This window comes from Callorhinchus milii, unplaced genomic scaffold (genome assembly GCF_018977255.1).
Source record: "Callorhinchus milii isolate IMCB2004 unplaced genomic scaffold, IMCB_Cmil_1.0 Scaffold1, whole genome shotgun sequence".
NCBI lineage: Eukaryota > Metazoa > Chordata > Chondrichthyes > Chimaeriformes > Callorhinchidae > Callorhinchus > Callorhinchus milii.
The window spans coordinates 75,391,469-75,617,544 of NW_024704742.1; the positions used below are offsets into that span (position 1 = coordinate 75,391,469).

Here is a 226,076-nt window from a genome sequence, read left to right on the forward strand (position 1 = left end):
CTGACACCCCAAAAGCACCACCTTTCCTGTAACCCTGGAGATATTAGCATTCAGAAAATGACTGAAGGCGTACCACCCATGTGATAGCAGATGGTTCCAGAACAGTTTTTATATGTTACGTGAATTTTACACAGAAACAAAACCAAATCTGCTGTGACTGGGAAGAGCTGATTAAATATTCATGGGCTAATATATTATTGAATCTGTATTACACGATGGTCCCTGCAGTAATGTTGCAAAGTAATTATATTAGAAACATTTTTTAATGTTGAAAAACATTAAAGTAAAACAATTTTTTTGATGAAGTAACGGAGAGGGTGGATGAAGGTAGTGCAGTTGATGTAGTTTACATGGTTTTTCAAAAGGTGTTTGATAAATGCCACATAAGAGACTTGTAAGCAAAATAGAAGCCCACAGTATTAAAGGGACAGTGACAGCATGGATACAGAACTGACTCAGAGACAGAAAGAAGAGTGGGGTGAACAGTTGTTTTTCTGATTGGAGGGAAGCGTGCAGTGGTGTCTCTCAGGGGGTCAGTATTGGGACCATTGCTATTTTTAGACTCGTATTCAAGTCCCTGCACTCCTCTGTACCCCCCTACCTCTCTGACCTCCTCTCTCCTCAGCACAGTACCTGTTGCCTCCGTTCCTCTGGGTCTGGCCTCCTCCTTGTCCCCCGAGTCCTCCGCTCCACCCTCAGCGGCCGTGCCTTCAGCCTCTATGCCCCAAAGTCTGGAACTGCTTTCCTCACTCCTTTCGTCTCGTTCCCTCCCTTCCCATTTTCAGGTCTCAGCTGAAGACCTTTCTTTTCAACCGCGCCTTTGGTCACCTTCGCACCTTCACACCCCTCCCCCTGACTCGGTCCCGGGGATCCTAAACTGTAAAGCGCTCTGAGATGCCATCCGGCATGGAGGGCGCTATATAAATCCAAGTTGTTGTTGTTGTTTTTGATCTATATAAATGACCTGGAATTGGGTGTAGGGAGTACAATTTCTAGTTTGCAGATGATACTAAACTAGGAAAAGTAGTAAACAGTGAGGAGGATAGTATCAGACTGCAAGAGGACATAGATAGGCTGGTAAAATGGGCAGACACATGGCAGATGATGTTTAATGTGGGGAAATGTGAAGTGATACATTTTGGGAGGAAGAATGAGGAGATGCAATATAAGCTGATGGTACAATCATAAAGGGGGTGAAGGAACAGAGAGACCTGGGGGTTCAAATAAGTACATCTTTGAAGGTGGCAGGACAGGCAGATAAAGCTGTTAAAAAAGCATACGGGATACTAAGCTTTATAAATAGGGGCATAGAATAAAAAAGTCAGGAAGTTATGATGAACCTTTATAAAACACTGTAAGGCCTCAGCTAGAGTACTGCGTTCAGTTCTGGGCACCACATTTTAGGAAGGATGTCAAGGCATTGGAGAGGGCGCAAAGGAGATTTACCAGGATGGTGCCAGGAGTGAGGGACTTCAGTTATCAGGAGAGGCTCGAGAAGCTGGGATTATTCTCCTTGGAGCAGAGAAGGTTAAGAGGAGACTTAATGGAAGTTTTCAAAATGATGAGGGGATTTGATAGGGTGAAGAAGGAGAAACTATTTCCACCGGCGGGTGAGTTGGTAACCCGAGGGCACCAATTTAAAATAGTTGTTAAAAGAAACAGAGGGGAGGTGAGGAGAATTTTTTTCACACAGCGAGTTGTTTGGATCTGTAATGCATTGCCTGAAAGGGTGGCGGAAGCCAATTCGACAACAACTTTTAAGAGAAAAGTAGATAATTATTTGGGGAGGACAAGTTTCCAGGGTAATGGGGAAACAGTGGGATAATTAGATACAAGAGCAACAATATTACATTTATATAGCGCCTTTCGCGTCGGGAGGACGTCCCAAGGTGCTGGACAGTCAGAGTTACGGACCCGAGCTGAGGGTCAGGGTGGGGGAGGGCAGGGGGGGAAGCAGGGAGATTGAAAGCACGGTCGAAGAGGAGGATCTTGAAGGTGGCGAGGGAGGGGGCAAGACGGAGGGACTGCGGGAGTTCCAGAGGGTGGGGGCAGAGTGGGCGGAAAGCCTGCCCGCCGATAATGGGGCGAGCAAGGTGGGGGATGTGAAGCAGGCCAGAGCCCGCTGAGCGGAGGGAGTGAGCAGGATGGTAGGGAGTTAGGAGGTTGGAGAGGTAGGGGAGAAGCAAGACCATGGAGGGCTTTGAAGGTGAGGACCAGGATCTTGAACTGTATCCTCTGTGTGATGGGAAGCCAGTGGAATCGGGCGAGGATGGGGCTGATAGGATCACGGAGCCTAGTGCGGGAGATGACACGGGCTGCAGAGTTCTGGATGATCTATACAGCCTCTGGAGGGAGGAGTTGGGGAGGCCAACAAGCAGTGAGTTTCATAGTCGAGCCTCGATGTAATGAAGGCATGTATGAGGGGTTCCACGGCCTGCGGTGTGAGACAGTGTTGGAGACAGGCGACGTTGCGGAGGTGGGGAAGGCAGAGTGGGTCATGGTGTGAATGAGGGGTAGAAAGGATAGTTGAGGGTCGAACAAGATCCCAAGGTTCCGGTTTGCAAGCTTGAGTATGCAACCATACTCAAGCATACGCTGTCAGCTCCTGAGGTGAGGAGGCGCTGACGGGGGCCAATCAGGAGAGCCTCGGTCTTGTTGACATTCAATTGAAGAAAGTTGGCTCTCATCCAGGACTTGATGTTTGACAGACATTCTGTCAGGACAGCAGTGGTCCTGGAGTCAAGGGTGAAGGCAGAGAGATAGAGGTTGACCCCATGTCTGCGGATGATGTCACCAAGAGGGAGCATATAGATGTTGAAGAGGATGGGACCAAGGACAGAGCCCTGAGGAACGCCGCCCAAGATGGTTTGTGGGCTAGAGGAGAAGCCATTGGAGGAGATGAAGTGCAGGCGGTGTGAGAGTTACGATCTGAACCAATCAAGCCATGGAGGTTGAGGTGAGAGGAGAGGCAGTGGATGACGATAGAGTGGTCGACGGTGTCGAAAGCAGCAGAGAGGTCAAGGAGGACGAGGAGGCAGAGAGAGCCCTGGTCGCAGACGGACAGAAAGTCATTTGTCACTTAGACCAGAGCAGTTTCTCTGCTGTGGTCGACACGGAAACCCGATTGGAGGGGTTTGAGAAGGGCGTGGCAGGAGAGGAAGGAGCGAAGCTGAAAAGCAACAACTCGTTCTAGGACCTTGGAGAGGAAGGGGAGGTTGGAGATGGGGAGGTTGGAGATAGCTCTTTTCAAAGAGCCGGCACAGAATCGATAGGCCGAATGGCCTCCTTCTGTGCTGTATAACTCTACGACTTTATGATTCTGTGAAATGCGATAAATATTGAATCTGTGTGATTGAAATGGCTGAAATTTGATTGCAGTTACTGACTGGTTGCAGCTGCAGAGAACTGAAAGACACAAGGGAAAAATTCTAGGTCAGCACTAGGTGGAGTCTGGAAACCCCAAATACCATTTCGCCATTTGCGTTTAATCTTTGACTAACTGCAAATTATGTACAGCTGCCAAGACTATAATTTAGAAGCCATGTAAGAAGAGGGTGTTTCATATGAATTCTGTCCTTGGATAGTGTGGAAACTGCAAAGAGAAACTTAGCACAGATGTCATGTACACAATCCTACTCACTAGAATATAGTGTTTGATAGTGTATGAAACTGACCACACAATATGAGTGCTGCTTGATACAGGAAACATGTCATGTTAGTATTTTTTGGAATTTTTGGTTGTTTAAATATTAAAATTATAAAGAAGTGGATAACACAACAATGAGTCACAAGAACAGAGGTAATAATGATGATTCATGATATCGCTGTGCTGATGATGAGCAAGTCTTGTCCTCCTGCTATGATGCTGTTGCAGAACATTGTGCTTGAAACTGAGGCTGGTTGGGTGATGTTCACTTCCTTTGAAGTGTTAGAATGTGGGTTGAAGGGATTGATTTGGGATACTTTTCTATTCGTACTATTAGATTTTTCTTTCAAAGTTTAACTTTATTTCATGTATTTCATATTTCAGTAGCTCAGCCAGTTAAGAACTCAGGTTAGAATTTGCCAAGAAAGAACTGGAAAGAGATCCAGGGGGTGTTAGTTGACTCATCACTCGCCTCATAAAAACAGCTTGAGGCAACAAAAACAAGGCAAACAGGCTGTTGGGCTTTAATGCTAAATATAAAGGTCAGATCCCTTTGAAGTCCTACTCAAGCTATATAATGCTCTGGTCAGCCTCTATCTTGAATACTGAATAGAGTTCTGGTCATCCAGATTGAAGGGGCTACCCAAACCCGCACGCGGAGCAATCGGGAATCATGGAGTCCTATAGCTCAGTGGTTAGAGCGCTCGCTTTGCAAGCGAGAGACCCGAGTTCAGTTCCAGGCAGGGCGAAACCTTGGGCAAGTTTCCTTACTCCACACGCCTAATAATAATCCCTCCAAAACAATAATAAAAATTGGTCATTTTCAATCTACGACTGTTTGTGGGACATTGCTGTGCGCAATTGGCTGCCGCGTTCGCCCACAAATATAGTCAATTCACTTTACAGTATATTCTGTGAAGCGCTTTGAGATGTCTAGAAGACGTGAAAAGCGCTATATCAAATGCAAGGATTATTATTATTATCATCTCCAGTGTTAGAGAAATGAACCATGAGCAATGAGAAGACAAGCTAGGACTCTTCAGTCTTAAAAAAAGACATCTCAGCGGGACCTCATAGAGCTGTACAACAACAAATTACATTTGTTTAGCACCTTTCACGTCAGGAGGACATCCCAAGGCGCTGGCCAGTCAGGGATCCGCACCCGAGCTGGTGGTTGGGATCAGGAGGGATGGAGGGCGGGGAAAATAGGTGTAGGAGGGCGACCAAAGACACAGCCAAAGAGGAGGATCTTGAGTTGGGTCTTGAAGGAAGCAAGGGAGGGGGTGAGATGGAGGGACTGTGGGAAAGGGACTCTGGGATGGAGTTTCAGAGGATGGGGGCAGAGAGGTTGAAGGCCCACTCACCAATGGTGGGGCTGGCGAGGCGGGGGACCTGAAGCAGGCCAGAGCCCGCTGAGCGGACTGGAACAGAAAGGACTGGTGTGATGGGGGTTCGGAGTTTTGTGTGGGTTATTATTCGCGTGGCAGAGTTCTGAATTAGCTGTATTTTTTGCATGGTGGAACTGGGGAGACCAGCGAAGAGGGCATTGGAATAGTCCAGCCCGGAAGTAACAAAGGCCTCCTGTGGAGCTTGGATCCAGAACCTTCTGACCAATAGGCTTGAATGCTACCAACTGAGGCAGTCTGACAAATAGCTCAATATACAAGTTAAAATCAGGAAGTTAGGTCAGGACACTGGACTCATTTAAAAAGCAACTTGATGCTGTGATGGGGGGACGGTAGGGTGAGTATTCTGAAAGGATGAGTTCAAATAGGCCAAAGGGCCTTCTTTATCCAGACCAATCTTAATAATAATCCTTGCATTTGATATAGGGTTTTCACATCTTCAAGACATCACAAAGCGCTTCACAGAACATACTGTGAGGGATTTGACTGTACACTTTGTGGGCAAAACGCAGCAGCCAATTGCGAACAGCAATGTCCCACAAACCATAATGGATTGAGTGACCAAATTATTTTTTTTAAAAAGGAATTATTACCCCTCGAAAAGCGATCCGCCAATCAACTAACAACCAGGTTCCTAGTTACTGCTAGGTAAACAGAGGCGTGTAGAGTAAGGAAACTTGACCAACATTTCACCGTGCTGGGAATAAAACCCAGGTCTCTCGCTTGCAAGGCTAGTGCTCTAACCACTGAGCTGCAGGTCTCTTGTAATCTTGGGACGGCACACTAGGCAATAGATAGTCTGTAGTGAAGAGAAATACATGTAGAATAGAGAAATCCATTGTTGTCATTAATATTAAATAGTTCAAGTAGTAATATTTCTGGAGAGATTAGTAGATTTTCATCAAAAAGTATGGATGTGTTGGGTCCAATAGCCTTTTCCTTTTAAAACAAATATAAATACTTTCTCTTCAAGTGTATTGGTGCAATGCTGGTATGAAGGATTGTAAAATATGTCATTAAGGACAAGGAAAATATTTTATGATCAAAATACCAGTCCTCTTTCCAGTAGAAAAATCAAAAGTACTTTTTACCTCCAGTGAAGCTTGCTTTCCTATATTACTTAGGATCTGCCTTTGCCATTTCTTGGGTCAGCAGTTATGTTAATGATTCTTTGGATGAACCATTCCTTGGATGAGCACGGTTACATCCCAGAATGGTGCCACAGTTTAACAGACAGAACTATCCCTGGCCAATTAGAAGCCTGCCAAAAATGAAAATTGCAGTAACTAGTGCATTGTGAGATGAACAAAGAAATGTATCCTAACTGGTAATATCAAGATCGAGGAGTAAAAGAGAAAGGTCTTTTAAAGATGGCAGTAGACAATTATACAAATGTTTCTGTAGAGGCATTAAATATACAAGTTATTGTTAAATATGTGCAGGCATGGTTAGGCTGCAGTTGGAGCATTGCACCCAGTTGTAGGCACCTAATTACAGAAAAGGCATCGCAACCATAGAGAGGGAACAGGTCAAGATTCATTAGGATTACACTGGGTTGAAAGACCATAGTTATATGGAGAGATTTGAAAAATCAAATTGGACCAGTTTTCACTGGAACAAAGAAAGTTAAGGGGCATTTAATTTGAGATTTTCAAAATTATGAATGGTTTTATAAGGTTTATAAAAATTCCACTTGACTGCAAGCCTGTAATAAAACATCAAGGTGAGAATTATCACCATCAGAAAATAAATAAATAACAAATAATCCTTGCATTTGATAATTGATATAATTATCATCATCAGAAAAAGGGGAGGTAAGAAGATATTTTAAGTAGAGGGCTGTTGGAATGTGGAATATTTAAAGTAAATGGCTGCTGAAGTTGGGTCTATAACATTTAATTTAAGGAAAATATTAAAGATTATGGGGAATTAACGGGGAAATTCGATTAAAATAGATAGCAACAGTTATATTATAGAATAGTGAAATTTAAACCAGTTACCTCCTTTATGCTGTAAATGTACAAATTGTTTTCATACAACACACATGACTTACAGAATTTACAATCTAAATTTTAGAAATGTTATATATGAATTATAAACTAAGATTTCCATTTATTTCAGAAACATAATGAAACATGTCATCGTGTGATCAGCAGTAATCCATGGATGAATTTGGGATAATTATACACCATGATATTGCAAGGTTTATTGCTTCTGTTCTGCAGTTACAAAATTGCATTACTCTCAATAGTAAACGGATGGAGGCAACAAAATACTTAGATGCATTTGAACTTGTGATTTGACAAGCTTTTATTTACAATATGTTGTAACTGTACATGTTGCAGCATAGGAAGCATCAGTTAAAAGATATTTAGTGGAAAGGTACCATGTAACCTCCTGTTCACTTTGTAAACATTTCCTGAACACAGATAAACCAAATTCAGTTAGTTTATTGTATATACATATTTTATATAAGCAGCATGTAAATTGCCAGTTACATTATAGAATCAAAGCAGAGAAAAGGGTGACAAATGCAAGTAATGAATCCTCTAAATGTAACACAATGATCTGCATCTAAATACAAAAGATAAATAAATACATACATTAATACAATGTTAATGTGCAACAGGCTAGAGGTTTGCACCAGGTGGCTTCTCCTCCCATTTACAGAACCGGATAACCTAACCTTCAAAAGGTAGTCAAAGCAGGCCATTAATACTTTATCAAGACTAAAGTAAACAGGAATATGCTACAATTATAGCAAATAAGGGGAAAGAAAAAGAACCATGTAAGAGCGAGTGAAAGCAAAGCCATAGTTAGAAAACAAATGCTAAAAATGATCACAATGCAAGAAACATTTGTAGCATAGAAATTAGAATTATTGGCATTTAGGTACAAGACCTGAGATTGCTGCTATAAGTAAGAAAGCATCGTCAGTTCACAGATCTAAATGAATTGTTAAGATATTTATGGAAATATGAAGACATACAAAATCTGTAACAGATGGACAGCTGCGAGTGGCACAAGATGGCATCTTCTTAATACATTTAAAGCTTTCAATTACCCTTTGTGCTTATCAAGGTGGGGTATATCAGTTTGGTCAAAGTCTTACATTTGACACTAAGTCTTTCTATCAAGGACCTCCTGATAAGGTACAGTATGTCAGTGGGAAGTGAAAGGTCCTTCTAATCTGCACCAACAAAGTGCCCAACCTTAAAAGAGCACCTACTACTGGACCATTTTTGCTCTGATCAAATTGCCAATTTGGTGCCAAATAGTGGGCAGTTCTGTGCTTTAGACTCAGCCTACTGGTTTGAGCATGTTAAATTCCTTTAGTTTGGATCTGAACAGCCAGCAGAGAAAGAACACTTAATTGTATCAGTCTGTTTTGGGGTGCGAATAGAGGTCCAAGGAGAAAGGGCAGTATGCTAAACAAATTGTGCCACCCAATCTCTGACTAGTCCAAAGCTACTGAGTAAATGGATCATTTAAAACCAACAGATCGGTTGTATTTGCATGTTAGATAACTGAAACGGCAGTGGGTATGGTTAGTTCCCTGGATTATGCGTCTGAACTCAAAAGTCATGCAAACGAACAATCATTGCCGGTAAGCCATGCTGGGGGTCATGCAATCACGTCACTGCAAATGAAGAACAAAACATATTAAGAGAAAGAATACTGGCTAATGTATTAACACTTGAACTTCTGTAACATATACATTAAATGTGTTAATAGTTAGTGTAACCAAGTTAAGCAAGTATTGTATCAGGCTTACTTAGTTACTATGATAATGGTCATGTTATTGGTTACAACACAAAAGGGAAAAATTAAAATGCATATGCATTTTTAAATATAATCTCATATTCTTTGGCCTTAAAATTGTGCCTAAATAATAACTAATACTGGTTCAAACACGATTAGAAAAATGAATAAGAGAGGATAAGCAAACAATCTTTTTCAGATGCAATGATCGACATTTAATTATTTGCTATAACTGAATTATTAATAATGAAAATCAGAGTAATGATACTGAGCTACAGTCCAGTTCTATGACAACAGCAGCTTCTATTAGCTTTATAAAGTGCAAATGAAAATCAGGATGGCTTTGCTTGAATGACTAACCATTTGAAGATAATTAAGGGCACCACATAATGCCATTTAAAACTAATCAGTTTTTTCTTAACACAAATGTTAATGGTCAATTGTCACATTCATAGTTTCTGCTAGCATAGCTATTATGCAGCAAGTGCTGGAAGCTCATAGATAAGATTGTAGAAAGAATAACATTGGAAATTACAATTTGTTGAGTATATTGTAAATTAAAAATAACCAATTTAACATAAGACTTGAATAAACTATCTTCAGATGGTTCCCTAGACAAAAAAAAGCAGTTTTTTTAAAATAAATTTGTCTTCATCATGTGTTCCACATCTTACCCGACAGCTTAAAAACAAAAGAAAATCTACTTTCCGTTACTCTTGGAGTTTAATATTACTCTAAAGAATACTTTTTTTAGTCTGAGGATGGAAATCCAAAGATATTGACGCAAAATATATTTAATCTAAATCAACATAAAAACTAATTTTGTCACGTTAACAAACTACTCTGCAATCAGCAGGTATACAGTTTAAGTAGAATTATCCTTTTGAGATCTTATAACCAAGGCCTCTGAGGCTCATACTGCTCAATTCATTTTTGTAAACTGCCGGCAATGTAATAAAGGTATTTTAAATGATTTTCGTTATATTATGTTCCCAATTTATTATAATTTATTTCAGATGGTTTTGATAGAAGCACAATAGATGTACACTTCTAATTCGTAAATTATCCAATATCCATTTCCTATTGCCTTGTTTTACAAAGTCCTGAGACAATAAAGCCCACATAAGAAAATGAGGTATTTTCTAATTTACATTCTCATACAGGTCAGGTAATAACTTGTGAATTTAAGTTCCTTTAATCATCAAGTCTGTGATAATATTTTTTTAGCAATTTTTTTTTCTAAATATAGAAATTTTCCATTTGCTTTAAATTTCCATGATTTAAGGTCATATGCAGCAGACTTACTCCAAACAAGTATTACTATAAATTACTGAAATTTACAAATCATCAGTTTTAAGATCAATTTATCATTAAACATTTACTCAAGATAGAAGATTCTCAATTGTCTGCATAGTTTCTGCTACAAGAATCTCATTTATTGAAGCCACTGAAATCAGAAGTCAGACAGTGTTTTTGCTAGAGCGAGTAGGTTTTTCAATTTTTTTTTGCCATATTTCTATATTCTAGAACGTATAGGAATTGGGGAAAGTAAAAGTATTTATTCTAATGTGTAATAAACGTTTCTAAAAGATTAGCAGGTCAATTTGAATCACTTCCAGTAAATTGCACTACTGTATTTGTAAAACTGATTACAATTTTCCCTGAAAACACACACTGAACTTATCACCATTCAAAAACTCATTTAGGCCCTTGAGTACTGAAATATTCTTAAAAATAAGTTTTATACATCGTCAGAAGAATGTTCTTTACATTTCTCACAACGGAAAAGTTATATAAGACAAATTCAAGAAATAGATAGAACCATAAGAAAAAGCTTCATATGGCTTTTGAAATTAACTGAATTTTTCTGTTTGCAACTGTGTTGGTGCAAAATTGCTGCCACTGTCAAAAGGTCTACAATGACAAAAAGTACATTTATCACTACTAATATTAATCTTTGCATTTGATATAGCGGCTTTTGTGTCACGAGGGCGTCTCAAAGTACTTCATGGCATAGGCTGTAAAGTGGAGTAACCATATTCTATAATAAGGTTATTACTACGTAGCCAATTTGCAAATTTAAGATCAGATGCATTTTAGGTCAAATGCTATGTAGTACAAGATGGCTTTGAAACACAAATTACCATTAAAAAAGTTCTTCACTGACTTAGTTATTCCAATTTAATTTCCTCCTCAAACTTTTTAAAAACAAGAAGTCTAAAAACTGTTGATAATACAAGAGAAATTAAAGACACTGGAAGTTTAATTTTTCAATATATAATTCAACTTATCATCAGGGGACCTCCCAAGTGTTAAGGTCTGAAGTGAGCAACACAAGTTACTCCAAAACTATCCCATAACATTTATACCACAAATGTGCTATAAATTATTAGTATATTTTATTGGACAAAGTTGAAAATGATTTCTCAACATGCAATCACTTTTAACAGAATTGTTTAATTGAGGAATCTGAGAAGTAAGTCAGGCAAATTGGTGAGAACTCAAGTCTGAGGTGATCTTTGTAGTAAAGTTCCTGCAAGTCAGCATGATCTATTTTCTCTAACCGTTCCTCAATTGGATTCCTTAATTAAGGGTCCTGTTTGTAGCATTGAGATCTAAAACACAGAGTCCTAATCATAATTTGCTTTTGTTGTGAGGAGTCTGCAGCCACAGCTGCTACAGGCACAAAAGTGACAAGAAAAAGACTCCCAGATCAATATACATTCTCACCATTTATCCTATAGTTTCAGCCAATTGTTCTCTCATAGAACAGCCACTGGTTGCTGGAAAATGTGTAGTGAAGCTGATTGAAATCTTGCAGTGTTTGAATGTTAGTCAACAGAATAAAGACTTTTAATATTGCCACAACGTTAGTTTGGGTGGTATAGTGGAACATAGTGGATCACTTGCTAAGAAAGACAAAGTTGATAACAAGGGGTAAATACAGCTCCCTCCCCAAGCCCATTTCAGCTCTGTGAGACAGTACAAAATAAATTGAAAAGGAAATCACATGTTCAACTAATGAGCACCAGTAACTGCTTCTACTTTGCAAATGTTCTTAACTGAAGGCAAATTAGTCAATTAGATTGCACATGTATTTGGCGAATATTTGTGTTCATTAATGCAAAGGATGTCAAATGGTGAGGAGTGGAATACCTTTCTACTTTTGGCACTCAGTGACAACACCAATAACACCCAGATATACTTAAAAAGAGAACTGGAGAAATACTTGAGGAAAAATAAGTGTTAATAGGGAAAGTGCAGGCATATGCGGTTAAAGCAGTTAGCTCTGTGGAGGAGCCAGCACCAGCAAAGTCACGATGAGCCAAATGGCTGTAAACATTTGTGATTCTATAATAAACCTCCAGCTATTCAGCCCAGTCAATGTCCTCAAACTTTTCCATTTCCCACTCCAGCTTTCTTTATGATCTTCCTGAGTGAGATTGCCAGTGTAGTGCCAAATTCTAGACTGGCCTGAGCACAAAGAATTGGCTGAGTCAGCTCAAAATTTAAGAGAAATCTAATGTTAAAAGCATATCCATATTTTCCAAATACTGTGCATCAGAGGAAGAATTTTTAATTATCAGCAACAATTAAAAGGATTAAATTCAGGTCTGTGGCAATTTTAGGGCTGAAAACTGAATAAAAAAGTAGCCCTCTCCTTGAATTATGGAAAAGATGGAAAGTGGAACAGTTATTTCCACAGTTGTTGATATACTGCACTTGTGGCATCAAACTTCATACGTGGCCTTAGCAATACATTCAATACGAACATTAGCACAAAGGTTTTTTTTAAAAAATGAATTTCAAAAAAAGGAACTTGATATTTTCCAAGTGGTTGAAGATGGGCAATTACACTATATACTACACAATGTGTGCTCTGGCCGTGGACTGTTTCTTCTACCTTGCTGTAGCTGGTTGGACATGCCCAGGGTATGGTCGCCGTGTGCTTGTTGCTTGTCTCTGTCTCGCTAGGAAAGATTGTCCTGAACCAGTACTAGCAAGTCTGTCTTCTGCTGCTTTCTTATGAAGAGCCATTCCCTAGAGTAAATTCAGAATTTGAATTTAGTACACTTAAGAAACACTTATGCTTGTTTTAGTGTTAGTACTATATAAAAAGTAACTGTTTAGCAATTCCAATGAAAATGCAAGTGAATATGAAATCTGTAAGCTGCAAGGAAATGTGAAGCTATGGAAAAAGAGCTAGAAGGCAAACTATGGCTTAATTTTGCTAAAAGCTTGCAATGTTATTTGTAGTAATAATATTAATTATAATAATAATCCTTGCATTTGATATAGCGCTTTTCACGTCTTCTAGACATCCCAAAGCGCTTCACAGAATATACTTTAAAGTGAATTGACTGTATATTTGTGGGCGAACGCGGCAGCCAATTGCGCACAGCCATGTCCCACAGTCGTAGATTGTAAATGACCAATTTATCATTATTTTTTGTTTTGGAGGGATTATTATTAGGCGTGTGGAGTAAGGAAACTTGCCCAAGGTTTCGTCCTGTGCCTGGAATTGAACTCAGGTCTCTCACTTGCAAAGCGAATGCTCTAACCACTGAGCTACAGGACTCCACAGCCAGTCAGGGTCGGATAATGTAGACTACAGTTTAGAAGGAAACTAAATGGTTCAGATAAACTTCATTCATCCATTCTGTGTTCTTAAAATCAGTTATACATTTTTACTCAATAGGAAAACCCAGCCAACCAATTGATATAAATTTCACTTAAGTATCAAATTTGGAATGTTTAGTTGAAACTGTAAAATAGGATTGCTGCTGTAATTCACCTTCTGACTATTGGCAAACCAGGGAACTAAAGCAGACTGTTTTATTTAAAAAGAAATGCTTTCAGGTCATGCAATGTGATGCCAAATCAAAATTACAGTACATCAGACGTACCTATATTACTAAAAAGAATTTAAATGAAAGAGTTTGCATCACTTGCTTCTCCCCCCATTCTTTTTCTCTGTGGGCTTATTCAAGTAAGTTACTGCTTTCATTTTTGCATTTCCACACCATTTATCTTTGCTCCCAGGCCCTTCTCCACTGCCACAAAATGGCTTAAGATACTATTCCGGTGCGATTCCAGCTAAACATTGGGAGGGCTCAAAGCTTCACAGAATTGATTGTAATGTGTAACCGTATTTTGTAAGCAAATGAGGCAATTAGTTTATGTACAGCATTTCCCCACATACAGCCAAGAAGTGAATGACCAATTTTATTACAGAAGCTGTAAATTGTATTCTTACCATGTTGTACCAGGCACTGACAATCAGTTTCTCCTCATGATCCCTTTGATTCTTTGTCTTCTCATACTCATTCTAAAGGTAAATTAATAAAATCAACACATTTGAGTCCAATAGCATTAGTTGTTCGGTGTCTAGTTCAACAAAACAGTAATATAATTCTAATCCCTTCAGTGCAGGGAAAGGTAGATCAGTGTTTTGGCTCCAGTGGAGACTTCTTATGACCGTTAACTTCGCTGACTTCCTGGAGAGTGGCAGGGTTGATCTGTACTGATGCCTGAACTCCTCTTGCCAAGAAACTCTTAGAAGCCAAACTCTAAGAAAGAATCGCTTGAGATGAGTAGTGAAGGAAAATGAATAGGCATATTGTTGAACATGCTGTAATGACAGCTAACACTGAAAGTGGAATCCAAAAAACTTTCTGTGACAAGACTGACAAGGGAATGTACAGGTCTGTATGCTCGTTCACTGGTGACAACCAGTTTCATGACACACTGCCTGATCACTTGAGCAACCATCTTAAACATCTTGTTTAAGGGTCCAAGCTCCAGAAATAAGGAGGAATCCATCTGATGTTTTGGAAACTGCAAATTAATGTGAATAGAAATTGCTGCTTTCTAGCCCTCTGAAGCCTGCTCGACCCAATGCAATCGAGGAAAGTAAAGTTTAAATTTAGTGACAACTTTATCAGGACTCTGCTGTGCTACTGTTCCCTTGCTCTGAAGCCAATTTTAGCATCTCTATTGCTTCTCCATTTAAGCTTATCTAACTCAGCACTCTCCATGGAAGGTTCAGAAGTGCACTAAAATTCTACAAAATTCTACAGAAAGAGGCAAATAGGGACTCTGCAGCTCAACTTGGCTCCAAGTTGATATGCTTGGCAACGCAATGTTGGACACATGTCTTGCAGCTGTCTTGGAGGTCTGGTTACTGAGCCCGGCTGGTCTTCAGTATTGCTGAGTCAGCCTGGCTCATTGGAATGATTTGGAAAAGCAGACCAGTCACTGGAGCAGGGATTCTTACCTGTTAATGTAAAGGGCGGCATGAAGGGTGCTATATAAATGTAAGTTGTTGTTAACCTGGAAGTCAAAGGCCTAATAAATAGGATAGTCCTAGCTGGACTAGCAGTAGGAAGTTTGTCAGACATTGCTATCAATGACAAGCTATGTGGTTTTATGGTTAGACTCCAGCACTACTCCATTGCTTACTCTGGAGTGCCCAAGTCTCGACTCTTGCCAACATGCATCTAATACTTTCTGGAATTAAATAAGCAGTATCTATCTCTCTGGGAGAGTCCGTATTCCATTCCAGAAAGGGGAATTTCCACGTGTGGGTAGCATGCCACAGAACCTTTAGTCTGGTTTCGATTCTCTTAAATGCTCAGCGTGAAATGTATGAGAGCATTGCCACCATCTTCCAGTCCACAGCTTGGGCACACATTCCTACACAATGACCCATGTCTCCCATCAGTTGGAGGAATGGAGCTTGAGCTACTTGCCTCTCTGCAAACCAAGCAAGGTCCAGTCTATGTCCTGGATATACAAAAGTGTGTTCTTAAACATGGAATCCCTTCCAGCAGCTGTCATCCCAAGCCTCAGTGTTTTCTCATTAGCTATCTAATGAATAGATAGATAGCTAATGAGAAAACACTAAGGCTTGGGTTTCATCTGCTTCCGCATGGTGGGAGGACCTTTACTGGACAGCTTGTGACGTACCAGCCACCTTGATGTCCTCGAGGTCCAGGTCCAATATTGTGTACTAGGTTTACTCAGCACTGGCTGCTTAATCAAGCCCAAATGGGATTTGGCAAATAGACATGCCTGCTGTGAAGCTGTTTCCACATCTGTGGGGCTTAGCAACAGATCTGTCTAAGCTGGAGGCCTCTCTCCCTGCAGCCAGCTCACTGCTTGGTCTTGGACTTCCCGTGGGCTGGAGGAAGCTCTCTATTGAATTGCACTCAACCATAAAGGAGAATTGTTTGGACACTAGACTTTTATGCCACGAGCCTGACCTGCATTCGGACCTTGAAGAGAGATGAGAGCAACCACAATACCATTCAGCACTTCTCCCTGTGGTCCTAACAACCCCCAGAAACTGATAAGAATCAACTGGGACCGATGCCCATAGTATCTTCCAATCAATAGCCTCAATGCCTTCTCTTGAGCCGTGCAGAACCATGATTTCAGTTACGGACACCTGCTATCATAGTCTAATATTCAAACAATGAGTGCAGGGCACAAGAAACCCAGGTGAGTTCGACAGCAGCACAATATCGTCTACAAACAGAAGCACCACAATCCTGTCAGGAATGCCTAGAACAAATATAGCAAGTCCAGCCATCTCAATGCCAAGAATCTTACCCATTGGAAGAGATGAAAAGTCAAAATACAGACAACTATAGAAACATACATGCTCTATATTAATTCTAGATAAATTTCCAGTAGAAATGCAAAGCAACATTTAGCAAATAACAAATAACATTTTCTGCAAATTATACAAACAAATGCTGTACTTTCACTTCATATTTTCCAATTAAAAGCTACAAGAGAACATTACCATTAAAGAGTGAAACATTCGCTCCTTCTCCTGCAGTTGGTTTTTCAGGGCCTGAACCTCAGGGGCTGCTCCCTGGTTCTGTTTGGGATCCAAGGTTCTGATAACCTAAAATACAAAGAGCCGTTACACCATAGAATCTGAACAACTGACAAATGGCTGATAGTAACACACAAACTAACAAAAGAATAGTGGGGCCACTAAAAACTGCAAAACAATTTGGGAGAGGACAAGGCTAGTCCTCATGTCATTAATCCTCATTCTTTTGGATGAATCTTCTCTGCAAACTCAAGTAATAATAGTCCATGGATCAAATGTGGCCCCTATCAGCATGATGCATGCTTGCAACCCAACAGTTTGCTTCATAATTACTCTCACCATCTATTAGTGAAAGCTGTGGCCATGGTAATTATGCTTCTTGAGTATTAAAAATGTGCACCAGAACCACAAGGTTTACCTACAAAAAAAAGTGTATACTACAAGTTACATAATTGTACAACATGCCATAAAAATCACTTCAAGGTTAGGAGCAAGCTGAGATGAACAAATACTCCACGAGACACTATGATTTCTGTGTTGCTGGTGGGACCGGGAGGAGAGGGTGGAAAAGAGAGCAAGGCGAGGGAAGGAGTAGAGAGCGAATGGTGTCTGTGGAGGGAAAGAGGCCAGGATTGAACAGTGGAAGTGGGGGCGGATAAATATTTTGGAACTTTTGCTCGATTACCTTTGGGGTCCAGGGAGTATTTATGCAGAACTTTCCCCCAGGAGATAGTGGGTGGGGTGAAGTCCATTATAGGGTAGGTATTGCGTGGTCTGTGGAGGGTGCAGGCATGATGGGCCGAATGGCCTTTTGTCGTTCCATGCCTTCTCATGTTCAACAACTTCATCTGCAGTATCCTCCATTTCCCTAACTGTGCAACACAGCAATTCAAAGTCTTTAAAGGAGACTCCTGTAATTTTATTACAAGCTTGGATTGAATGTCTCTACTAAAATCAACATTAGAACTCTCATTATAGTAATTCCTGAAATGAAAATATGAAGGAAAAAAAAAAGCAAGTTCACCAGGTTGTTTAGCGGTAGAGATCAAAGTCGGCCTACACTTTGTATGTATGGAATGAGATTTTTGTTTGACCCAATTAGAGAGGCTTCATCACTCACACAATGGCCCAGTCCAGCATGGACCAGAGAATGTGTCAGATGGAAGATGATCAGTTTTCTATTTAAAATTCTACTGGATCCAACTTTTGAACAAAAACAAATAAATTTAAAAAAACTTACAGCAAAATGAAAGGAGGGTAAAGAGAATACATATTTCAAAAGATTGAGGATTATTGACAGTTAATCTACACTTTTTATATTCAGAGCTTTGCCGTATAAAGTATTAATTAGCCAAATATAGTGGCAAGTATAACAATACAAGTAATTTCGTTTATGACCACAACTGATTGGATATTCTGAAGACAAAGCTAAATGCAGTATTGCTCAACTGAGAACAAGCTAAGAAAATGAAAGAAAAACTGTCACGTAGTCATCTCAAATGCATCACGAATTGAAGTTGAATTCCTATTGTACAAAAATGTAGTTATTCTGTTTGCTAAATAGATTTTGCTTTGACCTGGTAATAAAGAAAATGGAGGTCAAAATGCTCCCATGATAGTAAACCTTGCATTTGGTCTAGTGCATTATCGCATTGCCAAGAGTATGCTTCACAGGATTTATGATGAAGTGTAATAACTATGTATTTTGCAGACAAATGTGGCAGCCAGAAATGTCAAACAGCCATGAAGTGAATGAACAATTTTATTTGGGAGATTGTTGGTCAGAACACTGGGAACAGTGACACAGAATCTTTATCATCCACCTGGACAGGGATATGGCCCTTGGTTTAATGTCTCATCTGAAGGACAGCACCTACAAAAATGCAGCAGACTCTTAGCACTGCATCTGTGACAGCCTAGACTGAATTCAAAGTCCTAATGTGGTGCTTGAACCCACAACATTTGACTCAGAGCTGCGAGTACTACCAACTGAGCCAGGCTGACATACTGAAGTACAGTCATCAAATAGAGTATGAGCAATGAATCAGATAAGACAAAGCTCAAGATGAGCTTCTAGAAATCAATTGAATACCAATTTAAAGAAAATCAAGTAATGATAACTCATTAAATTTTCAATCCAGTATACACGAATATAGAGAAAACATTCTTGGGGTGTCAAGCCAATTAGGCTGGATATAACTTACAAATATTTTGTCCAATTTAAATGTAATTGATGCATTTCAATACTGTGACTCTGGAGTGCCAACCTAGGCATGAGATGACAGTTTAACATTCCTACCTAAAAATGGATCCTATTGGTGTTAACAATTACTTTGATCCACCAGCTTCTCAGGTATTAACAAATTACAAATAACTGGATTCTCAAATATCAAAAATAACTAGATTCTCAAGAGCTTTCTGACATTACCAAAGGTCAAAGATTCATTGCTCATACTCTATTTGATGACAGTCCTTTTTTTTTCAAACTATGAAATAAGGTCCTTTGAGGAAAGCTGTACCTGTGTTTCTCAGGCAGATTAGGTACAGCTTTATCTTACATTAGATCTGATAATCTTGTTTCTTTTTAATGGAACTATGCATATCAAACAAACTACAGCTAGGATTAGAACTAGGGGAATGAAACGGCTTCTCTATTGGAATCATAAAATAGCTTCTCCATCCTACAAAGGACTGGATATGAACAGATCAACTTTTGGATCCTGAACACAAGAAATCTTGCTGACCAGTTTCGACTGAAATGTTGATAAGGCATAGTAATTTTCAATGAAACTATTTAATTGTATTTGCCTGAAATTCATGATAAATGTTCCATTATACGACACAATTAATGTGCATTTGATAGGAGATCTGCAATGGCTAAGGGAACAAGTCAGCCCAAATTCATTCTATTCAGTAGAAGGGTGAGTAGTCTACTCAGCTGTAATATAGATCTTATTGAAATTCTTCAATTTCTTATGGATAGCTTGTAAAAAGCACTTTCAATCTTTTTTGATAGGAAGCATCAATTTTCATCCTCTCCCTTAAGTCAAAAATGGGATGGAACTCTTTTTGAGATTCAACAAAATAGGATCAAATCCTATTTACATTGGAATGTTAAAAGGCTAACAATTGTTGACTGAGTTACCAAGGAAGGTAATTGAGAACATAAAATAATTCAAGAGTCACTAAATTAGATTCTGGAGAAAAAAAGGATTGAACGATATGGTGAAATGACTGGGTGGTGGGGTTGACATAAGAAAAACATGGAGGGTTTCAACAGCGTGGGGGAAAAAGGTAGTAACTATCCTGGGTAAGGTTGGGAAACTGAACGGATGAGGGCTGGGCTATATGGATTGAAGGACGGTTGGGGGTTGAAAAAGACCAAGGTTCTACACTGGCTCCATGAGATGGACCAGGCATTCATGCAGGTCAATATGATCAGCGCCTAAGATGAGAATGCTGACTGAAACACCTGTTTATAAACTACCTAAAGAATAACAGCCAGCAGATTCTTATCTGAACAACTTCAGCCTTTTTTAAAAAAAAATGGACATCCAAATTGAACTTGGGAAACAATCTAGCATGCCTAGACTTCCAAAATGAGTTGACAAAGTACCATATAAGAGACTCCTTCATAAACTGATGTCACTAGGTATCAAGGGTAAATCATAAATTCAAAATTGATTGAAGAGAACCAATGCAGAGGGTATTGTTAGAGAAACTTGGTCAAATGGGGAGAGCTCATGTAGAGGTATTATTTGAGGTGTCTCACAGATCTGGACTGGGACTTCTTCTATTCCCTGAATATATTAATGACCTAGATTCAAAGACATAGTGCAATGAAGTTAAATTTGCAGTTGGCACCAAGTTGGGGAAACCTTGGAATCAGAAAAGACAGCAAAGGTCTTACAAATCGAGCTTGAAAGGGTATATAAGTGGGTTGTTGACTCCAAGATAGCTGCATACGGGAAGCAAAAGAGAAGTAGACAAGGCCTGAAAGAGATCTGAGTATTAGTTGACTCTTTGCTTTCCATGTCAACACATGAAAAATATAAGAGTAGGGTTCAGTGATGATAGTTGAAGCTAGAGAGAATACATGTGAGGTCATAAGCATTTGAATTATGTCTGAAAGCAAACCTCTTCATAGAGGCACTTAATGCTGCAAAAGAGCAATCAGAACCGAGTTAAATGCTAGGTTTTTAGCCCATCACTGGTATCAATATCAGTCTCAAGTGGAGTCCTGTAGTTCAGTGGTTAGAACACTCGCCTCGCAAGCGAGAGACCTGGGTTTGATTCCTGTCAGGGTGAAATGTTAGGAAGTTTCCTTACTCCACATGCCTCTGTTTACCTAGCAGTAAGTAGGAACCTGGTTGTTAGTCGATTGGCGGGTCGCATTTCCAGGGGTAATAAGTCCTTCAAAAAAAAAAATGGGTCATTTCAATCCATGACTGTTTGTGGAACACTGCTGTGCGCAATTGGCTGCCGCATTTCGCCCATAAAATATACAGTCAATTCACTTTACAGTATATCTGTGAAGCACTTTGAGTTGTCTCGAAGACATGATAATGCACTACATCAAATGCAAAGATTGATTATTTATTTAATTAATACGCTGGGAGGCAGCAATAAGCACATTTATATATTGCCATATCAGTTGAATTCAGATCTCCAGAAATCATGCTCAAGTTGCACAGTGCTCTAGTCAGGCAGCACCTAGAGTAACGTGGACAGTTTGGTTGCTGTGACATAAGGGGAATGCCCAAACCCGAGAAGCAATGGAAAGGAGAGCAATAAAGGTGATCCCCAGTGTTTGAAGAATGAACTATGAGCAGTGATTAGACAAGCCAGGGCTCTTCTGTCTTGAAAGAGACATCTCAAGAGACGACATATTCAGGAGTTACTAAGAAGGCTAAGATGGAGACCAGAATCCTGGATTCATTTAAGAAACAGCTTAATGCTGTAAATGAGAGGACATTAAGTGGGTATTCTGAAAGGACAAGATCAAGTGGATTGAAGGGTCTTCATCATCTAAACATTTCTTTTTGTGACAAAATTATATTAAGGTTTCAAACACTATAGAAGTATACAATATCCTATGAGTAAACATTAATATACTGCTCTATTACATTAAAATACATTTAATTAACTTAATTTTAATAATCTTTTAAATTATAGTTTCAGGTAATTTCATAATCCATCTTTCCCCATATAAATAAAAATCTGAAAGCGTATACTAACACTCTTTGCCTTTTCCAGGTATTTCTTGTATCTGTCCTCCATTTGTTTCATATCTTCATCTTTCTTTCTCAGAGACTCTTGAAGCTCCTCAATCTTTTGAGCTACACAAAGCAGAAAGGCTGGTTTAGCATAAACAAGTTTGCATTGTGATTCAGCTTTTAAAAGACAAACTGTCAATTTCAATATTTTGCTAATACATAGCATGTAGGTGTGTAACTGGCTGTTTGTGAACTGAGGTTTTTGAAGTACCATGGCCACAATAACGCTCTGCTAGCACCCAATGGAGAAAACAGTCACTAGTTTAAGTCAATCTCCTCCAATTTAATCACCAGAGTCAAGCTTCTGAAATATCTCTTAAGTCCAATCTTGTAATATCTTACTATACAGAAAGCAAGTTTAGGGGGAGTATTTTCTGTTCAAAGTAGCACATAGAATAGAAACGTATAATTTATGTACATTTTACATGTACCTCCCACCCCAGCCCCTACCAATCCCTCCCTCCACACCTTTGAACCTGTCTCCCCCTCCTCTCTCATCACTACCATAACCCGCATGAAACCTACCACCTGCTCCCTCGACCCCATCCCTAACCCCCCCTCCTTACCTTCCAGCTCCACCTCCTTATCCCTTTACTCATTGACATTATAGACTTCTCCCTGTCCTCTGGTACTGTTCCCACCCCAATAAAATACACCGTCATCACTCCTATACTTAAAAACCCCTCCTTGGACCCTTCACTACTCCCAAGCTACTGCCCCATTGCCAACATCCCTTTCTTCTCCAAGGTCCTGGAATGAGCTGTTGCTTCCCAGCTTTGCTCCTTCCTCTCCCGCCACTCCCTTCTCGAACCCCTCCAATCGGGTTTCCGTGCCGCCCACAGCACAGAAACACGCGATCAAAGTGACAAATGACATTCTGTCCATCTGTGACCAGGGCTCCCTCTGCCTTCTCGTCCTCCTTCACCTCTCTGCTGCTTTCGACTCTGTCAACTACTCCATCCTCATCCACCGCTTCTCCTCTCACCTCAACCTTCACGGCTCTGTCCTTGACTGGTTCAGATCGTACCTCTCACATCACCCTCCACTTCATCTCCACAAACGGCTTCTCCTCTAGCCCCCGAACCGTCTCATGCAGCGTTCCTCAGGGCTCTGTCCTTGGTTCCCTCCTCTTCAATATCTAAACGCTCCCTCTTGGTGACATCATCTGCAGACATGGAATCAACTTCCACATGTGTGTGAATGACACCCAAATCTACCTCTCTGCCTCCACCTTTGACTCCAGGACCACTACTGTCCTGACAGGATGTCTGGCAGACATCAAGTCCTAGATGAGAGCTAACTTTCTTCAGTTGAACATCAACAAGACCGAGGCTCTCCTGATTGGCTCCCGTCAGCGCCTCCTCACCATCCATGGTCCCAGAGATAGGGTGGGGCGAAACCATTGAGGGCTTTGTAGGTGAGGCCCAGGATTTTGAACTGGATCCTCTGAAGGAAAGGGAACTAATGGAGTCGGGAGAATGGGGTCACAGAGTTTGGTGCAGGAGAGGACACGCGCTGCAGAGTTCTGGATAATCTGCAACCTGTGGAGGGAGGAGTTGGGAAGGCCGACAAGCAGGGCGTTTGCATAGTCGAGCCTGGAGGTGATGAAGGCATGAGCAAGAGTTTCAGCGGCCTGAGGTTGAGGTAGTGGCAGAGTTGGGCGATGTTACAGGGGTGAGGGAAGGCAGAGCGGGTCATGGCTTGAATGTGGGGAAGAAAAGACAGTTGAGGGTCGAACAAGACACCTCGGTTCCTGACTGGCTTGGTGAGTTGTATTGTGCAACAATGGAGGTTGATGCTGCCAGAGCCTGAGGTGCTGAGGCGCTGGCACGATCCAATCTGGAAGGCCTCAGTCTTGTTCACATTCAACTGTAGGAAGTTTGCCCTCATCCAGGACTTGATGTCCAACAGACAGTCTGTCAGGACAGCAGTGGTCCTGGAGTTGAGGGTGGAGGCAGAAAGATAGAGTTGGGTGTCATCCTCATACATGTGGAAGTTGACCCCATGTCTGCGGATGATGTCACCAAGGGGGGGCATGTAGATATTAAAGAGGAGAGGGCCAAGGACAGAGCCCTGGGGGTCGCCAGACGTGACAGTGCGGGGGCTGGAGGAGAAACTGTTAAAGGCAACAAAATGGAGATGGTAAGAGAGATAGGAATCGAACCAGGCAAGGGCAGGTCTGCGAAGATTAAGTAAGGAGGAGAGGCGGTGTATGAGGATGGAGGACAAGGAGGCAGAGGGAGCCCTGATCACAGATGTTCAGAATGTCACTAGTGACTTTGACCAGGGCTGTTTCCGTGCTGTGGGCAGCCGGGATTGGAGGGGTTCAAAGAGGGAATGGCGAGAGAGAAAGGAGCAGAGCTGGGACGCGACGACTCGTTCCAGGACCTTGGAGAGGAATGGGAGGTTAGAGATGGGGTGGTAGCTGGACAGGAGGGATGGGTCCAGGGAAGGTTTTTTTCAGGATGGGGGTGATGACAGCTGTTTTTAGGGGGGTTGGAACTGAACCTGTTGACAAGGAGAGGTTGATGACGTCGGACAGGAGAGGGGCCAGAAGGTGGAGCTGGGAGATGAGGAGAGAGGTGGGGATGGGATCGAGGGAGCAGGTGGTGGGTTTGAGTTTGCGAACAATCGCAGAGAGGGAGAGATAGGGTCAAAGGAGTATGGGAGGGGGATGGGTCATGAGGGAGAGGTGATGTGGGGTTGGCTGTGGACAGGGCAGAGGTTGCTGAACTTATCCCCACGATTTTGGTTTTGAGGAAATCCAGCATCTCACAGTTGGAGTTTGAGGAGAGGGTGGGCGAGGTGTGGCAAGGTGGCACACACCACCTTGCTAAGCCAGTCCAGAACCTTGGGGTCTTGTTTGACCCTCAACTATCCTTTCTACCTCACATCTGTGCCATGACCCGCACTGCCTTCCCCCACCTCCACAACATCGCCCAGCTCTGCCACTGACTCACACTGCAGGCCACTGAAACCTCATACATGCTTTCATTACATCGAAGCTCGACTTTGCAAACTCATTAATTGTTGGCCTCTCCAACTCTTCCCTCCAGAGGCTGCAGACCATCCAGAATTCTGCAGCCCATGTCCTCTCCTGTATTAACCTCTGCGACCCTATCTCCCCCATTTTTGCCCAACTCCATTGGCTTCCCATCACACAGAGAATACAGTTCAAGATCCTGGTCCTCACTTTCAAAGACTTCCATCGTCTTGCTCCCCCTACCTCTCCGACCTCCTAACCCCCTACCATCCTGCTCGCTTCCTCCGCTCAGCGGGCTCCAGCCTGCTTCACGTCCCCCACCTCACTCGCCCCACTATTGGTGGGCAGGCCTTTTGCCACTCTGCCCCCACCCTTTGGAACTCCATCCCGCAGTCTCTCCGTCTCGCCCCCTCCCTTGCCACCTTTAAGACCCATCTCAAGATCCTCCTCTTCGACTGTGCTCTCGATCTCCCTGCGTCCCCCCCTGCCCTCCAGCCTCCCCGACCTCGGGTCCATAACTCTGTCTGTCCAGCGCCTTGGGACATCCTCCCGACGAGAAAGGTGCTATACAAATGTAATTTTGTTGTTGCATTACTTGAACAGCAGCAAATGATTCAGCGAAAGCAAGCCTCACGCAGAACAGACCCAGTACCGTGCTTTACTGGGTTTGGGGTGACTCAAGAAGAGACTCTCTGGCAATGTCTAGAAGTAGGATCAAGGACGAATATATTCACTGATGAAACGAGATCTTCTGAGAATAGATTGAAAATTCAAGGCAAATCTACTATTGTTTTATTTGGAAGGTGTAGTACAGGGAATATATCTTATTTACACCATGAACAGTTCTCAAAGGCTCTCGTCAATATCTGACTTAAATTCGTACGACACTTTGATTAGACCACATTGGAGTACAATTCTGGTCTCCACGCTCCAAGAGTATCGCAACGAGTGCAGTTTAGGATTAGTACAATGATATTAGGTTACTGCTATCAGGATAGAGTGGATAGGTTAGCGCATTTTTTTGTTAGTGAAGAGATGTTTAAGAAGGATCTAATAGAGGTTACTATAATGTCAGATTTTCACATGAGGGAGAGGGGAATAAAAGGGCATAGAAGGTAATAAGGATTGGGTGAAGACTCATTAGCATGGACTAGATGGTGCAAGTGGCCTGTTTTTCATGCTGTACATTCTTTGCAAATCTTTGTAAATTCATCACTATGTGCTATACTGTCATGACCCTTTATTTTGCCTTAAACAGGAATTGCATGTGATTATTGTACAAATATTGTAACAAGGGAGTGTAAATAATGAGTTTCTTTAAATGAAAAGTGATGAAAAATTAGTTTCTGGATTAATTTAAAAATTAAGAAAACTTACAGCTATTGTTATATTTTGGCTCCAAATCGTCAATGTAAGCTCGCTTCTTCTGAAGTTCAGTGTGAGCTTCGTGCAGTTTTTCCCTGAAATAGCCAAATACAATGTTATAACTCTTAAAACATTAAAAAGTGGAATTAATGGAAAGACAATTTCTACTAATTTGTGGTATTCATGAATACTTAAGGAAAATACTATTTTAGAAGCTTGTCCTGAAATCTCTCAAATCACCAGTTGTGCATTTCGACATGGCATTTACTTTAAATAAGGTTATCTCACAAATGCTGAAGCATAATCAAAGATTGCGTGTGGGGTGGGGAGGGGGGGAAGAGAAAGAGAGAAATGGATCATAGTAATGAAAAATTTATATTTTTGATATTGTGATTATCTTCTCAATTTTTGATCAAGAAAGCAGATCAAATTGCTTGAAATCAATCCCAAGAAATTGATACAATTAGATTTTTCCCCCTGCAAGATGCTTTAAAGATTAAAGAAGCACATATTGAATCTTAGATCAGACATAGATGGTAGTGCAGTTGCTTGACATGGGGAAACCTTACCAAGGGAAGTAATCCATTTTTCTTTTTCACACGTTATTCTCAATATATCAAAAACATTCTCATGCAACAGTGCTCTAGAAGTGGGGATTCTTAGACCTGCATTCAGCAGCAATCTTCCAAATGGAACAACCTGTTCTCTTTCTCTGACAAATCCAAACAATAGTGTTTAATAAAAAAAGGTGTTAATTATCAACTTTAAAAATATTATCAAAGAACTCTTTACAAAATCATTGGCATATTGAGCTTTTATCAGCCAAGCTCCCAAAGCACCCCCACAAATACAAATGAAAGAAGGGTGCATATTTTATTGGATTGAATGTTTCTGTGATAGATGTATATTCACGGGTTTATAATGTCTCAGAACTTATTACAATATGCAGGGTAAGGAATAAAGTATCCACCAAAGCAGTGTTCACTATCAGTCTAGACTATGTACTATAAAGTCCTGTATGATTCTCAAACACATAACCAAATAAAAAGCATTTCTGAAACTAAATTTTCCCACAGATCCAAGGAACACCATACCAATAATGGGCTTAAAACACTGATGTGCAATCTGGATTTGCCTGCAGAAATTTACCCAGAAAGATATTGCATCAGTTTGGAGTTCCTGTGGGCTGACGTGTCACATGTTCAGTTACTGGCAGGAGTCAATATTTACAAATTCAGAACATCACTTTCACTTTTTGATTTCAATGCGAGTCTCATGATCTGTTCAGGATTTGCCAATATCAATAGGGCTGAAATGAATCTCACTTCCTACAACTAAGTTTGCTTAATTCACCATATAATTTAATCACGATTGTGTTATACTTCCAAGTTAGTAAGTTCATTGTGGTGGTAAAAGGGATGGTCTTTCAAGGAAGAGAAGGAGATACAGAAACAACTGCTTTTACATGATGGACAAAGCTTTCCCACTAGTTTTAATTAAAATAAACTTGCTGCCTAGACTCTGAAGTTCTGATCACCCTTCCACATTTATTTTTTTGTTTCTGGATTGTTTACCCTGACCAAACTCTGTACACCCAACTCACCAGTTCTAGCCAGGGTCCACTGGCTTCCCATCACCGAACGGATCGACTTCAAGATCCTCACACTCTTATTCAAATCCATTCACTCCCTGGCACCTCCCTACCTCTCTGAACTCCTCACTCCCCAATCCACCACCTGGCGCTTCCAATCGACTGGCACCAGCCTCCTGCTCATCCCTCGCACCTTCCGCTCCACCATTGGAGGTCCATTGGACATTGCGCTTTCAGCCACTACCCCCCGAAATTCTGGAACACTCTCCCTCAATCCCTCCGCCTTGCCCCTTCTCTCCCTTTTTCAAGTCCTGCCTGAAAACCTTCCTTTTCGACCATGCTTACGGCCACCTTTCCACCACCCCCCCAGTTCAGTCAGGCTCTGCCACTGTTAAGCGCTCTGAGAGACTACCCTGCATGGAGGGCGCTATATAAGTGCAAGTTGTTGTTGAGCGCTTATTTGTTGTGTTCCTGTTTGTGCTCTGCGTTGAAGGTGGTGGTAGAGGTTTCTCCCAGGAGTAACATCCGCGCCATGACCAGCACTGCCTACCACCACCACCTCTGCAATATTGCCAGATTCCGTCACCCCTCAGGCTGCCGAAACCCTCACCCACGCATTCGTCACATCAAGGCTCGATTACGGGAACGCCCTCCTCAACGGCCTTCCCAACTCTTCCCTTCACAAGCTGCAGGTCATCCAAAACTCTGCAGCTCGTGTCCTCTCACGCACCAGGCTCTGCGACCCCATCACTCCCACCCTCGCCTGACTCCACTGGCTCCCCATCCCCCAGAGGATCGAGTTCAAGATCCTCGTCCTCACCTTTAAAACCATCCATAGCCTTAACCCCTCCTACCTCTCTGACCTGTTGACTCCCTACCAACCTGCTCACTCCCTCCGTTCATCAGACTCCGGTCTGCTCCATGTCTACCGCCCAACCATCGGTGGCCAGGCTTTCAGCCTCTCTGCCCCCACACTCTGGAACTCCATCCCATGGTCCCTTCACCTCGCTTCCTCCCTTACCTCCTTCAAGGCCGGTCTCAAGACCCTTCTCTTCGACTGTGCCTTTGGTCTCCCTCCCACCCCTCACCCCTACACCACCCCTCCCCCATGCCTCCCCCATCTTGGGTCCTGACCCCTGACTGTCCAGCGCCTTGGGATGTCATCCTAACGTGAAAGGCGCTCTATAAATGTAATTTTGTTGTTGGGTCAGGATACAATACAGACTTTTCGCATATGGGTGTTTGTTCAAACCCAGGCTAGATACACTGGAGTGAAAGTGTGTGCCCTCTCACTGCCAATTATAAAGCTTCTAAATGAAAGGAGTTTGGGGAGTGTCAATTCAGTTCTACAAGGATACAGTTGGAAAACGTTTATGAAAAATTATTTTGGAAAGACTTACATGAATAAGTGAGTGATGGCAAGAGTGTTTTAAAACACTGGTTTCAAATTAATTACTGAGTTGTTAAATTGGATTTGAGCACATCCATAAACATACCACTCTCAGCACACCCACCATGAAAGTGACTCAGTAACTTGGATGAAAAATCTAGTTAAATCTGTTTACTTGCTTTCATTGTTCGTATCTCACCAGCCACACAAATGTTTGGGGTAAGAATAGGCAGAAGTGAAGTAAATGAAGTAAACTCCATGAAGTAAATTCAAATCCCTTCATGGAGCAAACGTATAGCCCCTCTGTATTGCCAAACCCTTAGTTTTAGAAAATTTCCTGGCCTGCAACATTCCTGCATAAGGAATGAAGGAATTTTGAGGTACACCGCGTTCCATGAGACACAGCATTTTGTTTGTGATAGGAGATGTCTTCCAAAGTGGGGGTGGGGGGCAACTTTTGCAATGGGTGTTCAGTATGACTATTTTTGTTTATGGTCAAGACGATGGAAACTGTACAATTTAGGAACAATCCAACAATCCAGGTCAGTTGTAGGTTCATAAAAATAGCGTGTATGGTAAATTTAAAAAAATTACTTACAAGTGTTCTTCCAGTTTCTTCTTCAGAAGCATTGACTGAAAAAAAAGTGTAAAGTTCATTCAAAATGTAAAGCTAAGTTGTAGAGGCATCAAGTTTCCAAAACAATTCAATAGATGTATAGCAAACCAATTGATCAATTATTAATTAACTTCAGGGATTCATTGATATTTCTAAATATGTGTTTGATATTACCAAAAAGTTAGTAGATACTGCTTTAAAATGCTATTTAAATAAAACCATACTCACAATAGCCTATAGCAGATAGCATGCGAAGAAATAGAGATCATATATTAGTATGAAGCAAAAATAGCAGCGAACAGTTGAAACTGTAATGTTTAGCAATGTTGAACAGAAAAGTTTAATTCATTTAGTTTCTGACACATGCATGCTTGATTGGCATCAAGAGCACTTTCATCATGTCTCCTGATTATTCATATGCATTTCATTATATATATAGCAATTTCAAATACATTCAACAACTTGCACTTATATAGTGCCCTCCACGGAGGGCAGCGTCTCAACAGTACTTAACAATGGTGGAGCCGGACTCCAAGTGGGGGAGGGGGTGGGAGGTGACATCACCAAGAGGGAGGTTGAGGAGTTTAGATCCGTAACAGAAGGTTTTAAGGCAGGACTTGAAAAAGAGGAGGGGGCAAGGCGGAGGGATTGCAGGAGAGTGTTCCAAAGTTTCAGGGTGTAGTGGCTGAAAGCTCGACCTCCAATGGTGGAGTGGAGGATGCGAGGGACAAGCAGGAGGCCAGTGCCAGTCAAGCGGAGGTGCCGGGTGGTGGATTGTGGGGTGAGGAGGTCAGAGAAGTAGGGAGGTGCCAGGGAGTGAATGGATTTGAACACGAGTGTGAGGATCGTTCGCCCACAAATATACAGTTCACTTTAGTCTATTCTGTGAAGCGCTTTAAGACGTCTAGAAGATGTGAAAAGCGCTATATCAAATGCAAGGATTATTATTATTATCTTGAAGTCGATCCATTTGATGATGGGGAGCCAATGGAGCCTGGCCAGAACTAGTGAGATGGGGGTACGGAGTTTGGCCCAGGTAAGTACGCAGGCGGCAGAGCTCTGAATGAGCTGGATTTTTTGATTAGTGAAGCTGGGGAGATCGGCGAGGAGCGCGTTTGAATAATCCAGGCGGGAGGTGCCAAGCACATGCACAACAGTTTTGGCTGCATTTGGGGTAAGGTCGGAGGGGGTCAATGTGGTGAAGGTGAAGGAAGGCAGTCCTGGTCAGGGACCAGGTGTGGGGGAGGAAGGACAGCTGGGGGGTTCAAATGGATGCTTGAATTGCGCACTGGTTCGATGAGTCTGAGGGGGAGCCCAGGGAGCTTGAGGAGTTTAGATCCGTAGGAGTGAAGACGTTGACAGGAACCAAAGAGTATGGCTTTCCCCTTCTCCACATTCAGCTACAGGAAGTTTGCACTCATCCAAGCCCTGATGTTTGCCAGAGAAGCTAAATAGAACATCGGCAGACCTAGAGTTGATATTGGAGGAGACGAAGTAAATTTGGCTGCAGATGACATCACCAAGAGGGAATAAATAGATAAGGAAAAGAAGGGGCCAAGGATGGAGAAGGGGGCCCAGGATGGACAATATAAACAGTTTTCTGCTTCCAGACTAAAACACAAATGGTATGACAGCAAGGAAATAATAATAATTCTCTTGTTTGATATAGCACCTTATCAGATAAATGGGTTTCCATTTCTGATTATACACCATGTGCTGACGATTCTGTTTCTGGTTTTTATTCTAAGTCCCAAAGTATAAATAACAATTCTTGTATATGATAAAATGGACCATCACATCATCAAAATCTCTCAATTAAAGACAGAAAGGGAAAACAGGAAAATATACAATTTACATATCAAAAATATGGCCTTGTCTTAGAATCTAGCCTTGTCATAAAATGTAATCTTCTCTGAAGATTAATTATTATTTACAATCTGTCATTATTAAGGCTATTAAACACAGCTGTGGAAAACTATTTGAATTTTCTTCCATCTTATCATTCCAAGGCTCAGCCCTGCTTCTTTCACACAGAATAGCATCTGGAGTGCTGTCTTACAGTAGCACATATACCACTCTTCTACGAAGAAACCTTAATAATCAAGGTCCAAGGTGAAAATATAAGCAATGTAAATTTCTTTGAATAATCAAGTCAAGTACTAATATGCTAGATAGTTAAATGGAACATGTTAATACTAAAAGGCCGTTTTAGACAGAGTTCCACAGTACAGAAATTTAAATTAAAAATCAAACTAAATATCAGAACAGGTGCCACTTCTAATTCCTTGCCTTGAAAACCCCACTACAGCCACCTTCCCCCGCCCTGCTTGAAACTCTTCGAGAGGATCTCCTAAAGTTAAATACACTATACAAATGTAAATGTTGTATGATGAGACAGAGTCTGAACTCCTGAAAAAATAAAACAAAATAAAGAATAAACCACCTAACTTTACAAATTTTCCTCAATGACCAGTGACTGATCACCTTTAAAGGTGATTGAAGATCACATATGAAAAAGCTCAAGGCATATATTTTGCCACGATTAATTAAAAGAGAAATGAAAGACCACCACAGGATAATTAGCCATAGAACAAGAAGGATGATCTCTTTTTAAAAAAGCTAAAGCTATAAATAGATAATCTTATAAAAAGCTTCTAATTTAAATTGTTTTGTCAACATACTTTAATACCTACTGAATATTAAATTCAATGACCTATGATCTATGAATAAAAAAACATATTGTACTTATGGAAAAATAATAAAACCATGGAACAGCATTATTTTGAACATTCAGAGAGAAAATATTACTTGGTGCACGTGCATGAAAACTGTGCAATAGGAGTGCACAGCCAGCTGGAGCACACTAAAATAAATAAAATGGCCAATTTTCAGGTGACTGGTCACTGCCAATGTCACTTCTCATTCCCTGTGCATATGCAAACAGTCAGTTTTTGTATGAGAAGCTATGAATGGGTAACTTCTGGGTTAAATTTGCAGGGTTTCTGATAATTTGATGTGTTAACAACTATAGAAATAGCGATTAATAATCACTGAATTTTTGCATTTGGTATAGCACCTTCAGGTCAGCTGGACGCCGTAAAGTGCAGAATATACTGTGAAGTGGAGTGACTGTATTTGTGGGTGAGACGCAGCTGCCAAGTTGTCCACAGCAATGTTCCACAAACAGCCAGGAATAGAATGATCAATTTTACTTGAGGACTGTTGGCCGGGACACTGGGACAAACTCTCTTCTCTTTTCGCCATGGGATCTTTAACGTCCACTTGAACGGGCAGACGGAACTTTCGTTGTTAACCCCTCATCTGAAGAATGGCAGCTCTGACGATGGAACCCCCTTCCCCAGTACAGTGCCAGATTAGACTATGTGAATTCAGGTCCAAAATGGGGCTTGAACCCACAACCTTCTGACTCAGAGGCGAGAGTGGCACCAGAGGCAGACACACGGTTTAACTTTCTATTGTATTATAACATTATTAGTATTGACATACAACAGACATTGTTTAACACTAAATAACCCATGGGGGAAGAACACCCCTCCAACTTCTAGAGTATAGTTTCACCTCTTTCCGTTTTCAGACTGCAGAACTATAAATTCAAGCAAACATTCAGCAAAGTTGAAATGAATGTTAGAACACTTCTAACACTCCAGGTTGCACTCACATCTTCTGCTCTTGAACCCTGATCTTGTAATGCCTTCTGAAGTTCTTCAACCTGAGACTGGATTTCCAAGACCCTCTGATTGGCTAGCCTTTTAACAAGAATTGAAAATAAACTTTATTAAGTTATTTGTTCAGGTGTCACAACCATCCTATGCTTTGCCACTCTGGTTCATATTCCCCTTCACTTCCTAGCCTTCTTTGCTTCACCCTCGTTTCCACTGTTCTAACCCACACGCATTAATTTCCACATAACATGTAGGAGCAGGAGTAGGCCATTCGACCCTTCGATCCTGCCCCGCCATTCAATCATGGCTGATCTTCTAATCTAACTCCAGCTAATAACCTGACCCTGCCTTATCCCCATATCCCTTAATCCCTTTAGCAATACGAAATATACCTATCTCAGTCTTGAATATGTTCAAGGACTGAGCGTCAACAGCCCTTTGGGGTAGCGAGTTCCATACATTCACCACCCTTTGAGTGAAGAAGTTCTTCCTCAACTCAGTGTGAAAGGGCTGGCCTCTGATTTTAAGGTTGTGACCCCTGGTTTTAGTTTCTCCAACCAGGGGAAACAATCTCCCACTATCTACTCTATCATGCCCTTTGATCATCTTATAGGTTTCTATAAGATCCCCTCTAATTCTTCTATATTCTAGAGAATATAGGCCCAAATTGGTCAGCCTATCCTCGTAACTCATCCCCTTCATCCCTGGTACTAACCTAGTAAATCTACACTGCACCCCCTCCAAGGCAAGTACATCCTTCCTTAAATAAGGAGACCAAAACTGCACACAGTATTCCAGGTGTGGTCTCACCAGGGCCCTATACAGTTGCAGCAAGACTTCCCTACTCTTATACTCTAATCCTTTCATAATGAATGTTAACATACCGTTCGCCTTCCTAATTGCTGCTGCACCTGCAGACTAACTTTCTGTGATTGGTGTACAAGGACACCCAAGTCCCTTCTTAAAAAATAACCCGCTCTACTGTTTTTGCTACCTAGGTGGATGACTTCGCACTTCCCTACATTATACTTCATCTGCCACCTACCTGCCCAATCACCTAACCTATCTATGTCTCGCTGCATTTTTTTAATGTCATCCTCTGTGTTGACACTTCCTCCTAGTTTTGTGTCATCCACGAATTTAGATATATTAACTTTGATGTCCTCATCAAGATCGTTGATGTAGATGGTAAATAGCTGAGGCCCAAGGACTGATCCTTGTAGCACTCCACTAGTCACATCCCGCCAATCAGAAAAGGACCCGTTTATCCCTACTGATTGTTTCCTACCCGTTAACCATTCCCCAATCCACGTTAATATGCTCCCCCAATTCTATGGGTCCTTATCTTTTAGACTAACCTTTTATGCGGCACCTTATCAAATGCCTTCTGGAAGTCCAAATAGACCACATCCACTGATTCACCCTTATCTAGTTTACTCGAAATATCCTCAAAAAACTCTATGAGATTTGTCAAAATCTCCCTTTTGTAAAGCCATGTTGACTTGGCCTAATTATATTGTGCTCCCCTAAATACCACAGCACCACATCCTTAATCAACGATTCTAAAAATTTTCCTATCACTAATGTGAGACTAACTGGCCTGTAGTTCCCCAACCTTTCCACCTTTTTTAAATAGTGATGTGACATTTGCGATCTTCCAATCCATGGGGACTGTTCCAGAATCCAAGGAAGGTTCTTCATCTCTTCCCATCATTACTCATGGCCTTATCCTCCTTATGTGTGTGTGTTTTTTTAAATATCTTCCCTTCTGCTCTCCACCACACTGATCTCTCAAACGAGATGTTCAAACTAAAGCTCACTTTTCAATTACATAAACAAAAAATATGCATAGCATAGAAAACCAGCAACACACCTAGCCACATTCTACCGTATAATCAATGTGTTTCTCTATATTAGGTCTATTACCTTTTCAAGATAGTCAAGAGATATGTGAGAGGAGAATTCTGAAAGAGTGATAATCAATTTCAGGGAGTCAACAAACAATGGGGAGAACATGGCAGTTCAATGCCCTGATCTCATCATTAGAAAATTGATATCAATAATCAGAAGCAACATGGAAGATTACCTGCATGAAAATAACTTAATAAATGACAGCCAATATGGCTTTAGATCTTGCTGACCATTTATTCCAAATTAATGATGGGAAGCCATATGCTATTATGCCATGAAATGTTTTATTTGGTAAACTTAATAGCTAATGTGCATCATTTAAATCCATTACCTACTGTGCAAACCCTAAGTAGATTAGAAAAATGATCCACATCACAGCAAAGCAGTTGAAAACTGGAATGTTTCATACCTATTCTCAGTCTCCAATTCACTCTTTCTTCTGTTGGCGTCTTCCAGTAGGCTTTGCAGCAGGGCTATCTTTTCATTATCAGATCCCTCCTGGTTTATCTTCAGCATCTTATTTTCATGCTGCAGCCGGATAAGCTTTTCCCTAGAGCAAGAATAGGAAAGAGCTAGCAAACTGCACTGCAAAAATAGACAGCAAACTATGGAGAATATTAAGTAGGTTTTTAACACCAGGAAAGAAGAGTAGAAGAGAGAAAAAAAATTGGGAATAAGAATAAAAAGGCTCCTCCAGCATAAATAACAGGTAGAATGGAAACAATCTTAAAACAAAGTAAAGGGGATTATGAGAATAAGAGACCTAAAAGAGAAAATGAGATTATGATCGCAGGAAACATAACACACAATTTGAAAGGGTTTTATAAATCAAGCACTGAGATGTTACCCTGCATGAGGTGCGCTATATAAATACAAGTTGTTGTTGTGTATATTCAATGCTTTTGTAAATATATTCATAGCAAACAGGATGTAGGATTGCTAAAGTATCCTGATAGGGAAAATCAGAGCTGCAGAACAACTGGTCACAAATTAGCAACCAACAACAACTTGTACCCTGGGGAAGCTGAAGGAGGGCAGAAATGAGGGGAAGTCAATACAATACAGTTTTAAGAGGATTTTGAAAGCATGGTTTTATTGGGGTGAATGAGTTAATGTCTGGCATACAACTGGTCAGGACAACAATAGTCCTAGATTAAAGTTGAGAACCACAGAAGAGATTGGTGACATTGACATACATGTGGAAACTGACAAAGTGATTCTGGTATCATCAAAAATATCTATCAGCCTATTATTTGATTAATGCACATTATTCTTAGTTTGGATGGAAATTAGATCTTTTACTTACTTTATTTCAGGCGTTACTATCTCTGCTGCTAAACTGTCGGATGTTTCTTGACTAGTCAGTGGGGTAAGTCCTTAAGGAAATGCAAGAATGAATGCAAGTTATGCCATCTGAATAAAACTGTATGTATTTGCTGTAATTGCATCAAACAGTCAAGAACGAAAACGGGAATAAAGGTTGTGACACTGACCTGCTGTGAGTTGGTCTTGATGCACTTGTACGCACCTTAGTTCTTCAATAGTTTCCTTCAAGGAATCTCTCTCAGTTCTTAACCTCTACAGAAATATTAAAGTTAAAAAAAATTCAAATAAAGTACATCTTGCACATTATGAGGCTTTCACTTACCTAACAATTATACTTTTGAAAATAAAATCAAGTTACTCTTTCTCCGCAATTAACATCTTACTGCAATTGGCAATTTTTTGGGGGGCAGCTGCCTGTGGAAACCCATCGCCAAGCTGAGATTTCCATGCATCTCACCAACACATGGAAATCCTAGAGATAGATTGTTGGAATGGAATGTGCACTCTCCCTGGAGGGATGCATCCTGCTTACCTAATTCCATAGAGAATTAGGTGCAGGTTGGCAAGCGCCAAGTTTTGGGGACTCCAGAGTGTAGGTTGGGGTACTGCTGGAATCTACCCAGCTAAAACCACATAGCTTGCCATTGATCTCGCTGTCTGCCAAGCTTTTCCCGCTGCTTGTACACCTAGGATCATCTTACCCATTAGGCTTACAGAGTTAATGGGATCTGAGTGGGGTGACTCCCTGACTCCAGTGACTGGTCTGCCTTTCCAAGTAATTCAAATAAATCTTCAGCAGTGCCCTGGAGCACTGACTCAGGATTACCAAGACCCCCACAAAGGGTTAAGAATAATAAATAATAATTACATTTGATATAGTACTTTATCATGTCGTTGAGAAATCTCACAGAATATATTGTATTTTGTGGGAAAAACGCGCAAGGCAGTGTCCTACAAACAGTCATGGATTGAGTGACCACATTTTTCTTTGGAGGAATTATTACCCCCAGGAAGCGATTCACCAATCGATTAACAACCAGGTTCCTACTTACTGCTAGGTAAACAGAGTCATGTGGAGTAACAAAACTTACCTAACGTTTCGCCCCACTGGGAATTAAACATGGGTGCTCTCACTTGCGAGGCGTGCGTGCAAACCACTAAGCTACGGGACTCCACCTGTTGGCTTGATTCTGACATTTCGTTGCCATATATGTCACCTTGGAGACAGTTTGGCTCTAAGGAGATCCTGCTTACAGGGTATGCATACGCATATACACCAAGAATGCCAAAGCAAAACATGTCTATGTCTATTTTCTTATATGGATTTTGTGAATCCGTAATTAATTTTGTCACTTTAACAATGGAGAGTGGCTAACTTTTTTTTTTTAAATCAGTACACTTCAGGGTATTGCCCATCCAGCACTGTGAATGGACTTTGGGACATCCTCCCAATATAAAAGGCTGTATATAAATACATGTATTGCATTAGTCTTTCAATGCTGGGTTTGCATCTTGTCCAAATTAGCAGTTACTTTGTGCCATATCAATGCAGTTTCTAACAGGCACAACTTTACTGTACTAAATTGGCAGTCTCATTTAAAGAGGCCATAAAAATGTCCAATATGAGTAATGGAAATGACACATCAGTGCAGAAATTTGGGTTATTTTTAGTTTGAGATTAAAGCATGTTGTTCAGGACACTGGAGAAGAAAGTTTTCCTCTGGAATCCAAATTGTCTTATACCAGACTTGCAATTACTTGAAGCTGAAACTTAGCACATAAAGTGAAATGATTGCTTTCCTCTTTAATGAACTTGTAAAACAACTGATCACACTTTTTCAAAATAAATTAGATAATACCTTTTCAGTGGAATTATATTCTGTCATGCTTTAGTTGTAAACATTGCAATTTATAATAATACTTGCATTTAATAAAGTACCTTTCAAAGCACTTCACAGAATTTACTGTAAAATGTAGTGACTGTATTCTGTAGGCGAATGCGCTCCTAAAATGAATTGTAAAAATATATTTACATCTTTCTCTTTCTGGAGAGTGTCCACTTTTTCTTTCAGCCTCTTATACTCAAACTCCATTTTATCTGCCTTTTTTGACTCTTCGGATAAGCGGTTTTGAAGTTCGACAACCTAAAAAAAATTACATCAACAATTAGAAACAGAAACTAGAATTTTTGATCAAAGAAAATTTACAAACTTGACAATTTATGCACAATTGGAAGGATGCAATGCAAATTTTTTGAATAATTTTTCACGTAAATCTTGCAGTGTGCATTTGTTTCCAAAGTCTAATATGGAATTTTCTAAATTTAATCTGTTCCACAATTTCTACGAGCAGATTTCTCCAAAATGATGACAAAATATATGGATCTATAAACAGAAAGTAAAGTTAAACACACCATCTCTTCAAGGCTTTCTGAACAAAATTTACGATGATGAAGCTCCCTTCTTCAAAAAGATTCAGGTGCAAAAGTAGAGCAGCCCCTTTATAACATAGTAGCGCAGATAAAAAAAAATTAAACACTGCATTATAACGGGTCTGTGCAAAAAAAAAAAGGATGCTGTTCCACTTCATCTGGTTACCATCAGCATTACTTCTAGATTCTGTAGCGGACCTGCTGGATTTGTGCAGCTGGCCAGCCCTCATGGAAGAGTACTTCATTTCTGGTAGTGATGAATGCAGAGGAGACTCACATTCTAAGCAAACTGATGCTCTTGCAGGGTCATCTTGTAGTTAGATTTCTAAAGCAGCAAATCCTATCTAGGTACCAATTTTTAAGAAGAGTTGCCTGGGCAATATTTATCTTAGTTAAGCAGTTCTTTGTTTCCCAACAATTAACTATTAAGAACTAATTAAAATATAAAGTTCAGTATAAAATGGTTGGGTGTTGAACATTCAGGGTCAGTTCCATGGGAGAGACACGATAGTTAACTAATCCACAATAACACTTCATTTGTTTAGTGCCTTTCACGTCAGGGGGACATCCCAACGGCATAAAATATCTGCAAGAAAAATTCTGTAGACTTTGGAAGCAAAATTATGGCAATGATACGATCATGAAAATAATTGTTATAATAATACTACATATGTTGAGATGTTAGAACTAGAAAAGTGTTTTTTGCCATATCCAATTTTGGCCTAAAGCTGGGAGAAATTCCACCAGGGTGTTGATTTATTCTATGTAGCATTTCAGAGCATTTAGGATTTGGCAAATTGTTGAAGTTTTGTTTCACAAAATACGCAGTCAAACTATTTTATAGTATATTCTGTGAAGCATTTTGAGACGTCTCAAAGACATAAGGTGCTATATCAAATGCAAGGATTATTATTATAACTTGAATTCAGTCTCATTGAAGTTGATGCCTGTAATTTGTAAATTATAGAAAACCAACTTCAAAATGAAGGTTATATTTAAGAATTTGTCAAATTTTGGATGCTGTAAAAACAGGAGAGTAAACCTAGACTCAAGTGGAATTTCATTCTAGATGTCTCAAAGCGATTCACAGAATATACTGTAAAGTGAACTAACTGCGGTCGAAATGCGGCAGCCAATTGCGCACAGCAGTGTCCCACAAACAGTCTTGGATTAAAATGACTAATTTTATTATTGTTTGTTTTTTTCCTTGAGGGATTATCATCAGGCGTGTGGAGTAAGGAAACTTGCCCAATGTTTTGCTCTGCTGGGAATCAAACCCAGGTCTCTCACTTGCGAGCGAAATGCTCTAACCACTGAGCTACAGGACTCCTAATATAAACCAGCACCGTCTTTCAATTCTAATTCCAACATTTCTCTACAAATTCATACCTGTCTCTTATAAGTTTCTAGCTGTGCCCGGGCAGCATTTGCCTTGCGGAGCTCCTCTTCTAGATTGACCGTGTTCTCCATGTGCATTGTGTTCTTTTCCTCAAGGAGCTTCACCTGCCGCCGCAAGTCACCCAGATCCTCCAGCTTCTTTTTGTACACTTCTACAATGCCTTCCAGTTTCCCCACTTTATCAGACGAATGCCTAACTCAATAATAGAACTTAAATCAGCAAGAAAACAAAGCATAAATGTTCTTAAACAAAATCAAGAAATCATAGTAAACATTTTTTAAATGTGGGAGTTGTGTAAGAATTAAGAATTACTTAATGGCCTGTAAAGTCAAATAAATCAACCTATTTGATTTTTTTTTGTTAGGATCCACATCCTGTATCAAGCATGTATCTTTCAGAGAAGCAACACTGCAGTTGGTACCATTCCTAAAGTTTGCCTGATAAGCAATAATCTTGTTTCTCAGAATCATAGTCAGAAGACACTGGCCTAACCCAATATTTATCTTAAATGGCCCTGGAGAGGATGATTTTCTGAATTTGCAAACAGCAGGGAGGTCTTGATGAAATCTTCCAGACAAACTGAATAAGAGATCGAGATAGGTCAAAAAGCCCTCCATAAAGATCAAAACAGTTTCCTTCAGCTTTCAAAAATGACTCCCACAAAGCAATAATGAAAGCTACCACTACTCAGGATTTTTTCAATGAGTTTGATGCTACTATGTGGGTGGGGGAAGAGAGGATTTGAACACATTTATCTTTGTTCTATAAATTAAAAATAGAATTTAGTATTTAGAAAAACTGCAATGGCTGAACAGGGTATGGTTAAGAGGGATAGATTAAAAGAAAAAAGTAGGAAGTTTGGAACTCCATCCTGGATTGGGGGAGGTATCTACACAAGTTCAGCGGGCAGAAAAACAAAATCTGTGAAACAGATAAAATGCTTAACTTGCCAGAACTAGCTACAATTAAACTTCACGGATGGTGATGGTTCTGGCTCAAAATTCTAACGTTGTTAAATGATTGTGAATTTTCATTACAAAAGTCTTTACTTTTATACCTGAACAACTGTAATACAAACATTATCCTAGCAATAAAGGGCACTATTGCATAAGATAGTTGCAATCCTTGAATAGGTTTTAATACTAAAAGTTGGATACACAAATCTTTATTTCTATCTAATGCAATAGTGCCCTTTATTGCTAGATAATATTTGTATTAATCTTTATTTCATAGTAATCATCTAATTATTTCTTTGGAATAATGTTTTAAGCACAAAAGGGCATTAAGTTGTAATTATCCCATGAATTACCTGAAAATAATAAATATTAAATGTTCTGAGTTTTATAAATGTCCCTTAAAAACCAAGTGGGAAAAATTACACGTGCTAATGGTGCACATCCATTTCTAAGCACCCAATTTTTAAGCTCTCAGTAATATCTCAATATACACAGAACTTCAGCCCACAGGAGGGCACCAAGATCCAATCTTAGCTTTCAAAGCCAAAGTGATTTATGATTCATTAAAAGCGGCATTTTGTAGTGAGGAATACATTTCAAAGAGTTGCTTGATCAAGGAATCACATAAAGGGTTAGAGGTTAGAATGTGTTACAGACTTGAAATAAATGTTACACTTAGGAGTATTCAATCATGATTAGTACCTAAGAACGTCCATCTCATCCTTTAAAGTCTGGGCTTCATCTGCAAGGCTCGTAAGCTCTTCGTTTTGTTCTCGTAATTCAATAAGTTCTTTCTCAAGTTCCTCACATCGAATCCGAAAGTCATCTTTTGCTGCTTCTAATCTGAAATTAACAGATCAACTGCTTTTGTAAAGTTATTCAAATTCTTTCATCCATCTGGGATTTTGCAGCCAATTAGCTTTACAATAGATAAATAACTGAAATGTTTTAAATTTGTCAGTAAAGATGAGAAATGATAAAACATTTCTCAGTTTACTTTTGTGTTGAAAGTGAAGGATGTCACCACTAAAGAATAAACACGTGTGGTATCCCAATATTAACATTTAACCAAAACTTGGGCTTGGTGAGTAAATGCACCAAATAGCATGGTAGAGCATATAGCTGATGGCTTCCTTTCCTTTGACTGTTGTTTGCTCTAAAAATGGCCGATATTTGGGTCACTAAGTTGTCACAGATATCACTTTCTGCCTTGAGCATTACAAAGAAAGTGACAACGGCAGTGACTCAATGACCTGGATGTCAGCAGGCAAGGCGCTGCTCAGCTGTGCAATACACCTGTGCATTGAAACTGGCTGGCACACCAGTTGGGATTTTATGGATCAAACACCCACATTATAACAGGACTCCAACACATCTTCTAATGAGTACAAGGGTTGAAGTGCCAGCACGAAAGATGGGGGTGGATCTAAAATTTCTATTTTGCCAATGGTACAACTTTTGATTCAAGCAATTAACTATAAATACCCAGCCACTATTCTGTACATCAATTGCCTGTGAAGCTTTTTGAGACGTTATGTTATAAGCACTATATCAAACGCACACATTATTAATATGGATCAATTTCTAGTCTATCCTGGAGAGGATTACACATTAAAACTATTTCAGGCTTTGCTGAAATGTCCATTCTACAGAGACTAACTCATTCATTTAAATTCCAATTATAGTCAATTTTGATATGCGCAACACCACACTTCATCTTGTTTTGGTACGTCATATTAAACCTGGTACTTGACAGTTTAGCAATGTAGTGCAATTTTATTATCAGTACCATAGAAATTTACAGCAGTGTCATTATTGGTTCTTTGAAAGAACAATCCATTCAGTCTCATTTACCTGCCTTTCCCCATCCCCCTGCAAATAACTTCCTTTGCTAATTATTATAACTGTATGCCCTCTAGTCACGTATTCACTGTCCAGTGGAAATTATTTCTCCCCTCTGCACTATCAAAACCCATCAAAAACTTTCAACAGGCCTCCACTTTATTCTCATAGGTCAGTACCTGAAGGTTTCTTCTTGTAGCTGTTCCAACTGGGATTGAAGTTGAAGATGTCTACGTCCTGCTGGGCTGTTGGGGTCTTCAATGGAATCAGATTGGTTGAGGCGATCCATAAGAATTTGATTTTCTGCTAGTAAACTACTTTTTTCCTCTTGTAGAGCCGCAACCTATTTAAATGCAGAACAGAAAAAAAAACATATTAATCTGAAACTTACTTTGATGCAAATCTACAAATTGCACTTGTGTAGCTCCTTTCATATAGGGTGAACATTTGAAAGTACTCAACAGATCGAATAAGGAATCGATTCAGAGTCCAAATTCCATTATAATTATCTTCCAAACCTATGAACAGTATATTCAAAACGGTCATCTCCTTTTGACATTGTACTTTGCATTAGACTTAAACCTAGTCCTTAAGATTGTAAAGCACCTTTCTTACATCCTGTAAAACTGCAACTAATAGCTGAGTTGCAATACTTCAAATCAAGTCTTAAACTTCGGATCGCAAGTGTCACTCTTTTAGAAATGAATTCGGTATAAAGAAATTTATCAATAACTAAAACATAAAATAATAATCACTGCATTTGGTATGGTGCCTTATCATGTCACTGAACATCTCAAAGCTTTCACACAATTTACTATGAGGTGTAGTGTCTTTGTATTTTGTAGGCAGCCAATTTTCAAACAGTAATGTCCCATAAACAGCCATGACGTGAATGACTAATCTTTATCTGAGGGATTGTTGGCCAGGATATTGGGATAAACTCCCATCTCTTTTCAAATAGTGCCATGGGAATATCCACCTGAAATGACAAATAGGACCTCAGTTTAATCCCTTATCCAAATGACAACATCTGCAACAATGCAATGCTCCACATCCTAGGCTGAGTTTGAAGTCCTGACTCGCAGTTTGAACCTACAATCTTCCAAATCAGAGATGGGTGTTACCAACTAAGCCAGGTTGACCCCCTTAAAGATAGCTGTAAAAGGAACTAGGATATGGAATTGGTGTGGGTGCCTCATGGGTCAATGCTAGAACCTTTCTCTTGTTAACAATAAATAAAGTGGATTTTCTGACTCAGTGCAATGTAGTTACATTTGGAGTTGATATTAAGCAAGTGAATACTGTGGAATCTGAGGAGGAAGCCAAGGCAGATCAAGCACCCAGGCTGAACATTGGCAAACAGTGTTCAAAGTACCTTGGGATGTCTTCCTGACATGAAAGGCACTATACAAATATAATTTTGTGTTGTAAAGTAAGGTACTGGAAACAAACAAAAGAGGCATGTTTGTTTCAGGGATGAGATGGATGTTGCCAAAGGTAAATCTAGGGGTGTGAACTAACTCATCACTCACTATATCCCAACAGTGTGAGAAATCAATAAAAATGAACAGGATGTTGAGCTACACTGCATAATAGGTTAAAATCCACAAAAGTTATGTCAAAGCTTTACAATGCTACCACTATTTACCTGGAAAAGAGGGTAGACCACAGCAAGAAAGCTGGACGAAGAAGAATTATCTAAGGCGCATTTATATTAATCCAAGTTACAAAGAACAAAATGGGCGAGCTCAAAATATTGGCAAAGAGGGAGGAACGTATTGTGGGAGTGACTGAAATTTGATTCAGAAGAGAAGATGAATGGGGAAATTAACCTGTGGGAAACTAGTGTATCAGAAAGCACATAGAAAGGGGTAAGGGTGGCAATATTTATTAGGGTAAATTAAATGTAACTAAAGAAAAGGATATTGGAAATGAAACAGTCTATGGTTAGAAGACGCTAGGAAGAATATTTAGTGATTGGAATATGCTACAGGCTGCCAAATAATCAACAGAGGTTAGATCTATTGCTGAGATGATCAATGCAGGAGTCTGGGCAAGATTTAGCCCAATGATTAATAAGCAAAACATATCTAAAGTGCTCCGATACGCCATCGTTGTGAAGGGCGCTATATAAATGCAAGTTGTTGTAGAAGGTTCATAAAATTGGTAAGATGCCAGGTACTTGATATGACTGTGAGGAATTCAAACGCTTCAATAAAAGTTGTGCAACGTGACACAAACAAAACAGTACAGGTGATGAAGGAAGTAAAGGACTTCCAAAAGGAATTAGACAAATCCTGGGAAATTAAGTTGAGGTCAAGAGATTTATGCATCAAAATGAATCTTTTGAGAAGTTGAATGGGTCGGCTGCACAGACTAACTGTCTACGCCTGCCTTAAATTTACAATGTATGTAACTGTCTAGGACCATTGGCATCAAGACTGACTCAAAATACTTAATTTAAAAACAAAACCTTCCTCCCTTGCATTTAATGCTAACCCACTGACATTTTGTAAATTAGCTGTTGAGATATTTACGCCTGTCATGTAGCACCCAAGAATTGAGATGATCAACTCAGCAGTCTGGACAAAATTTATCTCAAAGATTAATGAGAAAATAAATTCTAAATTATAGGTTACTGATATTGGATTCTTCAGTTATGCTTAAACTAAATTGAAATAAAACACATTCAAAGGCATCACTTGAAAATTTTCAAAATACTAAACCTTCCACATGAAATACTTAAATAAGGTAGAAACAACCTATCAACTATTACAGGCACAGATGCCAACTTCAATTTAGCATTTGACAGCAAATGTTGTTGTTACTTTAAAAGATGCAAGGTATTAATTACACAACTAATCATACAAGATCCTCTGGCATATTATGAGGAAACATTAAGAAAATTAGGCAAGTTCTCTTTTGAAAAATTGAAACTAAGGTGAGATCATCCAAGTTTTCAAGAGACTGACTTTTTTGATGCAAGAAAATTGTTCAATATTAGAAGATTTCAACACCCAGGGATACAACTGAAAAATGAGTAAGACACTTTTTTTAAAAAAAAGAAACAAATAGTTAAAGCAAAACATACAAATGGGTACAAAAGGCAACTGAATGGAATTCTGGATAATGAAGGGATTGAGACAGGCAGCCGATGCTGAGAACTATTAAGAAATGGGCTTATAGGAACAAATAGCCTTTTCATATTTTTAGTTAAGTTTTTTGTAAAGCTTTTTGAGACATTCTCCCAATGTGAAAGGTGTTATATGAAAGTGTAAATCGTTGTTCGAAGATAAAAAGAACATTTATTAACCAACTGAAAAGGCCACTAATTAAATTTTACTATTTCCTAATTTTGCTTATCATATTTACTTGGTCATATTTCATAAACAGCGCTCCTTAATTGTAATAGCAAAGATTATTACAGTACTATAATGCACTACCCCCTCTACCCAATGAAGAAATAATAGAACAGAAAGCTCGGGTCATGCACTATAAAACAAAGTATGTCGAGCAGCAATTTAAATAAAGTTTTTTCCACTATCCTTGGCATTTTAAACAACTTGAATAGGATATCACTTATGTGCAGGTAACATTAAACAAACCTTAAGCACTTTTAGCTATGGAGAAACATTGCGGTTCATCTTAACATGCACATGCCTCAACCCAAGATAATCTATTTATGGACCAAATACTATAATACAGTTAACCTACTGAATACATCTTCCTACTGTAGAAACTTGTTTCACCTGAACAGTTTATTCAATCAATTTCCAATTATATTTATTGCAAAAATTGTTTTTGTCAAAACAATAATCACCAGTCTGGCACTGAAATAAGAGGCCAAAAGTATCAGTGGCTGACTACTTGGTTAATTTTCACATCTAGTTGAAAAATGTGAGTACGGTGTACGCCTAATTTCTGATAAATTCAGTCATATTGTAGAAACCCTTATTACTGGAATACTATCAGCACATAATAATTTGAGTCATGCATTTTCTCTTTCTCAAAGGTGGTGATCTTTCCAACCAACAGAATGAATGGCCTCCACATCCAATATAAATAATAATAATCCTTGCATTTACCATAGCGCCTTATCAAATGATAGATCAATGCTAAAAAATTCATACAAAGCAATATTAGATGTGTATATAATTGCTGAAAATGGGCAGAACTATTTAACCATTTAATTATTGCACCAGACAGCTCTGATTTCAAGTTATACATAGATTGTTATGTACAAATGAAGTACAACAACATCATGGCTCTCTTCCCACCCCCCCCCCCCTTTTAATTATAGTCAATTCACTTCCTTTCAAAGCATTATGAATAATTAGAACAGCCACTCCCATGTAATTTTTTTGATAACAATAAGGGAAAAATAGACAACCAAAGCTGAGATTGGTTAGATAACCCAGATGGTGGATGTTAATACATTATTTGAGCCTGATGATATGACTGTTAAAAAGATAAATAATAGATTTACCCATTCTTCTAGTTCAATACACTCTAATCTCTGTCTAGCTGTCACATCTTGAAAAAGGTGTGCCTTCAAAACAAGGCAAAGTGAAAGAGATGTTAAAATTTCATCACAAACAGCAGGATTCAGAAAAGAAAAAAAGCAATGGTGTCAGGTCAGTGATAGAATGTAGAAGATACAGAGATAAATTTTGCAAATACAAAGCTTTCTAGGTGTACACTATTGTTCTGACACCTAGGGAAAATATGGTTTGTGAACAGACTTTCAGTATGATCTACTTAACAAAATGAAAACAGTAATATACATCAGTTAACAATGTTGCATTGATTGGATAATAACTGGTTGAGATCACCCCAAATTCTGGAATTTTCCTTGCCTATAGCTATCTCCTTGCTGGGGAATGATTTTTTTTTAAACCAACTAAGGATGAGAGAAGAGAGGAAAAACTCAGGATCTAACCCTTATCATGATTTCTTTCAATAACAAAGGCACTATATTACCACAGGTGATTTTCTTCTACCCAGAGGCAGCATTGGTGAATGTTGATTTGAATTCTATTCCCTCAGACAGAGCTCATCATATTGTTTCAGTTTTTGTGACAAGGCTAGGCTCATACACTATGCATACAGGGCACAGCGTAAAATGTCTAAGGCTAGAAAATACCATTAAGCAACAATATTTTCTTTTTTCTACAAATGGGCGAATCCACAAACTGCACATTCAGGCATTGCAGCCATTTTGATCTGAAATGTCTCTTCAATACATTGCAATACAAAGATGATAAAATAATTTGTATTCATGTATTACCTCTGGTTAAACTCCTAGTTTCCAATAAAGTTGATGCCACCATTTTGTTTGTGACGCAAATTAGCTTGTGAGTCCCAAAATAAAGCAGCCTCCTCTCGCATGGCATATTTACACATCATCTCATTTGGAGCCTTAACTTTGTTTTGTTTTTTAACCCAGAGATGGCCAAAGGGCAACTCCAGAACTGCTGAAACTGATGAATAATAAATTGATGGGACTGCAAAGGGGCTTTGTATGTGAATGTTGAACTTCAGTTAAGATTGAGGAAGACCACACCTAAAAGATAGGTAATCTGGCATTCTTTCATCCTCTATCTTTTAAATAGGACCTATCCTTATAAACAAACCAAAGAACCTGGCATCCTGAACTGTTACAAAGCCAGGAAACATTTAGAAAATCATGCTCACCACTCCGATTGGCTGCCTTGAAGATGGCTTGGAGAGGAAACCTTCTGCACTGAAATTCCCTGAAAACCATGAGCTCAAACAACCTTAGTCAAGGGGAGGAAGTCCATCACCATCACTTGTAGTTCACAAACTGTTCATATTGAAATAAGTTAAAAACTACTTTGTTGTAAAATGATTGAAATTTATAGAAATTTACAGGTTAAAAATGTTGCGACACGATCTTGCCTACAACCAATGTGCACTCTTCAAACACTGCTCCACATGGAAATGCTGAAACCTCTTCATCTAAAAGCATCTGGATGTAGAGAAAGATATCTCACACCCCATTGCACTAAAGTGGCAATTAAGTCCAAAAATAAAACTGGATAATTTGGTGTTCAATAGCTTCACAGTGTAGGCTTTCCTGGAAACCAGAAGATTAAATCCCTGGGTGGTAGAATCCACAATCCTCTAAACAGGTCCGTTTACTTTCAGGAAAGGATTTATTGTATCCTTTCTAACCAACCATGGGTGCTCCAAGCAAGCGATTCTAATGGGACTGTCAATGCTGAGCATCTTGAGATCCACAGAAATTTATAACACAGAAGGCCATTCAGCTCATTATGCCTGTGGCTCTCAGTAAGCAGAAACCATTTAGGCCCATTCTTCTGCCTTTTCTCCAAAAGAATCACAATATAAGAATAAAGTCTTCCATGGGAAGAAAGGTAGTGGCCATCATTTCCTCTAAGGAATCATTTGAATAATCCATGACTGGATACTAGGAAAAGTACAAGAAAGAGTTTCATATAACTTGTTTCATGAGGAAATCAACTGAATACAGAAACTCACATTTAGAAACGGAGCCTGAAGAAATTGCTTCTAAACAAATGCTTTAAACGTTCTAATGTTATGTAAGCAATGTGAACGTGGGAGTGGAACAAGTAAGAAAAAATAGATTAAGTGCTGGTAGGATTGCAGCTGATAGAATGACAACTTGCATTTATATAGTGCTGAGAGATGCTATGCTGTGTAAAGATCTCTATATAAATGTAAGATTTGACATTGGGAAAAGCTCTGACTTGCAACTGTCATTTACGAAGAAAAGTTTCACATGAGTTCAGAGATAAAATGGTGATTTTTGAGGAAGTTTGAGAAAATGCTTTTGTTTTATCTGGAAGTTTTGAAGTAGAATTTTAAAAAAATGTCTTGCTCCTTCTCCATTTATCATGATCCTCTATCCTGTCGTTCTTCCCAAACATAAATTGTCACGAACTCAATTATCTTATTTACTGAAACAGCCTTCCCTGGTAATTTATTCTATTTGATCATTGCCTTTTGAGTTAAATTAGTCTATCTGAAATTCATATTCAATCATTTTTAAATTTGATCTTCCTAGTTTTCAATCACAAACAATTTGGCCAGATTATTATTGCTCTGATTCATTTGAATGTGGGAGTGGAACAAACAAAAAAAAGTAAATTAACTGCTGATAGGATTGTCTTCATTCATTGAATTATGGAATCCACAAAAAGGAAATGTTTTTGTTTAGGACAATTCTGGCTTCATGACACCATGAACCTTGAGTTTCCACCCTATGTGGCTCTAGTCTTTCATTCTGCATACAAGATAGCGTTCTCTAACTAATGTCCATTAATGGACATCATTCCAATCTTAATCTATGTACGGTCCTCAGACTTGTAGAAATTGTAGTGAGTTAATTCAGTAGTCAGAAAGATGTTCTGGACTCAAAACAATTAAAATGTTTTAACACAAAGACAATTTTCCTTCTTCACTAGCCTCCAACATCACAGAACATTGACCAAGTTAGGAAGAGAAGGCTGTCTTTGCTGGATAGCATAGTCTAGCTGGCAGGACTTGCCTGCCAACTGCTGCTCATCTACAGCAAAGTTTTAGTTATCAACGACAATTGTGGAGACAGTGTTGATAGCCAAACTCCCTTGAGAATATTGTTTTCTTTAGACCATCAATTCAGATCTAGGTTTAGAGGCCTAATCCAGCTGAACTTTGTACAAGAATCCACAGAAAAATTCAGCTGCACCAATCTCACACAGTGAGCCACACAATATGTTGCCAACATCAGGGCAAGAATGCAAAGGTATCAATTGTGCTTCGAGCAAAAATCTTCTATGCAGAGTAATACAACACTACTAGAGGATATCCTTCATTCAGATTGATGCCATTCTGCTGCTGGCAGACATCCTCTGCACAGAGTGACACTATTATTTGAAGAGTGTGGCAATACAGTCACAGATTTCCTTAAACAAAATGCCTCACAAATAATGTCCTGCCTTCTCACATGATACATGGAAAAAGAGCTATCAAAATAGACTGGAATTAATTCCATAAATGCTCTGAAAGTAGATTGAAAGATGGAAGCATGTACTCTGCATCGGTACCTGTGATTCCCAAGTTCAACTGAAGATACTTTCAATGACCAAGCCAAATGCCATAGTAGACACAGGTTAGGTTGATCGAGGCCAGACCTTCTCCTGGACATTTGGTTGAAATACACAATGGAATGAAGCAATTTATTACCATATTAAATTTGTCTGGTTGAGCAACTGGATGACAACCTCCAGAACCTTTTGATACCACTAAATACCATTAATAAAAATCATGCATTTTTATATAGAATCTCTTCAACTGCTGCAAGTCAACATGGATCTGAAGGGAAAGTGACCAAATTGGGAACCACAAAATTCGTCATTGGGTAAAGGACAGCGCACCTCAGAAACTCCTTATAAGTGAATGTTTTCTCTGGCGATTTACGAGTGTGTAATAAGACTTTGAATGATTTGCGATCAGCCTTTCACTTGGGACTTTAGTTGGGGATGGCGACAGGAGTGACTGCATGGTGGGTCAAAAGCTGACTGTGCTATCAACTGCCACCCTGTTCTCCTGGACGCATAAACTAGTATGGGACTCTTGTGAAAATACCAAAAAGAGATGCTACTGTCCATGGAGGCTTGTAGAAAGTCCAAGACTATTTATACTATATGTTTTTATCACTTTGCCCTTTATTCTGAAGGTTAAAGGCTTTTATAGATCTTGTAAGGTTAATGAGAAATCAGCAGGCTTTTCCAGTTAAAAAATATGCCTTTTTTCACAAAGCTGTTATCTCCACAGGTTCCTGAGGCTTCACACAGCATTTTTATTTGTTATCCTGCCACTGAGCTGCAGCTTTGATTCTGGCACTGTTGTCATACCTAGGAAAATGTCTTTAGAACATTCCGAAGCAATTGCAAAGAAGCATTAACAATCTGGAGCTCTCTCCCCCCAAAAGGCTGTGGATGCTGGATCCATTCAAATTTTCAAGACTGAGGTGGATAGATAGGTAAATGTATCAATATGGGGCAAAGGTGGGTAATTGGAGTTGAGGTACAGATCAGCCATGATCTAATCGAATAGCGGAACATTTGGATATCTTCATAACTGGTACTTTCAGTGCCTTGAATCACATGATGCTACGAAAAGAAAAGGTTGCCATACTAGATAATTTTCATCAAAAGATTATGGCGAGTAGAAGTGCACAGTAATCTTGAATTGAATCATTCCAAACAATTGCAGACAAACAGAAGCAAAAAGAACAATTAATTCCCTTGGGTACAAAGCTTCTGGCAAGACAATGACTACTATGTGGGGCAGCATTTCACAAGCATCGTATGCCATTTATTACTGTCCTGGTGAATTAAATGTATCTGACTTAAATCCAGAAGTACTAGCCTGTGTATACCCCAGTAATAAGCAGTAAGCATTTTGTTTGGAAAGGATGCTGAAATTCTCAAAAATCATAGTCCATTAGGAACAAAGAAATGTTATAATTAGAAACAGATTAAGTGATACAAACCAGACCTACCTGCATATCTAGTTCATGGCATCTTTGTGCTATCTCCTCTTTTGCAGCTAAAGCTTCATTTAGTTCTTCAGTGGTTTTCTTCAACTAGAAAGGAATACAAAATCGATAGGACTTGGTTTTGAAAAGTTGAGTCAAAAATTCACGAGGACAGATTTGATTCCTCTAAGATAATTTTTTAAATAGACTTCTTTGAATTATGCAGTATTTGTTCAGGTCTCTCTCCCTCGCTTGAGTTCTAACTCTGCCCCTGTGAAGCACTCAGACATTATCCTTAGTGAAGAGCACTATATAAATAAATATAATTACAATTTTCTTAAAATATAAGAACTAAGGTTTCAGAACTAAAGAATTAGATCTAAAGGTTGGACAACTGCTGGTTTGATCACATGAATACTGCTTTAACTTTTGAGTTTACTGAGGCAGTTCCAGCAGACCTAATCAAACTGATTTTTTAAAGATTCTGGCCTGTATAATCAGAAGTACATAGCCAAGACTTATAAATCATCATAGTACCACAAGCTGTGATTCATACCCAAGTCTAGAGAATCCACTGCAGTAGTGATTAAGTTCCAACCAATGGGAGAAATGAGGCTCCAAAGATGGTTGTGTTTCCAGAATGCATGATATGAATCACCCCAAAATTCATATTATACAGTAAGTCAAAGAATAAACAAGTCTATATCCTAAAATAAATCAATCTTCCCCAAAACAAACGAGAAATGGGGGCAGGGGGGGAATATCCCAAAAGAGAAAATGATTTTTTTAAAAAAACTTTCAGCAGACTTAAATCCGACAAGAAAGATTTTTTTTCCCCTTCTGCTCAGCTCGTAAACGTGTTTTGACTTTTCCCTTCTATTTTAATGCAGTTACACTGGCAAGCATCACTCTTCAGCACCTTGCCTAAATGGGTATTATCCACGAGTCAGCCTCAATACCAATGACTCATTAATAATAACCATATGGGCAAGGTACTGAAGGTTATTCCACAGCAGGGATGACCCAAACCTGCCCTGACATGCACACCTCCAGCAGTGGTTGCTGGAGATGAAAATCAGGAACCTTAGCTGATTTTCCCCTTTGTGAAAAAAATGGCTTGGAGGCCTTGTTGCCTCAGGTGAGATCATGCAGCTGTTCACTGGATAAAAATAAATTGGGGCATTGTTTCCAGCGTAGGATAATTATTATTGTCCATCAATAAAATCTTGAGGGAAAATCCGCTGCAGTTTAATCTACAGTTAATCTGCCTTTGTAAAGATGAATATATTAAAGTACTAGTTTTACCCAAGTCACAGAGAAATGCAGTTTATCCAAGGCAGGAGTGGGCTACTATAATAACAAAACATTTTATATAGTACCTTCACATCAGGTGAATGTCTCCAATCACTTTACAGGATGTAATGTAAAGTGTAGTGCCAGTATTTTGCAAACAAATTATAAAACTTAAATAGCTAATGTATGCAAGCCAAAGATGGTATTCTGAATAATTAATAAAACTTATAATATAGTCTTCACTTACACTTATTTTAGTCAGTGTATATTTGTGTCTTTATTTTAGTCAGTGCATACCTATGGTTTAGCTTTTTTCACAAAAGCTTCTGGTTTAATTACCTGCCGCTCAAGGTCCAGATAAGCATCATTTCCAAGGGCTGCTGGCGTTTCTTTGCTCATGAGCTGCAAACAGGAAGTATGAATTAGTCACAGTAAAAAAAACATTGATATGCCCAACACTCTATTTGTATTAAAATTAATCAGGTTCTCAAACAAATGAATCTCCCAACCTGTTTTGAATTGAAGCTTTGTTTTTTCAAAGAATTATTTCCATTATATTCAACTTGAGTTATAAGTAACTATTCATGAAGCAAAAATCAAAGCATTTCATCTCATTTATTTACAATTTGGTTTAATTGAATAATGGAACAAACCTTAGCTTGGATGAGAAACTTAATGGCAATAGCCAATCCACCTAATAGTTTACCTGAAAGCGATTTACAAAGTACCACACACACAAAAATAATTCTGATTATTTTTCTGAACTTAAAAAAAGTAGTACATGGAAATGCAAAATAAATGGATTGAAAAATAGGAAACCTAAAGTACTTATAAGAGAAGTATAGTCAGATTTGGAGGGGGCAGGGTTTATTATCCATATAAAATGGATGCTGACACTAGAAACTGCTCAAATCCAGTAACACAAAATTAAGGGGAGTAAGAGAGAGGAAACAGCAAAACATTTCCAAAGGAATTAGAACAGTTATAAAATCAAGCAGACAAGCAGCAAATGAAATGGAACACCAATTCAAGTAAACTGCTACACATAGGTAGAAAAACGTCAGAGCAAAAATATTCATTCAGAATGGAACCGAGTGAAAATAGAATGAATACTGAAATGGAGTGACTATGTTTTTCGTGGCCAATCGCAGCAGCCAACTTGAACACAGTATTGTTCCACAAACAAACAAAAGGTGAATGACCAATTTTATTTGAGGGATTGTTGGCCAACACACTGGCCTGGAAAGAGAAATTGGTGCCATGGGACCTTTAACATCTACCTAAACTGGCAGACAGATCCTTGATTTAAAATTTAATATTATGGCAACTCCAACATTGCAGCAGCGCCAAGCACAGCATTGGAGTGTTATCTTAGACATATGAGTTCCAAGTCCCAACATGGGGCTTGAATCCACACCTTCTGACTCACTTGAACCAGGTTGAAACACAAATTCTGAGAAGAACAGAAAAACATCTTTAAAAATTACAGGTGTATTTAAGAATCTCTGAAAGAAGGTAAACCAGTCCAGGTGGAACTTATGCACATAAATGTCCAATTTCAAAATGCTAAAAGTTAACAGTATTAGAGAAACAAGCAACAAATTGAGGAACACAACATTCCCCATGGACTAGGTTCAAAGGGAAAAATTTATGATCTGAATACAGTAACTGCCTCTTTGCATAAACTGCCTTGTCCATCATGGTTAATAACATTTATTTCCGTCTCCACTTGTACAAAAAGAACTCAGATTAACTTTGATTTGGCAATAAAAAATTCCCGTTGTATATGCTGCAGAAGCATAGGATTAAATAACAGACAGATAGCAGATGCAGTAATTAGACATATGGATTACATGCAGCAGCGGGGATAATATAAAAAGGCAAAAAACACTCGTAGTGAGAGGAAAAGATTCATATACAACCTACCTCCTGAATGGCTGCCATAACAACATGCTGAACAGACTCTTCCATCATCATGATAGTTTGTATGTGCTCTGAAACACAATCAAAAGTTTGTTTGCCATAAACATAGATGACTGAAAATTATTTAACAGTGCAATCGGATTATGACATAGATCAAGCCATTTAACTGGTTGCTTTTTGACAATATAGTGGAGCTCAGCAACTGTATCAAGCTTTATGAATGCACAAGGATATGGAGCAAAAAAATACATCACTGCACAAAATTCTGGATTTTGGCTAGGCATCAATGATTGCTGAAGAAACAGGCAAAGGTTTAGAGAGAAGGAACTCTCCAAAAATCATCTCACTTCATTGAAGACTAACATTCTTGGATTAGTTTTCAATATAGTGACTAGTCAATTTGAACATCTTTGACCATAAATTGTCTAAATGACATAATTAAAATAAATGCATTTAAAAGTATTTGCCTACAGAATAGTCTCAACACTATATATTAAAAAATATACAATATATAACATGAGTTCTGGGTAATGGAAGAACCCAAACCATTGAAAAGCTTTTCTTTGATTCCATTCCAATGGGAATTTTTTTGACCTCAGAAAAACGATAGCCATGTGAGGATCATTCGGGGGATACTTCCTTAACTCAATCTGACACTATCCTAATAATCCTAAAGTTTTTTTTATATATTATATAATAAATATAATAAAAGTCTGTGACAGAAACATCAAAGATGTGTTCAGATAAAGAAAGCCCTTTGGGCCATTTGATCTCATCCTTCTAGAATATCCAGCCTACTGTCCTCCCATCAGAGCATCAATCTGTTTTTAAATAATGACCCTCAGAACTGCAATGCTGACTTTGTGATCACTCACTGGCAATCCTTAACTCTCATGGATCAAGGGTCCAGAAAGCAAGGGAGGAAAAATAAAACTGATCAATAAAAATTAAAATTGAGTGAACAACAAGGTGATAAAAAAATCTTTACTAGTTATAAATAAGGCCGTTTTTTAAATCTCGACAATGGTGGAGGAAAATGACAATTTAATTTAAGATCTTGGCTTGCTTCTAACTCCGGCATCCAAACATCTTTATCTTCTATTTTAAATCCCCAATATTACTGGTGAGTGGAAGATTTTGGGGGTAGCATTTTGATCATGTGTTCATTGTGAACCCCTCAGAGCTTCCACCAGAATGAGTACAACAACTTTGTTTTAGAAATACTTCATGAAGCACCGGATCATCTAGTAACCTGTGTGTACCCCTGAGATTTATGGAGAATGCTGCAAAGAATTTTAAAAATTCTGCTAGGCAACACTGAATGTCACTAAGAAGAACAAAGAGTTTACAATGGGTTTGACTATCCAACAAAGGTGGGTAGCTGAGTGGAGGCCAGTCACTTCACTGCAGGAAAACACAGAAACTGAAACATCTGGGCTGCTTACTCACATCTCCTAGTGGCAGTTATAAAACAACAGAAGAGGAGGTCTGATAACAGATCTCTGGACCGTCTTCTTGATGGGTTATGCACATAGCAAAGGAATACTTTGGGACGCATGGAGAAGGAGAAGCGGAGAGCACACATGCAAACAACATAGAATATATGAGCAACGCAGCATTACTCCTACAATCAGACTCTTGTTTCAAGTATAGCTTTTTATTAGATAAATAAAAACTGAATGCTGGAAGTTCATAGCAGGTTGAACAACATCTGAACGGATTAACAATTCATCAGATATTATTGCATGTCACAAACTTTATACCCACTGTCTCCATTAACCATTGTTTCCACGGAAATTACTTTCCTTGCCACTTTCCTACATTTTAACATTAAGTATTTTGTTCAAAATAGCAATCGGATAAACAAGGTGGTTGCTTCAGTGATACAAATTTTGAGGTATTTACCTTGTTTCTGCTCACAGTTGACAGCACAACCAAGAATTAGCTGCAGCATTCGCCCGAGTTCTGCGGCATCAGAATGTTCTCCTATCAAGTTAACGTCTGGCAGAGGAAAGTCAGCAATCTGCTGTCCCAAGACCTGTAATTGCAGATTATAGTATAAAGTGGTAATACCATACGACACAGATTGGAACATCAGCACATTTACTGTTGTATAATAGCTGCTAGTCATAGACACAGATGGTTATCTTTGATTAATAGTAACACAAAGCAATACTATTGAAGTGGTAAGGATCCTACAGTGATTGTATTCAAATCAATTGTTGGGTCAATTAGCATAGACGTTCGTCATCATTTTGTTACAGCATGGATTAAAATAGTATTATGAACAAAATATTAAAACCAAGAGCTAGCGTTCCACATTTCCAGTGATTATTTCACTCCCTTTTGTATTATTTCCTGTGGCTATTACAAATCTCTAGCTTTCAAAATAATAGGTTCCCATTTCTGCACTTGTACACACACAGGATTGTGTCTATCAAGTTGTCTTGCGTCCACTGGGCTTCACATACCATAAGCGAAATCCTGAGTTTGCACGAATCTTGAGTATAGGGTCTGTGGGGGTGGTGGAGGGAGAAAAATAAAGAAGCAAGATGTTTCCCTACAAATTATCGTTTTAGACAAATCTCGGATCCTACAAAACATTTTTAAGGAAAACAAAATACACTTAAACCCTGACTAGCCGTACTAATATGGAGGAGATTTGGTCTGCCGAGCTGGATTTTCCAGGTAAGTGTAATTACATTGCCGGTATCGGAATTGTAATTGTTTGAATCCTGTGAGAAGAAGAAAACGGATAAGCCATCTTTGGTGAGGCTGCTCACTGCCAACTCTCCTAGCATGCAGCATTGGCAGCATTCATGTAGGTTAACATATGAAAGCACTTCAGAGAGACAATGCCAAATAATGAGCTTGCAGGTGGGGAGAAAAAAGAAGTTTACTAAAGACAGATGACCATTTTCCCTACTTAAAGATGGCAACAGAGTGGGGGCAAGGTGTAGATTTTTGGTGGAGGAAGTTCCAGAGGGTAGGGGAATTGTGGCGGTAACCTTGCGATGCGAAGCAGAGAGAGTTTGGGATGTGCAGCAGGTCCGAGTTAGCCAAGTGGAGGGGGTGGACAGGAGAAGATCACTGAGGTAGGGAGTGACAAGATTATGTAGGGATTTGTAGACGAGAGTGAGCATCTTGACAATCAATTCAGTTGAAGACCGGGAGTTACTGCAGTCAGGAGGAGGATGGAGTGATATGCAAAGTTTAGTGCGGTAATTGAGGCTAGGACACTGGATTAATTTAAAAAGCAGTTTTATTCTATGATGGTGGTGGGTAGTATGGAAGGGTAGGGGGTAGGCTTCAGATGTAGGGAAGGTAAAATGAGGTGGAAACTTCCAGCAAGGAAAGATGAGGTGATCAGTGCCAAAGGTGAGGAGGCTGAGTCAGATGGCTTCCATTTTGCCCAGATTGAGCAGAAGCCATTTAAGGCTCATTCAGAACTTCAATATAAATTTACATTGCACATTTCAGTGGGAGCACTTCCCGAGGCACTAGATAGTTTGGTGAAGTTTGTACTCATACTGGGGAGGGGGGGGGGTAAGATGGCCAAAATACACAGTATTGTAAATAAAGAGGACTTTCAAACACATTATCTCGGATCTAGGACAGAACACTGAAGCATGCCACGGAAGTAATAGTTGGAAGAAAATCTTACCTCATGATAGTAATCCAGAATTCCTTTTAAAATTTTCTTTAAATTGCTAACCTAAACACAGAAGACAGTTTTAAAATTAACAAGTACAATGAAATAGAATAGCATTCAAACCACATACAAATCGGTCGGCAGTGGGTGGCGATCATCACTTTTGTTCAAATTAAATTTTTAAGTCCCAAGAAAACCCAGAACAGTCTCATCACATACAGGCAGCGTATAAAGAGCAGTAAGGCATACTTGGTATCCACAGGCAATTACTGTCATGTACAATGACAACATATTTGTAGGATAACACAGCTGCCAATTCGTGAACAGCAAGATCCCACAAACAACCCTGAGGTGAATGACACACTAATCTGAAAGGTTGTTGGACTGGCAGTTGCACCAAGCAGTTAAATATGCATTCATGAACCAAAAGTCAATACCCTTGTCACAAAAACATGTTGCACCTTGCTTTATAAGGTTACATTTTATCCGAAACTGAAAATGACACAAGAAATTCAAGAGAACAAATTAAGTTAGTTTGCAGCGTGTAGAACCCATTTCCTCAGTGTGTTCGATACCCACCAGCTTCCTCAGATTGTACTAGAGAAACCAAGAACAAATGCTTCCTTCTACTGGTTTATGTTCATACGGGAATTTAGAACTTAAAACAAATAAGCTCAGGTTCCAGGCTATGCATCCACCCCTCAGTGCCTTTCAAATAATAATAATAATAATCCTTGCATTTGATATAGTGTTGTTCACGTCGGGAGGACGTCCCAAAGCGCTTCACAGAACACACTGTAAAGTGAATTGACTGTATATTTGTGGGCGAACGCGGCAGCCAATTGCGCACAGCAATGTCCCACAAACAGTCGTAGATTGAAAATGACCAATTTAATTATTGTTTTTGGTTTTGGAGGGATTATGATTAGGCTCTGTGTGGAGTAAGGAAACTTGCCCAAGGTTTCGCCCTCTGCCTGGAATTGAACTCAGGTCTCTCACTTGCAAAGTGAGTGCTCTAACCACTGAGCTACAGGACTCCACAAATACAATGATGATGATGGGAGGAATATCTGTTTCTTCTATTAACTGACACAAATGCATATTGACCACAAATGAATAAATAAACCACATGCTGTGGAATATAACAATGGTTATCAAATGATAGATTGTAAAATACAGTTGATGGGTCAACTTTCTGGAATTTGCTTTCAAATCACATAAATTATGACATATTAACATAATATGGAAGTAAAGATGTCCACATACTTAGTGAATCACTCAAAAAATAATTCAGGTAGTTAGGCAATCCATTGAGGGATACTTATGGAAGGAACAGCTGCAGTAGATATCTCTGGAGGGAACTGCTACTGCTTGTGTAACTTAATCTTCTGCCTCTAATACTTTCACATTTTAACTCAGAGGATACATGGCCAGCAAAAATAGCTTTGAGAGTGTCAAAGGTTACCAAAGAGCATGGCATGGGGGAGATGATAATAATCCTTGCAATAGATATAGAGCCTTATCACATCTTCGAGACGTCTTAAAGTGCTTCACAGAATATACTGTAAAGTAAATTGACTGTATTTTGTGGGCGAAACTCGGCAGCCAATTGCACACAGAAGTGTCCCATAAACAATCGTGGATTGAGTGATCAGATTATTATTCCATGTTTATTTAATTTTTAGAAGGGATTATCACCCCCGGAAAAGTGATCCACCAATCGATTAACAACCGCGATCCTACTTATTGCTAAGTAAACAGAGGCGTGTGGAGTAAGGAAACTTGCTCAATGCTTCGCCCTGAGATAGACTGTAGTGATACAATGATCAGGATGCACATAGTTGTAAGCAACAATAAAAAAAAATTATCTTAAGAAAGTACCTTGGTAAATGAAAATGTTTTAATCTATTGCATGGGGCTTTAAATTACGTTGAGAAGAAGTCTGACTCCTTCATTGATATGGCAGATAGGATTTGGAAATTGCCGTTTGGAAATCCCTGATATTGATTGATATTTTGTTCAAAACCATAGTTGAGTTCTTTGTTTTAGCTAATCACTTAAATGGGAGTTACAAGAGATTAATTTATCAGCTATTTCATAAAAATAGTGCATTACTTTCCATTCATGAAAGTACTTGAACATGGTATGTAATGTTGGTGGTATGTACATTAAAATGCTTGATATTTCTCTGAATCTAAATCTATTCTGTTCACTAGAAATGCTCAGAAAAATAATTTTACCCACCTGATCTGAATTTTCCCAATGAGTTGCATACATGTCTAACTCACACATATGGCTTGTTGCTTTTACAGAGTCTGAAATTTGGAATGAGGAAATGTAACTGAACCTATATCGATATCCTGACACATGTACAAAGTTGGGATTTACTGAATAATTGAGAAAAATAACTTATGTAGAGGCAACCTAAAGATGCTTACCTGTATAAGGTTAAGACTGAAGTTTGGGACAACCATATGCAGTTGATGGAAAATCCCTTTGTAAGCACACCCCACAATATAGAAATTGTTCATCATATTTTCAACTAAGAACTCACAAAATACATTAAATATAAACCGAGTACCTTCAGACGCCAGTTATCCCCCACTTCAGTTTTGACACGATTTATCCAGGTGTCATCAAACCATGATTGGTCGCTGTAAAATCAAAATCAAACTCATGAGCCCAGTTCATCTATTTACATGCATCATTTAGAGCAGAAGATTTAATCATCTGAAGATTTGATTATCTGAAGATTAGTAAACCACTAGCAATTAGGCATTTCAAGAGATTGAGCATCATTATCTATTCAATTTTCCAAATTAAAACAGGATACAATTAAGATACTGTCAGAGCCCATTCAACCTCAGAGTGAGAAAACTTCTGTACATGGTTGTTGTTGTTGTATTGGTTCAGAATGTGATAATTCAAACCCCTCATGTATACAAAGTTGGAATTTATTAAATAAATGAAAAAGTAATTAACATCTAGAGGCAACTTGAAGATGCCATCTGACTAATAATATCTAAGCAATGTTTTATGACAGCTCTAAAATCCAGCTTGAGTGTAATTTTCCTCCTGCTCCCCCCCACCAAAAAAATTATTTGATTGCACTATTCTTTCAAAATGTGCTTCTGAAGCACAGTGACAATAATGCACTATTATCCATTAAAGTCATAGGATGTCAATATAGGTTGGCAGTCCTTCATATTTTTAGATTATTATTTCTCATGGTGTGGTGACTCCCATTGGAAACTTAGTTTCCCCTCTCCACCCCTCTCTCCTCGCCGGCCTTCCCGGCACCTCCCTCCACAAGCTGCAGGTCATTCAGAACTCTGCAGCTCGTGTACTGTCCCGCACCAGACTTCGGGACCACATCACACCCACCCTCGCTCGCCTCCACTGGCTCCCCATCCCCCAGAGGATTGATTTCAAGATCCTCATCCTCACCTACAAGGCCATTCACGGCCTTGCTCCCTCCTACCTCTCCGACCTACTATCCCCCTACCTACCTGCCCGTACCCTCCGTTCCTCTGGCTCCGGTCTGCTCCACGTCCCCCGCCCCAACCGCCCTACCATCGGTGGTCGGGCCTTCAGCCTCTCAGCCCCGAGGCTCTGGAACTCTATCCCCCAGTGCCTTCGCCGCCTCCTCCCTTTCCTCCTTCAAGGCTGGTCTCAAGACCTTTCTCTTTGACCGAGCCTTCAGCTCCCCTCTCGACTCTCTTCCCCCTCCTCGCTCCCTCCCTTCCCTCCCCTCACCCTGACCATTTCCCCCCTCCTTGGGTCCTGACCCAACTGTACAGCGCCTTGGGACGTCCTCCCGACGTGAAAGGCGCTCTATAAATGGAATCTTGTTGTTGTTAGTGATTTCCGAGAGAGATACTATTAACATTGTGTATCTCCCAGGAACACGTTTCAGAACAACATTTGTGAAGGTCCAGAAACTGGTTGAAAGCAGGGTGTTATAGAAGCAAACCCGCATAGGTTACTTTTCTTTAGGAACCAAATAATGCAATTCCTAGTTCGAGGAAAAAGAGAAGAGAAAAAAAGCTATGCTGTGTTTTGCTTGGATAAATTGGGATTTTTTGTGTGATTTTGGGGTAAGGAGGTTTGTGCTACTGCATCCATTGGAAGTTTGAGTTGACAAAATACAATAATGACAGCATGTCTGTCAATTAATCCAACTAACACAAAGCTGATCTATAGATGTCCAAAAGTACATCTTGAATTGAGCCTACAAAGCAGTCTCTTAGAATCATGCAGTTACCCTATGGCAGCCATAAATGAACATAGCATGCTTAGCAGTACTTATTAATGTCTAAGAGTTGTTGTGTGGAAGGTATACCAGCAAGTACCATTAAGTTTTGATTAATTATTGCATGAATTTCTCAAGTTACATAGTCAACTGATAGAATCTTGAGAATGGAAATCAACGGAACATCGTCAGCTCATGTCTCATTGAAGCAATATGATGGGATCCATACCAACACTGACTCCAGCTGAGCCAGCCTGACATCTCAGCACAGGATGCTGACTGACGAACAGGGTTGGTTGCATGGTTTAAGACTGACAACCAGGCTGGGACAATTCAAGGCCAATGAAGCACATTCTTATTAAAACAGCCCCAGAATACGCAACACCATGACTACCCAAATGTTAAAGCGACTTTAAAAAAAAGGCCAAATCTGTGAGAATTACACAGACTTGGCAACCCTGCGCGGGGATGCAATCCACAACCTTCTAATTCATACGCAAGAGTGCTACAAACTGAGTTAGGCTGTCGCCTAATAGAACAATATTTCGAAGGATAAGAAGTAAATACCTGAACTACTGGGAGATATAATAGTAACACAGGAACAAAAGTAGGCAATTTTGCCTGTTGAGCTTGTCTGTTATTATCTTAAATAATGGACAATCTGTAACTGAGTGCCATTTACCTGCCTTTTCTGCATATCCCCAAATTTCCTTTCTGATCAAGGTGTTACATCACAAATAATAATCCTTGCATTTGATATAGCGCCTTATCAGGTCTTCTAGATGTCTCAAAGCGCTTCGCAGAATATACTGTAATGTGAATTGACTATATATTTTGAGGCCGAAACACAGCAGCCAATTGCGCACAGCAATTACAGTCCAGTGAAAGTACAGTGAAAGCCTGTTAAGATGGACACATTGGGGCAGACGTTTTGCTTGCCTTAAGAAGCGCCCGAGGTCAGCCGAAGTTCTCGTACCTCTTCCAGCCCAGCAGAGCAGTGGTGCTTCCTCCTTCCGATTGCCATTCCCATCGGACGGGAAGGACACCAATGAGCGGCGGCACTGAGATGACTGACAGTCTTGGACGCCGCTTGTAAATGTTTGTGCTCCAGCCATTCACAAGCAGCTCCAGCTGTCAATCAATCACAATAATCCCTCCAAAACCAAAAACAATAATAAATTGGTCATTTTCAATCTACGACTGTTTGTGGGACATTGCTGTGCGCAATTGGCTGCCGCGTTCGCCCACAAATATACAGTCAATTCACTTTACAGTGTGTTCTGTGAAGCGCTTTGGGACGTCCTTCCGATGTGAAAAGCGCTATATCAAATGCAAGGATTATTATTATTAATTTGACTCTTCCCATTCCCATCGTTGTTCTTCCCCATTCCTCACTGATTGACAGCCCAACTCTAGCCACTTGTGAATGATTGGAGCCCGCTGTCAATCAATCTTAGATTCCTATCTCCATCCTGGAGCCGCTTGCCACACAGAAGGCCGAGTAAGTACATTCAGCATCAACCAGCACAACATTTTGCACAGATTAACAAGATTTTGTCCGAATCAACCGGCATATTTAAAATGGATAAAACAAATGAATTGGACCGGGGGTTTTGTTTGAATGATGTTGTCCGGGGTTAACTGGCATCTGCTTAAAGCGGATTTCCCTGTATTATTATATTCTACAACCATAGGAAAGAGTCTGTCTTCATCTACTTGGCCAATTCCCTTCACTTCAACACCCTGAGCAGATCTCCCCTCAACTTCCTTTGTTTAAGAGGGTACAGCTCCAGTTTTCCAATTCTGTCTTTGTAACTAAAGATTTTTCAATTCACGCTGCACAGCCTCCAACAGGTAATCCATCTTTTCAAATAATGTTTGAAGTAGTTAATTTCCATAAGCATGCTGAAAAGCCTTAGCGATGTACAAGCCATCATCCTGCATATAGTTGAATAACCTTTTTCCATTCAAATGAACAGGTTTGACTATGATCACTTAAAACAAAATCCAACAATCAGTTAGGAGCATTAGTTTTAAAAATCATTTCCAAATGATTAACATCAAGTGGTCCGAGACCTATCCAGTATGAAGGGCATCATATAAAAAATAAAATAAACAACACACTGTTGTTGCAGCACTATTAATGGACACTGGTGAAGCCTGCGCACATAGGGAGCATAGCAACAGGAAACATTTCAACTCTGTAACTGAAAAGGATAACTTCGTAGCAGTAGGAGCTGTATTAGGCACACCACTACTAACTTCAGATAAAAGAAAATACACCTGCTGTACATTCTGAAAATCTTAAAGAACATTAAATATTAGCTAAACTAGTAACCATAAAAATGACAGACGGAATGGGAGAAAATATAAGAAGAGATTTAAAGTTTTTTTTAATTACAGTACTTAGCAGTACAACAAGTAAATGAACTGATATCAGAGTGGCGTTATTTGCTGCAGAACAAGGTGAGCCCACATGCAGGCACAGTTTTGTTCTTTCCAGATAGTGAGGGGAAGGAAAACAGAACATCAGTTTTCCAGCTGCAGCTCTGCACAGCATGCAACAAAAACAACTTCCTTTAAAGGCAATAGCTCTAATGAAAAACAGCTCTCTAAATTTAAAGGAGCTACTGCCTTTCTTCAATCTGAACAATTCTGGTACAAATTGGAAATTTTTAAAAAATATTCTTTTATACTTTTTTTGCATTGCAACTGCACCTGAAGTAATCCTTGGCAAGATTGTACAGGGCATTCTTAACCAATGACTATCTCAAGACCAGAATTTTGAAAGTGACATTTCAGAACAAAAATAAATGTGTGGTAAAATGTTTTCTTTTTTTAAAATATGGTCATGACAATAGAAATGATTAGGAAAACTAACATAGCACAAATAGTTTTTAAGGTCACCAATTATTTGGGTAATTCTGAGGCAGTGTTGATGTCACCTTAGTTTCTAATTTAGTTGTGGCTCTATAATACAGTTAAATGATAAAAAGGTAACTATTCGTAAGAAGGTCAGACTGTAAACCAGTACTGCCTAACCCATCATATAATAATTATCGCAATAAGTAAGACAAATCAGTTAACAGTCATATCGTAATCAACAGGTTTTCACATCCAACATGAAATTCCATTCATCACTTAAAAGCTTTCAACTGAGCAAAAACTTAATAGGCTGAAATTTATTTTTTGATGCCATAATGTGTAAATATTACTATTCTCAACTGTATGTATAACACTCATGTGGGGAGTGAATTGCATAGTATTCTTTGTAAAAAGTAGGCCATCAATCATAACTTAAAAAATAAAAGATTTCTTCCAATGATTGAAATGAGAATAAAAACATTTTCAAACCTACATCTTCTGCAAGACCTGGGCCATCGCAACTCCACTTGTTAAATCATCTATTTTTGTGCATGGTGCCTGGATACCAAATGTTTGGACCTAAAAAGGAAAATTCAAAAAAGTATTTTAGTATAAAATATATCTACAGTTATACTATTTTGAGTCTTTTTTGAGAACAAAAATAATTGCAAAATACATTACAAGGGAACAATCAGAACTCAAAAGAAACACTGATCTGTTAAATGGGGACAGTATATTTAACATAGCATTTACCATGGGAGTATAATTGAACCTGGACACATTTCAAAGGACAATACTTACTCCCTCACAAGCAAGCACATTTTCTCTCAGAAACATTAAAACTGACCCAAATAAACATTTGAATTCATGACAACCAGCAGTTTTCATCAGCTGTTTAGTCCTGCTGTTTGCATGGTTTGCCATGTTTACATCATAGATCGATCAAAAATGGGGAAGATGGAGGAGATTCGTGAGCCATTTATAGAGGAGTGCTGTATAGTTATAACAATGGGAGATTAATTACCAGATGATGAACTTGGATAATGAAAATGTTAAGACAAAATAGGAAGGAGATATTAATAATGTATTCAGCACTGTTTTCTTATATTATTCCACCAGCGGCTAAATCAAATGTCAGTCTGGTTCAGTTGGTAGCATTCTTGCCTCTGGGTCAGAAGATTGTGGGTTTAAGCCGCATGTCAGGACTTTGAACTCATATACTCTAGGCAAACGCTCAAATGCAGTGGTGCCATCCTTCAGATGAAATATTAAATTAATTTATAGTTCTGCAGCCTGAAAACCGAGAGGTAAAACTATTCTCTGGAAGTTTGTGGGATGTTCTGCCCCCTAGGGGTTGTTCAGTGTTAAACAATGTCAGTTTTGTGTCAATAATAATGTTATTGTAATATTACAGTAGGAAGGTAAACAGTGTGTCAGCCACTGGTACCACTCTCGCCTGAGTCAGAAGGTTGTGGGTTCAAGCCCCTGAATTCTTATGTTTTTATATTGGAGTACCCAATCAGGTCTGTGCATCTCCACTAACACCATACAGACACCAAGGGAGTCTTCCTCCCCAATACCCCTTGGCTCTCTGTAAAGTGGGGTGAAATATCCTCACTGAAGCAAAGGTGCTTTGTAAATGCAGGTTGTGGTGTGGGATTACATTCCCCTACTAGGATTCTATCTTCTTCTGCCAGTCGCCACTGGGGGTAAAAATCAATATTTCCCCTGTCAATGTTTGAGCAGTTTGGAGGATGGGAAAGATGTGAAATTAATGTGCCAGCACCTTCAATGTCCTCTTGACATGAAAGGCGCTTTACTAATGTAATTTTGTTTGTTTCACTCACTGGCTGGTACCAGAGTTTAACGTGAATGAATAACTGCTGTTTGGTGACACTCCAGTTGAATGTCAACAAGACTGAGGCCCTCCTGCTTGGCTCCTGTTAGCGCCTCCATACCTCGGGCGCTGACAACATCACCCTCCATGGATGCACTCAACACCTCACGGAGCCAATCCGGAACCTGTTCGACCCTCAACTGTCCTTCACCCCCCACATCCGTGCCATGACCCACTCCACCTTTCCCTACCTCCACAATATTGCCAGGGTCCACCACGGTCTCTCACCCTAGGCTGCCAAGACCCTTATCCATGCATCCACCATATCCAGGCTCAACTACGCCAACTCCCTGCTTGTCACCCTCCGCAACTCCTCCCATCACATGCCTGCAGATCATCCAGAACGCTGCAGCCCATGTCCTCTCCTTCACCAGGCTCCGCGACCATATCACCCCCATCGTCACCCAGCTCCACTGGCTCCCCAACACAGAGGTTACAGTTCAAGATCCTGGTCCTCACCTTCCAAGACCCCACGGCCTTGCTCCTCCCCACCTCTGTGACCTTCTAACCCCTACCAACCTGTCTGTTCCCTCCACTCAGCGGCCTCCAGCCTGCTTCACATCCCCTGCCTTGCCCAATGCCCTAGTGGGGCAGGACTTCAGCCCCTCTGATCTCACCCTCTGGAACTCCATCCCACAGTCCCTACACCTCACCCCCTCCCTTGCCTCCTTCAAGACCTGTCTCAAGACCCTCCTCTTCGACTGTGCCTTCGGTCACCCTCCTAGCTCTATCCTCCCCACCATCCACCCTCCTGATCCCAACCACCAGCTCAGGTGCGGATCACTGATTGTCCAACGTCTTGGGACGTTCTCCTGACGTGAAAGGCGTTATACAAATGTAATTTGTTGTTGTTTTTGAATTCACATAGTCTAACCTGACACTCCAGGGTTGTGCGGGGGCAGGGGGAGGGGGTTATATTGTCAGAGGTGCTCTCCTGCAGAGAGATATTGAAACCAAGGCCCAATCTGCCCATTCAAGTGGACATTAAATATCCCATGGCATTATTCGAAAACAGAAGGGAGATTTTCCCAGTGTCCCAGCCAAAATCCCCCAAATGGCTCTTTGTGGGACATTGCTCTGCACAAATGGGCTGCTGTGTTCGCCTACAAATACACAGTCATGACACAGTAAATCATGTGAAGTGCTTCGAGACATTCTCCTGACATAAAAGGCACTATATCAAATGCAAGAATTCTTAGGATTATTATAAAGAGGGAGACCTGACTTCACGCCAGGTAATGCATCAGGGCAAACAGGTGATGTAAAGTTGGTAAACATTTGTGAAACAGCAGCTACAATTTAACAAAATGAGAGGTCATGGTTAACATAAATAAGAAGGTTAAGAATTTAAGTGGAAAATTACTTTGTTATAAAAGGGACTTAACCCAGATAAACAGAGCAGACAATACAGTTACCAGGGGTCACAGAAGCAAACTTGGCAATTTTTCACTTCTTCACAAAAGTGGGACGAGTCCCATAAACAACTGGAATCCTGCAAAAGACTTTAATAATGCTGAAACTGGATTGGAGAAAAAATTGGGTTTTGCTCTATTAGGCAGCATCTGTCTTCTCATCTGGAAAGTGTGGTATTTCCCATTTTCCACTGCATTTTTCACTGCATGAGTGGTTCAATGACTTCATATAATTCATACAGAGAACTTTAGAATTCCCCCTCTTTCTCCTACGCAAAGTAAACGTAGTGGCCATTGTACGCAAATGCAATAGTTTCTGATTCTTAAAGTATGTGCACTAGAACTAGCTGCCCCCAGCCAAACAGTCCCAGTACAACACGAATATCAAGCTGAAGATGTGGAAAATTGCCATATTCACAAAAAAAGTAAATGTGACCCAGCCAATTACCACTCTGTAATCCTCCACCTCCTCAACAAAGTGATGGAAGGAATCATCAATAGTGCCATCAACAAGAATAGCAGGATCATGGGAACATCACCACCTCAAAGTCATACACCATCCTGCATTGGACACCGATTGAGGGAAAAGCATCGGAGCAATGCCACCTTTCCGCAAGCAATGCCACATGCCAAAATCCCTTTTTCAATGGGTCCTCTTTAACAGCCCAAATTAGGTCTAAAATTCAGTACTGAATAAAGGTAAGATATTGGATAATTGCTGGAAAAATTATAGGTAGTTTTTGCATCTGAAATGGAATGTGGATTCTCTCCCTGGCACCCACCATACATACCTAAGTTCAAGAGCCAAGACTTGGAGACCCCAGAATATACACTGGAGTTGTGCTGGAGTTTAACCAGCTAAAAACACATAGCTTGCTATTGTCTGGCACGTTTCCCCCTGCTTGTCCAGCTTGGGCCACCCTACCTGTGAGGGTTTGTAGGGTTAGCAGGAGCTGAGTAGAAAGAATCACTGTTCCCAGTAACTTGTTCAGTCTTTCCAAGTCCTGCTGATGAGCCAGCCTGGCTGGTCTGTCATCAGCACTGCTTTGAGTACTGTGGACTCGCTTGGCTCAGGAAGTGGAAATACCAAGTCTACCACAATGTTCAGTTACTACACATATCACCTTGGTGCCAGCTCAATTCCAAGGAATCCCTATTTGCCCCCTCCCCCCAGGAGGATAGCTTCTTGTGGACACTTAACATAATTGCAGTCTGGAATACTGACAGTGTCTGTGACTCAGAGAGAACCTTATTGGCCAACCTTAGAAGGGCAGTGCCAAGGTAAGCTTACAGTTCTTGGTTTGATTTGTAAGGCCCTCGCCTTTCTCTACTCCCTCCCTCACACAGAGCCACTTTTAGGAACTGGACATTAAAATTGTTTGTATCTGCTGCTTTACCATTTGCAAAGTGATGCCGTACAGTCTACCCTACCAGGTAGAATGGATCATTTAGGCCTTCGATCTACTCCAACATTTCTGCCAGTTCTTCCACTCTCCACGCAGATGCATTTTCTCTGTGGCTCTTTAGGGCAGTTGCCAACTCCGCATAATGCTCCCTCTAGACCTCAAGGATGTCCTCATGGGTCTGCTGTAGAGGACTGGACTCGTCAAACACCAACACCAGCCCAGAGAGACAATTCCAGCTATGAGTGACAACAGACTTCAGGAGAAGATTTAGGATCTTTCTTGTGTAATTATGACCCCTTCTGGAGCAATTCAAACCACTGATCTCACTTATTTTCCCTAATAACTTTCCTAACCACACATACTGTTTGTGTAAACTACATTTGCAGCAATCCTAGCTTGCTCCAAGGAGGTTTCCAGTACCGCTTCAAAGGCCCACTTTCACCCAAATAGTTCTCCTTCCCTTTGTAGTCATAATGAGACATTAATCCAAAGTCCTGTTTGCTTGTTCAGTTGGATGTTAAATAATAATCCTTGATAATAATAATAATAATCCTTGCATTTGATATAGCGCTTTTCACGTCGGGAGGACATTCCAAAGCGCTTCACGGAAAACACTGTAAAGTGAATTGACTGTATATTTGTGGGCGAACGCGGCAGCCAATTGCGCACAGCAATGCCCCACAAACAGTCGTAGATTGAAAGTGACCAATTTATTATTGTTTTGGGTTTTGGAGGGATTATTATTAGGCTCTGTGTGGAGTAAGGAAACTTGCCCAAGGTTTCGCACTGCCTGGAATTGAACTCAGGTCTCTCGCTTGCAAAGCGAGTGCTCTAACCACTGAGCTGCAGGACTCCACTTCTCAATGATGTGATGTTGATATAACACCACATCACATTGAGAAGTCTCAAAGTGCTTCACAGAATATACTGTAAAGGGAATTGACTGTATATTTTGTGGGCAAAATGTGGCAGCCAATTACACATAGCTGTGTCCCTGAAATTGTCATGGATTGAGACTTCTTTCTAGAGGGAGGGATTTTTACTGCCAGTAAGTGATCCACAAATTAACTGAGTTCTTACTTGCTCCTAGAGTAAGGAAGCTTGCCTAAGGTTTCACCCCACCCGGAAATGGAACCCAGAGTCCTCTCGCTTGCAAGACTGGTGCTCTAACCAATGCTCCAAGCTAAGCGCTCTGGGACGCTACCCTGCCTGAGAGGCGCTATATAAATGCAAGTTGTTGTTGTTATTAGACATTGCTATGCACAAATTGGTTGCCACATTTACCTACAAATGCACACAATTACTATTTACAGTAAAATATAAGGAAACACTTCATAGAATTTTCCAATAAGGTGCTAATAAAGTCAAGAATTAGACAAGATAAGGCGAGAATTACTGTGGAATCTTTAGCATCCACTTGAGCAGGTTTGACACTCTGACAAAACAACCCTAACTGGTCCTGAACTGGAGTGTCAGTCTTGCCTGTGTGCTTTAGAGTCCCAACGTGGAGTTTCTTCAACCAAGTTAAAATGACACTTAACTTTCATACTTTCATACATCACTTTCATACTTGCTGAACAGTGAAAGAAATAAAATGCAGCGTTATTGAAAAAAAAATCAGGATCAGCAATCACGTCCATCCAAATTTTGACACTAGAATAGTTTTCTGGAGTACTTGAGAGGTCTGCTTCTCACTGTGTGATAGTTCTCGACTTTTTGCTCCTAGATTTTTAAATTATATTCTTCAGGGCTTGATCAACTGGTTGGTTGTTAAATGTTTTAACACCTCCCTATGCAATGAATATATTTTCCTGCAAAACCAGCAAAAAATTTGCATGTTCAAAGTTACAAACAGGCACACAATTCGCTCCAGTTTGCAAATATGACCAATTCAACTGTAAAGGAATTGGACTCTATGGACTTCTATAGTTCTAAAGTTCAGAACTGAATGCCACATCTTTTTACTTTGCTTTATAGCTCATCAAGAAACTCAAGACAAAGGGAAACAAATAAATCATAGAATCATAGAATTATACAGCACAGAAGGAGGCCATTCAGCCCATCGTGTGTGTGCCGGCTCCTTGAAAAGAGCTATCCAATTCAATCCCACTCCCCGTTCTCGCCCCATAACTCTGCAAACTTGTCCTCCCAAAATAATTATCCACTTCTCTCTTAAAAGTTGTTATCGAATTAGCTTCCACCACCCTTTCAGGCAATGCATTCAAGATCCGAACAACTTGCTGTGCAAAAACATTTCTCCCCACCTCCCCTCTGTTTCTTTTAACAATTATTTTTAAATCGATGCCCTCCTGTTACTGACCCACCCACCAGTGGAAATAGTTTCTCCTTGTTCACCCTATCGAATCCCCTCATCATTTTGAAAACTTCTATTAAGTCTCCTCTTAACCTTCTCTGCTCCAAGGAGAATAACCCTAGCTTCTCGAGCCTCTCCTGATAACTGAAGTCCCTCATTCCTGGTACCAATCCTGGTGAATCTTCTTTGCGCCCTCTCCAATGCCTTGACATCCTTCCTAAAATGTGGTGCCCAGAACTGAACGCAATACTCTAGCTGAGGCCTAACAGTGTTTTATAAAGGTTCATCATAACTTCCTGACTTGTTCATCCTATTTATAAAGCCTAGTATCCCGTATGCTTTTTAACAGCTTTATCTACCTGTCCTGCCACCTTCAAAGATTTACTTATATGAAACCCCAGTTCTCCCTGTTCCTTCACCCTCTTTAAGATTGTACCATCAGCTTATATTGACTCCTCTCATTCTTCCTCCCAAAAATGCATCACTTCACATTTCACCACATTAGACTTCATCTGCCACATGTCTGCCCATTTTACCAGTCTGCTACTATCCTCCTCGTTGTTTACCAGTTTTCCTAGCTTAGTATCATCCTCAAACATGGAAGTTATACTCCCTATACCCAAGTCAAGCTCATTTATATAGATCAAAAACAGCAGTGGTCCCAATACTGACCCCTGAGAGACACCACTGCACACTTCCCTCCAGTCAGAAAAACTACCGTTCACCGCTATTCTCTGCTTTCTGTCTCCCAGCCAGTTCTGTATCCATGCTGCCACTGTCCCTTTAATACCGTGGGCTTCTATTTTGCTTATACGTTTCTTATGTGGCACTTTATCAAACGCCTTTTGAAAATCCACATAAACTACATCAACTGCACTACCTTCATCCACCCTCTCCGTTACTTCATCAAAAAACTATCAGGTTTGTTAGACATGATTTGCCTTTAACAAATCCATGTTGGCTGTCCTTTATTACCCCACATTTTTCTAAGTGAAAAATTATTTTGTCCTGGATTATAGTCTCTAGAAGTTTCCCCACTACTGATGTTAGGCTGACTGGCCTGTAGATCCCAGGTTTATCCTTCTGCCCCTTTTTGTACAAGGAGTAACATTTGCAACCCTCTAGTGCTCTGGCATCACCCCCGGTGTCCAAGTAGGATTGAAAGATTGTGGCCAGAGCCTCCGTTATTTCCACCCTTTCTTCCTTCAATAACCTAGGATGCATCCCATCTGGACGGGTGACTTATCTACCTTGAGCACCGACAACCTTTTTAGTACCTCATCTCGGTTTATTCTTATCCAATTTCTCTATCTTCTCCTCCGATATTGATACTTGGCTGCATCCTCTTCTTTTGTGAAGACAGATGCAAAGTACTCATTCAGTACTTCAGCCATGCCCTCTGCCTCCACAAGATTTCCTCTTTGGCCCCTAAATGGCCCCACCCTACCTTTGACTAACCTTTTATTCTTTATATGTGTATACAATATCTTAGGGTTCCCTTTTATGTTACCCACTAATCTTTTCTCAATACAATCCCTTTGCCCCGTTTATTTCCTTCTTGAGTTCTCCTCTGTAGTTTCTATATTCTATTTGATTATCTTCTGTATTTTGGACCTGACATTTATCATAAGCGTCCTTTTTCTGTTTTATTTTAATCCCAATTTCCTTACTCATCCAGGGAGGTTTGGATGTCTTACCTTTCCCTTTTGTGGGAATGTGTTTGTTCTGTTCCTGAACTATCTCCTCCTTGAAGGCTTCCCATTGCTCGTTAGCGGTTTTACCCACCAATCTTTCTTTCCAGTCCACCTTGGCTACGTCCCTTTGTAACTCACTGAAATTAGCCCTCTTCCAGCTGAGTATCTTCATCTTTGATTACTCATTGTCCCTTTCCATAAGTACTCTAAACCTAATGATATTGTGATCACTGTTGTCCAGATGCTCTCCTACTGAAACCTCCTCAACTTGCCCCACTTCATTCCCTAGAACTAGATTCATCAGTGCTTCCTTCCTCATTGGGCTGGAAACATACGGATCCAGAAAGTCCAAGACCGACTTAGTCTGTTCTGCATTTCTCCCCCATCTAATCCCTCCTTTTTCTGGGTGACTCCTGATTACATTGCTATTCGTCTCTCCCAGTCCTCTATGTAACTTGTTTGTCCTCTCTAATGCTACATCCCAATTCCCTTCCCCCCTCAAAATTAGTTTAAACCCTTCCCCACAGTACTAGTAAACCTTTCTGCGAGGACATTGGTCCCAGGTCTGTTCAGGTGTAACCCATCCACCTTGTACAGATCCCAGATGCCCAGAACTGATCCCAATGATCCAAGAACCTGAAGCCCTCCTTTCTGCACTATCTCTCCAGCCATGCATTCATGTGTTTGATCCTGCTGTTTTGATACTCACTTGCCCGAGGCACTGGGAGTAATCCAGAGATCACCACCTTTGAGGTTCTACTCTCCTTCTGAACCTTCTGTGACTATGGGGTGTCCACTTCCTGAAACGTTTGATACATGAACTCTTCAGCCTCCCGTATGCTATGTGGTGACACCAGCCTCTCCTCGAGCTCAGAAACTCTGAGCTCAAGTTCGAGCAGCCGGAGGCACTTCCTATACATGTCTGTCTAAAGCACACAAAGCATCCTGGAGTTCCCACATGGCACACATTGTGCATGCAACCGGTCTCAGCTGCCCTGCCATATTCCCAGACATGTTTTATATTATTTTAATATAAATAATATATATTTTATAATTCTGCACCTCTTTCCCCCTCTGCACCGAATTCCCACTCTCACCAAGTTCCTTAACAGAATTTTCACTCTGTTCCACCTCACTCAGTTCCCTCCTCACATTGCTGGGTTCTCTGCTGAGCCCTGAGAAGCCAAAATGATGGATTTGTCAGGGGGATATTGCTCAAATTCTTTCATAGGATAATGGCATACAAGCATCCTCTTGAAATTATGAATGCTGGGTAAAAGGAAAGGATTATAAATTAAGTGTAAATGTGATACCACCTTTGGCAGGAAACCAGGATGTTTATAAGGAATATTCAATCAGAATGCCAAATCTGGCATGGCTAATACCTGGACCTTACAAGTGGGATAAAGCCGTATGTGCTGCCTTCCAGGATGAAAACTTTACATGACAAACACTAAAAGGATGATGCACCCCATTATGGAGGGTCATATTAAGATAAATAATAAACCTTGCATTTCAAATAGGTGTCCTATTTGGTGTCCCAGTAAAGCTCAATCAAAAGGATCATGTGGAATACTGCTATTTCGGCATGGTGAAGATTAATGAAGCTGGGTATTACCTACCACTTAAGCAGGTTTCAAGGACAGTTATCACGGCACAGAATATAGGTCAGTTATTCTGGATAAACACTCCTGTTTATATCTTCCATTTGATTTTGTAGATTTTTACATGTATTGCTATCTGTGAGGGAATGAGAAAGTTCACAACATGTGATAGGAGTTTTAATTTTAAGTGTGCCCTCGGAAGCAGGAGCTGGACAATGACATGAAGAAGCTGCCTACTGGCAGCCAAGATGTCTTGAGCACCATTGTTTGAGAGATCAATATAGATTATCAGAATTAGCTTTGTCCCTTATTTTCTGAAGTACCCTTGGGATCAGAAGAAGCACATATCTCCAAATACGGAGTTATGAAGGACTCAGAATGAATTCCACCCTGCTTGCTGTAATACCACAGAATTATTGTGTATGTCGAGAGATGTACTGACCTGTCTCAGAGATTAAATGTGGTTTGGACACAATTCTTGCACTTCAAGTTGATGCTGGGTTGATTCTTTCTCCGTTGATTTTGCTGGATCCCAATCTACTACACTGAATAGGAATGCATGAGTCACCTAAACTAGTTATGGAGGTGATGGGTTGTTACAAAACCTTCTGGAAAATATGATATTCCTGTGACCAACTATTTAGATCTAAAGTAGAAGCACCATCCAAAGTAGATACACAATTTGAGCACTCAATCTACCAGTTGTTTATTGGAATAATGGTTAACTCCAGGGAAACGTATGCCAGAACTATGTCAAAGATGGTGGCCATAGTCTTTGTAGAAACAGTATTAACTAATGGTATCTGCCTTCAAGCTACAAAGTATTTGCTGTGAACTACTCAACATTCCCACAGATCCACAGGAAATGCAGGACATTGTTCCTGGTTAGAAAGAAATGAACTATTACGCCAACTTATTTTTATACTGTGCAGGCATGAGAGTAGGTGTGAGGGCAATGCTGAGTCATTGCTAACCAGTCAAAAATAGATACCATCAATCAACTGGTTTCCCCAGAACATGGTTTTGGCTCAGGTCGAGCAGTGTGAGGCAAAATAAATTGCATCAAGATTAGATTACAATACATGTTCTTGTGGATACATTTATTTTTCATTATCGTTGATTATTTATGTTGATTCAGTGCAATCAATCACAAAGTTTTTTTTAAAATGTACAAAAAAAATTGAACCTTCTTGTTCAGCCACAAGACAGAACTGATGAGGTTCTTAACTCCAGGAAAATTACGTAGAAAACATGGCATGCCCATAAATAAATATGTTTGGTCCACTGCTGGGACACTTCTACTCATGATGTTTTTGTAGCAAAGGTTTTAAGTTCAAACTGCTTTTGAAGTCCCTTTGATTCTGTGATAACTGGAAAATAAATTATTTCTATACAAATATCTCCATGGGAAATTTCAATCCTTGGCCAATTTAAACTTCCATGAATTGTTCACCTGGATTCTGAGTTACCCGAGTCTAAATTGAATCCAGTTTTCCTATTAGTGCTCCCTAATCAGATAAAACATTAGTTTTGTATTGTAATAATCACAATAGCAAATCCCTCTGAAGTTTAAGGCATTGGGGAAACAACCTAAAATTTAACATTGAATACAACCTAGAGTTCTAGTTACTGCAAGCCTCAGAGGCGTGGCAGAAGAAAGCAATGAGGATGGTCCCCAGTGTTAGAGGAATGAGTTATGAACTGGCCCAATAGAAAAGTGTGGCCGCACTTTTTCCACGGAATCTGCTACAAATTACCTCCTCCACTACAAGGGTGGGGAGTTTTAGGATCACGGAAGCAGCGTAAGCAGGAAATTGTCTTTTTCGGCCTAAATTGAGCTCCTGTGACAAATTCTTGGTAAGTGCTGTACTATTCAAATTAACATTTTAGTATTTAAACATAACTACATGTTTAGAGTGGTAAAGGGAAGGGCAATTTCAAGACAAAAATCAGGAAGTGCTTCTTTACATAGAAGGTAATCAATGACTGGAACAGGTTGCCAGGAAAGGTGACAGAGGCTAAGACTCATTTAAAAAACATCCTGATGCAGTGATGGGAACGGGTATTCCAAAGGCCTTCTTCATCCAGATCAACCTTATGATGGGTTTCCCACAAAAAAAACATAGTCAATCCACTTTAGTGTATCCTGTGAAGCGCTTTTAGACGTCTTGACAACATGATAAGACACTATATCAAGAATTATTATTATTATTATTATCAATAGTACTATTTTGTGAAAACAGTAAACCTGTGTATTGAATAGGGGATTCCTTGGTGGCTGCACTGTGCAAACTGGTGTGAACAGTCAGTGCAGATCCATGGTAAATACACTATGCAAACCAGTGACACGGGACAGTACAGATGCAAACTGGCATCAACAATAAAGAGTAGATACACCAGGAAAAGATATTGTAAACTGGTGTCCAAGGAACAGTGCAGATACACAGCGAACAGTACGGATACACACTGTCCAAACTAGCAGTTTATATATACACTGCACAAATTAGACCACTTCCAGAGTGCAGATACAAAGTGTGTAAACCGGTGTCACCAAGACAGACAATGAATAGCACACACATGGTGAACAGTACACAGACATACAGCACACTGGCAAACCAGGACGGCTTAATCGTGTACACACTGCACAAACCAAGACACCGGGTCAGTGCAGATACACCGGGAACACAGTGTTCACACCGGTGTCGGGGGGTGCAGTGCAGAGACACTGAACACAAAAGAGTGGATGGTAAAGAGACGCGGCACTTGACAGCGGATCACACTGGCAACCGCGTCAGTCTCTCTCTCTCTCTCTCTCACTCACTCTAAATGTAGCTCAGGCACACAAATGGCTGCTGTGTAAACAGGGATTAATCACCCGGGCAGCCTACCCGACCCGACCCCGGCAGCGGCAGCGAGCTGGGGCATAGGTATTTACTGTCGGTTGAGGATAGGAGGTTGAGAAACGATGAAGGATTCAGGCGGCTTATCTCTGGCCCTCGGCGGGTGTGGGTGTGGGTGGGGTTGGGGTGTGGTGGGAAGAACGGGTCCTGTCTGTGATCCTGAGCTCCGTCATTTACCCTCAACCCTGAAAATCCGCATCTCCGAAGCTCAGCAACCGCTGTGGGGTGAGGAGGGATACGGGATGAAGAGGGCGGCGGGGTTTAGTGACTGAAATCATCCGCTAATCAGAATAAAAACGCTCCGGTTGCCGAGCCGAGGGGCCCAGACACTCTTCACACAGCCCGAGGCGAGGGCCTGAAGGAGTCGCACTCACCCAGGTCAGCAGACTCTCGCACAGCTCGATGCGGTCCACGTTCATCTCTCCCGAGGCACACGTAGAGGCCGAGTGGTGTGGGGGTGGGGGGGGGATGTCCTGCCCGCTCGCGCCCACCGCCGCTCCTCCACAACAAAGCCGCAACGGCCACCAACTGCCAACCAACCGTTCCCGGTTCCAACAGCGGCACGTCAGCGCTCGAGAACCCGCTGGCTGGCTGCCCGCCGGCTGCCGCGCCTGCGCCGCAGCTCCTTCGCACAGGCGCACACTGACCGCCGCGCGCTCGACTGACAGTCAGGAGAGACGAGAGAGAGAGAGGGAGGGAGGGAGGAGGAGGAGGAGGGTCGGCGTCAGCTCTCCCCGCAGCCAGAGCCACATCAACCCGATTTGAGAGCGGGGAGGTTGGGGATGGGCCACTGTGGGCTGCTGTCACCCCTGGTACCTTAAAGGCGAGCGGCAACACTGGTGCGAGGAAGTGACGCCCTCTCCTCTCACTCAGCATTTGCTGCGAACGGCACTGGGGCGACGAGGAAGTTGTTTCGTCTTAAAGGGACAGGTAATACAGTGGTTGCATTTTATCCCCAGTCGCCTCCTGTGTGCTCCCTCCCTCTCTCCCCCTCCCTCTCTCCCCCTCTCTCCCTCTCCCTCCTGCACCTTAGTTCAGTTGCCTCGTTGCACGGAGTTATGAAGTGACTTTTCGCACGATTGGGTTTTTTTTTGTGAAACGTGCGAAATTGTGAGTTTTTTTTTTGTTTTTGCAGCTTTGGAAGGTCCTGAGAGGCTTTGCACCACCAAACAATTCAAAACATTCCCCTCTGTATTTCTCCTCTCCCCAACCTCCCTCCTCCGAAATAGATGTATGCAGTACAAAGCTGGAGCTAACACAGCTGTTCTAAAACGTGTGCAAGTATCACACACACAAAAAAAAACTGCCCACAGTAACGAGCAGAAACTTAAATGTTGGAAGAAAAACAAGTCACAGGCCCTGCGTGTGTTATTTCTTTGTTTGTTCTTAAAACCGGTCAATGGTGGATCCAAACATAGACGGATCCCCTCCATGTTGGAGACCAGGCAGTGTTTGTAGACTTTTTTTTTAATATGAGTTTTTTTTTTAAGCAGATAGAGAAGGCACCAGAAGAAGAGGTTTGGGGAGAGAGTTCCAGTTGAAAGTTCAGATACCGATGGAGGGAGTGAGGAGAAAGCAGTAGACCATATTAGGAGAAGCAGAGGTTACAGGCAGGGGAATAGAGTTGGACAAGGTTGCAAGTGTTCAGGTTGATCAACATCATGAAGGGATAAGAAGGTCCCCTGTTGACTTGTTGGGGAACTGGAAGCCTTGGATGCTTCAGTGCCTTGGGATGTCCTCCTGACATGAAAGGCGCTATACAAATGTAATTTGTTGCTCAGTTGTTGTTGTTTGGGTGGCTAAAGTTAATGAGCATAGGGTGCCAGCTATACGAGAAGATGTCATGTGCAGATTTCTACAAGAGCCAGAGTTTAGAACGGTACAGGTGGAGAGATTGGTAGTAGAGCAAAGGAGAGATCTCACCTCAAAATGATAAAAGCATAAATGAGAATTTCAGCTGTGTTGCGATAAGATAGGGACATGAATGGGCAGTTTTGTAGCAGAGATGAGGGTCGTGTCAACTTCATGGCTGATGTCAGCAAAAAGCATATACGATTTAAAAAATAGAGGACCAAGGATAAAGGCTGGCATGTAATACAGGAGACCATTCAGAAATAAGCAGAAGCCTCAATATAGTTTTGAGTGGTGCCAAGAAAGTAGCATAATAATAATACTCTTTGCATTTGATATAGGGCCTTATCACTTCTAGACGTTTCAAAACGCTTCACAGAATCTACTGTAAAGTGAATTGATTGTATATGTGTGAGCGAAACGGGGCAGCCAATTGCGCACAGAGGTGTCCCACAAATAGTCGTGGATTGAAGTGACCAATTTATAATAGTTTTTTTCTTGAGGGATTATTATCAGGTGTGGAGTAAGGAAACTTGCCCAAGGTTTCACCTGCATACATTAGATTTAAGAGTGGGTGAAGGAGAATAGAATGATCAGCAGAGAGGAAAGGAGGACCGTAGAGCCCTTCCTGTGCAGATATTAGGATGTGATTTGTGCCTTTGACTAGGATGGCAAAGATTCAAGTTGGATTGGAGGATTCAACAGGTTCAAGTTGGATTGGAGGATCTCAAACAGGAAAAGGTGAGAATGTAGTTGGGAAGCAATAGCCCATTACATTACTTTGGAAAGATTGTTTCAGAAGCTAAAGGTGTCAAGAGTGTCAGCCTAGTGCAGTTGGTAATAATAACTAGTAATAATAATCCTTGCATTTGATACAGCGCTTTTCACACTTTCTTGACATCTCAAAGCACTTCACAGAATATACTGTAAAGTGAATTGCCTGTATATTTGTGGTTGAAAAGTGGCAGCCAGTTGCACACAGCAGTGTCCCACAAACAGTCATGGATCAAGTGACCAATTTTTTTTGAGGGATTGTTATCAGGTGTGTGGAGTAAGAAAGCTATGGTAAAGTACTATGGTAAGGAGTCCTGTAGCTCAGTGGTTAGAGCACTCGCCTTGCAAGCGAGAGACCTGGGTCCAATTGCCGGCAGGCGAAACCTTGGGCAAGTTTCCTTACTCCACACACCTGATAATAATCCCTCAGGAAAAAAAACTATAATAACTTGGTCACTTCAATCCACGACTGTTTGTGAGACACCTCCGTGCGCAATTGGCTGCTGCATTTTGCCCACAAATGTACAGTCAATTCACTTTACAGTATATTCTGTGAAGCGCTTTGAGACGTCTAGAAGATGTGAAAAAGCACTATATCAAATGCAAGGATTATTATTATTACTATGCAAAAAGAAAGAAAGTTTTTCTGGTGTACTGGCCATCAATTCCCCAACAAAAATTAGTCATTCATTCCATGGCTGTTTGAAGGACATTACTGGCTGTTGTGTTCACCCACAAAATACACAGTCATACTACTTTATTTACAGTATACCCTGTGAAGTCCTTTGAGCGCCTCAGCAACGTGATAAGGTTCCATATCAAATGCAAGGTTTATTACAACAATAACAACAACTTGCATTTATGCAGAGCGCCTCATGCAGGGTAGCCCTGCTTGTCGGCCTTCCTAACTTCTCCCTCTACAGGCTGCAGATAATCCTGAACTCTGCAGCCCGTGTCCTCTCCCGCACCAAACTCCATGACCCCATCTCCCCCATTCTCGTCCGACTCCATGGGCTCCCTATCCTTCAGAGGATCCAGTTCAAGATCCTGATCCTCACCTACAAAGCCCTCCATGGCCTCGCCCCATCCTACCTCTGCGACCTCTTAACCACCTACCAACCCGTCCATTCCCTCCGCTCAGCCGGCTCCGGCCTGCTCCATGTCCCCTGACCCACCCGCCCCACCATTGGCGGGAGAGCCTTCAGCCACTCTGCCCCCAACCTCTGGAATTCCATCCCCTTCCTTAGCATCCTTCAAGTTAACAACAACTTGGATTTATATAGGACCCTCCATGCCGGACGGTGTCTCAGAGCGCTTCACAGTAACGGCTCCCGGGGCCGAGCCAGGGGGATGGGGAGGAAGGTGACCAAAGGCGTGGTTGAAAAGAAAGGTCTTCAGCAGAGACCTGAAAACAGAAAAGGAGGGAGCGAGATGAAGTGAGTGAGGAAGGCAGTTCCAGAGCCTCGGGGCATAGTGGCTGAAGGCGCGGCCGCCGAGGGTGGAGCGGAGGACTCGGGGGACAAGGAGGAGGCCAGACCCAGAAGAACGGAGGCAACGGGTACTGTTTTGAGGAGGTCAGAGAAGTAGGGGAGTGGAGGGATTTGAAGACAAGGGTGAGGATCTTGAAGTCGATCCTCTCTGGGACAGGCAGCCAGTGCAGTCTGGCAAGGACTGGGCTGATCGGGGTGCGGAGTTTGGTGCGGGTAAGAATGCGGGCGGCAGAGTTTTGTGTGACTTGGATTTTATGGATGGCAGTGGAGGGGAGACCAGCGAGGAGGGCATTCGACTAGTCCAGCCGAGAGGTGACAAAGGCATGGACCAGGGTTTCAGCGGCTTTTGGAGTGCCGCCTCAAGACCCTCCTCTTCGACCATGTCATCGGCCACCCCCTTCCCCTGCCCTCCCTTCTCCCCCGCTGACCCTAGCTCGGGTCTGAAATGCTGTACACTGTCCAGCGCCTTGGGACGTCCTCCCGACGTGAAAAGCGCTATACAAATGTATGCACCTCCGATAGTGAAAAGGAGGACACCAGCGATAAGCAGGAGGCCAGAGCGTGTCGAGCGTAGGTGACCAGTAGTGGATTGGAGAGCAAGCAGGTCAGAGAGCTAGGGAGGTGCCGGGTATGAAAAGATTTGAAGACCAGTATGAAAATCTTGAAATTGATCCATTCGGTGATAACTAGCCAGTGAAGCCTAACAAGAACTAATGTGATGAGCACCCATTATTAATTTTTATTAAGGGTTTTTTTTTCTCTGAGCAAGGGACACAGTTCCAGAAGATATGGAAGATTAGTGGTGTTGGCTAGCATGAGGTGAACAGGAATAGTTGAGTAGTCAGGAACTGTGTTGTTAAGAAGGGTGCAGGAGGAGTGAGGATTTCAAGTGGGAGATGAGTCATGAAATGAGGGAGAGTTGTGTTCAAGACTTTCAGGGGATGGTGTGAAGACATGCAGGACGCAGGAGGGTAAGAGCAGGGGAAGAAAGGAAAATATAAGTGGCAAAGGAAACCAAATGTATAGTGTTGAGTTTGGATGCAAGGAAGTCGATGACCTCGAAGTTAGAGCCTGATGTAAAAGTTTGTAATCCTTGCACCTGATGTAGTACCCTTTATGTCGGGAGGACAACCCAAAGCGCCTCACAGGAAATACTGTTAAGTGGAGTATCTGTGTTTTGTGGATGAACAGCGGAAAAGGCATGGAAGGGAGGAGAGGGTTTGTGGTGAAGAAAAATGTAGGGCTTCCCTCCACAGAAGCCCCTCTGTCTTGCCCTTGCCACCTTCAAGGCCATCACACGAACTTCCTTTTCGACTGTGCTTTCGGTCATCTCTCTTCCACCCCACTTGCCCTCCAACCCTCTCTGATTTCCAAATCGGGTGCAAACGTCTTATTGTCCAGCACCTTAGGATGTCCTCCTGACATGAATGCACTAGTGGAGTCCTGTAGCTCAGTGGGTGGAGTCCTGTAGCTCAGTGGTTAGAGCACTCACTTTGCAAGCGAGAGACCTGAGTTCAATTCCAGGCAGAGGGCGAAACCTTGGGCAAGTTTCCTTACTCCACACAGAGCCTAATAATAATCCCTCCAAAAGCAATAATAAAAATTGGTCATTTTCAATCTACGTCTGTTTGTGGGACATTGCTGTGCGCAATTGGCTGCCGCGTTCGCCCACAAATATACAGTCAATTCACTTTACAGTGTGTTCTGTGAAGCGCTTTGGGACGTCCTCCCGACGTGAAAAGCGCTATATCAAATGCAAGGATTATCATTATTATATAAATGCAAGTTGTTGTGGTTGTTGGAGTAGAAAGGGGCTTCAAAAGAACAGGTTGGCCACATTGGGACCCAGGGGTCATAGTGAAAACTGTCATTATAATTACAATCATAATCCTTGCATTTGGTATAGTGCTTTTCACATCAGGAGGATGTCTCAAAGGGTTTCACAGGATATACGGTACATATCTGTTTTGTGGGCAAACGAGGACACTTTTGTGGGTGAGTTGCGCACAGCAACGTCTCACGAATAGCCATGGAGTAAATAATAATAATCATTGCATTTGATATAGTGCTTTATCACATTTTCAAGACGTCTCAAAGCGCTTTACAGAATATACTGTAAAGTGAATTGACTGTATATTTTGTGGGTAAAACATGACCAATTTATATTTTTTGCACAATAATGAGGAACTGCTGCATTTTTAGAGGTGGCATAAGAAGATAAGAATTAGGAGCAGGAGTAGGCCATTCGGCCCCTCGAGTGTGCCCCGCCATTCAATAAGATCATGGCTGATCTTCAGACCTAACTCTAATTACCTGCCCTATCCCCATATCCCCTAATCCCTCTATTTTTTAAAAATCTATCAGTCTCAGCCTTGAAGATGTTCAAGGACTGAGCATCTACAGCCTTCTGTGGGAGTGAATTCCATAAATTCACTACCCTCTGAGTGAAGAAATGTTTCCTCAACTCTGTTCTAAAAGGCTGACCCTTAATTTTAAGACTGTGACCCCTGGTTATAGATTCTCCTACCAGGGGAAACAGACCCTCAGTGTCTACTTTATCAGCCCTTTAAGAATCTTATATGTTTCAATAAGATCTCCCCTAATTCTTCTGTACTCTAGAGAATATAGCCCTAGTTTATTCAGCCTATCTTCATAGGTCAGTCCCCTCATTCCAGGAACTAACCGAGTGAATCTACGCTGCACCCCCTCCAGGGCAAGTATGTCCTTTCTTAAATAGGGAGACCAAAACTGCACACAATACTCTAGGTGCGGACTCACCAAGGCCCTATACAGTTGCAGCAAGACTTCCCTACTCTTGTACTCTAAACCTTTTGCAATGAACGCTAACATGCCGTTCGCCTTCTTAGTTGCTTGCTGCACCTGCAAACTAACGTTTTGAGACTGGTGTACAAGGACACCCAAATCCCTCTGAACACTAACACTATCTAATCTCTCCCCCTCTAGAAAATAATCTGTTTTTCTATTTTTTCTACCTATGTGAATAACTTTACACTTCCCCACATTAAATTCTATCTGCCTATTCAGGAAGACTTTTAATATGTTTTGATACTGTCCAAAAAGTAAGGGAAGTTTCATTACATGCTTGAGCAAAAGTCGTCATTCATCTGATACTGGGACTTTGCTGGCTGCATTTTGACTTTCATCACACATTTTGTTGTGATAATGCACTGTTAATGTAATTTTTTTTGTGGATCGAAATAATTATTTTATCTCTCTCACACTGATGTATTCTCACGCAAAACTAGACATTTTGAATCTAGGTTAATTTATTGCAGGTGTTGATTAAATGTAGTTTAAAATTAGAGGTGCTGTGAAAATTGGCCTGAACAATACTCTTAACTTGTGTTGGGATATTGACATCCAACAATCTCCAGAGGGGATTAATTAGAAAGTCACAAAGCTACAGATTGTGCAAGAAACTTTTTTTTAAAGTGCTGAATTCACCAAGGAATTGGCAATCATTTTGACACATATGGGACCCTACAAAAACAATTTTGAGGATTTACATTTAAACATGAAAAAGAGTGTATAAAACACTAGCTGCCAACCTGGCTCAGTTGATAGCATTCTTGCCTTCAGTCAGAAGGTTGATGATTCATACTTTGAGCACATAATCTAGGCTTAGTACTATGTGAGTATTAAAGGGGTTGCATTGTTGCCTTGCCCTCTCCCTCCCTGCTTTCAAATCCCGTCTAAAGACCTTCCTTTTTGATCTTGCTTATGGTCACTTCCCCCTACCTTTCCCCTCCGGCTCAGGGTCAGACTCCGCCAATGTGAAGCACTCCGGGTCACTACCCCGTGTGAAGGGCGTTATATGTGTTGTGTTGCAAGATGTGTTGTTGATGTTTTTTGGATGAGACGTAAAACCAAGAGTTTCTCCTCAGTCCTGGAAAATAATCCTCCAGGCAAAATTGGTGATTCACTTCACGGTCAGTTGTGGGACACTGTTGTGTGCCTGGTTTGCCTACAAAATACACAGTCACTTCACTTTACAGTAAAATCCTGTGACACATTTTTACATCCTCCCTACATGAATTGTGCTATATTAAATACAGGAATTATTTGTTATTTGGGAAATAGAGGCTGAGGTAAGTGCAGGCATTGCAAGTAATTAGAATGCACATTTCTAAGAATGATTTGGTTACTACGATCATTGAAAAATTGTTGTTTTCGTTTGATCAGTACCTGTTCTTCTGCCTCCAGCCCCAAGGTAAATCTGATCCGTCAAGACCTGGCTTATTTCTAAATACAATAGGAAGTTATAATGAGAAAATTAATGCACTAGAGAGTTCAATTTTTAAGTCTGAAATTTGCCTTTTCTCATCCCAACTTTATTACCCTGGACCCCTTCCTGAAGAAGTACTTGAAGTAAATATCATCTGGGGCACCTACTGTGTCCTGTTTCAACCCTTCCATGCACGATTCCACCCTAGCTTGATTGTTTAAAATCCACAGTTTGTTTAAAATATCAGTGTATGAAGTACCATATAAACACAATCTAAACTGACTGTACCTTGTTGAATCGTCTTGGGATGTCCTTTTAACATGAAAGGTGTTACATAAATGTAAATTTGTATTGTATGGAGGCAGACCATACAAATGCAATAATGGTCGTTCAACATTTTTGTTTACCAAAATTACAATGCCTTGCAATGTCACCATGGTGTGCAACATAACCCTTCTGCCATGTGGTTGGATGGGATTGGGAAATATATGTCATGTCTGGGAATTGATCGATCCCGAGGGATGTTCCTTCTGGAGTTGATGTTAAGCTGAGCTCTGTTCTTTTGACAATTGAAACAGATTAAATTAATTGAATGAAGATGGTACCTGTGTTGCTGTTAGGCGAAGTGAAATCTATAAAAAATAATTCTACAAGAACAAATTATGTTGTGTTTCATGTCTTGATGGTAATTTGACAATTTGTTCTTTGGTAGAATTTACCATATTTTAGTCCCATGTTAGTTGGTGAGTATAATTGTTTCTTGATTGTCAAAGTTTTTCTGGGACTGAATGAGTTGTTTTTCTCACATTGAACTTTAATTTCAGATGTATGCACCTAATTGGGAGGGAGGAGCCTTTGAGCTCTAATTTGGTGTTTGAGCTTTGATGTTGAATTAATTTCTATTCTTACTGAAATCTGCTGGGTTTATTTGCAGAGGTTGAGCAGCATTTGTAGCGGAGGAGTTACAAGTGTTTTGTTCATTAGGATTCTGTGGCAATTTTTAAATTAAATCTCAATTTTGAATCTGACTTTCTGTACGGTCTTCTAAAAGTTACACAAAATCCACTTCAAAATTAAGATCGACTCATAGTGATGTTTCTGGCTTTCTTGCAGCAAGCTTTGATGCAGCAAGACAGTCTTTTTGAACCTATTTCCTCTCACTTGACCATACACCATTTTAATTTCTGGATGTTAGTTCCTTGGTAGAGATTTCCCACTATCCTTTAAAGAATGATTGTAAAAACATATACAGCAGTTGGAAGTAGTTTAATTGTGGCGTTGCCTACATCCCAGTGGGCATAACCCAACACTGACATGGAACACACGATAGCTGCACACTGTATGGGATGATGATACTTTTCTAAAAGAGTTTACCAAAAAAAAGGCTTATAGGGTGAACCAGTTCCCTGCTGTTACCTTCAACCATTTTTGGCCCTGCATAGAGATTGTATTCACCTGGCCCCACCATTCCAGTTCTGATGAAGTATCATACCCAACATGTTTATTTGTGATTTTCTTGGCATTCATTAGTGTAAAGGGAAGCATAGACAATTTTCAGAAGATTATTAGAGTCAAGGTTCTTTGAATTCTGTCAATTCTTTTTCTGATGCTAATTTATGTGCTGTGTTTCCAACATTTTCTATTTTTATTTCAAATTTCCAACAGTTTTTTATTACCTTTTTCCATTTTATTTAAATCTCTGGTGACTATTTGATAAGTGTCTACCGCAATGTGAAAAACAGTCTTCCAAATGTCATATGTCTGAATGTCTGTGGGTAATCTTGCAGAGTGAGTATCCTTCAATCACAAGGCGATATTGGATGAACTAGAACAGGGTGGTCCAACCTTTTGGCTACTGACTACTGGATGCCGGATTTGAGACGTCTCCATGGGTTGAATAAGCAATATTTTTGTGATTCCCTTACAAGATTAACCAACAAAACGGATGAACCATGACTCAGTGCACCAAGGTCCGAGGCCCCGAATACCTTTTACCTCCTGGCTGCACCTCTCTTCCCGTCACTCTCCGTTATGAGGCAGCGCAGCGAGTGACAGGAAGAGAGGCAGAGCTGGAGGTATGATTCATTCCTCCGCTCCTCTTGCCATCCCTCTCTGCTCTGACCCGTGCCTCCTACAGCCTGAGGAAGCTATGCATTGAGTGACAGCAAAGGGGCAGAGCTGGAGGTACGAGTCATATCTCCAGGATGTCAGGCGAGGTAAGAGGCAGTGTGGAGAGCAGAAGCCATGTCTAGCAGCAATAGAGCTTATCTTAGTAGTGCTGAAAAATAGTTTGATATAGACGTGTTGACGAATTTGTGCACTTTCTGGATGTCATATCACATATTAAATGTGAGAAAAAANGAATTGTTTTAAGATTATGAAATAGAATCATTTGGTGGAATCAACATTTCCAACTGGGGCAGTTGATCTACATACAATCTAAACCCGACCAGTAACAGTCTGAGAAGATGAACATTTGTTCTCAAAGATGAGTCTCATCAAAAACTCACTCAGATCTACAATGATCCAGGATAGATTGAATGCACTCCAAGTTGTGTCTATTGAGTACGATTTGACACACTAAGTTTTGATCATGTAGTTGGCATGTTTGCAACCATGAATTCCCGCAAGTATTTTAAAAAGGTAGTGTTGCATATTTTGCATGCATTGTTCAAAGGTCCCCAAATGTGATTGCGTAACTATTACTTACTTTCTTGCAATATACAATAATCATTAAATCGACATAACACTTCTCAAGATTTTCCGACATTTCCTTGAGCAGTACAGTACAAAATGTGGCAGTTAAACATTTTCGGGGGGATGGAGTAAAACTTACTAGCTTAATAACTTAATTCAAGCTGCACATTAGAGCAAAGACCCATTAAAGTGCAGCATGAATAGGTGCAATGTTAGAACCACGATTTGAATGAAACGCTTTCATTCAAATCGCGGTTCAGCCCCCACAATACGCTTGCACTCTCATCGAGTATGAAAAAAGACTAGCGCGATCTCTGCTCCCCATAGACTTAGCAGGTAAGCAGAATGTTCCGCTGGCCAAATTATATCATCCCCCGGGTCGAATGCGGGCCGCCCTGTTCTAATGAAAACATTCTCTTAGCGTTGTTTGTGAATCTTGCTTCTATCCCAAACACACCTAAATAAACATTTATGGGAGGATGTAGGTAAACTGTAGATTAAACTAATTCTGTATCAAACAAGATATAATAATCCTTGCATTTGATATAGTGCCTTATCACGTCTTCGAGACGTCTCAAAGCTCTTCACAGAATATACTGTAAAGTGAATTGACTGTATATTTTGTGGGCAAAACGCGGCAGCCAATTGCGCACAGCAAACAGTTGTGGATTGAGTGACCAAATTATTTTTTTGAAGGAATTATTACCTCCGAAAAAGTGATCCGCCAATCGACTAACAACCGGGTTCCTACTTACTGCTATGTAAACAGAGGTGTGTGGAGTAAGGAAACCTGCCCAATATTTTGCCCTGCCCAGGAATCAAACCCAGGTCTCTTGTTTGTGATGTGAGTGCTCTAAGCACTGAGCTACAGGATGGCATTATTAACGGTGGGGGGTTTCCCTTTAGACCTTGAAATCCTGAGTTGTTGTTGCTGTCTTTTTCAAAATGTTCAAAAATAATATTTTGAATTAATACCTATGATATATCAATGGTCTCTGTTCAATAAGTTTATTAATATTGTACAAATATGATAAACCAGGTTAATAACATCAGATAAATATGCATTTACTGCTGGTCTCTCACGTTATCACATTTTTATTTTGGAAATATAACTAGATAGTGACAAAGAATGGGATTTTGCTTTTAAATATTATAACTACCACCAATTTAGTAGCTAGAAACATCAGTAATAAAATGCTCATTTCAAAGAAATCTTATTACAGCCTACAAATGTCAACCTCACTAGTCTCTTGGCTCAGCTGAAAGTCCAGTAGATTACAGATGTCCTAGAGGCAGCAAGTGAGATACCAAAATCATTTTAAACTTAAAATAGATTTGTGGATAATTGGAAACTTGAGAAATCGTTTTATAAGCCTATTAAAAATCAGAGGATTATCTTAAAATGTTGGAATCACTTTGGAATGACAGACAAAACTTGTTAAAAATGAAGGAATGGCACAACTATTATTTATCTTGCTTCTGCTTTCACAAACGAATGCAATGGTTAGACTTAGGATTACAAGAGGAGGTTAAGGAATTACTAGGGATAGTTATTCAAAGGGTAATGGCATTAGAAAGGTTACCCAGCCCCGATGGTATGCATTTTAGAATACTGAGGAAAGTTGGAAAAGAGATATTGGAAACTTTGACCACGATTTCTAGAACTTTGGGAACACTCCCATTCAAAAAGAGGAGAGAAATAAAATGGAAAATTATAGGCCTATTAGCCTTAATATCAATGATCTGTAAGATTCCATAATAAGGGATCAAAGTCAAACGGCATAGGTTAATCTGGACAGCAGCATGGATTTCTGGAAGTTGAATTTTTTTTAAACGAATATATAGCTGAAGGGAATGCAGTGGTTCTATGAATGAATTTTTTTGGAAGATATTTGACAAGATCCAACACAAAAGACTTGTTATAAAGTTTTAGGCACATGGTACAATGCAACCCCATTGTAATGTGCTTCTTTATAACGCAGATTTGGTTATAATGCAGTTGCAGTGTGGATCCCTTTCAATGTGCATGGGCACAGCTAACTTTGTACATGCACAACCTCTGCCCTTGATTACAGGAAGAATACTGTCCTGATCATTTATTTATCTGTCGAACATCATGTCCTCTATGAGCTCTGACTCTCTTTACTTCCGCGCCCCCCCCAACCCCCCAACTCGGTTTGGGCTCCCAGTCAGCTGTGTAAATCACTTTGAAACATCCTCCTGATATGGGAAGCATTATATAAATGCAAATTATTATGCAGTGTTGACTGCAAAAATGTTATTATTTCTATTTTGCTGGCAACCATAGGTTACTATTATTTATTTACTATTATTTAAACAATAAGTTCTGATAAATCCGGGTAGTTTAAAGGTCGAGTTGGACAGTAGACCGGTCCAAATCTCGAGAACGATAAGGACGGCAGTCAGAGAGGCAGAAGAAGGAGGACACGATGCCTGCAAAATTGGGACCTCTGGTCCTTGATGAAATTTTTCCACACTATCGTATGTTGTTGGATCGTTTGGATCAGTGTGCTGTTGGTTTAGATCAGCCCTTTTAGGGGAAGGACGTTATCCACATACAAACCAGCTATTCTTGCTCCTTACAGAAGGGAGCCCAACCAGGAAGGCAGATCAGATCTGTTGGTATTTTCACAGCTGCACTGATGTATATTTTCAAATAGTTTCTGTACTTTATGGTAGGTCATTTTGAAGACCATCATTCGCAGCATAAAAATTTTAACCCAATTAGATAATTTTATTATGAAGCAAGATATTTAATAAAAAAGGAAAGATTAAAATAATTTGCACAAAAAAGTTTTCTTCAGATGTGTAGATAAATGATGCTTTGTTTGTAGCTATGTTTATAAAATGTATGAAGACATATTCAAATGCCCTCTTCGCCAGTCTCCCCAGCTCCAACATGCAGAAGATCCAGCTGATCCAAAACTCTGCTGCCTATATACTCAACCACACTGAACTCCGTACATCCATCACATCAGTTCTAGCCACGTTCCACTAGCTTCCTATCACCGAACACTTCGATTTCAAGGTTCTTGAACTCGTTTTCAAATTCTATCATGCCTTGGCACCTGCCTATCTCTCTGACCTACTCACCCCCAGCCCAAAACCCACTGCCTCCACTCGACTGGCTCCTGCTTTCTGCATGTCCTTCATGCCCTCTATTCCACCAAAGGTGGCTGCGCTTTAAGCCACTATGCCCCAAAACACTCTTCCTCTATTCCTCTGCTTTGCCCCTTCTTTCTGCATCTTTCGATCGCACCTAAAGACCTTCCATTTCAGCCGTGCCATCGGTCACCCCCCTTCCCCGCCCCTCCTTTCTCCCCCCCCTGACCCCAGATCGGGTCTGAAATGCTGCACACTGTCCAGCACTTTGGGACATCCTCCCGACGTGAAAGGCGCTGTACAAATGTAATCTTGTTGTTGTAAAGTGAAATATAGTTTTCACAAACAATCCTTTCAACCACTGTAACTTTTTGTTTTTTCAGACACTGTCGTCTGGAATGGAACAACATCCAGAGGAATTCATTGGATCAAGAATTGATGAGGTTTCACTGATTGAAGGAATTAGCGACCAGGTTCTTCTAACAGTAGCTATCACCTTTGCAATGTTAGGAGGTTTAGCAACTTTTCTATATAGGTGAGATAACAATACTAATCAGTTTCATTTCAGGTTTGGTTTATGTTATATTTTCACTACTCTACAACATTTACCATCTGTTGTGGTAGCACAATTGTGCCATGTTTTGCCCACAAGATATACAGTCAATTCAGTCGAGGATTGACTGTACAGTTAAGGAGTCTTTTAGCTCAGTGGTTAGAGCACTCGACTTGCAAGCAAGAGACCTGGGTTCGATTCCCGGCAGGGGAAACCTTGAGCAAGTTTCCTTACTCCACACCCCTGATAATAATTCCTCAAGAAAAAGAAGCAATAAAAACTGTTCACTTCAATCCACGACTGTTTGTGGGACACTGCTGTATGCAATTGGCTGACGCATTTTGCCCACAAATATACAGTCAACTCACTTTACAGTATACTCTCTGAAGCGCTTTGAGACATCTATATCAAATGCAAGGATTATTGTTATGTTACCACACTTTGTAATTGTGAGTTATGTGACTTTGAACTCACAGTCCAGGCTGACACACCAGGCTGGGAATTTGAAAACAGAAGAGTTTCTTCCAGGATCCTGCCCAACAATCCCACAGATAAAATTGGTTATTCACAACTTGACTTTTTGTCAGTTTTTGCTGTGTGCAAATTGGATGCTACATTAGCCTACAAAAAATCACTACATTTTTCAGTAATTCCTATAAATACTTTTGAAACGCCCTCCTGATGTGAAAAGTGTTATGTCAAATGCAAGAATTATTTTACTTAGATGCCACCAATTTCACTTTCACTACAATCTAGGAGAATCTATCAGCAAATGAAAAGCAAGAGAATGAAAAGCACATTTTAAATGCTTTGCAGAATGTATCTTGCAGATTTAAAGAGAAAAAGAAAATCAGTTTACAGAATTTGGTAGACCAGAAATCAAACATGAAGATAATGGAGGACCTCCATGCTAAATTTAATATATGCTGGAAATAAGTCAGTAATTAGGTGAAACTTTGAACAAAATTGAAAAAACTAGTCAATAGAAAAATGACTATTTATGCATTGAGTGGAATACAACTAGAGACATCAACAACAATGACTTATTTTACTCAAGTATTTGAAACTTGGAAAATTGCATTTGGGTGATTTTTAAAAAAATAATAATAATCCTTGCATTTGATATAGAACCTTATCGTGTTGCTAAACATCTCAAAATGCATTGCAGGATTATTGTGTGTAGGCAAACACTTTATGTACTTACTTTAAACTTGATTCAAGAAGTGATGGTTATTTTGTATGCAGACGTATAAAGGAGTTTAAGAGAATAAAAGTACCTGGAAAAGAAAAAAGGAATTTTATAGCATTGTTGCTGGCTTTCCACTGAAGACATTTGTATTTATAATTGATTAGTGCTTATGGATAAAAATGGGAAGGGGGAGAGAACTATAATGTCAACTCAGTGACTTTGAGTCAACTGAAACTTAAGAAATGAAAACGGAACAGTACCAGAAAAATATATGAAGTGGAGATTTAAGACGATTCTAAATTGTGTGCTGCATGTAGGACATCCAGGTTCGTTGTGGGGAAAATAAGTATATCCCTCCATTAAGGCATTTGGCACTGGGATATCACTCTTATTCCCCCTCACTACGAAAGCATCTCCCTGAGATGATTATGCAATGTTTATTATAATAATTATCTTATAGTGCATTTGATATAACGCCTTATCATGTCTTCGAGATGTCTCAAAGCACTTCACAGAATGTACTGTAAAGTGAATTGACTGTATAGTTTGTGGGTGAAATGCAGCAGCCAATTGCGCACAGCAGTGTCCCACAAACAGTCATGGTTTGAGTGACCAAATTATTATTTTTTTTTTGGAGGAATTAGTACCCCAGTGACAAAGTTGATATTCCTGGATGAACTGGAAAACACAGTGTTCTATAGAATGTAACAAAAACAAATTGCATTTATATTGCCTTTCGTGTCAGGAAGGCATCTCAAGACTCTGGACAGTTAAGGGTTTAACTGGTGTTGGAATCGAGAGGGGTGGAGGGCAAGTGGGGGGGTGGGAGGATGACTGATGCACAATCAAAGAGGAAGATCTTGAGAGAGACAAGAGAGGGCAAGGTGAAGGGACTCAGGAATGGAGTTCTTGAAGGTGGGGGCAGAAAGGCTGAAGGCCTGTCCGCCAATAGTAAGGTGGGCAGATGGGGGGACATGGAGCAGTCCTGTGCCCACTGAGCAGAGGAAGCAGACAGGTTGGTAATGTTTTAATAGGTTGCAGAGGTAGGAGTTGAGGATGAGGATCTTAAACTCAATCCTCTGGTGATTGGAAACAAAAACAGAAGTCGTTGGGAACACTCAGCAGGTCAGGCAGCATTTATGGAGAAAGGAAAGTGACTCACTTTCCTTTCTCCATAGATGCTGCCTGACCTACTGAGTGTTCTGTTTTTGTTTTAGATTTCCAGCATCTGCAGTATTTTGCATTTTGCCTCTAGTGATTGGACCCAGTGAAGATTAACTCACGGAGCCTGGTGTGGTAGACGACACGAGCTGCAGAGTCTTGTATAATCTGCAGCTTGTGAAGGTAAGAGTTAGGATGTCTGGAAAGCAGGGAGTTAGCGTAGTCAAACCTGGACATGATAAAAGCACAGATGAGGGTTTCGGCAGCCTGACTGGAGAGATAGTGATGGAGGCAGACATTATTGTGGGGGAAGGCAGAATGGGTCATAGCACAGATGTGAGGTTTAAAGGACAATTGAAGGGTCAAGCAAGACACCAAGGTCCCATACTGGCTCTGAGGTGGCGAGTGCATCCATGAATCGTGGTGCTGTCAGCACCTGTGATGAGGCGTTGACTGGAGCCAAGCAGAGGCCCCCTGTGTTGTCGACGTTCAACTGGAGAAAGTTAGCTCTCAACCAGGACTTGATGTATGACAGATAATCCGTCAAGACAACAGCAACAAAATTACATTTGTGTAGCCCTTTCACGTCGGGAGTTCCTGGAGACAAAGGTAGAATAGAGTTTCAACTGCATACATGTGGATGTTAACCCCATGGCTGTGATTTTACCATGGAGCAGAAGCACGTATATGGTCAAGGATGTCTCTTACAATCTTTCGTCCCCTTCTGAACCAGATAGTAAACCATGATTATGTATCAAGGCACTTTACAGAATTAGTTATTTTGAAACATAGTGACTGCTGTACGGGTAAAAGCAGCAGCTAATCTGCTGCTTATATCAGTAACTGCATTATGTTGGATAATCAATTAATTTGAAAGTTTTCCTTGATAAATGTGGATGAGTGAGAAATACATGGAGTCCTGTAACTCAATGGTTAGAGCACTCGCCTTGCAAGCGAGATACCTGGGTTCAATTCCAGGCACAGGACGAAACCTTGGGCAAGTTTCCTTACTCCACACGCCTAATAATAATCCCTCCAAAACCAAAACAATAATAAATTGGTCATTTTCAATCCACGACTGTTTGTGGAACACTGTGGAACACGACTGTGCGCAATTGGCTGCTACGTTTTGCCCACAAATATACAGTCAATTCACTTTACAGCATATTCTGTGAAGCGCTTTGAGACGTCAAGAAGACGTGAAAAGCGCTATATCAAATGCAAGGATTATTATTATTAAATATTGGCCAGAACACTGAAAGGATTCCTTGCTCTTCAAAATAGTGCTATGGGATCGTTAAAGCCCATCTGAACCACAACTACAAGTGATGAAACCTTGGTTTACGATTTCATTTGAAGAATGATGGCTCTAACAATGCATCTCTCCCTCAGTGCTGCGCTCGAGTGTTCAGTTATATTACAAGCTCAATCCTTGTTTTGGGGAGCAAACTCGCCCCTCTTAAAAAATCTTGAAATCTTATGAAAATCTCGCACCCTTCTGAAAAGGTATGTTGTGTATCCACTGAATAGCCCTCATTCACAAGAAGTTACTTTTTCAAAGCATTCCAGTAAATTTTGATGGCAAGGTGTTTGTAAATGTTATTATCCATTTTTGCCTCTGCATTCATTACATGAAAGTTGGCAGAAACGCATTCAGTTCTGAAGAACTTCTCTTATTTTGATCTTAAATTACAAATGCATTTTATTAAAAAGTTGCATCATTTTAAGATATTGATATCTTCTCAGTCCTAGCTAGAATAAAGAAAGTGTTTTCTTAAATTCAGATTCACAAACATCTTGCATCTGAAATGTTTGAGAACTGTTTTGTGGAATATTTCAAACAATTTATTTCCAAATGACCAAATGCAGGCGATGTTAATATATGTTCTTTCTCTTTTTGTTCTCTCTTTCTTTCTCTCTTTCTTTCTTTCAGAAATGAACAGCAGAATATCCATCCTGAGAATCAGGAACGTGTGAGGGAACTGCGGCAGCACCTCCAAGCTGAGGCCTTGAATCACCAGGTACAAACAATTTTGTAAAGCAAAACTGTGTTATAGTTTGATATGTTTCTCTACATTGCAACAATCAAATAAGTAAATCATAGCTTACAATTTCGCCCACAAATGTACAATCAATTTACCTTACAGTATATTCTGTGAAGCGCTTTGAGACGTCTAGAAGACGTGAAAAGCACTTTAACAAATGCAAGGATTATTATATATTATTACAATTCAAAATAATTAATAGAATAGTAAAAAAAGGAAATTTATTGCAGGTGCCTCTCAGATGTAGGGATTTTTACTATGGGCAAACATATGTTCGCCCATTGCCCCAGACATAAAAAAAAATCTTATTGTGTTAAAGTATGTTATTGATATGTACTGCAGTAGTCACTTTCTTCATCTGCCACAAAGGGACTGCCTGAGAAAGATCAGTAAGTTATTCTACTTACAACTGTGGTAAATAAGTTTTGTATGCTGCTTGAAATATTAAACAAAAATAATGAAAAATACAAATTCTCTCCTGTTAAACTGAACATAAGAAATTCAGTACTTATTGTTACATGAAACTTTGGTTTGAGTCAGCCACCAAACCTTGCCTGCTGTTCCACCCCTTGCCCAAACCATGTAGTCAAATAAAGGAAAATTAGAATAGTAATGGTAATTTATTTTATCCAGTCTGGACCAAATTTCACATGTGAAATTTGCAATATATTCCTAAAATATAGGTGCCTTTGACGTTCAATAACATTTGCTATTTGTAATAACATAATAATTAAATCTTGCATTAGATACGGTGCCTAATCACTTCATCAAAATGTCTCAATACTCTTATTAACAGGATTTTACTATAAAGTGCATTGACAATATATTTGTTGGCAAACCTGGCAGTCAATTTGTGCACAGCAATGTCCCATAAATAGCCTTGAAGTGAATGCTCAATTTTTATCTGGAATATTGATAGCCAGGACACTGGGAGAAAATCCCTTCTCTTTTCAAACTGCCATGGAATCTATACTGTTCACCTGATCAGGCAAACAGGACCTGGGTTTAATGTCTCAAAGATAGCATCTCTGACAAATTAGCGCACCCCAATAGTGGAGTGACAGCCTAGACTGGATTGCCTGGCCTTCACTAGCCTAGTGCCATGAGCTTAAAGAGCCGACATGAGGTTTGAACCTTCTAATTCAGAGGCATGAGCTACCAACTGACGCCTGAACCATAAATATTCTCATTTTTATATGAGAGTTTTGATAGTCAATAAGGAAAATTGTTTCCACTGGGCAGTGAGTCAGTGCCTGGAGGACTCCAATTTAAGATATTTGGCAAACAAACAAATGGGGAGGTTAGGAATTTTTTCATGAATAGTTGGATATTAAATGCTTTGCCAAGATTGGATGTTGAGACAGAATTCAGAAGGGAATTAGATAAATACCTAAAAAGGAGTAAACAACAGGAGTTTGGGAAAGGGCAGGTAAATGGGACTAAAAAAATTGCTCTTAAAGAGCCAGCATACACAAACTGGATTTCCTGGCCTTCTTGTGTGTTATGGTTATCTTTACTGAATGCAATATTCTTTTAATTGCCAGTTATGTTTTGCGTAGCTTTTCACATCGGCGTAATGGTAGAACCTCTTGTTAAATGGTCACTATGGCAGTAATTACTTGGGAAGCACGTTAAGATATTTCAATCTAAGATGATACTGCATAAAAATGCAACTTGTGTTTTTAATACGATTGGATGCAGCTAGATGGTTCAGTGTATGAACATTAACCTTGAATCGTTGGACTAGGAATTTCGATCAAGTTCAGACAGAAAACTGGTTAGTGCAGAACAGATTAATCTTTTTACTGCATCTCAACACGTTTCCTGCTGGACTTGAAAGAGTTTGAATCTGATAGGAAACTATTTTTTTTATTAGTAAAACCACAGGGTGGTAGCGATGAGGTTTTAGGAGCTATCCTTTGACTATTTGTTGCATTTTCTCACACACAAGGAGAATTATGCTTTGAAGTTGACTTGCCCGGTAATAGTCCTGGAATGAGATGGTCGAGAGAAAAATAAGCTTCTGTTAAAGGAAGGTTTAAAAATGTATGCTTTGGTAAACCAACATTAGCATTTAACTAAAACAAACTTTGTATCCACTATAAGAAGCCAAAGAGGATGTGGAAAGATCTGTTTTATATCAAGTTATTAATTTTGGAATGAAATGATGAATAGTTGAGACGTAACCTGCAGTCTTGCCACCTATTTGCGAATTAAATTTTTTTGAGTCAATCAGGTGTCTGATGCACGCGGAAACCCATCACCATGCTAAAGAGTATCGAAACCATCTACACATGGAAATTCCAGAGATAGACTGTTGGAATGGAATGTGCACTCTCTTCCTGGAGGTCGCATCCTGGTTACCTAATTCTGGAAAGTATTAGGTGCAGGTTGGCAAGAGCCAAGGCTTGGGACCCCAGAGTGTGTGTTGGGTATGTGTTGAACATTCCTTTGCCAAGCATGTCACCTTAGAGCCAGTTCAGCTCTAAGGATACCCCGCTTAATTCGACAGAGGAAAAATGGATGTACCTTAGTGCAATTAAATGTTAATTCTAAAACCTCAATTTATACCCAGAAGAGTGATCTTTTATTTCACAACAAACTGTATTTTTTTTGTTTTAGCGATAATGGATTCAATTCACAGATAATTTATTTCATTTTTCTAATGTTGTTAAAGGATGCACCAGCGCAGGATAGACAGCTATTCTACACGGATATGTCCTGTCCAGTTTGTTTACAGCAAGCAGCGTTCCCTGTTGAAACCAACTGTGGTCATTTGTTCTGTGGTATGTGGTTATCGTATTATACAGCACATCCAGAAAATGTTTGAAACTTTCAGTCCTGTAGCGTATTGGTTAGAGCGCTTGTCTTGCAAAGGAGAGGTTCCGGGTTTGATTCCTGGACAGGGCAAAATATTGAGCAAGTTTCCTTACTCCACACGCTTCTGTTTACCTAGCAAGTAGGAACCCAGTTATTAGTCGATTGACAGATCGCTTTTCAGAGGGTAATAATACCTTTTTTAAAAAAGGAAAAAAATTATAATAATAATATGGTCACTCAATCCATGACTGTTTGTGGCTTGATTGACCGTATGCGCAATTGGCTGCCGTGTTTCACCCCCAAAGTATAGTCGATTCATTTTACAGTGTATTCTGTGAAGTGCTTTTGAGACATCTCAAAGATGTGATAAGGCACTATATTAAAAAAACAAGGATTATTATCATAGGTAAATTGAAGAGAGGACAAATTAGGTAATTTTTCTGCAAGAATGGAAGACTTCTAAATTTAAAAGTGGCCTATTTTGGTCTTTAACTCTGTAATCTGAATATTTTTTTCGTTTCTTCTCCAAGATTCTCCCAAGAATTGGAATTGAGCATTCTATATCATTGGGATTTCTGATAAAGTAAATTATAGTTTGTTTTTATTTTTTCTCTTCCCAATCCCCACCTATAGCACTGCCAACTGGCTTATACACTACAAAATTACATTTGTAAAGCACCTTTCATGTCGGGAGGACGTCCCAAGGAGCTGAACAGTCAGGCTTAGGACCCAGCGGGGGAGATGGGGGTTGGGATCAGCGTGGGTGAAGAATAGGAGAGGATCCGAAGGGGCAGACGTAGAGGAGGATCTTGAGGCATGCCTTGAATGAGGGAAGGGAGAGAGCGAGGCGAAAAGAATGTGGAATGCAGTTCCAGAGGGTGTGGTAGAGAGGCTGAAGGCCCAACCACCGATGGTGGGGTGGGCCAGGTAGGGGACATGGACCAGGCTGGAGCCTGCTGAGCAGTGGGAGTGGACAGGTTAATAAATGGTTAGCAGCTCGAAGAAGTAGGAGGGGGCAAGGTCATGGAGGGCCTTGAAGGTGAGGGAGAGAATTTTGAACTCAATTCTCTGAGTGGAGCCAGGCGAGGGTGGGAGTGATGGGGCCAAAAAGCCTGGTGCGGGAGAGGACACAAGCTGCAGAGTTCTGGATGATCTGTAACTTGTGGAGGGAAGAATTGCGAAGACTGATCAGCAGGGTGTTGGCATAGTCGAGCCTGGTTGTAATGAAGGCATGTGTGAGGGTTTCGGTGGCCTGAGGGATGAGGCAGTGGCAGAGTCAGACAATGTTGTGGAGGTGGGGGGAAGGCAGAGTGGGTCATGGCATGGATTTGGGAAAGAAAGGACAGTTGTGGGTCGAACAAGACGCCCAGGTTCCTGACTGGCTTGGTGAGGTGGAGTGTACATCCTTGGATGCTGACGCTGCTAGTGCGGAGGTGCTGGCATGAGCCAATCAGGAGAGGCTTGGTCTTCTGACGTTCACCTGTAGAAAGTTTATCTTCAGGTGCTCTTCTTTCTATAATGTGTATTGATTGCAATCTCATTGGGTCTGTGACTGAGAAACCCTTTTTCTTAAGATTCCACACTCTGTATGCTTGAGATGTGTTTTAGCTTCTTCAGAAATTTCTAGTATATTTAAGTGAAATAAGTATTGGTTTCAAATATCTGTAATTTGCTTTGTCACAAACAGTTCTTTTAAGTAAATCAAATATTTAAATTATGCACATTTTACACATCATAATGATAATAATGTCTCCAAACAGTCATGAATCGAATGGCCAATTGTATTTGAGAGATCGTTGGCCAGGACACTGGGAGAAACTCCCTTCTCTTTTTGTGTAGTGCCATGGTATCTTTAATGTCCACCTGAACAGTGACAAGACCTTGGTTTAATGTCTCATCCAAGAAGAAACAAATTGTTTTACTACCTACAGGAAAATCTAATAATGAAATGTCAGGAAGGAGATGGTGTGAGTTCAGTAAATTTTGCTTCCACTTAAATTCTGTATAGGCACCCATGTCTGTTTTGTATCTGCGTTGAAATAGTATCACTTAAGCATTTAGAGATAATCAAACATTAAAAGCAATGAATTCATAATTCAGGTCAAGTCACTTAAAATTTTGTGAGAGGACCTGAGTTCGATTCCCGGCAGGGTGAGACTTTAAGCAAGTTTTCTTACTCCACCCGCCTCTGTTTACTTGGCAGTAAGTAGAAACCCAGTTGTTTGTTTTTACAGGGGTAATCACTCATTTTTTTTTGAATAATAATAATTTGGTCACTCAATCCATGATGGTTTGTGAGATACTGCTGTGCGCAATTGGCTTCCATCTGGAAGATCGAGCTTGTCCAAACCACCGCTGCCCATCTCTTTTGCTTGCTTATAACCCCTGCCTCCTCTTCATCACCATCAGCAGCCAAGCTTTCAACCACCTTGCCATACCCTCCTCATCTCTCTCCCTTTAGATCTCTCTTGCATGATGTGTCTAGCCCAGTGGACTCTTATACCAGAGTAGGTCAGAGAAGGAGGAACAAATAAATAAAGTTACAATCTGATTGACTCATGTTACAAAAACACAAATCCTGTAGTGATCATAGTGAACTGAAGAAAATATTTTGTTTGTTTCCTAGGTTCCTGTATAATTGCATATTGGAGATACGGCACTTGGTTAGGAGCTGTTAATTGCCCCATTTGCAGACAAATGGTAAGATACATTGCACTAAGCAGAACATATAGAAAAGTTATACAAATACTGGTTAAATATATCTAAATTTCTGTCTTAAAAATATTGTAGAGGCCTTTTTTTGTAATATTATTAAGAAGAATTGTTTTAGATCTCCTGAAATAATTTCTCACTTCAATTAAAGATTAGTTTTTTTTACAGGGAATGGTGGAAAGTCGTACATCTGTGATGTAATTAAAATACCGAAGCCCCAATTTTGCACGCTAAATACTGTATAAATGACCTGGATCTAGAAATTGAGTGCCTCTGCTGCCTTTGGGGCAAAGATGGGGAAATTCAGTCTTTTATTTCTGCTGCATTTTCCCCGTGCCCTTTCATATATTCTTTTCAAATATTTGTCCAGTTTCTTTTTAAAAGCTATGTAATTTTGTTGTGTTATAGATTCTGCTTCAAGTACCATTGTGACTGGGAATTTCATGCCGTAATAACCCTCCAACACAAATTTACAGTCGTCTGGCTTATTGATTATCTGGTTTATCTCTTATCAAATGCTCTCAGTCTCCCCTTTATCGGTTGCAACAAATTTCAGCTGATCTGGCTTTGCTGCTCCCGAGCTGATCCTGTGACCTGTACGGATTCCATAAGAGCGATCAATCGACCTCAGACTAACTCGAGCCAATAATAAAACACTGCAACAGGAAATCGCTCTTCAGTCTCCACAAAATAAGGATGAAATTATATCGGCAATCACTCTAGCTCCTTTTCCACTTAATGAATAAGGTTTTAATTCCAAACACGATACAAATCTTATAAAATTAGATATTGCAAGTAAAAGAATTAAACACATTAGAAATGGAAAATTGTTTTTCTTCACAGTACAGAAACAAAAGAATCAGGCAATATCTCTCTCTCCTTCTTTCAATGTTCTCCTTCAAACCTTTTCAAAAGCCTCTTTAAATAAACAGATCTGGCTTTCTCCCATACTAGTCAAAACTCTTCGATTTAAGCATTATTGAGGATGCTTCAAGGAACTGATCCAATTCAGCATGTGAAAGAACAACGTTACCTTTCAGAGAATGACCATGGAACATAGAATACAACACAATTTGCATTTATATAGTGCCTTTCATGTTGGGAAGACATCCCAAAGTGCATTCACAGTGCTGACAGGGCACCAGAGCTGGGAGCAAGATGACTGAAAGCAAGGGCAAAGAGTTATGTTTTGAGACATGTATTGAAAGAGCAGAGGGAAGGAGAAAGTTGGAGGAACTCTTGAGATGGAATTCCTCAGAATAGCTTGAAATCCACCCTCCACTGGTAGGGGAGAAAGGTGGGGGATATAATAATAATAATTCTTGCATTTGATATAGCGCTTTTCACATCTTCTAGATGTCTCAAAGCGTTTCACAGAATATGCTGTAAAGTGAATTGACCGTATATTTGTGGGCGAAACGCAGCAGCCAATTGCACACAGCAGTGTCCCACAAAAAGTCGTGGATTGAAAATAACCAATTTATTATTTTGTTTTGGAGGGATTATTATTAGGCGCATTATTATATGAAGCAGGCCTGTTCCCACTGAGCAAAGGGAGCAGCCAGGTCAGTTGGATTCAAGGAGATTGCAGAACAGTAGGAGGTGGCGCAAAACAGTAGAGGGATTTAAAAGTGAGAACAATGATCTTCAACTCGATCCGCTGGGGAATGGGAACCAATGGAGCTGAGCGAGGATGGGGATGATAGGGTTGTGGAGGCTGCAGAGTTCTGGATGGTCTGCAGTTGTATAGGGAAGAGCTGGGGAGTCTGGAGAGCAGAGCCATCTGGAGAGCAGAGCCTTGGTGAGTCAAGCCTGGATGTGATAAAAGCACAAATGAGGGTCTCAGTGGTCTGAGGGGAGAGGCAGTAGTGGAAGCAGGCTGTGTTTTGGAGACGAGGGAAAGCTTAGTGAGTAAAAGCAGAGATTTGGAGTTTGAAAGTCAATTGTGAGTCAAACAAGACTCAACCAGCTCCATGAGGTGGAGTGTGCATTCATGCAGGTTAATACTGTCAATGCCTGAGGAGAGACAACACTGACTGGAGACAAGCAGGAAGGCCTCTGCCTTGTCGACATTCAACTGAAGAAAGTTAGCTCTCATCGAGAACTTGATGGAGAATGGAGACCGTGAAGTAGAGAGGACCGAGGATAGAGCCCTGAGCATGTGATTATGAGGCGGCTGGGAGCTCAAGGGTGGTATGGGGATAGAGTCAAGAGAACACATGGTGGGTTTCATATGGGAGATGAGTAAGGAGAAGGATGTAGGAGAGATGGGTGGACGGAAGGGTCTATGGAAGCTGGAGGGGAAGTGGCAAAGGCAGTAAAATTCAATTTTTGGACCAGAGGAAACCCATCATCTCTCATTTGGAATTGGAGGAGGGGGTGGGCGGGGCATGAGAAGACGGGTAAATTAGGTGGTTTGTGGTGGAATCAAGGAGTTTAGGGTTGTCAATGGCCTCCATCATGATCCGGTAGTAGAAGAATAACTTAGCTGAGGCGAGGGTAGAAGAGGTTTCAGTATGGTGCAGCTAGATGTAGTGGTGGACAGTGTGGCCATGTGCATTTTGCAGACGTACCTATGAGTTGAAGGAGCTGAGATAACGTGCAGGGGTAGGATGTGAGGCGAGCTGTGATGGGGATGAGGGTGTTGGGGATGAGGGTGTGCAAGAGAGTCACAGATTGTGATGGGTTTGGTGGTAGAGGAAGTGATGTTTAGGAAGTTTAGGAAGATGAGGAAGTGATCAAAAATGGCTTTATTGGTGATGTCCGAGATGGAACATCTTAAAGCTTTAGCAGATTAACAGGAGGGTGTTAGAAGTTTGGAGATCAATGTTTACCAAACATTCTCCCAAATGTAATGGACCCACCTCTGTTGAATATTGGGTGTCTCCTACTTTACACATACATACACACAGTTAAAACTAACCATTGAACTTAAAGTGTAGTGGATGTTAAATATTTGTTCAATGTACCTGTTTTTACAACCAAGATTCGAGTCAGCAAAACTTGTAAAGGTGCCTAAGATGACAAATGTGACATAGCACAGAGTACGTCACATCGAAAAGTACAATATCCCAGCTGGCTGTGCTTCTTCCTCATAATGTCAGCTATAATTTAAGCACATCACTATTTCTGTTCTAGTTGACATTCAAGTGCTAGAAGCACATAAATAGATTGCTCAAGACACCTTCCCTAGGAAGGTTTTATGGAGTCTGTTGACATCCCAAATAGCTGTAATAAGGAATGGAAATGTCTTGGCATTCTCTCTGTTTGAAGCCTTCATGTCAAAAAGTATTTAACTCCCAATGTAAGGCAATATCAGTGACTGTTTCAGCTACTCATCTGATATATAATAATCCTTGCATTTGATAGAGTGCTTTTCACGTCTTCTAGACGTCTCAAAGTGCTTCACAGAATATACTGTAAAGTGAATTGACTGTATATTTATGGACAAATCACAGCAGCCAATTGCACACAGCAGTGTCCCACAAAAAGTCGTGACCAAACTATTATTTTTTTGAGGGATTATCATTCCCAGAAAAGCGATCTGCAATTCGACTAACAGCTGGGTTCCTACTTACTGCTCGGTAAACAGAGGCATGTGGAGTAAGGAAACTTGCCCAACATGGTGGTAGATGACTAAAAATGGATTTTGAGCACTCGTATATTGTTCAGTAACAAAGTATTGCATTTATGTATTCCTGCTGACTTTGTTGAACATAATTCAATTCCTGTATTAGAAATACTTTATTTTCAGTATTCAAGACTTTCACTTCCACTTGTTTTTGAGAATGTTTAAGTCATTTTTTTCCTTAACCCTAGCAAATCAAATTTGAAAAATCATCAATATTATGAAGTCTGAACAGAGGAAAAAACTCTGTCACCAAAAAAGAATCCAGCAAACTGAATGCTTGGGTTGGAGCCCACATTCCAAATGCACTGAATGTATCTACCAGTGAAAAATGGAGATTCAGTCTCCTGCCAGTAAATGTGAGAGATGGATTTCCACTGATGGTTTCAATGTCTGTTGTTGATGCATCCAAAGTGGGAGTGTGGCCTCCTGCCCAGGAAATTGTGTTCCACAACTCATCTGGCTCTGCATTCCAGATTTTTGTGTATATTTTCAGACCAAGCTTTTACAGCTCCTTTGCTGGGAAGAATGGGTCACATTGAGGAAAAGCTGGAGCTCTTTAACGCCAGTAAAAAGGCTCATCGTAGACCTAAAACTACCTGATCCTTAGAACATAATGAAATTCATTTGGAAGCTTAAAAAAATTCCTATGCATCCATAATTTTTTCTCCATTAAAGGCTTGCAAGGAGTTCCTGGTACCTGCTATCCACCTGGTGAGGGCTCAGACCTGAATTTATGGATGTCAAATTAACCAATTAGTGATTGTCCATCTTGAGGGAGAGGCAGGCAAGTTTTCCATTGAGCTGGCTCCAAGGTGACATGCTTGGCAGTGGAATGACAGAATTGAATGGCGGTTTCTCTGTGGTGGTCTCGGTAGTCGGGTTCCTAAGCCAGGTAGGTCCACAATTCTCTAGGGCACTGCCGTGGCAGCCCAGCCAGCCTTGCTCATTGGTAGGACATGGAGGGGCAGAATCTGCTGTCCTGTTCAGATATATGTGCTGAGCAGAGACATAGGTAAGGGGAGGCAAAGGTTGAAAAAGAAAGCTGTATCTTCAGAAAACAGTGCTCTGATTGATTTACCTTGAAATTCCTAATTGTAGTGGAATTGCACCTATTGCAAACATTGTAATTGTCACTGTGACAGAGTGTAAAAAGTATACCATATTGTTTGAATCTAAGGCAATCATTTTATCTAAATTGTGCTTTAAAATTGCTACTCGCTTTGTTTGCAGCCCAACCAAAACCAGTATCACGTCACAGGGCTGCTCGAGACCAGCAGAAAAAGTCCAGTGTGTACTGGCAAGAATTGGGAAACTTGTGTACATGCATCAGATTGCTCGGTGATGTTTTCATCCCTAGTAACAATTCTTACCCATGCTCTCAACTTTTTTTGCTGGAAGCACAAAGATACTTTTTTTATTAATAAAAAAAGATTATTTCCTCAGAGGAGGAAAGAATAACAGAGAGAGTGGGTGAGGACTGACGCAATATGACAGCTGTGGAGAATGCATTACATTGCCAATGATTTGAAATATATTCTATTATACATATTTGTGTTTTGACTGTTCTAAAATTAATGTGTTTTTCTCAATTGTAACTGAAAGTTGGGGGGAAGAGTCCCTGATACTTGGAACAATGCTGCATTGGAGGTTTTTGTGCAAATCAAATCTTATACTCGAATACATTTTTAAATTAGTTTGTCGAATGCTTCAAGAGAGAAGTGACTGGTGATGTCTTACATAGGTTAAACGGAAGAAGAATGATGTGGTAAAAGCGCTTTGGGAAGTCCTCCCGAAGTGAAAGGCCCTCTATAAATGCAATTTTGTTGTTGTTGTAAAATAAAAGGGTACACATTTTAACACCCCTTGAAAATCATATCTGTAAAAAGTAGATTACATTTGTACCGAGTAGCCATGTGACTTTACAATTTGCAAACTTGTTTAGCTTTATTGTTTTTTACTTGGGTGGTATCAATTTAATTGCATGTGTTATGCCAATGTGTACTGTTATTCTAAGTGCTTTCATATTCTGGAATAATCGTTTCAACTGCTTATAATTGTTTTGTGGCCAGGTGACATTGCTATTCCCACTGTTCCCAGTGAATGACCAGCAGCTGCCAGAATCTATGCAAATTATTCAAGAAATAAACAATTATAACAGAAGATTTTCTGGTCAACCTAGATCTGTAAGTTGAGTGAATGTTGAAATTGTATGACTGAAAACATAAATAGATAAGTAGATCCAAAAGAAGTTAACACTTAAGTTTAGGAACATTTTCTTTTTACCACCTGGATATGTTGGATGCTGTTTTGTGGGTTAGAATAACTTAAATTGTCATTTTAGCAATAAAATTCTTAGATATTCTTCATTCCAGGTATTTTCCACCCACCCCTGAGTTTCTGAACAAATAATTGGGAGAAATTAATTATAATAATTATCCTTAGATTTGATATAGCACTTTTTACGTCAGGAGGTTGTCTCAAAGCATTTCGTGGGATTTCTTTACTCAGAAAATAATTAATGACTAGAACAGGTTGCTGGGAAGTGTGGTTGAGGCCAGGACACCAGGCTCATTTAAAAAGTAGCTTGATGCTATGATGGGGAAAGGTAGGGTGGGTGTTCTGGGAGAATGATATCCCACAGGCCAAATGGCATTCTTTATCCAAACCAATCTTATGGGCTATTGTAAAGTTTTATAAAACATTTTGTGGGCAAACATGCCAGCCAATGAAGTAAGTTGACCAATTTTATTTGGGGGAGAAACTTTGTTCTTTTTTTGAATAGTGCCATGGGGTCTTTAACATCCACCTGAACAGGCAGGTAGGACCTTGGTTTAACATCTCGTCCACAGGATAAGATAATATTTCTTTAAAATATCATTTTATGATGTCGGGATGTTGCAATAATATGGATATGTACAATGTGCGCATCCGTTTTTCTGAATGCATAATTTGTCAGGGCTGTTTTGAACCTCTACAAGTGACAGTTGTATAATGACAGCCACAAACATTATTTCACTTATCTATGTCATAGATGCCATTCAATGCCCACGTACAATTAGCACTGTCTGCAGCATGCTAAAGTGAGGGAGGAGAAGAGGAAGCCCCAAAGCCTTGACAGTACAGTGATTCTGAACTGCCTGAAGCTTTAGCACAGAGCTGGTCCAGCAGCAAGCAACTTCATCTTTCCAAATACAAGACCATTCACTACAGCTGAACTTGCTTCATTGGTGACCTCCCAATAGATTCTCACCCTGAGTTGTTGGAGTCATTTGATAATCAACCTTGTCAAATGTACTCCATAACCACTTTACTTCTAAGTAGTCTGTCTTTCCATTCACATTGAAAAATGACTTATTTGAACCCATGCAACTTGCACTATTTCCTCCAGGTACAAACTATATCCCAGATTTGACCGGACAACACAGCAGGAGGTTTTACTTTTGCCCACTTATGAGACATATCAATAATCTCTCAGGCAGGAAACATTTTGTTCAGTCATAATTAAATAGAATGTTACAAGAATTCAGCCATTCAACACATGTCCATGTTGGTGTTTATTCTCCACGAGACCCCACACTCTTACTATTTCCCTTTCCCATATGTGTCTATTCCCTTCTCAATCATGTATTCATTTCAGGTGAAAAGTGTGACACAAGAAATGATAATTATCACTTGTGATATTCTCACATTGTATTACAATTTTTTTTTATACAAGTCCTGCCCTCAACCACCAGCTAACCCTTTCCAGGTGTTAATTACTCTCTTGCTAAAGACATTTTCAGCCCTCTCTAGGTCCCTTTAGATTTTAACTTCTTCCCTGTTTACTCTGCATAGTGTTTGCTGCATTGCCCCTTTCCACTTGTGTTTGGCTGTATTATAATGAATGCTATTTCTAGCTTAAATAAGATGACCTTCTGGTTTTACAAGTGAGAAGTTTTTTTTAAGAAAAGTAAGTTTGTTAGGTTAATTTCATGTCTATTCATTGTTTGGTCTTGTACAAATCTAAGAAAAAAAACTAATGATCGATAATTTAACTTCTTTTTCTGCTGCAGTGGATGGATAGAATAATGGATCTACCCACACTTTTACGACATGCCTTCACAGAATTGTTTACCATTGGCGGACTATTTTGGATGTTTCGAATAAGAATACTTCTCTGTTTGGCGGGTGCTTTATTCTACTTAGCCTCACCACTGGACTTTCTTCCTGAGGCTCTTTTTGGAATTCTAGGATTTCTGGATGACCTTTTTGTAATCTTTTTACTCCTTATCTATATCTCTATCATGTATCGAGAGGTGGTAACACAGAGATTGACACGGTGAAATGTATGTAACAAATGAAATACCTGTTTGCAATTAAATTAAAAGTAAATGTTTTACTGGGAAAGTATAACTTGCCTCCATCAAGTTTTACAATTTTATGCAAAGGTTAAGCTCTAAGGTGAACATTAAATAACAACAATGAAAATGCAATATTTAAATATGCAATTGAAGTATTCTTTTTGCAAACTGTGCAAGTCAAACTTGAAAATTTATTTTTTACAAGAATTAAGAAAATGCCAATGCTTGTAATTATTGCAACTTGTTTTCATAGATGATAGTACTTTAGAACTAGTTTGAAATATTAAATTACAATGTTGTCTAGTAATTGGAGACTGGAAATTGTTTTATAGAATAAAATTTAGCCTATATGGACAGTAAACAATGCAACGAAAATATAGGGCAGGTATAGGGGATATTTTGTGGGGTTTAGCTGGTTAGAGTCCAGGAGTACCCTAATGCACACTCTAGGATCCCCAAGCCTTGGCTCTTGCAACCTGGCCTAGTACTCCGGAATTAGGTAAGCAGGTGCGCATTCCATTCCAACATCCATCTCTGGAATTTCCATGTGTAGGTGGGATGCTCTTTAGCATGGTGATGGGTTTCCGCATGTGTCAGACACCTAGCTGACCAAAACAAAATTCTAAAATATGGGTCTAGTTACTTAAACAATTAAAATGTTATAAGATATTAGAAAATCATGAAATTGGACTCTGTTTTAGATACTTTTCCTTCTGTTGATTTGCACTTGGTATAAAAATGTGAAGCTGTGGATTCAAACTGATGTCTATTCAATGTATAAAACATAAATTGTAAATAAATAGACTTCATTGGAAATAGAATGAAGAGGTTTTTATACCTGTATATTTTTTTTAAAAAAGTAATTGGAAAGATCGCTTTTGGATTCTACACGTTACAAATGTCAACAAAGTCTACAATTTCGCTAAAAAAACTTGAAAATCTTCATTTTTAATAAATTCAATGTAAGACAATACTAAACATTTCCTGGCTACACCACCTATTTTTTAAACTAATGATAAAGGAATACTAAATATCAGGGTGAAATTAACACAAGCATTGAATTCAGAGCATTTATAATAATTAACACATAGGCTGGTGCATGGATTGGTGCCCCTGTCGCTCCCCCACCCCATCACCACAGCCTTCCCAACAGTTCTGCTGAGAACCCAGATATTGCACTGGTAATTTGTGGGATATCCTGAAGTCTGACTCACCCCTTTCCTTCCAACTTTCACCCCAACACTTGCCTCTTATCACGCTTTTGGTCATCTTTCCCTTCCTCACCCTCCACCTACCACTGGGGTGCAGGTGCCTAGCCAGCGTAAAGCACCTTGAGACTTCCACTTGAGTTGAAAGGGGTTACATAAATGTCAATTGTAACGTATATCAGCTTAACTAAACAATCGAGACTAAAAACAGCATTTCACTAACCGTATCTGATAACATATCACACAATGGAATTTTAATCCTCCAAGATGCTAATTTAAATTTGATGAATTTTGATCTAATTCTTCAAAACATTTGGACAATTGTGACAGTAGTTGCATAAAAAAAAACATGTTTGTCCAACAGGATTTCTGCAATTAAACCAAAACATTGAAAATATAGTGTTAGTCTGTTTGGCTCAGTTGGAAACACTCTCACCTCTGAGTCAGAAGGTTGTAACTTTGAACTTCCAGTCTGACTGACATTGCTGGGGGAGTGCATCTACATGGCTCAACTGCTCACTGATTAAACTCACTGAACTATTAGTGCAAATCTTTTAATGAACACACAGAATTGTTCTTTAAACTACAGTATTTCAGTAAATGTACTGTTTCAGTAGCAGACAGAGGAAACCATGTTAACTCATGGCTTTGCTGAGTAGATTGTGTTGTGGAACGGAGGTAGAGGATAAAGTAAAAGACTAGAGGGCAAAAGCTAAATCAAAATCATATTTGAATTACTGTTACTACTGCAATAGCTGAATTTAAAGAGCTTGCATTATTCTAGCTCTTTAGCTCATTGCGTTTACTTTCGTAAACTCTTCCTGTTCTCCAGCAAAGAAAATCAGAGGAGAATGGTGAAGAATTGTGAAGCTATGACAGACTTGGACAGAGGGACCTGACAAATTTGAAGTGCCTGCATATTCCACCATGGAGCTGAGCAACACAACTGTGTGTTTCTCACCTCAAATCATTGTGAGAAACTGCCATAGAAGGGAATGTACGTTCACCTAATTCCAAGTCTTGTGCCCAACCAACAGAACTACCTGGGTTAGTTATCTGGTGGAGATGCGCAAACAACAACAACAACAACAAGATTCCATTTATAAAGCGCCTTTCACGTCAGGAGGACGTCCCAAGGCGCTGCACAGTTGGGTCATGACCCGAGCAGGGGGGAAATGGTCAGGGTGGGGGAAGGGAGGGAGCAAGGAGGGGGGAAATGGTCAGGGTGAGGGGAGGGAAGGGAGGGAGCGAGGAGGGGGAAGAGAGTCGAGAGGGGAGCTGAAGGCACGGTCAAAGAGAACCATTAAACATCCATTAAAAATAGGATATTCAATGATTATAGGCTGCAGAGGAAAGCTGGGTGAAGGGGAATTCTTCTTTCTTCATCCACTTTCTTGTTTAGACTTGAGGGAACATTGAGCTTATAAACATCTCCACAGATGTGTTGTGGGGAGTGATCAGCATCTCTTGAGGTAGCATCTGAGTATCAGTCAGGTTGTTTGGTTTAAAATTTATTTCCTTGTCTGTGGTCTCCAAATTAGTCCTGTAGCTCAGTGGTTCGACCACTCGCCTCGAAAGTGGGAGACCCGGGTTTGATTCCCAGCAGGGCGAAATGTTGGACAGGTTTCCTTACTCCACACACCTCTGTTTACCTAGCAGTAAGTAGGAACCCGGTCATTAATTGATTGGCGGATTGCGTTTCCGGGTTAATAATTCCTTCAAAAAAAAATAATAAATTGGGTCACTCAATCCATGACTGTTTGTGGGACACTGCTGGGCGCAGTTGGCTGCTGCGTTTTACACCCAAACGCAGTTAGAGAGAAAGGTCTCAAGACAGACCTTGAAGGAGGCAAGGGGTGAGGCAGATGGAGTTTGGGAGGCCGGGTGGAGGACATGAAGCAGATTGGTGCTTGCCAAGCGAAGGGAGAGGGCAAGTTGGTTGGGTTTTAGGTTATAGATGTAGGTTGGGGAAAGACCGGGGGGGGGGATTTAAAAGTGAGGCTGAAGGATCTTGAACTGTCCTCTGGGGATAGGGAGCCAGTGGAGCCGGGTGAGGATGATTGGCTCACAATGCCCATTTAACTGAAAAATTTGCTCTAGACTGATGCGCTCAGCTTGCTTTCACTGGTAAGGCTTCCAATAATAACTACCTCCCCAGAAGCACTCCAGCAGTATCAAGTTAACAATTAACTTGATACTGCTGGTATCAAGTGAGAGACCTGAGTTCAATTCCAGGCAGGTCAGGGCGAAACCTTGGGCAAGTTTCCTTACTCCACACGCCTAATAATAATCCCTCCAAAAAACCAAAAACAATAATTAAATTGGTCATTTTCAATCTACGACTGTTTGTGGGACATTGCTGTGCGCAATTGGCTGCCGCGTTCGCCCACAAATATACAGTCAATTCACTTTACAGTATGTTCTGTGAAGCGCTTTGGGACGTCCTCCCGACGTGAAAAGCGCTATATCAAATGCAAGGATTATTATTATTATTATTAAGTGGTTTTCATCAGTCCCTTTTTTTTTTTAAATGCTTGATTGATTCAGGGAAGGAAAATACTGATCATTTCCCAGGGCATTTCTCCCCTTAGTTTGGTTACTTGGGTGGAAACAATTTTTAACAACTGTGACTGACTATATATTCATATATAATAATCCTTGCATTTGATATAGCGCTTTTCACGTCGGGAGGACGTCCCAAAGCGCTTCACAGAATACACTGTAAAGTGAATTGACTGTATATTTGTGGGCGAAGTATAGTATATTTATCAAAAGCTGACAAGCTATTTTCCAGAAACCCTGCCCCAAATGTACCATTTTCAATTTATGTCCTCTAAAATATAGGGATGTTATTAATTTCTATATTGATTCAACTTACATCAATGTTTCTATATTGATGTTTTAAAACAAACTTACCATTGAGTAGGGAGAGCCTTGATGTGGACTTTCCTGTAGTTCCATTAGGTTGAATTTGAATAAATCCTTCAGTGATTTAGTTGGTAAACATTCTAGTGTGCCAGAATGATAGACATGTATGATGACAATATAATTTATACTCATTCTTATCAATTCATCAGCAGGTTAAAATGTTCCCACCCACTAAGCACAAAAATAATTATATCAATGTAAAGAAATAACTACACTTCCCGTCCAAAAAAAACAAGTCAAACAAAATTCCTGCATATTAACATGTTCACTGGACAAAGTGAGACTTGAATTAAATGAGTCACTTCAACAACCCATTAAATTACAACCTTCAATTCTTATGGAGTATGGAATATGGTTAAGTATAGTACATTCACGAGGCCAACTCAAGAGTTAAGCAGGAATTTCAGCAAGGCCTAAAGCAAAAGCGGTGACTCAGACAGGCGGGTCCCACTAAGATATCAGTTGTGGAGTATAAAGATATTATATGCTGGTTCTTGAAGATTTAGTGCCCATTGGAGACCAAACAAAAACAACTTAATGTATCAGTATCCTGTAAAACAGCAACTAAAAGGTCTCCATGGCAATGCTAAATGGAATTTCAAATTGAAAGCCAGAGACCATTGCAATTGGTTTTGGGTACTTCCATTATTCTGAAGTCATGGAGCAGGATATTTAACAAATATTTTGACAATATTCCTTAAATAGGGAACACAAAATGTGTTTAAAAATGCTGCAAATTTGAACCAAAACTTGTAAAACCATCACTAGTAATCAGTTATATTTTCTCTCAAATTATTTTCAAAACAAAGGTAGTGATGAATTCAAATTGTATTACATTCACCATTTTTGTAGTTGTAGATTTTATTAATTATTGTGGAATATGAGATTTCTCACTATTTATTACTGTAAACAATTGTGAAGAACAATGAATATAAGTGCATTTTAAGACCAACTGTAAATGCTTTATTAAACAAAAAACAGCACACAATTTGATGAGCAGACTATATAACCTTTAAGAAAACTTTATTTCTTCCCCTGTTTTATATACAGTCACTCAAAAGTATAAAAATGCCATATAACACAAATCTCAATTTGCATGACTCATATTTACAAAGGCCTTTTGGTAATTTTAGTATTAATCAGACTACTGTATAAGGCAACTCCCAAATTATAAATTCTTTGGTTTTGTCTGAAAAACATTCATAGTAATTACTTTCTACTTGCAGCATTTGAACTTCCAATAAACGTTCATAAGAGCTTCCCAAGAGGGAGTGTCTCCTTGTTTTCTGGCCAAGAAACTCTCTGAAAAAAATTAAGTCATTTCATTTTGTCTGTTTGTGGGATATCATTGTGTTACACCCACTCTCTGCAACTCCATCCCAAGACCCTTCACCTCACCCCTTCCCTCACCTCCTTCAAAGTGAGTCTCAATACCTTCCTCTTTGACTGTGTCATCAGTGATTTCCCCCACCCCCACCTTGGCTTCCGCCCTTCAAATGCAACTATCCAGCACCTTGGGACATCCTCCTGCTGTGAGAGGCACAATATAAATGCAATGTTGTGTGGAAATTGGCTGCCATGTTCATCAACAAAATATAGCACTATACTTTATAGTGAATCCTGCAACACGTTTGAGATATCCTCCCAACCTGAAAGAAGTCATGTCAAATGCAAGGCTCTTTTTTCAAAATAGTAACATGATAATTATTGCCTCAGTAAGACTGCCTAACATTGAAGGTCTTTCTCATTCTCTGAATGTAGAGAATATACCAAACATCATTTGGTTGCAACATGGCTGACACATTCTTGGCAGACAAAATAACCAATATTCCATTAATATCAACATAAATAGTAAGCTACCAGCATGTGCAGACAGACCAATACTTTTATCTGCAATCTATGGAAACCAAAGAGGCATGTTGGTGCACCCCCAACCTAAGGGCCTGAAGAAATAAACAGGTAAGATTGATAATGTTCTGTATTCAACAAATGAAGATTACCCCACAAAGTAGTTACTTTTTCTAGGCAACCTCTAAACATCGCTGCCGTATGACCATTAAAAGGAGAGTAGAGTACAAGTGTCTCCAGATGCCTGGATGAACCTACCAAATTAACTTTTAATTGGAGAATGAAGATTCTGGAAATAGTCTAAGCTGTTGGATAGTGTAAATGCACTTTTTCATTCCAAAGCCTTAGTGGCAGATGGCTTACCTGATATTTTGAGGACCCACTACTGTTGGTTAAGGGTCTTCATTCAACAGTCTGCTCTTCTGAATAACCAATTAGTGAAAGATTTGATTGGTGTGAGCAGAGGATGACGCCAGACAACTGGGATAATTGATCTTTCCTGTGGGAAGTGAATTTGGACAAGCCCTGCTCAACTCCTGGATGTTTAAACCATGGTGTTTAAGGGTCAATATTCAAGTAACCAGAATTTCCCCCTCTGCCCTGGCCTTCTGAACCCCCCCCCCCCCCCCGAGATGGAAAGAAATCGTGGCTATGCACACGCACCAAATAAAAGTTCCCTGAACAAATCTTGGTTTGCAAGTCTCACAACATGAAGCTGAGTGTTCTGTTAATGCAAGAATCATTATCAGTAAAATTAGAAGACACATAAACCTTGCCAGGTCAGACCCTAAGAACCAGTCACCCAGATTCAGGATCAAATAGAGCAACTGCTATGTTCATTTCCTGGAAGTATACCAAGATATTTTCTTGGTAGTATTTGCTAGACAAGTCAACCGCCAGTGCTGTACAGAGAAAGTCCATCCACATTTGGACTTAAATTGAATATTGCAAGATCCTGATGTGAGGTCCATTTTTGGTGCAGACAGCCACATTCAGGATATTGTTACCTATTGTTAGCCGTCATGTCTTCCTTGTGAAAATCTTTCACTCAGCCTCCAGAGGGGGTAAAGGATTCCACGATTGTTTAAGTGAGCCCTAATTCCTCCTTGTAATTGGTAAAACTGAAGCCATTTGCTTGGTTATCATCAATAACCTGCCTGGGTGTTCATCAACCTTAATCAGCCAGTGCAACAATCTTGGTGTTCAGGTTCGCCCAAGCTGTCCTTCAATGCCATGTCAGGCTCATTACCAGGCCCACCCTGGAATCCATCTCTGGAATGTCTACTTACATCTTTATCCCACCCTCTGTTACTAGAAGTACATTCATGCTTTTGACTCGAGAACAGATTTCTCCAGAACTCTCCTCAAGAGTCTCCAACTCATCGAGGTTCTGCAGCCTGTGTTCTCTCCTCCATGTCACTCTGCACACCCATCCTCATGAAGCTCCACTGGCTCCCAGAACATCTTGAGATCAACATTAACATTCTTGTTCTGACAAGATTTCTTCACAATATTCCTGTGCCCAATGCTCTTCTGATTCTAGTTCAGTGTACATGCCTCACTTCCTTGGTCTTAAACCTTCAGTCACCATATTCACAGTACTTCCACTTAAGATCGGCACTTAACAGGGCGACATTCCCCTGTTGATTCAGGACATCCCAATAGGGTCTGAATCAATTTATCCTGAACAGCATCAAGTGAGTTACTGATACAGCATTGTCAGTCTCGTCTTGGTTTATATCTTCTCCACTATTATAACTATCAACATTTCATGGCTTCTTTGGCTGATTGGGAAGCATCTTCACTGACCAATATGGATGGAGAATGCTGAAACAGATTTTCTTAATTTTTTTTTCCCCCCAAAGAGTGCCATCTTTGCAGTCTAACACACATTCTAAGTAAACAATCCAACAACGGTCATGCAAGCATCCATATCATGCCCGAATCATGCATCCTAATATATTTCTCACATTCACTAGATCTTATGAACAAAGCAGGACTACAGAACACACAATAGTGAATCATTTGAGGTGCTGCTTACAATCAAGAGTGATAGAAACTTTTAAAAAACTTAAATACTGTACCTGTACTACAATACTGATCTACACCAAAGCTCAAGTAAAACCAGAATTTTTTTATACATAATATACATTAATATAAAAATACTAAAACTAACTTTAAATTATAGAGCAATTATAAGAGATCCAAAGATCATGCGACTGACCTATAAACCATTTTTGCCAAAAGGAAAAAATTTATGCCTTACAGTGGTACCAATTGCATGTGGGAGGAAAAGGTTATGTGGTTATTACAAATGATGTCAAACATCACATCTTAAAAGGGATGTACGTCATTGTTGTGTCTTTCCCCGCCCCCATAAAGAATGAGTCAGCCATGCCTTGCACCCACAGGTTGAAAAGGTTGTACAGATAAAGTACTTAGCTCTAAAATATAAAACATGAAGGCTACCTAAAGCTTTATTGTTATTTTTAAAAAAAACACCCAACTGCAACCAATACATTTACTGAATAAAGAAAACAGCTGAGCTATTTGCTTGATTGTAATAGGGCAATGAAATAGACCAACTAACCATCTCTAGCATAGTACTGCTCCCAGATACCGATCATTGTACTGTACTCGATATCGCACCCTAAAATGAAAGCTCAACTTAAAACAAAAAATTCTTATGTTTAAAAAATACATTTAGTCCATACGGATGTATTTAACATTACTGGTTAATAACTTCAGCTCCAGTTCTTGGTCATGTTTGACATCAATAGGCCAAAAACATTTGTGCAATCTTTCACATTAGTTCCTTTGTATGTGCTCTAAATTTTAAATCTTGAGAAGACCCATGCTTCAAAACTTTCTTTCCAGTGCATTTAGAGAGAGCTTAAAAAGCTTTCCTTCTTGAACTGCCTTTTTCACAAACATGAAGATCTTTAGAACTATTTTTTGAAAAAAACAAGACAATCCTTAAACTTTGTGCTTTCTAATTTTTAAATTTTTGTTGTTCTTTAAGATGCCCATTGGTCTACAGCATTGTTCTGAAATGAAAATAGAAATGCATTTAGAAGGACATCAGCAGATTCAAAATAGACAGTTGTCTACAAATTCAAACTTTTATTTTAAAGTATTCTAGTATGGAAAGCAGGATATTTTTGATTATATACACCTCTAAATGGGCACCAATGGCACAGTAAACAGTCTCCTTGAAGATTTTTCCCTCCTCCAAGATTAACGATTCCATCAACCCAAGGTGCTTCACATATTGTGCCAGCTGTTCAATCTCTAAATTTCAGCAGGTAATTAGGCACAAACCTCAGTCAATGCCCAGCACCTCTCAATGGAATCTAACCGTCTACCAGTCTGTCCTAAAGTATATTTAAAATCTGGCATTTTCTTCTGGTTTTAGGAGGCTAGAGGTAGTAAGCACTAATTGACACCCATTAGTGACATGGTTCATCACTTTATGTTTAAGCTGTACCACTTGTTCACGCAAGACAGTGGCTGTTGAGGTCAATTCAGAGTTTTCTGATTTCAGACTCTTTACTTTGTTCTCCAATCTTGAAATACGCTCCAGCTTCCTCCTTCGACAGTTGGATGCAGCAATGCGATTTCTCAATCGCTTCCTCTCAGCTTTGATTTGGTCCTGATTGCCTAGATCTATTGGAGAGAGTGGAGGAGATTCACCCACAGGACCTACTTCAGGCACAATCTGGGGTTGTTCTTGGAGTTTGGGGCAACCAGGTTGTGCACTGGCTGGGAGATGGTCTTGAACAAGTGTTCGGCCAGCACAGGGTATAGTAGCAGTAGAAGAATAAGTTCCAGAAATCATACTGGATAGGCTTGGGTTGTAGGTGTTGTTTGTATATACAGGTAAGTCTCCTCCCCTTGCCTGGGTCAGATGCAGATTCCCATGATACACTGATGTTGAGGTATGAGGTGAGCAGGTGGTTCCTGATAGGATTAGGAGCTGGTTCTGCTTCTGCAAATCCTGCAATGCTTTAAAATGAAAAAGTTACTGGGTTGTCCCAAGTTATCAATAAAATACAGAAGATCCACAATTTAAAACATATTTTATCTATGCATTTTATTTAAAAAATATACATTTTCTAGCTCTTTAAATGCCCTTCCACTAGAGGCCTCTCACTGACCAAAGCACATAATTCTGCTTCATATCCTCTAAAGTCAACAGATAATTATTGGACAAGAATGGTACTGCCTTGCTGGATATTCCATCTCCACAATTCCTCCCAAGATCAGTGATTCACTCAATTGTCCAAATGTGCCTCCTTATATAATTCTTTATGTTCTATTACTGCGTTCCTGTTTCCTTCCCAAGAAAGGGAGACGGGGAGAGGATGACTGTAGACAGTCAAAGAGAAAGTGATCAGGTGTGATCAAAAGACAGGTAAAGAGGGGCCCAAGTAGAGGAATTGAGGAAGCAGCTCCAGTGGATCATCGTGGCTGAAATCACAGCCACCAATGGTAAATCAGAGAAGTTGAGAGACACGCAGAAGGGCCAACTCAGCCGAGCGGGGTGCAGGGGGGGTAAGGTGAGTAGAGTGGAATGTGAGCTGGGCAGAGAGGCAGGGAGATACCAGACCATAAAGTGATTTGTAGGAGAGTTTGAGGATCTTAAAGTAGATCCATTCTGTGACAGGGAGCCAGTGGAGTCTAGCAAGGACTGAGGTTGTCAGCCTGGCTCAATTGGTAGCAGTCTTGCCTCTGAGTCAGAAGACAATGGATTCAATTCAAGCCCCACATCAGTACTTTAAAGTTATAGTACAGGCTGACATGACACTCAAATGTAGTGTTGTGGGAGGTGCCTTCCTTTGGATGAGACAAAGTCCTGTCTGCCTGCTCAGGCGGATATACAAGATCCAGTGGTAGAATTTGAAAAGAGAACAGTTTTTTCCCTGGTCAACAGTCTCCGGTCAAAATTAATCAATGATTTCATGGCTGTTTGTAATACATTGCTGTGCACAAATTGGCTACCACGTTCGTTAATTCTGTGTAGTTCTCCCTTGCAACCTGAAAAGATTACATTGTCAATGCAAATACTGACCCTGGGCAGTAAAATGCACTTTTGTTTTATTCCAAGCTCTCTTACATATATTTTGTCTCATTACTCAAATTCAAGCTACAGATAGTTTTCAATGTTTACATGCTAAAAATGAAACTTAGCCCAATTTGTTTTCCATTGGATTTCTAAAAGTGAATCTTCAAAGTTATGTTACAAACATTGTTCCATTATCTCATATTGAATATGACTAGACCTGTATAGTTTAACATTCCCATTGCAGTTTGCAGAAAATGGATCTGCCTCAAGGCCTCTGTCAATCACATAACGGACTATGGGAACCTGCTTAAAGATGTGCAGGACAACTACGAGTTTGTTTGCCAAGAAGCACTGATTTGAAAATGTTAGCAATTCTAAAATAATCACTCATAACCTATAATAATCTTTGCATTTGATATAGCGTCTTATCACATCTTTAGAGATGTTTCAAAGCGCTTCACAGAACATACTGTGAAGTTAATTAACTGTATATTTTGTGGGTGAAATGTGGCAGCTATTTGCACACAGCAGTGTCCCAAAAACAATCATTAATACAAACCTAAGCCAATTAATACATCGGGTGGACATACCTTGAGTCACCTATCCCTACTTTATTTCTTATACGGCCACCCACTTGGAACATTCATCAACGGCATTAGTTGAGAAGTTAGTGACTACAACAGAAACCCCTGAACAATATTTCAATCCCAGGACTAAAAAAAACGTACATCTTAAAACAACTTAACTGCAATAGTGGTATTGCATACCAATATTAGTCCTGAATAACAGAACACTGACTATCAAAATGCTCTAGAAACCAGTATGACACACAGACAGAACGAAATTTGATGAACTTATTTCATCACCATCAACTTGAACTAATACTCATGAGATATTCTGCAGTTTTTGGTTTAGTTTTCAGGTTAAATATTACCTTCAAGAGTTAAAAACAAACTTAAAAAATGTTACACTGAGTACAGTAGTGGTGAAGTTAAGTGTGTGATTGCTTACTATAGGAACATGAGCGTTCATCCTCTTGCTCCCTGTTCCCTGACTGCAGTACAAATCCTCTGCCTGCAAAAGGGAATGCACAAAATAATACAATTATGGTTCCACGGCAATTACAAGTCATTTCAGTGTTTTGTGAATTTTTCGTTGAAGGTACATTTTGGGGGGAGATTTCTGGAAGAAATTTGGGACTTTAAGTTCACAGCCTGGGATGATTCTAGAGCATTATCGGGGAAGCACAGCATGGAAGGAACTGCTGTCCTTTGCATGAGGCTTTAAACTGGGGTCCAATCTGCCCGTTCTGGTGGATATTAAAGATCCAATAACAATTTTCATGTAGAGTTTCTACCAGCCAACATTCCTTCAGTTAAATTACTCACTCACTTCAAATTTGTTTATGGACATTCTTTATCAGATACTGGCTGCCATTTGCCTACAAATGCAATCACTACCCTTAACAATAATGCCTTTGGAGCACTTTTCTTAAATTACTGCATAATCCTTGCAGGTCCTATTCCTATAATAATAATAATAAACAAAAAAAAACACACACTACACCAAATTAAGATGTGAATCAAATTGAGTTTGTGCCCAGACCGCCGTTAAGCGAGCCAGATAGGGAAGTGGAGACGGACAAACAAAAAAAAAGGGGCGAGATCAGGAATTTAAAGGAGGGGAACCAGGAAGCTGGCACCAGAGGTGTGAATCAACTCAGTTGTGCAAACTGAACTAATGCAGCGATTTTTTTGCGTTCACAAACGAGAGGGGAGGGAAGGAGCGAGTGCGAGGTGGAGACCAGCAGACTCGGCCTCCACGTGTGAGCTCCGAGAGACGCAGCGCCCCCCCCCAAAAAAAACACTAATCTTGTTTCCCGAGACACCCCTCAGAAACAAATATTAAATGGTGAATCTGATCATTTAGGAGTGAGGGTCAGAGCAGAGGGGGGGGGGGGGGGGGGGAGCTTCAGTTGGTGCTCGGGGCTGCGTGGAGCTCACTCACATGTCAGCGTGTGAGGGAGGGGGAACCCCGAGCACAATGCCGAGGTGGACATTGCTGCCATCACACGAAATGCGAGGACCTCACCTCTGGTTGAATTCAAAAAATAACGCAAACATTTACTGCATCAACAACAGTAAATATGTACTATCAGAGACCGGGCAGGTCAGGTGTGCGGGCGGGCGGGCGCCAGCGGGGGGAGGGGAGGGGGGGAGGGGGCAGCGAGGCGACAACACGGGCGGCGGAGAGGAGAGGGTCACCTTTGACAAGTCCCTGAGACAGCCGCTCCTGCTCCTCTTCCTGTAGTCGGCCGCTCGCCGAGCCTCGGCCCGAGGCCTGTGCCGTCATGAGCCGATGCAGTTCGGGAGAGGCCAGCCTGAGAAAGGTGGGCTCCGGGGGCTCGGCTGCTCCGCTGCTCGCGCTCTTCTCGTCAGTCTGGGACCTGGGGTGGCGAGGATAGGAGCCGCTGCCGGGCCTGACCGCACTCACAGCCTCATCGTGGTAGAAGGGCGCTTCCATAGGGCGAGGGCGAGGCCGCGGTCACAAGCACCAACCGCTCCGCTCGACTGCACGTCTCCTCGGCGACGGTTGGGAGGAATGACGGTGGGGCGGGGGAAGGGTGCGCGGACCGCGCGACAATGACGCATCCACCTCACGTGATCCGATGACTTATTACGACGGGGGTGACTCATACGCTCGTTTCCCCTGGTGACGGTGACGTAGGTGAACGCCCCTCCTTTCCCTCGCCTCCCTGGAGCCGGGCCGCGCCTGCGCAGGAGTCGGTCGACTCGCCGCTTTCCCGAAATAAGAATGACGTCACTGAGCTGGACGGGCGGTCGCCATGATCTCCCACGTGGGCAGGAAGAGGGTCTGAGAAGGAGGAGGGAAACGCTTCCCTCCTAATGTGACAGGCGCTGCAGCACAAGAGTCATGTGTTGTTGTTGTTGTTAAAGAAGGGAGTGAATAAGAGTTTGTATTGTTTAATAGAGTGGATACGGTGGGAAAGTTCTCCCAAAAGGAGTTATTGTCACAGTGCACAGGTTAGGATTTAAGTGCATAGCTTTACACAGATCCGGCTGTTTCCGCTGGTCGGGGGGGGGGGTCCGTACCCGGGGACACAAGAATAATATTGTGACTGGAGGATCAAAAAGAAAATTTAGGAGGAACCGTTTCACAAAGAGGGGTAGCGAGATTGCCTACTCCACACAGAGCCTAATAATAATCCCTCCAAAACAAAACAATAATAAATTGGTCATTTTCAATCTACGACTGTTTGTGGGACATTGCTGTGCGCAATTGGCTGCCGCGTTCGCCCACAAATATACAGTCAATTCACTTTACAGTGTGTTCTGTGAAGCGCTTTGGGACGTCCTCCCGACGTGAAAAGCGCTATATCAAATGCAAGGATTATCATTATTATTATTGCGGAATTTGCTGCCTGCAGAGGTGGTTACACGGGGGAGAAGAATAAAAGGGCACAATAATAATAATCCATGCATTTGATATAGAACCGTTTCAATCCACGACTGTTTGTGCGACACTGCTGTGCGCAATTGGCTGCTGCGTTCTGCCTACACAATATACAGACAATTCACTTTACACTATATTCTGTGAAGCGCTTTGAGACATCTCGAAGACGTGATTAGGCACTATATCAAATGCATGGATTATTATTTCCTTATGTCATTGAGATGTCTCAAAGTGCTTCACAGAATATACTATAATGTGGATTGACTATATTTTGTGGGTGAAACACAGCAGACTGTCCCACAAACAGCCATGAATGAATAACCAATTTTATTTGGGGGTTTGCTGGCCAGAAAACCAGGAGAAATTCCCTTCTTTTTTCAAATAGTGCCAGGGGATCTTTAACATCTACCTGAACAGGTTAGACGGGACCTCTGTTTAACGTCTTATCCGTCTTATCCAAGTCCCGACATGGGAATTGAACCCACAAAGCTCTGACTCAGAGGCAAGAGTGCTACCACTGTGCCAGGCTGACACACAAATGGGAGGGAATAAGGAAATGAGTGGAGACTCGTCTTGAGTATAAATACCAGCCCTGATTGGTTGGATTGAGTGGCCTGTTTCCGTGCTGTGCATTCTTTGTACATCTTTGTAAGTGTATTTTTAGGAAAATGTGCATAACTGGCCACAAAAACAACCATGACCAATAAATGACCAATTTTATTCGGAGGATTGGTGTCCCTTAGGAGAAACTTCCTTCAGTGGCGTAACAGCTCCGGGGGGAGAATCAAAATTTTGCTTACCTTTATTATCTGTCTCCTCGTGTACTATCTCTTTCCGGCAAAGCGCATGCTTGATGCGGTTATATTGTTGAGTCCTGTAGTTCAGTGGTAAGTGCACTTGTCTTACAAGTGAGAGACCTGGGTTCCATTCCCGGCAAGGAGAAATGTTGGACAAGTTTCCTTACTCGGTTTCCGCTAAAAAAAAATTGGTCACTCAATCCATGACTGTTTGTGGTACACTGCTGTGCACAATTGGCTGCTGCGTTTCACCCACAAAATATACAGTCAATTCACTTTACAGTATATTCTGTGAAGCTAGAAGACGTGAAAAGCGCTATATCAAATGCAAGGATTATTATATCAAAATGTGGTCTGAGATAACATGTCATTCCACCATTAACGGGTTGGGTCCCAATTACCTCTTCGGCACTTGTGCGACTACACTATTGTACTTATGCCACTGACTCTTTCCTCCTTTTCAAATAGTCTCACCAGAATAAAACCCACCAGAATAGGTAGACCAAACCTGTTCCAAAAGATGCCACCTACAACGGTTTAGCATTCCTCAGCACTGTCTTGGAGCATTAGCTTAGATGATGAGGTCAAAGCCTGACAGGGGCTTGAATCCACAGACAGGAGTGATAACAACTGAACCAAGCTAACATAACTGAGCAAAACAGCAGGAACTGGACTAAAGAATGCTACAATAAGTTTGTGACCGATTGAGTAGCCCGATCAGTTGTACACTTGACTTTTCACAATAGCCAAATTGATGTACCTGTGCACAATAACCATTGGACAGAGAGCTCATTGCAGAGGCAGTATCACCACTTCTTTATGAACTGTCTGCAGCACTGACATATCAACCAGGTAATTTTTTTTGCAATCAGGGCCAGTGAGTTCACAAACTGTTTCAGATCCCATACTCTGATGCTAAAAATGCCCCAGTTTTACAATATTATTGCAAGTTAGATGTAAGGAACGCTTAGATATGATAATATATCTCAAACAAAATGTACATTTTTTAAATATCACAAATAAAATATTTGGAATAATTAATTTTCCCGTCTAAGTATTTTCCATATTCACTTTTATTCTATATTCCCAATTAATCAAATTTACACTATTTGTTGCCTATATATAATAATAATAATCCTTGCATTTGATATAGCGCTTTTCACATCTTCTAGACATCTCAAAGTGCTTCACAGAATATGCCGTAAAGTGAATTGACTGTATATTTGTGGGCGAAACGTGTATTTGTGAAATTTGTGTATCCTGCACTTTTAATGTATTTTCTTACTGGTGTAGTGTTTGAGCACTGAGTTATTGCCACTTCAGTGAAACCTGGTCTAATTCAATGAATACCAGTTCCATTGAGTGCAAAAACATTGAAGTTTGATTTGGTCACATCATAAGAGTAAACAGGCCAAGCTTATGAATTATTCTTAGATCAATGTCAGAAGCACTGAATGTGTTAACTTGTCCGTGGCTAAGGGAGCTGGTAGTCCAAACATGAATCATCTTGTTGTTGAAGATAAAGGATTCAGAAACAAAATAATGAGCCGGAAGAATTACAATCGTATACTGTGGTAACATTATACACTCTGCAGACCAAAGAAATTAAATTTTGTATCTTGCGTTGGTCAACTTCAGATCTGGTACTTATGGACCTTTCTTAAGGAAATAAGTCTGTTAAGTGTCGGAGCTTGGCTGGAACCCTAGATAAGGCAGTTACATGGGATCAATCAGAGCCGCCTCTAACTCTCAGTGCAGTCAGTCCTGGAACAGTCTTTGAAATAAAAGACCTGCTCAATCTAAAGTCCATCTGTCTAGAGAACTCGACAGCAGCAGGCCACAAGTCCTTCTTTGGGAAGATTACGAAGTGCAGAGAACTAGTGTCAATCATAAGGCCAGTGATGACCTTGATCTCAGAGTCTCAGTTGCCAACTGTCTGCTTGCTGGACTTCCCAACTCTTCCCTCCACAAGCTGCAGATTATTCAGAACTCTACAGCTTTGGGGAGCCTGGTGTCCTCTCCCTCACCAGCCTCCCTGAACCAATTGCCCCTGTTCTTGCCCGGCTTCACTGGCTTCCCATCCCTCAGATAATTGAGTACAAAACCCTTGTTATCACCTTCAAAGCACTCCACCGTCTTGTTCACCCCTACCTCTCCGACCTCCTAACCCCAATTCAGCCTGTCTACTCCCTCTGACACCAGCCTGCTTCAGCCCAGCACTTCCCTCACCAACATTGGCAGTGGGGCATTCAGCATTTCAGCCCCCACACTCTGGAACTCTATCCAACAATCCCTCCACTTTATTCCCTCTCTTGCCTCCTACAAGTCCCGTCTAAAGGCCTTCCTCTCCGATCATGCCTTCGGCCACTCTCCCACCCTCACCCCCACCTGCCCTCAACCCCTTCAGATCCAAATCCCAGTCTAAAAGGCCGTCTTTCCGACGTGAAGGGCGCTATATAAGTTTAATTTGTTGTTGTTGTGGACCTTTGAACAGGTCCAGAAAATATGTGTGAGAGTTCCAATAGGGACTTTAAACTCATATTGCTGTGTGCAGATTGGCTGCCACGTTACTTTATAGTAAATTCTGTGAAGTGCTTTGAAATGTCAGAGCCATGTAGCGTATTGGTTAGAGCACTCACCTCGCAAGCGAGAGGACGTGGGTTCGACTCCTGGGCCAGGGGAAGCATTAGGCAAGTTTCCTTACTCCACACACCTGTTTACCTAGCGGTAAGTAGGAATCCAGTTGTTAGTCGATTGGCGGATTGCTTTTCTGGGGGTAATAATGCCTTAAAAATGTTTTAAATAACTTTGTCACTCAATCCACGACTGTTTGTGGGACACCACTGTGCACATTTGGCTCCTGCAATTCGGCCACAAAATATACAGTCAATTAACTTTGCAGTATTATCAGTGAAGCGCTTTGAGACGTCTCAGAGGTGTGATAAGGTGCTATATGAAATGCAAGTATTATTATTACGATGTCCTTCTCATATGAAATGTGCTACATCAAATGTAAGGATTCTTATTTTTAACGTCCTCCTGAGTAGGCAGATGGGCCCTTGGTTTAATGTCTCACCTGAAGAATGGGACCACCAGCAATGGAGTTCACCCCCAGCATTGCTTTGGAGTGTCAGCCATATAAATTCAAGTCCCAACAAACTGAGGGGCACACTGAGAGTATCGGGGGGGTGCATCAGGGTTATCACCTGGCTGATGTTTAACTGGTCTGACTTTTTTGTACTCCCTTGCTCATTGCCAACTCTTTACACTGCCGGGATATGTGCGAGGGAGAATGTCCCAGGTGAGAGCGCAGACGAGGGGCTGGGAGAGAACCCAGCAATGTGCATGCATGGCTTTGTGTTAGGAAGATCTTCAGATGAAAGGTAAGTTAATCTTTGAAATTTCCTTCCCCAATGTCCCCCTATTTAGTAATACTTAAAAGGTAAAAAAACCTAAGGATTATTCAATGGTTCTTTATTTTACTGTATAAGAATTTATGTTAATACCTGTCACAAGTATTATTATCTTGTTATATTACTGTATTTATGTTAGTATCTGTTATTATATATTCTATTATTATGAGTATTTATATTAGTACTGTACCTCTTTGCGTAGAAAGCAACAAGTCAGTCGGGAGGTAAATATATATTTATGTAATATAATGGTAATTGTATTTTTATCATTATATTATCTTGTTATTATTTATTAGCTACCGTTTATGATAAATATATGTAGTTGAAAACAATGTAGGCCTTGTGTCATTGAGAGATATATGAAACTCACTAAGTTTATTCAGTAATAATAATAATAATCCTTGCATTTGATATAGCGCTTTTCACGTCGGGAGTACGTCCCAAAGCGCTTCACAGAACACACTGTAAAGTGAATTGACTGTATATTTGTGGGCGAACGCGGCAGCCAATTGCGCACAGCAATGTCCCACAAACAGTCGTAGATTGAAAATGACCAACTTATTATTGTTTTGGGTTTTTTTGGAGGGATTATTATTAGGGTGTGGAGTAAGGAAACTTGCCCAAGGTTTCGCCCTGTGCCTGGAATTGAACTCAGGTCTCTCGCTTGCAAAGCGAGTGCTCTAACCACTGAGCTACAGGACTCCATAGAGTAGTAGTAGAGTAGCGGCACTGTGTTACTAATGTTGCTTTAAAGTCCAACTTGAATGATAGAGACAAAGCAGCTGCTGCTGAAACTCCACACTTCCAAATGGTGGAACTAACAGCTGAATGTCCAGGATGGTGGCAATGCTCTCATGCATTTCATGCTGAATTATACTGCTCATCAAGTGTCTCACAAATGGTTCTTGGCACCTACTATCCACGTAGTGAAGGCTCAAATCCATGCTTGTCAGATGTCTAGTGATCAACTAATGATTACCCTACTTAATACAAAAACAATTTGCATTTATATAGTGCCTTTCACACAGGGTGGGAACTCTGAGCAATTGACAGTGGTGGAGTCTGACCCCGAGTCAGGGGGAGAGGGAAGGGGGAGGTAACCGTAAGCAAGGTCAAAAAGGAAGATCTTTAGGCGGGATTTGAAATTGGGGAGGGGGCAAGACAGAGGGATTGAAGGTGAGAGTTGAAGAGCTTTGGGGCATAGTGGCTGAAAGCACGGCCACTAATTGTGGAGCGAAGGGCACTAGGGATGAACTGAAAGCCCGAGCCAGCCGAGCGGAGGCAACAGGTGGGGGAGTGAGGGGTAAGCAGATCGGATAGGTAGGGAGGTGGGAGGGTATGAAGGGATTTGAAAATGAGAGGATCAGAGAAGGTTATGGGGAGATTTAATAGAGGTGTTCTATTTGATTGTTTGAGTGTTATAAGGCTGTTACCCCATGTCTGCGGATGATGTTACCAAGAGGGAATATGAACATGTTGAAGAGAGAACCAATTTGTGACAAATGTTATGTTCTTATTAAATTAGATAATTTATCCCCAAAGCAACTCTGCATTATTACTACAACAGAGCTTGCAATCTAGAACCATCTCAATACCTACTCATTCATTGACCATTCAGAAAAATATCATACAGAAAGAAGAAAATCTTTAAATATCAATCCTTAGCTTCATGAAAGTTGGCAATGATAATAACTGATGCCATAAATTATGCCTTCAATACCTGAGCACAAAACATGCGACTAAGGTTGCAGCATATTAGAACTTACTTTCCGATGTTAAATTGAGATCTCACCTGTCGGTACACATGGGTGTTAAACCATCCCATGACACTATTTGAAAAAAGAAGGAAGCTTAGAATCATGGAATTTTACAGCACAGCTATCCAACTAGTCCCACTCCCGTTCTTATCCCATTGCCTTGCAAATTTTTCCTTTTCAAGTACATATCCAATCCTCTTTTGAAAGCTACTCTCGAATCTGCTTACATCACCCTTTCAGGCAGTGCATTCCAGATCGTAACAACTCGCTGGGTAAAACATGTTTCCCTTGTATCCCCTCTGGTTGCCAACTATATTAAATCTGGTTACCGACCCATCTGCCAGAGGAAAGTTTCTCATTAATTCACTCTATCAAAAACCCTCATAACACTCAAACAATCAAATAGAACACCTCTATTAAATCTCCCCTTAACTTTTTCTGATCCAAGGAGATCCTTCCCACCTCTCCAGTCTCTCCACATAACTGAAGATCCTCAACCCTGGTATCATTCTGGTAAATCTTCTCTGCACCCTCTCCAAGGCCCTGATATCCTTCCTAAAGTGTGGTGCTGAGAATTGGAAACAATACTCCAGCTGAGGCTTCTCCCAGTGTCCTGCCTAATAACCCTACAAATAAAATTGGTCATTCATTTCATGACTGTCGCATTCCCCTACAAATATAGTCACTGCACATTACAGAAATCTTCATGAACATTTGAGACATTCTCAATGTTTTAGGTGCTTTATCAAATCCAAAAATTATTATAAATACCAATCGGCCACACTCAAATTCCACCATAAGAGCATCATATACCCTGTACTGACTATACCAGAGTGTATGGTACTAACTGATTTCACTGTCTCATCATCCTCAAGAGCCAGATAACTGACACCAGTTCAACTTTTGTTTTTGTTCATTCCTCTTTGGCTTCACAACCAGCCTGGCTCATTGACAGGACTTGGAAGTCACTCTGGGCTGGGAATCATCCCAGTCAGCCTCTGTTAACCCTGTAAGCCAAAGCCCTAACAGGTCAGGTGGTCCTAGTTGGACAAGCAGCGGGAAAGCTTGCCAGACAGCAATATCAATGGCAAGCTATGCGGTTTTAGCTAGTTAGGCTCTACTTCCATCCTGTAACCCACTTCCAGAATGACTTTTCTTTTCTATCTCTCTCCCTGTTTTCAAAATTCTCCAAGTCCAAAAACTCCAAAAAATCTAGCTCTTTAACCATGCCTTCAGTCACCTTTAAAATCATCCCAATTTTTGTTCGAGACTTAACATTAATATAATTGGCTCTATCATTGCAAGTTGTTATTGTAATTGGACTAGAATAAAATATTTATTCCAAAAGTAGCTTTTTTCAACTTTATTTAAGAAAAATAAGAAAATCCTATGAAATGTTTACACATTAATATATTTTTACCCAGCACCTTAAACTGATATTTCTATGAAAATAGGCTACTTTTCAATTTTAGTTGGTAAAGCAACATTTCCTTTTTTTAAAAAAGTGCTCTGAACTCTTTGCAGATAGAATGCAGAAGTGATTTCACATTGGTGATTTCACATTGAAGTTTTACAGAAACTGGAAAGCCTGAAAATGATAATCGTTGCATTTGATATGGTGCCTTATCACGTCTTCAAAGCGCTTCACAGGATATACTGTAGTGAATTGACTGTATATTTTGGGGACGAAATGCGGCAGCCAATTGCACACAGCAGTGTCCCACAAACAGTCGTGTATTGAGTGACCAAATTCTTATTTATTGGTTTATCATTCCACATCATAGCTGTTTGTTTAACCTAACTTTATGTGGTTTGTTTCATGTTGGCTTTCATTTGAACAGGCAAAAATGTAACCAACAAGTGGTTTCCTTACTCAATTGATCCTTAACCCCAGATAATACAGACCTAGTTTCTCAATCTTAGCAAGATTTCTGAATCTTAAAAAAAAATCTAAATGTAGGGCAAGATTATAGTAAAAACTTCCCTGTAGTACTAACTGCTTCAAATATAGCTGATTTAGTGGAGGAAACAAACATTTTTCAAATTTAAGCATCCTACCCTCCCTGCTCCTCACCCGCCCCGATTCCAACCCCCAACTCGGATTCAAATCCCTGACTGTTCAGCGCCTTGGGATGTCCTTCCGACATGAAAGGCACTATACAAATATAATTTTTAATTGTATCAATTATTTCATACAAGGCGTCGTGTAACAACACACACTTTGATGTGGTAACATCTCTTGGACATTCAGCTCCTGCAGCAGCTTCTTCATTCTCTCTAGTTGTTGCTCCTGGCGGCGAGATTTCTGTTGAAGGAACTTCAGTTTCTTTTTCAATTTTTCATTCTGTTCTTCCAACTGCTGAATCCTTCTCTTTTGCAAACGCGCATCCCCAACACTGTAGCTATGGTCATAAATAGTCAGAAGATCACTTGGTGGTGTTGGTTCAGATAGATCACATGACTGCTTTGGTACAGGTTCTACTTTAACTTCTACTTCTGTTATGGATTGTTCTCTTGGCGTCAACGTTTCCAATTTCTATAAATACATTAAAATAGACATGACACAACCGCATCTCTAATTAAGCACGAGTGTATTTCTCTTCAGACCACACCAGGTTCCACGATCCCATCACCCCACCCTCGCCCGGCTCCACTGGCCTCAGAGGATAGAGTTCAAAATCCTCACCTCGCTGCCAGTCTTCCCCCTCCCTACCTCTGCCTCCTCGTGCTCCTCAACCTCTGCTGCCTTAGATACCGTGGACCATTCCATCCTCCTCCACCGCCTCCTCTCACCTCAACCTTCAAGGTTTGGTCCTTGAATGGTTCAGGTCTCATCTCTCACACGGTCCCCATTTGTCTCCGCTAAGTTTCTCTTCCAGCCTCTGCACAGTCTAGTGTGGCGTTCCTCAGGGGTCTGTCCTGGATCCCCTGCTCTTCAACCTGTACATACTCCCGCTTGGTAACATCATCTGCAGATATGGGGTCAACTTCCACATATACTCGGATGACACCCAACTCTATCTCTCTGCCTCCACCCTTGATTCTAGGGCAACTGACGTCCTGACAGATTAGACTGTCAAACATTAAGTTCTGGATGAGAGCTAACTTTCTACAGTTGAATGTCAGCAAGACTGAGGCCTTCCTGATTGGTTCGCGCTAGCGCCTCCGCACCTCAGGCACTGGCAGCATCAGCATCTATAGATGCACACTCCACTTCACCAAGCCAGTCAGGCACCTAGGCAGCTTGTTCGACCCTCAACTGTCTTTTCTCCCCTACAACCGTGCCATGACCTGCTCTGCCTTCCGCCACCTCCGCAACATTGCCCAACTCTGCCACTGCCTCACCCCTCAGATCGCCGAAACCCTCATCCATGTATTCATCACCTCAAGGCTCGATGACGGAAACTCCCTCCTTGTCAGCCTCCCCAACTCTTCCCTCCACAAGCTGCAGATCATCTGTGTCCTCTCCCGTACAAGTCTCTGTGACCCCATCACCCCCACTCTCGCCTGGCTCTCCATTTCTCAGAGGATAAAATTCAAAATCCTCGCCCTCACTTTCAAGAACCTCCACGGCTTTGCCCCTCCTACATCTGACCTGCTGAGCCCCTATCAATCTGTCTGCTCCCTCCGGCTCTGGCCTGCTCCAGGTCTCCTGCCCGACTCAGCCTCTCTGCCTCCACTCTTTGGAACTCCACCCCACAATCCCTTTGCCTTGCTCCCTCTGTTGCCTCCTTCAAGAGCCTCCTTTTTGACCATGTCTTCAGCTGCTCTCCTACCCCCTCTGCCTTCCCTCATCCCAAACCTGACCCCCATGCTCGGATCCTGATCCCTGACTGTTCAGCGCCTTGGGACGTCCTCCGACATGAAAGGTGCTTTACACATGTAATTTTGCTGTTGTTGTTGCTGACCCCATATCACCTGCTTGCTCCCTCCGCTCAGCAGGCTCTGGCCGGCTCCATGTCCCCTGCCTGGCCCGCCCCACCATCGGCGGCCAGGCCATAGGCCTTTCTGACCCCACCCTATGGAACTTCATCCCACATTCCCTTTGCCTCGTGCCCTCCCTTGCATCCTTTAAGGTGCTTAGAATCCTCGTCTTTGACCGAGCCTTCGGCCATGCTCCTGTCCCCCCGTCCTCCACCTTCCCTGATCCCAACCCCCAGCTCGGGTCCAAATCCTTGACTGTCCAGCACCTTGGGATCTCCTCCCGACGTGAAAGGTGCTATACAAATGTAATTTTGTATTGTATTGGGCTCTATAATACTGAATGCAAAACACCTGATTTTACTTAACCATTTACTACTCCCAAAGTAAGCGAATGTATTAGGTGTAAAGAACTTTGAATCTACCAGTATAATGAGATGCACTGTAGTTCAGATACAATTAACTAAAATTTGAAAATATTGGATACAGTCCTCTACCTGTGATCGGGAATTTAAATGATAAATGATAAATGAGTTAAAATTCTGCACTTGTATCAGAAACGATGCATTGTTCTATCATCTGCTATTTTATCTGAAAGCTTAAAAAAGCAGGTACATTTCCTGAGCAATATGTGCAATTAAAATGATGGTGTTACTAACAACAGATCATCTAATTTTGCATTATAACTGAATCCCTCTTTAAAATGTTTACCTTTGTTTGTTGTTTTGGTCGTGTGAAGCAGAATATGGAAGGGACAGCGTTTTCCTCCAGTATTTTGTTGTTACAATTCTTTCTGAAACAGTCTACTGTGAAGTGTTCTGAGCAGAGATTACTGTTTTTGGTGGGTGTAAAGTTCCGCCTCCTCACTGCAGCCACCCACTTCTTGCAGAGCTCAGGTCGTTTCAGGGGAAACCTTTAAATTCAGGTTCAGAAAGAACTTAAGACAACAATAACAACAACAAAATTACATTTGCAAAGCGCCTTTCATGTCGGTAGGACGTCCCAAGGCCTGAAAGATAAGTTATCTTTGCAAGCAGGTTTCTGATTCATTAAAAGGTAGTTAATTATTATTATAATTATTATAGTTCAGGTGCAAATATGCCCTCTGTGCACTTTATATTACTAACAGACAGATAGAAGGTGTGCAAGATGTGTGCTCCTGAGACATGAAAGGTATCATATCAAATGTATGGATTAATTATTATTAATAACAAGTATTTATACTATACTGAGAAATAATTCTGCTCTCTGGGCTCAGCTTCTGAATCACCTCAGCCTGAACTGTTCAGCTGTACTGCTTCCTATCTTCCACTCACACCAATAAAAATAGTGTGAATAGTTTTCCATGGCAGAGCTGTAGTTAAGCAGTAAATTGAAGTTGACAATCGCTGGCAAAGTACTAAACTTGCAGTTTAACACTTTGTGCATTTTTATATCCTATTCATTCTAAAAAGTGAAACTTAATGAAGTGGATTTTCCAATAACCGGTTTAAACACATACTTGCAGCTGTCTGACACAGCTTATTACAATATAGTATAGGGATGTCAGAAATGTTCAGTTCTGACCAAAGGTCATCGACCTGAAACATTAACTCCCTGCCTCGATCCCTCCGTCTTGCCCCCTCTTTGCCCATCTACAAATCATACCTGAAGACTTTCCTCTTCAACTGTGCCTTTGGTCACCTCTCCTCCCTTTCCTTCTCGGCATCAAACCACACCGCTGGTAAGTGCTCAGAGACATTACTCACGTGAGGGGTGCTACATAAATGCAAGTTGTCATAATAATGCTTGCGTTTTGATATAATAATCCTTGCATTTGAAATAGCACCTTATCAAGTCGTTTAAATCACTTCGCTGAATATACTGTAATATAATAATAATCCTTGCATTTGATATAGCGCTTTTCACGTCTTCTCAACGTCTCAAAGCGCTTCACAGAATAGACTGTAAAATGAACTGACCGTATATTTGTGGGCGAAACACGGCAGCCAATTGTGCACAGCAATGTCCCACAAACAGTCATGGATTGAAAATGACCAATTTATTATTGTTTTGTTTTGGAGGGATTATTATTAGGTGTGTGGAGTAAGGAAACTTGCCCAAGGTTTCGCCCTGTGCCTGGAACTGAACCCAGGTGTCTCGCTTGCAAAGCGAGTGCTCTAACCACTGAGCTACAGGACTCCACGTCCACGTAAAATGAATTGACTGTACATTTTGTGGGCGAATGTAGTTATGACATCTCAAAGCATTTCTCGGGATTTACTGTAAAGTGCAGTAACTGAATTTGAATTGAGGGGTGGCAGTCGATTTGCGCACAGCAATATTTCCCATATACTGTATATTTTTATTCCATATAAATTAGAAAAAAAGTGAAGTCCTGTAGCTCAGTGGTGAGAGCGCTCGCCTCGCAAGCGAGAGGATCTGGATTTGATTCCCGGCCGGGCGAAACCTTGGGCAAGTTATCTTACCCCACGCGCCTGTTTACCCCGCTGTAACCTGGTGGTTAGTTGATTCGTGGATCACTTTTCCGAGGGTAATAATTCCTTCAAACTACTTTAAAAAAAAATGCGGTGACGTAATCCGCGGCTGTTTGTGGGACACCTATGTGCGCGATCGGCTGCGGCGTTTCGCCCACAAAATATACAGTCAACTCCCTCTACTGTGTGCTCCGTGAAGCGCTTCGAGACGTCTCGAAGACGTGATGAGGCGCTGTCAAATGCTGAGATTGTTGTTATTTTCTGGGGGGGGGGTGGGGGGGGGGCACCAGGAGAGGGAGAAACTCCCCCTCTGTTTTCTGACGGTGCCAGTGGGGTCTGATCCCTGTGTGACCCACAGGCGGCGCCACAGCGCAGCAGAGCGTCACCCCCTCCATCCCTGGCGGTGACCAGGCCCTGACTGACTGACTGACTGACTGAGGCAGCGCACTCCAGGCCCAGGCCCAGGCCCCGCACAGGCCGCGGTGCCAGTCGGGTCAGGTCCGCTGCCTGACTCAGCGGGTTTAGGAGCGAGTCCCCGCGGTTCCCGCCTTACCTGTGGAAGGAGACTCCCCGCTCCTTGTCGTACCGATTCTTACAACCATACGCGGAGCAGGACAACACCATGGCGCCCGCCCGCCGCGCCACGTGACCCGTGGCCCTGGCTCTGGTTGGTCAGCTGGCTGCCAGACGCCATCTTTGTTGAGGGCAAGGCTGCGTCTGACGTCATCGTCCGCAGCACTGTGAGGGGCAAAAGGGGGGCGGGGTCTGCACCTCTGGGGTGGGGAAGGCCAGTCTGCAGGGCAGTCTCCAGGCACCGGTGTGAAGGGCACTTTATAAGTGCAAATTGTTGTTGTCAGGATACTTCTGGAACATTGCAATTCTTCAAATGGACTTTAACTAAACCAGTATTTTGAATAGTTTCCAAAGGATGAAAAGGTGCCTGGAGCCCACCCTGCAGATATAATACAACAACAACAACAAGATTCCATTTATAAAGCGCCTTTCACGTTAGGAGGACGTCCCAAGGCGCTGATAATCCTTGCATTTGATATAGCGCTTTTCACGTCAGGAGGACGTCCCAAAGCGCTTCACAGAACACACTGTAAAGTGAATTGACTGTATATTTGTGGGCGAACGCGGCAGCCAATTGCGCACAGCAATGTCCCACAAACAGTCGTAGATTGAAAATGACCAATTTAATTATTGTTTTGGGTTTTTGGAGGGATTATTATTAGATGTGTGGAGTAAGGAAACTTGCCCAAGGTTTCGCCCTCTGCCTGGAATTGAACTCGGGTCTCTCGCTTGCAAAGCGAGTGCTCTAACCACTGAGCTACAGGACTCCACAATGCCTCCTTCCTTACTCCAGCTCCCTTCCATTTTGCCCCTCATGCCTCTGTGGCCAATGAGCAGCCTGACACACAAAATACACAGTCACTGCACTCCACAGTAAATCCTGTGAAGGGCTTTGAGGCAAAATATGATGAAAAAACACATTCAGACTATGAAACCTAAATCTTCCACTTACCATTTGCAATCTACCCAAATAGTGGAGTCCTGTACTCAGTGGTTAGAGCACTTGCCTCGCAAGCGAGACCTGGGTTCTATTCCCTTCAGGGCAAAACTGGGCACGTTTCCTTATTCCACAAGTTTCTGTTTATTTAGCAGTAAGTACAAACCTAGTTGTTAGTCGATTGGCGGATTGCTTTTCTGGGGGTAATAATTCCCTCAAAAAGAATTGGTCACTCCATCCACGGGACACTGCTGTGGGCAATTGGTTGCCGCATTTGGCCCACAAAATATAGTCAAATCTTTTTACAGTATAACCTGTGAAGTCCTATGAGATGCCTCGAGGACGCGATAAAACCCTATAAGTGCATGGATTATTATTAGGTTCCCCCCAAAAAACGCACAGCCACCGGACTTTACGGCATGCAGGTATAATCGAGGTGCGAACCATGTGCTAAGGCGCCCTATCGAAATGCAATTGCTAATTTGATGGAAAGCACAGGCAAAGTCTACACCGTGCGCTTTACAGTCGCGATTTCTCGCAGGGTTTTTTTTATTTAAAAAAAGAAAGAAAAATAAATGGCGGCAAAAGGCCCACAGTGAGCGGAGTGAGTGAGTGAGTGCCCAGTGGTCGGCACAGGGGCGGTGTGTGTGTGTGTGTGGGGGGCGATGGCTCAGCGCTGCGTCACAAGTCGCACGCATGCGCTGTGCATGTGAAGCAGGGCCGAGTCAGCGCGGAGCCGCCGCGGCCTCTCCTCTCCCTCTCTCCCCCCCCAATCCAACGCCATCCGCTCGGATAGAGGCCGCCAAAGCCGCCCGTCTTTGCAGCGCACCCCGGGCCGCGCACACCAAACTGTCACCATGTACGACCCGGACGAAGGTGAGCACCGTCTGCAGGCGATGGCGGAGAGTCGTGACCGCCGCGTCTCGTTGGGAAAATGGCGCCGGTCTCGGGCCCGCTCAGCCCAACCAACGGCCACCCTCCAGTCCGTGCAGCGCTTTCCCTGGGCCTCGGCGGGGCGGCGCCGCCAGAGTGAAGCCCAAGCGACTGAGCGCACACATCACGGTGGCTGTGCAGACCCTGAAAGCTGGTCGGGCGGCGGTGGGCCGGTGGGCCGGAGCCCCGGGGGCGGCGGGGGCGGGGCGGGGGGTCCCCAGTACACAACAGCTCCCGCTCTGTGTGTCAGAGACTTCAATAAACCGTGTCATTACACCTACCCCCATTCCCCCGAGTGTACGACTACACCTTCCCTCCTGGAATAAGCACTGGAAAACATCAGTGCACTCCCCTTTTATAGGACTTGTCATTACAGTTAAACAATAATAATAATAATAATAATCCTTGCATTTGATATAGTGTTGTTCACGTCGGGAGGACGTCCCAAAGCGCTTCACAGAACACACTGTAAAGTGAATTGACTGTATATTTGTGGGCGAACGCGGCAGCCAATTGCGCACAGCAATGTCCCACAAACAGTCGTAGATTGAAAATGACCAATTTATTATTGTTTTTGGTTTTGGAGGGATTATTATTAGGCTCTGTGTGGAGTAAGGAAACTTGCCCAAGGTTTCGCCCTCTGCCTGGAATTGAACTCAGGTCTCTCACTTGCAAAGCGAGTGCTCTAACCACTGAGCTACAGGACTCCACAAGTGTAATAATCCTTACACTTGATATAGCGCCTCGTCGAGACGTCTCAAAGCGCCTCACGGCATACACTGTAAAATGGATTGACCTGTATACGTTGCGGGCGAAACAGAAAGGAGATGTCTTACCAGTGAAGCGAGTATTATTTTGAAGTGAAGCTTGGCCTGGTGCTGGCGCTGTCTGAAACAGTAGTTTCTTGTCGTAGCACTTGAGGATACCCTGTTTATGAACGTGACACTTTCTTGTCCAAAAAGATCGTCAGTGAGCAGGATGAATCCGGTTTGAAATATTCCTTGTGTTCTGATCCCCACTGACATAAACACCCTCCAGTGGGTGTTTTTTGGAGTGGAATAGACTGATCGACTAAAATATAAAGTCTGCTTTACTGTAGTTGATTTCAAAAGGCCCGTAAAACCTTTTTTTAAAAAAGTACGGTATTTCAGTGTTATAGTGGGAGCTAGTTATCTAATAACTAACTAAAACTGGCCTCAGGGTAGATGCTGCAAGTGAGGATAACAGGACAGCATCATACAGCAACATGCAAATAACATACAGTACAAAACACAGTACAAAACCTTACAACAGTACCACACTGCAAGTGCTCTCACTCCGTGCCTTTCTATATCTGACTGAGTCTTTTGCTTGGATTCTGGCTTTCTTTCTCACTGTCACTAACCCTTTTTTGGCTTTCTTTGACACCTCTCTCTTTGACACTTGCTCTCGCTTTATATCTCTGTCCCTGACCCTTGGATGTATCTTTTTTTCACCAAAAAAGCTAATGATTCACATGCCTCACTTTGCTGTGTAACTAAAAAATAAAAAGCTAGCATTGTCTTTTTACATCAGAGACCAATAAGTGGCATTCTACTGTAATAAAGAAGTTACATAGCTTTTTAGTAATATTACAAAATCATCTCGTATTTGGTGCCACATAGTGGAGCTCAGCATGTTTTCGTGAACACGCAAAATGTCTGTGAGAGAGGTTGCAGCTGATTGCCTGGTTGTGTTTCCTGTGTGCTAATATAAGATTATTTAAAATATATTTTCCATTAATTTTAATGTAATTTCAAGAGACCCTTTCAAAATTAAGAAGCTAGTATTGACATAAGCATGTAATAGCCTGGAATTGGGACTTGTGACCATTTGTTCCCTCTGGTATTACTTTTAACCATCCAGCTTTAATTTAAATGTTTATGTTTCGGATCTCTCTAACAGAGAAAGTGTCATCCACTATATAGCTTGTTGATTTCCTTCAATATTTATAACACCTTATTTATAGCTCCCTTCAACTGCAATTACTATAATCAAGTCTACCTAGCCTCTCAATATAACTAACACTTTTCATTTTATCATTTAGTGAATCATTGCTTTACATCTAAAACTAGTGTATCTTCCCAAGGATTGGATGTCCAAAGCAGAATACAGCCTCTAGCTGAGATCTGTCTCTTTCTCTAGATAACTTCAGGAGTACTTCGTTGCTTTTATATTGCAGACATATTGTTATGAAACCATGAATTCCATTAACCTTAACAAATTGCTTTTTCCACTTGTGAGCTAATTTCCTGTAGAGAATGCAGTGATGGCATTTGTTGTGCTATTTATCGGGGCATTGCCTGTAGGAAGGTGTCAACATTGGGGAAATCCCAGGAGTAAAACTCATGATTGGCAAGAGCAACATAGATAGAGCATTTCTACCTGAAACATTAACCTATCTTTCAAATACTGATTGACCAATTTCCAACGTGTATTTCAAATGTCTTTCTGTTTTTATTTTAGATTTCTTAACTTTTTTACAAATTGAAACATATGAATTTATGTTAATAGTTTTGATGTGAAACATATAATAATAATCCTTCATTTGATATAGCGCTTTACACGTCTTCTAGATGTCTCAAAGCGCTTCACAGCATATACTGAGAAGTGAATTGACTATATTTTGTGGGCGGTAGCCAATTGCGCACAGCAGTGTCCTACAAACAGTCGGAATTGAGTGACCAAATTCCTATTATTTTTTTGAAGGGATTATTACCCCCAGTAAAGCGATCCACCAATCAACTAACAACCGGGTTCTTATTTACTGCTAGGTAAACAGCCGTGTGGAGCAAGGAAACTTGCCCAATGTTTCACCCTGCCCGGGAATCGAACCCAGGTTCTCTCGCTTGTGAGGCGAGTGCTCTAACAACTAAGCTGCAGGACTATATACAGGACATATATATGGAATAAAAATATATGGTATATGGGAAAAATAATGGAAAAGTGCATTTTGGTTTCAGCCATCTAAATTAGAGAGAATAACCACCTACAGATATTTCTCATCTTTCAAATTCTAAGGAAATAATTTTAGTTGGATTAATCAAGGTGGACTAAATCCCAACACACTCTTTACCTTTACCCCGTAGAAAGCTTTGAGGCATGAGTACCTCAAGTTGCTGTTTGTGTATCTACATTGAATAATGAGTCGACATATCCGTTTAAAGGTAATTATAAACATAGCAGCAGGATAACAACTTGAATGTAGACTAAACACTGCCTGAAGTCATCAGGTCATAGCTGAAATCACTTCTTGCTTATGTGCCAACTACCATACACAGGAAGTGATGTTAACATTGCTTCTCAAAGCGCAGGAGCCTAACACTCCAAAAACGTTTTTTTGTGCTTATGCCGCTGCTGAGATATTGGACCTAGGTGACAGTATTATAACATGGTTGCCAGGTAGAAATGGAGATGATGCTATTTTTGTGTCAGTCATTTTGGACATATCTCTTGATAGGACTTCCAAGATTGGGGAGTTCCACATGAAGAACTGAAGGAACCTCCTCTACTCATTAAGAAGGCTGGAGAATATCATTTAACTTAACAGTGTTCGGAATTGAGGCAAACTGGCTACCATATCTTGGTAATTTATGACTGCACTTGTGTTTCAGAAATGCAATATGATGAAGAAGATGATGAAATCACCCCAGATTTGTGGCAGGAGGCATGCTGGATTGTTATCAGGTAAAGATCTAAGCAAGCTCCATGCAGTAAAACAAACATGGTCAACTTTATAAATGTTTATGCTTCTGGAAACTTGTGGTCTGCCCTAGAATGATTGCCATTCCAAATCATGAAATAGCTGTCTTATCCTGATGGATTGCAAGGAACGGTAACTTGCATTATAATAGAATCTTTTTGGTAGAATAAAGCCCACGATTCCAAACAGAGAAATAAGAGATTTAAAGATTTTGTCCAGGGGCACAATTGATTAGAGATATTTTCAGGATGTTTTTGAGGCAGTGAGTGGTAGCAATCAAAGTGGTTTTGGAAGCAATTTGTAGAGGACAGGGGTAGGAGGATAAAGCTTTGTCAGCGGTTAGTGGAGCAACGATGAGCAAGTAATGGACCAGAATTGGACGTGCGGAGAGTACAGACTAAAACAGTGGTGGCCAACCATATATATTTTTCTTAATTGAATTTTTCTTCATTGATCGCTGTGCCCTGGGAATCGCAGCTGAGTAGCTACTGGAAACCAGGTATTGATTTGGCGTAGATTTGCCTGGACTGGTGCAGGTGTCTGGTGGGCCACTCCTTGACATCCCAAAAGTGGCCTTTTTTGGGGCATCAAAAAGTGACTCCCTGAGCATGACCATAAATTAAGAAAAATTCAATAAAGAAATATTTATTTGGTTGCCTTTTTGCCTGACTAAAAAGGTTGGCCACCATTGGGCTAGAATGTAGGGCTGAAGAAAATTGCATAGGTAAGATGGGGTGAGACAGTGGATTTGAAGATCAGTAGAAGAATCTTGATCTGAATCTGCTAACTTTATTTGGAGCAAATGGAGCTTGGAGGATGGGGATGATGGGTTTAAGCGGTCCTGGGTAGGAAAGAACAATCTAGAGTTCTGAAAGAGTTGACATTTCTGGAGTGTAGCTGGAGAGGCTGGTAAGCAGAGCATCAGAACAAAATAACTTTAAGATAATAATAATCCTTGCATTTGATATAGCGCTTTTCACGTCTGGAGGACGTCCCAAAGCGCTTCACAGAACACACTGTAAAGTGAATTGACTGTATATTTGTGGGCGAACGCGGCAGCCAATTGCGCACAGCAATGTCCCACAAACAGTCGTAGATTGAAAATGACCAATTTATTATTGTTTTTGTTTTGGAGGGATTATTATTAGGCGTATGGAGTAAGGAAACTTGCCCAAGGTTTCGCCCTGCCTGGAATTGAACTCAGGTCTCTCGCTTGCAAAGCGAGTGCTCTAACCACTGAGCTACAGGACAGATGGTGAAACCATGGCAAGCGTTTCATTATTGTTAAAGGTAAGGTAAGGGCACATGTAGGCGATGTTCTGGAGGTTTTGGCATGGACTGGATGTGATGTTTAGAACTCGCCTCAGGTCCTGCAGAGGTTGTGAGGTCTGAGCAAAAGCCAGTGAGGCTGGTTGAATTGGAACTAGGGGCATGTACAGGAAGTAATATTTTGGTGCAGGAATGATTTACGAACGGAACGCTACAAAATGTATGGTGGGTGGATTCTGAGATGTTTCAGCTGTTTGAGCAATTGGGGCCAGGGGAAAGCAAGTTCACCTGCTGAGTAGTATGGTGAAGGGAGGAAAGAGATTAGTGGTAATTAGGACAACATTCTTTATATTTACCTCTTCCTTCCACGCAATACATTGTAAATTCCAGAGTGCCTGAGTGGTCTGACATTATATTCAATACAGTTCTGGTGATAGCACAAAATGTCTTGAAAATTAGGGATTAGCTGTGAAAAACATTGTTCAAAGTGAAGACTTGTGAATGCGCTTACAAGTGAATTAGCATGCAATGCTGTGACCCTTATTGACAACTTGTTGAGTTTTGAAACATTATTTTTACTGAATTGTTTTCTTTTATTTCAGCTCGTACTTTGATGAGAAAGGTCTGGTACGACAGCAGTTGGATTCATTTGATGAATTCATACAGATGTCAGTGCAGAGAATTGTGGAAGATGCACCTCCAATAGACCTCCAAGCTGAAGCTCAGCACACCTCTGGAGAAGTGGAAGAACCAGTAAGGAAAATCTGAAAAAAAAATTATTATTAGATTTGTCTTGTGTACATGTGAGATATTAATGCCTCCCTCCATCCATCTTCCAGCCCCGTTTTTTATTGAAGTTTGAACAGATCTACTTGTCAAAGCCAACACATTGGGAAAGAGATGGTGCACCATCACCAATGATGCCAAATGAAGCTCGACTGCGAAACCTTACGTAAGTTCCAATAGATGTGCTATAGAGGCAGATATTCCTTTTCAGCTTGTTACAGATGGGTAGAAATCTTTCTTAGATTAAATGTTTCAAATCAAGCATTTGAGATTTGAAATTTGATGTCTTACAGGTATTCGGCTCCGCTTTATGTAGATATAACCAAGACTGTAATTAAAGAGGGTGAAGAACAAATGCAAACGCAGCACCAAAAGACATTTATAGGAAAGATTCCTATTATGCTTCGATCTACCTATTGTCTTCTAAGTGGTCTGACCGATCGTGATCTCTGTGAATTGAATGAATGCCCACTGGACCCTGGTGGCTATTTCATCATCAATGGATCAGAAAAGGTACAGAATGGACATGAAACCGTTTCATAAAATACTTGAGAAAAGTGGAGAACTATCAGAATGATCATTAGCTCAATTTTTTAAAAAGAAAAGCCTGTTTTTATATTCCCCTTTATAATGCCCTTCAATATATTGCTGTCTCACATAAGGTGGGTGGGTAATGATCACTGACATTTTGTGAGGTCAAAGTATGAAAACTATGTGGTTGTGGGAATAAAGCAAGTTGCTTAGACTGCATCTCAAGAATGGGTGGGGGGGAATCTATGACGGTAGGTTTTGAGGCAGTGGAGGGATATCCTTGTGGATGAATTGAATAATCATTTCTTGTGCCACTGGGGACAATTATGTAGGAAAGTATCTTTTGATGCCAAGTGGTTATATTTTCTGCGTGAGTGAGTAAGCAGTGAGTGTCAACCAACTGTCAGTCTATTATTGCCTCTCTTCGGCCAATACCACAGGCTGCTTAGGTTGAGAAGGGTAACAAACCAGGAATTGATCCTATAGCCTGTGTTTTTGCTGCATTGGGGTGTTGCTTTTTTACCCTATTACAGGTGGGAGCTTAAGTGCATTTTTTTGTTTTACAGAAAAATATCTATTTAGTCACCTCCCCACCCCAAAATATCTGTTTTTAGAGGGGAAAGGTATAAAGGATATAGAATATTAGTTGTCCACCTCAATGTGACTCACAAGCAACAAATTATTCTGTGTACTCCATGCACTAAAACATAATGTGCTTAAGAATTAGCTTCAAGAAGATATCTTGAAGTGCACTATTCACTGGAGTAATTTCAGTATAGTTGGCGCTTGTCTCGTGATACTGAGAATGTTGACGTGGGTTATTGGAAACACCAGGTTCGTCCTTTCATTACTATCTAAATATCCTTAATCTCTATGTCCTCACATATGCCAAATTTATACAGTTTGAAGTTAATATTAGAGTGACTGAATTCTGGTTATTTGAATTGATTCTAATAAAACGTGCAATTTGATATTTTGCTAGGTTCTGATTGCACAGGAAAAGATGGCAACAAATACAGTGTATGTGTTTGCAAAGAAAGACTCTAAATATGCATACACAGGAGAGTGTCGATCATGTCTGGAGAATTCTTCACGCCCTACAAGTACCATTTGGGTCAGCATGCTGGCAAGAGGCGGACAGGTGGGACTTTCAATAGTTTTGTTGAGTACAATAAAAATAATCCTTGATATTTGATATAAAGCTTTTCACGTTTTCTAGACATCTCAAAGCGCTTCACAGAATATACTGTCAAGTGAATTGACTATTTTGTGGGCAAGATGCGGCAGCAAATTGCGTACAGCAATGTTCCATAAACAGTCGTAGAATGAAGTGACCAATTTATTATTGTTTTTTTTTCTTGAGGGATTATTATCAGGTGTGTGGAGTAGGGAAACTTGCCCAAAGTTTCGCCCCTGCCGGGAATCGAACCCAGGTCTCTCGCTTGTGAGGCGAGTGCTCTAACAACTGGCTATAGGACTCCACATGCACTTTTGAATGCACTTTTCTTTCAGTCCTTTGAAAATATTGCTCTTAATTATGTCACTTTATGTTTTCAGGGTGTGAGGAAAAGTGCAATTGGTCAACGAATTGTGGCCACCCTGCCATATATCAGACAGGAAGTTCCCATCATCATTGTGTTCCGTGCCTTGGGTTTTGTGTCTGACAGAGACATTCTCGAGCACATTATATATGATTTTGATGACCCTGAAATGATGGAAATGGTAAGTTGCAATGTGATCAGAATTCACATTTCTTCAAAATACTTTGTGAGAAAACAGTTCAACCCTTGCTTATCCTGGTTTCATTACAATACAAAGGAAAATATTTTGAAAAACATCTGAGGGAAGATTCCAAAAATCTCTTGGGTGCAATTTAGAATTTAACAAACATTTCTTTTTGAAGATACTTTGTTTCCATTGTACAAAAACACCCTTTTACACTTATTTGTGTAAACAGGATACTCGATTGGTAAGGGTATTGCTGTGTCTAATGAGATGGAATCTTCTGCAGCCTGTGAAGCCTACCTCCTAACTAACTTGTGCTATTTTAAATGTCAATTTTTGTGCTTATCAGTTTTAGAGATAAAAGCGTTCAAATTCAAGATCCTCACCTTAAAACCCATCCACATCCTTGGCTCATCCTTACCTTACCTCCTACAACCTTTTCGCCCTGTCCTCTCAGCTAACAATGGCCTGCTTCATTTCCCCAATCCAATCTACCCCACCATAATGGGCAAGCTTTCAGACATTCTTCTCCTGCTGTACTCCATCCCGGAGTCTCTACCTCCCTCCCCATCTTTTAAAGCCTGCCTTAAAACCGATCTTTTCAACTATGCTTTGTCTTTCTCTGGCGCCCAGTCAGCTGTGTGAGGTGCTTTGAAACATTCTCCTGGCATGAACCTCACTATATACAAGTAAATTGTTTTTCTATTTCTATTGTGCCATTTTTACAATCCAGATTCTGTATCAGGCACTCACAGGCCAGATGCAAAGTAACACTTCTACTCTGCCCCATCAGTATTAAGCCCATTTTTCATAAGAGCATTCCTACTGCACTACTGAATTTGTCTCCCATGCTGATGGCTACTTGAGATTGCCAGTTAATCTGAATTATGACCAGTTTTGTTCAGTGGACTTGTATCTACTTGAGTGTTGGAGAAAGTAACTAAACTCATTTCATGTAGGACCCTTGCAGTTGATAAAATTCAAGTCCTGAAGCGAGAACTAAAAAGACATGCTGTGCTACTCAATTCCCTCCTTCTCTCCAGGGCCTCTCTAACATACACGGCTACTTTTCAAAAATGTTGCACACTCTTAGTGACATACAGTGGAACCTCATTATAAGGTGGTATTGGATTCCATAATATCTGAAGCTGCTTTATGATGAGGCCTGTTCCATTGCCACACTGAGCCTGCCTTCTGAGTTATCAAATTGCCAATGACATCCCTTTCTGTATGCTGCAAAGTGATTGGGGTCAACACTTCATTCACGTTTTAAACAAACGGCACTGTAAAGAACATTTAGCAGGTACGCACTGTAAACAATTTCAGACAGGAGTAGACCATTGGGTCACCTAGCTGGACCCATTCAAGTTTTCAAAAGATTTGTTCACACATTCACACCACTGCTTTGGGACGCAATCTAATATTCCGGCCTAGGTCATATCACTCTATACCTTTACTTTCCATGTATCTAGCTCCCTTTTAGACATCCCAATCAACTCTGCAGCTATATCTTTTTGAATAAAATCAAAACTGCAAGCAGTAGTCCAGGTATTTGCTGTGCAAGGCCAAATAAAACCTTAACATCACAATTCTGCATTTGCACATTACTTCCCCTATATCTTTAGCAAATTATTCCCTCAGCTATTCATCCCAGTATTTTGTTTCTTTTTGAAATATTGCCTGTATTGATTGTTTTCTTCAGCCTAGCTAAAATTTCTAATAGAAAAGGAGAAACCTGAATTTAAAGCTGATTTGGTTCTGTGAAAATATACACTGTATATTTTTGAAAGTCTGTTTGTTATTCCTCTCTTGCCCTTTAGACAACCTTGTTTGTGCTTGGGATTCTAGGTGAAACCTTCACTGGACGAAGCTTTTGTTATCCAGGAACAGAATGTGGCGCTGAACTTCATTGGTTCAAGAGGCGCAAAACCTGGTGTAACAAAAGAAAAGAGAATTAAATATGCAAAGGAAATTCTGCAGAAGGAGGTGCTGCCACACGTTGGTGTCAGTGACTTTTGTGAGACGAAGAAAGCTTATTTCTTGGGGTAGGTTACGTTACTATCGTATTGGTAAAACTATGTAAAAGGCCAAGGTCCATAGCATACACAAGAAAGGTTCATAAACAAGAAAATGAGAAGTTAGCAGCAGTGGCAGCAAGTTTGGGTTTTCAAAGAGCTGAGAGAGAGAGAGAATGATTTGGAGTAGGAAACATTGTGATCAATGCTGGTGTCACCACAGTGAGAATGTAAAGAAGAGGAGGAGCATGTAGCAATGTATTTACAACTGAGGAGAGAGCACAAGAAAGAAATATTTAGAGTAGCAATGATCAAAGTAGTATTTAAGTAATAGAAACATTTGAGAGAGGTTGTAATTGAGTGAGGTTAGAAACAGGTGAAAAAAGTAATCACTTATCAGATAAGCAATTCCTTGTATTCTGTCCAGAAGCGCGAGACAGGTACTAGAAAGGATACCAGGTATGGAGCAGTATTCACAACTTGGATTCACTTGTGCTTAATTTGTTGAAGAGACAAGGTTGGCACGAAGGAAGAAATGGCTTCTTGAAGGCAGTTTTAGCAAATAAATAATTGCCAATACTGGAAATGCATAGCCGGTCAATCACCATCTGAAAGAGAGAGGTTACTGTTTTTTTATGTGCCCCTTCATCACAATAAAGAGAACTATAAATATTGAATAACACGGGGCTAATAAAAGGGTAACTGTTGATGGCAACAGATTAAATGTGTATGATTCCCTCCAATCTGGTTTCTGTGCTGCCCACAGTATCAAGACTGCCCTAGTCAAAGTCACCCATGATATTCTCTCCATTTGTGACTAGGCCTTTCTCTGTCTATTTGTATTCTTGACCTCACTGTTGCCTTCGATACTGTCGACCGTTCTATTGTTTTGCAATCCCTTTCTTCTTGGCTCCACCTTCACGATTCTAGCCTTTCCTGTTCATATCTGCCAACGGCTTCTCCTCCTGCCTCAGCACTGTCACATGTGGCATTCCTCAGGGCTCTATCCTCCGTGCTCTCCATTTTAATCTGTGCTTGAATGGTTCAGGTCGTCCTTCACACACCGCCTCCACTTCATCTCCACAAATGGTTTCTCCTCTAGCCCACGCACCGTCTCGTGCGGCATTCCTCAGGGCTCTGTTCTTGGTCCCCTCCTCTTCAATATCTACATGCTCCCTCTTGGTGACATCATCCACAGACATGGGATCAACTTCCACATGTATGTGGATGACACCCAACTACCTCTCTGCCTCCACCCTCGACTCCAGGACCACTGTTATCCCAACAGAATGTCTGTCAGACATCAAGTCCTGTATGAGAGCTAACTTTCTTCAGTTGAACGTCAACAGGACCGAGGCTCACCTGATTGGCTTCTGTCAGCGCCTCCACACCTCAGGCGCTGACAGTTTCACCATCCATGGATACACACTCCACCTCACTAAGCCAGTCTGGATGCTTGGAGTCTTGTTTGACCCTCAACTATCCTTTCTACCCCACAACTGTGCTATGGCTGACCCGCTCTGCCTTCCCCCACCTCCGCAACATCGTCTGGCTCTGCCACAGTCTCACACCGTTGAAACCCTCATACGCACTTTCATTACTGCAAACTCATTGCTTGTCGGCCTCCCCAACTCCTCTCTCCATAGGCTGCAGATCATCCATAACTCTGCAGCCTGTGTCCTCTCCTGCACCAGGCTCCATGACCCTATCACTCCCATCCTCGCCCAAATCCACTGGCTTCCCATCACACAGGGATACAGTTCAAGATCCTGGTCCTAACCTTCAATGCCCTCCACGGTCTTGCTCCCCCCTACCTCTGCGATCTCCTAACCCCCTATCATCCTGCTCACTCCCTCCGCTCAGCGGGCCCCAGCCTGCTGCACATTCCCCCGCCTTGCTCGTGCCATTATTGGCGGGCAAGCCTTCTGTCACTCTACCCCCACCCTCTGGAACTCCATCCCGCATTCTCTTCGCCTCGCCGCCTCCCTTGCCTGCTTCAAGACCCACCTCAAGACCCTCGTCTTCGACCATGCTTTTGATCACTGTGTTCCCCCCTCCCCCCCCCCCCCGCGTCCTCCACCCTCCCCGATCCTGACCCCCAGCTTGGGTCCAAAACTCTGACTGTCCGGCGCCTTGGGATGTCCTCCTGACGTGAAAGGTGCTGTGCAAATGTAATTTTGTTGTTTAATATCAACATACTCCTGCTCTGCAATGTCATCCGCAAGCATACTGTTAAAATGCAAATGTATCTAGGTGACACCCAACTCTACCTCTGCCTCCACCATCCACCTTCTGCTGTTCTGACCGATTTACCTGTCAAACATTAAGTCCTAGAGGGGAGGTAACTTTCTCCAGTTGAATGTCAACAAGAAAGAGGCTTTTTTGGCTCCTGTCAACACCTTCTCACATCAGCCTCTCACAGCATCAATCTACATGATGCACACTTCACCTCATGGAGCCAGTGCAGAACCTCTGTCTTGATCTCAATTGTAGTTTAAACCCCCACATCCATACCTTGACCCATTCAGCTTTCTCCCACCTCTTCAACATTGCTTGCCTCAGCCACTGCCTCTCCTCTCAGGTTGCTCTTATCAAGGGGCTTATCAATTCCAGGCAAGACTATGCCAACTCTGTGCGCGCTGGACTTCCCAATTCTTTCCTCCACAAGTTGCAAACTATTCAGAACTCCGCAACATGTCCTCTCCAGCACCAGGGGAAGGTGAGGAAATGGATACTCATTGCACATCATGCCTGAGCCTAGATAGTGATTGCAAGTATCACAGCAGAACCAACTCATCTGATTGATGTCCACACCTGTACACTTTCTAGTAGGAGTTACTGGATAGGAATGGAGGTTGTTTTTCCTTTCCCAATTGTGTCTGAGATCAGGTACCTCAACACAGACTTGAGAAAGAATCTGAAATACCCACCGATAACCTTGGTTGGTCTCCCAGTCAAGATCAGCCAACTCAGCACAGATTGAAATTTGAGCTCTGTAAGGTTTGAAAAGAACACTTAGTGATCTTTTCAGCACTGTGAGCACTTTCTGGAATCCAGTTGGTAATATTTCTTGAAGCTTGAGGCTGTCTGAAATTAATTGTGCCGTTTTTTTTGATCAGTTGCAAATTTGTTTGTACCTAACTATGCTTTACTGAGCTCCCTTGATGACACAGTGAGTTTACCCAGTGAGTGTTTTGTACTCTTTCTCCAGTCTGTGCTGAGGGAGCTGGTCTCAGCCAGGGCTAGAGTGATCAGCTCCCACGTGTTTTAGAGGGACCAAAATCAGCCAGGGTTCCTTAGAGATATCAAAATCAGCCGTTATTAGGTACTCTTACGTTTTGAACTTCTGCTGAAAGTTTGGTGAGGAACCAACAAACTACCCAGTGGAAGGAAAAGGAGAGTCACGTGCGTTCAAGAATGGAGAGTGGAAAAAGCTTTCCTGGAGGTCTACAGTGTGCACAACATACTGTATGTTGCAGTAACATTAACAATACTGCTTTTGAAGTTTTGTGTGTCTTACAATATCGTAACTTCAGCTCTTTTACAATTTTTGAAATCACTTTTGGTCTGTATTTTCAAAACCATTTAAACTAAATCTGCTTTGTTTCAGGTATATGGTCCACAGATTGCTGTTAGCGGCGCTTGGACGAAGAGAACTGGATGACAGGGATCATTATGGTAACAAAAGATTGGATCTGGCTGGACCACTGCTTGCTTTTCTGTTTAGAGGGTAAGAAAATATTGTTCATTATTCATCAGAACGTTAGAATATCCCATTGGAGTAAACCCTGGTTGTCAGAATGTGCGAGTGTGTGTGTACATGTGAGAGATGAGATTGGGGATATTTCAAATTTAGTATATTCATGGTTTAGTACCACTAAGTGGTTTGGTACTGTGCCTCTGAACCCATTGTACTGCTATCCAAGCAGCAATTGGAAAGTTTAAATGAAAAAAGCAACTCCATAAATTTAAACAGTTGTCTTCATTCTTTGAATGGGAGCCTCTTGCACATACCGCACCTTTCCAGCAGGTTGTGCTCTAACTCTTTTGGAATTAAGCTGGTATTGATCCCTGCAATTCATACTTTGGTGACTTGCATCTTCCTAGAAGCTGACTACTGGTTCGTTGAGCGGATTTAAATTTACAAATAGTTTCTTGCAGGTAAATGCAAGTTGCTTTGCAATGAAAGTACTTTTTAAAATTTATGTAACATTACTTTCATTTTCTCAGATTTATTTTGAAAACAACAAAATTTGGAAGTAGCCTTGTACAAATTGTCATTTGTTTTGAACTCGCATTTATAAATGTTTTGACTTATCAATTTACTTCCATAGAATGTTTAAGAATCTGCTGAAGGAAGTACGGATCTACTCCCAAAAGTTCATAGATCGAGGGAAAGACTTTAACTTGGAATTAGCAATTAAAACACGGATCATTTCTGATGGACTTAAATATTCATTAGCTACAGGAAACTGGGGTGATCAAAAAAAGGCTCATCAAGCCAGAGCTGGTGTATCCCAGGTGAGTTCATCTAAATACAATACTTGGATGCAGTTCCTTTTTTTGTGCCCAATTATTTTCTAATTAAATTGCCATTGATTTCTGCTCCCTGTCTCCAACTTACTCCTGCTGAGCTACAGTTCCACAGGCACCGCTTTCCCTCTGGTATCTTGCCCAAGTAGTCATTCATATGTGAGCCCTGCGGTAAGTATCAGCAGGCAACTTGACTGCAGAGGGAGTCACAGCCGAGCATCTTTCCACTCAATTGGCACACGGGCATTAGAAGTAGAGGGTGCTGAAGAGGGATCGAGACCACTAATCCTGACTGGTTTATCCTCCCAGACCCGGGGAGGCCAAAGCCAATTTAGCCTCGCCGTGCAAGAGACCAGCAAGCTCAGCATAGACAAGGATTCAAACCAGCAAACTCCTGTTCCATAAACTTCAGCTTGACTATACAACAACAACTTGCGCTTGTATAGTAATCTCCATGCAGGGTAGTGTCTCAGAGCACTTAACAATGGTGGAGCCTGACTCCGAGCTGGGGTGGGTGGGGGTTAGATGGCTGTAAACACAGTTGAAGAGGAAGGTTTTCAGGCGGGACTTGAAAAAGAAGAGAGAGGGTTCAAGGCGGAGGGATTGAGGGAGAGTGTTCCAGAGTTTCGGGATGTAGTGGCTGAAGGCGTGACCTACGATGGTGGGATGGAGCTTGCGATGGCCGAGCAGGAGGCCAGTGCCGGTCGAGCGGAGACGCCGGGTGGTGGATTGGGAAGTGCGGAGGTCGGAGAGATAGGGAAGTACCAGCGAATGAAGGGATTTGAACACGAGTGTGAGGATCTTAAAGTCGATCTGTTCAGTGATGGGGAGCCAGTGGAGCCTGGTCAGAACTGGTGAGATGTGGGTACGGAGTTTGGTCCGGGTCAGTATGCAGGCGGCAGAGTTCTGGATGAGCTGGATCTTTTGAATAGTGGAGCTGGGGAGACCGTCGAGGATTGTGTTTGAGTAGTCCAGGCAGGTGGCAACCACATACCCGAGGGTTTCGGCTGCATTTGGTGTAAGGTACGGTCAGAGGCGGGCAATGTGGCAGAGGTGGAATAAGGTGATCCTGATCAGGGACCGGATGTGGGGGAGGAAGGACAAACCGAAAATCTAGATTGCAGACTGGTTCGGTGAGTGTGAGGGAGACCCCAGGGAAGTTGAAGAGTTCAGATCCGCAGGATTGAAGACTGCAGTATCCACTACACCATCTGGGCTACCAATGAAATTCTATTTACAAGGGGCCCCGACCCCCCCCCCCCCCCCCTGGGTAGAGGCTTACCTCATTTATAGTGTGGATCTTCTGTGGACCTGTGCTAATCGGATATATAGGTACTTTACCCAGCTTTTGGCACTGAATAATAGGCTTTTCATGCTTTTTTTAAAAAAAAGTCAGATTTTCAGGATATCAGGTCACTGCTAATGTCTTTCTGCATGTTACTCACCGTACCTGAATGTAATGATGAAGTTCTACCGTATTTTGCTGCTAGTTGGTTCTATGTTCCTGCAGCTAAAGTTAGCTATTATTTTAGATTCTGAAAGAAAGATCATCTAAAACCAAAATGACAAATGATTCTTACATTCTCTTGTTTTCAATTTAGGTGTTGAATCGATTGACCTTTGCTTCAACCCTTTCTCATCTTCGTCGACTTAACTCTCCTATTGGAAGAGATGGCAAACTAGCGAAACCCCGACAGTTGCACAATACCTTGTGGGGTATGATTTGCCCTGCTGAGACCCCAGAGGTAAGAACCAATTCTCTGCTGTACTATGCCTTCAGATGCAATTAATGTAGAACTGTGATTCTTTTAAGACGACTGAGATATGAGCATGATCCTAGATATGGGCATTATTATTGTAAATTTAAAGTAGGTTATTTAACAAGCCTTTTGAATGCCAGGACAAAATTAATGAGCTTCATGAGTGACCAGAAAATGAGTAATCTTCTCAGAGCTATGAATGTAAGAAATAAACCTCATGGTTTAGCAATAGACACGTAGTTCTGGGAAATTGTTTAGTCAGTCACTGATTGTTGTTGCAGTTGTTTGGCAAACAAAGAAGTGCCCTTGGTTCTATTACCCAGTGGTTTTCACTGTGGATTAATCACTGATGGTTATGTGGTCTTTACTTCAGATCCTGCATATCTTTCTTTTCATTGATTGGTTTCAACAGAGAGCTCAGGAAACATTCCTTCCTTAATTGGGCCATTAAATGAATATAATCCTTGTTTTTGATATAGTGCCTTATCACTTCAACAAGGTGTCTCAGGATTTTACTGTGAAGTATAGTGTTTTTGTAGGTGAATGCCACGAATACCAGGGATCATTGGCTATGGGATTTTTAACATCCACCTTAAAAAGGCAGATGGGTCCTCAGTCTGACATCTCATATAACACTCTTGGAGGCAAGAATGCTACCAACTGAGGCAGGTTGATACCCAGTCACATTTCAGGAGGTGATGGGTCTGTCTCTTTTGGGGAAAAAAATCAACATGTACTTTTAAAAATCACTGCTTTTTACCATATAAAAAGTATCTTCATAAAAAATAGACATGGAGCATACTGGAAAAAAAATCTGTGACAGGATCTACAGGATGTGCTGTTTGGGTCACTTGAATTTCTTTCCTTGTTCCTCTGCTCCCAAGTTGGTTATATTCTGTGTGTTTGGTGCACTAAAGAGACACATCAGAACTGAAAGCTAAGGTTCTCGCCCACAAAAATACACAGTTAATTCACTTCACAGTATATTCTGTTTCTGAAATGTTATGGAAATTAATATTTTGGTGCAGGAATGATTTATGAGTTGAATACTACAAGAATTCACTTTACAGTGTATTCTGTGAAGTACTTTGAGATGTCTCGAAGACGGATTAAGGGCTATATCAAATGCAAGGAATATTATTATTATGGAATGAACCTTTGAAGAATGAAAAATCGTAGACAACTGACCAGATAATCGAGAAGCGTCTTGCTCACTAAGAATCAGAACCCAGGTGTCAGTCTGGCTAAGTTGGTACCAACTCATAAATCATTCCTGCATCAAAATATTAATTTCCCAAGTCATGGTTCAAGGCTCACTTTGAGACTTTGAGTCCATAGTCTACAGTGACCCTGTCAATACAGTGCTGGGCCAGTCCTGTATTGAGGCTACAATCTGCATGTTCAGATGGATGTTAAAGACTCCATTGGCACTGTTTAAAAAGAGAAGGGAGTGTCTCCTGGTATCCTCACCTACAAACCCCCAGATCAAATAGCTCATTTACCTCATGGCCGTTTGTGGGACATTCTGTGTGCAAATTGGCTACACTTTACAGTAAATCCTATTTTGTTAGCAGTTTTGTGGTTACTGATGTGTCTTACTTCAATACATGACAAACAATTATAACTTTAAAAGGCTATTTTTTAAAATTTTCACAGGGTCATGCTGTAGGACTAGTGAAGAATCTGGCATTGATGGCCTATATTTCTGTAGGATCTCAGCCCTCACCCATCTTGGAATTCTTGGAAGAGTGGAGTATGGAAAATCTTGAAGAAATCTCTCCTGCTGCTATTGCTGAGTGAGTGGAATTGTGTAAAGAGGATAAAATGGCCCTGCAAATTTTGTCTACAAATACGTAATCCTTGTAAACTCCTGTAAAACGCTATGAATCATCCCTCTGATTTGGCATTATATTCCATCTTGTTTTCCTTGTTTATTGCTGCCTCATACAGTTTTGACATTTCTGTGCACAAATTGACTGCCCTGTTCACCTGCAAATACAGTCATTGCACTTGACAATAAATTTGGGAGGCACTTGAGATGTCCTCCTGACATCAAAGGTACTTTATCAAATGAAAAGATTACATTTTTGTTAGTTCACCTAAAATTGTAAAAGTTTATGTAATTATCACAGACACGTTGTTTTGAAAAGTGTACACAGCTGAGGACAGGCCTCAGTATGTTTGTTGAAATTTGTGTTTTGATGATTCTTATCATCTAAGATGGGTGATTGGATTGGAGACCAGGCATGAACAGAGTGTACACCATGTTTTAGGTAACAGCATTAGAGAGTGCCTTATTCGAGAGCAAATCTGATTAAACTTTATGTTATGATCCTGCAGTTATTCAGACGTGGTATCCAAGAATCCATAAAAGGGACCGCCCTATATTTTAAAAGAGCTGTTTTAACTGCTGTGAAGTTGGTGGATGTAAATTGGGCTGTGTGAGACTTTGCTTTGATGTTCGCGTTTTCTTTTCAGTGCTACAAAGATTTTTGTCAATGGTTGTTGGGTGGGAATTCATAAAGATCCAGACCAGCTGATGAACACACTGAGAAAGCTTAGGCGTCAGATGGACATCATTGTATCAGAGGTACAGTAATCCTTTGAATATATTTCAATTCATTGTGACTTCTTAACTGATGAACATGTATATCGTACTTCAAATGAAACTTGAGGCATTATCTTACTTGAAGGACTTTTTGCTCAAGAAACAAAAACAGTGATTTCCTTGTGACTTGTGCTGTGCTGCAGAGCTTGGTGCTGGAGTGCAACAACAACAAGATTCCATTTATAAAGCGCCTTTCACGTCAGGAGGACGTCCCAAGGCGCTGCACAGTTGGGTCATGACCCGAGCAGGGGGAAATGGTCAGGGTGAGGGGAGGGAGGGAGCGAGAAGGGGGAAGAGAGTCGAGAGGGGAGATGAACTATTTTTTCTTTAGCTCAATATTCCATGTCTGGTCCCTTACAGAATTCGCACCAGATTTCAATTGATAGATTCACTTGCCCCAGGGTATGCATTCTGGAAATTAAAGTTCTTCAGCAAAATGTAATCTCAGCCCCACATTATTTAAACCTCTTTGCACCACATACTCCATCTGCTCTTGTTGGTCAATGTTTTGGATGTATTTTGAGAAGCAGGTGAGCTTTGTGGTGCTTCATGTACTTGGTTTACAGTCTCTCTGTCAAGCTCTCTGCCTGGAAGCAAAACAAAGTGGCCTTAATGAAGTCGTGGATGCAAAATATCACATTGTCCATACGGGGGTTAGATGCAGGCCTACTCTTAAGGTCACTCCTGGTGCTCTGACGATGCTGGAGGAAAAACTTTGTTGAAGTAAATTATAAACTTTTCTTTACTCTAGGTGTCCATGGTAAGAGACATCCGAGAGCGTGAAATTCGAATCTATACGGATGCTGGCCGAATTTGTCGTCCGCTTTTGATTGTTGAAAAGCAGAAACTGTTGCTAAAGAAAAGACACATTGACCAATTGAAAGAACGAGAATATAACAACTATAGGTAAGTTACAGAAGTCTGAGACAACTTCTGTGTATATAAATATAAACACAGAAGTCGCTAGGAACACGCAGCAGGTAAGGCAGCATCCATTGAGAGAGGAAAATGAGTTATGAGTTAACGTTTACGTTTCAAGTCTATGACCTTTTGTCAGAAATGTTAACTAATTTTCCTCTCTCCATGGATGCTGCCTGACCTGCTGGTGTTCTCTCTGTGTTTATTCTAGATTTCCAGCATCTGCAGTACTTTGCCTTTTGTCTATGTATACAAAGCTACCTACAGGTGTTCTGTGTTGTTTTGTGATAGAAAAAATTACTCTAAAATGACCATCTCACACTGTTAGGAAAGTGTAGGATGATAGGTGCCTTTTCACTGCTGTGTAATTCCAGATCTTGTGACATTGGAACTTTAAACCTTTGATAAACAGCAACTTGCATGAATATAGCGTTGTTCACGTGGGCAGCGTCTCAACACTTTTAGCAGAGGTACATAAAATTGTATCTTCCTGAGCTGGCTACATTTGTAACTTTTCATCTCATGTTAATTTAGTTTTTAAGTGAGAACAAGACTATTGTTTAAAAAGTCTATTGCTTTGAACCAATTGAAAATAACAGAATACAAAGACCTTTTTTTTTTTACCTTGCCCTCCCGAGCCTCAGGGCTCTGATGAGAAAACCTGTCTCCTGTAAATTTAATCCTTGCATTTTTGATATAGCGCTTTTCATGTCTTCTTGATGTCTGAAAGCGCATCACAGAATAGACTGTAAAGTGAATTGACTGTACATTTGTGGGCGAAATGCAGCAGCCAAATGCGCACAGTAGTGTCCCACAAACAGTCGTGGATTGAAATGACCAATTTATTATTATTTTTTTGAGGGATTATTATTAGGCTCTGTGTGGAGTAAGGAAACTTGCCCAAGGTTTCGCCCTCTGCCTGGAATTGAACCCAGGTGTCTCACTTGCAAAGTGAGTGCTCTAACCACTGAGCTACAGGACTCCACTACTGACCTTTTCCTTCTGCTGGGGTTTTTGCATGTCCAATATTGTATTATTTCAAAATAAATGCTTTGAAGCACTTTGAGATGTTTTGTTGATGTGAAAGGCATATAAATATAAATTGTATTCTAACACGTCTTCTGAAAATAACTTCCTAACACGATCATTAGGATTGTTAATGCTTCTTATGATGCATTATGACTATGACGTTGATTAATTTGTTTCCAAGTCAATTACAGTGAAGAACAAAGGAAAAATGTGTTGATCATTTCTAAAACAGTTAGAACATTGTAATACTGTAATACTTTAGCTATCCATATTTAAAAAATGTGTACTTGTATTTACTTATTTTGGGTGACCAAAAAGTCATTATACCATTACAATGTCAAATAAGTCTTAAAGAAATTATGTGTTTTTTTAGATAATAGGGTAGATATTACAACTTTTTGGTCACCCTTACACTGATGAGATTAGTTAATGCTTACTGTATTTGTTTCCATTTAGTTGGCAGGATCTTGTAGCTAGTGGTGTGGTGGAGTACATTGATACATTGGAAGAGGAGACTGTGATGCTCGCCATGACACCTGATGACCTGCAAGAAAAGGGAGTTGCTTATTGTTCCACATATTCCCATTGTGAGATTCACCCTTCTATGATTCTTGGTGTTTGTGCATCAATTATTCCATTCCCTGACCACAATCAGGTAAGTAAAAGCGGTTTGATATAAAATGATGGAGGGTAATGTTCACATAAGTGTTGGCAGGACCACTTGACAGTAGAGGGCGTCACAGCTGAGTCTGACCTCACCTGGCTACCACACACACATTCGCAATAAAGCATTCTAAAGAGGGATGAGAAGCAAGACACCTGGTGATTATTAATGCCCCCCCTACCCACCCTGGGAAGGCAGGGGTAATTTCAACCTCCCAAGCAGCTTGGCTGAGACCAGCAAACTCAGAACAACCTGGGATTCAAAGACAGCAAATTCCTGATTATATAAACTGCCACTCTACTGCTGCATCGTCGTGCCTGTCTTTAGACGTGTTCTGAATTGGTTTTCACCGTCTGTCTGGCAATTCAGATCCTGGTATAGACTCATTGTTACGTTAATAGAACTTTCAAATACTTAAAGTAGGCAATTGGAGAAAAATTCGCCCACACGTGGACAGGATTTACATTCTAGCAGAATAGGATGTCTGACAAAAGACTCTGATTTTGTAGTTCTTCAGTACTAACATGAGCTCAGATCCTGGATAAGTACTATTTGCATGTCTGTAACAGGTCTTGTAATTTTGGGTTTGGTGTTGGCTAGATTTATAAGCGAGAAGAAAGTAGCTTCAATTTCTTGGTAGGAAATTATGCTAAAAATGTTTTTTCTGTACCGTTTGAATTTTCACTTGTAAGGTGCACGGATTAACTTGCAAGATTTTTGGACTTGGTATTAATAGATCATTCTTGTTAAGATAAAATTGTAAACGTCTTTAATGGCACTGACTGTTTCTTTTCCTGTGTTCTAGTCTCCTAGAAACACATACCAGTCTGCTATGGGTAAACAAGCCATGGGAGTTTATATTACAAACTTTCATGTTCGTATGGATACCCTAGCACATGTGTTGTACTACCCACAAAAGCCTCTTGTTACCACACGCTCAATGGAATACCTGCGATTCAGAGAGTTGCCAGCAGGTGAGTGAATGAGTAATAAAAGAAGCAAGTTATACATGTCAGATTTACAGAGGCCCAGTTCATTTCCTATGTACACATTTAATTGTAATTGTAAACATTTAATCCTGCCAGTAATGGAGTACATTCATAATTTACCTCCAGTTTTGTTGAGTGCAGTTACCACAAGCCAATGAGGCATTTCCAGTTACCAATGGGATTCAACATTTTATGAATCCTTTGCAAATGCAGGGTGAAATTCCTGTAGTTTAGGTTCCTTTGTACACTGACATTTGGTATTTTGTTCATCACCACATGCTGTCATGTGCATCAGCTACAATTGTGCAGAACTGTATGGCACATAGAGCTGCTGGAAGGCTAAGGGTTAAAAACAGCACTTTACATTTGTAATAATCCTACAGATTGGTTAATAAATATGATATAAACCATTATGATTCAAGTAAAATGCTGTTTTAGTTTCCCTGCTCAAAGATTTATTATTTTAAATAGTTAAATATGATAGCATTCTGAAAAGTGTTTTTTTAATATAGCTTTGTTTTATTGAGAGAAATTTGATATTGCACCTAGAGAAAATTCCAACTCAGCCGTGCTGTGTAAGTAGTCCTCACTTTTGCAAGTGCAGAAACACTTGACTGAATGAGACCTTTCAGTTTAAAGCCAACTACTTCAGCCAAATTCTATCCAACAAACAAATTGAAACTGCTTTGAGTGATGGTTCGAGTTGAGTGACCATTGAGCAGAGACAATTGTAGATTTTGACACTTTCATCCATTCTAGTGCTTGAAAATCTCAGAGCTAAGTGCTCAGATGCTACTCCTGTGTAGGGCGCTATATAAATGCAAATTGTTGTAAAAGAGATATTTATTCATCAGATTTCTTACTGAGTTTCTTTTTGAAGGTATAAACTCCATAGTAGCAATTGCTTCATATACTGGTTACAATCAAGAGGATTCTGTCATTATGAACCGTTCTGCAGTGGATAGAGGCTATTTCAGGTATGAACAGGTGTTTCAGAAATTGTCCAAAGGTATTGTGTATTAACAGTGCTTTGTTGTACAGTAATTTTATTTCCTGGTTGACACGTCTGTGTGTATTAGGTCTGTGTTCTACCGTTCATACAAAGAGCAAGAATCCAAGAAGGGATATGACCAGGAAGAAGTTTTTGAGAGACCATCACGGGAAACGTGCCAGGGTCAGTAAGAAATTCAGTTTTAATGTTTCCATCTAAAACAAGACATTCAGCAGTTACACAGCATGCTTTAATGTTTGATTATGCTGAAGAGTAATTTTAAAAAACAAGCTTCCCAACTTAAATCTTTTTCAACTGTACTATTTCATTTCTAACAACAGTGTTGTTTTGTTATAACAGCAGAAATTTAATTATTTGGTTCCGTTCTTCCATGGTTAAAATTGTACTACAGTCGTTTGTTTTTCCAAACATTTTTGGTTGTTCTTTGCTGCGATTGCAGTGAATTTAAATACTGTGAGATCTGCAATTAATACTAGTTTGTCCTTGTAATCTGGTTGCTGGCACCTAAATTCAAGGCTAGTATACACTGACAATAGGTAATTTGCAGTAACTAATTCTCATGGCTAGTGCTTTCCCATTTGTTCATAATATGTGTGTCTGGAGCTATGTGTGGGCTGAATAATATCTCCAAACGACTTCTCAGAAACCTTTTAAAATATTACAAGGTAACCTTGGGATAGCATTGTGCAGTACTTACCATACCAAAGAAATCTTGTCTTCACAAAATGATAGAGGTTCTAATGAAGGCCCATTTGATCTCCTTCCAGAATACCAAGTGATAACTTTAGGCTTCCTGTGCAATAAATATACAATACAAATTCAATTTGTATAGCGGCTTTTATGTCAGGTTGTCCCAAGGGATTTGGAACCGAGCAGTGGTAGCATGGGTTGGGATCAGAGGGTAGGAGAGTGGCTGAAGGCATGGTCGATGAAGATGGTCTTGAGACGTGCCTTGAAGGAGGCAAGGGAGGGAGCAGGGCAAAGGGAATGAGGGATGGAGTTCCAAAGGGTGTGGGCAGAGAGGCTGAAGGCCCAACCACCGATAGCAGGCTGAGCTGGGCGGGGGATGTATAGCAGGTGCAAAGGCAACTCTGTGTCCCAATGCTAGAAATGGTCACATGTATGAATAAGAAGATGGTCAACCAGGCAGAGCAGGAGGCCAGGAGATAAGTCTTGTGGAGTTCTGTAGCTCAGTAATTAGAGCACTTGCCTCGCAAGCAAGAGATCTTGGTTCAAATCCGGCAGGGAGAAACCTTGGGCAAGTTTCCTTACTCCACACGCCAGATAATAATCGCTCAAGAAAAAAAAAAAAAAATTGGTCACTTCAATCCATGACTGTTTGTGGGACACTGCTGTGTGCAATTGGCTGCTGCATTTCGCCCACAAATGCACAGTCAATTCACTTTACAGTATATTCTGTGAAGCGCTTTGAGACGTTTGGAAGATGTGAAAAGCTATATCAAATGTGAAGATTATTAAGTCTGCAGTAAACAGACGATTGTGAAGCAGGACTAGAAGCTCTTTTTATTTTGTTGATCTATTATAACACAGGATCTAATTTCATGGACCTACCTCACTGTGGTACAGTGGGGTTGGACTATATTTGGCAATGTATTTAGTTGAAGGATATGAGAGGTAGAAGTCAATATATTTCCAAGTTTCACATTTCTAATACATGGATGAAATGCCACAAAAGAAATTTAAGACAATATGGGTCCTTTCTTGGCTAGTTGTGTGGAGTCCCCTTAGCCACAGGGAAGCTCCTTAGCAGTCCTTATTAGGAATTACAATAATAATTCATATACTCGGCAAAATATGGTCGTCACCAATCCAAAACAAACTGATTGGGGCAAGAGCTGTGCTACTAAATCAAGGATAGCATTTAAATGTTCACTGAAACTAAAACACCCAAGTATTTTTCACATCTGAAGTCTTTCCTGTCAGACCATACCTTTGGTCACCTTACCCCCACTTTCCACTCGGTGTCAAAACACACCACTGTTAAGCGCTTCAATGCTATCCGTGCGAAATGGTGCTATATAAATGCAAGTTTTTGTTATTGTTCTATTTGAACCACCCCAGCATTGTCATACCTCAAATCTTGAATAAGAACTAATGGAATTTCCACATCTAAAATTGTAGAAGTAGAATGTCACGTTGAGAAACAATTTGAACGTACTATAGAATATCAATCTTACCAACATTTGTACCTACCGTGTTAAAGTTTTCCGTTTTTAAACAGGAAATGTTTAACCAGTTAAGGCCAGCCAAACATGTCTTTTTCTAGCTGATAAAATGTGGATGTTGGTGAATATTCTTGTTGAAATCTCCTCTTGTTTAATTATTTATAGGAATGAGACATGCTATATATGAAAAGCTTGATGAAGATGGTTTAATAGCACCGGGTGTACGTGTGTCAGGAGACGATGTAATCATTGGTAAAACAGTGACACTCCCAGAAAGTGATGATGACCTGGAGAGCATAAACAGACGCTACACCAAGCGAGACTGCAGCACATTTCTGAGAACCAGTGAGACTGGCATTGTGGATCAGGTCATGGTGACACTAAACCAAGAGGGATACAAGTTTTGCAAAATTAGGGTAAGGAGTCCTGTAAAATATTGGTTAGTGCACTCGCTTCGCAAGCGAAAAGACCCAGGTTCGATTCCCGGGCATGGCGAAACCTTAGGCAAGTTTCCTTACTCCACATGCCTCTGTTTACCGAGCAGTAAGTAGGAACCCGGTTGTTACTGGGGATTATTAACCCCAGTATATCGCTTTCTGGGGGTAAAAATCCCTACATAAACAAAAAATAATTTTGGTCACTAAATTCACAACTGTTTGTGGGACACTCCTGTGCACAATTGGCTGCTGCATCTTGCCCACAAAATATACAGTCAATTCACTTTACAGTATATTCTGTGAAGTGCTTTGAGACGTCTCAACGACATGATAAGGCACTATATCAAATACAAGGATTATTATTAAGGAGCACAGCTACTTTATACTCTGGCTTGGTCTTACTATTTAAACATCCCAATGACTTTGTGTACAGTGTATATCATATAAGATATAGAGTGAATTACATTTTTTCTTCTTGCATAGGTTCGCTCTGTCCGAATTCCCCAGATCGGGGATAAATTTGCCAGTCGACATGGGCAGAAGGGTACATGTGGTATTCAGTACAGACAAGAGGTAAGAATCAAATCTAATGGAGAATTAGTTTGAAAAGCTGGATTAACAGTCCAGAAAATCATTGAGCATTTTCTGTTTTAGTTTGAAACTCGATCTTTTTTGCCACTTCTTTGACTTGTCCTCCCTGTTTGTGGTTAATGTATTTCGGATTACTCCTTAAATATATGGTAAACGCCCAATAACTCGACCCTGCCTTAACTAGTCACTCCCACTTAATGCTGTCAATATCCTAACTGCTTCCCATGCAAAATGTTAATGAGGGACTCCCCTTTACTCTGCTTCACTTGTCACTCCGCTTAACACTTAGCCAGTCACATTCTAGAAATTTTTGTAATTACACTCAAATATAAAAAACATAAAGATGTTTAGTTTTCACATATAACCTGAAAGTACAGTATCGTTCTTTAACACACTACAGGATATTTCCCAATAAGTACACAGTTTCCAATACAGTAACAGAAAATAAGCACATTTATAGACACACGTGCCTCTACATATACTTAAACGAGTTTTAACAAATATACTGACAGTTGCAGAGACCTAGACCACTGTGTCACACTGATAGCTGCTCACTCTGCACTGGTGCAGTGTGGGGTGCTGGTATATATAATACGTACTCACAGCACACCCCCTTGTGGTCCAGGGGGAGCTATGCCTAACTCACCACTCCGGATAACTCGTCGCTGAGTCCTTTTCCCATGGAGTGACGAGTTATCAGGAGTTTACTATATTTGTTGTGGATGGGTTCTTATACTGTACTGCAGATTTCTAAATCACATTGAATTATTCTCAATTTACAACGCATTCAATGGTACATGTTGACCTGCATGTTTTTGCTACTGCCTATCCCCGATTTCTTACTCTGTTTTCCAGGATATGCCATTTACATGTGAAGGTATTACTCCGGATATCATCATCAATCCACATGCCATTCCTTCTCGAATGACAATCGGTCACTTGATTGAATGTCTCCAAGGGAAGGTATGGATGTGAATATTTAAGGGATCGAAAAAGTAAACCCAAAACACTACTTTCAGATACACTGAGATGGTGAGACAAAAGTTCAGGGTAGAGAAAGGAAGTCTAGGACATGCACCAGAACATATTTATTTCTATAGAGGGTGATTAATGTGTGGAATGGGTTATTGTGAATATTAGATGCTAGGACACTGGACACATTTTGAAAGAAACGGCTTGATGGTGTAATGGGAAGACTGAAGGGTGCTATGGGCTGTAGCTCAGTGGTAGAGGACTTGCCTTGCAAGTGAGACACCTGGGTTCATTTCCAGGCACAGGGCGAAACCTTGGGCAAGTTTCGTTACTCCACACGCCTAATAATAATCCCTCCAAAACAAAACAATAATAAATTGATCATTTTCAATCCACGACTGTTTGTGGGACACTGCTGTGCGCAATTGGCTGCCGCGTTTCGCCCACAAATATACGGTCAATTCACTTTACAGTCTATTCTGTGAAGTGCTTTGTGACGTCTAGAAGATGTGAAAAGCGCTATATCAAATGCAAGGATTATTATTATTAATATTATTATGGATAAATGACCTTAGATGGGTTAAAGGGCCTTCTTTATCTAAACCTCTCTTCTGATCTTGTGCACTGCTAACATGACAGTGACTTTATTCTCCCTTAATGTTTTTCTAGGTGTCGGCAAATAAGGGTGAAATTGGCGATGCCACCCCATTCAACGATGCAGTCAATGTACAGAAGATTTCTAATTTATTGTCTGAATACGGATACCATCTGCGGGGCAACGAGGTACTTCTAATCATGTGTATTTAAATTTTTTTTAATACTTATAATAATGCAGAAAAGGCATATAACCTGCTATTCATGTTTTTACTGGCAGCAAATTGAATGAATGAGCTAATGGCCAACCTGGTGATTTGAGCTCACTTTTAGCAAATGAGGATGAACATCTGTAACATGTTTGTGGAATATTTCATGAATCCAATAAGTACAGAAATTCTTCTTTCATCTTGTGCCTTTCCCTGAAGGGAAACTGTTAACACACAGCAAAATTAATAATTCTGTTTGATGATATAGTTACCTATGGCCACGTATAATCCTGGCATCTCCCAGTGCTGTCAGGTAATGCTAAGATTTAAATTATAAAGTACTCTAGAGGGATAATATGATCTGTTACTGCAAGCTGTCTTTTCCTTTGGACATTGCATGTTTTGAACACAAATGAGCGATTCTGGACACAGCAAACAAAGGTAGTGGTTCCCTTGCCGGCTCTTTGATAAGGGAGCTGATGGCCAAAAGATTCTAAATTCATTAGAGAACTAGGAGCCGCTTAGTTTCTTTTGCCTGTCAATGATTCTTCTGATAATGGATTCTATGCCTGATCTTTTCTCTTTCCCACTTCCTTAAAGGCCTCTGGAATTTATTCTGGAGAAGATGGCATTTTTAACATTGCTTGCTCTGTGCAGCAGTAAGAAGTACCACAATTGTGTGTAGTTTATACAAGGAGCTTCTTGAATATTTAAAGATATGCTTTCTTTTCTTCAGGTATTATACAATGGATTTACAGGTCGTAAACTCACATCCCAGATCTTTATTGGTCCCACGTACTACCAGCGTCTCAAGCACATGGTAGATGACAAAATTCATTCTCGTGCTCGAGGACCTGTTCAGATCCTTAACAGGCAGCCTATGGAAGGAAGATCTCGGTAAGATGAAACTTTGATGTTTTTTTCATCTGTTGATGTTTCATGTTCAAATCCCTGACTGCAGTGCCTTGGGACATCTTCCTTATGTGAAAGGAGCTATATAAATGTAATTTGTTGTTGTTGGTTTTTAACTGACTAAAGCTTCATAATCTAGATTCAAGAAAGCATTCAGAATTTTGAATCATCCACTTTATGTGTTGCATGGTACAAATTTCTTTGTCTCAAATGTTTTTCCCCCCTCAATTTTCTCCTGTTTTTGCAAAGTTGACCCACGCCCTCCAAAAAAATGCCCAGGTTTTATTTTGTGGATAAAATTAAATTTTTGTTTTTATTTACAACCCACAATAGAGTACAACACTAACTTGATTTATTTACCTAATTTGCTCCTATTATAACTTGATTGGCTTTCTTTTCAGTGATGGTGGTTTACGTTTTGGTGAGATGGAAAGAGACTGTCAGATTGCTCATGGTGCAGCCCAGTTTTTGAGAGAGAGGTTGTTTGAGGTTTCTGATCCTTACCAAGTGCACGTGTGTAATCTTTGTGGGCTAATGGCTATTGCTAACACCAGGACACATACCTATGAATGCAGAGGATGTCGAAACAAAACTCAGGTACATCTCTTCATATATCTCTTTTGAAGCTTTGCAGGGATTTTAAGAAATTAATCTTTTATTGTAAATCCCACACGTTAGCTGGATGAATTTTTCCACCATATTTTTTTCTACAACTTGTGCATACATCATTTCAAAGAAGTGAATCCTTTAACAACATTCATGATTAATAAATACCAAAAAAGTGTATTTTGGATTGTACATGTGAAATGGGGTATGATTTATCTGGAGTTACACGTCAGATTTTGGAAGGCATTGCTCAGAATTGAGTAGGTGATTTGCTGGTGACTCTTGTGAATGATTAGGTGTAGGATTGCCAACCGGGAAGTTTCGCTGTGTCTAGATTTTTTGTATCTATAAGTTTATTTTGTTATAAGTGAAAGCATGGGCTATTTTCCTATGAAATCAACGTATTGTATTTTCATTTTATTGTTTCTTGTTTACAGATTTCATTAGTTCGGATGCCTTATGCCTGTAAGCTTCTCTTCCAAGAGTTGATGTCGATGAGCATTGCACCACGGATGATGATTTCATGATGCATGAGATCCTGTGTTCAGACCTGTTAACTTTGGGGAAATATTCAGTTACCTAAACTGCAAGAAGATTGTGTGACTGGGTGCTTCAGTTTCTGTGTATCCTGGAGAATGAAGGCATTGTTTGTACATACAAGGTGTGGTCCGTTTTGCCATCTTTAGTCTGACATAACACTTTTGTAACGTTTGTTCTCATTGATGAAGTATGAATCTTTTATACTTATCGGCTGTGTAACTAGATTGTTGTAAAAAGAAAGGAGTTTTGTGTATTACGTTTCATGAGATTTAATAAAGACGAATTCTTGATTTTTTAAATTTCTTTTTCTTATCTTGATAATAAACTTTATAGGTTAACTGCAAGCACAGGCATTTATTGGATTTTAAAATGAAAGGAATAGCGGCATCCAGGATTAACTATATAAATCATTATGAATATACATGCTTGAAAAAGCATTCAAAGGTTTTAAGAAAGTTATACAAGCATAGTCTGCTTTCTATTTCCAGGTTTCCCTGTAAATAGACAAGCAGTTAGTATAGTACTAAATGGTGCTTTAACCATTTGAGCAACGTTGTCTTCTTGTATGTTTTCATGCTTCTTTTTCCTCTGTAAAACAGGAAACCCAAGTTAATGAGAAGAAATGTGCTTGTTTTTTCCCTTTACTATAAAGCAATATGCAACCAAAAAAACTGAAATGTTTTATCCCTCACAATTTGGAGCTTTGGAGACATCCAGGACTTGATGTCTGACAGGCATTCTGTCAGGACAGCAGTGGTCCTCGAGTTGAGAGTGGAGGCGGAAATATAGAATTGGGTGTCATCCGCATACATGTGGAAGTTGACCCCATGTATGCGGATGATATCATCAAGAGGGAGCATGTAGATATTGAAGAGGAGGGGACCCAAGAACAGCCCCGAGGAATGCCGCATGAGACGGTGCGGGGGCTAAAGGAAGACGTTTGTGGAGATGAAGTGGAGATGGTGTGAGAGGTACGATCTGAACCATTCAAGGACAGAACCGTAAAGTTTGAGGTGAGAGGAGGGTTGGTGGATGAGGATAAGAGTGGTCAATGGTATCGAAGGTAGCAGAGAGGTCAAGGAGGACGAGGAAGTAGAGGGAGCCCTGATTGCAGATGGACAGTATGTCACTTTGACCAAAGCTGTTTCTGTTGTGGGCGGCACGGAAACCCGATTGAAGGGGTTTGTGAAGGGAGTGGCTTGAGAGGAAGGAGCGAACCTGGGAAGCAACGATTCATTCTGGTACAAAGGAAAGGGAGGTTGGAGAATTGGGACGGTAGTTTGGGAGCAGGGGTGGATCCAGGGACGTTTTTTTTAAAGATAGGAGTGATTACGGCTGTTTTTAAGGAGGTGGGAACGGTGCCAGTGGACAGGGAAAGGTTTATGATGTCAGTGAGTAGGGGGGTAAAGGAGAGGGGAAGGGATGGAGTCAAGGGAGCAGGTGGTCGGTTTCATGTGGATTATAGTGGTGGTGAGAGAGGAGGGGGAGACAGGTTCGAAGGTGTGGGGGGAGGTGCTAGTCGTTGGAAGGGCAGAAGCAGCTGAGCAGATCCCCTTGACTTTGGATTCAAGGAAGTACAGTATCTTCTTGCAGTTGGTGTTGGAGGAGAGGATGGGGGAGGCGTGAGAAGGTGGGTGGAGGAGCCAGTTGGTGATGGATTAGAGTAGCCTGGAGTTGTCCTTGGCCTCCAAGATTGTCTTGGAGTAGAAAGACAATTTAGCAGAAGCGAGGGTGAAGCAGTAAGTTTTGATTAGGTCCAGCCAGATCTGCTGATGGACCGTTAAGTTAGATTTGAGTCAGGCATGAAACAAATTATTTGAGGGATTGTTGGCCAGGACACTGGGAGAAACTCCCTTCTCTTTTTTAAAAGTGCCATGGGATCTTTAACGTCCACCTAAACAGGCAAATGGGACCTCAGTTTAACATATCTGAAGGACAGCACCTCTGAGTATGTAACATTTTGCCCCTCCTCACAGCTTCCGAGACATCATGAAGCCCCACGTCGAGACTTGAACTCACATCTTTGACTCAAGAGGGAATGCTACCCCAAGCGAGCCAGGCTAACAACTAATCATATTACTTTCTATAAAACCATTATAGAATCATAGAATATTACAGCATTCGGCCCATCGTGCCTGTGCCGGCTCTTTGGAAGAGCTACCCAATCAGTCCCACTTCCTTACTCTTTCCCCATATCCTTGCAATTTTTTTCCTTTTCAAGTACCTTTCTAATTCCCTTTTGAAAGTTGTTGTTGAATCTGTTTCCACCACCCTTTCAGGCAGTGCATTCCAGACCGTAACAACTCTGTGGGGAAAAAAAAGTCTCCTCATCTTCCCTCTGGTTCTTTTGTCAATTGAATCCATGTGCCCTGGTTACTGACACAACTGCCAGTGGAAACAGTTTCTCCCTATCTACTCTATCAAAACCCCCTCATAATTTTGAACACCTCTATTAAATCTCCCCTTAACCTTCTCTGCTCTCAGGAGAACAAACCCAGTTTATCTAGTTTCTCCACATAACTAAAGTCCTGGAATCATCTTATGTACCAGCTTTGTCTAGCCTTTTGAATTTATTGAAGAGCACGGAACCAAATTAGCGCAATGTATTCCATTAGAAATTGGCTATGATTTTGATCTAAGATATTGTCAGGATAATTTAAAAGAAAATGGATTAAATGAAACACAACACAATTCCACTGATGAATGAAAAGCTACTTGATGGATGTGCTATTAATTATCTAGCAGTACGTGCCACACTGCTGGATCCCGTGCTCTCGACACCTATTGTGTACGTGAACCTTACCTGAACTATACAATGGCTTCAGTTTATTAGGGAAGACTCCTTTGAGAAAAGGTTGAATGAAGTGATGGATTTTATTTACTTAATTATCTTCCCACCTCGCCTACAGTGTTCCTGTTACTGAATAGTTCTGGCAATCCCCCAGAACCATGTCTAAACAGCCTTTCTTTGTGTTAGCCTGGATTGTGAGGGTCAGCAGTCTGTAGAGGCAATTGAGAATGAGCCTAATCACACATGCACTCTCCAGTAGAGGTCACTGCGGTGATCAGGAGCAAGATTACAGTGTTCCTTCCCTCCCACCAACCCCCCACTCCCAGCCCAGAGGCACTAAAACTAATCATACCTCTCCAACGGCTACTCCATCAGATTCTCAGTTGGACTTATCCCTCCAAAGCTATTTGCAACGGATGCAACTGCTATTGATGGCATGTAGGAAAACTTCAATAATCTATACAAAGTATGTTTATAATGCAAAATGGCCGATTTGTGGATTACGTCACAACTATTTGTACTTAATAAGCCGTCTCAAAGCGCTTCACAGAATATACCGTAAAACCAATTGATTGTGTATTTTGTGGGCGAAACGTGGCAGACAATTTTTTTAAATGCATTATTACCCCCAGAAAAGTGATCCACCAATCGACTAACAACCCAGTTCCTTCTTATGTCTAGGTGAACAGAGGCGTGTGGAGTAAAGAAACTTGTCCAATGTTTAACCCTGCCCAGGAATCAAACCCAGATCCTCTCACTTGCGAGGCGAGTGCTCTGACCTCTAAGCTACAGGACTCCACAATATTTTCTCTGCAGTGAAGAATTGTGAGATTTGTTTTCTCATACATCTACTTGCTCTTTGTCTTGTCTTCTTCACTCCATTTGTATTTTCACTTTTTCACAACAGCAGCCAAGCTAATTCACTAGCATTATGCATCCCATATTAGCTGAAATATAAATATCTTTCCCCTCCCCTTTCTGAACATTGCTTGGGATGGAAATCTACTGGAATGCAAAATTAATTTGTAACTCCAAGAGTCCTCCAAGCAACCTCTGGGGTCCCCAAGTCTTGGCTTTTGCCAGCCTGTGACTAATACTCTGGAATTAAGTAAATAGGGAGAGGGTGTAGATTCCATTCCAATATGAGGGTAATAATAATAATAATAATCCTTGCATTTGATATAGCGCTTTTCACGTCGGGAGGACGTCCCAAAGCGCTTCACAGAACACATTGTAAAGTGAATTGACTGTATATTTGTGGGCGAACGCGGCAGCCAATTGCGCACAGCAATGTCCCACAAACAGTCGTAGATTGAAAATGACCAATTTATTATTGTTTTTGGTTTTGATTCAATTTCAATTCCAGGCAGGTTTCAATTCCCTGCCTGGAATTGAACTCGGTCTCTCGCTTGCAAAGCGAGTGCTCTAACCACTGAGCTACAGGACTCCAGGTATTTCTATGTATAGATGGCATGCGTGGAACTCTGTTTAATTTGGATACTTTAAGCATGATGATGGCATTCTGCATATTTGGGCACCCAGCTGATAATAATAATCCTTGCATTTGATATAGCATCTTATCACATCTTTGAGACATCTCAAAACGCTTCACAAATATACTGTAAAGTGAATTGACTGTATATTTTGTGGGTGAATCACGGCAGCCAATTGTACACAGCAGTGTCCCACAAACAGTTGTGGATTGAGTGACCAAATTATTATTTTTTTTGAAGGAATTATTATCCCCGGAAAAGTGATCTGCCAATCGACTATCAACTGGGTTCCTACAGACCGCTAGGTAAACAGGCGTGTGGAATAAGGAAACTTGCCAAACATTTCACCCTGCCCGGGAATCAGGTCCTCTTGCTTGCCAGGCGAGTGCTCTAACCACTAAACTACAGGACTCTACACCACTAAGTAATAAACTAAAGGGAGTAGATCTGTGAATTGTATAACGTCTCGACGCTACTTTTCTCTGAATATCCCATAAGATTAGATCTGATGATAAACAATGAAAGTTGTATTTAAGTACATCATTTCACTTACGTTTACTTTTTAATCTTATTTCGGCAGCTGAGTGGACGACATGAATGCTTCCATTAGCTGTAGCCTCCCCTTTGAAGTTTGATGCATGACATTCATACACTCCGGCATCATCTTCAGTTAAAGGAGAAATCTAAATAAAAATGGAAACACAAGGAGCGGTGATCTTTTTCAAACTGATTGAGATTCATATTTAGAGCAAATAAAGTTGTTGAATTTAAAAGGATCCAGGTTAGTGGTTACATGACTGATATGTACATGAGACCTTGCTGAGTCTATATGAATTGATATCATGCTGGCATTGCCTTTACCTATTGAAAGTAGTAAATACCAGTTCAACAACAACAAAACTTTAATTTATATAGTGCCTTTCACGTGGGGTAGCTCCTTGGAGCTCTTAACAGTGGCGGAGTCTGATGCCGAATCAAGGGTTAGGTGACTGTAAGCACCGTTGAAGAAAAAAGTTCACCTACAAATACATAGTCACATCATTTTGCAGTAAATCCAATGAAGCACTCTGAGATGTTTTGAGGATGTGATAAGGAGTTATATCAAATCCAAGGCTTTTATTATTTTGCGGAAGCCGGGGGAGGGGGGATTTGTGGAGAGTAGAGTTTCAGTGCTGTTTGAGGGCACGCTGGCCTTATTAACTTTGTCAGAAACAGTCACTTTGTCAAAGTCAGTGGGATGATGAACCTCCTTTCCCGTGGCTTCACTGCAGTAATAATAAAAATCTCTGCATTTGATTTTATGTCTTAAGCATCAGCAAAACACTTTGTTTAAAAAATAAGGCCAGCTTCGGCCTAATCTCTCATTTCTACTGCATTGTTATCAACTCGGCAAAAATGTAAATTCATCAATAACTATAATACTCCATTGAACGAAAGTTATGGATGAAACCAGAACAGGAAGCATAGCAAATAATAAAAAATGGAGCAGCTGCATTCAGGAAGATTTGAATATTTTAATAATATGCAAGGTGAAACCTTAGGCAAGTTTCCTTACTCTACATTCCTCTGTTTTACCTAGCAGTAAGTAGGAATCTGATTCTTAGTCAATTGGCGGATTGCTTTCCGGGAATGATAATCCCTCAAAAAAAATCCACGACTGTTTGTGGGACCCTAGTTTGCTCAATTGGCTTCCGAGTTTCATCCACAAAATACAATCAATCCATTTTGCAATATATTCTGTGCAGTGCTTTGAGATGTATCAATGATGTGATCAGGCTCTATATTAAATGCATGGATTATTATTATTGTTGGTAACTAAACCTGGAGGTGGCAGATGTGATTCAATGTGAATAAGCATAGGAATAAGGAATCAAAAGATGTGTATTAAACAGACCGTGGATATAATGTGTTCAGGAAAACAACCTAAGGCTAGATGTGAATAAATCTATGAATTTGGGAGCCCAGTGCTTGGTTGCAACAGCAAAATAAAGCACTGGGTGCATTAGCTGAGATTTCAGAGGAAAGAAAACCAGGCTATGCACACTGTAGGTCAGAATCTATTTAGGATGCTGCATGCAGTTTTGATCACCTCAATTTAAAAATGCAACTTATGACTGAGTAAAGAGTACAAGGAAAATGAAGTTTGAAGCTATGACAATCAGAAATGTCGATTCTTTCTAAAATTAAGAATTATTGCCTTAATATCGTACTTAGGACTCACCTCCTACACTAAATCTTTCCAACAACTTACATTAGGAAAGTGTCAAGAGATAATGCAGGATCGCCTGATCCTGGAATATGTGCTGAGTATTGTTTAGTATTGTTTAGTCACTATTACTGAGCTTTCCTGGGGCGGATAACTCCGCAACACTTCTCACCCCTGCTAAATGCAATGAAACCGGACAACATCCTCCAAGGTAAGTCACCAGAGCAACCTACAGAGGAGATGTGTTCCAGGTATAATATCGACTGAGGAATCCTTGGCATAGGGAAACTCACATTTATACCTTTGTTACTTCCCAACTTTTCTCAAAGCTCACCGATCTCTCTAACTCGAGCTGATAAAAACTCTGTCACTGACACCAAACTCTGCATACGCCTTACTTCAGTCCTTGCCAGGCTCCTCTGGCTCTCTGGTTCCCATCAGATTGATTTCAAGGTCCTCAACCTTAAAAAATCCCTCACCTTCTAGCACCTCCCTATCTCTGATCACTTCCTCATTAACCAAGCATTCATTAACTATGCCCTTAACCTCTGGAAGTTCCCCCTCCCTACCCCTCCATCTCTTCCTTTCCCTATCTGTCTTTATACAGTCAATTCACTTTACAGTGTGTTCTGTGAAGCGCTTTGGGATGTCCTCCTGACGTGAAAAGCGCTATATCAAATGCAAGGATTATTATTATTATTATTATTAAATCTGCCTAAAACATATCTTTAGACCACACCTGTGGGCAGCTCTCTGCCCTACTCCTTCTTTGGCCGGCACTTGATCACATCTTTGTGAAGTACTCTGAGACATGATCCACTATATAAATGCAATTTGTTATCGTTGTTGCAGGGAAAGAGTTAAATAACAAAATAATCTATTTCAAATTGAACTATTTTGTATCATAACTATTCCCCCAAAACTATTATTGTATTTCCTTTTAAGTAAATTAGGCTTGTTCTCTTAGGTCACCATGAAGTCTCTTTACCAAATTGAAGACTGAAAGTCTGGGCAGGCAACTGATAGAGTTGATGGTGGTAAATTATTTACTGAGCGAAGGTTTCAAATAACAGCGGCACATGTTAGACATTAGAACTAAGGAGGAAAGTCAAGTGGAACAAGTTTACTCCAAGGGTAATAGACATGGAATAATTCATCAGGATAAGGCACTGCAGGCATTCTGGTTCTAGTTTCCCTGGTTGCAAAGTGGGTTAAGGCAGATTGAAGGTTCAGATCCTGGTCTGAACTGAGCTGAACTCAGTTGAGGCTATATTTGACCTCAGAAGCCAGGGTCAAGGAGGAGAAAATAAGCCATGGTTGTCAAGACTCACACATGAATAATGGTACTGAAGGATAATGGAGCCTGTGGAACAATACATCCATGGAAAGGAAAAGAGGAAGCAGACGTTTTAGGAGTGTTGGAGGGAGAAAAAGTAGAGGAGAAAAGTTTGGCAAAAAGAAAAAACATATTCTAAAGGCAGCTGAAATCTTTACTGGGGAAGAAAGGATATTGCGATATGGTATTGAACATACTAAGTAGGTGATAGGTTTGTTGGGTCTAATTTTCTTCCCTGTTCCTAAAACACCCACTATTATTATAATTCATTTCCTGAACCTCACTGCCCCTCACAATAAGATTGCATAATGTAGCACCCTCCATGCAGGGTAGCATCTCACAGCACTTAACAGTGTTAAAACTTGATTCCAAGCCAGGGAAAAAGAGGAGGTGACTGTAGGCATGGTCAAGGAGCAAGGTCTTCAGGTGCAATCTAAAGACTGACAAGAAGAGGGCAAAGTGGAAGGAATGAAACAGAGAGTTCAGCGTTTCGGGGAGTAGTGGATGAAAGCACGGCCGCTGATGGTGGAATGGAGGGGACAATAGGATGACCATCAGTCTTCAAGTGAGCGCAGTTTTGTACTATGGACTTTGGAAGCCTATTTTTAAACATTCATTTGGGTTTTAAGTTGCATTCTTCAATTACTGATATTTTGCGATGTAATGTTCTTGACTAATAATTTTTTTTTAATATGTGCTTCACCTAAATAGACCTTATAAGGGGCAGAATGGCCAAAGCTTGCCCACAGATAGTGGTGTGGATTGATTGTTGACTTGAAGCAGACCAGTGGTTGCTGAGCAGAGGGAGCGGTCAGGGCAGTATGGTCGCAGGAGGCAGCAGTAAATATAAGTGCAAGATGTTGGTGTATATACAGAGTTTAAGTTCTTACCAGAACCCATCCTGTAACCTCGTGCTTCTCTGGCCCGCCACGAGTCTGAATGGCAAGGTTATCACGGTCACCAGGCAACAGCTCCATCTTTTCTACACCAGTCTCTGTTTTCATTAACTGTTGAAAGTAATATAATGAAGAACAAATCCGTCAATACTAAATATGCCGATTTTAAGTTTTAACCTTTCTTTATTATTCTCATTGTAATTTGAAATTGTATTTGTAAATATTCTAATAAGTCTAATTGCTATGAGCCCCGACTCGTTTAATACATGATTGAATCATCATCCAAGATCCTGTCTGCCTGTTTGAGTGGATATTTAAAATCCCACAGCACTATTTGAAAAGAGAAGGGAGTTTCTCTCTCTCAGTGTCCTTGGTCAACAATCCCCCAAATAACATTGGTCATTCATTCCATTGCTGCTTGTGGGACATTCTGTATGCAAATTGGCTGCAGCATCTGCCCATAAAACACACAGTAACTGCACTTGACAGTATAACCTGTAAAGCGCTTTGGGATATCCTCCCTATGTAAAAGTGCTATACCAAATGTAAGGATTATTATATAATTGTTATCATCTGGAATGGGCAGAGAATTCTTTGGTCTTTTTCCCTGACGTGGATGTTGCTCTTACTCTTCTGATCATCTGTGCCATTGAAATGACTAAAGTTATTGCAACTGTCATGGAAGGATTCATACTTCATGTAGAAAATAATTTACAAAGATATATTATTTAAAAACTCTCATTCTACGATTTCTAAACCACACAACCTGAGTAAAATAAATAATGCTAATGTTTTGTTTACCTTGTTCCAGGTAAGTATAGGAGTAGGAATTCCAATGACTTCACAACTAAGGTAAACGTGTGATCCAGTGATATTCCAGATTTCATTAGGTTGTGTTACAATTACAGGTTCTGCAAAACAAGAAATAGAAAAAGAGCTTTATTTCTTTACTACTTAACATGTCACAATTCTGCACCTCACTTCAGCTGATTGAATATGGGGAAAGAATGAAGGAGTGGGACTAATTGAATAGCTCGTTCAAAAACCCGGCCGGCTTAGTTATGATCAGCCAATGGGCCAATCCTTCTGTGTTGTAAGATTCTAGTAGCAGGTTAATTGAATGAAGTAAAATATAGAAAATAATAAAATAATCCTTCACAGAGGAATTTATCCAATTCTGTATGGGTTGTACAAAGTACAGTTCACTTCTCTTCACCACAGAGTTCATAGCTTTTTATATAAGTAGCTCTTATTTCTTGCTCTGTCTGTTCTTCAAATGTAGACTCGTGGTTTACTGTCTAGTGTCCTTGGAACACTTTTTGTTGCACTTCATGTTCAATACACATGATTTCAAGTCCCCATAATTTTACAGAAGCCATTAAATTGATCATGGGAACAGGGAAGTGGCTATGTCCAGATGACCATATAGTCTACTTTAAGTCTTTGACATGTAGATTGAATGTATTTACCCAAAGCCAAGCTGAAGGAGAATTGAGCATTCAAACTGTGTGATCAGTCTCCCTTGATGATTAAATGATCTACACAAAGATTGAGGAGCAATTTCATGTGAACACCTAGGATTCCTGACCTACAAGCAACAGGGGAAAATACTTATGGTAATTGATCGATTACAAATTTTTAACTCTATTACTAGTCATTATTTTAACATGGTAAATTATTCAGACCAAACACAGATATCAAACAGCACAGTATTAGACGGGAATCTTCCTTTTCCACAGGAAAAGAGAGGTTTCCGGAAATAGTAATCTTCAATTATTTTGACTATTTTAAGGAGTCCATCCAACACAATGTTTATCAGTGAGACCATGCCTAAGGTCACCTCCTCCTCCCCCTGGCTCGTCATCGTGCTCCATCATTGTCACATGCTCTGGGATGCTACCCCATGTGAGGGGCGCTATATAAATGCAAATTATTGATGTTGAAACAGGTTACCAGGTTGAAGCCAGTACACTGCACTAACTGTAAAAATGGGTGATGCTATAATGGGAGGATTGTGGGTGGGTGGGTATATTCTGGAAGGATGAGATCAGATGGGCCGAAGGGCTTTCTTGTGATCTTTGGTGAAGTATCACACCCATACCTTGATGTGTCATTATCTCCTTCAGATGCTGAATGACCTCCAGTGAATTTCCAGCAATCATAGTTTTCTTTTTATTTGTAGTATTAATTTCACTTTTAAGTTTTTCTTTAGACACTATATATAGTGTTCAACAAAACCATGCAATTTAGAAACATTGAACATTAGCCTTAAACAGTATATCTGATCTCGGGAATATCCCAAATGTTCATATGTTATTGACTTGATATCCAGAATTGGATTTAAATGTTACCCATTAAACTAACATTTAATATCACTGCACTGCATTAGTTAATTATATTTAGTGCTCCAAATATTAAAACTTCTTACTTACTGCACTTTGCAACTTATAACCCAATGTTGTACATAGCAGGAATGGTTAAAATAATCAGCAATAGATTGGGGCTTGATAACCATGAGTGTTTACTGTAATATGCCAAACTTTGTATATCAGCTGTGAGAAGTTTATACGTGATGATGATCACTATTGTTGTAATTTATGCAACATGTTGTACGTTACTTTTTGATCTACAATATGCTCTGTATGCAGTGATATTGACAGCTCCATTTCAGTGTCACTTCATTGTAAAGCAGCAACTTCAAAAGCTTGAACTCCAGCCAGTTTCTGAGCAATGGAGATCACACCAGTGGTCTGACCTTTCAACCATCTGAAGATAAAAGCCGTGGGGCAATGTATAATAGTCTGGGAAGTGATATCTTGGCTAACAGTAATTTTTACACTGATAAGCTACTTGCCGTAAGTTAAGAAACTGCATATCAGAATGTATAGCCTTTACACCTGGGTAAGGGGGTCCCATTGTGTAACTGGCTAAAGTGATTTAACAGTTGCAATTAGTAGCTCCTCCAGTGGTTTGGGTGGGGAATATACTCTGCCCATTGTAGAACCCTTTTATTCCCCCAATCTGTTCTGAGATAGCTGAACTGGGATGCCAGTGACTTATAATCAATTGGCCTCAGTGTCCCTGGGCTAGAAATGGGAAAATCAACGGGCGTTCCTACCCCTTATTGCTATGCAGTGACAGCAAATGAAAGCAAATACTGAGTGAGGCTGGTTTAGGCTCAGCTGTTATTGTCCTTTTCACCAGTTTGTTAGCCTGACAACATTCACTCTTTATACTCTCCATGTGAATCTTTACTTTGGATGAGGCACGATAGTGTGATCGGTGCCTGCAATACCAGAAATCTTCAGGAGAGGGTGGTCTGGAACACATTAGTCATATTGACCCTCCTCACTAGCTCCTTATAGGTATAATAATAATAATAGCATACTTCGTAAATTATTATATATATTATTGAAGGTGAATAATACATAACAGTAGACACAACAACAACAACTTGCACTTATATAACGCCCACCACGCAGGGTACCATCTCAGAGCGCTTAACAGTGTCGGAGCCTGACTCTGAGTTGGGGGAGCTGGCCGTAAGCACGGGAGAAGAGGAAAGTTTTCAGGTTGGACTTGAAAGGGAGAGAGGGGGCAAGGCAGAGGGATTGAGGGAGTGTTCCAGAGTTTTGGGGTGTAGTGGCTGAAAGTGGGACCTCCGATGGTGGGGCAGTGGGTGCGAGGGATGAGCAGGAGGCCGGTGCCAGTCGAGCAGGGGCGTTGGGTGGTGGATTGTGGAGTGAGGAGGTCGGAGAGGCAGGGAGGTGCCAGGGAGTGAATGGATTTAAACACGAGAGTGAGGATCTTAAAGTCGATCCGTTGGGTGATAAGGAGCCAGTGAAGCCTGGCCAGAACTGGTGAGATGTGGGCACTGAGTTTGGTGTGGGTCAGTATGCGGGTGGCAGAGTTCTGAATGAGCTGGATCTTTTGAATGGTGGAGCTGGGGAGACCAGCGAGAAGTGAGTTGGAGTAATCCAGGTGGGAGGTGACAAACGCCAGCACAAGGTTTTCAGCCATTTGGGATAAGGTACGGTCGGAGGCGGGTAATGTGGCGGAGATGGAAGAAGGCAGGGACCAGATGTGGGGAAGGAAAACCAGCTGGGAGTCGAACTGGACACCTAGATTGCGCACTGGTTCGGTGAGTCTGAGGGAGAGCCTAGGGAGGTTGAGGAGTTTAGATCCACAGGAGTAAAGACGTTGACGGGAGCCAAGCAATATGGCTTCCATCTTGTCCACATTCAGCTGCAGGAAGTTTACACTCATCCAGGCCCTGATGTTTGCCAGACAAGTTGCTAGAACATCAGTGGACCTGGAGTTGGTACTGGAGGAGGCAAAGTAGATTTGTGTGTCATCCGCAAACATGTGGAAGTTTACCTCGTGTCTGCGAATGATATTACCCAGAGGGAGCATATGGATAAGGAAAAGAAGAGGGCCAAGGATAGAATCCCGCAGGTGACCGGGCAGGGGTGGAAAAAGAAACCATTTGCTGAGATGAAATGGAGGCGGTTGGTTAAAGAAGAGAAGGTAGAGGGAGCCTTGGTCACAGATAGAGAAAATATGACTTTGACAAGCGCTCTCTCTGTGCTGTGGTCATAATGAAAACCAGACTACAGGGGCTCGAGGAGGGAGAGGTGGGACTGAAGTTGACCTGCAACAAAATGTTCCAGGACTTTGGCAAAGAAGAGTAGATTGGAGATGGGATGGTAGTGTGAGAGATTAGAGGGATCGAGGGTGGGTTTTTTGAGGAGCGGTTTGATGACAGCGGCTTTCAGGGGGAGTGGAATAGAGCCTGAGGAGAGAGTCTGGTTGACCATGTCGGCCAGCAGGGGTTAGAGAAGTGGGTGTTGAGTGACCAGCAGCTGGGTGGGGAGAGGGTCAAGGTAGCAGGTGGTGAACTTCAACCAGATGATTGTGGTTGAGAGGGAGGGAGAAATGGGAGCAAAGGGGTGCAAGGAGGGGGTAGAGGCAGGAACCATGGTGGAGGGAGAAGGCAGTGTAGATGGTCTGGGTGGGGTAGAAGGGAACATGGGAGGAAGAGGACAATGCAGCCAAGCGGATGTTTTCAATTTTCGAGGCAAAGAAATCTAAGACCTCTTCACACTTGATGTTTCATGTGAGGATAGAGGGGGCTTGAGGGTGGCACAGAGGAAGTGATGGATGGTGGAAACCAGCGTCTTTGGATTGTTGCTTGCCTCCAGGATGACTTTGGAGTAAAAGTCAGTTTTGGCCTGTGAAAGGGAGGGGCAATAGGTATGGAGGTGCTCGAGCCACAGCTGGTCGTGAATCGTGAGGCCGGATTTCTGCCATCTGCGCTTGAGCGTCTGGGTTTGTATTTTGTTTGAGTGGAGATGACGTTGTACCGGGGGCAACAGGTGGGTTTGGAAAAAACCCTGGATTTCAGGTGAGCCAGAAAATTGACGGTTGTGGAGAGACGGTCATTCAGCAGCTTGACGGCTACATCAGAATCACTGCAGGTGGAGGGCCAGAGGGAGAGGAGGTCTGAGGAAGAGAGGGCATTTGTGAGGGCCTCGGGGGAAGCTTTTTCCAGGGGCGGAAAAAAAGGGTTTGGAAGAGGGGAAGGGTATGCGGGAGGAGAGAGAGATGAGCAAGTGGTCCAAGATGGTCTTGTCCGTAATGGACAGGTCGGAAATGTCAAGGCCATGTGTGGTGATGAGGTCGAGGGGGTGGCCATGGTTGTGGGTTGGCGAGTTGATGTGGAGGGTGAGGTTTAGGGAGGAGAGGAGGGCAGTGAAATCTGAGAAGGTGGTGCAAGGGGAGTTCAGGTGGAGATTGAAATCAACCATTATGAGCAGGTGTTCAGTGCAGAGGGACAGGGATGAGAGGAGAGAGGAGATATCAGTGAGGAAGGAGCCAGGCGGTTTGGGGGTGGGTAGTAAACCTTGGAGGATTTTGAGGGAGAGAAAGGAGGGATGGTAGAGGGTGAGGTGCTCAAAGGAGGAGAAACAGCCAGAGGAATAGGGGGATAGACCAAGGAAAGCTTGTGAGATGAGGGCCACCCTGCCACCACATTGGTTGGGATGGGGGGGTGTGATGAAAAGTGTAGCTAGAAGAGGAGGTAGCAGAAGGATAGTAGAATATACACTATACTTACCCTACCCTGGCGGTTTGAACAAGGCGCCAGTAAGTGGCGTCACACTATACTTACCTGGACTACACTTACACAAGGTTTACTGAGTCTTTGAGACCAACTGGATAATATGTAAATTTGTGCTTGTGACTTTGAAAAGAATTTATGTCTGAGCATTTATTCCACTGCATTCATTGGATTTAAAAGTTTAAAGGTCAAGGCTAACCACCATACCAAATACAGCAAGATGTGCACCACTATTTCTTGGCTTAAGTAGTCTGGGAAATAACATGCCTTAGTACATTTCTTAGCCTGGCCATAAACTTTCAGGCGCATTCATTACAGTAATAAAGTCATCTTTCTTGTACACTGTAAAGCATTTTTAGTCCAGAAAAGGACTGAAAAAGAAGCTGGCTCTTGCTAATAATTTACAGCAGTGTTTACAGGCTAAATACGATCTCATTTGGGTCATTGTTTGTGATGGAAAACAGCGATGATTTATACATCATGGTTAAGGAATGTTAACTCTTCTTTGAAGCCAAATGCTAGACTTGTCCAGTTAACGCCCCCTACTTTGAATTCAAATCCCATTTGCCAATGAGCACAAGCACAGATCAGATCATCAAAAAAAAATTGTTTAATTCACTGCTACATCACGTTCAAAACTAAAAAAAATCTTAATGCAAAATTGTCTCTAACCTCTAACAAAAATTAATTCTTGAATATCTTCTGCTGCCTCAAACTAATCTGATTTCAAACATGATTTACATGTGTGGTTGTAAGCAATCTGATTTAATTTTTCTAATAGGTTCTGAGTTGCAGCGTTTGTCTAAAGGTCTCACTCTGACCTGAGGCTTGTTGAGTAGTGAATGCAGTACTGGAGAGCGTGGGATGTAATTTAATTTCCTGACTAATGTTTGGATGTTTTGAACATTCATACCCCCAAGGTTCAGGCAGAGGTTATGTTTTTGCTTGTTATTGAGATTATTTTTAAACTTGCTGGGAAACAAAACTTCCAGCAACTTCCCAACTTGAACAGACTCTTTCCCTACAGAGAATGGAAAATTTTCTACAAAAAAAACCCTTTTCTTTAAAAAGAATACCAGGATTGTGAGGAGTCTAACATAAAGGTGGTCAGTCTTCAAGAGTAGATTTGCATTAACAATGAGTGACATGATCGGGGTATCGTTATGAAAGACGAGACTACATTAATGCACTGAAGTATTCTAGACTAACTACAGTTCTGTTGACCATAGTCTATTCCACATTTTTGCCTCAATCTACACCTTAATTCAGCAAAAATGTTAAATGTAATTCAATCATGAGTCAAGGTACACAATCACAACTGGGTTTAGCGTAGTTTAAAGTAGTTATCTCCAGTTTAGGATCTAGCACCAGCATAGACTCAATAGATTGAATAGCTCCTCCTATCCCATAATTTCTATGACTGATTTTATGATGGCTACAAAAGAGGCCAGCAAAATCAGAAAAACTTTTGGAGGAATTTATGTATTTACATGAGGACAATAACAGTCAGGGCCACAGATGCAATGTTTTCCCTACTTCCTGGCTCATTCAGTAACTATTTGTACACAAAGGTTGGTTTCAGAGCTAGCCGAAAAAACATACAGCTTTATTTGGGAATTTCAATGTTTGCGCTCATATTTCTGACATGTTGTCATCAAAGTTGACTTGAACAGAGAAGGACATTCTTTAAAATATTTATTTCTAAAGTCTAGGAGTTTTCTTTCCCATGGTCAATTGTATCTGAGAACCTGAAAGCCTTACTAACATATCACAAAACCACCCACAGGATGCTCTTTCCTTCCCCCTTGAGTTTATAGAATGTTTGATACTGATAATATGTGCCAACAAATGCACCAGACTGAGAAGCAGATGTGTTGTGGTTTGAATACAATGTTGTAGCATGTTTATCAATTAGCTCTGATTTGTGAGAACCAATGTGAAGCAATGAGGTCAATATTAATATAACATGTCATCAATATAACATTTCGTTTTGTTCAATATTTAATTCACTGCCACTTCTCTTCTAGGAATGCCTACCTTGAAGAAGTTCTGCTCTGCTCTTCTCTTCGACATGACTTTCATTCTTCCCTTTTACCTTGATCTCCTTCTTTGCTCTCTGTTTCCCTTCTTGTGTTTGATAATGTGTCCACTAAAACCCGTTTTCACAGCCACATCTTTCCCCAGTAACTGTCTTAAACTGCAACTAATTTCATATGGATTCCATCTTAAATGTTTTGTCTAACATAACATCTGTGGCACTGGCCTTTACAATTTTATTTGCCGGCCTCAACTTGCACAGAGGTCTCATGGATTTAAATTCTGTGTAATTCTGTCAATAAAATTTGAAAATCACAGAATTTGTAGAAAATATATCACATGTATTTCAATAAATACACACAAAGTTCTTCAGACATCTTTTTTGGCGCAAAAAATTCCTTTTTATTGAGTAAAACCCTTATCTGGTCCTCATTAACAGATTGGGTTCAAAGTAGTGTTATTTTCCTATTCAAGCTTTATAAGTTCTGAGGTTTCAACACCAGCACTAATATACAATTAGTTGTGGTCTTGGTGTTAACAAGCAACTACTTAATATTCAAGGAGCCAGCCTGTCAGTTTGGGAATTGGGAACCTTTCACTTAAGCCAAACATTCTTTCATTTCAGCTATTGCTGCTTTCAGACATCTGTCTCCTTCAGTGTCTGTGCAAAGCTAGAAGCTTGTTATTAGTGATTTGTTTTTAACTTTGCACAGAGGAGACTCTATTCCCACTAGGTCACAGCTTTGACAAATCATTTGCAATGTCAGGAGTACTGAACCTCTTCGGACCAAGCTACTGTTGGTAACAGTTTCACTGCCCAAGTTTTAACATTCATGACAGGATGATGCCAGTTCTCAATTTGCTTAAGATTCTGGGAGACGGGAATATACTTAACCCTCTCCCAGAACTACCAATTTCAATCTGTTGGAGCAGGGAGTCCCAAACTTTCTGGGCTCAAGGCCCCCCATTATATGAGGCATTGTGCCTGGGAGTTCCCACCTACAGAGTTCCTGTAAGCAGCAATGTGGAAATGACATGGCAGATCATGGCCAGATGACAGATAAAAGTGACAGCCAGCACGGCATCCGGTCAGTGTGACTCCCACTGGAGGCAGGATGAAGAGCCCCGCCAATGAACTGTGAGGGCAACAGCGATGTCTTGTTTATATTGGAGAGCATTAAAAGCCACAGTTAATAGACGTCCCGCTACGCCTGATATGTCTCCTGGTTCCGCGGCCCCCCCAGGCATCCATGGACCCCAGTTTGCGAACTAATGTGCTCGAGCTTTCAGAAAGCATCTGCATGACTTTATACAGAAAAGACCAGAGCAAATATTTTCTTTCGATCTAACGCACCTGATCAAAATCCCTGTACAAACCTATATAATTCTATTTATGATATCAGTAGAGTTTTTTGTTGGAAATAGGAATGATAATTGGCCTCATATCCAGGTTGTGACTTTGTTTCAAAATGCTTAATAATCCCAATAGTAATAATTCTTACATTTCGTATAGTGTCAGGAGAATGTCCCAAAGTGCTCTGCAAGAATATAGTGTAAAGGTTTGCCCACAAAATATATATAATAATAATCCTTGCATTTGATATAGGATCTTATCATGTCTTCAAGACGTCTCAAAGCACTTCACAGAATATACTGTGAAGTGAATTGACTGTATATTTTGTGGGCGTAACATGGCAGCCAATTGTGCACAACAGTGCCCCGCAAGCAGTCATGGATTGAGTGACCATATTATTATTTTTTTTGAAGGAATTATTATCTCCAGAAAAATGATCTGCCAATCGACTAACAACAGGGTTCCTACTTATACGGCTAGGTAAATAGAAGCATGTGGAGTAAGAAATCTTGTCCAACATTTTGCCCTGCTGGGAATCAAACCCAGGTGTCTAGCTTGCGAGGCAAGTGCTCTAAACACTGAGCTACACGACTCCACAGTTCTCCCACAAAATATACAGTCAATTCAGTTTACAGTATATTCTGTGAAGTGCTTTGAGACATCTCGAAGATGTGATAAGGCGCTATATCAAATGCAAGGATTATTATTATTAAAGTGCAATAACTGTGTGTTTTGTAGGAGAATGCAGCAGCCAAGTAAGAACAACAGGGTCTTGCAAACAGCCATGAGGTGAGTGATCAATTTTATTTGGGCAATTGCTAGTCAGAACATCATGAGAAACTCCCTACTCTTTTTGAATATAGGATCTTTAACGTCCACCTGAACATGCAGACGGGGCCTTGCTTTACTATCTCATCCAAAGGACAGCACCTCTGACAATGCAGCACAGCCGCAGAAATGCAATGGAGTATCAGCTTGGACTATGTTGGTTCCAAGGCCCAATAGTAGGCTTGAACCCACAACCTTCTGTCTCAGTGGCGACACTACCACCAACCAAGCAAGGCTGACCTACAAGTCACTAGGAATCACTTGGACACTAATGGCTACAGTGAATACTTGTACAATACCCTTCTATGTGCTGGACATGTGGAACCGTTCTGAATGTCAAACAATTTGGTCTCCAACAAAAACATGTTGATTCTGCTGTGGTATCACTTTCCTCATAAAGCTCTCTTCACTTTTGCTGATGTAGATAGTGAGCATTGGCTTCTGAAGGTAACATCATGTCCAGACTCCACTCATTCACTAGCTGCTGGTCGGGTTGAATGACTGCCTCCAGCCTTGGGTAGCTCTTCTTTGTTGGGTAGCATCACTGCTAGGTGATAGAACAACAACAACTTGGATTTATATAGTGCCCTCCACTCCAGACTGCATCTCAGAGCATCTATTCTATTTATAGAATAGATAGAAACTCCTTAATCTCACGAACTAGCCAGTCAGAGGGCCCCACACATGCCAGGATGCAAATTAATGCACTGCTTCCCACTTGCTGGAAGATTTTAGGGAAGACGTTACCTCTCCCAGACTATTTGAGCATTACTGAATCTGATGGAAAAAAAAGTTTTCAACATTTGGCTCCGGAAATTTCAGGTCAACTCAAGGAAGCAGAACTTAGGCACAGTGAGAATTGTGTTATCCTAACATATGGACCATGTGGGACAATATGCCAAATTGTGAGAGTCAAGATTCCTTAGATCAATGGTGGCCAACCTTTTGAGTCGGCCAACAAAATAATTTTTCTTCACTGAATATTTTGTGATTTTTGCTATAAATCATGAAATATTCAATCAAGAAAAAACTGGAAACCAAACAGACTAACCTAGAATGGTGCAAATCTCGGTGAGCCACTTCCTGACAGTCAAGCATGGGTTGCCCACCACTGCTTCAGACATGATGCTAAATTCTGTCACTCACCATCTAACGACAACAACTGATCTAGCAACATTCAGGTAACATCTCAAAGGACAGCAGCTACATCCAACTGCGAATTTTGCAATTTCTATAAATCAACTAATTTTAATTCACCTCTGGCAAACAATTGATTTGATTACATGCAAAACAGTAATTTGCCTTTAACCAAATGCATCTAGAAAAATAGAACAGCACCTTGGGACGTCCTCCTGACGTGAAAAGTGCTATCCGCATGTAATTTTGTATTGGATTGTATTATCAAAATTGATGGCTTCCCATATAAAAATGAAGAAAGGAAACCACTTTAAGAAACATATACTCCCTCCACTAACTGAATGCCATTTTATAGGTGTCAATTTAGTGATTATTCCATATTCATCACTTCAATGTTCCCACATGTGTTTGGAATTGGACCCAGACGGCGTTCTTAATGGTGAAATCCATGGAGCTGGGGCTGATACATTCGGCTTCCAGCTAATGGAGCTTGGTTTTCAACACCAGGTTATTGGGAAACCATCTTTTCTTTGTTTAGTAAAATGCTACTTTTACTATTGAAGTCAGCTTTCATTTTGATTTGGCATGGACTACTTGGACCAATTGGCCTATCTGCATGCTGTAATAGTTAAACAGTGTATGTAATTTCTCCTGTAGGCATTCACCTACAAAACACAGTAAATATACAGTAATCCTGTGAATCACTTTGAGGCATCCTCTGTAAATGAAAGGGACTTTATCAAATGCATTTTTGTTTAAATTTAGTGCTATGTTCTATATGTTCTATAAATATTGAACACACTATTAAATTAACCCTAGTTGCTTGGCTAGTGGAAGGCTGCTAACTTTAAAAGTTTATGAAAGACCTTGAAAGGTACTGTTAGTTCTGGCTCTGTAAACTGAGCGCCAACTCAGATCAGGAATATAGAAGCTATACAAAAAAATAATAAAACACTTATTAATAACTGAATGAAAAAAATCACATGAAAGTATTCCACACCCCAGAGTAATCCATGCTATGATTTGGGCTGCATTTTTTATTAATCCAAGGCCAGGACTTGCTATTACAAGATCAGTCTCATAAATAAAATAATTGGAATGCTACCAGAAAGCAAAGGAGGGCTTGCGTGTTACTTCATGCAGATGTCAAGAATGTAGCAGAATGTAGCTTGGTGATACATAATCATAAAATAGTGACAAGTGTTGCAATTACTAAACTGGTATTTATTAATTTATTGCGATGTTGATCCATCAGCATACATGTTCCTATGTTAATATTTCTAAATGCTATTTTGCTAGTTAAAAAGAATAACAAAGGCAGATTATAGAGGTAATCAAAGTAGATATCGGTTTGAACAATTTAGTCACATTTAGTGCAATGTTTTAATTTGTAGCAGAATGAAATCAAATATGCACGCTATGCCTTTTGTTGCCAAAATTGCATGAGCATACTTGTGAAAGACTTGGCATATAATCCAAGTTTGTTACTGCATTCAAAGGTTAGACATAATTAGTTGTTTGACTGAGAGACAAGTTGTAGAACACTATAACACTATGCCTGACCTATTTATACATTTTGTTATTGAATAACACTTATATCTGAGCAGTTCAATAAGCAGTGCTATGGGAACGGAACAAAAGCAATTGAGGACATAGATGATGCTAGCAGAACACACCAGTATTATAATGTTTTAGAAATCCTGAAGAAGGTTATTTCTTTATCATCTACAGTTGAGGTAGCTGAAACAGGCAATAATAATAATCCTAATAATCCCTACATTTGATATAGCACTTTTCGGGTAGAGAGGACATCTCAAAGCTCTTCACAATCCTGTGAAGCGCTTTGAGATGTCCTCCCTACTTGAAAAGTACTGTAAAGTGGAGTGATTGTGGGTTTTGTGGACAAAAACATCCACAAAATTTGCACACAACAATATCCCACAACCAACCATGATATGAATGATAGATTTTATTTGGGGGAATGTTGGCCAGGACATTGGAAGAAACTCTCTTCTCTTGTTTAGTAGTCCCATGGGATCTTTTAACATCCACCTGGACAGACAGACCTCAGTTTAACATTTCATTCAAAGGACAGCACCTCTAATAATATAGCACACCCTCAGCACTGCATTGGACTATGAGTTCATATCCTGACATGGGGCTTAAACCCACAACCACTGACTCAGACATGAGCTACCTACCAAATGACACACTTGACGCTATCGCAATACATAAAATCACGAGGTAAGAGATAGATTATTTCAGGGTTTTTGTAGTCATTAACTCAATGCTGAACCTACCCTTAGGACAGCTTGCTAGCAAATCATCATTTTAAAGAATGGGAAATTAACATTTCATTATGCTTTTCATAATGTCAACCATAACCTCCGTCATGCCAAGCCATGAACTATTAAGGAACATACATAGCAGGAACTGCACCTGCAACACACAATCAATTTGTTTATATGCTTTGATCGCTTTCAAATGTTTTGACGTGAACAGACTATAAAAGTGCAAGTTCTTTATTTCAATGGTGTTCTTTCAACTTTCTGCTCAATAAAGGATGACAGACTCTAAAAGCATTCAGAGATTCAAATAAATGTCCCTGAGGACGTTCAAATAAAACAGAAATATCAACTCGGCACTTCTTATTCATAAACTTTCAAATACTGTTGTGAATACGCAGCTGCTAGCATTCATGTGCTTTCAGGCATCTCAGCAGGAACATGAAGAAGATCATTTGGTGAAGTTTTTATTTCCATCCGAGTGGATATATATATATATAAATGTGGGTTCACAAAAGAAAGAGTAAACTGTGTTAGTTACAGTGTGGCTTCACACATATCTCAATATGGAATACTATACTTGTTACATACAGAACAGGCTCGAATCAGATTAAACAATGAATCTTTCTTTAATTACTAATGAATGCACTACTGTGGAAAGATATGTGCTTATAAATCTCCAAATACACTGAAATGGAAATCTATCTGATCAAAGCTTTTTGAGCCACATTCCAATCTGGTGCGGAGCAATGGACTCCTACTGATGTCTATTTAATTGAGAGAAGAGGATGTTATACTATTTTCTATCTAATTTTTGCTCTAGGTGGACAGTTTCACTGCTGTCTGATTGTCAGTGCGTGTGATATCCCGTAGAGATTTGCCTCATGATCATTGTTTTTTTCATTATGGGTTGCTGAAAAACGCCAGGCTTTTTTGTTCAACACTTATGTTCTACTCAGAATATCCTACAGTTAAAAAGTGCAATTCTCACCACTGGAAATCTCTCCCACACATTATTGGCACAGAGTAGAATTTGTGAGGAAACTTCTGGAATTTGACACTTAAATCTCCTTGAAGAATACGTAAATGCGATCTTGAACATTCTGCAATTATTCCTTTCTTTTTCTAACCAAATTCCTCTCTCTTCCTGTCTTATTTTATACCATATTTGGTAGCATTTAATAGCAAATAAGAGCAATTCTTATAGAAAGATTGAAGATTTGTGATAAATGTAAAAGGTGAGTTTACCATGAGTGCCAGAGAATGAGCTGGAAAAGAATGAAAAATTTAAATTAACTTTATTGTGCCTGATCATGTCAGGATGCCATCACAAGGCATAACTGTCAGGTGAATGTTCTTGCTGGCAAACGTCAGTTTACACTAACAAGCAGCCACAAACACATGCATGCCAAATATCTAATAAAATAATAATAATCTTTGCATTTGAAATTGCACCTTATCACATTGATGAAACATCTCAAAGCTTTTCACAACAAAAACAACTTGCATTTATATAGCGTCCTTCATGCCGGACGGTTACTTGGAGCGCTTAAATAATTATCACGTCGTTGAGACGTCTCCAAGCATTTCACAGGATATACTATAAAGTGTAGTGACTGTGTGTTTCTCAGGGTTTAGTATAAAAAATAATTGTAGGCGAATGCAGAAACCTATTTGCACACAACAGTTATGATGTAAATGACCAATTTTATTTGGAAGATTGTTGGCCAGGATTGTTGGCTTGAACCCACAACCTTCATATCCAGAGTTAAGAATTGTACCAACAGAACCAGGTTAAGTTCTTTAACTGGAGGATTGTTGGCCTTGACACCAGGATAAACGCTCCTTCACTCAAATTTCACTCCTCCACCAGATTACAGCAAATAAATTAATATTAAAACTAAAAATTTCTCTCGGTCATATTGTAAAATTAAAGAATGAACGCCTCAATTTCAAGGAAGGATCGTCAGCTAGAAAGCAAAGGAGAAATGCAAAACCACCCTTGGGGAAGGAAAAGCTTAAATGCCAAATGATTGCAAATTCTGTCCGTTTGATAATTATTCCTGGTGATAGTTATTGGCCAGTATTGAATATCAAATTGAATGCTTAAAACATTGTAAATATACTCCATAATTTCATATCATTCTATCCAATATATTGCAGAGTCTTTAAAATCAAACACGTTCAAAGCTACAATCAGCCCCTCCCCCCCACCCCCAGCCCGTGCTGATAGCCTATCTGCTACTGGAAGCGATTCCATTATGTCAGTATAATAAAGGACATTTTTCAAAGGTAATCTTGGAGGCCAAGGACAACCCCAGGCTTCTCTTCTCCAACCAGCTCCACCGTTCATCATCCCAGCCTCGCCCATCCTCTCCTCCAACTCCATCTGCGAGGAGATGCTGGATTTCCTGGAGACCTCGAAGGATCCGTTCAGCCGCCTCCACCCTCCCAACCATCACCTCCTCCCCATCTCTCTCTCACACTCTGGCTCCTTCCCATCCCTCCCTCCACACCTTCAAACCTGTCTCCCCCTCCTCTCTCACCACCATTATAACCCGCATCAGTATCTTTGTCCCCACCCTCTGGAACTCCAACCCACATTCCCTTCACCTTGCTCCCTCCCTTGCCTCCTTCAAGGCACTCTTCAAGACCCTCTTCTTCAGCCCTCCACCCTCCCTGATCCCACTCCCGACCCATCCCCTGCTCGGGTCGTCTTACTGTTCAGGGACCTCTTCCCGATGTGAAAGGCGCTTTATAAATGTATTTTGTATTGTATTGTATTTGTGTATTAATTATATAGTTGTGAAAATGTTGGTATTTCACAAGTATCACACTAAGGTGATGAAAGCCAACAATAACAATATGCATTTATACAGCGTCCCTCACACACAAATGCATCTTGGAGCCCATACAATGGTGGGGTTGGATGCTAAGCATGGCAGAAAGGAGAGTGGAAGGTGACTGGTTCCAGATTTACTCTAGTTACTTAGGTGTCAGCCTGAGTTAGTTGGAAACACTCTCACTTATGAGTTAAACATGAGAACATAAGAATTTGCCAGGTGAAAGAAGACGACGGTCCATCCAGTTCGCCTTCCACCATCCTGGCAGTTATATGGCACAGCATGAACCAAAGCACTGACTGGTCAGTTAGATATTAAACATCTCATAGCACAATTCAGAAGGAAAAAGTAGTTTCTCCTAATTGGTCATTTGTTTCATGGTTGTTTCCAGGTCATTTCTTTGTATAAATGCAAATTTGTTGCTGTATTTCCCTACAAAACACACAGTCACTACACTTTACATTAAATTCTGTAAAGTGCTTTGAGACATCCTCCCAATGTGAATGGCACTGCATCAAATGCAAGGATTACTATTATTTTAGAATGTCCAGAATTTGACAAAATGTTTAGTTCTTAAACGAACTTACACAGAAACACCAATTTCAAAAGTAAGTTCTTTAAAAAAATGTTTTAAATCTACCACCAAGTGCTATATCAAATGAAATTATTATTATTAATTTTAAGATTTGCAGAACATACCATGCTATACATCATGTGCAATCAATCAAGTTTAGGCAAATCTGTATTTATATCAAAATAATTTTGTTCATATTGAAAATGTAACCCAGAACATGCTGACTGCATTAAAATACATTGACTGCTTAAATTGCTTCAAACATTGTGATATGAATTAACATATCTGACATAGTTTGCTATGGTACAGTCTGACCTAGGCCTCATTCAATTTGAAACAAAACCAGTGGTGGGTCCATCCAGCAGCTGAATTCATCAACATTATCACAGTGTGAAAATCCACTTCACAGCATCAGCCAACAGGCACCTCATGTAGCTGCTTTCTTTCCTATCAATGCAGAGGCAGATATTGTACAATGAATTGCTATGGACACCAGGAATGTAAACTGTTTGACCAATGAATCTTAGTTTAAGGTCTCTGCTTTTAGAATGCGTGCCAATTTCTGTTCATTTTATCTCCTCCTCTGGTCCTACCCATGCCATATACGCCAAGTTCATGCTCAAATACAGACATAGGCAGGAACCAGCATGCTCCCGACCTGAAAGGCACTACAGTAAAACTCGCATTAGTCTGATTTGTATAAATCATGTAATCCCCTAAGTTGTACATCTGCCCAAGTCCTGTTCAAAGTTTATATTCTATGCAAGTTTGTCATAACTCATACTTTGTGAATGCCATATTCAATGTATGGTCCCAATTGAGATGACTTATGCATGGTTTACTGTATATCACATGCAAGGATTATTATTATTTCAGAGCATCCACAATTTGGCTCTTTGTAAAACGTTTTGTAAAAAGTTAAGGCTGAATTCACAATGCCAGAGGATTTTGCACTATTCTTTTCTTTTCCTGCACAGTTCGTAAAATGGTTGCCATATGAAAAATAGAAGTATATTACATGTGCAGCTGAAAATAAATGCCCATTTCCTATTCAAATACACAACAGAAGAATATTAGTATAGCATCACAGGAGAGTACAACAATACAGTTGTAGAGTGCACTATAGTACTATATAAGAGTCGACAAAAATACATTAGATAATTGTATCATAATACTACAGTGTATAGTTCAGTAGTACAGTAGACAATATTATGGTATTATAGTTGTATTACAGATAATACTACAATAGTACAATAGACAATAGATAATAGTAGATAGGAGTAAAGAACAATAACAACTTGCGTTCATATAGCACCCCTGACGAGAGGAAGCATATGGGAGCCCTCTATTGCAGTACCGTTGGGAAGAAAGAAGTAAAGAGATTGACATAGAGAATGCAAGTCAAGAACACAAGTATACAGAGAGATTTAAGTGAAATTCAAAACACAGAGATAAACACTGTGGGTCAATACATCTTGTCTTGTGATCTAGGATATTTGGGTTGTGATAAAGGATGCCATAGGATACCATGACATTTTGAGGGATTCCACACAATCATTCTTTCATTCAATACACAAGCAATAGCTTCACTATGTGGAAGTAACAATGTTAAGTGCTTTGGGGATAATATATCTCAGTGCATTTGTGGGACACTGCTGTTCACAATTGGCTGCCGCATTTCGCCCACAAATATACAGTCAATTCACTTTACAGTCTATTCTATGAAGCGCTTTGAGACATCTAGAAGACGTGAAAAGCGCTATATCAAATGCTAGGAGTGTTATTATTATAATATTATTACTTCTCAAATAATGCATTCAGAAATTACCCAAACTAATAACTTCTTGCTGTTAATTTTCAGGTTTTGGATATTTCTGAGTTTTTTTATTCAGAATGCTCAGAAGACTTTGGATGAGCCGTTTTATTTCCTATGGATCCAGCAACACAAAAGTGCTTTTGGAGCCAATAATCTGGGAGTTCAACAAGGATATAATGCTAGCTGTATTTTCATGCTGAACGTGTGTATGTTTTGTTGCAAAGAAAACTTGTCGAGGCAGAGCCCATAAATTCTTTTAGAAGAGAATTAGTTGAATGTTTGAATAACGAATGGGGACAAGCAAGAGAATGGGATTACATCAAGTGGTTTATGTGGAGAAAAATACCAGCACTGACATGATGGGCCGAACATTCTGTTTATCTGCTCTGACAATTATAAATGCTTGTTAATAGTAGTGTGTTAATCGTGTTAAAGAATGTTTTAAAATCGATTTTGCATGTTTTGTCATATTCCAATGTCAAAGAATGTTCAGCAGCAAACTCCCGTTTCCCTTCTGAAATCTTTGTTTAATAAAGCCAGTGTAGCGATTTATTTTTGTGCATCAAAAGCCACTGTTACCATCTGTTTGAATTCCTTTCTCATAAACACAAATCGTTCATCATGATGACAGCAGATGCCACATTTTTATTAAGGTCAAATGCAATCTTCATTACATTTGAAAATAAACACATAAATGTGTATTGTTGCAGTACTGTCATGGGTTTTATTAATGTGACTGATTTACAGTAATGCCACAGAAATGTACACACCAGCCTCATTTTGGGATACTTGCCTTGAATCCAGTTCAGTGTCAGATGCACATTTTGTATAACTATAGGAACCTAGGGTGCATTGTCCAGGGATATATCTCCATATTGATATTAAGTACAGTTTGTGTTAACTTATTTCAACTATATTTCTGTATAGTTTGCACGTGTCATAATTAATAACCGCAGTACATCTAGAATACATAATGCACATCCAATGCATTGCAAGGATATTTCCTTTAGACTCTGTTAGCCATATGAAGTGGCATCTTCTGTCTCTATGAGGTGACACTCTCTATGATGTAATTATCTCTTTCCACGATGTAACAGTCTTCTTGTCTTCATCAAGTAACGTTGTCTCTCTATGATTACTCTCTCTCTATGAAGTGGCAGTCTTATTTCTTTGTCAAGTAACAGTCTCTCTCACTGGTGTGAAAGTCTCTATGAAGTAACAGTCTTGTTATGGTATAATAGTCCCTTTCTATAATGCAACAGTCTCTTTCTCACTATATTGTTAAAGACTCCCCCTATGAAGTCACTCACTGTTTATGAAATAAATATCAGTCTCTAGCTCTCTGTAATTTCTCTGTCTTTCGATGAACTTCACAGTCTGAACTGAGTCTTCATGAAGTAACTCACTGAAGGAGTTGAGGTTCTCTCTTTTTGGACAAAAACTCTGTATGAGGCGAGTTACTGATCAGTTTCTGGAGGCTTAAATTACTAAGGAAATAGAGAAAACCAGGTAGAATTTCTATGAGTTTCTCTCCACAATGGGAGTTCCTCTCCAACTCTCTGAAATTAGTTTGTATGAATTTTCTCTGAGGCGATATTTTCTCTCCATGAGATTACTCTCTGTGAAGTGGCTAAGAGGTGACTCAAAAAGGTGAATTTCTGTTAACTAACACTCCATCTCCCTCTCACTCTTGAGCATGTGACTTTTCTTAGTGAGCAGGTATGTGGTTAATATCTATATGTTCACACAGGCTATTTCTCAGATGAGTTTTTGAGGTAATTCGCTCTCTCGCTATGAAGTGACTATAAAGTGAGTCTTGCTATGAAGTAATGCTCTTTATGAAGAAATTCTCTCCATGAAATGACTTTATGAAGCAAATGTTTCTATCTTGAAGATAACTGACAATGAGTTGGGTCTCTCTCCATAAGGTGAGTAAAACTGACTTGTTTATCTCCACGGGTTAACTCTCAATCTCTCCGTGAGTTGGCTGTCTCTATGATTTTACTGTCTCTGAGTTTACTCTCACGCTCCCTCTGGGAGTTCACTCTAATGTTCTCTCAAGGGGTTGACTCTAAGTTACCTCTCATTCTTTGTATGAGCCTCTATTAGTTGACTCTCTCTATGAGTGACTCTCATTCTCTCTGAGTTGATTCTCTATGAGTAGGACCTTGCTTTGTGAATGAGCTAACTCTCTCACTCTCTCCAGGACTTGTCTTTCTCTATGAGCTCACTCTTTATGAGTTGACTTGCTCTGTCTAAGAGTTGTCTCTCTCTTTGTCATTGACTCACTCTCTAAGCGTTGATTCTCGATGAGTTGACTCTCAGTCTCTTAATGAGTTAACTCTCTCTATTAGTTAACTCTCTCAATGAGTTGACTGTCTCAATGAGTTGACTCAGTTTCCTTAAGTACTGACTCTCTCACTCTCTCAATGTGTCAATTCTCTGCGTTGACTTTCTCAATGTGCTGACATGCTCAGTCTCTCTAAGACTTGAATTTCTCACTCTCTCGATCAGTTAACTCTGAGTTGTTTCTCTATCTATATATAAACTGTATAAGAGGTGATAGACTCCACATACTCTATGTGTTGACATATTTGGTTCTCTCTATCCATACACAAGGGATGACACTCTGTGTGCTTTCCCTGGGATTAAGCTCCCAGTTAGTTCTCCATATATAAACTGTCTAAGAGGTGATAGAGTTTACACATGCTATGTGTTGACTGATTTGGTTCTCTCTAAACTGTGTAAGAGGCGACACTGTATATACTCTCTGAGTTAGTTCTCTAACTATTTAAACTGTATTAGAGATGATCCACTCTACAGTTTCTCTGGGATGACTGACTGGGTTAGTTCTCCACATACAGTATAAGGTGTGTAAGAGGTGATACAGTGATTGCTATTCTCTGTGATTGCATGTGTGAGTTGGCAGAGGGCACTATGTATGTGTGTGTGTGTGAGAGAGAGTTGGCAGAGGGTATTGTGTGTGTGAGAGTTGGCAGAGAGTGTTGTGTGTGAGAGTTGGCAGAGGGTGGTGTATGTGTGGTGTGTGTGAGTTGGCAGAGAGCAGAGTGTGTGTGGTGCATGTGTGTGTGTGTGTGTGTGAGTTGGCTGAGGGTGGTGTGTGTGTGTGAGTTGGCTGAGGGTGGTGTGTGTGGGTGGTGTGTGGCAGAGGGTGGTGTGTGTGGGTGGTGTGTGTGTGGCAGAGGGTGGTGTGTATAGTGTGTGTGGGGGGGTGGTGTGTATGGTGTGTGTGGCAGAGGGCAGTGTGTGTGTATGTGAGTTGGCTGAGGGTGGTGTGTGTGGGTGGTGTGTGGCAGAGGGTGGTGTGTGTGGGTGGTGTGTGTGTGGCAGAGGGTGGTGTGTATAGTGTGTGTGTGGGGGGGTGGTGTGTATGGTGTGTGTGTGTGTGTGTGGCAGAGGGTGGTGTGTGTGATGTGTGTGTGTGTGGGTGGTGTGTATGGTGTGTGCGTGTGTGTATGGTGTGTGGGTGATGTGTATGGTGTGTGTGGTTGGTGTGTGTGTGTATATGGTGTGTGTGTATATGATGTGTATGGCGTGTGGTGTGTATGGCGTGTGGTGTATATGGTGTGTGGTGTATATGGTGTGTGGTGTATATGGTGTGTGGTGTATATGGTGTGTGGTGTATATGGTGTGTGGTGTGTATGGTGTGTGGTGTGTATGGTGTGTGGTGTGTATGGTGTGTGGTGTGTATAGTGTGTGGTGTGTATAGTGTGTGGTGTATATAGTGTGTGGTGTATATAGCGTGTGGTGTATATAGTGTGTGTGGTGTGTATGGTGTGTGTGGGTGTGTATGGTGTGTGTGGTGTGTATGGTGTGTGTGGTGTGTATGGTGTGTGGTGTGTATGGTGTGTGTGGTGTGTATGGTGTGTGTGGTGTGTATGGTGTGTGTGGTGTGTGTGGTGCATATGGTGTGTGTGGTGCATATGGTGTGTGTGGTGCATATGGTGTGTGTGGTGCATATGGTGTGTGTGGTGCATATGGTGTGTGTGGTGCATATGGTGTGTGTGGTGCATATGGTGTGTGTGGTGCATATGGTGTGTGTGGTGCATATGGTGTGTGTGGTGCATATGGTGTGTGTGGTGCATATGGTGTGTGTGGTGCATATGGTGTGTGTGGTGCATATGGTGTGTGTGGTGCATATGGTGTGTGGTGTATATGGTGTGTGGTGTATATGGTGTGTGGTGTATATGGTGTGTGGTGTATATGGTGTGTGGTGTATATGGTGTGTGTGGTGTATATGGTGTGTGTGGTGTATATGGTGTGTGTGGTGTATATGGTGTGTGGTGTATATGGTGTATATGGTGTGTGGTGTATATGGTGTATATGGTGTGTGTGGTGTGTATGGTGTGTGGTGTATATGGTGTGTGCAGTGTATATGGTGTGTGCAGTGTATATGGTGTGTGCAGTGTATATGGTGTGTGGTGTATATGGTGTATATGGTGTGTGCAGTGTATATGGTGTGTGGTGTATATGGTGTATATGGTGTGTGCAGTGTATATGGTGTGTGGTGTATATGGTGTATACGGTGTGTGCAGTGTATATGGTGTGTGTGTATGTGGTGTTTATGGTGTGTGCAGTGTATATGGTGTGTGGTGTATATGGTGTATATGGTGTGTGCAGTGTATATGGTGTATACGGTGTGTGCAGTGTATATGGTGTGTGTGGTGTATATGGTGTGTGTGTCGCTCACCTGTATCACAGCCGCCTTTCCCTCTCCTGCTCACGGTGGTCCGCCCCTCCCTGAGCGCTCGGTTGGCCGCCGCTCGCAGGTCGCAGCCGTCGCTGTAGGAGACGCCGTCGCTGCCGCACACGGGGTCGGGTGACTTGCACACGCACCGCCCTTTGCCCCCCTTCCCCCTCGGGCCGCCGGGGCGCTCGCACTCGTAGCCTCGGGCGCAGCGGCCGTACTTGCCCTCGCGGCCGCCGCACGGCTCCCCGGGACCGGCGGCGCACACCGAGCAGCAGCCGCAGCGGTCCGACAGCCGCCCCCGCGGGCAGCCCTCGGGGGGCAGCGGCGGGCACTGCCCGGGCTGGCAGGGCGGGCAGCGCGCCGCGACCCGCTTCTGCCCGGCCAGGGCCGGCACCAGCAGCAGCCACAGCCCGGAGAGCAGCAGCTCCGCTCGCATGGCAGGGCGCGGGGAGAGGTCTCTGCTGCCGAGCAAACGTGCGGCTTCCCCTCGGCTTCCACTACTGACTGACTGACTGCGGAGGGTCTGAGCCCAGAGCCACTTATACAGCAGCCAGACTCCACCCTGCCCTGCCCTGCCCTGCCAGGCACCCTGCCCTGCCCTGCCTGCCCTGCCCTGCCAGGCACCCTGCCCTGCCCTGCCTGCCCTGCCAGGCACCCTGCCCTGCCCTGCCCTGCCAGGCACCCTGCCCTGCCCTGCCCTGCCAGGCACCCTGCCCTGCCCTGCCAGACTCCACCCTGCCCTGCCCTGCCCTGCCAGGCACCCGGCCCTGCCCTGCCCTGCCAGGTACCCTGCTCTGCCCTGCCCTGCCCTGCCAGACTCCACCCTACCCTGCCCTGCCCTGCCAGGCACCCTGCCCTGCCCTGCCCTGCCAGGTACCCTGCCCTGCCCTGCCCTGCCCTGCCAGACTCCACCCTACCCTGCCCTGCCCTGCCAGGCACCCTGCCCTGCCCTGCCAGGCACCCTGCCCTGCCCTGCCCTGCCCTGCCAGGCACCTTGCCCTGCCCTGCCAGGCAAACACCCTGCCCTGCCCTGCCAGGCACCCTGCCCTGCCCTGTCCTGCCAGGCAAACACCCTGCCCTGCCTGCCCTGCCCTGCCAGGCACCCTGCCCTGCCCTGCCCTGCCAGGCAAACACCCTGCCCTGCCCTGCCAGGCAAACACCCTGCCCTACCCTGCCCTGCCCTGCCAGGCAAACACCCTGCCCTGCCCTGCCAGGCAAACGCCCTGCCCTGCCCTGCCAGGCAAACACCCTGCCCTGCCCTGCCAGGCAAACACCTTGCCCTGCCCTGCCAGGCAAACACCCTGCCCTGCCAGGCAAACACCCTGCCCTGCCCTGCCAGGCAAACACCCTGCCCTGCCCTGCCAGGCAAACACCCTGCCCTGCCCTGCCAGGCAAACACCCTGCCCTGCCCTCCCCTGCCCTCCCCTGCCCTGCCAGGCAAACACCCTGCCCTGCCCTGCCCTGCCAGGCAAACACCCTGCCCTGCCCTGCCCTGCCAGGCAAACACCCTGCCCTGCCCTGCCAGGCAAACACCTTGCCCTGCCCTGCCAGGCAAACACCCTGCCCTGCCCTGCCTGCGCTGCCTGCCCTGCCCTGCCCTGCCAGGCAAACACCCTGCCCTGCCCTGCCAGGCAAACACCCAGCCCTGCCCTGCCAGGCAAACACCCTGCCCTGCCCTGCCCTGCCAGGCAAACACCCTGCCCTGCCCTGCCAGGCAAACACCTTGCCCTGCCCTGCCAGGCAAACACCCTGCCCTGCCCTGCCTGCGCTGCCTGCCCTGCCCTGCCCTGCCAGGCAAACACCCAGCCCTGCCCTGCCAGGCAAATACCCAGCCCTGCCCTGCCCTGCCAGGCAAACACCCAGCCCTGCCCTGCCAGGCAAACACCCTGCCCTCCCCTGCCCTGCCAGGGAAACACCCAGCCCTACCTTGCCCTGCCAGGCAAACACCCAGCCCGAGCACCCCACTCCCTTTACATCCCCCCCCCCCCCCCAACCACACACACACACATACTCACTCACACACTGGTCCAGGCTTTCCTCCTGTGGTTTGCTTTGCTTTGCTTTGATTTGCAAAACCTTCAAGATTCGGGAATTTGCAATTTTTTAAAAAGTTTCCAAGCATTTTTAAAAAAAAAAACAATCGCTGATCGTGAGCTCAGTGAAAGACATGCATTTTGAAAGTTTTGCAAATCGATTTCAAAGCATAAAATTCCACCCACCCCCCCTCCCCCACAAAAAAAGACAGAAAAATAAAAATATACAATTTATATATAGATAGAGAACCAACTCAAGAGTTCACCCACAATGAAAAATAATGAATTGCTATCACTGGGGTATTTATCAGTATGAATTATAAATACTTCTTTAAAAATATTCTTTAATGTATATAGGTTAGCTGCAGTGCAGTTGAAACTCATAGTTAAAGTGAAGTTTATACTGTATCCATCTCCTAATTTGTTAGTTTGGAATTTTGGCTTCCATCAATTTCAAATGAAAGAAACACAATTATAATCTGTATAATAATCTATAATAAAGTGCAAACATGCATTGAAATCGTCAAACCCATATTTGTTTTTACAAATATTTACAAATATCGGAACTGATGCGAAAAAGTAACCTAAATAGTGAGTTGCCCTCTTATTGAAAAAAATGTAAAATACTGCAGATGCCGGAAATCTTTCTCTCTTATTGAAGTGCTTACAAAGTGAGGTTCAACATACTATAGGTTGTCCTGAATCTGGAATAGATCTAGTACAACTCCTACCATTCCTCCTTACCCCATTCAATCATTTAATCCAAGCAAGTGAACAGGAAATAACATTATGGGATATATTACATATTTCACTCACTGAAATAGTGTTTGGGTAGATTTCTTCTGAATTTACCCCCCTTCAATCACAGGCCATGTCCTCTGGCTTTACTATTCTTGACAAGTTGAAACAGTCTGTCATGACCTATATTGTTTTGCCCCTTTAGAATCTTAAAGACGGCAATCATGTCACCTCTCAATCTTCTCTTTTCCAGCGGGAACATGCCCAATTTACCTAGTCGCTCTTCACAGTCCAGTACTTCCATTCCCTCGATCATTTTAGTTGCCCTCCTCTTATCTTCTGGATTTCTCCAATATCCTTTTTGTACTGCGGCGACTAGAACTGTACACAGTACTCTAAGTAAGGTCTCACCAATGTTTTATACAGCGGCAGGATTACTCCACTATTTTGGCTTGCTATTGATCTTTTGATACATCCCAACATCTGGTTTGCTTTACTCACTGTCACAGAGCATTGTTGGGAGAGCTTCAATTTATTGTCAATCAGGACCTCCAAGTCGTTTACATTTTCCATACATATTACTTTACTTCCATTCAAATAATAGTGCCTTTCAGGATTTTTTGTACCCATGTGAAGTACTTTACATTTCTTCCCATTGAACTTCATTTGCCACTGATCTGCCCAATTCCCAAGTATGTTCAAATCCTCCTGTAACCTATCTTGTTCAGCTTCGCAATCTACCACTTTCATTAGCTTGGTGTCATCTACAAACTTAGTCACTGTGCTTATGACTCCTAGTTCCAGATCATTTGTAAAAATATTGAACAAAAGAGGCCCTGAAACGGACCCTTGTGGAACTCCACTGGTAACATTTTCCCAATCTGATGATATTCCCTGTACCACCACCCTTTGGGTTCTGTGGTCAATCAATTGTGTATCCATTGTAATATACCTCCACTGATTCCTGCTTTCTTTACTTTCAGTACCAGCCTCTCAAGAGGAACTGTATCAAAGGCCTTACTGAAATCCAGATATACAACATGCACAGTCTTATCCTTATCAAGTTCCCTTGTTACACTGTCAAAGAAAAACAGTAAATTAGATTGGCAAGACCTTCCCTTCATGAACTCATATTGATTATAATTTATGATTTTATTTCTGTCCAGATGCTCCATGATTTTATCCTTAAGAGTCTCCATAATATTACCCACAAAGGAAGTCAAACTTACTAGTCTGTAGTGTCCTGGGTCACTTTTGTTACCTTTCTTAAAAGTAGGAGTAACATCTGCCTCTCTCCAATCACCTCTCTCCAGTATTCAGTGATTTTTGAAAGATTTGTGCCAGCGTTTCTGCAATTTGCTTCCTTAGTTCCTTAAGGATCCTCGGATGCAATTTATCCGGCCCCTGAGGTTTATTTACCTTAAGTTTACACAGCTGTTTGGCAACCATGCTGGTAATGATATGAATAGTGTCACAACTTTTCTCTGACACTTCCTTGAGTTCTCTTTCCAGATCAGATAGGTTATCTGTCTTCTCCTTGGTAAAGACTGATGCAAAAAACTTATTTAGCAACTTATTTGTAGCCTGTGTAGCGTTATTTGTCATGTTGTCTCCTGAACGCACCTTCAGTGGTCCTATTCCATTGCTTGTTTTTCTTCTACTCTTAATGTAACTAAAAAACATTTTGTTATTATCCCTCACACCTCTTGCCATTTTCAATTCAATGGTTTTCTTTGCCGCCTTTTTTGCAGTCCTGGCATGCCTTCTGGTATTGAGTCCGACTTATTTCTGTGCCATTTTCCTTCATGGCCTTAAATGCTTCTTTATTCCTCTTTATGATTTGGTTTATAAAGAAGACATGCAATACCAGAAAGCATGCCACGACTGCCCCATCCTCTGGAACTCCAACACGCAGTCCCTCCGCCTTGCCCCCTCCCTTGCCACCTTCAAGACCCATCGCAAGACCCTCTTCTTCGACCGTGCTTTCGATCTCCCTGCTTCCGCCCCCTGCCCTCCACCCTCCCTGACCCTAACCCCCAGCTTGGGTCCGTAACTCTGTCTGTCCAGCGTTTTGGGACGTCCTGCCAACGTGAAGGGCGCTTTACAAATGTAATTTTGTTGTTGTTGTTTGTAGCCCTGGCCAACCAGGCAGGAGTGCCTTTAAGCTTGGTACCTTTGCTTCGCATGAATACACATTGTTCGATTGCCTTCATAATCACCTCCTTGAAGAAACTCCATAGGTCCTCCACTCCCATTGCTATATTTAAGCCTGCCAAGCCCACTCTGACTAGGTTTCTCAAGCGCACAAAGTCAGTCCTCTTGAAATTTGGCAGTTTTGTTTCGGTCTTTAGAAACTCACCAACTCTGTGATGTCAAATGTGACTGCATTGTGACCGCTGTTGCTTAATGCTTCTCTCACCTTTATTTTGGAGATGTGGTCATCCCTGTTACTCATTATCAAATCCAAGAAGTTATTTCCCCTTGTTGGTTCTTTTACAAACTGAGTCATAAAACATTGTGAATTGTAAATGCTTTAAAATTCAGAGCATTTTATTACAAGACATTACAGGACAAGATAGATTACCATTCAATGCTTAAAATATCAGCAACGTTGTGCAAATAGTTGCAGAATGACAAGACCCTGCTTAGCCATTCAGTGTTCTGTCTGGTCAGGCTGCAACTCGTTCCCTTCCTCTCCACATTTAAAGCCTGCTTTAAGACCTATCTTTCTGCTTTTGGACTTCTCAGTTTGCCTAACCCTGAGCAAGGGCACCCAGTTAGATGTTGAAGCTCTTTGACACATTGTCCAAACATGAAAGGTGCTATATAAATGTAACTTGTTGTAGTGTCGTATAAAGTTCTGATCATGGTGATGTAAGTGGGCTGCCAAGAGAATAACTGTTTTCTAGTTGAAAAACAACTAGATAAATTAACTTGGAGATAAAAATTCAGTTTAGTGTTATACACATTACCTTTAACAATCTCAGCCTTTAATGGGATTCTCACATTGGCAAAGACACTGAATTTAAGGCTGAATGGAATTTATAACCCATGGGTTTTCATCCTTGAAAATAAATGTTTCACATGGGACCTTATATAAGTATGTAAGGTGCAAAATGGGGTTGAGAAAGTAATTTCAAAACAATACTTGGCATGTTAAGAGAACAAGAGGATCCAGGCTCAGAGTTGTGAAAGGAAAGTTTAAAACAGTTACCAGGAAGTATTTACAAAATGCAAAATACTGTAGATGCTGGAAATCGGAAAACAAAAACATAAGTCGCTGGGAAAACTCAGCAGGTCAGGCAGCATCTATGGAGAAAGGAAAGTGAATCAACATTTTGGGTCAGTTCTGACGAAGGATTGCGAACCCGAAACGTTGACTCACTTTCCTTTCTCCATAGATGCTGCCTGACCTGCTGAGTGTTCCCAGCGACTTCTGTTTTTGTTACCAGGAAGTCTTTATTTCACTAGTGGGTAATTAATAGCTAGAACTGGTTACCAAGAAGATTTGTAGAGGCCAAGATACTGGACCTGTTTAAGAACCAGCTTAATGTTGTGATGGGTAGATCATACCTCTCTTTTGATGAGACAAGGAATGGTTGTAAGGAATGGGGATGAGTTCTGCCAGCAATGAAGCCAATCTAATCCATCCAAAGATAACTTTGTAACATGAAGGCAGATATCTTCAATGTGGTATTGACTGAGCATTTATTGCACTAAGGAACAGAAACAAATCAATGCCTTGAATGGAGCATGTAGCATCCCATTTATAAGGCAGAAATATGTGTGACATTTACCTCGGATTGATCGATGTTATTGTCAGAAATATAATAATTCTTGCATTTAATATAACACTTTTCACATTGGAAGGATGTCTCAAAGTCTTCAGGAATAAACTGTAATGTCTGTAGTGATGTATGTTTTGTAGGTGAACACAGCAGACAATTTGCACACAATAATGTCACAAACAGCCATGTTGTGAATGTCCAATTTTATTTGGGGTATTTTTGGGTATGAGGAAAAATTCCCTATCTTTCCAAATAGTGCCATAAGATCTTTAATGTCCACCTGAATTGGCAGAAGGAACCTTGGTTTAACCTCTCATCCAAAGGACACCACCTCCAACAATGAGGTGCACTCTCAGCATTGCATTGGAGTGTAAGCCTAGATTTTATGAGTTCAATGGGTATAATGAGAATGCATTTGTCTATATATTGTCTGCATATTTGTTTATTGTGATGGTGCAGATGACTGAAAACAAATGCCTCCTGTTTGCTTGGACGATTCATCTTTACATGGATTTTATGCTTCTCAATCATCCAAGGAATGTCCAGTTCCTTATATAATAATAATAATACAATTTAATGACATAATAATAATTACTGTATATTATTTGAATTGCTATACAGGTAGAGCAAATTTAGACCTAGGTGGAATTTCTAACCATGCTGCTGGCATCCCTACTAAGGCTTTGTTTTTACCTATATAAATATATGTATATATGTATATATATATTTATATATGTAAAAACAAACCCTTAGCGGGGTCTAATTTGTGGATTTCTTCACCCGGATGTCTTAATAAAGAATCTCATTCAATTAGCAATTGACCCATGGAACTTCCAGTTTGGAATTAGATTGTATTAGAACCGAGTTAATTGGCGTGACGTACTCCTAAGTATTGGAAGGAAGGACCCATGTTCAGGAATCCCATTAAGAAATTCTTCAGATTTGATCCCAGTTTTGCAACGCAGTATTATCCAAATGGGTGACTGGCAGATTTGAATTTTTTTGTACTAAGCCCTTCCAGACCAAATGGACATGGTAATGGAGCAACACCATGAGGTAATTGATGAGAAGTGCAACTCCCAGCATACAAAAGTGTGGAACTACATGAATGGACAACATCAACATTGTCTTGCTCTTGGGATAATAATAATAATAATCCTTGCATTTGATTTATCACGTCTTCGAGACGTCTCAAAGCGCTTCACAGAATAGACTGTAAAGTGAATTGATTGTATATTTTGTGAGCTAAACACGGCGCCAATTGCGCACAGCAGTGTCCCACAAACAGTCATGGATTGTATTACCAAATTATTAAAAAAAAATGTAAGGAATTATTACCCACGGAAAAGCTACCTGCCAATCAACTAACAACTGGTTCCTATTTACTGCTAGGTAAACAGAGGCATGTGGAGTAAGGCAACTTGCCCAGGATTTTGCTTTGCCAGGAATCAAACCCAGGTCTCTCGCTTACGAGGCGAGTGCTCTAATTACTGAGCTACAGGACTCCACAAGGCATGCCAGCAGCATGGGTAGAACTTCCACCTGGGTCTAAACTTACTCTACCTGTAAGCAATTCAAAGCGCCCCGAATTTGGCAACTTCTTAAATACATTCATAATTTTGAAGCCATTTGTTTGTAAATTTCTTTTAACCTACAACTTTAAAGTTAAGGCCAAATTCAACAATTTCCTAATTCCTGGATGTTTTAATAATAATAATAATAATCCTTGCATTTGATATAGCGCTTTTCACGTTGGGAGGACGTCCCAAAGCGCTTCACAGAATACACTGTAAAGTGAATTGACTGTATATTTGTGGGCGAACGCGGCAGCCAATTGCGCACAGCAATGTCCCACAAACAGTCGTAGATTGAAAATGACCAATTTATTATTGTTTTGTTTTTGGAGGGATTATTATTAGGCTCTGTGTGGAGTAAGGAAACTTGCCCAAGGTTTCGCCCTGACTGGAATTGAACTCAGTTCTCTCGCTTGCAAAGCAAGTGCTCTAACCACTGAGCTACAGGACTCCACTACAGTCCACTGTTTTGAAATGCTAAGTGAATTTAGACTAGAGTGGCATTTCTTCACAGCTATTTTGTTAAACAAGGAATGAAACCAGAGGGAGCAGCTCCTATTGTGCAATGGATAGAGTTGTTGATTACCAACCAGGTGCTTGCTGTTTGAATTGAAGTCTGTGATGATATTACTGGTCTTACTAGGGATGCATGGTTCCTCGGTTACAGAGATAATAAAACACCTGCTCCTATTCCCTTTACAAAACCCTATGGTAGTTATGTGCATGTGTGACAGCTGGGTGGGGAGATGTCAGGATGTTTAATTATTTTTTAATAATAATAATAATCCTTGCATTTGATATAGCATTTTATCATAGAATCATAGAACATTACAGCACACAAGGAGGCCATTTGGCCCATCATGCCTGCCACCTCTTTGAAAGAGCTACCCAATCAGTCCCACTCCCCTGCTCTTTCCCCACTTCCTTGCAATTGTTTCCTTTTCAAGTATCTGTCTAGCCATGGTCTAATAAATTAGTCAAACAGGCTAATTGGCCTTTTGCTGTTCCTATTCTTACCTTTTTCTGAAACATATTTAGTAGCATTGTTGGGACAACTTTCAACCAGCCCAGGAAACTATGTACATTTTATATATAAAATATTTATCCAGTCCTGAAAGAAACAAACAAGCTTGTAAAGCAGCCAAAGTTACATACAACAATGTCTCACAGACAGTCATGAAGTGAATGTTCAATTTCTGATGACCAGAACACCAGGAGAAACTCTGTTCTCTTTTTGAATAGTCCCATGAGATATTTAATTATCCAGTTGAAAGGGTAGATGGAACCCTGGTTTAACATCTCATCCGAAGGATGGCATTTTCAACAATGCAGCACATCTCCAGGACCCCAGCACAGCATTGGAGTGTCAGCCTAGACTAAATGAGTTTAGAATCCCAATTTGGGGCTTGAAGCCACAGAAATGTCTGACTTAGAGGCGAGACTGTTACCAACTGAGCAAGGTGGACACAAATTTGCAGTCAGTAAGAGGTTGAGTTATTGGGACACCTTCCTCAAATACCCACATTTATTATATTCATGTGTACAATATTTTATTTAACTTTGATGCCCAAACATTGCATACATTGCCTTTGGTGATATTTCCCATGGATTTGTCTCGGCCCATATCACTAAAGATGCGGCACATAACACCAAACCATATTTTTACCCCCATTTGGTCTCAAAGTTTGTGATCATGTAGAGCTGTGGCAAATTGAGGAAAATCTCGATTTGGAAACATTTTTTGAAAGAAATGTAGAAAAGGTGTTTCAGAATTATGACCAAATTTAAGAGATCTCCACAATTCTCTGCAATCTTAAACTTAAAGGCAAAATTGTTTTACAGGGTAACACTGGGTGGGGTTTCAGGCCTTTTGTGTGGTTTTCTTAGATTTATATCCCCTGGAGGTATGTGCCTTAACATTTAGTCTTTCTCATCCCAAGGATGTCTTTCTTTCAAATTAGCTTTTAACTTAAAACTTTAAAATTGGTTCCACCCATGCACCGCAGGAACAAACGACAAATTGGCTGAACATTAAGAGAACATTGTTAGGAGGAGTAATTGCTGGAATGTATCGTGTTTGAACAGAAACGCAATGGAATAAAAATTGCATTTTTGAACTGGTTCATTTGGTGTTCAGACAGGCATGTAAAATAATGACAGAATATCCAACCTCTTGACTCAGAGGGAAACTGGGGAGGGGAAAGCTATTAGCTATAAGATAAGAAGGGAAAAACAGATCCTAGCTATGCTAATTTATTTTTGGGGAACAGGCAAGTTATATTTCCAAGAAAAATGTAACTTGCCAAATTGCCAGCTTTTGTAATTCGTGCATAAGGAACCATTGACTAAATATAGTGAATTCCTAAACAAAAATAGAAGTTGCTGGGAACACTCAGCAGGTCAGGCAGCATCTATGGAGAATGGAAAATGAGTCAACGTTTCGGGTCCACGACCCTTTGTCAGAACTGAACCCATAACCCTTCATCAGTGCTTCGTCAGAAACATCTTTTCTACATTTCTTTCAAAAATGTTCCCAGCAACTTCTGTTTTATTTTCAGATTTCCAGCATCTGCAGGATTTTGCATTTTGGCTACAGTGAATTCCTGTTTCTTTGCATTGTTTACCAGAGAAAACTATGTAAATCAGTAAGATACACAAATAGTAGGAGACATCAATTTATAACGCTCATCATCAGAGACGACGGAACGTAAATTCAACTTTAATGAAAAATATTTACATATACCTAAAATATCAAGTCTGTGTTCCTTGATATAGAACCTTATCATGTCTTTGAGACATCTCAGAGCACTTCACAGAATATACTGTAAATTGAATTCACTGTATATTTTGTGGGTGAAACATGGCAGCCAATTGCGCACAGCAATGTCTTACAAACTGTCGTGGATTGAGTAACTAATTTATTATTATTATTTTTCTTTAATGAATTATTACCCCTGGAAAAGCAATCCGCCAATCGACTAACAACCGGGTTCCTACTTACTACTAGGTAAACAAAGGAGTGTGGAGTAAGGAAACTTGCCCAACATTTTGCTCTGCCGGGAATCGAGCCCAGGTCTCTAGCTTGCAAAGTGAGTGATCTAACCACTGAGCTATAGGACTCTATAATGCTCCATAAGTAATGCTTTCAACTCTAACCACTGAGTTACAGGACTCCATAGTGCTCCATAAGTAATGCTTTCAGCAAAATATGCATTTGCTGAAAGCATTACTTCTCCCCTTTTTTTCCTCCGCTCAATAAGTCTTCCACAGCTAAGTGTCTCGTGCCTCAGCATATCCTCCTCTAAAGCTGGTTGCAAGAGGTGTACAAGTGCAGCCTACAACAACTATCCCTTTGATATCCTTGTCCCACAAACTGGAAAATTGCATGGCGTAAAAAAAATTGCAAACATAATTGTGTTCCTACCATTCCATTTCAATGTGTTGTTGCTCTAAACTCTGGACCTCCATTACCCCAGTCCTTGTCAAACTCCATTGACTCTCTGTCACAGAGTGGATCGATTTCAAGATCCTCGCTCTTGTATTTAAATCCCTTCACGCTCTGGCACCTCCTATCTCTTCAACCTGCTCTCTCCCTGTACTACTACCCACTGCCTCCGCTCGACTGACTCCAACCTCCTCTTGTTCCCCAGCACTCCACCCCACCAACGGTGGTCGTGCTATTAGCCAGTACACCCTGAAGCTGTGGAACTCTCTCCCTCAATCCCTCGACTTGTCTCCTCTCCCCATTTTCAGGTCGAAAAGGACTAGAGGACCTTCCTCTTGAACCGTGGCTACGGTCACCTTCTCCCTCCAGCTAGCTTGGTATCGGCCTCCGCCACAGTTAAGTGCTCCAAGATACCATCTGGCGTGAAAGGCACCATATAAAGGCAAGTTGTTGTTGTTGCTCTAATGCACTGAGTTGGCTACCAGGTCACCGTAACATTACTAAATATTGTTTCAAAACAAAGGATATCACCTTTTGTTGGTTCTTCGTCTTCTTTTCCATCATTAATCTTGTTCAGCTGTTTGGTGACTGGACTCTTGCATTCCCAAATGTATCTTCTACACCCGAGGGATTTTTCACTCTTCATCTCCTCCACTTTCCAGATCTCTTCCACTCCCCATTTCTCCACAGGGAATTGCTGTCAATTGTAATGACTGTATCTGTAGGCAAACACAATGGATAATTGGTACACAGGAAGTATCACAAACAACCATGAAGTTAATGATTAATTTATATGAAGGATTGTTGGACAGGACACACACTTCTCTTTTCAAATGGTGTAGTGGAATAGTTGTCTACCTGAACTGGCTGATGGGACTTTGATGTAACATCTCAAGCAAAAGAGGGTACCTGCAGCACTGCAATGCTCCCCTCAGCAGTGGAGCATCAGCCTACACTGTGAATACCATTCAAAGAAGAAGCAAACAAAAATATCCAAACAGTGAAGCACTGAACTAAGCCAAGAGCTTCTTAACAAAATGGCTCAAAAATATGTTTGTTGTGCAGTAATTCATCTCCCTATTCAAGAGACCAATCCCCAACTGGTGAGACTATATATCATAAATGTTCAAAGAAAGGACATCACCCAAATGAGAAAGAAATCTCTGAAGAAAATCACATTTACCTTTGAATTATAAATACCGAGGAAGAAAGCAGAACTTTAACAGTGAATCTGTTCTTCCACAGCCACCCAGTTGAGATCACATTGATACTGGAACAGGCATTCCTGTGCTTTCTGACTCTTAGTTAGGGAGTCAAAAGGAAACAAAGCTCTCACACTAAGGTCAAGTATGGACTGATGGTATGGAGCAGATTGGATTAAGAGATAAGGTGGAGGATCTGATAGGGTTGCAATGAATTACCTGTGGGAGACACCTTTCTGAGATGTGTGGAAATTGTCAAAGTCACACACAAGGACATCTGATGTAATGAATACCTGAAATGCATCTCGACTCAACACGTTGATCCTTAACCGGTTGCATCTGAAAACAAATGCACTGCAATTTTTAGAAGCCTGGCTTACCAAATTTCAAAACAAGTATAAACATATGAACATTGAAATATGTACAAAACATCTGAGATATGTACAAAACAGCTGAGAAGCAGAATAGTACTTACTGTACAAATGTAGTGTGACTACAAATGTAGTCTTGCTCTGCTGGTGTACAGAGGCACACAACTACAATCTAAGTAGCGTCAAGTTTGATGGGTAAGAAATTGAGAACAACTTCTTTGTCAATATACACCTCAACAGCGAGCTCTATGTGGCTAGATTTCAGTATGGTCAAAGAAACTAATAGAGGAGACACAAAGGCTGGGTAGTGTTGTAGGATAGTACATTGAGCTTTAATGGTATGAAAGTCATAGTATTAAAGCCAAGCTCTTATCTGAACCTCATTGTGCTGTGCCTGATAGAAAATAATTCCTCTTGCCAGCACTGACCTTGATGATCATCAATAAATATTTAAAAAAGTAGAACCACCCAGTCTTGATATTACATGTTTTTCAACCAAATGATCAAGTATGGATTAAAGAAACACTGGTACACTGGATTTGCAAAATAAGTGGAAACAGAATACTACAGGAGAAGTAGACAACTTTCCAAGGTGCTGTTAAGATCATGAACGATTATGTCTCCTGGATCTTCTTGCACATCAGTTAGGTCTGCTTCACGTATTCTTGTGAAGGTGTACCACAGTCTGGATGAGAACTTGTCTCTTTTAGAAGATATGAGAAGTGGAATACCTTACAGGAGAACGTAGCAACATTGTCGTTTGAGAGTTGATCTTTATTGCAGAGAAACAATCAATAGTTCGAAGAACAGCAAATGAAACAAAAATTAAATATTTCTAACTTTACATGAGAAACATCTGTAGGCTAACTAGTCCAGTTCTGTCCAGGATGAATGAATAAACAGTTCTTTTGTTCCAAGCTGGTATTCCACTGCTGTAACATCAAAACACAGAGCACAACTGAAAAGGATTTGTGTAGGACAAGTCTAGTCTTACAGTCAGAGTACCTCATTTTACAGCTCATTGCTGCTCACATTTGACAGTTAAGGACCACTTAATTAGATGTATCTTCCTGACCATGTTAGCAGTGAAGTGATTAACTCCTCTTCTAACTGAGAACAAGCTATTGTATGAATTCAAATATCCAAATCATCTTTCTGAAACTGATTATTCTTAAAATGAATGAATTTGGCTGCTGCTACATGACTGATTTATAATACAGAATGGAAACAAGCTGTGAATTGGCTTCCACAGAGACGCATCCTCTGCACACAGACATATACATCCTGTATATACTGACTTATACTTTCAATACACATAGACACATACAATTAATACATACAGATATATACATTCACAATGGAGTTTTGAAAAAATAACCAAAGCATATTTCATTTTCATACAGTAGAAAGTTATAGCACAGATATAGGCCATTTGGCCTTAGCATGTTTGTGTAGTATTTCTGCTTGCTTCCCCCATCGAAGTCTCCAATTTGTCACACGACTTCATTTATTAAGCTTTTTGGGACGTGTTAATGGCGTGATAAGGTGTTATATCAAATGCAAGGATTATTATTATTAATTCTGTGTCCTACTGTTTGGTACCTTTTAAAGGAGCCAAGAAATGATAAAAGGATGAAATGGTACTTTTGGATGCAAGGTGTTTGAAAGCAATGAGTGGATATTTGCTTATATTGCATCCCTAATGTCATCCTCATTACAGCAAGGTAAAAGGAGAGGAAAGGAGCTCGATGAGCTCATTGAAGAATTGCACTCTTTGATCCAGTGATAGATAAAGTGGCAAGTGGCAGAGATATAAAGCTGGGAGAGAAAGGTTTGAAGGTTATGTGACACAGGTGCTTCCCTAATTCCCATTTTAATGAGTTTCAAATGGTATTCCATGTTGAGAAGGTCAATTATAGGTGATATAAGTTCTTTTGAAGAACCTTGTTAGGCCTTAAAGGTACAGACTTCCCCCCACCGCCACCTTGAGCTGTAATGAATATTATAAAGGCCATTTGACCCATCAAGACCAAACTGGTGCTAGCTCATCCACTAGAGATAATTACTTTTATCCCAATTCTCTGCTCTTTCCTGTATCAATTTATATTCTTCAAATTGTAACCTAATTCCTTGTTAGACTTCTTATTGTTTCTGACTGATTAGACACAAATGCCAAAGCATTCCATGTGCTGATCACCCTCTGAGGGAAAAAGTTTCTCCTGACCTTTTCCTTACCTCTTTCAGTGACAATCCTGAGGTTGTGTCTTCCATTACTAGGTTTCCAAGTACTGGGGAATAATATTGAACTATTTTCTCAAAACCTTTCAGAATTTTGAAGACTTCTGAACATTCTCAAGTGAAACTTTCCACCGGAAACAGATCAAAGTTTGTGAGCCTCATAACGATAGCCCTTATTCATCCCTAATGTCATCCACATGGACGTATTCTGTACTCTGCCCATGATGCTGAACATCCATTTTGTAATGGGGCACCCAGAACTGAACGCAGTACAGTACTCCAATCTAACTAATGTATCTATTATATTAATATCCATCCATCCATCTATGTATTGAATCCTGCAATTTTGAGTTAATGGCATGAGATACATTAATGTGTCAATTCTGTCTCTCCAGAGTTCTTGAAGGTCTTCTTGCAAAGTAATAAAGTAGTGGTGTTACTGCCCAGAAGCAGTCTGCATAACCAACTGTAGTCCCAAAGATTTACAGTTCTTAAAAAATGTTGTGGACATTAAATTGAACACTTTAACATATTGTGTGCTATAAAATTTGAATCTGCTGCGTTCTGCCTTTACAATGATTTCACAAGCTATGTCTCATACATCTCCATTTCCTGAAGAGATTTTGAGATATCAAGAATATTGCCATGCCTGGAAAAGTTGAAATATTGCACATGCCATAAAACTGTTTGAAAAAATGCAACATAGTGGTTAGAGCACTTGCCTCGCAAGAGAGAGACTTGGGTTCATTCACGCCTGATAGTTATCCCTCAAGAAGAAAAACAATAATGAATTGGTCACTTCAATCCATGACTGTTTGTGGGACACTGCTGTGCGCAATTGGCTGCTGCATTTCGCCCACAAATATTCAGTCAATTCACTTTACAGAATATTCTGAAAAGCGCTATATCAAATGCAAGGATTATTATTATATTATTATTATTATTATTAAAATTGCATTTACAATCCCGTGGTGCAGTCAAAACGGTTGTGGCACTTGAGCTATATACAGCCTGCCCCATTAATGCACTTGGACTCTGATAAGCATCACTGAATATCTAGGCTGCACATATCCCTTGGTTGGTAAAGTTACTGACCTTGAGCGTAACCACTTAGAATGGGATTTCCACATCAGTGAAATAACCAAGCAATAGAATTTCATATAGAGCGGTGAAATTCCTCTTGTCTCAGCAACTCTGAGAATGTGGGAAAAATCATTTCAGGGCAAGAGGAATTGTTTACCCAGCTGGCAGAATATGGGTAATTCACTGAGTTCTTATTAAATCCCTGCATATATAGAGTGCAGAAAAACGAATACTAAAACCCCACTGGCTTCACACTGGAAAGTGCTAGTGAACCTTTTTTATTTAGTCACAAATATCTGATACAATCACAACAATTGTGTCCAAATGTGACTTTGTGCCACTAACACATATAGGTTGCACGTGCTTCCTTAGCTCTTCTCAATTTTTTTAATTGAAAACAGCATCTTGAATATGAACCACTGCTATTATCGTAAGAACTTGCCAGTTTCATTAATTCCATATTCCCTTTCAAAATGATATCTGAGCCACTTGTATCTTATTAAATCACAGGAACCCCTGGTATCTGTGTTCTGTGAGTGCTGTTTTAAAACAGCATTGGAATTAATGCTCAAACCCTTTTGGAGCTCAGAATTTGACTTGAAGCTTAAGAGAAATCTGGTGTAAAAGAGATGCATTTGTATTTCAGCATGATAACCATCACCTATTGTCAGCGCTGTGTGTCAATGACTGAAGACGGTATATCTGCCTTTTAAAGGCATTCTCTGCAGACTCATTTTAGTCTGACACATGCAAAAATTCATCACCATGCTTAAGAATATTCAAACCAGACAGTGTCCCACACATGTATGCCACCTACATATGGAAATGTGCCTATGTCTAGAATGGAATGTGCGCGCTCTCCATGCAGGGACGCAAACTGCTTTCCTACGGTTTGTCCAGCTAGGACCAACCTACCCATTAGGGCTTTGGCTTGCTGGGTTAACAGGAACTGAGTGGGAAGAATTCCTTCCTCTCTATGTCCTGCCGATGAGCCAGGCTGTGCTGTCATCAGCAGTGCCCTGGAATAATGTGGACCCACCTGGCTCAGGAACCGGGATACTGAGACCAGCACAGAGACCGACTCGATTCCGACATTCCATTGCCAAGTATTTCACCTTGGAGCCAGTTCAACTCTAATACCTCCTCCCCAAGGAGGGAATAGCAGAGAATGAACAGTCGAATGAGGCGACTACATTTGTCGGCAAAAGGCAGTTATTCCAAAGTCATCTGTGATCTGAAACCAGTTAATTCTCACTGCAGGGTATCTTGCTGCAAGAACTGGAGGAGGGAGAAATTATATTAATATGAAGATTTATTGAGAGATTGAAATGAAGGATCCTCAAGGCTTCACAGAGAATCATAGGCATAAGAGGAAAATGTGGAGAAATGGGGGAGTTGTTTTTGTTAGTTTATTAATTTGTGTTCCGTTGTCAGGCTGTTCTAGGTTCATGCAATATTGGAGAAAATAACCTGTTGATTACTGTGATTATTTTCCATACACAGATTTATCACATAAATTTAGTATTCCTATTGTTCTGATCACCGCAAATCTAATTTTCCAATGACTAATATGTGCATTAATGAGGCATTATTTGACACTGTTCCAGGAACAAGGTGATTCTGTTCATGCTGCTTATCATTAAAAAAATTGGTCACTTAAAGCTCGAGGGGCCAACTGGCCTACCCCTGCTCCTAATTTCTATGTTCCTAAGTTAATCCACGACTATTTGTGGGACATTGCTGTGCGCCACATTTTGCTCACAAAATACAGTTAATCCACTTTATAGTATATTCTGTGAAGCGCTTTAATAATAATAATAGTAATAATAATCCTTGCATTTGATACAGAACTTTCACGTCTTCTAGACATCTCAAAACGCTTCACGAAATATACTGTAAAGTGAATTGACTGGACATTTGTGCGCGAAACATGGTAGTCAATTGTGCACAGCAGTGTGCCACAAGCAGTCATGGATTGCAGTGACCAATTTATGATTGTTTTTTTTTCTTGAGGGTTTATCATTAGGCGTGTGGAGTAAGGAAACTTGCCCAAGGTTTCACCCTGCTGGGAATCAAACCAGGTCTCTCACTTGCGAGGTGAGTGCTCTAACCACTGAGCTACAGGACTCCACTTTGAAACAGCTCACGGATGTTATATCAATATATCAAATAGAAGGATTATTATTATCATATACAGTGTTTGCAAGACAGCGATCTGAATTTTGCTAACCCAGACACAAAATACAACAATTCAAGGGCAGCTAACAATTCAACACTAGCAGCCCACAGTTCTTATTGAAGCTTATTGAAGCTTAGGCATAACAACAGTGTCGCCAGACACGCAGGGAGCTATCACAATGTCAATGAAGTATGAATTAACCTTTGACACTGATATATAGCAGTTAATTTAGCTTCTTTCAATTAACTGTGGAGCAATGTATTCACAGGCAGAATCTTTTAAGGGATGACACGCAGGAGATGTGTGATTTAATTGAAAATGACATACAAGGCGTGTGGAGTAATATCTGGTCTATCACTGCAGAAAGAGAGAACTTAAATTTTTATTGCAAGTTCTCTCTTTCTGCAGTCACTAGAGACTTCAGAGTTAAGCGTACACTGTTAAGTGTAGTGACTTCTTCATTTAAAGTGTAATGGCTGTATATTTTTGGGGAAACTTGGCAGCCAATTGCGCACAGCAGTGTCCCACAAACAGTCATGGATTGAGTGTTCAATTTTTTTTAAAAGGTTCATTCGCCCCAGAGAAGCAATCCACCAATCGACTAACAACTGGGTTCCTACTTACTGGTAGGTAAACAGAGGTGCATGAAGTAAGGAAACTCACCTAAGGTTTCACCCCGACCGGGAATCAAAACCGGGTCCTCTGATTTGCGAGGCGAGTACTCTAACCATTACACTACAAGACTCCTATTGTTGGGTGCCCGTGGAACTGTTTCCCATAGAAGGAAAAGGAGTGAAATGCCTTGAGGAGAGAAGGAGGGGAGAGGAAGGAAATTGGAGGAAAAAGGACCTAAACATGACACAGTGAAGAACAGAGGAGTAACAATAAAAGACTGCTTCCAGGCACTGCCATCTAGGGGTGAATAAACATATATTCAATAATAGGAACCAATGGACACTATTCACTAATAGAATCAAATAACAACATTTTGTAAAGGACCTTTCACGTCGGAAGGACGTCCCAAAGTGCTGGGCAGTCAATGATGTGCGCCGGGCTGCAGGTTGGGATCAGGAGGGTGGAGGGCAGGTAGGATAGGGGTAGGAAAGTGGCCAAAGACGAAGGTCTTGAGACAGTCCTCGAAGGAGGCAAGGGAAGGGGGCGAGGCAAAGGGTCTGTGGAATAGACACTATTCAACAACAACAACAAGATTCCATTTATAGAGCGCCTTTCATGTCGGGAGGACGTCCCAAGGCGCTGTACAGTTGGGTCAGGACCCGAGCAGGGGGGAAATGGTCAGGGTGAGGGGAGGGAAAGGAGGGAGCGAGGAGGGGGTAGAGAGTCGAGAGGGGAGCTGAAGCCACGGTCAAAGAGAAAGGTCTTGAGACCAGCCTTGAAGGAGGAAAGGGAGGAAGCGGCGAAGGCACTGGGGGATAGAGTTCCAGAGCCTCGGGGCTGAGAGGCGGAAGGCCCGGCCACCGATGGTAGGGCGGTTGGGGCGGGGGATGTGGAGCAGACCGGAGCCAGAGGAAGGGAGGGTACGGGCAGGTAGGTAGGGGGATAGTAGGTCAGAGAGGTAGGAGGGAGCAAGGCCGTGAATGGCCTTGTAGGTGAGGTTGAGGATCTTCAATTCGATTCAATTCACTAATTGGAATGAACCATGCTGAACCATGGATATGTGAAAATATAAGTGAAATACAGAATGTGTCAGGGCATAATAGATTTTTTAGTTATCAAATTTAAGACGTACAAATTGGAAGATTAAAGGATTAAATGCCAATCTTTATAGAGCCATCTGATCTCAGCCAATATAACAGTAAGAACACTGTCTGGACTTTAAAGACTTGTGGGCCAACTGGCGATCCGCAGGCCACATCCGGCCCAAGACCATTTCACAGAGGTAGGGAGGAGCAAGGCCAGGGAGGGCTTTGAAGGTGAAGACCAGGAACATGAACTGTATCCTCAGTGCAATGGGAAGCCAGTGGAGTTGGGCAAAGATGGAGGTGATGGGGTCACAGAGCCTGGTGTGGGAGAGGGTATGGGCTGCAGAGTTCTGGGTGATCTGCAGCCTGTGGAGGGAGGAGTTGTGGAGGCCGACAAGCAGGGAGTTCATAATGTATATACAATTTGTCTGCATATCCCTGTTACAATAACAAGTCAGCATCTTGTTTCTGCTCATATATTTCAGTCATCTGCAGTTGCCCAGCACAGCTTGATTTGCTTGTCTCTTTCACCGTATCTAAACTATGAACATTTAGTTTCCACA

At 41.0% G+C, this 226,076-nt stretch overlaps 6 protein-coding genes across 9 annotated transcripts; 2 read left to right on the forward strand and 4 right to left on the reverse strand.

Moving 5' to 3' along the window:
- Positions 1-7,344: 7,344 nt before the first annotated feature.
- hook3 (hook microtubule-tethering protein 3) lies at positions 7,345-80,756 on the reverse strand. Of its 2 annotated transcripts, XM_007891938.2 has the most exons (25): positions 80,542-80,756; positions 67,434-67,519; positions 62,405-62,477; positions 59,836-59,886; positions 58,077-58,209; positions 56,175-56,242; positions 54,588-54,650; positions 52,980-53,063; positions 47,916-47,978; positions 43,609-43,772; positions 42,290-42,430; positions 40,622-40,823; positions 38,835-38,945; positions 36,969-37,053; positions 36,782-36,851; positions 35,885-36,025; positions 33,561-33,648; positions 30,110-30,115; positions 29,864-29,898; positions 26,297-26,379; positions 21,899-21,999; positions 16,625-16,729; positions 14,072-14,143; positions 12,719-12,855; positions 7,345-8,692 (listed from the first exon to the last, which is right to left on the reverse strand). In XM_007891938.2, exons 1-25 carry the CDS (start codon positions 80,584-80,586, stop codon positions 8,677-8,679), a joined length of 2,223 nt encoding a protein of 740 aa, XP_007890129.1. In that variant the 5' UTR covers positions 80,587-80,756; the 3' UTR covers positions 7,345-8,676. The 2 variants fall into 2 exon arrangements, with proteins under 2 accessions (XP_007890129.1, XP_007890130.1); XM_007891939.2 differs by lacking the exons at positions 30,110-30,115; positions 47,916-47,978 and having other exon boundaries at positions 7,345-12,855.
- Positions 80,757-80,862: 106 nt separating this feature from the next.
- rnf170 (ring finger protein 170) lies at positions 80,863-113,620 on the forward strand. Of its 2 annotated transcripts, XM_007891941.2 has the most exons (8): positions 80,863-81,097; positions 82,686-82,759; positions 94,732-94,883; positions 99,185-99,272; positions 101,974-102,082; positions 104,743-104,816; positions 110,529-110,642; positions 112,512-113,620. In XM_007891941.2, the coding sequence occupies exons 3-8, from the start codon at positions 94,747-94,749 to the stop codon at positions 112,779-112,781; spliced, it is 792 nt and encodes a 263-aa protein (XP_007890132.1). In that variant the 5' UTR covers positions 80,863-81,097; positions 82,686-82,759; positions 94,732-94,746; the 3' UTR covers positions 112,782-113,620. The 2 variants fall into 2 exon arrangements, with proteins under 2 accessions (XP_007890132.1, XP_007890131.1); XM_007891940.2 differs by lacking the exon at positions 82,686-82,759.
- Positions 113,621-117,941: 4,321 nt separating this feature from the next.
- LOC103177667 (transcription factor jun-D) lies at positions 117,942-126,449 on the reverse strand. Of its 2 annotated transcripts, XR_487748.2 has the most exons (4): positions 126,113-126,449; positions 124,860-124,922; positions 121,959-122,788; positions 117,942-121,830 (listed from the first exon to the last, which is right to left on the reverse strand). XR_487748.2 is itself a non-coding variant. In XM_007891943.2 (3 exons), exons 1-3 carry the CDS (start codon positions 126,369-126,371, stop codon positions 122,169-122,171), a joined length of 942 nt encoding a protein of 313 aa, XP_007890134.1. In that variant the 5' UTR covers positions 126,372-126,449; the 3' UTR covers positions 117,942-122,168. The 2 variants fall into 2 exon arrangements, 1 of the variants encoding a protein (XP_007890134.1); XM_007891943.2 differs by having other exon boundaries at positions 117,942-122,788.
- Positions 126,450-135,442: 8,993 nt separating this feature from the next.
- Positions 135,443-140,341, reverse strand: LOC103177669 (THAP domain-containing protein 1 B). Its single transcript, XM_007891945.2, has 3 exons — positions 140,241-140,341; positions 137,922-138,123; positions 135,443-135,825 (listed from the first exon to the last, which is right to left on the reverse strand). Exons 1-3 carry the CDS (start codon positions 140,309-140,311, stop codon positions 135,475-135,477), a joined length of 624 nt encoding a protein of 207 aa, XP_007890136.1. The 5' UTR covers positions 140,312-140,341; the 3' UTR covers positions 135,443-135,474.
- A 1,562-nt stretch (positions 140,342-141,903) lies between these two features.
- Positions 141,904-173,036, forward strand: polr2b (RNA polymerase II subunit B). Its single transcript, XM_007891944.2, has 25 exons — positions 141,904-142,073; positions 145,763-145,835; positions 147,723-147,873; positions 147,960-148,072; positions 148,200-148,419; positions 149,420-149,578; positions 149,995-150,159; positions 152,011-152,207; positions 155,788-155,907; positions 156,512-156,698; positions 158,312-158,455; positions 160,127-160,266; positions 160,949-161,060; positions 161,830-161,984; positions 163,482-163,680; positions 164,495-164,663; positions 165,559-165,655; positions 165,758-165,852; positions 168,042-168,292; positions 168,797-168,886; positions 169,760-169,867; positions 170,546-170,659; positions 171,416-171,576; positions 171,993-172,188; positions 172,635-173,036. The coding sequence occupies exons 1-25, from the start codon at positions 142,055-142,057 to the stop codon at positions 172,722-172,724; spliced, it is 3,525 nt and encodes a 1,174-aa protein (XP_007890135.1). The 5' UTR covers positions 141,904-142,054; the 3' UTR covers positions 172,725-173,036.
- On the reverse strand, positions 172,594-209,538 carry igfbp7 (insulin-like growth factor binding protein 7). Its single transcript, XM_042344971.1, has 6 exons — positions 209,353-209,538; positions 205,163-205,739; positions 182,261-182,370; positions 181,454-181,570; positions 177,575-177,704; positions 172,594-173,325 (listed from the first exon to the last, which is right to left on the reverse strand). Exons 1-6 carry the CDS (start codon positions 209,536-209,538, stop codon positions 173,309-173,311), a joined length of 1,137 nt encoding a protein of 378 aa, XP_042200905.1. The 3' UTR covers positions 172,594-173,308.
- Between the last annotated feature and the right edge of the window lie 16,538 nt (positions 209,539-226,076).

What these genes read in the sequence shown, in the direction of transcription:
- LOC103177669 (XM_007891945.2), bottom strand. Translation starts at nt 140,311, where the DNA reads ATGGTGTTGTCCTGCTCCGCGTATGGTTGTAAGAATCGGTACGACAAG. An exon ending in CGGGGAGTCTCCTTCCACAG is followed by an intron (nt 138,124 to 140,240) that starts GTAAGGCGGGAA and finishes CTGAATTTAAAG; the next exon opens with GTTTCCCCTGAAACGACCTG. An exon ending in GACCAAAACAACAAACAAAG is followed by an intron (nt 135,826 to 137,921) that starts GTAAACATTTTA and finishes ATGTATTTATAG; the next exon opens with AAATTGGAAACGTTGACGCC.
- polr2b (XM_007891944.2), top strand. An exon ending in GTATTCAGTACAGACAAGAG is followed by an intron (nt 168,887 to 169,759) that starts GTAAGAATCAAA and finishes TCTGTTTTCCAG; the next exon opens with GATATGCCATTTACATGTGA. An exon ending in TTGAATGTCTCCAAGGGAAG is followed by an intron (nt 169,868 to 170,545) that starts GTATGGATGTGA and finishes ATGTTTTTCTAG; the next exon opens with GTGTCGGCAAATAAGGGTGA.
- igfbp7 (XM_042344971.1), bottom strand. Translation starts at nt 209,538, where the DNA reads ATGACAAATAACGCTACACAGGCTACAAATAAGTTGCTAAATAAGTTT. An exon ending in AACAGCTGTGTAAACTTAAG is followed by an intron (nt 205,740 to 209,352) that starts GTAAATAAACCT and finishes GGTGCCTGGCAG; the next exon opens with GGCAGGGCAGGGCAGGGTGG. An exon ending in CTATACTTACCTGGAACAAG is followed by an intron (nt 181,571 to 182,260) that starts GTAAACAAAACA and finishes TACTTTCAACAG; the next exon opens with TTAATGAAAACAGAGACTGG.
- LOC103177667 (XM_007891943.2), bottom strand. Translation starts at nt 126,371, where the DNA reads ATGGAAGCGCCCTTCTACCACGATGAGGCTGTGAGTGCGGTCAGGCCC. An exon ending in GTCTCAGGGACTTGTCAAAG is followed by an intron (nt 124,923 to 126,112) that starts GTGACCCTCTCC and finishes TCCCTTTTGCAG; the next exon opens with GCAGAGGATTTGTACTGCAG. An exon ending in TGAACGCTCATGTTCCTATA is followed by an intron (nt 122,789 to 124,859) that starts GTAAGCAATCAC and finishes TTCATTTTAAAG; the next exon opens with CATTGCAGGATTTGCAGAAG.
- hook3 (XM_007891938.2), bottom strand. Translation starts at nt 80,586, where the DNA reads ATGAACGTGGACCGCATCGAGCTGTGCGAGAGTCTGCTGACCTGG. An exon ending in GTATTGAACTAGAAGAATGG is followed by an intron (nt 43,773 to 47,915) that starts GTAAATCTATTA and finishes GCATTTAAATAG; the next exon opens with GTTGCGGCTCTACAAGAGGA. An exon ending in GAATGTTTCACTCTTTAATG is followed by an intron (nt 14,144 to 16,624) that starts GTAATGTTCTCT and finishes ATTTACCTTTAG; the next exon opens with AATGAGTATGAGAAGACAAA.
- rnf170 (XM_007891941.2), top strand. Translation starts at nt 94,747, where the DNA reads ATGGAACAACATCCAGAGGAATTCATTGGATCAAGAATTGATGAGGTT. An exon ending in TTAGCAACTTTTCTATATAG is followed by an intron (nt 94,884 to 99,184) that starts GTGAGATAACAA and finishes TCTTTCTTTCAG; the next exon opens with AAATGAACAGCAGAATATCC. An exon ending in TTTCTGGTCAACCTAGATCT is followed by an intron (nt 110,643 to 112,511) that starts GTAAGTTGAGTG and finishes TTTCTGCTGCAG; the next exon opens with TGGATGGATAGAATAATGGA.